The sequence below is a fragment of the Drosophila sulfurigaster genome, chromosome 2L, assembly GCF_023558435.1.
Source record: "Drosophila sulfurigaster albostrigata strain 15112-1811.04 chromosome 2L, ASM2355843v2, whole genome shotgun sequence".
Taxonomy (NCBI): Eukaryota; Metazoa; Arthropoda; class Insecta; order Diptera; family Drosophilidae; genus Drosophila; species Drosophila sulfurigaster.
Window position 1 is genome coordinate 22112263 of NC_084881.1, and position 222782 is coordinate 22335044.

The 222782-nt window shown below is 37.4% G+C and overlaps 29 protein-coding genes, 5 long non-coding RNA genes and 1 other non-coding gene across 51 annotated transcripts; 20 read left to right on the top strand and 15 right to left on the bottom strand.

The window, feature by feature from the left end:
• The first annotated feature begins 15949 nt into the window (after window positions 1-15949).
• On the top strand, window positions 15950-16680 carry LOC133850511 (uncharacterized). Its single transcript, XR_009895640.1, has 2 exons — window positions 15950-16125; window positions 16243-16680. It is a non-coding gene; the product is annotated as an uncharacterized LOC133850511 (long non-coding RNA).
• Window positions 16681-25400: 8720 nt separating this feature from the next.
• LOC133850569 (uncharacterized) lies at window positions 25401-25869 on the top strand. Its single transcript, XR_009895662.1, has 2 exons — window positions 25401-25621; window positions 25691-25869. It is a non-coding gene; the product is annotated as an uncharacterized LOC133850569 (long non-coding RNA).
• LOC133850570 (uncharacterized) lies at window positions 25781-26330 on the bottom strand. Its single transcript, XR_009895663.1, has 2 exons — window positions 26042-26330; window positions 25781-25980 (listed from the first exon to the last, which is right to left on the bottom strand). It is a non-coding gene; the product is annotated as an uncharacterized LOC133850570 (long non-coding RNA).
• A 12322-nt stretch (window positions 26331-38652) lies between these two features.
• On the top strand, window positions 38653-38724 carry Trnam-cau (transfer RNA methionine (anticodon CAU)). Its single transcript has one exon. It is a non-coding gene; the product is annotated as a tRNA-Met (tRNA).
• A 3696-nt stretch (window positions 38725-42420) lies between these two features.
• Window positions 42421-44186, bottom strand: LOC133850535 (microfibril-associated glycoprotein 4-like). Its single transcript, XM_062286658.1, has 2 exons — window positions 43081-44186; window positions 42421-43019 (listed from the first exon to the last, which is right to left on the bottom strand). The coding sequence occupies exons 1-2, from the start codon at window positions 44124-44126 to the stop codon at window positions 42875-42877; spliced, it is 1191 nt and encodes a 396-aa protein (XP_062142642.1). The 5' UTR covers window positions 44127-44186; the 3' UTR covers window positions 42421-42874.
• Window positions 44187-48789: 4603 nt separating this feature from the next.
• LOC133836650 (THO complex subunit 2) lies at window positions 48790-56972 on the top strand. The gene is made up of 13 exons (XM_062267245.1): window positions 48790-49145; window positions 49272-49440; window positions 49506-49753; window positions 50055-50188; window positions 50248-51398; window positions 51461-52198; window positions 52281-52565; window positions 52621-52929; window positions 53153-54539; window positions 54601-54644; window positions 56438-56612; window positions 56670-56713; window positions 56772-56972. Exons 1-13 carry the CDS (start codon window positions 48928-48930, stop codon window positions 56895-56897), a joined length of 5028 nt encoding a protein of 1675 aa, XP_062123229.1. The 5' UTR covers window positions 48790-48927; the 3' UTR covers window positions 56898-56972.
• A 484-nt stretch (window positions 56973-57456) lies between these two features.
• LOC133850584 (uncharacterized) lies at window positions 57457-57960 on the top strand. The gene has a single exon (XM_062286708.1). The coding sequence runs from the start codon at window positions 57580-57582 to the stop codon at window positions 57715-57717; it is 138 nt and encodes a 45-aa protein (XP_062142692.1). The 5' UTR covers window positions 57457-57579; the 3' UTR covers window positions 57718-57960.
• A 4232-nt stretch (window positions 57961-62192) lies between these two features.
• On the top strand, window positions 62193-91577 carry LOC133850580 (uncharacterized). Its single transcript, XM_062286705.1, is given in 22 exon segments — window positions 62193-62566; window positions 69117-69822; window positions 71293-71536; window positions 73474-73737; window positions 75417-75613; window positions 75851-75971; window positions 76404-76542; window positions 76604-76821; window positions 76876-77168; window positions 77365-77490; window positions 77547-77704; window positions 78129-78267; window positions 80342-80398; window positions 80552-80638; window positions 80708-80789; window positions 81584-81676; window positions 82504-82716; window positions 84546-84694; window positions 84696-84759; window positions 85379-85697; window positions 86778-87143; window positions 89083-91577. Coding segments are annotated over 21 exon segments (4365 nt in total). The 5' UTR covers window positions 62193-62566; window positions 69117-69300; the 3' UTR covers window positions 89597-91577.
• On the bottom strand, window positions 91271-100453 carry LOC133850581 (intersectin-1). Its single transcript, XM_062286706.1, is given in 13 exon segments — window positions 91271-91914; window positions 95380-95553; window positions 95624-95897; window positions 96005-96247; window positions 96424-96567; window positions 96569-97390; window positions 97461-97727; window positions 97780-97927; window positions 97989-98262; window positions 98321-98751; window positions 98807-99208; window positions 99386-100024; window positions 100323-100453. Coding segments are annotated over 12 exon segments (3657 nt in total). The 5' UTR covers window positions 99550-100024; window positions 100323-100453; the 3' UTR covers window positions 91271-91600.
• Window positions 100454-101031: 578 nt separating this feature from the next.
• Window positions 101032-103041, top strand: LOC133840597 (ATP-dependent RNA helicase DDX47). Its single transcript, XM_062272529.1, has 3 exons — window positions 101032-101341; window positions 101407-101665; window positions 101877-103041. Exons 1-3 carry the CDS (start codon window positions 101126-101128, stop codon window positions 102983-102985), a joined length of 1584 nt encoding a protein of 527 aa, XP_062128513.1. The 5' UTR covers window positions 101032-101125; the 3' UTR covers window positions 102986-103041.
• On the bottom strand, window positions 103028-107404 carry LOC133840588 (uncharacterized). 2 transcript variants are annotated; one of them, XM_062272516.1, is made up of 4 exons: window positions 107156-107404; window positions 106827-107096; window positions 106108-106401; window positions 103028-106050 (listed from the first exon to the last, which is right to left on the bottom strand). In XM_062272516.1, exons 1-4 carry the CDS (start codon window positions 107303-107305, stop codon window positions 103714-103716), a joined length of 3051 nt encoding a protein of 1016 aa, XP_062128500.1. In that variant the 5' UTR covers window positions 107306-107404; the 3' UTR covers window positions 103028-103713. The 2 variants fall into 2 exon arrangements, with proteins under 2 accessions (XP_062128500.1, XP_062128491.1); XM_062272507.1 differs by having other exon boundaries at window positions 103028-106401.
• A 259-nt stretch (window positions 107405-107663) lies between these two features.
• On the bottom strand, window positions 107664-110316 carry LOC133841044 (transcription factor E2F2). Of its 2 annotated transcripts, none has more exons than XM_062273297.1 (6): window positions 110145-110316; window positions 108988-109397; window positions 108822-108931; window positions 108430-108688; window positions 108007-108358; window positions 107664-107942 (listed from the first exon to the last, which is right to left on the bottom strand). In XM_062273297.1, exons 2-6 carry the CDS (start codon window positions 109327-109329, stop codon window positions 107842-107844), a joined length of 1164 nt encoding a protein of 387 aa, XP_062129281.1. In that variant the 5' UTR covers window positions 109330-109397; window positions 110145-110316; the 3' UTR covers window positions 107664-107841. The 2 variants fall into 2 exon arrangements, with proteins under 2 accessions (XP_062129281.1, XP_062129289.1); XM_062273305.1 differs by lacking the exon at window positions 110145-110316 and adding an exon at window positions 109455-109640.
• Window positions 110317-110456: 140 nt separating this feature from the next.
• LOC133841064 (M-phase phosphoprotein 6) lies at window positions 110457-111434 on the top strand. Its single transcript, XM_062273330.1, has one exon. It carries the CDS (start codon window positions 110593-110595, stop codon window positions 111070-111072), a length of 480 nt encoding a protein of 159 aa, XP_062129314.1. The 5' UTR covers window positions 110457-110592; the 3' UTR covers window positions 111073-111434.
• On the bottom strand, window positions 111038-112301 carry LOC133841055 (ubiquinone biosynthesis O-methyltransferase). The gene is made up of 4 exons (XM_062273318.1): window positions 112146-112301; window positions 111887-112087; window positions 111300-111832; window positions 111038-111241 (listed from the first exon to the last, which is right to left on the bottom strand). Exons 1-4 carry the CDS (start codon window positions 112178-112180, stop codon window positions 111126-111128), a joined length of 885 nt encoding a protein of 294 aa, XP_062129302.1. The 5' UTR covers window positions 112181-112301; the 3' UTR covers window positions 111038-111125.
• A 1328-nt stretch (window positions 112302-113629) lies between these two features.
• Window positions 113630-114356, top strand: LOC133850582 (mitochondrial pyruvate carrier 2). Its single transcript, XM_062286707.1, has 3 exons — window positions 113630-113843; window positions 113905-113945; window positions 114020-114356. The coding sequence occupies exons 1-3, from the start codon at window positions 113738-113740 to the stop codon at window positions 114299-114301; spliced, it is 429 nt and encodes a 142-aa protein (XP_062142691.1). The 5' UTR covers window positions 113630-113737; the 3' UTR covers window positions 114302-114356.
• A 103-nt stretch (window positions 114357-114459) lies between these two features.
• LOC133850585 (uncharacterized) lies at window positions 114460-119672 on the bottom strand. The gene is made up of 2 exons (XR_009895664.1): window positions 118764-119672; window positions 114460-115336 (listed from the first exon to the last, which is right to left on the bottom strand). It is a non-coding gene; the product is annotated as an uncharacterized LOC133850585 (long non-coding RNA).
• Window positions 119673-138496: 18824 nt separating this feature from the next.
• Window positions 138497-139679, top strand: LOC133846342 (hydroxysteroid dehydrogenase-like protein 1). Its single transcript, XM_062281282.1, is given in 4 exon segments — window positions 138497-138630; window positions 138632-138860; window positions 138919-139029; window positions 139094-139679. Coding segments are annotated over 4 exon segments (930 nt in total). The 5' UTR covers window positions 138497-138573; the 3' UTR covers window positions 139627-139679.
• A 20-nt stretch (window positions 139680-139699) lies between these two features.
• On the top strand, window positions 139700-141099 carry LOC133846332 (hydroxysteroid dehydrogenase-like protein 1). Its single transcript, XM_062281256.1, has 3 exons — window positions 139700-140112; window positions 140170-140280; window positions 140345-141099. The coding sequence occupies exons 1-3, from the start codon at window positions 139809-139811 to the stop codon at window positions 140875-140877; spliced, it is 948 nt and encodes a 315-aa protein (XP_062137240.1). The 5' UTR covers window positions 139700-139808; the 3' UTR covers window positions 140878-141099.
• Window positions 141100-141734: 635 nt separating this feature from the next.
• Window positions 141735-142906, top strand: LOC133846338 (hydroxysteroid dehydrogenase-like protein 1). The gene is made up of 3 exons (XM_062281268.1): window positions 141735-142085; window positions 142143-142253; window positions 142318-142906. The coding sequence occupies exons 1-3, from the start codon at window positions 141800-141802 to the stop codon at window positions 142851-142853; spliced, it is 933 nt and encodes a 310-aa protein (XP_062137252.1). The 5' UTR covers window positions 141735-141799; the 3' UTR covers window positions 142854-142906.
• Window position 142907: 1 nt separating this feature from the next.
• LOC133846351 (hydroxysteroid dehydrogenase-like protein 1) lies at window positions 142908-144132 on the top strand. The gene is made up of 3 exons (XM_062281294.1): window positions 142908-143325; window positions 143383-143493; window positions 143558-144132. Exons 1-3 carry the CDS (start codon window positions 143046-143048, stop codon window positions 144094-144096), a joined length of 930 nt encoding a protein of 309 aa, XP_062137278.1. The 5' UTR covers window positions 142908-143045; the 3' UTR covers window positions 144097-144132.
• A 390-nt stretch (window positions 144133-144522) lies between these two features.
• Window positions 144523-145682, top strand: LOC133848147 (hydroxysteroid dehydrogenase-like protein 1). Its single transcript, XM_062283576.1, has 3 exons — window positions 144523-144874; window positions 144906-145037; window positions 145103-145682. The coding sequence occupies exons 1-3, from the start codon at window positions 144589-144591 to the stop codon at window positions 145639-145641; spliced, it is 957 nt and encodes a 318-aa protein (XP_062139560.1). The 5' UTR covers window positions 144523-144588; the 3' UTR covers window positions 145642-145682.
• Window positions 145683-145801: 119 nt separating this feature from the next.
• On the top strand, window positions 145802-152550 carry LOC133846372 (inactive hydroxysteroid dehydrogenase-like protein 1). Of its 2 annotated transcripts, XM_062281341.1 has the most exons (6): window positions 145802-145886; window positions 148238-148451; window positions 150369-150491; window positions 150558-150668; window positions 151812-152260; window positions 152337-152550. In XM_062281341.1, the coding sequence occupies exons 2-6, from the start codon at window positions 148274-148276 to the stop codon at window positions 152442-152444; spliced, it is 969 nt and encodes a 322-aa protein (XP_062137325.1). In that variant the 5' UTR covers window positions 145802-145886; window positions 148238-148273; the 3' UTR covers window positions 152445-152550. The 2 variants fall into 2 exon arrangements, with proteins under 2 accessions (XP_062137325.1, XP_062137317.1); XM_062281333.1 differs by lacking the exon at window positions 145802-145886 and having other exon boundaries at window positions 147971-148451.
• A 1466-nt stretch (window positions 152551-154016) lies between these two features.
• On the bottom strand, window positions 154017-159159 carry LOC133847211 (uncharacterized). Of its 9 annotated transcripts, none has more exons than XR_009895136.1 (5): window positions 159083-159099; window positions 157315-157450; window positions 155726-156024; window positions 154517-154606; window positions 154017-154429 (listed from the first exon to the last, which is right to left on the bottom strand). XR_009895136.1 is itself a non-coding variant. In XM_062282094.1 (3 exons), the coding sequence occupies exons 1-3, from the start codon at window positions 159142-159144 to the stop codon at window positions 157355-157357; spliced, it is 204 nt and encodes a 67-aa protein (XP_062138078.1). In that variant the 5' UTR covers window positions 159145-159159; the 3' UTR covers window positions 157315-157354. The 9 variants fall into 9 exon arrangements, 1 of the variants encoding a protein (XP_062138078.1); XR_009895133.1 differs by lacking the exon at window positions 159083-159099 and adding an exon at window positions 158932-158949; XR_009895137.1 differs by lacking the exon at window positions 159083-159099 and adding an exon at window positions 158370-158386.
• A 1819-nt stretch (window positions 159160-160978) lies between these two features.
• Window positions 160979-162121, bottom strand: LOC133845961 (uncharacterized). Of its 2 annotated transcripts, XR_009894832.1 has the most exons (4): window positions 161927-162114; window positions 161423-161861; window positions 161179-161247; window positions 160979-161114 (listed from the first exon to the last, which is right to left on the bottom strand). It is a non-coding gene; the product is annotated as an uncharacterized LOC133845961 (long non-coding RNA). The 2 variants fall into 2 exon arrangements; XR_009894833.1 differs by lacking the exon at window positions 161179-161247 and having other exon boundaries at window positions 161927-162121.
• Window positions 162122-163738: 1617 nt separating this feature from the next.
• Window positions 163739-165839, bottom strand: LOC133850272 (neprilysin-4). Its single transcript, XM_062286319.1, has one exon. It carries the CDS (start codon window positions 165776-165778, stop codon window positions 163853-163855), a length of 1926 nt encoding a protein of 641 aa, XP_062142303.1. The 5' UTR covers window positions 165779-165839; the 3' UTR covers window positions 163739-163852.
• Window positions 165840-168488: 2649 nt separating this feature from the next.
• LOC133848923 (phospholipase A1 member A) lies at window positions 168489-171902 on the top strand. 2 transcript variants are annotated; one of them, XM_062284671.1, is made up of 4 exons: window positions 168489-168922; window positions 168989-169339; window positions 170188-170616; window positions 170673-171902. In XM_062284671.1, the coding sequence occupies exons 1-4, from the start codon at window positions 168865-168867 to the stop codon at window positions 171266-171268; spliced, it is 1434 nt and encodes a 477-aa protein (XP_062140655.1). In that variant the 5' UTR covers window positions 168489-168864; the 3' UTR covers window positions 171269-171902. The 2 variants fall into 2 exon arrangements, with proteins under 2 accessions (XP_062140655.1, XP_062140664.1); XM_062284680.1 differs by having other exon boundaries at window positions 168489-168593.
• On the bottom strand, window positions 171732-176812 carry LOC133848863 (aspartate--tRNA ligase, mitochondrial). 3 transcript variants are annotated; one of them, XM_062284589.1, is made up of 8 exons: window positions 176653-176812; window positions 176217-176403; window positions 175990-176158; window positions 175349-175846; window positions 175104-175282; window positions 174656-174745; window positions 173124-174596; window positions 171733-173058 (listed from the first exon to the last, which is right to left on the bottom strand). In XM_062284589.1, exons 3-8 carry the CDS (start codon window positions 176153-176155, stop codon window positions 172132-172134), a joined length of 3333 nt encoding a protein of 1110 aa, XP_062140573.1. In that variant the 5' UTR covers window positions 176156-176158; window positions 176217-176403; window positions 176653-176812; the 3' UTR covers window positions 171733-172131. The 3 variants fall into 3 exon arrangements, with proteins under 3 accessions (XP_062140565.1, XP_062140573.1, XP_062140581.1); XM_062284597.1 differs by having other exon boundaries at window positions 176217-176400; window positions 176653-176803; XM_062284581.1 differs by lacking the exon at window positions 176653-176812 and having other exon boundaries at window positions 171732-173058; window positions 176217-176435.
• Window positions 176813-177990: 1178 nt separating this feature from the next.
• On the bottom strand, window positions 177991-185351 carry LOC133848905 (diacylglycerol O-acyltransferase 1). Its single transcript, XM_062284647.1, is given in 10 exon segments — window positions 177991-178458; window positions 178520-178792; window positions 178866-179176; window positions 179237-179380; window positions 179442-179550; window positions 184093-184145; window positions 184204-184295; window positions 184355-184407; window positions 184409-184484; window positions 185002-185351. Coding segments are annotated over 10 exon segments (1695 nt in total). The 3' UTR covers window positions 177991-178224.
• LOC133848888 (exportin-2) lies at window positions 179766-183808 on the top strand. Its single transcript, XM_062284623.1, has 7 exons — window positions 179766-180073; window positions 180510-181369; window positions 181430-181913; window positions 181970-182272; window positions 182331-182487; window positions 182551-182851; window positions 182910-183808. The coding sequence occupies exons 1-7, from the start codon at window positions 179989-179991 to the stop codon at window positions 183660-183662; spliced, it is 2943 nt and encodes a 980-aa protein (XP_062140607.1). The 5' UTR covers window positions 179766-179988; the 3' UTR covers window positions 183663-183808.
• On the top strand, window positions 183834-206936 carry LOC133848936 (trans-1,2-dihydrobenzene-1,2-diol dehydrogenase). 2 transcript variants are annotated; one of them, XM_062284702.1, is made up of 6 exons: window positions 183834-184032; window positions 203445-203723; window positions 204392-204924; window positions 204996-206614; window positions 206656-206780; window positions 206843-206936. In XM_062284702.1, the coding sequence occupies exons 1-4, from the start codon at window positions 183966-183968 to the stop codon at window positions 205395-205397; spliced, it is 1281 nt and encodes a 426-aa protein (XP_062140686.1). In that variant the 5' UTR covers window positions 183834-183965; the 3' UTR covers window positions 205398-206614; window positions 206656-206780; window positions 206843-206936. The 2 variants fall into 2 exon arrangements, with proteins under 2 accessions (XP_062140686.1, XP_062140677.1); XM_062284693.1 differs by having other exon boundaries at window positions 206676-206780.
• Window positions 188937-198455, bottom strand: LOC133848877 (mucin-2). The gene is made up of 3 exons (XM_062284611.1): window positions 198000-198455; window positions 194038-194286; window positions 188937-191922 (listed from the first exon to the last, which is right to left on the bottom strand). Exons 2-3 carry the CDS (start codon window positions 194261-194263, stop codon window positions 189179-189181), a joined length of 2970 nt encoding a protein of 989 aa, XP_062140595.1. The 5' UTR covers window positions 194264-194286; window positions 198000-198455; the 3' UTR covers window positions 188937-189178.
• Window positions 206937-206957: 21 nt separating the features above from the next.
• LOC133848958 (nuclear protein 1-like) lies at window positions 206958-207412 on the top strand. Its single transcript, XM_062284724.1, has one exon. The coding sequence runs from the start codon at window positions 206958-206960 to the stop codon at window positions 207156-207158; it is 201 nt and encodes a 66-aa protein (XP_062140708.1). The 3' UTR covers window positions 207159-207412.
• Window positions 207413-208423: 1011 nt separating this feature from the next.
• On the top strand, window positions 208424-210947 carry LOC133848898 (mitochondrial import receptor subunit TOM70). Its single transcript, XM_062284634.1, has 3 exons — window positions 208424-208582; window positions 208813-209882; window positions 209977-210947. Exons 2-3 carry the CDS (start codon window positions 208877-208879, stop codon window positions 210768-210770), a joined length of 1800 nt encoding a protein of 599 aa, XP_062140618.1. The 5' UTR covers window positions 208424-208582; window positions 208813-208876; the 3' UTR covers window positions 210771-210947.
• Window positions 210702-213396, bottom strand: LOC133848913 (sialin). The gene is made up of 3 exons (XM_062284661.1): window positions 213265-213396; window positions 212444-213192; window positions 210702-211900 (listed from the first exon to the last, which is right to left on the bottom strand). The coding sequence occupies exons 1-3, from the start codon at window positions 213302-213304 to the stop codon at window positions 211151-211153; spliced, it is 1539 nt and encodes a 512-aa protein (XP_062140645.1). The 5' UTR covers window positions 213305-213396; the 3' UTR covers window positions 210702-211150.
• Window positions 213397-214038: 642 nt separating this feature from the next.
• LOC133838182 (putative inorganic phosphate cotransporter) lies at window positions 214039-222239 on the bottom strand. The gene is made up of 3 exons (XM_062269185.1): window positions 221475-222239; window positions 216142-216779; window positions 214039-215707 (listed from the first exon to the last, which is right to left on the bottom strand). The coding sequence occupies exons 1-3, from the start codon at window positions 221512-221514 to the stop codon at window positions 214886-214888; spliced, it is 1500 nt and encodes a 499-aa protein (XP_062125169.1). The 5' UTR covers window positions 221515-222239; the 3' UTR covers window positions 214039-214885.
• Window positions 222240-222782: the final 543 nt, after the last annotated feature.

Genomic DNA, 222782 nt, shown 5'->3' on the forward strand with positions numbered 1-222782 from the left:
ACAAACACAAGATTTTAAGCAATCTTTTGATAAACATTTAAACAATTATAGTATACTTTGTATCAGAAGTGAATGCACATAAGATAAACAAACTTGTCGAGCTAGCTGATCATCCAGCGAACCGCTAATGAAACCACAGATATAAAAACAAAAGCGACCAAAATCATTGACAATGCTGGAGTAAAATTAAAACAGAAAACTAAAGCAATTGTTGCAAGCTGCAACACGAATCGAATGCATAAAACATGCGGATAGCAAGGACTTTTTTTATCCTGTTGTGGGTGGTTGTAACTGTTGTAAAATTCATTAGTTTTTGTTTGTAAAATGATTTAAGTTTAATTAATATTGCAGCACACTCGATTCGAGTGGAATATGTTATGTGGTCAATGCGATGGTGTAAAACATTATGTTATTTTTGTAAAATGTGTTAAAGTGATGTTCAGTGCAAATTTATTGATTTCTCAGCACTTTAATTGAAAGTTGGTATATAACGTATACGCTAAGTAGTACAAGAAATAAAGTGCTCAACAGCCAGCATGAGTCGCTGTTAAATAAATAGTCTATGCTTGAGGCTATGCCAAATATATCAAATGATATTGAGGGAGGCAAACAAAAACAAAAAGAGAATAAAATAAAAACCGCCTGTAAGCGATACGAGATAATTTCAATTTAACTGTTAACGCTTGTCTGCTGCCATGACAATAGACGAAGCGAAAACATTATGAATTTCAATGGTCAGGCGTGCAATGATTGCAATGATTGCGAGATTGAGCCAGCTGGTTAATTGGGTAGATCTGTGTGGGTGTGTGTATGTGTGTCTGTATTTATTGTGTGGTCTCTTTGTTTGGCCAATTGATATGCTGACAACACAACATAACAACAACAACAACAACAACAACAAGGGTGAATATCATAAATAATGCATAACTATGGGCATGAAAATACTCGGTACAAAAGACTTAACGCCGTTTTAATCTGCCAAGTGCCGCTGTGCAAATCAATTGTTTAAACTCAAAATGTTCGCTGTATTCATCACAAACAGTGCGTTCCTCCACAAAATAAGAATGTCCTGACTCTTTTGTGGGCATTTTAATTATAAAAAAATATAAAAGCAAATAACAAAATGCGATCTGCATGCAGCCTCATTAATTAAAATATTTTCCCCACAATGAGAAAAACAATAAATCATGCGGAATTCCATTAAGTGAATCTTAAATACATTAATTTATATTCATGTGTACTTCACATAAATTGATTGGTTGGTTAATAAGCATTCATATTTATTTTGTAAACTCAGAGGTATTAATGCATACAAATTTAACACATCTTCACATCAAATATCACTTCAGACAAGAACTTTTTATACTCGCTTCTAAAAGGATATTATAAATTAGAGATTACAGGAAATGTATTCAAGAGGTAAAAGAAGACATCTCCGACCCCATTAAGTAAATATGTAAGTTCTTGTTAAATTTTAAAGAATTGTATATCCATTCTATATATTTATTAATAAGGTATAGTTTTAAAATATTAAAACACTTCTTTTTTGCTTTAACACAACCGAACACACTCGACAATAGCTCTCCTATATTTTCTTCTCAACAAAATTGTACGCATTAAGCCAGCTAATAGGCTTTACAATCCACCTCTGTTTATTGCGTTCCAATCAAACTAGGTCAAGATATTGACTTTAATTTTCGTAATGAAATCGAAAGCAGCATTTAACCAAATTCCTTTTGGTGGTTTTCTAATTAAAACGAATCAAGGCGCACACAAATGAATGAATGTTTAATCAATCATTCCATTTCACTCCGTCTGTTTGCAATTAGATTATTCGCAAATTAAGCTCAGCTTTTCTTTCCATTTCGTTTTTGTTCTGATTGCCTTGTGCTATTTCTAAGATTTTTTTTTGCGTTGCGTTCATTTTGGCGCAACTCACAAAGGATTGAATTAAATTCTGTGCTAATCAAGCGTTAGAATGCTTATGCCATCGACAATAAAACGCTCAAGGAGAATAATTAAATTGAATTGCAGATGTACAAAAATTTGAATACAACAATCGAAGGCACTTTAACCCCACGGTGTCTAAGTAATCCGATTCCGGACGGAGAAATATACATATATATTATTTCATTGGGTCAATTGTTTGCCGCATTTTCAAGTGGCGAGCACATTAACTTTTCTAATTTATTTTTCCTTGTCAACGTAAAAGTTTTTAAGTACCAAGCAATTTAATGGCCATTTTGTGAGAGGTCGCAGACAACTTTTATGCAGATGCTAATTTGCTGTCAGGCAAATTGTGCTATAGAGTTGGTTGCCTTCGCAAACTTTTGTGTTTGTTTTTGTTTTTAATCGAGCTGACTGAACTTTGTATTCTAAATGTAATTTGCAAGTGCATAGTCGAACATTTTATTAACAAAATGTTGTGTTTAATACTGCAAATATATTTGATGCGCATTGGGGACTTGCATAATTGATGTTTGCCATGTAATTTTGTGTCGCAATTCAAATCAAAATAGCTAATTAAACATATCTAATTACGACAATTTTGCACAATATTAATTGGAATTAAAAGCAAACGGTGATAATTGACTTTTTAAATTCGATTTTAAGCTTCACTACAACATCATAAACATTACAGTTTATATGGATTGATCCTATAGTCAGTATTGATATAAAATAGCGATGAGAGTGAATAAAGTAAGCATTTTAATTACATTTGAACGTAGTAAATTCACGTGGGCATTCATGTGGTGAACGCAACGCAGTTATTGCACAGCCAGTGCTCTATTAATTTACCAAGGGCGATGTGGATGCAAACTTATTGGCAAGAAAGGGAGAGAGAGATAAGAGTGCAACGTGAAATTGCGTATACGCCTTGTGCACGTTTGTTGTGCTGAGAAACTGATATTATTGGTAAATTGTTATGCATTAGAGTACACAAGAGTGCTTTGAGAGCTGTTGAATGAATTATGGCGATTGTTATCCGACTTCCGGCTTAGAATTGATCACTTATGAGGCATTTGAATGCTGCATGAGAATGTTTGCAAATTCCGTAATTAGCCATTGACCAAATTTGATGCATTTATTAATTAATAAACAAGAGGCTAATAACTAAAATGCCAACAGGCAAAAGTGGTTGGTTATTAGCCAATATTAAGTGGGAGATTAACCAAGGAATTTTGCAGAGACTTTCATTACACTAAGGGCCAAGCATTTGTGAAAATATCTACTTATTATTTCTATTTACTACAATTGGGTTCAAATATGTCGAGCGTCCGCACACAAACACAAACATTGTCGTGCCCTGCAGACATTTACTATTTAATACAGCTTTACTTCGTTCCAACAATATGAGCATAATCCACATGCAAGGACTTTGAACCGGGGGCCACAATAAAAGTAAATGCAAGGGAGCTTCTAAACGATGTCCAACGCCACGGATAACTGTGTGATTTTCGTCAGCTTGTGTCCTCATAAACGGAACGTAAACATTTTTATGACTTTTGCCCCTTTTTACATAGTGGAAGCAAAACGTTACATTTTTATTATGCGAATTAGAGTGCTGGCGAATGTGCTGAAATTATTGTGCTGCAAAATAATTTTGATAAGGCAAGAAATACGTTTATTTAACATTTCTTTAAAGTAGTCATCCTTAATAGTAAAATTGAAGATTGTACTAAAAAGAGCAATAAAATGCAACAGTAAACTGTATAAATATATTAACCAAAACTTGTTTTGATAAGGGAAACAATATTGTTACTAAAATATTACTACTAAAAAATTCTAGTAAAATATTTGTATAAATATATTTGCCAAAAATACTTTTGCTATTGCAAGAATATATTTAAATTTAATTTTTCTTTAAAGTACTGAGCCTCAACACTGCAATTAAAGTTTCATTTAAACTCTGCAGTAAACTGTAGAAACTATATTTGAAGTACGTAAGTTTACTAGTTATGCTATAGTTCCATACATATGCATGAATAGTGACAGAAAAATGTTGTCATATTGAAGTTGTTTACGTTATTTTATGCTCGGTTAAACTAAAAAGCGGCCATTGAAGTGATATCTAAGTTGTTTGTCCACTTGATTGAAAAGGACACTCGTGCGTACAGTACACTCATCGTCATACACTCACACTCACACACTCACACACACGCACTCACTCACCCTCACACTCACACATACACATGATGATGGCAGGAAAACAACCCATACAAAAATGGACACAAAATCTTTCGTGATGCGTGCCACACAATATTTGTCATTTTTGTTTTTCAAGGATGCTGCTGCTAGATGTTATGGAGAATGCTCGAATGCTGGTCGCCCGGCACGTGTTTGATATTACTCAACATTGTGTAGGCTCTGCTTTTGCTCTGCCTTCGATTATTTATTTTTAGCACGTACAATGGCGCCCAATAACCTCAAATGGGTTCCCATTGAGAAACATTGAGCGACAAGACTTGCTTGGTGTAAACAAAAGTTCGAATCTACTTAAAATTTATGAACCTGCAAAGTGGCAAATTTAAATTTTGTACATTTTTGTCTAATGTACTCAGAAAGTGTCGCTTTCCGCATTTTCCATTATGCCATTTATTTGTTGTTCTACATATTTCAATTAGCATATTCAATGAAAGAAATGATTGACTAACGAAAAACGGTGAGCATTAACTATTTGTATTATTGATTTGTAGTTAATATCTCTCAGCTTTTTGCCAACTCCCATTCATGCCATCATTAGGCCAGAAGTCGGCCTAATGAGCACAATTGAAATGTCATAAGCACACAAACACTTATACACACACACACACAGATGTTGTATTTATGTATAAATTAGTTATATGTAAATTCCCCAATCCATTCGAATGCCATTTGCGAATGTCTGGAGAGTGAAATCAGTTTTGCATATTTGTTTAACCAACAAATGATAAATTGATGTATTTTAATGGCAAGTCTTAGGATCTCTTTAGGTGATTAGTACCACACAATTTGTGCACACAAATAATTGGCATTAAATATTCCTACGATGTAACATAAGGAAATTCTAGACAATATTATCATATAAATCCAAAATTTGCACCGTCGGTTTTTTGGCATCGCAGCATCTCTCACTCTTTTTAGTTATTCATCTTGCTTGGCATTTGTAAAATGCTTTTAGCTCATAGAATTATCTCTCTCTGACACTCTCTTGGGGTAGACGAGTACTTGCAGTAGGCACTGTACGTTGACATCGTGTGTGTTTGTATATGTAAAATATGTGGCAACTCATCCTCTTTTATTTTTTTTTTGGGACAACAGTTCAACGCTTTGTAGCTGCTGCAGAGTGCAGAGTGCTTTGTGCATTGTTAACTCCTTCTGGCCATTTATCGACGTGCAGCTTTTGTGTAATGCTTATTTATATATGTCTACAATTTTCAGTTTTAAATTATTAAATTTAATAATGCACTTCTGCTTGCTGCACTTTAAGAGCTCTCAATGATTTAATTAAAAAGTTCTGCGTCCCCAAAAACCGCTGGATATGATGTGGAACTCTGCAGATGACATCGCTCGGCTAATATTTATTTACTCTAGTAGCCAACCATACCGAATAGTGGCAAATTCTCCATCTAACTTGGCTAACAACTTTGCATGTCTTAGTTTACATTTCACTTGGATGCTACAAAACTTTTGAGTTCGAGGGCAGTTTTCGGTCTTATGGCTTGCAGCGCAACCAATTTAGAACTTCTCTGTGAAAACAAAGAAGGCTTCTTCTGCCTCCACCTTGGAACCATCGACAGCCATTGACATCAAGTAAATTTTGGCTGAATTTCCTCAACTACTTCAGACCTCGATGATATTTATGTTCATGACTTTGCCTTACAACCATCAGGCTGTGCAAAAAGTCACAAGAGTCTCTCTGGTCATTCATGACACAAGTATTAATGGAAATTTTAATTCAATCCTCGATTTGGAAGTGCGCATGACTGAGCCAAACATGCTACAATAGACATAAAACGTGCTTAGTAACTCACCTGTAGCAGGATAAAAAAATATAACAGACAAACATAAAGACAGAGCCAAAGCTGCCTTCAGCTCAAATATGCTTCGTTGGACCTAATGCCTCTGATCATTCCATTGTACGATTAGTTTGCTATAGAATTTATATGTGGAATTTGAGCTGATAATTATGCTCACGCAAATACACAAAATATATGTGAAATCATTCAAGATTTATGACAACACTTCACTCAATTAGCTGGCATCCTTTTGGGTCCTTGTGGCTGTGCATCCTTTCAGCAAAGGCGTCGCACATTAGCTCAATTAAATTAGCGTTAATCTTGCAATTTGTTTACAACGCATAAATTATTTTTGCACTTGCTTTTCCGGTTCCTTTTGCTTTTCGCCACAACACAATTGTCCTTATGCCTGCTTATGTCCTGCTGCCTGCAGCCTGCTGTCTGCTTTCTACTTCTCGACTACTTTCTCCACAAATACATTTATATGTATGCGCTTTTGGGGCGGCTTTATGGGCTTGGTGGTTGTCTGCTTTTGTGGCTTTTGCTGCAGCTGGCAACTGTCCAGCAGCTCTAAATGTTGCCAACTGATTTCCGCTTAAATGTTGTACATGAATTTAACAGAGAGAAAGCAACATATACATATATTTCGCTATTGTTTTTGTACAAAAGTGTGGCAAAAAGCATCTAAATATTTCAGCATATATAATTTGCATACATTTTATGAATATTCAACAAAAAGTAACAAAATAATTTGTGGTTTCTAAATGTATTTTATTGCCAATAAAATTGATCAATGTTTTGCCTAATGCATTTGAGGATATTTTTTTTTTGTGCATGTGCCTAATATACATTTAAATGAAAAAATTAATTATTTATCAATCGATTTCATATTTGTTCTTTTCAATTTATTTTCCAACTATTTTCACTGTAGACTTTAAATAATAATTCGACTAGAGCAATTTCCGTTGAGTTTTGTGGATAAGTAAACAGTTTTTGCCATTCAATATTCAATATTTGCAAGTGTCACAATAAATTCGCAATTAATTTTCCGCATTATTTTGTTTATCTCATCACCGTAATTAAGTTCAGGGTTAAACAGAGCTATGCGGATGAGCAAATACATTGATTTGTATTTGCATTAATCATAGCAACAATGCACACAACAATTATGCAAACATCAATTTGCAATAACAATTCACTTTTCCATTCTAATAAAAATGCAAATAAATATAATTAAAAATGTCATTTAAATTTCTTAAAGTTTTCTGGCAAATATTATGCAACTTTCTTGCTGAGCTTTTATTAGTTTTGTCGATTAAATTTCAAGTTGATACAAATTTAATTTTTACTTCAATTAAATACTTTTCTTTGGACTTTTGCAAGTGGCATGAAATTTAAATTAAAGTGAACTGCAAAGTAGTTACTGCTTTAGTTAGAAATCATGCCAAACTTAGAAATGATGCCCATGTAAACTTTTTTATGATAATTTTAGAACAACTCTTGTACTCTTTACTCTTTACTTGTAGATTATTGGAATAAAAAATGTAAAACATGCTGCATGTCTGTTGTGATGTACAAATTTGCATATTATTATAAATGTCCTGTAAATTTGTGCTCAAAAAACAACTGGCAGCTGTGACAACAAACTTTTGCCGTTCGACAGTTGAAAGCCTTTCATTCAGCAACTACCACATCAACAGGCTGTAGCTATGCTTAAAGTTTTCCACACCAAGTTGTCAAGCTAGTTGCTGAGTATGTTTTGTGGAAAACTCAGATACAGAGCTTATTGCATGTCTTTGATTCTATTAATAAAGTTTGCTTATAACAAAAAGTAGCTTAGTGTGTGAACTGTGTGTAAATAAAATATTTATTAAATTTTCGTATGGTCTTTTTGGTATATGAAAACTCTTAAATTTCAATGGCAACAGTCAGAAGTTTTTTAAAGTTAAATTGTGCACTTTTTTCAATTTGGCATATTTTTTCAACCACTTTTTTATTTTTATGCGTTGGTTGGTTGTTCGAACTATTGTCGTCCGTTGGCTGACATTCATAAGCCACACATGTCGCAAATACAGGACGTTCATAAAGGACACAACAATTGCAGAGCGTTTTTTTTTGGCCGACATGAAATTATTAAAAAAATTGCTATTGAAATAAATTTAATGCACTTGTTGTTGTTAAATATTAAAAATGTATTTTTCCCTACCTAATTGCAATATTTTGCCATAATATTCGATGCGTTTTTCTCTTTTACTCTTTACTTTTGCTTCATATTTAAGCCGCACAGATCTGTTAATTTGTTCACTACTTTTATACCCGCTAGCCATAGAGTAGAAGGGTATTATAACTTTGTGCATGCAGGTAATATATGTAAGAGGCAGAAGAGTTATTTCCAAACCTATAAAGTATATATATTATTGATCAGCGTCAACAGTCGAGACGATATAGCCATGTCCGTCTGTCCACTCTGTTTAGTTTATAGCGGGTATCTCACATTCTAACACACTCGACAGTAGCTTTCTTACTTATTTAAGTCTATTTTGCTCATAAGCTAAACAATATTTCGCATTAAATTTAACAGTGAATATAATTAATTTTGAAATTGATTTTTATACAAAACACAACTATGAAGTAACAACGATTGAATTACAAGAATGTTTAGGTAAATGAACTCAACTTAAATTTTGATGGGCATTTTTGGTGAAATATCATTTCCTGTTGGATAGAGCGCTATAGTATAATGCTGTAGGAAACTCAATGTGCAATGTGTAGTGGTTGTTGTCAGTCAGCCATCATCATGTTGAGCACTAATGAAACGCCGTGGCGTGTAAACAAATATCAACAGCCAGTTCATCGTAACAATGACTTCCCGTCGTCAAACTGCAGTTCATGGTGTTGGCCACAAAATTGCATTTGCTTTTTGGCCCAAGAATTTACGCGACCCAAAAGCCAAAAGCCAAACACATACACACACATTCATAGAAGTGATAAATGAACTTTCAGTATACTGCTGTTGTTGAGTTTACAGTTTTAATTAAATTCTAGTCGGATTAAAAGTATTACACATTTTTTCTCCTCCACGTCTGGTAATTATTTATTACTCTTTTGCTGGCTTGACATTCAACTCGCATTTTTCATGCAGTCAATTAATATAATTTGTTTTGCTATCGAATATCCTGCAAACTCCATTGCAATTTAATACACACATCTCCGAGGAATCGAAAAGGTTACAAAAACCAAGAGTAAATTGTGCACTTAATCTGTGAACCCGATTTTGCTTTGATTTCAACTTCAGACTGTCATTTGTATTGCCTAATTCAGCGTGTAACCAAAGTCATTAGGCATCGACTTGGCTTTTCGCATAGAATGCCGACTAAGGGATCAATTCGTTTTTGGGGAATGAATTAAATGGCATTAAATGGAATTGTGTTGAACGGTCCCAACACAATCTCATACATATTTGAATCAAATCCTCTTTGAGTCCAGGCGCCCCTTAGTTATTATGCTGATTATGTTCACACATTGTGTGTCCCTTATGCCGGCCATCAAGTTTAGCCAAACACATAAAAAAAAGATAGAAATGCAATTCATTTATTCGGAGGTTTGTAGTAATTAACAATTAATTTCGTGTAATTTATTGCATTATTCTGCAGAGTTGTTAAACTCATTAATATGTATCTGTGGCCATCGAAAGCCTCTCTTCTCAGCTCCAGCTTCAGTTTCAGCTTAAGCATTCAATTTACCTGCTCGTGTATCTGTAACTGATTGCTGATGTGATTAACGTTGCTTGTCGTGCTTGTCAATTCCGTGGCAATGTTGAGCTATGCGTTAATTAACTTTCAATTACGCTGCGAATTCCAAAATGCATGTCAGTCATCTCGCAGCCAAGTATCTGACTGTTATTAAGAGACCAAAGATAGAGAGAGAGAGAACTCTGAGAGCTCTGGCTTACTGAAAGACCCAGCAAGCAAAGCATTTGCGGAAATGTGCCCGCTAAATCTTTTTTGCTCTTTTGGTTTTTCCATTTTCATGGCATTTTCCTTAGCACGACATGCACTGCATTTACAGACAGTGGCGCCTTGGCCATCGTTCTGGTCTTTTGCTGCAGTTTTGCCTGCCTTTATCCTTTATGCAATTTGTCTTACACGCTCCTTTTGTAGCCTTTTTACGAGTCGCTTCGAGTCTGCCACTTTGAGTGGCTGGCTGGCTGGCGGTTATAAGATATGCCTGGCCTCACGTCGACTGCATTTTAAGTTGCGCACTTTGTATGTTCGCCTTTTGCCTTTGATGTGTCTTAAAGTTTGCCAAAGTCAGGCGGTGGTATGCATATTAAATTTACAGGCCTACAAACTATTCTCACCACATATGAGTATTTGACCTTTGCATTATTATTTTTGGTTTTGTCAGCCAATCAATGCTATGTATTATGATCACCTAGCTAACACCATTTTAAGCTGCTGTCTTTTCAAGTCAAGTAAGTAAGCTTAATCACAGTAAATTGCTTTTATTATTTAATAGTGAAAAAATGTTGTGGAAACCTTTTTCACATACGACTTCTAGAAATGTAGTTGTTATACATAAAATACCAAAAAATGTTCTATTTTTGAACTCGGCTATTTTTCTTCTTGGGCTTCGACTTTGGCACTTCCTTTGAATCAATGGACTTCACAGAATCCTTGCTCTCTCCAGTATGAGATTCAGTTTGTAGCGAGGCATCTAACTCCCCAGACTCGCAGCTGCTGATAGAAATTTGACTGCCATCCGAGGGCATGCCATCATCTTGCTGCAGGGAATTCATCAATCCCTTGTTCATCGAAGCTCCATAGAAGTGATCTTTGTAATGCATTATTTTGCCGTCATTCACCTCCGCAAGAAGAATGCTGTGAAGCAATTGCTTGGACTCATCACTGCATTTAGAACCGCAAAACTTGGATCGGAGCACACTGTAGCTGACCGGCTCTAAAGTGTTAACAATATACTTAACGACTTCATCAGCCTTAATATTATTCGACATTTTTGTTATTTAAAAAATGCACAAATAACTAAAATTTAGTTCAAAATGTTTACAAAAATTAAAACACTGTAAAATGATATGTGCTCGAGTCGAAATGTAAAATGTGAATGAGAAAATTGTGTAAAAAAATTGTAAAGTATCAGATACTAAAGACAGATTGCTATAGCAAAGCAGACTATATTAAAAACTTATTTTTAGAAGTTTGAAATAATTCTTTTCTTTCTTTCAAATTACATCTCCTAGAATCTTCCAAGACGTTAATATATTTATATTTATTTACATTAAGGTCCATATGACATCAAGCTTTGGTTAAACATGACGCACTCGCAGTTCAGTCGAAGAGTGTCCTTAAAGTGCACAAGATCCATTCACAGCGTTCCCTGACTGCGGTATTACAGTTTGAATGCTACACAAAAAGTTAAGTTAAGGAATTTTCTCGAAATCAGCTGACTGAATTCGAAAGAAAAACACACGTTGTGCATCACGTAAATTGAGTGCATCGTGTCGTCTTGAAGGCAACAACATGATACGTGCTCATTTCTGGCTGTTCCCCCTGGCAATCGTGTTGCGTTTTACACTGCCCAACACACACACACACACTTACATACATACATACATACATATGTAACTTTCAAAGCATAATCATTAAGGCGACAGGGAAAAATGCTGCAGAAAGTTAACTCGATACTTGATGCCGCGGAAAATCTGTGTGTGAGGCTGCCACAACAGCCATCATCATCTTGATCATCATCATTCATGATTGGCATACCGCACACGTACTGAACAACGAAAGAAATAAAGCTAGCATACTTTTATGCGCTCGTCCACTCCCACATGGCTTCGAGTAATTGAATTCAAGTACAAGTTGCCAAGAAATTCTATTGCATTTTAATGAAAATTTTTTGGCATCTGCAGCTAAGCAAAGTTTCTTATGCTCAACTTGTGACTACAACTGCGCAGACATGTGTATAAATAAATATACATAAACTTGGCAACTGATGCATCGACGACAATTCGAACAGCACAAGCTTATGCTCTGGTTCCTGTTCTACTTTCACCAGGGTAAGCAAAGGGACACAGCAAAGTTGTCAGTGGCAACAACAGCTATTGAAGTGTGCTTTAGAATGGCTAAAAGTGCCTGACTTTACCTGCGAATATGTATAAATATTTCGCTCACACTTATGCGTTAAGCAGTTGCCATTCCTCAGAATTAAATATTTTAAATGAAGCCTAAGTTGCACCAAGTGTATTGCATATTTTGGTTTTGAACTTCACATGGCTTCAAGCCATAATAAAATATAATTGACTGTTGCAGCTTAAAAAGCATATACTTAAAAGTCATAATACTACAAAACGTAAACAATCAATTTGAAGCCTTCGTAATTGCATTAAAATAAATTACTCAATTAAAACTTTTGTGCACACACATTTGGAAGCAAGTTTCTTCTAGTATAGCATACATAATAATTTAAGCCGCATTTTTAACTCAATTTAAAGTGACACAAAAATACATAACTTGTGAAACAGATATCTGAATTTATGCCATATGAGTTGAAATTTCTGGCATATGCAGACTGAATTTATAATTATTCTTCTACGCAGAATGTGTGTCACTGTGGCAAATATAAAACCAGAATAAAAACCACAATTTTGCTATAAAAAAAAAGAAAAACAAAACAGGAAGAAGTAGCAAAACGCTGTTCTCAAATGAGACTATAAAATGTTTGTTGTTATTATTGTTGTTGTGTATTGTCAAGTTTTTGTGACGTGCCTCAATTAAGCGAGTAATTCATGAATTTTAATCGAGCGTATGAAAAGCTTTTCTAGTCTCGACACACTCACAAATACCCTGCACTCCAATTGTAGTCGGCATTTTGTCTAGTTTAACTGATATGGCCATTTTTATCATCTGTTGTCTAGGGGTATGATAATAAGCGGAATTGATATGAACAAATATGAGTTCACTGAAGTGTGTGAGGAGTGACAATTTGAATCTGAATGTGACTGTTTGCATATGTATTTGTCTGTCGCCTCATGCTTTCAATATTTCCATCGCATATAAAAATATCATGAACTTTTTTGTCTCACTCTCTTGCTCTTGGCAGCTCGATTCGTATTTTTGTCTTTTGTTTGTGCGAAATAAAATCACACACAAATTCATGCTTGTCGCACATAATTTTCATGTGCTGCTGTCGAAAATATATTTGTTGCTCTGATGACTGTCATTAGACATGAATGAGCAGCCCAATTTTCTGGCACCTTTCACGTGGTTATAATTCAGCTCTGCTATATAAATATAATCTCTATATATGTATGAAAAGATAAATGTAATTTATACACAAGTATGTGAATCACAATAATTTGTTCCTTATGATTTTTGCGAGTAGTCGTAAATTACTTTTAAATGTCTCTGCTAACACATTAAACTCTCACAAAAGTGCATTCGAGAATCATTTGGGGTACGCTTAAAATGTGCTCAGGCAATCAGCGCTGAAAAGTATGCAACAAATCGTTGGAAAATGTATTGAGGCAGCAAAAGACCACAGAAATATATATGGTAAACGAGTTTGTTAATGGGAGTTGCCTTGAAAATAAGTACTCAATACTCGATACCTTTATGGGTTTCACATGCAATTACTAATTAGATTCATGCTTGATTACATACTATATTTACGATACCATCACATGGGCATAATAAGTATAAATACTCGGAATGCACTCAAGTATATGATATGTTTCACTTCTGCCACAAAATATTTGCATTTTCATCAGCAATGCAATGTTTGATAAATAATCACTCAGAACTGAAGCAAAGGGAATGAGGTCACAAATTTGTCTGATTGCAAGTATCCTCTTGGCTGTCATCTGCCTTGTTGAATCTTTCCAGTTAATTAGCAAATTTAAAAACCAAAATGAAATGCTTGAAAGTTTCATTGAGTGCAAAAAGAAACGAGAAAATGGAAAAATTAATAAACATTCTACTAGTAAATATAGTAGATCGGTAAATATAGTAGATAGTCAAGCTCAGAGCTGACGGCAGTCGGCATTAATTAATTTCATCTAATAAAGTTGTAAAATAAGTCTTGTTGGTTTCTGCCCAACCGCATATCGAAATACTAGTTACTATTGGCAGCAATATTTACTTGCTTTCACACATATTTGTGGAAGACCTGCCAACACACACAGGCACACACCCATTCGGTGAAATTACTTTGGTAACCTCAGGAAGTTGCCAGCAGCGGCAAGCAATGACCAGGTCGGACAGCTGAATGATTGCTTCTAGCATTTTGCTGTCCAACTCCATCTTGCCGTGCTTGTATCTTTTATATTTACCCACTGGGCGCATCGCATCCCTCGGCAGGAAAAAAGGAAATAATTTTACCCAGAAACCAGAACTCAATAGGGGAATAAGCAGAGAGGCTGTTGTGTCCTCTTCTACTATATTCTTTCACAGGTAACTGACCACTGTCGCTTCATCCATTTTTGCTGAAGCTGTCGTGACTGTCAGTTGGCTGTCAGGAGATTCTCGTTGTCCTTGCACCTTTGCACAGACCAGTCCTAAACCTATTTCCTCGTATAAATCATTTAACAAACGCCCACAACTCCTGGATTGCAGCTGGTTGTAATATAAAGCAACTGAGGTGCGGTAAATTTGAGGAGACTATTCTACTCTCTATGCGGCTGTTGTTTTTGCTGCTTTTTGTTGGAAAAGCAATTGTTCCTTTATGCTGCCATTGAGCATTGAGTATTAATACTTAAGTTGAGAAAAAGAACTTGAAACACTTGCAATTGAATTGCAATTCAGAGTAAAATATTTTTAGCACATTATTTTCTTTTACCAGTTTTTACATTTTTAATTTAAAATAAATTAATCAATAACTTATAAATCAGCTTAATAAATTGTTAGCATTCTATAGAGTGCTCCTCAGGCAACACTTGTGTTCACTCTGCAGCTCAAAAAGGATAACGTATTCAGTCGAGTGACAGCTGTGTGGTAAAACTAATCTAAATATCATAATCAGCTAGCCACTGAGCCTCTAAAGCCATGTTGTCCCTGGGAAATGAAAGCAAATCTGTGACAAATAAAATACTCATATGTGACAGATGACCAAAAAAATGAATAAGTTTGCCACATCTGTTACGTAATTTACATAAAGGGCTGTTCTTTTCTTTTTTTTTTTCTTTTTTTGTTTATTGCTAGCTATCGGTATCATAAAATATTTATTAAAGTCTTTTGGGCTAACAATAAATTACTAGAAATTTGCATAACGAGAAATACAATAATGTTTTTGCCTAAACTTGTCATACAATCATTTCACTGATTATTTAACATCAACTCGCATGATTCCAGCAAAATTAAACATTATTTCATTGTCAGATTTGAGCGTGACAAGTTGTGGAGTTTGTGGAACCCCAAAACGAAAAGGCAGCACCTTTTATGGGGCGTCTCATTTGGGGAAGTTAACGACAAGGACTCTTTAGCCTGTCAAAGATTATCAGCTCCACTTCAAATTATTGTGATGGCCATGTTTTTGTCGACGTCTTCGTCGTTGCTGTCACCCTCGAGCCAACCCGCCAAATTATGAGCTGTACTTGAGCGACAAACAAGACAATGGAAGCATAGCTTGATGCTAAAATTGGGTAGATGGAGATGGAGATGGAGATGGAGATGGAGATGGAGATGGAGAAGAGAAGAAGAGAGAATGAGTTTTGCCAGATTCTCTGAAACAAAGGCAACGTTTATCAATTTGGTGTTTGCCTTTTCACTTGTGGGTTTTATCTTCGCTTGCCACGCTGAGCATTTTTGCTTAGCTTTATGGTCAATTTTATTCTTGCTGCTTTCGCTTTTCACTTATTTTTTGTTCTTCCTTCTTCTTCTTGTGCTACTTTTGCCTTGTCTTGCACTGCACATTGAGCTTTGCTTATTTTCAAAATATTTTCCATTCCCTGTTTGATGCTATCGTTTCGTTTCATTTTGCATCAATTGTACAATGCTCTGAGTGTCAGATCTAAAATCAATTTCCTTCTCATTGCGATTCCATTTTAACTTAACCAATGCAAATTTAAGTTGAAATTTAAAAGATACGTTTTGCGTAAAGTGCAAAATTAAAGGTATTTATTAAACTCTAGTTAATCCATGGTGTGTTCATATTTAATGATAATTTATGAGCTTTGCAAAAATGTTTTCTCAACTATTCTTTGCTGGGTTTTAACACACACTTTTTCCAGGCAAATGTCTGCAACCTTCAGCCAATGACAGTCAACCTTCAGACTGAAAAATACTCGTACTTAACACAGACTAACACAAATTACACATACATTATGCAAATGCAGAGCGGCAAAACTTTTTAGCTGTCTCCGAGTGCAATTTAATGACGATAAGGCAAAAAAAAGGCAGAGTGCAATTTGAATTTAATGTGTGCGGCGAGATAGAAAATTAAATTATGCTCGTTCTAGAGAGCAAAAAGGTCATCGCTGCAAGCAAAACACAAAAGTTAATTCTACACAAATTTAATGAGCAATTTTTTGATTTAATTTAATTTAAAAATGTTTGGTATGTTGAATACCGGATTTACTTTGCCACATTTGCAGTCTGATTACAGCCATTCATATTCTCTTTGTGTTAAGCTTTATCTGCATTAATAAAATTAAATTGATACAAGCCAATATTTTATATCCCCGAATGATTTTATAAATTATGCAAATCAAAAGGGAGAACACCATTTAGAATTATAGCACGTTCACTGAGCGTATACGTGATGCGGTTATTCAAACATCAAGCAATCAATCCTTTTTTTCCAGCGACATAAAACTGAAACTACACAAGCTTTCAGCAAATTTTTCTCACAAATATTGTGCAGAGGTTTAATATCCACATTTATCTCTTGTGCGGCTAAAACTATAACAAATCGCCAATGCTGCAGAGCAACAATAAATTATTTCCATTTCGACAGGCTGAAGCCTTTGATTATAATATGATTTGCTTTGCCACGGGAGTTGTTTGTGCAAACGAAATAAAAATATCAGTCAACACAATTAATAGACAAATAAAAAAGAAATACGACGTTCGCATAATTTTATAAGATTTATTTGAAAAACTAATAGAAATTATTTGCCATAATTTATGCAGACACACACTTAAAACTGTAGACTGCATTTCATTATATGATTTATATTATTTATGGGATTAAAGAGTCAATAACTCTCAGCGTTTATTTTGTTTCTCGCTCAATTAATGTTTTTGTTGGATTACCTGGACTATTGCATTTGATTGGATTTAGCAAAGAAGTAACTACCGTTGAGAATGAGAAAATAGCAAAACTTAGTTTGCTACAACCACCGCAGAGGCAGAGACATTCCCTTCCCCTCTCTTGGCTGGCTACTTAAGGAATCTCTTTGAATCCAAGTCTTGTGAATCAGTTGAAAATTGCAGTGCGTTCGTTGTACATGAAGAATGTGCTTAGCTTATTTCATAGTTTTGCCAAAGCCAAGAGAAACTTTCTGCAGCTCGACCGTACGGCAAATGCAAAAGAAGATAGATAAACTTGTCTGACCTGATGCTTACTCAATTTGCCGACTCACAGAACAGGTCATGCACTGTATGTGCAGTACAGAAGTAAGTTAATCTTAGATACATTCAAAGGTATCTTCAACTAATGCAAGCACTCTGGAAAAATATATATTATACAGGACATTCTAAATTATTTTCTAATATTTAATAAGCGATATACTACAAATATATTTTATAACATTGTGCCTGCGGGAAATGTACGTAACCGACTGAAGGATGCATTTCCTATATATAGTACAATATTGTATATTTTGCATTCTACGGTATATTTGAATATAGTACTATATTAATATACGAAACATAACATTTGCTATATTTTAAATATATTACTATATCAATATACCAAATATAGTATTTGGTATATTTCTAGTATTTTTGCGGTATACATTTGGTATATTTTAAAAACTGTTTTTTATTTTATTCAAAATGGGTAGCGGGTATCTCACAGTCGTGCTCAGTCGACTTGTTTATATTGATATGATACTATAGAAAGTGTATCACAACGTCAGCCAACTTTAAATGTCCTTAGATAACCAATTGTCCTGTTTAACAATAAACTATATCTATGCATCAAGCGTGGGGCAAACAAGAAAGTTAACATTAACTGACAGATAAACAAGCAAATTGACAGCATAATACAAATACCGGAGAATGGACGCAAAATAAAGTGAAGCCACCTGCTGGCAATGAACTGAGAATTGCAACTGTTATGTCAGACACACGACATTGTAAGCAGGGATCCAATGGGAAAATTGCCGTCCGTCTATCACGAAATTGACATTTATTATGCATATTTATTATATTTTGTTTACGACTATTTGTTAGAAGTCTTGAAATTTATGATGAGCTTTCAAGCAGTTAATATCTCAGTTCAAACTACGTGAAATACTCATAACCAATGCACTTTGGATGCCCATAAATTGTAATTAAAGCAAACAAAGGTATAACTGCAACCAGGCAACCATTGTGACACATGTGGCACATTTTCCTTGCTCCCGAAAAGCAGGTAACGAAGTTTTGCAAAAGAGACATATTTTTAAATTTTGTGTGTGTGGTGTGGAAAACGCTTCTGAGTTCAGTGCCCAAATAACAACAATAAATTGTCAACGTTTTGCGAAACAGGATAATGTCACACGAATTGTGAGTAGGAAAATGAGTGCTAATTAAGTCGTCACGTTAATTACTTGCTGACATTTAAGTGTCTTTCAACGTTTAACAAAATTAGCAACCAAGTAGTCGTTTGGCTACCCTGGAGCAAAGAAATAGTATACTATATACATACATACAGTCAGGCCAGTGGCAACAAGTTTGCTCTACATGAAAACTTTTGCTGACAGTTGACCACAGCCACATCAAGTAGCCGACTGGTTCGCCAGTATTAAGGGGAGAAGGACATACAAATACGCCAATAATCAATGCTGTAAGCTCAGTCGAGGACAACTTTAATAGTCTACTTTGCTCTTTAGTCAACTATTTCAACAATCTGTTTGACGCTTCGGGCGTAGGCTTTTTTCGCATTCCGTATTCAGTTGAGATGCATTGAAGCGTGTTATGAGGCCAGTTTTAATTGCAGCCAAGGTAAACTGTGCGTAACCAAGGCTACTTGACAGCTCCACCTTAATTGACCCAAGGAAGTGCTCTCTAATTGGTCTCCTCGAATTCAACTTCAATGTGAGCCACTCGAATAGAGTGTAGTGAAACTTTTCTAATTTCCTCAGTTGCCTTAACACATCAACATGGATATTAGTAGCAAATTTAGTACAAATGAATAACTTTGCTGGGGTGATGAATGACAGGGCTAAAGCTTTGTATTCTTCTAGCACTTTAATATACTGTGACAACACAGCTCGAAACTGTTTGCATTAGCAATTGTTTTATGAAAATTGATGATATGTTCGTATTGTTTTGCCATAAATTCACGCTGTCTGCACTAGAAAACTTTTTGTAATAATATAAGTGGAGTGGTGTCTAACAGCACTTTCCGAAATAATCACTATATAATGACACTTACTATGAGCGATAATTGCAATCACATATTACCACAGACAGAATCCGCCATTATTTTATAAAAGCTTTCAGGCTAAAATATCACTATTTAATTAAATATATTTCAAAATTTGCGTGTGTCGTTTAAAATAATGATTAGATGCACATAAATTGATACAAATTTTATAACCAAAGGGTTGTTAGTATTCAAACAAAATCGAATGAACGCCAATTTGCATAGCGGTTATGTAATCATGTCAATCAAAAACTAATTTATGAATTTAGTTAAATTGTTTATTCTATGCAAGTAAGAAAGCTACAGTCGAGTGTGATGGAATGTGAAATATCCGCTACCCACCATGAACAAAAGCAAAACAGTGCGGTATTAATTATAAAATAAACTAAATTAATATACATACCTTGATAATATTCAAAATATGCCAAAGGCTACATCTGGTATATTGATATATCACTACAAGTAATTTTTTAAATTATTTCAACAGTTTTTCGTTATTGTAAGTATTTTATTGATTTACGGGGCAGAAGTGGGCACCTCAAAAACTTGAAACAAACTTGATTTTTGTGCGATCATAACAAGACAACAAAATTATATCTATCTCTTATAGTCTCTGAGATCTAGGTGTTCATATGGACAGATGAACGGACAGACGGACAGACAGACATGGAAAAATCGTTTTGGATCAAGAATATATATAGTTTATAGAATCGAAGATGCACAAAGTTATAAAAAATCTAAATAGGAGTAACAATCGTATACGTGATATTTCAATCGTATACGTGATCAAAGCTTTTTTACTGCTACGACTTAACCTCACTTAAAGTAAATTCTGTAGGCCACGTTTAGCACTCCAATTTAAATGAAATGCATTCAACCAGCTGCAATTCGCATGCCTGTTTTACTCTACTCATGTGTGTGTGTGTGTTCACTTAAACAGCCAAGTACTTACTCCCATTTACATACTTCTTGTACTACTTTCGTGTTTACAAAGTGCCTCATTCGGTTTATTTTACAACAGGACTTTCGTGCTTCTTCAGCTTCACCGAAATATCCACTTAACATTTTCCTTGGCTGCAATTACGAGTTGCCCATTTTGAGCCCCAAAGGAAAACGAACACTCGGCAACAGCAACAAGAGCAGTAGCAGCAGCAGAAGTTAGTATCCTGTCCTGTATCCCATCCTGTGCCATCGTGCGCTGCCCTAAAGGCACACACATATTCTTAGCCCTACAACACACTCGTAGGTATAACAACATAATCCGCATATAAGGGCCTTGAACTAGGACACAATAAAAGACCATGCATCGGAGCAAAACTAAACAATTTCCATGCTACTTCGAGATAAGTGTGAGATATTCCACAGCTTGTGTACTCATTAGAGTCGCGTTAACATTCCGGGAGTTTTACTCCCGGTTTCCTTACATTACTTTAGTTGAATATCAAATAAAAAGCGCATTAAAATACAGGAAAGGAAAGAGTTTTCTTTTTGACGAATTTCACATAGTTTTCAAGCTTTTCAACTTTACTTACTGTCATTTTTCATAGTTTTACCTCAGTTGGACAGTTTAATCCAGTTAAAAATAGTTGTTGCCGCTTGTTTTCAGCTTGAGTACTGAAAAGTTGCTAACTTTATATTAGAGATATCCTGACCATCACGTTTTGCGAAGAACTTAGCACGTCTCTTTTTATATTCACAATCTCTAAAAGGTCGATATTAAGACAAACATAAGACCTCAGCAAAACTTCCATTTCCAATTTTCACCTCTGCCATTTAGTCTCCAACTATACTTCCCATTGTCGTGTCACATAATTGCCTTGCTCATTTCGTTTTATCCCATACTCGAAAGGCAACAAAGGCCCCAAGCTAATGAGTGACCCATGTATTTACTTGGACTGCAATCATTACGCACAGATGCCAAGAAGCCTGTCATTTGCTTAATGAGTACAATTTATAGAACAATATGTATAGATTAGTTAAATTTAAATCCCATATCCCTTCTGGGCCAGCTTGTGCTTGTCTGCTGATGCTTTTGTGGCTGTTGTGGCCTTTAAGATTTTCACATGAATCAACTTTAAGCGTAGACAACTGATAACCAACAATTAAATAAGGGAAAATATACAGGCACTTTGCTGTCTCGACCTCAAGGGAGAGGAGACACTTGCCAAATGATTCTCCTGACCACAAAGAAATGTGAATTAAATTTAAATGCTAGTTTGATTATATCACACAAGTACATACATGTGTGTTCCCATAACAATTTAAATTCCCGACAATGCTATAGCAAATATTATATTTTTTTTTTTTTGTTGTTTGTTATTTATATTGCATATTTTTTCCATCAAGCCTTTGTTTATTCATTTTGTTTTTTCTCTGGCATTCTTCTTGCAACTCTCAATGTGCATAGCGTGTTACGAATGTGTACGTGCGTGTCTGTGTGTGTGTGTGTATGTGTGTGTGCATGCGTCAGTTTGTTGTGCATGTATGCGTTGAATGTGTGCCAGGACGTCTGACTTTGGCATCCTCCATCTAGCAGACACAGGTCGCTGGCAAGAGGCGAAATGATTCTACCGGAAGAAGCTTCAACAGCTACTTTAAACTGGTAGTTGAGAATACAGTGCAACCTTTGACCTTTCCAGCCATTTAAACAATTTACAGCATCAGCTTAAAGCCTACAATGTTGTGTGAGTAAAACAACATTTTTCAGATTTTTTACTGCGTTTTTAATGAATTAAAATAATTAATAAAACACTTTGCTTCTCACTTTTGTTTATGAAATTGTTATAAACCTTGTATAATATAAAGACTTAATTGAATTAAAATAACACTATTTTTGTTAAGGTAATTAATTATTATAAAAAAGTAAATATAATTATAAATGCTTAAAACTGAAAGTGAGCTCCCTTTCTCCACATGTTTTCTGAATTCCAGACGCAAGGACAAAAACTAAAAGTTTACTATACAAAAAAAAACTTTTTTTTGCTCAGATGTGAAGCAGATTTACGATAACCCAGAGATGTGAAAATGACTTTGTTAAAAAAAAAAATAATAATAAAAAGAAGAAGAAAATGAGCTGACTGGAAAAATATTTATTTATTCGAGCAGCAGTCGTGCGAAAAAAGTGACAAATGCCGCTTTTTTACTTGGCTATAAAGTTTTCGTGGTTTTGTTTGCGCTTCATTTTGCTGACGATGAGTTCAAGTTTCTCTAAACTTTTCGGGCTCGAGGACAGTTTTGACTTTTGCGGTTCGAAGCGCAGTGATTTATAAGTTGTTGTGCAGCCAGTCGAAAAACTTTTCACTTAAAACTCAACTATAAACGTCGACAAATAAAGCTGACCGTAAAACAAGTTTAGAAAATATTTATTTTGCACATGAAAACCGCTAAAATAAACAAATCCATTGTTTCGCTTTTATTTTATTTTTTATATCGTAAATACAGCATTGTATAGGACAATGAAATCATTATATCTTACTATGTAGCATATAAGCATATTAAATTTTATACTCCCAGTCGGTTTATAAAAATAATTTCTCATGATTTCTGTGCGCCTGTAATGAGTTCTGTTTATTTGGTTCTTTGCTCATTTTCAAACGTTGTTGCTCCCTTTTCCATCTGCTGCAGTTCTTTTGCAGTATTTTTGTCCTGTGCGGATTCAGCGAAAAGAAAAAAAGAAAGAAAAAAAAAACACTACAACATGCAGGGCGTGATGACAGCTCCAAGAAGGATTTAAAAAGTTTTTGTGCGCTGGCAAAACAACACGTGGGCTACATTTTTGTTGTTTTCCTTTTAGTTGTTCGTCTCCATGTTGTTTTGTCAGAACTGAATTATATTTGCGTCATACAAAAGGGATTGGGGCGGGCTGAGAGAACATTTTCCAGCTTGCATTTAAGTTGAAATAAGTTGAAACTAATGATACCAAGAGCAGCACAACTCAAAAATTCCAGGTGGGCAAAATATTTATTTGTATTTTTCTAAGCTTCCTCGCAGATACACTTTCTGTACATCTGTGTAAGTAATTAAGTAGCGTGGCGTTTTTATTAGAGAAAACTGCAGAAATTAATTGTAAGTTTATCGCTGCATTAGAAAATTAAAGCTGCAGCTGTTAACAAACAATTAATGAAAGAATGTTTAAAATATTACTCGATTGAGATGATTTAGTCTAGAATTTATTTGTTTATTGTCTACTATCATAATCAAATTAGTTTTCTCTTTTATTTAAACAACTATGCAAACAAATCGATGCGAATACCAATCAATTTACTAATTAAGTTCAGCATGGAAAATCATTTTGTTTAATTACCTTAAAATCAAATAACACTGAATTTAAGCATTTGCATTAATTAGCTATGGAATTTAGCTTGGATCGAAATAAAAATTTAATTATTGATATGCAAACTGTTGGATTGGATTAGATAAAATCAATCTATTTGGCAATCAGTTGATGCAAACTTGCATAAAGGCTTTTTTTTGTGTTAAATTTTTATATATAGCATGCGTATGATAAAAGTCAACTTTGTTTTACGCTGATGACTTGACTTATGGAAGACATTTATTTTCTTATTATCACATTTGTACTCTCCCATAAATTCGAGCAGCTATGTATCAAAAGTCTTGGTTGTAAAAAATACTGACACACTTTATGATTGATGGCCTCATCTTGAGGTCAATCAAAGCGCATTACTCATACGCCACATACCATGAATAAATCACTCACACAAACACACAATCATACTCACACACGCTCTGCGAGAGATAATCAGGCGAATATGAAAACTGTTTGGCTGAGATTATTATCCCTTTGAGGCCACTTGACGCGCTCATCAGGCGCACATCAATAAGGGCAAGACTCCTACAACGTTTCAATTCGATGGCTCGCCATAAACTTTGTTTGATAGCAATCATTAAATCTCTGCAGATAAGCTTAATCCGGTAGCAGAACATTTCCTGCCACATACATAACTAAATACGTCATCAACGGATTTTGTGTGTGTTGCTCAATTCTAAAGGTAACAACCTAAAATAACTAAAATGAATATGCGATGAGTTAAGTAATAAGCAATATTCGGCTTTAATATAACAAAATGAATCAATCCTTACTCTAAATGACTTAATTTTAGGCACAATGTGTGTGACACGCGTCGTATGCGTATTTTAAAGACTTACAAACACTGTCAGCTGGCAGCATATGCGATATTATTTATTTATGCAATTTTTATGCAATTGACTGTTTGTCGACTGTTGCTGACAGCTTTGTAGGACACCCGCTTTTAAAGCTTATTTGTCGACATTGAGACGGAAGTGAATAAAAATCGTACATTTTAAAATTTGAAATTCTCTTTATTTATGCTTTACTCAACATGTTGTTTAAATTGAAATCATTGCAATCATTCCTTTTACAAAAGAGGTTTCTCAATCAATTTAAATTATTGTAAGAAATAATTATTTCGTAAATTAAAGTACGTAACATTGAAATTTAGAATTTATCTGCCTTATCGCACATTATTTTCTTCAACCGAACACATTCAGAGTCTGCAGTGAACTAAAATTGTTGTTGCAGACGCGCTGTACAGCTGCACAGGCTGTAAACCAAAAGGGACATTTTATTATGTCAGCAGTTCGCTGTTAACCGAAGGGAAATTTGGTTAGGTTAACAGTTTCCTGTTACTATTTCGCTGGCAGCAGCATTTCCAACGAACATGCGTTATGTGCAACATGTTTAGACACAACAGGTGACGATCAGGGAAAAACATATGCTTAACGATGATAAAATTATTTTACTTTAAAGATAATGAACATATGTTTCTCAAATTGAAACGTACTTGTTCAAGTATAAATTCAGCTGGAATCGCGATTTAAAATCAGTTGCAGGCCTGGAAATCATCATGAAATTTACAATGAATTTTGTGTGTGTGTTACTAGCATTGTGCTTGCAGATTCTTACAATTTCTAATTCCGAAGCAAAGACATGGAATCCGCAGTATGCCTATAAAAGGCAAACGCAACTTGTACCCCTTAACACAAGCTTAACAGAGGTAGTATAATAAGTATAATGCTTAAGATTTCTCCATATATTATTGTGAATCTCTTTCAATGTATTTCAGGCTCAACTTGGGTTAATGATGGAGCTATGCAATGGCAATGGCATCAAATGTCTGCATGCTGAGCAATGTTGTTCACTAAAATGCTTAAAGTACACAAAAATCTGTATATTTTAGGCACAAGATAGTTGTGTTCCAAAAGACAAACAATAAATCTATGACAGCATAATAAATTCACAAAAGTGTCCGAAAAATTACTTCCCTCCCCAGGCTGTGCATATAAAGTGAGAACCACTTAAACATTCCCCCAGGCCACTCGCGACTTGACAACTTTGACATGTTCCTCTCGCCCTCTTGGAACAAGTGTTAAGTCCAACAGCTCTTTGTAAATTTTTGAATTATTCTTTTTCTTACCAAGTATGAATAAGTAAAGCACATCAAAAAGTTTCTTTCGGCACTGATAAAGCCAACTAGAAGCAGCAAAAACGCTAAATAGCTTCTGGGACTCAACGCACTTCATAAAATATAGAGCGAAATTTTAAGCATTACGAAAATTAAATTTTTTAATCAACTTTATTGTGACTAGAGTCATATTAATTAATAAGTTGTGTGTTTTCAGAATTTTTGAAATTCATAGACTTACTGTTTGAAAAGCAGTGCCAACTTTTCATTATTTTTTATTGCTTTCTCCTTTCATTGGAATTCTTGCCTTTGTCCCTTTTAAAAACAAACATTCATACGCTCTTTTGTTCACAAAGCTTTTACGGTTTGTTTGGCATAGTTTCTTTTGTTTGTCTAACAAAGGAGCGAGTTAATTAAATGAAATTAAACCAACTTTTAATATATTATTTGCCAGTATTAAATAATTAAATAGATGTATTTTCTAGGTGCAAGTAGCTCTTCGTTGATCAAATGTCAATTCCCGCATGGTTTCTTAAAACGATATCAATGATGGCAATGAAATTGCATTTCAGACTTCAATTCACTGATAGCTTTCGCGTTAAGGCGTCTTTCAGTTTGCATGTTCCGCGTTTGCAGCGCTTTTCGTTGCTCGTTCCACGTTGCTCAACACATCACACTGACTGCTACAGACAGACGTCCTTCGTGTCCTTTTCGCTGCGGTTTTGGGCGTCTTTGACTTATCTTTTCTGCAATTCGTCTTTATGCATTCCTTGCGAGTGCCCTGCCAAGGCTTCGCCTTGCCACTTTGAGTAACTGACGACCTCAAGATACGGCCATCCTCCGGTTGTCGGCATTTTAAGTTGCGCAGCTTGTTTCTTAAATCTACATTTGATGCGCCACGCAATCAGGCCACTGCATGCATTTTAAATTCCACCAAGCTTCTGCCATAATCTAAGAAAGTAGTGCAGTAAATTCGTAACATAATTTATTTGAGGCACATATGAGTTGCTCCAAGTTAAATTCAATGAATGATTCACATGATTGTAGTCTAAGAATAATTTATAGAAATCATAAAAATAACTGATTTAATATCATTGACATAAAATAGAATAAAAATTATTGCTGTAATAGTTCTCAGCTATTTCCATTCACATGATTGTAGTCTAAGAATAATTTATATACATATATCACAAAATAGAACTGATTAAATATCATTGGTATGATTGTTGTTTAAAAATAATGAATATAAATCCTAAACTATAACTGGTTTAATTTTATTTAGAATAACAATTCTAGCTTTTATAGTTCCCAGCTGCTTCCATTTAAATTGATTGTTTACTTTTTTTTTATTCACAAATCAATAGACTAAATCAATGGAATAGCAAATAAAAAATCAACCACATACAAACTATGAGATAAATGATGGATTATTTTTCCAATAAATATTTGCATAAATAAAGCTAAAAACAAACCAAAAGCGATATCAAATACATAGTTTTAAATATAGTAATTGTAAGCATATTTCATCTGCATATCGTAAATGAATATCGAGTTTTTCGGAGCTAATGCTTTAATAAACGAAATAGTAGCTCATATTAAAATATTATGTTTTAAAAATGTATATCATTTATAAAATTAAACTTCAAGCAGTAGCGCTTCACATCGGACCTGCAGGAAATATAATACATGCTGTTTCAACCCGTCAAGTTGCACTTCAAGTACATAACTTACTCGCTTTTTTATGATTCCGGATAGTATGTTTCCCTTGTTTCCATTGATGGTAATTCGAGCATTGCAACCGCGTTAACAACTCTTTGTTTCTGAGCAAACAGAAGTCGGTAATTGGCACAGCTCTGGTTGCATTCTGTTTTATGTGTTGTTTGACTTGTCCAAAGGTCTCAGTTTGTTTGGCAATCAATGGTAATGTTAACAAGTGCAGTATAAATTACAAGAACATCAATAAATATGAAACTGCCACCATAATGCACGTCTGATTAAATTGAATAGAAGCGTCGACTGTCCTCCAATTTTGTACTTTGCAAAACAAACAAAGCCATTTGAGCTATGCAAAAACAGCTGCTTTAATTGACAATAATGCAAGCATATAAAGTAGTCCGTAACTTAGTCCCACAATGAAACCAAAATGAGTCGCAAAATGTGTAGCAAACAGCAATATCGCCCAAAATTCCCAACAAATTGCAAAATGTTGCTCTAAATGCAGATGAGTTTCAGTCCAGACGAGTTCAGAGTTCACTGTACTAAATTGTAGTGCGTAAAATAATCAAGTTTTAATTAAAACTGGTAAAATATACCAAGAGATTTGTTGTGGTTAAATGTTTTAAGTTAGTGCAACCAAATAGCTCTTCTCGAAAATCTAATTCGAATTGCAGTGTGAACTACATTCATTACAATTTAATATTATCACAAAAAATTAATAGATAAAATTGATGCAATTAAAGTGTTTAATTAATAAACCATACTTTAAAAAAGCCTTACGGTTAAGTCACAGTAAAATAAACTTTTCGGCATAAATATTTCAGTTTCTCGTGGTCTCTTAAATGACATCAGCATGAATAATTTATCACTCGTAGCCGAATGCAACTCATAAATTTTCTTTCGGTCAACGATACATTGCAAACTGTTGTAACTTAAAACAGGTCAACAATTTACTTTATTGCAGTCATTTCACCTCTTTGAAGCAACTCAACTGCAAAACAAAATACTCAGCAGACATTCTCATTGATTTCCCAATTAAATTTGTTTGCTATTGCATTACAAAATGTTAAATAAATAAATTCCAGTAAGTGGCATTAATATTTGTTTATTATTTTAAAAAAGTATATACATGTTTTCTGCCATCTTTCTTTAGGGTATTCCAGCCAGCAAATAGAAATTAAAGAAATATATGTATTTACTTGCTCTTTCAAGCCTTTTACCGCAAAATGAAATTGAATAATGGACATCAGCTGTTGTTGTTTATTGTTGATTGTGTTGTTGCAAATAAATAAAAGTAAATCATTGCCTGACTGTTAAGCTGTGCAAATGTCTTGACTCATTTATCAGTGATTATGTTTACTAAGTGACTTAAATAAAAGAACATGTAGTTGAAGGTATCATATGGTACTAAGAGATTTTAACTAAAGATTAAGCCCATTTGATATACATATAATTAAATAAGTCGACCAAACTCGACTGTTATATACCGGCTACCCATTTTAAATGAAACCATATTTTTTTTAAAGTACATATACCCAATTAATATACAGCCAAAATACAAAAATGTACCGAATACTATATTTGGTATATTAAAAGTAATATATATTGAAAATATACCAAAGACTAAACTACCTCTACAATTTTTAAATAAAACTATATATTCGAATTATGCTAGATTAATATACTGTGACAATACTGAAATATACCAAGAGCTATATTTAGTATATTGACATCCCCATTTTGAATAAAACCATAAATAAAAAATTATACCAAATAAATATACTGCAAAAAAAACTGGTATATTCCGAATGCTATATTTGGTATATTGATGTAATACTATATTAAAAATATGTATAAATTTTGAGAACACACACTCTACCCATTTTAAATAAGCCATAAATTAAAATTATACCACATTACTATACCGTCAAAATACTGAAATATACCGAATGCTATATTTGGTATATTTATATAGTTCTATATTATTATTTCAGTAGGCGTTTTTGCCTCAAAGTTACCTTCTTCCCTATGGGTAGCGGGTATGAAAAGAGTAAATACTTTGTTTCGAATCTCAAATGGGTATGCAAAATATTTTTCTGCCTAGACATATTCGCTGCAGATAGTTGTCAGCCTACCTGAATAATTGCACTGAGTGCAAGCAATTCATCTCCTTGATCGACTGACTGAATAGGAAGCATAGAATACAAAGAATGGACTGTGACCACAATCACTTCGTGTGATTACCTGAGCCTATCTAACTGACTCCTGGATGTCGGGAAACGAACTGAGACAGTGCTTTAAAATTATTTTGTGACAAGAGCCATTTAACAGACGTTGCCAAGTATTGTCCATTGTTTCGGTCTGGCGGCAATGAATTGCTGTAAGCACTCTCTGCACTTTCAGTTGCCTTGTCTTGCACTCTGTCGTTTAGCTCAGAGTGCTTAGAGACAATGGTTAAACGTTGGCACTTGTAAACTGAACTAGCTGCTGCACGGTTTAATTTATCTTCCGGGGAATAGGGCACAATGCACAGAAATGAAGGTAAACAGCGAGCGCACATTGTCAACATGTGACATTAGTAGCCAGCCAGCCAGCATGAGTACACATAACTATGCCAGAACCTTGTCTTACCTTGCCTTGCCTTGAACTATGTTATGTCAAGTGTTTGCACTAATTCGGCAGCCAGACTTTGGGATCGTAATGCAAGCAGACAGAGTCCAATTATAGCGCATAAGCTGCAACTGCAATTTAATTCAATTTTAATCTTAAGTCTGTTCCTTTATGTCTCGGTTCGTTACTCAACGAAAGCTATTTACCATCCCACTATCTCTTTGGGAGCAGCTTAACCGTTCTCCTCAGCTCACATTCCATTGATAGACTATAAATAACTGTGGTATCCCTTAAAGGGTTTGCAGAGCGGTCGATAAAATTCATTAATTCAAGCCAAGTGTCATAAAAATGTGCATATAAATCAGCAAATTGTAAACTCATGCTGACACTGACACTGATTCAAATTTTTGGGTATACTCTTTGACCTTAAAGTAACAACAATTTATTAGCGTAGAAAATCGATTGGAGCATACTTTGTCTGTTTTTTGTTTGAAGTCATTTGCTATGCATTCATCAACCTGAAAGGTGTTCGAATCAATATAAACATCGTACCTTTTGTATATAGGAGAGTGAAATACTGTCATCATTACGTAAACGTTGTTTTGTTAGTGGCACAATTTGTCACACCAAAACGGAAGGGAATGAAAGTGTCTATTTTGCCAGAGACGCCAGCTGAAGCTCAAAAGGATAACAAGCTGAACCGTGTGGCAGCTGTGTGTTAGCCTTTTTCTAATCAAAATATCATAATCAGTTGAGACATGTATGCCAAGTGGATATCAAAACACACAATGACAGTGATAAAAGCAGACACAAGACCGAAAAACTGACAGGCTTAAGCATTCCGAATAAAATTAGCATATTTTGTTTAATACCAAAAAAAAAAGAAATGAAAAACAGCTTTTTTTGGGCAAATCAAGCTGTGCACAGCTGTGCTTTGAATTAAAGCGACTATCTTTAATAGAATAGAAAACTTAGCAAGCTGGAAAGTATAATGTTTTTCTTTTCCTTGCCGCTTTCTCTTAATTCAGCTAAAGTGCAGCCTCGTCTGTTTTTCACACCATTCGAACAGCGGGTGTAACAAAGTGATCAATAAATTATTCTCAGCTCTCTTCCGTATTGTTGTTGTGCTGTGCAGTGGAAAGAGCAAGTGCTGCAACAGCAATCGATTTGTCTCAGACAGTGCGGACGTTCTACATGGCGTATGTGTAACAAGTGCAACACATAAATTCTGTAGTAAACTCCCAAAAAACCACAAAACAAATAAAACAAAGTCGCAATCGTAGAAAGTTTTTAGCACATCGAACAGATCTTGGACACAACAAGCCTGTGATACCATTTATAAACTTCACCAACAATGTCCAATGTAATTTATTTGTCGAGCAAAAACATCTTGAACGACAAACAAGCTTGTGATCAGGTCTTTAAAATTTAATTAAGATCGTTATACTTTATAAATGAATAAAAGCGAGTTTCTTCTCCCACATGCAATATAAAGTTATTCTTTTCTTGCAATGTTTTTGCACTGTTTTCCTTATGTGCACATCCCATGAAAGATTTATAAGCTCTTGCAGGACATGCTGGCAGCTCTAAGAAGGAATTAAAAACAATTTTGTGAGCTTATAACACAACACGTGGTATACCAGAATTAATTGTTGTTGTGGCTGCCTTTTTGTGGTGCAAATATAAAAGGCGAACAGCAAACGCTTCTCATCCTCTTAAGATTTCATATACATAATTGTTATACAGTGTGCTTTAAGAATTGGCTTCCTCTAAATAAAATGCGAAAATTTGTAAAGAACTTTTGAACTTGTAACTTATTTTTTATGAAGTACCAAAAACATGAATCACAATCAAAAGGAAAAGAAAAACTGAAAAGAACAACAGCGCAAAAATCACAAACAATGCGGTTATTTTTATGGGCAGTTGAGCCCTCAAAAAAAAAAAAAAGCGTAGCAACAATGGCAGAATATACAGCAGCCGAAATATGCAAATTGAATGTTTAAATTAAATGAAGTCAAGTTTAGCAAGGCCAAATAAGAAGGCATATTTAAAGTTCATATACTTTATAAAGCCTTAGCTTTCTCTTCGAAATGTTTGTGTCTGAAATGCGAACAGCATGTAACCATGATGAGCATGTCCTTGGCAAACATTTCACCTCGAGCTACGGTTTCAATTTATCTCACTTTCGGTCTATCTTTGTCTCTTTGCCTCTGCGGCTGCTGATGTGATTAACGTTGCTCTCTGCTGTCTGCTCTCTGTTCTCTTTCTCTGTCGGTTCTGTCAACTATTGGGATGAGCTGAGCTATGCGTTAATCAAATGTCAATTACGATGCGGATTCCAAAAATGAATGTCAGCAGCCGCGACTAGAGAGCCTGGCTTGCTGACAGCGCACCAATTGCACTGAGAGCTCACCCGTTAAAATGTTGCACTCGTTCTCTTTCTTCCCCCATTTTCCGCGCTTTTCCTTTCGCTACTATTGACTGCACGAAGATAAAGACAACGCAACGTTGCTGCTGCTCTGCAATTTGTCTTTATTCCCCTATTTTGCTGTCGCCTTTTTTTTAGCGCCTAACCAAGTCTGGCGTCGAAATATGTATGTGACTGCGTCCTTGAGATATGTGTTCATTTCCACGTTGGCAGCATTTTAAGTCGCTCACTTTACTGCCTGACTCTTTGCCATTTAGTGTCTCAAATAACCGGGAGGAGAAAGGAGGACAAACGATACCAGAATTATATTGATGTCTTTGCCATATAATTAAGTGTCAAAGGCTTACGGATCAAACGAAATCTAAACTCGTCGATGAAATGTCATTTGATGCCAACGATAGAGAAAAACAGAGAAATGAATTGCAGTCTCGCTTTGTGAAGAAATAGGCGCAATAATGCATCATTGCAGCTGACTGACAAGCCTAAGGATTTAAACATCCAGGTGAACTGTGCAAGATAATGGAATCTTATGCAAAACAGGTAAAATGTGAGGGGCAAGCAAAGCTCAAAAGAATAACTACGTATTGTTAATCTCTAGTTATTCATATCAAAGTTATTAATTTGAATTCATTTATGGTAGTTTCAGTTACTTAACAACAAGAATTACTTAATTTACAATTAAGAATAGAATCCAACTTAGAACAATAAATATTATTCGAAATGCAAAATTTAATTCTTTTGTAAGTTTGTTTCAATTTTGAAATTTATAAACAACATTACAAACCTTTGCTACAACCTTCACCTGTCACTTTTTCTTCTTTTGTAGTACATATTTTATTATCTATATATTTCAACACAACAACAAAATTTATAGTGAACAAGATTTACGTAATTTTTTTACTTTTAAGCAAAATTCGTTAATTTGTACATTTATTCGCAAAACGAAATGACACATGAAATTGAACCCAACAAGGTTTTAGATTATATTCGAAAATCTATGCAACCAGTGCGTTGTGATTTGCTGACTTCCAAGTTTTGTGGTTCTAAGAGCACAAAAGAAACACAAAAGGCGTTGAAAAATCGGCTCCGTGATGTTCTTCTCTCCGAACTGATATTAGGCAACTTAATGCACTACAATGATTATTTCTATACGACTAACATGGCGGAGGAAATACAAGAATCCATGGATCAGATGGAGGAATTGCCCTGTGACTGGAGTCAAATATCATTCAGTAGCTGTGAATCCATTGCAACATTGGAGGACAATGATGCCGATAGTGAAGGGTCTTAAAAGTCTGACAACTATGATTTGACGAAAATGAAAAAGCCCCAACGGAAAGTGAAGTCAAAATTGTTTGGCTGTCAATGTTTTCTTTTTACTTATGTATGTAAAAATTTGTATAAAGTAACTGCAATTCATTTAGAGAATCTCTTCCACGATTATATGGCAACCAAAATGAATAAAAAAACAGTAATATGTTTGGCTTTTAACAAAGAATATAAAATTGAATGGAATGGAAACGAAATTTTAAAGCACATACTCTATTAAATCCTTGACGGTAATACAAAGAGATAATTAACTAGGAATGTATCACAGCGAAGCAATAATAAAAACAAAGGAAATACAGCAAAGTGGCAAGAGGAAAACATCTTATTTTAGTGTCATTCGCACAGTGTCACTTGCTCCATGTGCTGCATAAACAATGCCAAACACACGCACACACACACACACACACTCACGCACACACACACAGAGACTTACAGTGGTTGAAATGCGCATTGCTTGGCTTGAAGTGTCGCGTAATTTATTTCCCACCTCTTGGCATCGACTGACAAATGAGGTGATAATTTGGCCTCAAAACATTTAACGCCTTCCATTGTCAAGGACAACAATCCTTACTGAAGACGACAATGTGCGGCTTCTGTCAGCGGAAATTAATTAGAATTCTGTAACGTGTCTGTTGTGGTAATGTTTATGTAAATTGTTTGCGAAAAGATTAATCATGTTCCATTCTGTTCTAGATTGGGAATACATATTTTAAGAAAATACCAAGATGATTAACTAGTTAACTACGAAACAGAATACTACTATTATGAAATAAAGGAAATCAAATATACCAAACAAAATTTTAAAAAAAGTAAAACTGAATAATCTGTTATAGTAACATATTTTATATTTGCAGTACAGAACTTTTATATAATTATTTTGAAATTAAACTTGGTATTTTGATTTTATCTATGCCAAACATTAAGGAAAATTGTATATTGCATTTAAGCTACACTTCTCTGGCTCATCTTATTTCTATAACGAATTGTATTCGTTATAATAATAATAATTTTAGTTGCACTTTCGAAACTTCAATAAATTCAAATCTACAATATTAATTTTGCCATTACTTAGAATCGCTGACCAGCTGTCGATAAAGCAAGTTTGGCAAAACTTTTGCAACCGAAACTTTTAACCGGTTACTTAGCATATTGTAGAACATATTTTCTTAGCTGTTGTTCCAAAATGCATACTACATCACACAATATCCAAAAAAAAACTGGAACACAATCAGCAAATATTTCCCTCCAGCTATTGGCATTAATATTTCAATATTTTGTGTGCAAGTTTTTTTGAGCAATACAAGGGTCTTGTTGAAATTCTCTACTTGTCAGTTGTTGCCAGATTTACGTATTGTTATTGTTGAGGCAGCAACGGGAACAGCAGCATCAGCATTGGGGAGGAAAAAATTAATAACTTGGCTCCTTTATACGCTCCTACTCTGCCCCCAAGGTATTACATAAACAAGTTTTTCACACATACAACTCGCAAAAGAAGGAAGCGTGGATGAGTTAAGGGGAGGGGAGGGAGGGAGGGAGTTGAATATAAATTTACATGCAAACTCATAGTTGGGCGCCATGGAAATGGCACAGCTGATGAAAATGGTTGATTTAGGTCTCGAATGCAAGTTATTGTTATTGTACATGTACATGTTCATGTACAACTTTTACTGAATTCATTATGAATAGTTGCGGCTGCCTTCTGTATAAATCATTGTTGTTAATTTATAAAAACTACTTCACTCTGCCAGCTACTGTGCAACTCAAATTGAAATATGAGTGAGTTACTCTTCACCCAAATGCTGTTGAGTTGAGAGCATGATAAATTTTGCACTATTTTTTATTTGTTACATACTCTTATTTATTAACATTTGCATTTTTGAACTTCTTTTAGTGGCAAAATCCTCATGTGCTGTTAAGCATGGCAAATATGTTTGCTTATGGCAAATTTATTACCTTACAGTCACCTACAAAGTTCTGAGAAACTTTTGAACCCTTTTGACAGCTGGCAAACTCTTAACTTGCCATCAACATTTAATCTGGAATGCTCAAACAAATAATCAATATGTCCTTTGGGTTTAAGCTTTTTGATCTTAGTAAAATAGCAGCATGAACTTTTTAATATAGTTTTACTCCTTGACATTCATCATATATGAATATGAACTCCGTTTGGCTTTTGATAGCTTCTTTTTGATATTAATTTACTACTTTAAAAAGGAATTTTTCATTTGCTTTGCGTAAATGTAGAGAAGCAAGAGACAGCTTACGAACTCTCGTATACTTAATAAATATTGTGTATGCAATATGTGGCAATCAGTTGAAGTCAGTTAATGAAACGTCGAGAATCACATGCTATTTTTTTTTGCTTTCCATCTGAACTTCAATTTGCACTGCAGGAGATGTGCATGTCTCACATTTTTTACTGCTTTCAAGTGATTCCTCTTTGTTCTTTATGTAATTGCCAGCATGTAAACTTTATGTGGACTCTTTGTTGAATTTGTAACATTGAGAGTCTGTGGTCATTTAAACTCTTCCAATCGATACAACCCCTTCTCATATTGAAGTGCTTCTCAAACTGTAACGCTACCCATTTCTATGTCATGTTCTTATCATGTGTTTATCATTTCGACAAGTTTACTTTCCAAATATTATTCAGCAAATTGTTGTTTGCTGTTTTCTAATAGCAAACAAATGGAAAGTGACAAAAAAAACTTGATTTATTAACCAATTTTGATTTTGCGCTATAAAGTAAACGATTTTTATATAGGAGACATGAAACGATTTGAGCACGCCTAAAAAGTTCACTAAGAAAATGGCTTGACAAGAAAAAGAATATCAAGTATACGTCACATGTATAACTAAAAGAAAAAGTGTTTGACGGTCAATTTTATCAGCTTGTTTTCAAGTCACAAACACACGGCCGACAGCTGTCAACACTCGACAAGAGTGAATGGAACGAACGAACATTTCAGTCTGTCCAAGTCTCTGCAAACAAGCAGCGGAAGTCCTGTCGTGTCTGTGAGCAGTGTCGAGGACAAAGACAACGACAACGACAAAGACACAAGACAGGGACGTGGCCTAAGGCCATCCGCCCTTGTTAAATGAATCTGAAATTCCAGAAGGAACAACAAGCAAATTGTTTATGTTAAGGAAGTCACGTTAAGTGCCGGCTGCCTACTTAATAAAAACAAAAACTTCAACAACAACAACAATAGATAGGCAGACAAAAAGACGAGCCGCTGAATTATGCGCATGGTTTTGTTGTGATTGCCAAATTCGCTTTGTATTTCAAAATTAAAGCTGCGCTTTCAACGATTTCTGTTAACAAAAAAGTCGGCAATTAAACGAAATGTTTGTTAAATCCAAAAATATGACCGCAAGTGCCAGAAGTGCATCTATTAAAGCGGAGCTATTAATCAAATGCCAGAAAAGCAATTTTTCAGTCCTGGCATTAAATTGATTGATTTTCAGCGGCCGGCGCGCAATGAACTGTTAAATAAATTAAGCAAAGTTCAATCAAACCGCAAATTCCCAAATAAATTATTGTCAGTCAGTTATGTCGATTATACACAAAATATTATATGACTGATTAGTGTAATCTGTGAAGATTTCAACCCACTTCTTTTATAGCAAAAATACTCAAGTTGAATTTCTATCATTGACACTCTAATGCGAGTCAATTTTATAGATACTTTATGGGACTGAACTCTCCCCCATTGACAATGGTTTCAATTCGAAAATTCACTCTCTGTTAGTGCTCTAGAAATTGAATCCAAATGTGAATCATGTCGCACATTTCATATGCTGGAAGTTTTTTTGCGGATTTCAATGTAAGCAATGGTGTAATCTTAGTGCTTATCCCCAGAATTGTGTGAAGGCGAAATAAATGCAGCGTCTTTTTCAGCATGATATCTTTTCTTAAATTTTGTCACTACTTTAGCTACTTATAAATGAGTACAATAGAGCATCATTTGACTGCTTCTTATGTGTCTGCCAGTGAGTTGCGAAACAAAATGATAGACAGCAGTCGCAATGCGTGATATAATTCATTTAGCAGCCATTTTAACGATTGTCAAAGTGTATTAATAAGTAAGGATTAACGCTACACTTCGTACCTAATTGATTTACAAGCTGCTAAATATCAATTTAGCCACTCGTTGTTGTTGTTGCCGTTGCTGCTGTGCTAGAAGTGAAAATAAATATTTTCCGCCCGCCCCGTTCGCTTTCATCATGGCGAGCAAACAGCGCGCAAAACTTTTCTCATAAATACTCGATACACTTCATAAAAGGATTTATGTATTAAATTGACAATGGTAAATTGGATTATTGGATTTAGACGGCAAAAGGCGATATAATTCATTTAGCTTTGATGTCACAGCGTAAAAAGATTGATATTAATATCACACAAAGTGAGCAGGAAATTCAAATGGAATTAATAAACCTTTTCAAATGGCCAACTTATCTTTGTGAGCATGACAAATAAAAGGAAAATTAACAAACCTGCTTGATAACAAATTGGGAATTAGACAATATCTTTTCAGGCAGCAGAGTGGCGCAGTGGAAGCGTGCTGGGCCCATAACCCAGAGGTCCGAGGATCGAAACCTTGCTCTGCTATGATGCAAATGCTCCTTTTTTTATTTAATTATTTTTCAAATATGTATTTATTACCATTTTCTTAAACTCAATTTAATTTCGAGTTGATAAAATACGCGCAAGCATCTCTTCAAGTGTTTTAAAAGGCCCACTGGCAATAGCAAATACAAGTTGAGTTAAAGCATAATGCGACTAAATGAAAACTTTTGCAACTCTTAATGAGCATTTATTTGCCCAGTAGCAAGTGCAATTTAGGAGGTGCCACAAAGTTTGGCAAGCAAGCCGAAGGCATCTGTTGAATTAGCAGCGGATGAATTATTCTTGACGTAGTAGAAGCACATTGAAGAATTTCAAATTTACGAATTTTATTGCAGTAGTTTTATTTCCGTTCGACGTAGGCTTAAAATTGAATACTTAATGAGATTGAACTGCAGCATAAATATTTAATTGAGGTTGATGGTATGAAATCGACCAAACTCAATAAATATTTCACTTCTATTTTGCCCTAATATTTATTTATCGAAATGTTAAAATGAACAAAAAACAAGTAAGAAAGTTACAGTCGAGTGTGCTCGACTGTGAGATACCCGCTACCCATTTTTAATGAAGCCAACATATTGCGGTATCATTTTCAAAATATACCAAAAATATTAAAAATACTAAAAATATACCAAATCATATGTTTGGTATATCGATATAGTACACTATTCAAAATATACCATAGACGGCACAATATACCAGATTGTCAGCCAAAGCAACTCAGACCCCTAGTAAGGAGGCGTTTTTTGCCCATACAAAAGTATTTCTTTAATAACTTCCACAATTTTTATATGATCGCAACCAAATTTTTAGGAATCATAACTACTACAGTAATTATTGTATATACCAAAATTCGCAACTCTAGCTTTAAAATTAGGCTTGTTATTCGATTTTTTTTTGCGGGGGCGGAAGTGGGCGTGGCGAAAATTTGAAACAAAGGGGATCTGCGTGCAAACATAACAAATGCTGTCGAAAAAAAAAATTATAGCACTATCTCTTATAGTCTCTGAGATCCAGTGTTTCATACGGACGGACGGACAGACGGACATGGCTATATCGTCTCGGCTGTTGACGCTGATCAAGAATATATATACTTTATAGGGTCGGAGATGCCTCCTTCTACCTGTTACATACATTTCCTGTCGGCACAAAGTTATAATACCCTTCTACCCTATGGGTAGCGGGTATAATTATAATATACGTAATAGAGCTTCAATATATACACGTAAATGGACATGCATATGTTACATGCAATCCGCAGCTTGACAGCAATGTATGCTTACATTCAATTAATCAAGCAGCGACTGCAAAAAAATCCAATTATTAATACGTCATGTCAGACCAAAATTCTCGCATAACCACAAAACAGACGAGAGTCAAGCTCTGTACTTGCAAATAGTTTGCAGAAATTTAACATTTTTTTTAAATTATACAAATCGAGTTTTGAATATTTAACTTAACTTACTTAAAGGTCCTTGTTGTTATAAAATTCAAAATAAAAAAAGGAAATTTATATTTGTTTGATAAATCGTAGAAAATTTATAAGGCCTCAGTATGAAGTAGTTAAGATTAGCTTCACCTCTCCTTCACAGGCTCACCTTGACTATGCAGTCCTTGAAAAATGCCTCAATTCATTTTGAGTTCAATTCAAATAAAAGCCCTAGGTGTTTAAATAGTACTTTCAACTAGGCCCCTAAATGGACTGTGTCAACAACTGACTCAATAAACAATTGTCAAAAACTGTCAATTATTTTGCCTGAAGCAAAAGGATGTTAAAAGTGTCCTTGGCCTATGCAAATTCACTGTTGCTTTCTATTTTCGTCTGTGTTCTTTTGTTGATGTCCAAAAGAGTTTGCTTCCATTGATGATAGTATTCTTAAACAAGCTACAAAAGATGCTGTATAAATTGTCTGATTTAATGGTAATTGCAAATAACAATCTCAAGTGCAAATTTAATTCAGCACTAATAAGAAAAAAATATGTATGTGTGGTTAGACCATACATGAACATGAACACAAACTTCTTGCTAATTAGTCGCTCAAAAGCACAAGCAAAGAAAGCTAACTTGATGTGGCTGTGGTCAACTGCTGGTAAAAGCTTTCAATTTTCGAATTAACCATGAATTTTGCTCGCCACTTTTACGTCTAACTCATCATCCCAAGGGTATTTCACCCTGAGAATTACAGGTGGACATGTCATCTACGCAATCATCATCATTGTCTTAGGCCTCTAGAGTGTTGCCAGCGACCTCTACCGGATATCATAGAAAAGTGACTCTCTCAAGTAGAATGTTCAGCTATGTTTTCATCACATTAAATACAATTGGGATGTCCACCCCACTCTCTTTCGTCTGCTTGGTCAGTTGACTGTTGGCAAACTCTCAGCGCTTAGTTGTTTTTGGCATCTGTTTGACGATGTGTCGTCTGCCACTGAAAGTTCGACACGCAATTAATTTTACTAATCTCTGATGCAACTAGGTTGCATTTTCTCGCCCCGAAAAAGTCGAAAATTCATCGTTGCTGCCCTGTCACACACACAAACACATACACACATGGTCTAAGCTGAGACCAGTTTGCCGCCATTCATTAGCATGGAAATTAGAAAATATTCTGGCTCACAAAAATTCAACTCTATCTCAACTATACATGGTTGACTTTTCATACCAGGCAAGCGAGCAACCGCTGCTCCAACTGCATTCATTTCCCTAACAAACTTTCTCACACACATGCTCACAGAGTGGCTTTGCGAATCCATGTACACATACATATATGTATACGAACGTATGGAGATAGCAGACGTCGTGATAATTTAATATTGCTATAAACTCAAAATACTCATAAATGCACATAACAATACTTACAACATTACATTACAACACTAACGTAGAGCTTTAAACATAGTAAAAAAAAACTTTAGCATGCGTGCAAAAAAGTGAAACAAATGGCAAGCAGATTAGCATATTATGCATTGCAAGCAAAAAAAACAAAAAAAAACACAAATAGAAAGTAAGAGTGAGAGAGCAACCTTCATAAATATTCACATGTGAGCGACGGTGCAGACTATACATAAGTAGTATGTCCTGCTACATACAGGCCCCATTGCATTGGAATCTTCTTTGACTGCACTTTGCTAGTAGTATTCTTATACTTATAACTCACCCTCTTTTTTAGTCAATGTTATTCCAATGTACTTCCAATGTGAAACTGGAACTAAAAGCGGCGTCAATTTGTGTATGCTTAATGTTTGCTTGTTTCATCTATTGCTTTACACTTATGTGTCTTAGTAATTAATGATATTCACTACAATCTGTACTACGAAGATTATTAAACAAGCTTCATTGTGTGATTAAAAGTGAATTCTCATATCTGTATGCGCAAAATTTTCGGCAGCGCTGTCTATTCAACCATTTTCTGTGCTCGCGAACTAAAACTGAGCTCTCTATTTTATTGCTCTCTCTCTCTCTTCCGTTTATCAATATGCTGATCAACTCAACTTGAGCTAAGCTTGCTTTTTGTTCTAAGAGAGGTCCAAAAGAGAGCACATATTGTTGTCAGTTCTAGAACAGCAGATGCTCTGATTAAAATTCTTACTAGTTAACAGAACTTTCTCGGCTACTTAAGAAGATGAAGATGAACTGTTGCAATTAATATGCATGACTTTTAAACCATTATTTATTTAATAAATTTTATTTTATGTAAATGAAAATTTGTCCTTAAAAAAATACATAATTTTCGACAGCGCTAATATGATTTTTTTAGAAGAAATTGCTGATTATATAAACGAAAATTAAACCCAAGTGTGTGGCTTCATCAGGAATGTCAGCAACATTGTTCATTTTTTTTTTTTTTCAAGAAACCAACGAGCAATTTTAATATAACACCAAAGTGCACTTATTTTGTTCAAGTGCCTTGAGGCAATTTCAATTTGTTACATGGCAAATAATATGAGAGACTGGGGAAATATTTTTGCGAAAATTGTAATGCACAAAATATAGAGCAAGTTTTTATTTTTGTGCGCTGACAAATATAATATTTGAGATAACGACGTCACATGAATTTCGGGTTTTGTTTTGATGAGATAATTTTGCAAATGACACTTTATTAATTCCAGGAAAATACCAAAATTACTTTGTTTATTTTTCTGTATTAATTTTGGGTCTAATCAACATTTGCACAGCTTTCATGGTGTAACCTGGGCCCAACCATTCATCCCAATAAATGCCGTAGTCCGTATTATCGTAATAATCATCTTGTTGGGTATATTGACCATTTAAATTACTAACGAAATGAAAGAAAAGTGATTAGAATTTAGTAAATGTCATAGAATTTGATAACCAACCTGGAGCCACATTTGTTGTACCACCAACCGCCCAGAGAGTTAACGGCACAGTTCGCTCCGCTTAGATCGTTATCCCTGTCGTAGGTGCTGAACTTTTGCTGCTCATTATCGCGCATCGAGTCGCCGGCGGTGCCCTGAAATGTGCCCAGCCCTCGCAGCGTATAAAGCTCGCTCTCGCCATCGATAACAATGTTATCATAATGTGCGTAGCTACTCTCGTTATGGAAATTGATCAAGTGAATGTAAAGCTCATGAGGTCGCGCCACTGTCATGCGATGCAGCTTCTCCAATCCAATGAAAAACTCTCCACTCAAATTCCCAAATCCCTCCTTGTATTCCAACCAGTTGCGATTGAACTTAACGCTGCCATCGACGCGTCGCTGTATCACCGTCCAACCATTTCCAGCGACGCGAGATTCGCAAGGCACTTCGAAAGCTTCGCCATCATCGATCTTGATTAAATGCACATCATTGGAATCACCAAAGGCCAAGCAACTTGTATCGTCGGTCTCTGTGGTTGAAGTTGTGCTCAAATCCTCTAGGTTCTTGAATTTGTCGGTAATATATTGTGTTTTAGTCTCCAGATGGAATATAATTTGGTCCTTCACTTTCAGATCTTCTTTTAATAGCTCAATTTGCTTGGCCTGCTCATTGATAATCGTTGTATAGCTGGAAATTGTCTCCAATCCTTCATCAATCAGCCGCTGTTTTTCCTTTAATATAGCATCTGAATCAATAGTTGTTTTTCTCTGCAGATCTTCAATCTGTTCCGCATAAATCTTGTTGAGCACTTCGAATGCTGAATTTTCTTCGCGACATTTAATTAACTCATCATTAATTTGACTCTTTAAGTCTTGATTTGCGTTTTCATTTTCTCGAGTAATCGCTTCTTTTAATTTAGTTTTATATGTTGCTTGCAGCTTTTCTATATCATTATACGATTTTTTTAACTTATTTTGTATTTGCAATATTTCCAATAAATTTGCTTGTACATTCAACACTTGAAATATTGAAATTAATAATAGAACGTTTAATGTTTTTGTCATTTTTATTTCCGTTTTGTTTCAGTCTGTTTTTTTTTTTTTCGTGACAACCGCAGTGAAGATTGCGCGACAGAGAACTAAATGCTGAATAATTTTACTCCATCTTAATAACACAATTTTTATGCATACCCTCTACACATAGGGTAGAAGGGTATTATAACTTTGTGCCGGCAGGAAATGTATGTAAAAGGCAACCGAGGCATCTCCAACCCCATAAAGTATATTTATTCTTGATCAGCGTCAACAACCGAGACAATATAGCCGTGGCCGTCTGTCTGTCTGTCCGTCTGTCCGTATAAACACCTAGATCTCAGAGACTTTAAGAGATAGAGCTATAATTAACAGCATTTGTTACGTTTGCTCGCAGATCAAAATTTTTTGACAATTTTTGCCATGCCCACTTCTGTTTCTGCAAATCGACATAAATCTAAGGGCAAATACGTCTATTTACTACTGGTCTTAGTTGTATTGGCTGAAAGTCTGGTATATTTTGCACGCTATTGCATATGAATTTAAATGTAACACTAAATTAATATCCTAAATGTAACACTGAATTAATATACTAAATATAGTGTATGGTACTTTAGTATTTTCCGGTATTGTATATTATATGGGTAGCGGGTATCTCACAGTCGATCACACTCAACTGTAGCTTTCTAACTTGTTTTGAAATGACTCAATATATATATTTTGTGTGCTCTGTCCATTGATAAGAGTCTTCGGAGCGAGAGAGCCAAGACTGTGTAGCACACTTTCACAGCGTCGCGGATCAAAAGTCAAGTGTTATCAGGAAGCACTTAAAATATTTGTAATAAATTAATTAAGGTGTAATTTGCTACTTCTCAAAGCATTACCCACTAGAATTTACAAATGTGTCAATCATAAAACCAAATGTACTTTAATACACAATATTTAAGTACATACATATATTTTGATTATTCATATTGTATTTGGAAAATTAAAAGAGATTAATGATTATTAAGGTCATTTTTTATTGTGGGGATTTCTTATTATGTGTCATTCTTGTCTAAAGCATCGTTAAAATCCATTTATAAAAATTGCGACTCAATTTTAATGCGAAATATTATGATAACATTTTTTAAGACACACACTTATAGTATATTCAACTGCTTTTAAAAAGTTGTGTTAAGTTCTTTCAGTTCCTAATTTAATTTTCTTGTAAGCTTAATCACCTGTTTGAAATATCAAACACAGTTCATGGGAAAGTAGAACACTCTCTACAAGGGCATGTAAATTGGGTCAACAAAGAATTATCTTATCACTGCTGTATTTTAATACTGGAATGCATTTAAGAGTACTACTATTTATAAGTAAATAAATTTATTTAACATATAATAAGATAAGAACAAATAATTAACGAAATTACAAAATAATGGTACTTAATGAACTAATAAAAAATTATAGAATAAAAAAAATAAATAATAAGTTAATATATAAATTAGAATGCAACAATGAATTACCATTCATTCATTTATTAATTAATATACAACAAAAATTATTATTTTTTATATGAAAAAATATGTAATTGATTCAGTTAAATAAGAATATGGTTACAAAGCTTTTAATATTTTGTTTATTTTTTCTCTTATTAAATTGATAATATAACAAAACCGACAGCCACACAATTAATCCAAAATGAATTTAAGCCCACAGGGTAATGCACATAATTGCAATTATTATTGCCAACATTGTGTGCACGTTAACTAAGCAAACAAACAGTTAACTAGTTTGGAGACCAAACTTTTTATTGGCGAATAGTTACACGTGAATGCAATTACAACATTTTCGCGTGCAAACTCGTTCCTGCAACTCGTTAACACTTCAATGCTGACCAGGAAAAGTTACGCTAGTCAAGTGTTAAATATTTAAATTGTTGTTAAGCAAAACAGTGCATAAGCCCAGCAAAAAAGTGTTTAAAAATGATCTGATATTACGACTGCGCCAGACACATCTTGCTAAAGAAGTTTCTATATCAAATCCCAGCCAGAATTGCAGTTTCAATGGCAAGGCAATATATACGAGAAAAGTGTACTGAAGATTTCATAGTTATTCCCCTCAATGACAATGTGTGGATATTGAGTTTCCCTGCTGAGTCAGTGCGCATAAACTTGAATCTTAATGCGAATCCTTTGAGTTGCGAACTCAAAGCGAAATGGCATTCAGACTTGAGACTTGAGATTTGAGTGCTAAGCTGTGAGTACGAGTGAAAGGAATACTCGCTTCATATTCCGACTTATTCGCAAGGCAAATGTGCTTTATGCTTCACTTGGCTAGATAACATGAGGCCCGCATATTATGCTCAAGTGCCTCTGGCACACGCTGCGAATGAGTTATTTATTGTTTATTTCTGAAATCATTGCTCCCTTTAGTGTCTCTTTTTGCAAGTCAAGAGTGAAAAATATTTGCCAGAATTGTGCCTGGGAATTTCCGTATTATTTTTACAGCTTTTGTAAATTGTATTATCAAAACAATATTATACATACATATATTACAACAACAAAAAATATATCAAAAGTTGAAAATTGAAAAATTTAAGACTTAGAAAAATATGCTCTGTTTTTAAATCTTTTTTTTTGTAAGGATTAAATTTAAATTTTTGTATTTTTGTTAGAAAAATATTCTGTGCTTAAAATGTCAGTGATTTCAAATAAAATAAGTTTTTTTCAGCTTAAAATCTATTCCCTAAAATGAAGCATTTAAAATTTTCTGTAAAATTTTGTCAAAATCTTCAATGAATATTTTAAATTTAAAAAAATCTATAAATAACCTTCATATTTAAATATTGCTCAAAACTCGAATCTCTTATTTCAACCTATTTATTAACTACATAATCTCAAATAATTATTTTCTAATTTTTTATAAACCTAACAAAAAGAATGCAGATTTTTGACCTTTAACCTTTATAGATGTAACATTTTTCTAAGGTTTGATTTTTCAATATTGATCCAAACTTTTAAACCGATTTTCTACCAACTCCGAACAGCCAAAAATGGTGAAAAAACCCTTCGTTATCAAATTGTTTTTGCATTGTTTGCCAACGCCTTTTGCAGTGGTCAATACAAAAATTCAGCTAGTGGGGCGAATACTTGTATTTCGTATATTGTATTTTCGATTTGAATCGGTGGATTTTCAGCGTGTTTTTGCATTTTTAACACAGCCAACAGATACGAGTTCTAGATGTAAAGGGCAAACTCTGGACTCACTTTGCCGGCCAATCACGCATCGCATATATGTATGCATGAAACAACAAGGACAAAAGCCAACTCGGAATTCAGCCAGTTATTCAGGACGAAATGCACTTGCGGTTCACTTTGAGGTATGAACTACATACTCGTACATGTTTTTTTTTTTTGTGTGTTGCACCCCTCATAACTAGCTTGCCACCAGCAGCGTCAGTGTGCCCCAAAGAGAAGTTGCTACCAATTAGCAATTTTTATGAGCTCGACGTACGCGGCATGTTAACGTGACCAATTCCATCCGTGTCCGAGACGCCTTTGACACAACCAACACATGCACAAACATGGGCAATTGATTTAATAAGAGGCCAGATAAAGTCAAACGCATGGCAACTAGCATAAATCATTTTAATTAATCTTTGATTTTTTATTCGTGACCAACAACAGTTTACAAGCACTACATGAAGTAATGTTTGCCAAGATTTGAATCAACGCAATTGAAATTTGATAATTCACTTTTATTAATTCCATTTTTAATATTTTTTTATTTATGGTATATATATTATTGTATGTATATTTAAAAAGATTGTACGTTCTTTATACGTGGTCTTCCCCTCAAATATATCAATAATCTTTAATATTCTTTAATATATTTAACTTTCCAAAAATTATAAATAAATTGCTGGCAAATTAACAAAGTTTGTGAACTATAGAAATGTATTAAAATAAACTTTTCTATATTTATTAAAACACATAAAATTGTAATAGTTGAAAAAAAATTAAATATCCCTAAATAAAGATCATAAATTGTTGGGCTGTAAAATTTGTTTATAATAAATAAATCATTTAAATTAAGGAAACATTTCTAGCTAATACATGCCGTCAAGAGGCATAACGCAAACAAATACTAAAATATGGGATCTTAAAGAATTTTATTTCCAATTAAATGTTTTTTGAGTGAATTAAAATATGCCTACTTAAATATACTTGTATACATAAAAAAACAAATATTTATACAAAAATTGTTCTAACAATAAAAATTATTTAAAATATTCAATATTCACAAAATATATTTTTAAATTCGTCAATTAATTTAATTCGATTTATTTTATAATTATAATTAATTTTTTTACAAATATTTGTACATTTGAAAAAGTATACAATAGAACAACAGTGTGCCCTTATATAACAATATGACGCAAAATACCACATTAGTATATTTTGTAAAGAAGCGAAATATAGGAACCGTCTCACGCTGGTATATTTCGTTATTTAACTCTACTAATGTGGCACATTAAATATGATCGTTATTTATAATATTTATTTATTATTATTTATATTCCAAGTGAACATTTACATTTAATTTTTTTTGTATTTAAAAATACAGCTGTTTCACTCCCGCAACGTTTCAAGTGTACGCAGCCCTGGTTCGATAGATTTTTTTGTATCGATATACACATATGTGTTTTCATACACACATCTCTTCCACTCAAAAAAGCGGAGAAAAAGTGTGAAAATTGTGTAAATTTTAAGAAAATAAACAATAAAGCATTGAACTAAAAGTGCAACTCAAGCGTTTTACCGTCGTGTTTACATAAGTGGTTTGCATGCGTCGCTTGAAGAAATTATCAAAAAGTCACAGTGTGACGGGAGGAACTGCGGAAAATGATGCGGCGGCGACTGCAGTGACCGCGACTTCAGCAACAATAACAACAACAACAGCAGCGGCTGATGCGACCATGCTAGAAACGAATGGCGGTGGCGGCGAATCTCTGCTAAATGCAGAGATCTTTAAGCATTTCGATAAAACGGGTCGCAGTGAATTGTACGTGTTAAATAAATGAAAAAATTAATGTGCGCGCTGCAGCAACAACCACAATCATACCAACAACAACAACAATACAACTACTTCATAAATATACAAACAACAATATTTTCACGTTCGTTTTAGTTTGAAATACCTAAAACAACAGCTGCAGGATGACGCCGAGAGTCCTGTTTTCGATCGTGATGGCGCCTTTAAGCATGGCATTTCGAATGCCATCTACGAGCTATTGTGGCAAGCATTGCGTTACAAGATCAAGAAAGATGTGCTGCTTCATGTACTCGGCGATGTGGTGGTATGTCAATAAAATGCTTTGCAACACTACTCCAATTAACTCAAATTCCAAACACTTGTTTTTAGGCGCTACACAAAGAGTTTCCCAGTCTAATACTGGATGTGGTCAATATACTGGATAGCGAAACGTCGCTGATGACCGATGGCTTGCAGGAAGAGCGCCATGGTTTTGTCCAAATCGTGAAGGATCTGGATAAAGTGCTGCCCGAAAGTCTGCTGAAGGAGCGTCTCGAAATCGATACCCTGCAGGAAGTAGGCATTGTGAAGAACAAAAGCTTCTACACCAAGTTCATCAAAGTGAAGACCAAGCTCTAGTAAGTACTCTCACACAACACGCAAAGTATTTAGTAGTTAAGTTAGGCCTTAAAGTACCAGTTAATGACTGGTCAAAAGAGATTCTGTTGGTTTGCTTAAATTATAATTTAATGTGAATTTAATATAATGTTAAAATATGTTAATATGTGTCTTCGATAAGCACTGTCTTAAGAACATGCTTTGGCTTGTCTCTTAATTTGGCTTAACGAAGAAAAATATGTAGCAAATAGTAAATTGATAGAATTTGAATTAAGGGTGAACAAAATTGTGTATAAATATTCATAACCCATTTGTTTGCAGCTACAAGCAGCGTCGGTTCAATTTGTTTCGCGAGGAGAGCGAAGGCTTTGCCAAGCTCATCACGGAGCTTAATCAGGACTTTGAGGAGCACACGACTCCCGAAACGATTATGGACATAATCAAATCATTGATCGGTTAGTAACTTGTCCTTATTTTGATATATAAATTCAATTGAATCTTTCACCTCTTTTAGGTTGCTTCAATCTGGATCCCAATCGCGTGCTGGACATCATTATTGAGTCGTTTGAGACGCGCCCCGATCGCTGGAAGCTGTTTATACCGCTGCTGCGCAGCTATATGCCCACAGGTGCCATTATTTGTGAAGTCCTAGGTTACAAGTTTTGCCACTTTAAAGCCGCTCGCACGCCACGCTCGCTGTATCACATGTGCGCCTTGCTGCTAAAGCATGGCGTCATTGAGCTGAACGATGTTTATGTGTGGCTATCGCCAAATGATGGCAGCATTCGTGCCGATTGGGAGCAAGAGCTCGCGGACGCCAGAGAAATGGTGCGCAAACTGCATGTAATTGCCACAAACAAGAAAGAGGATGATAAGGAACCAGTGGCTCCGCCCAGTATAAAAAAGTTCGATGAGGACAAATACAATATGAATCAAAAGTTTGGACTATGCGAAGCATTGCTCAAGGTTGGCGACTGGGAGAATGCGCATAAAATCATACAAAAGCTGCCAGATCAAGCGGTTGTGGTGCAGGAGCCCATAGCGCGTGCCATTGTCGAGTTGGTGCACCTCTCTGTGGAGCAGATTTACTACAAAAAGTGTTTCAAGGCGCCTGCCGGACGCAAACCAAGTCGCAGCCGCCTCTACGAGGATGCCAGCCTGGTGGCCAAGTTGCAGGCGCGTGAATTCAACGATCTGCGCAAATACACATGGCCCATGGCCAATGTGCTGGGACCAGCGATGCACTGTGACACCGTGTTGATGTACAAACTGGTGCGCATTATGGCAAAAATACTGCTCGATATGGGCGTGGATAGCTTGAATGGTCCGGCGCCAAATACGGATGCCGAGCAGAGTTATTATGATATAATTAGTTGTCTGGATTCGAGCATTTTGCCATCGCTTTTGTATTTGGACAGCAATTGTTCTATGTCGGAGGAGATTTGGGCTGTGCTCAAATTCTTTCCGTATCACTTACGATACAGTATGTATGCGCGCTGGAAGAACGACAGCTATCAATTACATCCGAATCTGATACGACGCTGCGGACTTGGGCAGCGTGACATCAAGGCGCTAATGAAGCGCCTTAGCAAGGAGAATGTGAAGCCCTTTGGACGTCTGGTGGGCAAGTACAGTCATTGTGCGCCTGGACTGCTCTTTGATTATGTAAGTGTTGGCTTAACTGTGTCTAAATTCTTAGCTAATTCGAGTTCTTTTCAATCTTTTAGATCCTTGTGCAGATACAAATTTATGACAATTTAATTGGTCCCGTTTGCGACATGCTCAAATACCTAACAGCCTTGTCGTTTGACTGCTTGGGTTACTGCATCATTGAATCGCTGGCCATGACGTCGCGTGGACGCTTCAAGGATGACGGAACCTCGCTCTCTCTGTGGCTGCAGAGTCTCGCCTCGTTTTGCGGCACCATCTATAAAAAGTACAGCATCGAGATGAGCGGACTGCTGCAATATGTGGCCAATCAATTAAAGTCACAGAAGAGTCTCGATCTGTTGGTGCTACGTGAAATTGTGCACAAAATGGCCGGCGTCGAGTCGTGCGAGGAGATGACCAACGATCAGCTGCAGGCGCTTTGTGGTGGCGAACAGTTGCGCGGCGAGGCGGGCTACTTTAGTCAGGTGCGCAACACTAAAAAGTCATCGAATCGCTTGAAGGAGGCTTTGGCCAACAATGATCTCGCTGTGACGCTGTGTCTGCTGATGGCACAGCAGAAGCATTGTGTTATTTATCGCGAGACCGCTGCGCATAGCCATCTGAAGCTGGTGGGTAGTCTGTATGATCAGTGCCAGGATGCCTTGGTGCAGTTTGGCACATTCCTTGGCTCCTCGTACTCTGTGGACGAGTATGTCGAGCGTTTGCCCTCCATTATTACCATGTTGCGAGAATATCACATCAACACGGATGTTGCCTTCTTTCTGGCGCGTCCCATGTTCACGCATCAAATCAATGTAAGTCGAATATGATTTTTTAAGTAGAAGATGTGGAAGATTTGTTTCTATCTCTCTATTCTAACTCGTTTTCGCTTTGCAGCAAAAGTACGATCAACTGCGTAAAGCAGATCCCAATGCCAAGAAACTGACGACCACACAGAAGCTGCAAAAGTATCTGGATGCCACGCAGCTGATTATGAACCCAATTGTGGAGTCGGTGCGCCCGTTGCACAGTTCAAAAGTGTGGGAGGACATTAGTCCGCAATTTCTGGTCACATTCTGGAGTCTGAGCATGTACGATCTGCATGTGCCCAATGAGATCTATCAGCGCGAAATAGGCAAGCTCAAGCAGTTGGCACAGCAAGCAGCTGATGTCAAGGATTCGGTAAGAAAGGGTGTCCCTTAAAATCTTCTTTAATAATTATTCTTATCGCTTGCAGAATCAGTCGAAGAATAAGAAGGAACAAGAGCGCTACATAGCGCTGATGGAGAAGCTCAACGATGAGCGGAAAAAGCAGCACGAACATGTGGACAAGATATTGCAACGATTGCAGGAACAAAAGGACGGCTGGTTCCTGTTGCGTTCGGCTAAATCCGCCAAGAACGATACAATTACACAGTTCCTGCAGTTGTGCCTCTTTCCGCGCTGCACCTTTACTGCCCTGGACGCGCTGTATTGCGCTAAGTTTGTACAGACCATTCACAACCTCAAGACCTCCAATTTCTCCACGCTCCTGTGTTATGATCGGGTGAGTTATCAGTTGCTTGACAGCACGTGACATGCTGCTGTCTCAATCAAGCAACAAAGAATCATTATCTTTTTTTTTTAAACTAAACATTTCAAATCTTTTTGTATATTAACTAATTATTATTAATAATTTGCTTCACGTGAAATTTAATTTAAATTCTTATTACTATTACTCAAACTTATAATAATTACGCCCTTTATTCTTAATACTTTCTTCTGCGCAGCTCTTTTGCGACATTACGTACTCGGTGACGTCGTGCACGGAGGGCGAAGCGACGCGTTACGGTCGCTTTCTTTGCGCCATGCTGGAGACCGTGATGCGTTGGCATGCGGATCAAGCTGTTTTCAACAAGGAATGCGCCAATTATCCGGGCTTTGTGACCAAGTTCCGGGTTAGCAATCAATTCTCCGAGGCCAACGATCATGTGGGATATGAGAACTATCGTCATGTGTGCCACAAGTGGCACTACAAGATTACCAAGGCAATTGTCTTCTGTTTGGATTCGAAGGATTTCATGCAAATACGCAATGCTTTAATTATCCTAATGCGTATACTTCCACACTATCCGGTGCTGTCGAAACTGGCCCAGATTATTGAACGCAAGGTGGACAAAGTGCGTGAGGAGGAGAAGACAAAGCGACCGGATTTGTTTGCCATTGCCTCCAGTTACATTGGTCAGCTGAAGCAGAAGACACCGCACATGTTCAAAGAGAGTGATTTCCATCAGGTGGCTGAGCGAACAGCGAAAGAGACGCCGCCCACGCCCCCAACGTTGCCTGGTCCCGCTCAAGTCAAGGTGTTGGCCAATGATGCCAAGGCGACGACAACAACGACGACGGCAGCAGCAACGTCAGCGACAACAGCGCCATCAACGGCAGCAGGCAACAGCAAAGAGCCGGAAGCCAAGTCAACAGCGGCAACACCACGCGGAGAATCGAAGTCTGGCAAAGTTGAAAGCAGCAGCTCAACCATTAGCTTATCCAAATCGGTGTCTGCGCCAGCTGCGAGCGAACGCGAGAGCAAACGTGAGGCCGTGACGCTGCAGTCGAGCAGCAGTCGCAGCCTAGACGCCAAGGAGGAGCTGCACACGAACAGCAGCAACAGCCAGAGCAACGGCAATGGCAATGGCAACATTGCCAGCGAGCGACACAGTCGTGAACTCGAGCGCGATCGCGAACGAGAACGCAGCGAACGTGAGCGAAACCGAGAGCGCGAAGAACGTCACAGCATTAGCAGCACACGAAGCTCACAGCGTGAGAGCAATCGTAACAATAGCAACAACAGTAAGGAGCGCACCGAGGCGGAGCTACAGCAACGGGCACGAGAGCGAGCTCAGCGTGAACGCGACCGTCTCGATGAGCTGAAGCAACGTGAGAAGTCAACACGTCGCGAGGAGCGCAGTCAGCATCGCCATGACCTGGAAACAGTTGATCTGGTATCGATTAGCAATTCGAATCAGCAGCTGGAGCAGCAGCAGCATCGCCACTACGATGAGTACGAGGGACGTCAGCGGGAACGTGAGCGGGATCGGGATCTCAGCTCGGTGTCTAATGACAGCAATGGTTCACTTCAACATCGACGCAGTCACGAGACAATTGAATACGAAAAAGGTAAGCCCGCTTTTGGTATATTAAACGTCATTGTAACGAATCTCTCTACTTATTTGGATAGATTCAAAACGTCGCAAATTGGAATCATCATCAAGCAGTTCAAAGGTTAGTAACATATGGTCGCATACATTTCTACGCTAAGACAACGACAACCCGTGGAGGGCAAAATCAACACACAAAAAACAAACCTTAAATTAAACTGTATAAGTGAGAGGCGATCTAGAGGCGATAGATGTCAAATCCCCAATCAGCCCGTGCATTATCCATAACTGGACATTATTGGATCTCGTCCCCCGTCTTAGTTAACAGTCGTGTTTTTAATATTTAATTGGGGAATGTATATGCCTAGTTATTAATTAGTCTAGTTAATTTTTAAGTACAGTTGAACTGTAAATACGAGTTTAAATTACATTGAATTTAATTCGAATTGTTATGTAGTTAGCTGTTAGTTAGTTAAGTAAGCTGGACCACAAAGATGCCCTAGTCAAGATGATGTCGATGACAAACGGAGTTCTGAAGGCCATCGATAAACTACAAGGCTGATGAAAAATGGATTTATTAATTATCAAATCTCACGTGGAACAATATTGCAACAACAAACACAACACTTAATTTAATCTACGAAGAAGCTATGACGACAATTATCAAAATGAAAATCTAAAATGAACTTCAGTATGATCTAAATTGAAGTTCTATAGTGGAACATGTATATCCCATGCTGAGCAGTACAACTCAAGAAGCCGTCCTACTTCTAAAATTCAACAACAATAAGCAAAAGGCAATCATCACGTTAAACATGGATGGAGCTGATGCTATTGAGAATAATCTACAAGTTTATGAAATGCACCTGAATAGACCCCAACAATCATCATGTTAAATATGGATCTAGCTGACGCTACAGAGAATCAATGAAATGCACCTTCAACTACTGAATAGAATCCGTTAAAACCTGAGAACACCAACTGACTGAAGATGTTAATCGTTAATTCCATAACGTTAACATATCAAATAACAATAGATAGTTGATCTAAAAAATTATCACAATGAAATTAGACGACAAACTTTTAATCAACCCCAAGCCTACAAGCATTGAATCAATTCCAAGACGACAAATTTTCAACTGTGAAATAACATAACTAAAAAGATGCAAACTTACTTCAGTATTTAACTTATACTCGATGAAGGAGGGAACTCAACGTTTTCCTAAGGAGAGATGACCACCGACATTGAGTGAAGGAAACTATGTTCAATGTAAACTTCTACTCAATGGTGCCACTATAATATCAAACTAGAACCTGCCATTATTTGGACAATCAACAAACATTCCTCAAATCATTCCGATGACTGTTTTAAAGAACTTCCTTTATCACAAATCATCAGTTAAGCGATATTCCATTATATGATGACTATTTAAACTTTGGATGAGAATACAAACGACTTCAATCCCGGATTCCAAATAATATGGAGCTGCATACCAACACTGTTCAATCAACAATTTTCCTGACGCGGAGCTACTTATAATGCCTGCAGTAAAATGGCAAAAACTCAAACCACAACAACCTTCCATAAATATGAGGCTCACACCAATTTGCTGAACCCTGTCTTTGCTGATTCCTGACTCTTCAACCAGCCAGTCCAACCATCGAATTACTGTGGCTACAGTTTAGTTGTAATCCGTTGATCTTGAATGTGTGCGGACGGGTAAGTGATTGGCTTGGGCAATCAACAAGGGTAGGGAATGAGAAGTTAGAAAAAGTCTTTAGGATGCCACTTGATTACGTTTTATGATTTATTTTAAAAATTTTAAGTTGGTTACATATTTATACTACAAAAGAAAACAATTTGTAAACTGTATTTGCCTTGTTTGGCCCTTTCACTATTAATCTTATGCCTTGCAGAAGGTTGAGGAGCTCGTAGATAGTGTGAAGAAAGCACGAGGCCTCAAAACCAAAGAGCGCAACAAAGATAAGCTGTCCGACGAGGAGCGCGATGCACGCAAGGATCGTAAGCTGGGCCGTAAGAGGGATCGCAATGATGAGGCGAACAGCGGTGAACACAAGCGAAGGCGTGAAGGTGAGACAAGCTCAATCGAATTTTTAGTCAAGACATTCAAGAATGATCGATTTTCAGCACAAAACGGCGAGGATGATATGCGCGAACGCGATCGACATAGAGTAAGTTGCAATAAATTCTGCAGTTTTCTTTGGTTAATCTCTATTTTTTATTCTATAGGAGAAATCATCACGGGAGCGTTCACATGAGAAATTTGATCGGGATCGTGGCGGCAGTTCGCGAGGCGATGATCGACAGTACAGCAGCATCTCGAAGACGTCGCGCTCATCGAGAATTAATTACTGAACGAATGTTGGAAAGTTCGATATTTCCACATTGTGAAGTGCATTTGATTTAAAAAAATAAAAATGATTAAAATTTGATTTACTAAATTTTAATGGATCCGCAATATTTCGTAACAATTTTTAAAAATAATGAGATAATCCTAAGATTATAAAATGAATTACACAAATTCGTAGCAACTGGTTTTAAATTAATGCTCAGACAGCATGCCTTCAACTAAACAAATAATATCATACCTAGTTGCAAAAAAGTTAATGAGATCTTCAAATACAATTAAAATTTTTATAAAATTTACAATACTTCGTTCTGTATTCCGAGAAATCGTGAAACTCACTGTAAGAATTTTTCAATGTATTGCTGAATTAATCAAAGCAAGTACTAGCAAATCATTTAAGAGAACATTTTAAAGATTTCGATAAACATGTAAATGAAATGAATTCATCATTACGCTGTATTCAATTATGCGCTCAGCCGATGACAATGCATCGATTTACCGATAAATTTGCCTGTTGCTTGCCAGCCCTAGATAACGTGTGCTGGCAAATTTAGCACATTTCTTTTCCATTGTGTATGCGTGCAGGATATATCGCATATCGGCTGCTAGCCAAACGTCCTGTCGCCTCACGTGAAGGTGAAGCTCAGAGAAAATTCTTTAGTCTTCAGTGCGTGTCCCATCAAATTGGCAATGGCAATGGCCCGGCGGCAATTCTACACCAGTCGATGCATAATACATTTTCACAAAACCTCCAATAAATTGTTTGCTGTTTATATGAAAACGGCAAATCTAATGCAAAACTTTAACGTGCTCAAGCGTTCGCTATAAAGCAGCAGCAGCAGAAGGTGCGTTGGTGGAGAAGGGGCGAGCAACGCCGCCATCGCAGTCTCAGTCTCTGCTGCCGTTGCGGCCGCCTAGAGTCACCAATAATTTGACAGCATTCGCGTATATGTTAGTGTGTGAATTACATCAATTATTAAGCGATTTAAGCGGCCTAAACACAAAACTCCAAAAAAGTGCACAACAAAAAAAAGATAAAAACAAAAATCTATAGAAGTTCTTGCAAAATAATTGTTCGTGAAAAAGTGATAACATGGCAAAGTTAAGTAAACGAAGTTCTGCAAAAAAAACATTAGGTGTGTCTGCTGATTAAAATTTACAGCAAGAAGAAGAGCATCAAATTTCTAAAGTAAGTCTTGTTTAATATTAAACTTATGGCAAATCTTAATCTTACATAATAAAATATGTAGTATAATCTGTGGTGTATAGCAAATAATGTATGTGCAAATAATTGCATAATAAAATGCGTTTGCCGATACGTTATAAGTTATAGCACTTAACTTATGCCTGACTGGCTTGGCGTTCATTGTCGTTATGTCGGGGGATTTGCAAAGTTATAAATTCAATGAGCCAATTTCGAAAGCATCTGAAAAGCGTCCAGCAATCGACAGTGTAGTAAAAATGAAGCTGATACTCCTTACTGTTTTTCCTTGCTGCTCTGTCTCTCGCTCTCTCTCTCGCACCTTTGACTTGCGCTCTCTCTTAGGTTCTGCTTCTTCCTTTTTGGCGCTCTCTCCCACACACCATAAACTAACTACAAAACAGATGTTTTTACAGGCGGCGGCGGCCATTGCGCATGTCGAAGTTTTGTCGAAGCGCGCCCACGCCAAACAAAAACAAGTTGTCACAACGGCGACGCCGACAAAGTCTTTGTTATTTTTTTACGTCACATTGGCTGCTGTCGCTGCCAACGCTTCCAGCAGGAATGCAATAATAATAACAAAAGGCGACTTACACACACATGCAGCGCATGAAAGCATGCTACACTTTTTTTTCCGTGTTTGTGTATTGCAGGCACCATGTGTTGTTGTTGGTGCTGCCTTCGCCTTGGCGACAGAATAATGTTTTTTCATGCGGACAATGGCATGCAATCCTCTCACAGCGACAACTGCAGTGTCGATAAGTCAGAAGTGCAACTTCAGCTAAGATCCTTATGCGCAATAATTATCGCAGTTGATATGTGTATCGAAATCGCTGCTAGCTATCGACTGCTTGCAACGCTCTTCTTCAACACTGATTTAAGCATATGTGTGCCTGTGTGTGTGCACATACAATGTACATACTTATTTATTTATTTGCTTCTCTGTGTTGATTTCCTTGTGGCGATGCCAAAGCAATAACTATTGTCTATTTGTCACGCCCCAGTCGGTTGAGTTTTTATTTGCCACTGATTTACTATACGAGCATTGCGTGTTTTTCGTCCTTCAAGCCTTGGTCTTGGTCATTGCAAAATCGTAATAAATTGGTCTATTCCATCTCTGTGCCTCTACCATGTTGATTATCCTGTTATTTTCCTACTGTTTCCACTATCTCTGTTCATTTGCTGAACTGGCGCTCGCTGTCTTGCTATTTTCGGCTTTAGACAGACTTGTTGTCAACGTCCTTGAAGCAGTGCCAACCACTTACATAACGCCTCGATTCGCTCACACCTCTCCTCTCCTCTTCTCGCCTTGCCTCGTCTCTCCTTGCCACAGCGTCGCGTCGCTGCGTCGCTTGACTATTTGTTGTCTAGTTGTTGCTCTGTCGTGGGCGGAGGATTATTATATTTTATTCGAAGCGCAAAACTTTGAGTTACACACTCACAAGTTAAGTCTATCGAACCTAAAGCTGTTCTCTTTCTCCTTGAAGAGTCTCTTACCAAAAACATCGTAAGCAAAACTTTGGTGTGTTTTCTCAGCTGTAAAAGCGGTTTTCTTGCAAAACTTTACAAAAATATTTACGACTTGACATTATTTTTCATTCGCTAAAACGTAAAACGTTTTATTCTCAAATGTTGTTTTCATTTTAAGTCATTTAAGTTATTTCATCTGGCTTTCGTTAACATTTTATAATTAGAGCACAAACAATTTGAAATAGTTTAGTCATTAGGAGAATTTTGGGCTCAAACGTATATTTCTTCCAATGTTATTTATTGAATGGTTTAACAATAAGCAGTCAAGGGTTTTTCTCAAAAGTTGAATCCTTTTTTACGATTCGAATAATATTTTATATGACTTCAGGTTTAAATCAAAAAGCTTTTCTACATCTAAGTTTTTATCTAATTTAATTAGTGGCTCAAAACTTCTACACAGCTAATTATTCTTTTTCGCTTTATCTTGAACTAAAAAACTTTTATGACTTCTTCATAAACTTAGACTTTATGAAGTTAAATAAACTTAGACCTTGGAGTATTATGTCAGTTATAAACACGAGTTGTTCTTAAGTCGCTGATTTAAATGAACCTTGCTTTATTTTAAATAAATTTACTTTGCTTCAGCTAAGATAAAATAATAGAATTTCTTATTTGATTTGCTTTATTCTACGAACTCTACTTAAGTTTTAATAATCGAAATTTTATATTATTCACTTTCTTGCATTTCTATAATCTATCTGCGGCTTTTATTTTCGCATTATCTTAAAATCAAAACATTTTCGAGAGCTCTTTTGAAGAGCTGAGTTTATAGATTGAGCTTAGCTGCATATGACGAGCGCCACTCAAATATCGATGAGCATCAGCACTGTGCTGACAAACCGTAAAGCTGACACACTCGTAAAAGAATCTCGTTAAGATGTGCAATCAAGGCAGGATTGCGTCTTTGGAGCTTGCTGCTTGTCTCTGTGTGTCCTTTGCATTCAATTATGTGCACTTAGTGTGCAATGCTCTTTTCAAGTACAAGGATAATGTGTACACAAAACTGTTTTGTGTGCATATTACTTACTACACACAGCTATCTCTATCGCTTATGCAGTGCAGTGTTGTCTGTAGTGTAGTCTAGTGTAGTGTAGGGCTCATATCTGTGCAGTCACGAGGCGCCAGTCATCGGCCCCTTGTCGTCCTTGCTCCTGACTGCGGCTTTAGCTGTTTTGTAGCCGTATTTTTTTTCATTTTTTGTTTCTTTTTGTTTGTGCCCCTCTTGCCACCAGAGGCAATCGATCGATATGGAAATGCCACGAACCTGATATTGAAATGTCCAACCAATACACTGGCATACAACTTACATTAGATACACACTCACACACACACACACACACTTGCATGTTTTTCAATGCAGGCACATACATTTGCCAGTCACTGTGTGTACATTGTAATTACAGGCGCATTACGTAGCAGTTGTTATCCTTGCAGTCGAGTCTCTCGACTATATGGTATATGTATGATATACATAGACTGTAGTTGGACTGAATGAAAATCAATTTAAACTGCATGTCCTGGCAGTTCCTTGCTGCCAATTGTATGCTGCCTGCACGTGCCTGTGCTCAATTATTAATTTCAATTAACTATGAAAATGGCTGAAAGCACAAAAAAAAAAAGAGAAACGATGGGGGGAAAACAAAGAATGCGGATGTAGTGAAGCTTTTAACCTTTTTTATACCTGGAAGGGTCAGATTAATTAGTGGCGTTGCATAAATGTAACTTTACTTCCATTTAACTGCATAAGAACTGAAATGTTTATTTAAGAAATTAGCTTTATATTTGTTTGCAATTATTTCAATAGAGATTACGGGTAAAAAAGTATAAGAAACTTTCATATTTTATACCTTAAGTAAGCATACAGCGCATTTCCCATTTATTCTTTGATAATTTAGGTAGTTATATTCTCTGTTTATATTTGGCTTTTAAAATGTAAACAAAATAACATAGCATAGTTTACATTGTTGTGGGTGCTTGCTGTTAAAGCACTGTTAACAACTAGAAATTGATGCGCTATACAGTGGGCATCTTAGCTAAAAATAGTTATAATCCTAAACCTATTAAAATGTAATGTAATGAAAAAAGAATTCAAATTAGAAAACTATTTCTTTCAAAAATTAGTTTACTCTTTTATATAGTAATACATATTAATAAAATTATATTCATTTAATGATCATAAGATTTAATCTGTAACATATATACCACAAATCGTTTGAATATGATCATTTTTTAAACTTATCGTATTCCTAAAATATTTAACTAAGAAATAAATCAATGAATGGAACTAATTTTCAATTATATTCCCAACATAAATATTATTCGAAAAATAAATAATAAAAATTTCAAAATGAATTGTCATGTTTTAAAACCATTTCAATTGCATGGTGCAGAATCACATTGCCCCACTGTGCGGCAGCCGGCTTTTTGGCTCATTCTCTTTCCTCGATGTGCCTCTCTTTCTCTGTCTCTCACTCTCTCTCTATCTCTATCGCTCACTGGACTACCCGCTCTCTGTGCAATGATTTTTCCTGCTGCCGTTTTGTTTTTAGTTTCGATTCAGTTCTTCGCTTCAGAACGCGGAATACAGTTTGTTTTTTCTCCGATCTTCCGCAAATAAATTTGAAAAATTGAAAACGCAAAAATGGAAAATAATTTACAAAATATATAAACAAGAAAATACAAAACTGTGTATACTAAATGAAAATTAAATTGTGCAATTAATACTAAATATTTTAGCTATGAAATCACAACACGTGTGTTTAAAGCGTCGCCAGCAGCGAAATCAAAAGATAACGACAGTGCTTTGAATTCATTCAAACATGATTTTTTTGTTATTTATAAACAAATTGAATTGTCGTAATCGTGTTCAAGTTAAAAATTTCGTTTTTGGAAAAGCAAAAGAAACAGCTGCTGCCTTGTGATTTGACGCGGGAAAACCTTGCCAATGTGCGTTCAATTTGTATATAATATAAAAATTCATAAATCTTTATAATATGCATATTTCTTTTTATGTTGATGTTGACTGTAAATTTCGTGCTCTCTTGCCGCTCTCTGTGTATTTTTAGATGTTTTTAACAAATGTCTTTTTCCAACTGCAACCATTTTTCCACTCAAACAGTGTACTTTGTGTTTATTTTGGTCTTCAGTCTCCCTCTCAATGTGCTGCTGACTTTTCACCCCCCGTCGCCTGTCACTTCCTACTCGCTCTCTCTCACTCTCTACCTCTCTGATTTTTTTTCCAACACACATTCTCTAGGCCTCTTTAGACACACTGCTCTACTTTCCGCTTCGCATTCCAAAATCGCTTGCTCTCGGGTCATTTGTGTCTGCCTCAATGTTGTTTTCGTTGTTGTTGTTGTGGTGGTAGTGTTGTTCTACTGATAACACCGCCTAGCATCTACCTACACTTCTGGTTGACGACCCTACGTCAACAAAAGGTGCACAATGTTTGTGATCATATCGCAGCTTAACGCTGCAGCTGTCCCTCAGTCCCTGTTGATGACACTCAATCAATCAACAGTCTTACTTTGTGTTGTTACCGCCAAATTCCCATAAATATTATATATGACTTCATATACATGTGTATATTTTATCTGCATATGTTATACAACTAGAAAAATGTAGTTTTGATCATGTTTACTATTGTAAAAAGGCTGACCACAGTGCTATCAATAAATCAATAAATAATAACAATCGCAGTGGCCAAGCTTTGGCATATCAGTGAAGATATAATAATAATTATATTCTGTAATTTTAGACATTTTTTTCGCATGACCATGATAAACAACAAAAATTATCGAAATTGTTTAGCTGATGGAACACATTACAATTGTTTTTAAAGCTCTCAATCGAGGTTTTTTGTTCCTTGTTTATGGCTTTATCAAGTTGTAAAATAGCTGTGAAACTAGTTTGAGTTTGATGGGTTTTATGTGGGTGTCAAATAATGTTAATTGATTAAATTAATGTTTTATAATGTGCTGCAAAACCAACAAAATACGCTTGATGATTTCCGAAACAAAATAAAAGATTTGCCATGGCGTATTTCTCCGATAAGAATTAAATATTGTCGTGACCATATAATCAATATTTCACAATGCGAAGATTATGTTTGTTGGCCCATATTTCAAGCAAGCCAAAAAACAAAACCCTTGCGCCCATAAATATATGGAATCCCAACATTATAGCTTATCGATGGATAACAGCAAACCAATTACGCTTTCAAAAAAATACAACAAAAAAAAAGGGACAACTTCAATCGTATTGTGGCAACAATTTTTGGGTTCTCAGCTCCTTCTTGGCCTTCTTCTCAATCTCCTTCTCTTGTCACTCAGCCATTCCTTGAGTTCGCCCTTAAAGTCACTTAGCATTTGTCGCAAAACCCCGTAAAATGATTTTGTGGTGATTTGTTATACACACTTTGTTGCTGTTTTGTGGTCTCCTTCAAGTAAACATGGTTTATATAAGCTCTACTCACTTTTTGCCAAGGCCATAAATCCAGCAAATGACTAAAGTTGCACTCACATTTCCATAACAAATTAATGAATGAAATTGGCAATGAGTTGAACATTAAACGAAATTTTATTGGATTATAGCAAACGAAGAACTGTTTCACTTGAAACGGTTTTCCACATTAAGAATACATCCTAAATTATGTTTGCATATCTGAAAGCCAACTTTATTACTAAATAATGTAATTCAATAGCGATAAATAAATCAAATAATAATTGTCTACGGTTTGCAAATGGACGACATGATGCAAATTGATTGCAAAGTAATATAATAGTTAATCAACTTAATGCACACAACGGTTGTTTATCTTAATTCGTTGCCATTCAGGGATGGAAATCACTTTGCTTAGTCAATTAGCCCGCTACACTTGACACACATTTATGGCCCGCAATCATGGTTTAAACACACACACATTGAAGTTGGCAATGCATTTATGAATTGTCGTGCATTATTGCTATAGAAATGCGAATTGGTTACATTCATATATGTGAAAGAGAGCACAATACTAAACACACACATACACGGACAATCAGAGATTGTTTTCAAAATGCTTTTGGCCATAAATATGGCACGAGATATTTAGTTGGCAGCTGCTGCAGTGGCTGGACAGACCGCATTGAACTGGTTAATATCTGGCCCATTACCGGTTGCAGTCTGATTTCCATCTTTTGCGCATCTTTCGCAACTACTGCATTTTTCCCTACTGCAATTGATTTTGATTTGTTTAGAAATAATTACGCAAAAAAGCTCAATTAAGGTAGTTTTCCTGTGGCATATCGATTGTAAAGAAAAGAAGGGGAAGAAACAACTTTTAGCTATGTATGTGGAGTGGGGAGCAGAAAGCGCTGAAGACGATCAATATAATATAAAGTTAGCTAAAGTCGAGTGTGCTCGACTGTGAGATACCCGCTACCCATTTCCAATAAATGCAAAACAACGCAGTATTGTTTTTTAATATACCAAACGAATGTACCAAATGATATATTTGGTATATCGATATACTATTACATTCAAAATATACCATAGGCGGCAACATATGATAGTTTCCCAATCAAAGGAGCTAATGTTGTTTTTTTTTAAATATACCAAACTAGTATACAAAAATATACCAAATTTGGTATGTCGATATACTATTACATTCCAAATATACCACAGGCTGCAAAATACGCCAGATTGCCAGCCAAAGCAATTAATGTTGTTTTTTTTAATATACCTAATTAATGTACAACAATATACCAAATGCTATATTTAGTATATCGATATACTAATACAGTTACAATATACCTAAGGCCGCAAAATATGACAGATTTCCAACCAAAGCAACTAATATCCGACTGCATCAGTGTTTCTTGTCATATACAATCGTTTTTCAAATAACTTCTACCAACCAAATTCAGGAATCATAAAGACCGTAGTTGTAATTGTATATACATATGTACCAAAAACCGAGACAATAGCATCAACACCTGCTATTCGATTTTTTTCGGGACGGAAGTGTGTTTCGCAAAACAAAATTATAACTCTATCTCTCATAGTCTCTGAGATCCATTGTTTCATATGGACGCAGTTTCCTTCCACTAAAATTTCTTTTACCTTTTTCACAAGCATAAAACACAATTTCTTACAATGTGAACGTAGCCAAAACTCGAACATAAATTAAACATAAAGAAGGCGTGTTCCAAAGTTACGAAGAATTATGAAATACATTCAGCGACGATCTTGCTGTATATGGAAAATTACTGGGACAAACATAACAAGACCGATTTAACTGCTCACAAGCATATTTATATACATATGTACATACGTTTGCCCATACAAATATCGCCCTGTGGTGAAATCAAGTTTTGCGGCCTGACGCTATCGAAGAAAAGAATCAAGACGAAAGACCAAGAAGAGATTGTAAACGTTCTTAATATAGAAAGAAGCAGAGTCATCAGACCGAGTGAAACAGGAATGAACGAAAGTACAATTAAGAAAAACATTTATGTGGAGTCCCAATTAAGTGAACCGCTTATCAACAAGTCAAAGAATCGACCCGCTGAAGGCAACTGGTGTAAACTGGAAAAGGAAGCAATCAGTTGGTCATTGAGAATTTTGCTTTTTTTTTGGTAATACAAAGTATAAATCTTTTGGAAATCCAAAGCTACAGTTCTGTACAGTGAACGATCTACTTATTAAATACATTTTAATTTTTCTCAAATAAATTCGATATACCAATTTCTATCTATTCTGGTTCAGTTATTGTAAATTGCAAAATGCAACATTATATTTTTGTTGAATATACATATTCTATATTGAATTTTTCTATCTATAAAGACAAAAACAATTTGTTGGTCGCCGTCCAAAAAAATACGTCAATTACTCGCGGTCCATAAACAAATGGCGCTTTTATTAATATTGAAAATCATCTTTTGACCTTTAAAATACATTTAGCCAGGCACAACTTGAACTTGAACTGCGTCTACGTAGAGTGTTCATAGACTCGCCTGTGGCAACGGACCAAAAATTTACATAAACACAGACCGACGCGCTCTCTCTCACTCTTTTGCACTCTTTCTCTCTCTCGTTCTCGCTTAATGGCTGTTGGCAATGCAAATAGTTAACGCCTGGACAGATGTGCCAAACCAATTTGTGTTTAACTCTTGGACCTTGGGCGGTCACCTCTCAAGGGAAACTGGCTGACTTTAATGTAGAGTCAATATTTAACAAATTATTCCCGACAGCTGTCAATGTTAGAATATATTTAAACTGGTTACGTTAATTAAAATGTAATTAAAATGGTAATTAAAATGCTTCTAATTATTGAGAACTTAATCTAAGAAAATTATCAGTAATTTTATTCAGTATATTCTTTAATTAAGTATGTACTATATAGTATGTTATGCAACTTTGAGAAATTTTACTAACTACCCGAGGCTCTATAATTGGTGTAAATACCGCACAAACGTGATGAAATTTTCGGGATATAAAGAAGACATTATTATTATTTATTACGCAACTAATTTTTGATGGAGCGGACAAATTGTATTTATTATTCAGTAGAATGCTTGGCTGAAAATAAAGAGTCGTTTGCCAGAAATGTGCAGAAAGCTTTAACGGGCACATAAACTTAAAATAAAAGAATATAAACAAGTAGAATATAAAGTCTGATGAATAGTTGTCTGGGTTCTGATAGACATATGCGCCATTATTTGAGCTAAGTTATTGCCAATTTAATTAACCTTCAGCTAATTTCCCGCCATTTCTAGTTCTATAAATAACATTTTCTTGTCCAGCATTCATTTTCATTCAAATAATCTAAATTGAATTGCATTCATTGAGCGGTAAATGAATCAAAGCAGCCGCCTCAAACGGTTCCCACACAGAAAATTAACTCTAATCTGTTTAACGCTTTCGATTACCGGTTAATGCCGGTTAAGTGGTTAACCGTTTTTGCAACAAAGTCACTGAACTTGAAACTGTTTGGTGCCAAGTACTTACAAGTAATCAGCAAAGGAAGGGGATCCAAAGTGCTGATGGTGACAATCCAATTGGCTGAGCACAGCAGCTGCTTGTAATTGAGATGTTTAGAAACGACATTCGCAAAACAAAAAAATGAAAAAAAAGAATATAAAATATAGCAATTGCTGTGGCAAACTTAAAATAAGCAATAGTGTCAATTGAAGAAGATGCATAGCATACTCGTATATGCAAGAATAATTGCCCTCAAATTGATTGCGAGTCTCGACATTGCACTTGACTGCAGCGTGTCCACATCAATTACAATAAACAATCATTCTATAACTCGAGTGTTGCATTATCTGCCAGCACTTTACGATCATACTTACTTAGATAAGTTTGTCTCTAGTCACTCGTAATTAGCTTCCTCTCAACTACTTACCGTCAATTCAAATCTGTTGTTATCTTTTGCTTTGATAGCCAGCGAAACCTTTCAGTTCTTTTTTCTTTCGTTTTTATTATTGTGTTTACCTCTGCAATTAACATGTTAAAGTGCACTGGATCTATCCAGTTAAAAGTACAAATATTGACAAAGTATCTGCAAATAAACCGCCAATGGTCTAATCAGTATAAATAACTACTCGTATAAATGATTGCCCATAAATTTGATTACCTATTAGCATTGGAAATTAACTGCAAGACGCTATAAAAAAGTCCCTTTGTCCACTCATACGCAGAGACGACGAGTACTCTGCATGAATACAGATTTTGGTATTCAAAATCTGTTTTAACGATAGCAAATTTATTGTAAGACATGCAGTTTCCCCATACTTAATTCATAAGCAATGTGGAGAAAGTGTTTGTGCATTTTAAGCAGTCAGTAAATGTATTAAAATGTGTTTTATATAATTTAGCCCATAAATAATTTTATAGCGTATTTTTCAGCGCACAAACTTTTCTTAAATTTGTTTAATATTTCAAGTTTGAAAGTGCTTATATTACATTTTATTTATTTCAACACTATTAACGACGAACAAACATTGAATATCTGAATAATAAATTATCATAAAAATAGATTCATTTTCCAATATATTTTTGTTTGAGCTTAAATTTAAATTTCAAATATTATTTACATAAGTTTTATATTCTTTCAAAGTTATTAAAGTTGACTGTAAAATAGTATAGAAGTTTTTTCCAATGAATATAAAATTATTAAGAATAATCTTTCAAGTCATTCTTTAGCCAGAAATATCATTTCTTTGCTTCTCAACTTTGAACATGTTAAATGATGTAGTCGAAATTCTATGCTTGGCATTTGGCAAACGTGCGATTTTAGCACATCTGCCAAATTGTCTGAGCCATATCGATTGATATTGGGCGACTCTCTCTGGGTAAACAAAGCATTGAAGGCATAGAAGGTGTCGTGCTGACTGAAATTGCTGGGTTTTAACCAGTTTCAGTTGGTTATTGCGGCAGGTCGGTCGATAAAGCGATGTTAAACGGAAATGGCTAAACATTTTGTTTAACCTTCTTTTTCTACTACTTGCAGACGCCGACACTTGACTGGCAACAACAGCAACAACAACAAGAATATTAAAGGAGACAGCAAAAGGAAAACACTCCCAACACACACACAAACTGTGTATTATGCCAGCAGGAATCGATAACTCAGTTCGAGTGCGAATCAACAATATAAATCAAGCAGAAGGCGAAGAAGAAGTCGTTGCTGTAGAATGAAAAGCCGCACGGAAAAGGATTACGACAGTGCGACGCCAGCGTTGCAGCAACAAATGAACCTCGCACGCCGCGCCTGTTGGCCAGGTCCAACAACAGCAACAGCATCTGCAACTGCAACATCACATCCGAGTCAAAGTCCAAGTCCAAGTCCAGTTTCCACTCTCAATTGCTGTGCATACCCATCAAATGGTGCTAAACAAATTCAACTAAACGAATTAACAACTTGCCAGTTGGCCAATCCAATGAGTCGAAATCAAAGTGACAGCAACAGCAGCCGTTCACAACAACAACAACAACCACCACCACCGAGTGAGCAACCACCAACAAGAGTTTACCACAAGCCAAGGCAGCAACAGTCAAGGAGTATGTCGCTTTTGCTGCTGCTGCTCTGCAGCTTTTGCCTGCTTCTCGCCGGGAGCGAAGCACGTCCAAATGTCAGTGCCAGCTCCAGTTCGAGTTCGAGTTCGAGTTCCAGCTCCAGCACCGCCCAACCACCGGCTGCAGTCACGCAGTTAAACGTAAGTATCTCAAGCTAATTGATTTTTAGCGTTAGGCGACACTAAACACCTTCCATTACTCGGATTCTCTTTAACCTGGCATTTAATTATAGTATTTGCCGCTGTCTTGTTCCACCTTTGTTTAGTTAATAATTGTCTATAATTAGGTTAATTTGGTATGTGCAGAAGCGTCATAGTCTCATGAATTGTCAGGCATTATATTGTCCAAATTTTCCCACTGACGTCATGACAGCTTGTTTGATTGTCGTATCCATCAGATACTGTCCCGCTGACAGTGAGCTACTTGATAAGCTGATTAGCGAAAAAACGCCTCATTTCGTTAGCATAATTAAACAGATTAGCAGATGTTTGAAGTGCTTTATTGGCATGTAATAAGGAAAATAATTGCATAAATAGAGCTCTAAACAAATAACGCAAATTGTGAAAAATACTTGTAGATTTTTACAGTCTTAACTTTAATATAAAATCAGTTTAAATTCCTTAACGAAACATTCTTCAGGTGATTCTTTTCTATAACAAATTATAAATATTCCAACGCCCACATACATGTAGCTTTCTCTCTACTATTTCCACCCACCTGTTTCCATTTTTCTTACCTAAGCACTGACCTAGATCAACCCACGAGAAGCGAGGACTCGAGCTATGCGGGCCCACTTAATTTATGCCAACCAATTTCATTCAGAAAATAGCTGACATAGTAGACTGTCATCGTAAAAGCAACTGACTGCCTGTTGTTGTTGAAGAGCCCACTCCAATTACCTCAGCACACATTCCGCTGTTATTAAATACCCTGTAATTAGAGAGGTTTGAAATTGGATCTCTTATTGTTGATACAAGAGCTCAAAGGATACAATACTATAAATACTTGTTGAGCAATTTGACAGCTCATATATTTCAGAGAAGTCTTATATCAGCAGACAGCTAAGAGATAACCATTAAGATAGGAATTAAGGCATTTCACATGTTTTATATTTTAAGTATCTATCTTACATAAATATTAAATTCATTTCAAAGACGTATTTAACAAAACATTACTAAAAATTCTTTTGAAGCTTTAGTAAATTTTATTTCTGTCGTATTTATTGTTTATTATATAGTAAAGAAGCTTTGAATATCTTAGCGAGCTGTTAAAGTGGATTCCACTATAAAAATACAGAGATTACTAATTCTTATTGCAATAATTATTTTGAAATTAAAGCGATATAGATTTATATTGCATTTGCCCTGAATAAGTATTAGTTATATTAATATGCAGAGAATTCGGTTCAATAACTAAATCTTTTGTGAAGATAAATCATTTAAAATAGTTTTTATAAAAAATCATTTAAAATAGTATTTTATACCCATAATTTGATAACTGCGAAATACTTCGCCGAGAATTAAATTTAATAAAAAAGCATGTAATAAATTCTTATTCCTTCATTTGCATTTTAATTATTTCTAATATTTCTCCTGCTCTTCCCCTCACAGCTGCCGCAGACAGCGACGCCGTCAGTTTTGGCCACCACAAACGCCGCATCGTCCACCATGCCACCACAGCAGCCAGTTGCCGAGGAGCTTAAGGACCCAGATCCTTTTGATGTGGAGATGGACGACGAAGAGGGGGGACACCACAAGATGGAGCGCTATCCGCTGTCGCAAGTGGACTTTGCGCGCGTGAAGACGCCGTTTATAATTGGCATTTGGATCTTATCGGCGAGCATAGCCAAAATCGGTGAGTGAATAAAATGGGAATACACACACAAAGGAGAAGCATGTTTAGGACTCGTGAAGGATGTAAATCTAGGACTCGAAATGGCAAACAGTCTTGGCCCCAAATGTGGGAGTGCGCGTGCTGCCAGCGGTTGCTAAGCAAAATCAATATGTTTTATATAACGTTTACTTCGGCGCTGTCACTGACATGCAGATGTAAGTCAACTCTCTGTGTGTGTGTGTAGGTGTGCAGCCTGTATACCAGGCTGAAGGACATTGCATAAGCGTCAGGCAAGTGCGCAACAAGCAACAAGCGAGCAAAAGCAGAAATCCTTGACACTGCCCCCTAAAATTCCGACAAAACCCCCTTGAGCAACAATTGCCAGATTGCATAAACTATTTGGCAAGCTGCTGCTGCTGCTGCAATAAATTCGACTGCTTCTCAGTCGCTCCTCCCCCTCTCAACAGCTCTCAGAGTGCCGGTGTTGACTTTGTTATCTGGCCGGCAGCTCGCAGCTCGCAGCTTGCGGCTCTTCTTGCTTCTCTTTTGCGTTACCTTGGCTTTCATACAAAAATCCATTTGTTCAAGGCTGCCAGCACGGCCCAAAAAGCCACACGCATACGCCGCGCCTCCTCCCACACTTTGTTGGCCAAGAGTGACTGCCCAATGTTGGCCAGCTGGCATTTAGCCTCTTTCGCACTACACGTTCCACTCGCATCTGCAATTGAATAAGTCAAGTGTCTCGAGTGACTCTGACGGCCACTTATGTAATTATTATCACGGCCACTTTTTCAACAAGCCCGAATATGCTGTTGGCCCAAATCGAATTAAATCGCAACTTAACTGTAATAAATTTAATGCGATTTGCAAAGTAAATTACGTCTAGTTTACAAAGCAAGTACTCTTAACCATGTCGTGAAGCCTTCAACATTTATTCATAAATTACATAATTAAATTTGTTTCTTTCTTTAATATTTACTATAAAGTATTCTATGAAGTATGTACTATACTATAAAGTATATATGTACTTTAAGTGCAAATTAGTTTTAATATTCATTGTTATCGTTTAATTTTTTTGTAGTTATGAATTCAACAAGCTTTAAAAGATTCGGACTTCCTAGTTACAATATCCTCTTCATCGACCCTAAACATTTCATGGTAATCGATTTATGAAGGCGGAAGTTATTCAGGAAACTATTTTTAGGGCTTGCTGCACCAGCAACACACTGGCGCCATCTAGCTTTCGTTGCTGTCTACGTGTAATTGGATTAAAAATCTTTATACAGCAGATTTTTGGAATATTTCGCGAATACTTTGATTTAAATAATTTAAAAGCAGAAAAGTTTGAGCAAAATTTTAAGAACAAGCTTCACACAAAATTATTATATAAATCAAAAATTGAGTATGAATTGTTTTGTGTGAAGCTTGCTCTTAATATACTATAAAGAAAAGTTAAATTAACTTTATTTCTTTGCTTTTAAAACTTCACTGATTGCATAATATGAAATAATTTGTGCATACTACTTTGCTGACGATTAAGATATGTAGAGTTATCCCCATCCGTGATTCTTGAAGCGTTTCATTCTAGAGACCTACATTTCCATATTACCCATCGTGGCAATTGACCCAAATGCAAACATCAGCAATATTCGCAAAGCAGCTTCAAAGTGACGAGAGCTGAGGAACTTGGTGAACTTGGTTAAGTCACATTTTCATGTAAATGGGCCATAGTTGAAATGGAATTTGTTGTCGCCGTAGTTTCGTTAGTTTTTATAGGCGCACACAAAAAACACATTCAAAGTGAAAGTATTTCAGAACCAGTACAGTTTGAAGTGTGAGGCAGACGCCACGCCTCTCACACCGCCCTCATATGTATAATTCATCAAGGAATGTGGCAGGAGGAAAAACGTTTTTCGGCTTTCTTTTGTACTTTAATACGGAATTTTTGTGCTTTACAGGTTTCCATATGACACCCAAATTGCATCTGATATTTCCGGAATCATGTTTGCTGATTGTGGTGGGCGTGGTCATTGGCGTTGTGCTTTATTTCTGCACCGATGTCGCCGTCTCGCCTCTGACGCCCAACACATTCTTCTTCTACATGCTGCCACCGATAATCCTGGATGCCGGCTACTTTATGCCCAATCGCATGTTCTTCGATAACCTGGGCACCATCCTCCTCATGGCTGTTGTGGGCACCATCTTCAATGTGGCCACAATTGGTAAGCATTCAATTGATTAAATTAATGGCGTCATCGGATACGCGACGTTGTCAAGCAACCCCAAGTGTTTTTAAAATAATAAAAGGAAGAAATAACTTTGACTGGGAAAAAAAGTAAAGTGATTGTTCATACGTGACTGCCTCACAGGATCACAGTCTATTGGTCCCCATCACTCACTTGCTCACTCATCCATCAGGCGGTCAATGAGGTCACAAGAAGTTATTTTTTAACCGCTGCAAATATTTATCAACTGTCGAGGTCAATAAACCTTGCGTGGTATTAAAATTCAACTTGCTATAAATATATAAAAAAATTGCGTTAATCGAATCAAGTAAATATTTGACATAAACATATTTCAGTTTCTAGAATTACTAAACAATTTTAATCTCTTAAACAATTTTAGATTTTCCAACTTCTATTAGAATTTAAATTCATAACAAGGCCAATATGTCAAATTTTCTGTTTTGTTCTTTTGAACAATATCATCTTCTACTCATAGGAAATCCCAACTCACATATTGTAGTTCAGTTATAAGTTTTCTATACACACTATTCTCATATCTCAAACACCCATTTTCAAGTAACAACTTTGCGGCAACATTTCAATTGCGAGTTTCGCATGCTGACAAAGTAAACAAAATTACTGGCAATATGTGGAGCATTACTTAGGACTGATTACAATGATGGTCGACGTAGTTGCTACACACAAATTTGTGGCACGCGAACACACACAACATTGTTGTGCAAGGCGATAGAAAAGCAGCAGAGAAGGGCAGAAGCAGTTGTATGTTAGATGACCGCTTAGAAGTGATTTACGCGAATATAAAACAACAAGACCGTACGATAGATGTGAATGTGTGAATTACAAGCACTACAAAGTACACAGAGCGGAGACGCCTCTCAAAGTTACAGCATGTGGATGACACGAACCACAACACTTGCTTTTCTGCACCCACAAGAAATATTACAAATTGTTACAATTTGTTTACGAGTCTGTAAGGAATTTGAGAGAAGCTTGAGGAGAGAAGACAGTTTGACAGAATACTTTCTTGAAGAAAGCTTTAAGAAAATAATTCGTATAACATTTAAAAATGATATATTATATTATATATAAAATGAGTCTTTATAAGTTAGAAAGTTACAATTATTATAGACACTTCGCGTTTAAATATTTTATTCCTCTTTATGTGTTATGAATATATTAGAATATTTAATTGGTATATTCGATGAGAATTGGTATATTTAAACATAGTATTGCATTTATTGTGTATAGAATGATATTTTTCTTTCTTTTTATTTTATGGTAAGTTACATAATTGTAGCTTTCAAATTAAGAAATTAAATTCTTATAGCAACTAAAAATAATTTATGGTTTCACAAAGTCTCTTTGAATTATAAAACTGTCACTATAGATGAAAATATAATTCTGTGTCCCCAGTGCCCAATTTAAGATACTCGCTGTGCTAATTAAGTCAACCAATTTTGCCTTCGAATCAGCGAAAAACAATTGAAATTGATGATGGCAACTTAAAATGCAGTTAGTCAAAAGAAAGCGCACTCAAGAAAGCAGGCAATTAGTCTTTTGATTAAGTTTAATTACCGTGGAAAGAGCCTCGTCTCGAGCAAACAACCAACAAGGATGGGTAATTGAAGCAAGGAATTCCACTTGTCCAATTGCAGGTGGCTCGCTTTATGCCTGCGGCGTGTGCGGCATCTTTGGGGATGAGACACCGAAGCTGCTGGATGTATTTCTGTTTGCCTCGCTAATATCCGCCGTAGATCCGGTCGCTGTTCTGGCCGTCTTTGAGGAAATCCATGTCAACGAAATCCTGTACATTGTCGTCTTTGGCGAATCCCTGCTAAACGATGCCGTTACCGTAAGTTGAGCACTCTGAGATTCTCTTTTTTTTCTTTCTTTTTTATGGCAATTGCAATAGATAAACAAGTTTTATGTATCAATTAAAGGCTGGCCACACACACACACACTTTGCGGCTGTCAGCTCAAAGTACTTCAACTATGCAACGTTGCACTTAATGACTATTGCGACTACTGATTGTTGAGCGGCGTTGATTAAGTAAATTAATGACTGTGCTGTGCTATCTATGCTTTCCAGGTTGTCATGTATCACATGATGGAGTCCTATAATGAGATTGGTCTGCCGAAAATAAATGGCCAGGACATTGCCTACGGTATGGGTTCCTTTTTCGTTGTCGCTCTCGGTGGCACAGCAATTGGTAAGTTGCTATTTACATATTGAAGTAGATGTTAATTGAAAAATGAAAAAATAATAATAACGAGGTCTGCTAAGTTTCTTTTTTTAGTTTAAGTTTCAATAAAATTAAATTGATTTTTTCCATTTTGTGTCCGCTTTCCAAGCAACATTTTTATTTAAATTGTTTTAAACTCAATATACTCTTAAATATCAAAAATTTCTTTATTTATTCCTCTTTCTAATCTATCTTTTATATTAGCTACAAGATTTTTTCCTTAAAGAGTTTATCAGATCTTAATTGTTTATCTAATTGTTTTCTTTCAAGAACCTTTTTTAGACATATTCATATTTCAATAATGAATTAATCTTAAATATTTCTTATCTATTTTTCCTGCCTTAACAGTTTTTTTGTAAATAATTTAAAATTAAATCCTTTTTAATCTCTCTTTCGTAGGCATCATTTGGGGTTTCTTAACTGGTTTAGTTACTCGTTTCACGGATCATGTGCGCGTTATAGAGCCGATATTTATATTCGTCATGGCCTATCTGGCTTATCTGAATGCGGAAATCTTTCACATGAGCGGCATACTCGCGTGAGTATGATTAATATAACTTTAATAAAAATAAAATTAATTTGAAATAACTCATCGATAGCATAACATTCTGTGGCATTACAATGAAGAACTATGTGGAATCGAATATATCGCAAAAGTCGCACACAACTGTTAAATACGCATTGAAAATGTTATCGAGTTCGGCTGAGACGATCATATTTATGTTCCTAGGCGTTGCCACCGTCAACAACATGCACGTTTGGAATACTTGGTTTGTGGTGCTCACCATTGCCTTCTGCTCCGTCTTTCGCGTAATTGGTGAGTGATCGCAATTGTATTTATAAATTCAACTCAAATGAATTCTTCTCTTAGGTGTTATACTGCTGTCGGCGATTGCCAATCGCTTTCGATTGCACAAATTGTCGCGCGTGGATCAGTTTGTGATGTCTTATGGTGGTCTGCGTGGTGCCGTCGCCTTTGCCCTCGTGCTGCTCGTCGATGAGAAGGTGGTCAAGCATAAGAACATGTTTGTGACCACCACAATAGCTGTGATCTACTTTACTGTCTTTCTGCAAGGCATCACCATAAAGCCGCTTGTCAAGATACTCAACGTGAAGCGAGCCAACAAACGCAAGCCCACAATGAATGAGCGTATTCATGAGAGGGTAAGTGAAGATGAAGTAATCCTGATATCCGTCTGTCCGTCTGTATTAAATGCTGTATCTTAAAAACCAATTGATAGAGAGTCATAAACGCAATCAATATTTATTTTTGGATATTTTTAAACCATCTTTTAATCCAACATTACAGTATTCTTAATATTGATATTTAATACTATAAATAAAATGACTTTAATTGCAGTTTATGGATCATTTGATGGCTGGCATTGAGGATATTGTGGGCAAGACAGGCAACTACAATGTTCGTGATAAGTTTAAGCGCTTCGACAATCGCTTTATACGCCCCCTGTTGATCCGAGATTTGAAGGTAAGCCCCGAACTCACTCTCTAAGTGGTTGTGCATTATTTGCTTCTTGCTTGCAGGGCGCTGAACCGAAGATCATTGAGACATACTCCAAGCTAACAATGCGCGATGCCATGGAGGTGATGCGACGCAATCCCTCGACAATTGGACAGATGACGGGCACCGAGTCGATGAGTGCATTGTTTAGGAATTACACCAATAATTATATTGGCGGCAGGTGGGCACCGCCAACCATATACACCACCTGGTAAACGAATTTTGGATATTTTGAGTCGATAGCACTGATCGATCATCGATCGATAACAGTGCGAATAATCGAGTAATCGTAAACAATGCATGTATGCAAGCAATTTGAATCGTATCGTAGACATTTTTGATTAGCATGACAAACACACAGCACAAATGAAAATTTGACAAATTGGCTAACAAATTAAAACACTCACACAGTACTCTACTGCTCTTTTCTAACTACTTTCTCTCTCTCTTGCTCTCTGTGTATTGCTCGCTCTTTCACACTATAGTATATTGTATCTGAAATTCGTTTAACTGTATCTTTTAAGCTTCATTTCGACTTTAGTAGCAAAACTTTTAGACCTTAAACGAGTTTAATTTCTAATCACTTTACTTGAATTTTAAATTAGTCCCAGCTTAACGAATTTGGATAATACCTGCTCGCATAATCTGGATATGGCGGAACTTGACTATAATCCATCCAAAAAGGATTTGACTGATGCCAGGATACATCATTTGTTAGCCGAAGAACTGAAGCCTTATCGCAGGGTATGTATCAATCGAATGGCAACAACGTTTCTCTTCAAATTTCGCATAATAATCAACTTTTGGTTTGGTTTTCTTATAAATATAGCAGTACCAGTTTTAAATACAACTATTACTACAACTACTACTACTATATCTTTAAAAGCATTTTCACCAAAACACAGCCCAAAAATGTTTTTGAGTACTCTCCTCTTTCTCGATATTTCGATAATTCACCTCAACTCGATATCACCGAAGATATTTTACGCCTCGTAGTCGTATACGTAATTTATGCTTTCACATTTCGTTCGTTCGTTTCTTGGGCATTTCGTTTTGAGACACAGTTCTTTCTTTCTCTTTCTCTATCTCTTTCTAAATCTATATTTCTCTATATGAATTTCTCTATATATGTATACACTAACTATATCTATATAGATATATTTGTAATTAATCGTTTGTTTGATTTCTTCCCGTTGTATCGAACTTCAACTTCAACCTCTCGTCAACGACACGTATTGCAAATCGCGTTCCAATAAAAACAAAAACTACTTCAAATTTTCGTGTGCATTGCCAAAAATGTTAACTAAACAAAATGTGCAACACAAATGTTGTAAAATATTTCGTTATGAAAGGCTTCCATACAAATGGTACGAATAAATTGGTTCATTTGCTGTTAATCTGATTTAACCATTGTTTTTTCATTTGTTGTTGTTGATTTTCCCAAGTTTATTAAATCAAATCAATTAACTAAAAATACATTTTTTATTAAATGTTTACACGTTTCTTGTGTGTCTATACTCATGACTGCAATACGTTCTTATGTAATGCCTAACTATAATAATAATAATATCGCTAACAAAATATAAAATTATCAAATATACATATATTAATAAATCAATATAAATAATTTCAAGTTTCTAGTAAATATCTTAATGTATTTCCAATTGGTGTCTAAAACAGTTTTTTAACTACTCGTATATGATAATAAACTAATTCTCAAATTTACTTGCTTAAATAATAAAATCTATTACGCATATTTTTTCAACATTTCAACATTCATTGTACATCAATCAAAAATACACAAAAATCCAATAAGATTAAATTACAATAGATGAATTTAATTATTTAAAAGAATCTAGAAAATTATTATAGATATTAACGTAAAAAACATTTAGATATTAGTTGAATTTAGATAAATATTTAAATATTTTTTATATTAAAAAAATATGTTTAAATTACTCAATTAGGCTGTAAACTTGTTAAATTTGCATTAACATTCGAAGCGATAAAATAATATTTGAGTATTAGAAAAAATATTAAGATTAAACTTTAAAGCATAATATCCCAGTTAAACGATAAAATAGGATTATTTAAAAACAAAATCATTAACTAAATTATTATTCCCTGAGTATAGTCGTTGACATAGTTTGAAAATTTGCTGATTTAATTATTATTATTAGTTAATAGGTTTTATCTAGAAATTGGATGACACACAATCAATCTCATTTGCAACTCTTCAACAACAAAACAATTTGTATTCTTAAATCAAATTACAACTAATTTTCTTGGTCTGCTTTTTTCACTCTTTTCTACACTTACTTTTTTACACATTTAAACTGTTCATACTTAAATTGTTTTATTATCTATATACTTTGCAAGAACCTAAGACACACACACACTGATTAGCAACACCAAAACAAAATAACGTTAATGTTGTACTACAAATTATACACTATCAAAGTGATACTCTTTCCAAAATGAGTCTACAACTATTTGGCTTGGCAAGAGTATTTGTGCTTCGGCTGATTCGAAGCCGGCATCCTTCTCAAACTGTGCCCCAAAATTGCACTACACTACTATTCTTCTACTACTCTAAACATTACTCGTATACTATATTCAGATAGCAACAAACTAATTATAAGCTGTATAAATGTTATGAGACCGTCTTTACACCTAATCAATTGATGTTAATGCTAGTTCTCGACATAAATTACTACTTATCATTACTACTTTGTACTTTGTACTTTGTCGAAACTTGAGTCTTATGCAAAAGGTGTTATACAATATCACTTAAGAACGCTTCGTAATATTTTTACAGCACCGTCGTCTTAGTTATAGCCGACACGCAGTAGATGACAGAGATTTGTCCACACAGGTGAGTGAGAAACAACCAAGAGAACAGACAAATCTCTGAAAGCACCCAATACGTAAACTAAATGTCAACGTGCTTTTGTGGATTTTGAAAGAATAATCTTTATTAAACCAAATATCATTATAATAATACATAATTTTTGGTGTTTTTTTTCAGGTCAATTATAAAATGCAAATGAATTTCCGGCGCATGTTCAACGATCGTAAGCATCACAAGCGAAGCAAACGTGGTGCCAGCAATAAAGTAAGGACTTCAAAATTGTATATACAATTATATCATAATATATTAATCATTCTTTCTTTTCCGGTTTAGGAACCCAAAGAGAATGTCAAGCAGAATCATGTGTCTTTCACCGATTTCCAGCAGAACGGCACCGCAAAACAGCTGTCCAATGGTACGAATTCGAGTTCAAACCATTCACGCAAAAAATCTTACAGAAAAAGACATACTCACAATTCACTTAACAAATATCGTAGATTAGACATAGGTAAATGCCGCTAAAACAGCAAATTAAATTTCTACAATGAACTAAAACTTAACTGAAACTAGCATCAGTAGAAAGCAAAGCCAATTCCAAAAATTTCGTAGAAATTTTAGCTATTTATTGAATTACATACGTTAGTTTTTCTTTTATTGTTTCTAGCCAGCATCCAATTCGAGTATCGATCTATTTTAAGTTCTTTCCACATTTCCCTTGCAAGTCATTTAACAAAAAATATTTTTAAGCTGCACCTCATCATTAACAAATTTCGTTTTAATTATTTTAACAGCATGCTAGGGCTCGGCAATTTTACATTTAAATTCAATTTTATTCGCTATTCAATTATAATATTTTGCGAGCTCTATTTTAATCTTTTGTTACTAACTTATTTGTACAATATTCATTGAAATTTATTACTAATTCTGATACCCAAATTATTCTTTATCTTTCCTACATTCTCATGTGCTTTCCCCCGACGTCCATTGAATTGGTTGATTAAATTCGCTTACAACAAAAATTTGCACACTTAACAAAACAAATTGAAACTAAAAAAAAAACAAAAATAATGAAAATAACAATACTTAAATCTGCATTTGCCTCTGCCTCCTGCCTTAACCTCATACAAAACAAATATAATATAATTGTGTTTTAAATCAACGTTATTAACCAATATCAAGACTATATTAACGATGTGCTTAATGAAACAGCCGACGAGCATCAACAGAATCCAAATGAGATCAATGTCATTGGACCCAATGACGATTGGGATGATGGTCTGACATTCACGGCTAAATCATCACGTAAGTTGAAAAACCATCTGAATATCATTACTAATTTTACTATATTAACAAATACATACAAATATATTTAAGTGGTTTTTTCATAGTTATTTATTGAATTTATTGGTTATGGGTTATCCATACATTAAACTTACAAAAATGGTTTTATTATAAATATACATACATACATATTTTTTTGTGTTACCATTAAATGCTGCGCCATAAAATCCTCTAGAGATACTACTTAAACTCTATGCATAATCGGCAGTTATATAGCAATAACCGATTTGTATTTAACAATTGACTACACAAAAATGCCATAAAGTGTTTTATTTGATTTTGAACTCTAAATGGGTCGTAAACTCTTTAAGTGAATGAAATATATTAGAAATATACACAGCAAAAAGAAATCTCAAAAGGGTTCAAGACGTTTTGTACATTTTGTAAACAAGTAATTAGCAAATGTGTCGAAGTAGCAAAGTTAATTTGTTTAAATGAAATGCTAAATATCTAGTTAAGCTCAATTACCACATCTTTAATTTCCTTCAATTCTGCGTACAATATTTTTTGTGTCCCCAATGATGAAATCTTTGCTAGACATTTTGATGATTTCTTTATAATTTTCAATTCACATTTGAAGTCTTTTGTTTTGTCGATAAAGTGAGGAGTATCTTATTAAAGTGCTATAAATTTTCTATATATAAATATATGTATTGTTTTTTCCCCTGTTTTATGCCTATCCAATTTTGCATTTGAATACCATATAAATCGTGTGTGTGTGCGCGTGTTAACCGCGATTACAAAATACTGATCCTGATCTGATCCCCCGACACTGTTGCCACAATTAGCTGACTCGGATCGGGCCAATAATAACTCGTTGATAGCGCATATACAAAACCTGCCCGGTTTTGATGCATCCAAGGCGCGCATCGTTCAGCATTATGCGCCCAAACTTGAGGACGGTCCTCAGCAAGAGCTTGACTCGCCGGATCCACCAGTTGGACCCACAGCGGCTGAATTGATTCTGCCCTGGCGACGGGATCGTTCATACCAGAGCATTGGTAAACAATATCAACACAAACAAAACCAAATACAAATACAAATACTATCATCATAATATCGATAATAATAATAATGATAATTCAAATTCAATTATACTTAATACTAAAGCAAACAATGGCTATACGAAATTTGTACATGCACTCACATCAAATATAGAAATACTCGTATCACACTCATTAGCTCCTCTGTAGATCATTCGTCCAACTGCTTTGGAAATTTCTACCATTCGATTTCAAGCCAAAATTCTGATGTATATATTAAAGAATATATGCAATTTGAAATATAATTCATTTATAGAAAGCAAATATATCAAAACTTGAACTGCTTCTCTTCTTGCTTCTCAATTTTACATTTAAACTTTACATACTTCAACAAAAACAAAATCAAAGTAGAAGACTTTATTCATCCTGAGTGACTTATCTAAATGCTTCTAGCTTCTATTCTCTCATATATTTAACTTTATTCTCTTTACAAAAAAGGACAAGTTCGCGTAAAAATCATTCATCTGCCATTAATCACACACTGAAGAAAAGAAAACAGCAATATCATGAACTGTGTATTTTGATCAGAATGCATAAAGCCTTAATATTAGAGACGTTATTGTACAATATATGTACATATGTATACGCCAAGCATTTTAAAGCCGTTACCTAAGTTCCTTACTATTTTTGTTTATTGCTTTTTATTTAACTTGTACTTCCCAAAACACGAAAAAAACATACATACAAATCCATACATGCGTAGACACAATATAGTACTTACCTAAAGTTGTAATAATTCTCAATGTAACTTAGATATATCTCATATAAATAGTTGTCATCGATATAACTGTCAAGCTTGATTGATTGATTGATTGACCGATTGTAAAAACACACACAATCACTGAAAATTGCTTGTTAGAGGCAAAAATCATTTGCAGAGCTCATAGTTCCATATAAATACCAAAGGCAATTGTGCCTTGATTAAGTACATGTAGCTTCCATAATCAATTGAAAAAGTCACAACAAGAAATGATTGAAAAGTGAACGAAACAAAAACCAAACAAACAGCAAAAGCAGCATGGCATTTTTGTGCATGACAAAGTTATTTGTTATCGCCCCCCTTCCCCTTTAAGTTAAAAGTCGCATCTAATTTAATACCTCCTAAGTTGAAAATCGGGCATTCCATTGGCATTCCAATACAGCAAAATCAATCAAAATTTGTTATTAGTGTAACCAGGGATGAAAAAACCAATCGAATCGAATCAAATGTCGCATGTGTTTTTTTGAGCTCCAAATTGAAAATTATTCTCGTTTGCATTTTAATGAAAACTAAGCATTTAAAAATTATGTATTAAATAGAATAAGCTTCTATTGTAATAATTATTTATTCATTTTGAGTTAAATAAAAATTAAAGTTTGTTGAATTACATTATTTAAATAATTAATTTGTAGCTCAGTGTTCGGGAACACTTGCGATTAATAGAATGGTGGGCATACCAGGGCTGCGAAGCGATGAGGGCTGGCAGCTTGTGAAGCCCTTGTCCTCATTAAGTTGGCTGCACGACGCGTTAGACATTGCAGCCCTGGTTTTGCGCTCATTTGATTCGATTCGGTTTGCATTACAAACAATTTCCTTATGTCAGCCTTTTTGTTGACTTTTAGTTGAACGCATTTTGTTCTTGTTCTCTCGTTTGTGTGTATTTTTCTTTTCTCTCCCTCTGTCTCTCTATCGATTTACTGTAGTTACCTCAAAAATTGAGCTTAAGACGAACCTCACGCTGCATGCCAAAATGGTCATTTAAATTACCTTTTTTATTACAATCCCCTTCACTTAATCTCTCGTGCAGTGGCGGAGCATCCCATACCCGAAGAGGATCGCAATCTGTCGCGTGACTCGGATGGCGAGAGGCGTGTGGCCACGCCCACAGCCACCGAATCACAGCTACCATGGAAGCGACAGGGTGACGAATGCACCGATGCCGTGCAGCAGAATGAATTTCCCCGCCTGGGCCTCGAACAAGGAGTATTTGGCCTACAATTCGCCAAGCGCCACATTTCTAGGTAAAGTTCAAGTTAATTGTAATTGATAGATCTTTGGGTGGGCGACTGGTTTCCTTAAAAACGGCAGTTTACAACACTGGAATGTACAGTTACCGTTCCGTTTCCATTTCCGTTTCGGTTTCCAAAAACTATCTGCTATTTGATTTTTGTAAATTGGCCGATAACTGAAGTTACCTAAACTTGTGTAAATATCTGGAAATATTTGAGATAATCTAAAGCAAACAAATTATTATATATCACTTGATTTACTCTTGTGTTATTTAAGTGCACCCAAAAAAAATTTAAACAAAACCATTAATAAAAATGGCGCAAAATTGTTACTGAAATTTAATGAAAATATTCAAAAAATAATTGTACGACACCTGTGTAGTAATTTTCTATGTTCTTTCTTATGTTTCTGTTCTTTCCGTAATTTTCCTCTACTTTGTTTTTTTTCTTCTCTTTGCCGCATTGTTTATACTTTGGTAACTGTTGCCCCACAACCACAACCACAAAAACGAAATTCAACCACAACCAAATTAAATATACACAAACACACACCATGTACATTGCGCTGTCCTGTGCTTGCAACCAACAAAAACATCAACAACAACAACAACAACAACCAAATTCAACTCAGGTGGTATAAACAAGCCTAAACAGCCCAAGTCCGTCATAGGTCTGTTTCGACGTGAAAGTTCCAGCTCCAAAGCTGGCAGTCTGGGCAGCGTGGATCCCAATTTGGAGCCCTCGTCAACGACGGCGACGATGATCAACAATTCAACGGCGCCATCAACGTCCATGATGCACAATCCGCGACTCGACAATCGATCGCAGTCCATCTCATCGGGCACCTTGGGCAGCCACCTCGTTGGCCCCGATGGCCACACTGGACCGTTTCCGGTCACCGCCAGCCATCGACGCAATGTGCGACGCGGCTCCATGCTGGAGCTGAGCGGGTAAGTTGAACACCACTGCGGCACATGCCACTCTTGCCACACACTGCTCTCTGTTTGTTGTTGCCACACTCATACACAACTGTGTGTAAGTGAACTAAAGTGTGTATTGCTATATGTTGCATGTCTGTATTCTTCAGTTACTCGTAGATTTAGTATGCCTCCTTTTTTTAGAGCTAGTTTTATTTGTTTAAATAGGTTCGCTTCTTACAATTTCCATTTTCATTTATACATAAATAATGTTTTATAGAAACTATCAACAAATTTCAGCTGAATAGATGGGAATATATTAATAACTTCTAATTTAAAACTTAGTTTAAATAAGTCTAATACAGCTTGTGGGTCTATAATACTCAAATAATTACCCTTATCGGCTTGGATTATTCCATTTACAAGCATTGTGACATAATTTCATTATTCTTCTTCTTTGAGGAAATTCATTAAACAAGACCGTATTTTGAAATGTTTTCCGAATCAGACTATATATATTTTGAAATTTATTAATTTTTTTACAAATTTCGATTATTGTCTATTAATTATGTATCCACATTAAAATTCTATTATTTTAAAAAATCATCGATAAATTTGAGTGAACTATTTAATTACAAAAGGTTCTACACTTTTATACAAATTTCCAATATAAAGTGTTTGTATAAAACAATCTGCATGGGTAAATAATCATCGAAAATTTTATTCATTTCTAAATAAAAAATTTGCTTTCAAAATAACATATGGCATGAAAAAAAGTGAAAATGATTCGCTAAAGATCTATACAGACAACTTAAATAATAATAATTTTTTTTTATTAAAATTGGTTCATTATATCTAATTATTTTTGCCAATTACCGTTTGCTGATCTATTGCTTTAAAAATCCTCACACCGTCTCACGCCTGAGCTGATAAATGATAGATCCTTTTCGCATTTATATTGTGTATTTGTTGGATACGATATTTTTAGGAACCTTTTCTTAAGCGTATTTTAACCGTTTATTATCTGTTGTGTGTTTCTCAATCCAAATTCGATCCCAAAAATGCCCCGATCTCTTGACTTCGTCTTACTGCTGTGCTGGTTAAACTTTGCAGACTTATTGTAACTGGACGCAGGCCCAGTAGAATTTTGCTCTGTAGTCCAGGAGCTAATAATTTGCTAGAGAACACACCAACAACAACAGCAACCACAACAGCCAGAATAACAACAACAACAACAACATCAGCAACAACAAGAACAAGCCCTACCAACAATACCAATTCAACTGCAAATAAATTATGCATAACTCCAACAACAACAACAACAACTCCAACAACAATAACTTCGACAAGCAATTCAACAACAACTCCAACAACAATAGCAGAAATTACGACATCGAGTAACAATTCCCCGAGCAACTCATCAACAACGAACTACAGCTCCCCAACATCGGAGAGTAGCGGAGCTACATACTATTCAAAGTAATCCGAGTGTCCATGTAATACTCGCTATACAAGGGCTCAAAACGCAACTTAAGCCGGCCAATGTCGAATTTCAACTAAAAACCAAAATGAAAAACAAAATCCAAGATGAAAAACCCAAAAGATTATTACAAATTTCAAATATCGTTACAATGCAAACTGTACAATTTGTATATAAATCTTGAAATCCAAAAGACCAGTCAAAGCATATCATTCGTAGTCTCAGTCTCAGTTTCCGTATCAGACTCAGTGTAGATTTAAAATTAGCATACTAAAATATATACTATTAGCTAGTCATCATCTCAGTTGAATTGGTTAATACATTTGATTCTCTTCAACGTGCAAAATACGAGTATCTACTATTAGAGAAGTTCTCTGGCAATTGGCAATTTCTTCATATCAACTCACATTCATATCAATACTATATTATGTATTATTAACTCTGTACTTAGGCTAGGAACTAAACACACCTTAATGAATCTCTGAATCCAACTAAACTAACTTTTTTTAATATGTGTTTTATTCCCGTATTTGCCTTGTCTTTTTTATACTAAACTATTTACGCAAATTACTCCTATATTATTATTTGCTTCAAGGCTTTGATGGGTAATATTTTATTTTGAATTATTATATTTTTAGCAACGTTTCACTTGATTCCGTAGCGTCCACAGCCTCTCACTAATAATACACAAAATTATTATACCACATAAGCCATATGCAATAATAGATCTGTACAAATTGCCTAGACAATTTCCATATTTGTTTATTGTTGGCTTTTAGAATATTACTTTATATATATATAGTAAATGTACAAGTATGTGTAAGTATTTTCATTTGCTTTCTCTTAATACTAGGCAGTTTTCAAACTGTGCTAACCTCTTAATACTTACCTATATTATACCAAGGCTTTACCTATTTATGTGAGCAGAATTGTAAATCATCATAAAGTTGTGCATAATTAGACTTGTCACACTCAAAACAATTCTTGGCAATTTATCAATTAGTGGCTTTCTACTTGACAATACTATCTATAACAACTTTAACTTTCCTGATTAACAAGCGAATTTATTGAATGGATAACTGATATGGAATTTTCCATTTAAATTATTTTATTCAACTTAATAACCAAAAAGAAAGAAATCAATTCTTAAACAAAAAATAGCAACAGCATTTTAGTTGACTTTAGGATATTACAGGGATATCGAACCATATGAACTCTATAAATAGTTGTCATATAAAACCACTTTTGTCGTACTTTTTCTATTCTATTATAAGTGTTATATGTGCTACGCTTCTATTACAAAACGATTATGACTTTTACCTTTCATTCAATATATGAAAACCTTATGATATTACAGGAATACCGAACAAAATGATATTTTCAATTAGCTGTCATATAAAACCGCTTTTGTCGTAGTTTTTCTTTTCTGTTATAAGTGTTATACGTGCTACGCTTCTGTTATACAACGCTTATGTTCTATATGCAGACTTTTACTTTTTCTGCTTAAGCTAATAATTAATACAGCACTAACTTTTAAATTTATTGTGTTCTTTAATTGTCTAGGTACTAGACTAGTAAATTTTTATCTTAAGCTAATTTCCATTTTATTCCGCTCTTCTAAAGTACTCTCTATATATTTGTTGTTTTTACCATTCTGTAGTGGGTAATACTTAAAAGAATATCAAAATATAATCAATATTTCGTTTTTGTTTTTTTTTTTTTGTAACATGTAATTTGGTATTAAGTAAGGATCTGTTAGTTCCTTCGATAGAGACCTCAGTAAACTTAGCTGTAGTCCAACTCATAATCTCATAGTTCGCTGCATTTATCAAAATTGATCGCACAATTTGACATTAACTTTCTACGCCTTCTCTTCAACTCCATTGCCCCACCAATCCAACCAACCAACCAACCAACCACACAACAAAACACTCACAGTGACACAATACCCGAGGAATCGAGCTACCAGCACGGACACTCTAAGTCGCTATGCGAGCCAGCCGATGGCGATGATTGGGAAGGAGTTCCGTTGGCCACCACCGCCGGCGTCGGAGTCGGGGCCGTTGCCGCGTCAAAGAGCGAGAGGCAAATGCACAGCGGACGAGAGCCCTTGTTGCCACGTCTAACGTCGACGCCGCGTGCCCAGATCCGGCATATGAACGCTGGCGCCGTGGGCGGTGCGGCGGTGGGCGTGCCCGGGTGCAAGAATCAGGTGACAACGGCGCTGCTGGACTACGAGGATACGGAGAGTGAGTCGGAAGACGAGGATGATGATGACGATGAAGGCGAAGACTTTGATTTGTACGATGATGAGAATATTGTAGTCACCACGTTTACGACGCCTCAAGATCTGACCCGACGTGGGGGAGCAGCTGGCGGAGGAGGAGGAGGAGGAACCACGACGACGACAAGTATTCGCCTGACCCGCAACAATGACGAGAGCATCATTTGAGTGTCGAGCATCGAGGAAGGTGCCAGGGATGGCGACGGCTTTCAATATGAAATGTTTTACTGAGATCGGCAACGATTAGGTGGATATGCATACTTATACATATAACTAGTTTGATCTAGTGCGAAAAAAAGCTGCAGAAAACAAAAACGAAAATGTTTTCAAAATGGTTTAAAACAAAAAGCTTTACAAGTAATACCAATAACAAATTGTATATATTAAGAACAAGAAGAACTAGTACGATTAATAATCTTTAACAACATTTCCGTTTCCCCTTCTGCTTTCCTACATTCAGAATTCTCTTTTAACTTCATTTTCGCTTTCAACTTTCGATGAAAAGTAACTTCCAGCTTTTGTTTCCCACTTGCTGCTGGCAATTGTTAACTAATATATTTATTGTACATTTTAATAGTTAATGCTAATGTGTTCCAGAAAAAACAAAACTAGGAAAACACATGAAACTGTGTAATAATTAACAAAAGGTAGCCAAAGTTCAGATTAAGTTGATTGTCTGTGTGGTTCGTTTTTTTAGTTTAGACAATTTTATTAATGTAATCGATTAAAAGTATATATATAAAATTATATTTATTACTGTGTTGCTAACGGTACTTAGGCGCGTTTAGTTCAATTTTAGTTGTAAATTAAATTAAATTTAACATAAATACAACACAACTAATAAATTACATTCGGACAGTGTAAAAAGTAAACTGAAACTAGTTAAAAGGCCGCAGAGTCGCGCAGAGAGAAATATAACTAACTAATACCTTAAAATAAGCCAACTAATAGTACTTACAGTGCATAGCTAAAACGTATTTAGCAAGAGTTATGTAATTTATAAATTATTTTTGTAAACATTTACGATAGTACAGCGATAGTAAAGTGCGATGAGACCACAAGAGTTGAGAATGACAAACGAAGTATAGAAGAGTCCTTGACAAATCTCAAGCGTAAATATTGTATAGGTACAGAGTAAGCGTGAATTTTGACTATCCCAATGATATAAGTAAGCATGTTCAATATGTAGTCAAATATAGAAAATAGACCACACATACACAACACTCACACAAACAAATAAAACGAGGGCTGCAAAACTTGCCACCCAATCAATTATTGCTAGCAAAAGAAGAAAGAAAGAAGAAAATCGCCCTCCTAACTTGATTTTACCTTTGAATGTGCTTAGTACCAATAAATACAAAATGTCAAATATTTATTTAATTATTTGTAACAATTAGGTATCTCGATTCGTGTGTAGGTTATCCAAGAAATTGCCTTCTATATAATTACAAGTATAGTATGCACCTTAACTTTGTCCAAATGCGATCATTCAGTTGTGAAGCAGCTAAAAAGCGCTACCTATCCAAGAATACTGTTTTATTTTCGAGTTTACTAATTAACAAGTCGTATTCAATTTATTTAACAGAAAGACAATAAGCAGCCTCAGGAAATTTCATCGTGGAATTTCTTGTTAATTGTCATTTCACACTAAACAAAAACAATAACAAAAACATAAATTGCGAAAAACTTGCAAAAAAAATAAAAATAAAAATAGTAAATGAAAATAATCAGAGCTGTGTTATTAATTGAGCGCGTTTTCTATATAAAATTTAGCACTATCTGTGAAATTGGATAAACTAAAAAGAAAATTGTTGACATAAAAACTTTATATGAAAAACGACAGCTCATTAAAATTGCTTGAGAGCATAACTAAATAAAAGAAAACTTAAAATTGAAAAAATACAGCAGAACGTTTGCTAATTTCATACTGTAGGCCTTAAGTTGTGCATATTTAAATAAATACGATTAACTAAAAACCTTAACAATTGATACCGACAAAAACTAATTGCGAAAATTCACCAAAATTAATTAGCAACAAGAAAAACACACCCGAAAAAATAAAAATTGTAAACTGTTAAACTGATTTTAAATATTGTATAAGTGAATTTTACTAAAAATAAATGCAAACGAAAATCAAATAATTAACAAATTCAATATTTTTTCACTGGGCCATCAACACCACCATCGAAGCCAAGGGCTGCATTTCTTTCTTTTGGCCAACTGCCAATTCACAGTGACATCACAACCGACGACGGGATTATCGCTATCCTGCAACATGGCTCTGGCCATGTTCTCTGTGCACTCGAACCGGAAATAGGCACAGCCTAAGAGCTGACCATTGTTGCGCTTGGAGATATGCACCGCTTGAATGGTGCCATGTAATCTCTGGTCCTCTTCTCTGAACAGTCGCAGTAAGGAACTTCTGCCGCTTGGATTCAACGATGTTGCAGCTGAACAAAAGGTGGGTAACGATTTGGATGTGGTCTCTGCGTAAGTACAGAATTAATAGAACTCGCTGGAGAAAAGCAAAAATCATAATAAATGTAAAAAAATCGGCATTCTTCCGCCACTGCATAATCATAGACATAATTCTCAAGCATTTTTGTTTTGTTTGAAATTCCGTTTATACATTTATTTCACCAAATATTTGTTTTTTGTTGTTTTTTTTTTTTGTAATTTCTTATTCTTTTTGAAACTGATATAATATAATTGTTTTAATCGTTTATTTTTTTTTTTTTGGGGATTTTTTTGTTTAGCATTTCTTGAAGAACTCTGTCTATATATATGTATATATATAAGTAGGCATTTATATGCGTATGTGTGAATATGAAACATAGACACATTTCACATTCTAAATACTGTATATATATGTATATGTACGTTGTATGTATATCTGGTATGTATTGATGTAGGTAGTTATGTATATCGATGGTCACCATTTCGTATTTAAAGTGTATCTGTATATTGTATGCGTGTGTGTGGATGTGTGTTTGTGTGTGTATCTGTGGAAGTGTGAGTGTTAGTGCTAGCTAATGCTTACGTAAATTTTAGCTATTTTATTTATGCTTTATTCAAATTTGTAGATTAATAATATACGCTTTACTGCTTAGTTAAATTCATGAACTCTTTAACGATTAAAAACAAATACGCTTATTATGAGCATTATGATGGATGTTCCCAATTTCATTAACGCTACAATTTCACTGCATATTGTAGTGATCGTTTCAGCATTAAATTTTAAGTAGAAAAAAAAGATTTCCAATTCGATGCAGTGTTTGTAAAATTGTTACGCAAATGAAATTCGAAACAGTCGTCGATATATTTATTTGTGTGTGTGTGGTGTATGTATATGGGTGTAGTAGTAGGCTCTATAAGAAGTGTGCATCTCATCCATACATATAATAAACAGAAATTGCGTTTTTTTTTGCCTCTATTTAACATTTTGCTAAAGAAATTTTGCTGTATTTACTTAATATATCATTGTATATAGAGCTTTTTTATTTTATTAATTTGTTGTTGTATTTATTTAAATTCATAATCAACCCAACATTAGCTACATAAATATATATATGGTTTCAAGTGCATACCGAGCGAGTCAGATAATTCGATTTTCGCTTTACTTTTCTAAGGGTACACGAAACTGTTCTCACTTTCACTTTCGCAACGAATGTTGCATACTTTTAGTGTGAAAATGGAAGGAAGAACAGTTCCGATTCGCGCTATAGATGCAGATATATATATGTATATGTATAGTTGTTGTATGCAATAACAAGTTACAAGTAAGTCCCATCGTGTTATGTACTGGTTATCATTTCGAAAGGCAATTGAGAGTGGGTTTTATATATATAGTATATATAGTAAGAGATATATGTATGTATCATTAGGAGTACAATTTAAGATAGACTATAACTGTAACTAGCATTGAACTGACGCACAGCATAACAGAACATAACATGAGTACATATGTAAGTATGATAATATGTCTTTGTGTTTGTAGCTAGATTGCATTTTGGAATAGCATAAGTGATAATCGATCTACGCAGATTTTATACAATATCTCCCTATTTTATATAGTACATCTTTTGCAACCAATTTCCAACATTCAGATTATAATAATAATACAAACTAATACAATTATGGCAGTTGATATAAGCGCTTAAAGTAGACCATAATTAAAAAAAAAAAAATACATAAATATTAACTAAAAAAAGTAACAGTAGTTAAACAATATAAAGTGCTAACATACAAGTATATATTACAGACCTGGATCGGATTCAGTGATCAAATCAATTAGAGCAGAAACTCTGCACACCTTTAGGACCGTCGAGAACCTAAGTACCAAAGTCAAGAGGACTAAAAGCTAATCCTTCGCTTGAGTAGATGAAATTGATGCGAAAGCGGAATCCGGAACAGATCTGTGCTATTTCTCTTTATTATTACCAATACTGTTGTTCTATGTGTAATGTCGAACTTCTGTCCGATATTCAATATGCGATACAGATTAAAGATAAGTGAATGGTCATCATGCTTAGTATTTAGTTAACAATTAATATCGCGATATATATATATATATATTTATAGTATATATACAAATACGTACGCATATTGTTGTGGAAAACACGGAAAACCATCATTATATATATATTTCTTTAGTATATGTATTATTCGTTTAGGTATTTTGGGGGGAAAAACACTTTAAATATATATATATATATTATGTATGTAAGTTTTATGAGTATGCATGTAATTAGGTTTTTGGTATTGGCTTGAAACACACATCTAATAGTAGAACAGAAATGTAATTGTCCTTTGATATAATTAGTATATGTATTATGCATATTATCTAATTGTATATACTTTCCTTTATTTTTTTGAAATATGTAACTTGATTTTCGATTTCGATTTGCATTTTGTATTTTAAATGGTAATTTGATTGATTACATTTATGAGATTTTAAAGTCGCACATTTGATTCTATATGAGTGAAATATCTGAGCTCTCATTATTTACGGCAATATCAAATCAAGTCAAATCAATGAATGCGAATGTTTTCAAATAAATGCTGAATGGGCATTATAATAAATATCAAGCGCTTGGTGTCAGTTCAGAATTAATCTTCTCGTTCTGCTCAAGCTAGCTCAATTCAAAACTAAGACAAATCTCTCGATAAATTTCGACTACAATTAGATAATTTCATGTAATGCGGTTGAACTTAATAATTTATTCGACTCTTATCGAGTCGCATGTATTTGTTGCTTTTCTTTTGTTGCGGATGTGGTTTTTGTTGTAGTTATTATTGTTGATGTTGTTATCGTTTAGAGACCAAAACCACTGGCTCGTTATACGTTTCCTGTGAGCAGCAAATGTTGGGGATTAAAATATCAATGAATTAGTCATTATTGTTTGTTTTGTTTATGTACAGAATAAACATGTATAATATATTGTATAAATAATAGCAGAAGTAGTACAAAAAATACACAAAATAAATACAAAATCAATGGACTACAAAATATGCATTCAAATGCAAAATCAATATCAATTGATCAATTATAAATTAAAACTAGAGATTGGCTAACAAAGGATACACAGTGCTTGGAAGGGCCTTTTAACTTACACATTAATTAAATTGCTAAACAACTAAATAATAACAAATTAACAATAGATGCACAAGAATTTGAGGGTAGATATTGCAACAAATTTACAACTAAACATTTGTATGACGGCGAGAATAAATTGGCATTACTTATTCGAAAGGCGAAACAAAATAAACAAAAGGAAATACAAATAATCTTAATTGGAATGTATGTAGTTCTTTGTGGGGCGAGAGAGAGAGAGCGAGTTGTAAAAAAAACTACTTTTAAAGCATCGTCATGGTTGTGTTTGTAAAGGGAGTTGGAAGTGGGCAGAGAGAGATTCACTGTGCTTTTGTGCCGTTCTGTTTCGCTGTCTTACCGGACGTGACAAACGGACCCACATAGTTGCTGGGAAACAGCCCTGAGAGGCCATTCAGTTCGCCGCGCCACCATTCCGGCTCATCGCGGCCCAGGACACTAATAATATCGTCCTTATCGAACGAGAGCTCATCATCATTTTGTGCTTTGTACGGATATAGAGCAATTACTTTATCTGCAATTAAAAAAAAAAACATAACTTAATACAAATTACAAATACTGTGTACAGCTTGTTGATAACGTACCCAAAATCTGCTCGGTCATTTCAATGCGACTGCCGGAGACGGGAGTATTGCGTCCGCTGTTGCGTCCACCCTGCAACACCTTCACATAGGTGGCCGGGAACCAACCAATTTGACGACGCCTGCCCTTGGCCTGGAGTTCACCTTCCCACCAGCCGGAATCGGTCTTTTTGCGTATCATAATCAATTGGCCGCGTGTCAGCGACAATTGCTCGCTGCTGGTGGCCTCATATGGAGCAATAACTTGTGCAATCTCCGAACGTTTGGCGCGCATGCCCTGAAAAATGGCGTAAGAGAGTGAAATAAGTAAATATAATGTTGATTAGTTAACATCGATTAAACAGCAAAGTGTTTGTTATATAAGGGTATAAAACAACTATTTACGGGTGTCATGGAAGAAGTGCGTGACATGGGTCGGCTGTAGCTCTCGGCCGGTTCGTTCTGTGACTTGGACTGCGTGTTTATCTGCGAGACCTCAGTGTCAAGATCTTCGTTAGTGTGCGACTCCTCCAACGCCTCCGCGGCCTGTGGCTGTTGCGTTGGCGTCTGTGCCTGATGCGTTTGTGGCGTCTGCGGTTGTGTCTCAGGTTCAGCGGCAAACGCCGAGCTGCCATTGTGTGTAGCCTCCTGGTCAGCAGCATGATGTGTGTGTGTAGTTATGGATGTAGGATTGTATTGATTTGGTTTTTTTTAGTTTTTTAGCACATGAAAAGCATTTTGGATTAGTAGATGATGCATATGATCGTTAACCACATCACATGGCTAATCTAACAGCTACATTTGATGAAATGCTAAATGCTTACCTGTTCGGTTACCTCCTCATCGTTTGCAAGAGCAGCAGTTGCTGTTGTTGTTGCCGTGCCCACATCTGCCTTTTGCACATAGTTCGAGGGAAACATGCCGGTGCGATTGCCAATGGTGCCCGTCCACCACTCGCCCTCTTTTTTTGATGACCATCACCATTTCGCCAGCACTAAAGCTTAAGTCACCGTCTTCAGCTGATTCATAAGGATATGCGGCTATATAATATTCGACATCGCCTGTCGCTGCCGCCGTTGTTAACGCTGCTCCAGATGCTGCCGCTGCAGTTGCATCCAAGTCCAACGCTGTCGCCGACAAGGCGCCAGTGTCATTGTAGTTAACTGCAGCTGTCGCGGCAACGGCAGCTGGCTCAACAGCAGCCGGTGTCGAAGTTGTTGGATCATCCTCAATCTTCTCGACGTAAGACTCGGGGAACCAACCAGTGTGGCCGTTAATCTCGCCCGCCAACCAACCAGGTTCAGCGTTCTGCTCCAATGGCACCAGAATTATATCGCCCGGCACAAATGTAATCTCCTCTGTGTTGCGTGCATTGAACTCGTAGACGGCACGGTATTTGACAAAGCCTTCAGGTGCCGGTCCACTGAGATCAACAGCAGGTGCCGTCACAGCAGCCGCAGCAGTTGCAGCAGCTGTGTCATTACTAAGTCCATAGCTGCCATAGGCATCCACAGCAGCTGGTTCGCTGGATGTGCCCCAAGCGCTGCCAGTATCCCAGGCGGATGTTGAGCTAATTGTAGACGTTTCATTCTTGCGATTATATTTCAATTCCAGCACTGAAGTCCGCTCCACATCGTACTCCTTGTAAAGCTGTTCGCATTTGGTGATTAGCGCCGAGAGTTCGGCCTTTAACTCCTGCATTGTGACATCGTTCGAGTTGAGATCCTCCTTCTTGGACTCAATTTCCTGCTTGATGTTCTCCACCTTATCCTTGATTTGCTTAATAAGCAGCTAACAGAGTGATATGACAATTTCAGTAATAAGTTTATCAACTAATTAAAGTGTTTTCTTAGAGCCTCACTTGTTTGTGTGCAAACGCTGCATTGAGCTGCTCCTGCTGTGCTGCATCTCCGGCCACGGCGCCACCGCTGGCTTTGCTCTTGGCATCCCATTTTGCGCGCTCCTGAGTCAGCTGCAACAACTTGGCGTTCTGCTCCTTGATGCGCGCTTTTAGCTGTCCCATTTCGCTCATAGAAGTGTCGCGCTGTGTGCGCATGCCATCAATCACGGACTTGACATTGGTGACGCCAGCGCGTGTATCGCAAATCTTCTGCGACAGATCCTTAATCTGCAAACAGAATTAATCACCAATCTTGACTTTAACTGCATTGTCTGCTCACCTTTTCGTTGAGCGTGCTAAGCTCCACATTGAGCTGCGTATTGTGTGCCTTCTGCTTGAGAACACGCTCCTGTTCCCGCTGCTTCTGTGCGTTCATTTCGGCAATGCGTGCCTGCTCCCATTCCTGCTGGCGCTGCTTCTCCAGCTCCCTATTGAGATAATCAAATAATCAATTCTGTAGCCCTTTTTAAACAAATTTTCGTTGCTCACTTTCTAGCTGCCTCCTTGGCTTCCAACTCGCGCTTACGTTGCTCCTCCTTCTCCTGTTCGATTTCACGTTGTCGCTGCAACTGGCGCTCCAATTCCTCCTGCTGCTTGCGCTCTGCTTCAAGACGTGCCTTCTCACGTTTGTCGGCTTCTTCGCGTTCCTTGCGCTCACGTTCTTCACGCTCCTTGCGTTGCTGATCCTCCATCAATTTACGCCTGCGATCCAGCTCCACCTTGCCCTTTTCATAATTCTCCTTGCGCTTGTCCTCAAAGGATGCTAATAAAAGCAATACATTAAAGAGACAGTCAACTTAAATAATTGAAGTTTAACTTACTTTGCGGCAATCCTGCTGCTGGATCAGCATCCGTCATGGCGCCGCCCTGCGAAGACACCGAAGTATGACGCGAGGCTGGCTGTGAACCGGGCCGAGAGCTCACACCGGACACGGAACCAGGACGCGACTTAATCTTACGCAAACTGGGCGGCACCCAATCCAAGGGCAGCGTAACCGGTATCTTCTCACCAGTCATGGCTTTCTCGCACAAAAACATAGCCAAAATGAACTCGTCACAGCTGAGCCGCCCATCGCCATCGACATCGGCCAGCGTCCAGATCTGCGCAAGCGTCACTTGCGGCAGCTTGCTCTGCACCAACACGCTGCGTGCCTGAGCGCCTGTCAAGTAGCCGGAACGTGTACGATCATTGGCATTGAATACCTGCGTGTATTTGCGTTTCTGTGCCGCCTGCACAGCCCACTCCGCTTGCCTATCAGTGAAAATGGATTAAGTTTAGAGTAATGTGTTCATATTCAATAACTTACGGTGACTCAATCGAGGGCGCACGTTCAGAAATGGACATGTGGCGACTGGGTGGGTTGCTGGGCGGTGGCGAGATGATCGCAGCGGGCACCGCTGCCACAGCTACAGGCGCAACAACTGGCGGAGCCGCAACAACTGGAGGCGCCACAACAGCAGCTACAGCCGGCACAGCAGAAATGCTCTTGAGCGGATCAATGGGACTCATGGAGCTGGTCGAGCCTCGTGGAGTCATTGTGGGCGTTTGGCCAACAGCCGCAGGTGCAGCATCCGCCAGCGAAGCCAGCAGCGAGGGCGGCAGCAACTTGGGCACGTCCATGCCGCGCAGTTTTAAATTAATGAGTTTGCAGGCGATGCTGAACTCATTAATGTTCATTTTGCCATCGGAATCCGTATCAGCCAAAGCCCTATGAAAGATAGGAGATGGTGGTTGAGTGAAATCACAAAAGCAGCCAAACAAAACAATGTCAACAACACATACATATGTATATACTACACATATTTGTCTTATCGGTTGACGCCTCAAATATCAGCAACAACAAATATGTATGCATGGGAAATAAGTGACTCATTTATAGACTTACCAGATTTGACCCAAGATCAATGGCGGCAGCTGAGACTGCAGGAAGAATCCTTTCGCTTGGGCACCGGTCACAAAGCCGCCCTGTGGTTGCAGCGCCTTAAACTGCTCCTGATACTTTAACTTCTCTCGCGGGGTGACCGCCCACGCATCAACCGCTGGATTCATGTTGCTTTCTGCTTCGCCTGCCTTATTTCGAGTGAAGTGATTCGGTTTCTTTCTTTTTTTCCTTTTTCGCTCGCTCGTGTCTGTCGGTATGTCTGTGTCTCTGTATGTGTGTGTGTCTATTCTATACGCATTTGCCTACACTAGCGAAAGAGTGTGTGTATTTCTCGTAACCGAAACAACGTCGACTCTCTCTCTCTCTCTAACTCCCCCACAACAAACTTTGCTTCTGTGCCTGCGTGTGTGTGTGTGGTTTTGTTCTTGCTTTAATGCGCTCTCTTCGGCCGCTGCTGAGTACACATCAAATACATGTCACGCTCCTCCACTCACTCACTCAGTCACTGCACACACACACACTCGCTCGCGCTACACACTGGCTTACGAGGCGCTCGCTCGCTCTCTCTCTCTCTTTTACTATTGAGTATCCGTTTTACTCCCACCACCCCACAATTTTTCACAATGGATTTTTATGGTTTACCTATAAAATGCAATTGCAAATTTATATTTTTTTTGGTTAGCAAATATATCATCTCCACTATATAAGTCAGTTTAACATTTATTATTATCGAGTACAGCAGTTTTATTGTAAATATATTATTTTAATTATTTCAGTTTTATCGCCGTTTTGCGTATTTTGTGGGCGTTTAGTTATTCCACAAAAATTGCACTTTCTTTGGTGTATGTGTGTGCTTATTGATTTCTTAAGTATTTTACCAACTGCTGTAGTTGTGCAACGTGTATGCAATAAATGTGCAAAACTATTGATGAGTGCTTACTTTTCATTTGAACACTAAATTTTCTAAGTTTTGTTATTTTTTTTTCGTTTTGTCGTGCTGCAAATTGAGGTCAGTGTGACCGCGCCGATAACGATATATAATACCATTCGGCTCCAGATTAAATTTGATTATATACAATTTCAGTCTCTTGAAATACTATTTATTATTAATTAATAAATTAATTTTAAGATTCCATTTATTGAAATATCCATTCGCTTACAATAATTAATATTATTTATTAATTCACCAATAAATATGTAAGTATATTTATCTGCCAGTTTACTTAGAACTAAAACATTTCCACTTGTTCTATACCTCTCAAGCCACATTCCACGTTTCTTTGTATTTTTCTAAAATGTTCGCGTATTTCTCATTAAAAAGAAATCACACTTCTCAGTAATACTATATGACTGGGTATTTTCTATATATACCATATATAAAAAAAACTTTCTACCAAATGTTCTATATTATACCATAAAATATTGAATTCAAATATTTACATGAAAAGAAACACAATACATATGGATATTATTTAAACCAAATTAAAAAATGAATTTTTACTTAATAAATAATTTATATTTAACAGTGCTACTTTGATGAATAATTGGCGAACTTATAAATTTATTTAGCCAGAGTTGCCAAAACGTGAAATACGTAATGAAATCAATTTTTAGCGTGAAAAGTATTTTCAGCAACTTGGAGTACGGTCACACACCACCAAGCACGTTCTTTTCTCTCCGAACACGTGTGGCAACTGGTGGTAATATTCGCTTGACATAAATGTGTTAAGAATATGTAACAAAATGTCGGAAACTTCAGAAGACGAGCAAGCGCAATTGCAAGCAAGCGATGAAGAACTCAGTGGTGATGAAGAGCAGGAAAACACAGACGCCGAGGAAGAGGATGAGGAGGACGACGGCGACGATAAAGAAACTGAAAATGAGTGTGAGGACGATGCGTCCGCTGTCGATGAGGATAAAATTGAAAATGGCGACAAAGCGCTAACGTGGAAAGATCTTGTAAGTTACTTAAGTTAATACCAAGCAAACTGCAAATGCTAACCACAAAGTATTAATGTGCTTAGGGTCTCAATGAAACACTGTGCAAGGCTTGTGATGAGCTAAAGTGGAAGGCGCCTTCAAAGATTCAAAAGGAAGCGATACCTGTTGCCATACAGGGCAAGGATGTGATTGGCTTGGCGGAAACAGGATCGGGTAAAACCGGCGCCTTTGCGCTGCCTATTTTGCATGCGTTACTAGAGAATCCGCAACGTTATTTCGCACTGGTATTAACGCCAACACGTGAACTTGCATTCCAAATTGGTGAACAATTTGAGGCGTTGGGTGAGTTTCAATTAAATTATCTTTAGTACTAGGAATAATCCAACACAATGATGTTAAAACCTTTTTGATTTTATGTTTGTAAAACGTAAATATGAAATGTATTATTTCTTTATTCGTCACTACCTCTGAGTTCACTACCTTTTTTCGAATGTAAGGCGTAAATATTTGTGACATGTTGTTAAAGTGCACGTTTTTGTTCTTTGACTTTAAGGCAGCGGCATTGGCATTAAGTGTTGCGTCATTGTTGGCGGCATGGACATGGTAGCCCAAGGACTGCAGCTGGCCAAGAAACCACATATAATCATTGCCACACCCGGTCGTCTTGTGGATCATCTGGAGAACCTTAAGGGCTTCAATCTGAAGGCCATTAAATATCTGGTTATGGACGAAGCTGATCGCATCCTCAACATGGACTTTGAGGTGGAGTTGGATAAGATTCTCAAAGTATTGCCACGTGAACGACGAACGTTTCTGTTCAGTGCCACGATGACGAAAAAGGTGAAGAAACTACAACGTGCCTCACTGAAAGATCCAGTCAAAGTGGAAGTCTCCAACAAATATCAAACTGTCGATCAGCTACAGCAATATTATCTATTTATACCTGTAAAATACAAAGATGTCTATCTGGTGCACATCCTCAACGAGCTGGCTGGCAACAGTTTCATGATCTTCTGCAGTACTTGCAACAACACTGTGAAGACGGCTTTGATGTTGCGAGCTCTGGGCTTAGCTGCGATTCCGTTGCACGGACAGATGTCGCAGAACAAACGCTTGGCAGCGCTCAACAAATTTAAGGCGAAAAATCGTTCGATTTTGATATCCACCGATGTTGCCTCACGCGGTCTTGACATTCCCCATGTGGATGTGGTGGTTAACTTTGATATACCCACGCACAGTAAGGATTACATACATCGTGTGGGACGCACAGCGCGTGCCGGACGTTCCGGGCAAGCCATCACTATGGTCAGTCAGTATGACATTGAATTGTATCAGCGTATCGAACATTTGCTGGGCAAACAGTTGCCTCTGTACAAATGCGAGGAGGATGAGGTGATGGCTCTGCAGGAGCGTGTGGCGGAAGCACAACGTACAGCGAAACTGGAGCTCAAGGATCTGGAGGATAGCAAGGGCTACAAAGGTGGCAAAGGCGGTGGCACTAAGCGTTCGGCTGCTGGAGGGGACCACGATGATTCGGAACAGTTTACGGGTGCGCGCAAGCGCATGAAACCCATGGGCAAGGGTGGGAATAACAACTATAAGAACAAGGGGGGCGCTGGCGGTGCCAAAAAGAATTGGAATCGTGGCAAAAAGCGCAATTAATTAGTAATCATATAAATAATTTAAATAAATGTACTACACCAATTTTCTGGAAAGAAATACATCTTTTTATTTGTGTAAAACTCCAGAAGTGGACTAAGATTACGAAGGTTAAAAATAAACTTTAGTACTGTCCAACAGCACACTTAAACTAATTCAAATCTTACGGCCGTAAGATAGCTGTAATGAAACAAAAAGATTATGCTGATTAAATTGATGAAAACAGGCAGCTTTAGAACGAAACATCGTTGCTGCTGCTTGACCTTATTATAGAGGCTTATTTTAGGGTTTGTCCACCCAGCTCTTGGTGCGTGGCCGAAGCTCTTGGTGACGGCTAAAGTATTGCTGCTGCTGATAACGATAATGTTGCGGTCGCTGTTGCTGCTGATTATGACAAAAACTTTGATGCTCAATGGAGTTCGGCGAATAAAGTTGCTGTTGTTGTTGTTGGGGATATTGATGCTGTTGCGAATGAATTTGTTGCTGATGTTGATGAGATAACTGAAACCGCTGGATTGCAAGCAGCAGCGTTTGCAGTTGCGCATTTGGCTGACCTGCGCTATCGTTGAATAAGATTTCAGCAACCGTTGTCACAGTCGAGTACGAGCCCTCTATAGGAGTAAAAAAGAACCAGCTGACATACATTATTCTTGAGCATTTCATTTTTCTGGGTCACAGCAAATTCAGCAATTCGCCTGCCGAACTCCAGAGGAATAGGAAATGCACGGGCATCAAAGAGTTCCTCCCAATTGCGGCATATAATTGTGCCAATATTCAATGGCCAATATTTTGAGCAACTCGTTGATTAACAGCGGATATTGCAGCAATGCATTTGGTTGCCACAGATATTTCATTAGGTGAGCGACAATCACCTGTGGTGACATATGAAAGCGTAATAGCGTTTCGTAGATATCGACTATAAATGGTGCACACAACTCCATGTACAGACAACAATCGTTAATCATCCTGAGCATATAGTTTCGCATCTGACGAGTGCCAAAGATTGTGGCAAACAAAGCGAAATACTTTTGAAATAGAAGCCAATGGCGCAACATGAAGTTATAGCAGTCAATCAGTTGTTTATTGGTCATGGAGTCGAGACGACGCCTGACATCACCAATCTCGCTGAGTTGATGATTGCAGTTGGGATTGGCGCAGCAACCATCCAAATACCTCCAGCATTTGATGTCAAACACGGCGCTGTTGCGTCCCATGCCTCTATAGATGTTGAAAGTGCTGGACACGTTGCTTGACGCTGCTGGCTGCTCTGACCTTTGATAAGGTGGTGCAAGGATGGGAACTGCATCCGGAACTGCTGCTCGTATCGGCCTGCATAGCTGTGTTTCTGGCTTCAGAGGCTTTTGTCGCTGCAAATTGGCTATTGTGGGCTGCTGTGGATTGCCATTGAAGAACGGTTCTTTCTGAGCATTGCATCTGGGCAGCTGGCGATTGTCATTTACTGAAGACTCTTTTTGTTGCTGTCTGCCATTAACGACTCGATGTTGCTGCTTGTGGTCGATGTTGTTTGCAGGCTGTTGCCTCGCTTTCTCGGACTCTCGTTGTTGCTGCTCTCCATTCACCAACGCCTGTTTATGTGGTTCCTGCAGCGTCTCAAGCTGCAATTTTGGATTATTCGTTTTCTTGGGAATACGAAAGCTGCGCAAGTCATTAAGTGATATGTTGGTTTTTACAGCATTAGTTGCCGGATGAGCTGTAGCTCCTGGACTGACAGCAGCTGGAGTAAGTGCTGTCAATGGACTCATAGAGCCAACAATTGAATCAGCAATAACTAATTCATTCCTATCCATTTCATTCACAATTGAATTTCGCTCATCAATGTCATCCATGCCGCCGTCCCAGGAAGTGATCAATGAAAGGACATCGTCCGAGTCGATTTCGAAATTAAGCTCATCTTGCAATAACGCGTCCAGCTCTAAGGGAGTTTTGTCATTATTCTTATTCTGTTGTATTGTCGTTTTAAGATTATCTTGCTCGACCAAAGCAATATTATCTGGTCCTTGGCTTATTAAGTTAAGGTCTATATACTGTGTTACAACTGCATTTTCAATAGGCTCTGTATCCATTTGGCAGCAAGAACTTTCTTGAAATAAGTTTTGCTTCTTCAACACTAATGAATTTTGGTTTGTCAAGTTTTGATCATCTTCATGGGTCACGGCGATACTTTCTGATGCGGTATCCGTAGCAGAGCCCGTGGAAGAGCTTCGATCACTTTGAAGTATTGCTCGTGGAACCAATGAGTTAAGATTACCCTGTGATATTGACGCATACTGGTACAAGAATGTACTGTTCTGGGCATCTGTTGCTAAGTTTGTCAATTTGAGATCGTGTTCTATCGACGCATTTTCTGATCCTGTCTCCGTGGACAAATATAGATCATTTTGTAGCATCGTTCGACTTATTTCCATTGAGTGAATATTATTCTGAAATATTTCTATAGATTCCTGTGTTAAGTTAAGCTCATCGTCTAACATTGTATCCTGTTCTAATAAATTAAAGTTCGTTGCAAAACTGTTTGTAGGTGCCTCCGAAGACATAAATAAATCATTTGAAAGCGAAAGATCGGCAATTTCTTCAAGTAAATCTATGGATTCCTTTGTTAATTTGGGATCATTTTGCAGCATCGCATTCTGATCGCATGAGCTGCGATCATTGTTTAATATTGAATCCAATTCGGAGTGAATTTCATCCGCCAATTCGATGGCCAAATTGTCAACATATTGTGTTGAATTGGCTAAATCGCGATATATTTCGATTTTTGTCTTTTCGTCAAATCCTTTAAAAGGTTCATCGACTTCAGTAACATTAATTATATCCACATCAACAGATTCATCATTGGCCAACAATAGATTGAAATCAGCATTTTTGTCAACATTAACAGGTTCTTTTTCTTCGCTGTCTCTCTCTGTCACTATCATAAGATTACTGAGATCTTCCACTTCAACATCTTCTAGAGTTACAGCTTCTTCTACGCTTGAAGTAATGTTCATAGTTGGCCCTCGCGTCAAATTTATGGCTGAGGGTGGCATGTGAGCAGTCGATGCCATTATCTGTGGTGACAAAAGAAACTGATTAGCTATGAACTCAACTGAAGCACTAACAAATACTGCCTTTGATTTCGCTCGCCTAATTCGAGGCGGCTTAGACTTTAAGTTGTCTAAATTAGATTTGCCAGCCAACTTTTTCTGCGCTACTTGTTGTTTCTCATTTTTATCAATCTTATGGTCCCCATTTTCAATTATGAGCACATTTTGTCTGCGCATTCGTTTTGCAGTTGCTTCGTTTTGTTCTGTCAAGTTTTGAGAGTTTCTTCGCTTCTTTTTAGGTGCGTTATTGTTTGTTGATGTTTTTGTTTGAGCCTTTTTCTGTTCGGGGCTTGTGCCTAACATTAAAAGATCGTCCTGAAACGGGAAAAATCTTTAGTTAAGAACAAACAAATGGCAATAAATTTGAAGAGCTTTGAAGTCATCAGTAGTTTGTATTTTAGAGACAGTTACAGGTATACAGCCGATACGCTTTGATTAGTAAAGGACCGAAGATCACAAAGCCTATTAACAGATTTAAAGATCGCTCAGATATTCAGTTGATTATTTTTTAGAACTGTATTGAGGGGATTTTTAGTATGAAAAGGCTAAAAGATCATAACTACTTAAAGTATTTGGAATAGAATTTACATTACAGTACAACTTCTTTAGCACATAATAATCATGAGCACAGTCGATTTGAATATCTCTGCGATTTTCAATGCTTTATGTTTTAGGGATACCCTAAGAAACTCGTAGGTCTTCTATATTTTCTTTAATTAATAATTCATTTATTTACGTACATTATCCTGGTGCTTTGCCAGCTCTGTTTTCGAATGCATCTGCAGCTGCTCCGATTTAAATTTAATATCCGCCAACTGCTGATTAAAATTATTATTGTCAACCACACATCGTCGCGTGGATCTTCTTCGCGTACTTATTGGCTCCACTTTGATTTTATCTTTCAGACGATTTTTTAATGCCGACAGCGGCTCATCATCTATATCGGAGCTTGTATTCAAACTTTTTGAAATTTCCATATTCTCCTCAAGCTCATCCACTAACTTTTCCACCTGCAGAAATATTTAAATTTTTATCGTTTATTTACACTTTTCGCAATTTAGAGACTCACACTTTTAACACTTATGTAGGGTTCATTGCGATCGTACATGGAATTCAGGAAATCTTCGTAAATTTCCTGCCACTGGCTGTCCGTGTATTTGTCGATGCCCGTTTGGTCCACAACCTGATTCCAAAGGCGAATAATGTCACGTTTACGCATCGTTATTGATAAATATTATTTAATTTTTAATAATGGAGCGTAGGCTACAACAACAAGTTTTACGCATCGCACGAAGTTGCACTTTTTAACATGTGCCGTTATGTTGAATTTCTTACGCGTTATCGAGTTGGTTCCAAAAATAATCGATTAATCATCTGCTCGAGTGTGCCCAATATGCATTTGATGATGTCTGTCCTTAAATAGTAATTAGTACTTTGCGGCTTGTGGTCACGCTATCTCTATACTGCTATAAATAAATATATGTATGTGGCCCGATGTACATGTAGATATTGGCGCGCACTTTTAATTATTAAAGAGTTCATAGTTATTAAAGCATTTCAACCCCACAGCAAATGCATTTGTTCGTTTTTCATGCATACGTATAGACGTATTTTTATTGGCCCAAAAAGTACATTTACAATTAATCTAATTTAAAATGTCTACAGTATAAAACAATATTTAAAGGTCAAAATTTTACTAAACTTAATTATTTGCACAACGCACTCGGCCACATACAATTGCGAGCTCTAAACGCCTTAGCAGTGTACGTCAAAAAGCTCGCAGATTCCTTCGTCATTTTTCAGTACAAAATTGAAGTCTTCTTGAGGTGGATTCAGCTGCACAAGTGGCGGGTTTTCTGTAAATACACAAAAATTCCTTATGTGACAACTGCGCTTGGACTATGGTCGTGCTAAAGTTACCTAGATTCGGATCGTCTGGATAAAATCGCCTGAGTGAATGGCCGGCCATATAATTTTGAAATATGATTTTCGCTGTCAGTTCATTTTCTAAAGCCTTCATTTCATCCTTTAATTCAGGATTGCAAGAATAAGTATGCTCATCTTTGATGACGTTACCAGTGCCGCCCATTACGACACCGGCATCATCGCTCGAGTGTGACGGTGACGATGGTGCTGATGGCGACGACGCATCCAAGTGTCTCTCATCAAACGGTCCGTCGGCATCTTGGGGATTCGCTGTCGCTTTGCCTTGGTTGGTTACCAGACGTATATCGATTGTACTGCCATTATCCAACGAAACACGCAGCTCACTCTGTGGGTACAAATGAAATATATTACACTTTTTTCCCCATAATTATTATTATACGGGTTGCTTTTGCTTACTTCATTGCGCTGAATCTCCACTTCTTCGTCATAGTTGGGTATGGTAAATACGGAATCATCCCCATACAACTGCAGCAAGTCATCGCGCGTTACATATGCGTAGGACTGATTGCTAGGATCCTGCATGATGAAGTGTAAATTGCGTTGCGCGTACTCCAGCTGTCTGTCCAAGTCATCTTCAATGGTTTTCAGATGATCTGTGCGCTCACAAGCCACATCGTAATCTTTGCGATCCTTGGCATTCGTAAAACCGCCGCCACTAAAAGGTATAAGACAATTAATATACAACTATGTATAAGAGAAGCAACACCTAAGCTATCGAAGTACAGTACGACAGTTTCTAAAGTATAATATTTATTTTATACATATGTATGTATATAAGTTTAGCTTACCGCCAGCGCACTAGTGAACAGTGTCTGCCTTTATCTATCAAGCCAATGCCCTCGAGGACATTGGTGATATCATAAATACGTCGCTTCTGCACATCCAAGATTTTTGTGGCCTAAATAAGAGAGAATATTAGTCACCGTAATTAACTATAATACAGCTTCGAATTACCTCTTTCAAATCTATTGAGCCGCCATTCTGTTTCATCAGGTCGACGAATTTCTGGGTCAATAACACTAACGAACCCACTGAGCGCTGTTGACTGGGCTGCGATTGGGAGGATTGCGATGATTGTGATTGCTGTTGTGGCTGTTGCTGCGTTTGTTTTTGTTGTTTTTCCGGTGACGACAGTTCTATGTGGAAACTGTCATATGGTTTTGCATCCATCTCCATCTCGAGATCAGCTGCACCAGCAGAGTCATCAACTTCAGGGCTACTGCTGCTGCTGTTGCTGGCAATGATCCGCTGCTGCTGCTGCTTGGCGACCATAGCTGCAGATTTACGCTTGTACATGGCGCGCGCTTAAATAAAACCGTTTGTGTGATGATTGCTGACGAATTGGTTGCCACACTTTGTATACTCTAAGTTTGGACAATGAAAATATTTGCTTATTTTGTTGATAAATCTCAATTAAATACAAATGTTGGCGCTTGAGCACAATTCCGCCATTTATGTCACTTTTTTCATTCTCCCAGCACTGCGCATCAGGGTTGTTTAGTGCAAATTTATCGACCCACCACCCCTTGTTATCGAAGAATTTAGGTTGGCGCAAATAATTTATTACATGTTTACGCAATGAATACGTTTTCATTACTTGTGTCACGTGCCACGAATGAATAAAATTATTGGTAATTAAACTAATTTGAACAAATTTCCAAGTTTATCTTTGGAATATGGTTCAGTGACCTGAATCACACACCTTCACTTATGTTATCGACAAGCCACCACAATTTATTGAACAATAAAACATTGTTTTCAATTGTTCATGTTGGCTTTGGCAAAAAAAATAACATGTGGTTTATTATTGCAACCAAAAGGTAGCTTGAGTTATTATGTGGAATGGTCTGTATTGTATTATATTTTGTCTTAACCACACTGTCATTGCCAGCCATGTGTATGTGAAACGCGCGCTCACCAGGTGCTTTAATTGCGTGTCACGCTGTACATTAACATTTGTATCCAAATCACAAAGTGTGTATGAACTGCTTTTAATCAAGATAATTATCAAGCAATACAGAATTTTTTTTAATTTGTGGCACCTAATTGTAGCAAAGTTTTTACGCTTATCCAATTAATTATTACAGGTAAAAAATTTTGAGCATACTTACGAAAGCACTAATACACAAGGTAACACTTAATATTTGCTTCTATATTTCAAAGGATGCCCGCGTTGGCTATTTTAGCATTTATCCAACACTATAGTTTTGCAGTATTGTGTACCATACACAGGTATTTTTTCGTTACTTTACAACATGTGAATGAGCACATAAGGAAATATTTAAGCAAACGTTTCAGCGAATGAAAAATTCTGAAAGAGTTTATATGTTCTACTTATTTCACATATTGTTAAGAGAATATTAATAATACATACATACATACCAATAGCTTACCATCTCTAGTTTCTTTTGTTTCGCATCTATCAAAAACAGAAACAAAACACCGATATATTTACAAGACCAATACATCGATAGGTCGGTAATTCATACAGTTTGTTTGCTACCATACCAATTGAAAACAACGTGCATTGAAAAATATAAGTAATAAAAATCCACAAAAATGCCGTCTAAAATGAAGCCTCGTCTGTCCCGCGGCGTCTTGGACATGAAGTTTATGCAGCGCACCAAACTGAAAGTTGCCAAGGAGGATGACGACGAACAAAGTCGCGCATTATATTCCAATGAGCTCAATACTAAAATGTTAAACAGCAACTCGAATTTCATAATTGAGCCAAGTTATGCGATTTGTGAAGGCTTGATTGATGGACGTCTCAGCTTCCGCGGGATGAACCCAGAGATAGAGCGTTTAATGGAACTGGAGCAGGTGGAAAAGGATGGCAAATCGCGACCCGAACAGCCCAAAGACGTGACCGATCAGGAGATGGTGGAAACTTATTATGCGAATCAAGCGCCGGCTGCAAGCAAAACAATGGGCAAGAAATTCAGTACGAAAAATGAGTTTCACAAGCGTAAGTCAAATGAACAACAACGATTGCACAAAAAAGGACAATTTAAAAAGCCGCGCCAAGATGACGAATAAGTGTAATTAATAAGGTTAATTTAGAAAACATAATAAACACTAAACTTGTAAAGCTACTCCTGTTTCACAGCCTGCAGAGCATAACAAAATTGTGTCGAATTGATCCAACGCCAAGTGTTGCGCCAGAAATCGTAGGTGCTCCCATTGATCAATACAGTTTGACAATGCACTGCAAAAGAGAATTGTAAATAGAAGAAGCAATTTGAATAGTAAGTTTTCCTGCTCACTTGTATCCAATATGCGCTGCACATCAAGAGGCGCAATCATTTTGTCCCAATGATGTGTTCCTTTGGGCGCCAAGTTCAGCACATATTCCCCTAAGACAATGCCACCCAGCCACATGGGTAACGTTTTATTCAATGTGGTGATGAAGATGGATCCACCTGGCTTAAGAGTGCGCACGGAAGCCTCGAGCAGCGCCACCTTGTCCTCCACATGCTCCAATACCTCTGACACAATGACGGCATCGTAGTGATTGTCATTTGTCTTGGCATGTTGATCAATTGGCTGCACTTTATAATCCACCTTCGAGCAAAGTTCTGGGCTACTTTCAGTCAAATGGGAACGTGCCTTGTTTATCAGTTCTTCGCCCAGATCAATGCCAGTTACTTGTGCGCCCAGCCGAGCTAGTTGCTCTGTTAATAAGCCAGCACCGCAACCAACTTCCAATATACGTTGACCGTTAAGCACACTTGTTGTGTTTATGTAAGCGGAATTAACAATGCCTCGCGCAATAATTCCATCACGTATTAAAGGCACTCTGTAAATTAATATATTTTGTAGATATTGTTGCAAAGGTATTAATTGTGGTTACCTGATTTCGTTTAAGGCGTGCAGCGCCGCCATCGGACCCTTTTTGTTCCACCAATCAGAGGCAAAGTTCTCATGATGTTTCACCTCACGCGCAGTGTCGGCATTTTGTTGTTGTTCTTGTTGATGCGAGCTGCCGGTTGCCGTAGACGTTTGATCCAAGCTGAAGCACCTTGGCAGCCTTCTGAGCAGCGACTTATTCGCCCTATTTCGTACATTACACAATTGATTAATAATAATCTGCAGTAATATAACTTATTTACCTGTTCGGATAAAACAAAGTACAATTTCGTAACATTTCGTAGACGAGACAAATTTAGTGAAATTGCTGTTTGTTTTGTTTTTAGCCAAGAGCAGTGTGACCACGTCATAACGATAAATAATGCCATCGTCTTTAAAAAGAAATACTAGAAATATTGACCACACAATACCGCATAAATTATCGGTCACGAGTTAACTTTTCTCCACCTCTACAGCCGTTAATCTTGCGATGTATTTGAAATTCAAACTACAATCTCATTTCATTAATGTAAAATTTAAATTTACGATCTTGAAAGAAGATGTGTAGACCAAAAGTCTATAAGGAATAAAACAGTAGGCCAAGAAAACTGCCCTGAGGGGCCCCAGCTTTCATTCGACATGATGCCAAAAAGGAGACTCTAACTCTAACTTTGAATTCAATCCAGATACCATGTCTTGCTCGAAAATTCAAACTGATTCCCCGGTAAGATGTGCCGATCTCTTATGACATCATGGAGTCTAATGGCATTAAGTCGCTCCCTTAAATTTGATAACTATAGAAGGCTTATATTCCTGGTTTGTGGTTCATCATAATCGTTGTTATCTTCCACTGGTTTGGAAACATTTCTATTCTTAATATAGCATTATAAATTTTCGCTATAGACAAGATAGCCCTCTTTGGCAAAGCCTTCAGTGTGCGATGCCAAATCCTATCTATATAAATAGCTAATATATCTTTGCATACTTTTACATCCGATGAATTACTTGCAAAGTATATCAGTTAAAACTATTTGAAAGCATACTTTTAGGATGTCAATTAATGACGGCACCCCATCACTCGAAATTAAATTTATCTTGGCATACTTTTAGGATGTACTATTAAGTCCGGATAAATTACTAAAATATTGCAGCATACTTTTACTGCGCCACTCTTTAATATTTGTATTTCTCCTTGCTGCTGATTTATGTTCGCCTGGTATTTCATTTGACCAACTGGCATTTTACAAGGGATCTTCGATCTTGTCATGGATTTTCAGCCTTTAATTGTTGGGCACAACTTATAGCATACTTATACAAATTAATGCAAGTAATATTATATATAAAAAAAAATAAAAATTGGAAAATCTCAGACATATTCTGTCCATTTTCACAGGACATATATTGCAAGGATCGTAAGGGTCCACCCTATCATCTTGTATTTAATATTTGTAATTTTTCAGTTCCGTTAGCCAAATGAAAAATATACCCAATTTTCTGTACACATGTCTAATACAATTTAAATTTATTACATTATAATTTTAGGATGTTATATTATATTTCTACATAAATATATGTTGATGGGAACATAATTTTCACATTCAACATCGTTATTACAAAAATGGTCCGGAGTAAGCTGACTTATGTGGAAAACTTATCAATTAATATTATATTTATAATTTTTGTCAATTTCGTCAAACTAAAGAAAGCCTTGCATTCTTTATCTCACTCAACCCTGTTTTGACATCTAAATTAAATACATTTCGGTGTAGTTTTCGGTATACAATTTCGGCAAAATATTGTTTTTGAAATTATTGTTTTTATTTTATTTTAATTTATTTTTTAATCCATCTTAACAATGTCGAAGGGGCGAGGACCGTTGTCTGCATTGTATAACACGGTCATCAATTCGGTTGACAAGGTGGTGCCTCAAGTAGCGCGACCCTTTTGGGAGGCTCCGGCAGGTGATGATGGATATTGTTTAAACATTGAATCAATTGTTGAGTTGTAATATTCATATTTTAGGTCCGAAAACTGTGTTCTTTTGGGCGCCACTCGGCAAGTGGGTAAGTAGCATAATGCTAAATGCCAGCCTAAGTTCAATCAAATAAATCACATAAATTTCTTCTTTTTGTTTAAGACACTTGTTTTGGCCGGGTTGAGTGATCTGTTGAATCGACCACCGCAGGTGGTATCTGTGAATCAATCGGGTATTTTGGCAACAACGGGCTTAATTTGGTCGCGTTATTCCTTTGTCATAATACCCAAGAACTACAGTTTGCTTGCAGTCAATTTGGTTGTATTTGCAACCCAAGGCTGGCTGGTTGTCAAGGCACTGCGTTGGCGCCGTGAAAACGAAAAGAAGAACGCCGAGTTCAGACATCCTTATTATCCTCGTACCCGGTCAGACGATGACTGGTAAATGCTAAATCGAATGTTAAAATAAAATTTTAAAATAAAAGACGAATGCCCCTAAATGCTTCATTATATTTATTATTATGTTTATATTATTGCTTTGTCTTTGCTTTTTTTTTTTGCTCTCCACTCTTGCTGACTCCTGAGATAAATAAAACAATTTAGTTTTGGGTGTGCGGCTCGTGAGCTTTACGGTTTTTGTTTCCTTTATTTATGTTTTCGCATTTTGCAATCTTCGTTTCATGTTCTTAAGAATATTAAGTATTCGTATTCATTCATATTACTGCCCACATAAGTTGTTATTCTGTGGGCTAACGCTTCCGGCATGTGACTTACAATTAGTTGAGACTCTTACAAACTGAACTAAATTTAATAATTTTGCTTGCATATACTATGTACAAAATGTCACCAGTTTGGGTTAGTTGGCATCGTTGGCCACGTTAACTTCGGCTCACGGGTTTCAGCTTCGGCTGTGTCTGGTTGGCCGCCGCTTCTGATTGGTCGTCGTGCTGTTATCCAATGTCGCGTTGCCTTGTGTGGTAGCCAAAGGAGGCATCGTTCGTGCCAATTGCCTGCCGGCCGACTCGTCCGAGTTGTGGCTATAAGCGAGCAGACTGCACTGCAGTTGGCAAAACAAGCCGAGGAACACTGCAAGTCGTGTCACTCACACCGACACAGATGCACACACATACACGTGGCACACGAGCACGAACTTGTAGTGTTGTCTGCCGGGCCAACAGGCGTATGCGTGATTTATCATCAACGTTTTACTTCTCATGCGCGTGTGAGCACAGCAATCTGCCCAAGTCCGTGTGTTTGTGTGCGAGTGTGTGTATGCGACTGTGAGGTTGTGCATGTGTGTATGTGTGTGTGCGACTTTGTTGTGCAACTCTTGTAAGTTTGCCAAGTGCACTGCACTGCTCTCAGCCAACTCGAGACTTTCATCCGCTGCGCCGTGTTGTCTTTGGTTGGTCAGGCCTTAGACTTCGTTGCAGCGGCCGTCGCCGCCAATTGGCCAAAACGAGGCTCCTTTAGCGCATCGCTGAAAAGAAACAGAAAGACCAACAAGAGGGTGAGTGCTGAGTAAAGGACATACAGAGTGAGTGAGAGGGAGAACGAGAGATTGGAGCAAGGGATGTTTGTAATTTTTACTTGGGAAAATCCATTTCAAAATAGTACATACAAAAGTTATTTCAGTTTTCTCGTAAATAGTATTAAATTATTGCTTGGAAAAATCCATTTTCAAAGAGTGATGCATAAATGTTGTGTTAATTTTCTCATAAATGTTATATGAGTTTTCCACTATAGTAATATAGTGTAGTATTTGACGTTATTCTTGCAACTTTGTAGTTGACTACGAGTTAAGCTACTAGGAATATGTAAAGAATCTAGCCCAAAAAAAATGGCCAAATATTTTCTCGTTTTTCATAAGACAAATCCAATTTCAATTTGGGTTAATTTTTATTGTTCGTTTTAAATTTACATAGAGCAATTAAAAGATTTATTATAAGAGTGGAAAAGTTATGCACTTAAGTTCATTAAAAGTATTTGAAAAAACTTTAAGTGTGATTTATTGCACTATATAATTTGTTTATTCTTAATTGTAAATAAAGAAAAGCTAACTAGTAATATAGAATTTCAATCAATTCATTTTTATTTTCTATTATATTTAGAAGTGGATTTTAGAATTGCTTTTGCAAATGAGGAGCAGAATCATTGTCAAACCCCGTATATCCGTCAAACTCTAGACAACGATGAGCAATTAGTTCAAATGAACAGATCTAGAACGCAATATCGTAGCCTTTTGGTTCATTTAAACTGATCGAGTGAGGATCTGCAAGCTGTAGAGAGTAGGCAGCGTAAGACGTGTAACTACCAATCAACATTTCATTTCGTTTTAATTTAAGCATTGTAAACCATATTTAAATTGAGATCTATACAATTTTTTCGAATTTGTACAAGGATGGATGACGAAAGAAATATGTGTAATTTTGGCGACGTTTTTAGCATGTCAAGACTCATTGCTAGGAAATACTGCTTCAGCAAATACTCATACGTCATGTTGCTTGGACTCCCCACAAGCAAATAGGCACAGGATAGACGCAGCCGGGGCGAAAGATTCATCTCTGGCCACCACGCAATGATGGGGGAAGCGAACGCTTGCCAAGATGGTAGCTTGCCAAAATCATTGCAAGATTTTCTCACGTTCGCTTCCAAAAGCGCCAAAAACGATGCTCAATGGCAATGAACTTTTACTGTGTGTGTGTGTGTGCGTGTGTGTGTGTTGGCGTCTTATTTTGTTGCTGCTCTCAAGTTCTGTGCTTCTGTTTTGTTGCGTAATTTAACAGCGCACGCTGAGGAATCTTGGCACCCGTCCTGGGAATTCCCTCTTCGACACACGCACACTAACACATACCCACATGCACACACACACACACACATACAGTGTAATTAAAGCGCCACCTGCCGCGTTGGCACGTAAACAAAAAAAAAACAAAATTGTTTGACTGCATAACATAATTTATGATCATGGAGTTTTGCCAATAAGTTTCTCTGGACGAGCAGACAAACCGTCTGCTGCTTGGGTCTGGTCTGATTTCATTTGGCTTGGTTTCTGATGATCTGATGATTGTGTGCCTTAATGACTTCATCTTGCCACTGGCCACTGACTTGGTTAACTGAGGTCAGGGCTATTGACGTCACACGGAAACTGGGCTATTGAACAGCTGCCAATTGTGGCCACAATCACAGCCAAGATATGCACTCACATTGAAGTACAATAATTGTGATTTATTACCGCTCAACAATTGCCATCCACAACAGCAGCAGCAGTAGCTGATTGTGTCTTTTTTACGACCTCAGTCAGGATGTCTTTGTCTATATGCTATATGTGCAGAGCGGGAAAAGGCAGCTCGCATCTAAAAATAATAACAACATGTCAAAAGTGACAGGCGAACTTCTCAGCGGGCTCTGTGACAGACCTTATGCAACCAGAGGCAACGCGACACGGTCTAAAATGGGTCCCAAAATAAATGTGTGAACATTAACTTGCCGCGCAGTTGTCAATAAAACGTGGCTATTACGATTTAATTGCTGCGCTTTTATTTGACTTTTATTTAACTAATAATGTTCTTTGCAGTCGAAAGAATACTGTAGAAAAAGGTAAGGCTTTTAATTATTTTTCGCATCTAATTGAATTTATATTTAGAAAGTGAGAGCTCAGAGTAAAACTTATATAATTTAATGCAAAATTTATCTTGTTTTCTGTTACATAAACTGTAATATATTATATAGTATTTTTGCTTGTTGTTTTTATAGCCGCTATGCATAGGGTAGAAGGGTATTATAACTTTGTGCTGGCTGGAAATGTTTTCAATAGGTGAACCCATAAATTATACATATATGTATTCTTGATCAACGTCAGCCGCTGATGTGTGTGCAAACATTACAAGTGCTGTCAACGAAAAATTAAAGCTCTATCTCTTATAGACTCTGATATATACGTGATCATATGGACAGACGGACAGACAGACAGGCGGATAAAAATAGCAAATTACGCCTACTACAATAGGGTTATACCTTCTTTGAGTGATAATCTGGTATATTATGATCTCTATGGTATATTCGTATATATTTGCAGTATTTTTATGGTATATACCATATTAATATCGCACTGCCTGCTTGTATTCAAAAGGTTGAGGTAGAGGGTATATTACTGTCGAGAACACTCGACTGCACCTTTTTTTTACTTGTTTTTAATAGCTTTATTATTTATATTTATTTTATTTTATTTTATTTTTTTTTTTAATATTTTTCATATTGCTTAGAATTGTTCAACTTTTATATTTATTTTATTAATTGTCTAACATTTTACAAATATTTAGTATTTTCTTAAAAATCGTAAAACCTTTTCTTCGCGTTTGACATTTTGTAGATAAATTTGTTTGTGAGCGCAATAAAATTAGTCGCAAAAAAATGCCATCATAAATGATTCAGGCATTTAGAAAACAAAATATATGACTTGGTTCAACATTTATTATAATGAAAAGCCAAAAAAGCGGCAATTTTAATTAATGAATAATGTTGCACATTTAGCGAATATATCTTCTATATGTACATACGAATATATACCAAATATCTTTATAGCAGAACGTCTTTGATACTATGTAGAACATTTCACGGACAACGCAAAAAGTACTAAACTCTTTGACGTTTCAAACAATTTTCGGTTTTTGTATATATTTTTTTTCTTTTTTGTCTTGATTTTTTTTTTTATAGCTTTCCCTCTTGGGGAAGTCAAGGGAGGGTTGAGGTGGGTAAAATGGCTTTTATTTATTCAGTTCGGACAGCTAAAAGCGACGCCTTGTTGCTGGTGGACTGTGGACGGCTTTTGTGTTTTCCCAATTTTCAGTTTCAGTCGGTTGATTTTTCTCGATTTCTCGATTTTTCGTAGACTTTTTCTCATTTACCTTGCTATTTTCGGACACACTTGACGCGACCGAAGATCGACAAGCGAAAGGCATAGACCGAAAATTGCGCAGAACTGTCGCCAGAAGGCCCTTATATACTTTGATATATGGTATATACTGTATATACTGTGTATTCATTATATCTAATAGTATATATAAATAGTATTTGTTCTGCTCATGATCTTATATACTCGTCGAGGCGATGACGCGCAATTGACGCGACCAAAGACGCGTTGAAAACGCGCGACGTCGCGACAACGAAATCTATTTTTGAATACAGCTACACAGAGGCGGCAAAAGATGCAGATACATCTTGAGATCCAACAAGCAAATAGTATCTAGAATGGATTGCATAGTTAGGCTACAGACAGAGTCGCTCTCTCTCTCTGTCTCTCTCTCTCTCTCTGCCTGTCTTTGTATATTTCGCCTAATCTATTTCAGTGCTTCATCATTTTGTTCGCTTTCTTGTTTTTGTGTTATTTCGCCTTCGTTTCATCGAAATTGTATTTGGTTTTTAGGAACTCTTTGCGACTACTGTCTGTCTGCATTTGCATTTGTATAGGGCGACGGCACAAATTGTAATTAGTGCTAGTTTCTTTAGCTTTAATTAGAATTTATCTCATTTTGCAGCACGTACATACAACAAGCGAATACACCTTGAAGATGCGACACAGCGAACGAGAGTTTTTTGCTCATTAAATTCGATTGACGTGTTGCGACAATTGATGCCATCTTAATCATGGCAAAGACAATGTGTGAATTTCGCTTAAAATGCATGTAAATTAGTCAAGGAATTCATTAAGATAAATTTAATTAATGCTTGTTTACTTAGATTCATCTCTTGGTTCATTTTTTTTTTATCTTTTTGATGTCTTTAGTATAAAACCGAAAATGAAAACATTTTAACTAATCTTTTTGAGAATGCTATATAATTTGTTACATTAATTTTACTACTTTATATTATATTTGAAAAGTGCTTCCTTTATATTTCGCGATTTATATTTATAACATTTATTGTTTTGTTTAATTTCGATTCATTTATTTTGTCGCGATTTATCACTGCAACGCGATCAATCGAAAGCCTTTGGGGGCGACTCCAGTTCATGCTTCGAGTGGCAACTTTCACCGACGACGACGTGTCGAAAACTGAGCAAACGAATGTCAATCAAAAACCAAAACAAATAAACAAATGCGAATAACACAAACAGATTTGCGGAAATTGGCAAACAAAACTTGAATATTAACTGCTGCCAAAATGGCTGGCAACATTGGCAAAAGCCACAACACACACACACAGCCACATACACGAAATACTCGTATAAAAAAAAAATAGAATCTACATAGAATATTGGCCAATAAATTTTACAATTCGTTGGCGATGGCCAACAAAAATTTGTTGGTCAAGGTCGCTTGCCAATCGGAAACGTCATTACATTAATATATAAATATGGTATATATATTTATACATATATCTGTGTAATCATAGACGTAATAATTGCGATAATTGGAGACCTGTTTGGCAAACTAATAATAATAAACAGCAACTGATGACGTACTCACACCACACACACACACACACACACACACATATGAACTGGGCAAATGCCAAAGTGTGTGTGTGCGTCAGCAATTAAAATCATAATGAGAGTGCCAAGTGGCGCCTAATGCCGAAGCGAGTGTGTGGCCAGCAGCCAACTTGCCACGAGCCTCGGGCATTCCACACACACACACACACACACGCACACACACGCACAACACTCTCAATACAGGATGCGTTGCCAAGTTGGCAGCGAGTCGCAGTCATCGCAGACGCAGCAGCGTCTATGTTTATGTTTAGTTCAGCTTCTTCTTCTTCTTCTTCATCATCTTCCTCTTGCTGTTGTTGTTGTTGCTGCTGCTGCTGTCTTCCAGCTTTGTGCGCTGGCAATGTGTGCCAAATGTTGTGAGCAGGAAATTGTCTTGGAGCTGTACCAAGAATATGTATTTTTGCTGCAGTAGACTTGTAGGCGCTACAAATTGCAGACATGCGGCAGACAAATGCGACACCAGGGCGTATACGCAACGCCAGCACAGTGTAGTCCAGCTACACAAATTAAGTATACGCCACATAGCTCATGCATAACAAATAAATAACCAGGCCCATCATTACAGAGCGCTTTGGTCAGCATCATCAAAGGATCGCCGCCGCGTCGCACTAATAAGTTTTTCAAGAAAATGAAAAATCGTTTGTGCATTTTTATAAGTGCAAAAATATGCAAATCGAGTAAATCATTATGAGTCGTCGTCGCTGGACAACAAACAAACGCCAGCCAAAGGCCTCGGCACAGACAAAGTTTTCATTTCATTTTTTTTGTTTTTGTGTTTATCGCTTTGAAGGGTCGCATAAAAATTGGCGGCAGCAGCTTTGGTTGCACCAAAAGGCGAGGCACAAATAATAATTTGGGCGATTTATTTGTTTGTTTGTTTTATTCGCCATGTCTACGCCATGAAAATTATGGCGACTGACTTTTGCACCCAAAATATAATTTAAGTTGACAAAGCGAATAGCTTTTGAACGTGGCAGGAAAGATGAAGGCGAAGGCTGCATTAAAAGAACTTGAATAGGATTATCAAACATAATGCAAATTGTAATTGAACACGAAAGAAAACGAATTGATATATGTATAGAATATATTGAAAGTTTCAATTGTAATATAATTTAATTTAATTATAAATATGATAGCAATCAAATTGTTTAATACAGTGCCAAATGTTGTGAAGCAAATGTTTAATAAAAGGAAGCAAAAGGAAAATAACCTTTCTTTAAGTTTTTAGTTATTAATAAGGTAATCCATTTAAATATCTTTTCTGTCTATCTCAGACTTAGACCTAGATCTCAGACATTATAAAAGATAATGTAATGACGTTATTTATGATTTCTGAAAATTCGGATGCGATAGGATAAAAGTGGTCAAAGTTATTTAAGAAATACTTTCATATGACTAATAACGCCTCTTGCAACAATGACTATATAGTATACATACATATATACATAGCATTCGGTATATTTCAATATTTTTATGTGTATTTATTTGGTATATTTTATGAATAATATCGCACTATTTTCCTTTTTTTTTCAAAATGAGTAGATGAGCAGACTAGACTTTCTTACTTTTTTCTTCTGCATCTAAACACTTGAAATTATCTCATTTTGTTTAGTGACAATCAATTATTTTTGTTCTCATCTTTGAATAATTAATTAAAAGTCTACACATTTAAAGTTATCTCATTTTAGAATTGTCTTCAATCAATTATTTAGTCATAATCAATTATTTTTGTTCTCATTTTTGAATACTTAGTTGAAAGTAAATTGATATGAATGTTATATGATTAACACTCTTAAAAGTCAGTTCGTAGAAATATAACGATCCTCTCTTCGTCAATTTAAGGTATTTTAATGATAACGTTGATTATCCATTAACAGCTCACATTAGATGAGAACGACATTGCAGATGAACTAAAAATAGCTGTTGAATTTGTTTTAAATAGTTGAATATATGCAATGCGAATCGACATCCTTGACAACTTAATGCGATGCAAGTATTTGTTTTGTTTCTGTTTTTTTGTTCTTCTTAGATTGTCATTCTACCGAGCGATCTATCGTTTATTTGCAACTATTTGTCACACTGCATTCTTTGGGCGATTCAATTAGTTTTAATTGCTCTTCTCGCGTTGCCTTCGACTCGATTCGATTCGATTTATTTAAAAAAAAAAATAAAAAATGGGAAAAAAGAAGAATGTTCTACACCAGGCAGGGTTGGCCTTCAATAAAATCAATGCGGGCCATAAATCTTTGGGCCGTTCATTGAAACGTGCCCAAATGCAAACGGGGCAATCGTTTTGCGCTCTCTTGCGAATCTCTTGATAACGATTGCCAAAGGAAAAGGAAGTGCGAACTTTTGCCCAAAAGCTGACCAAAGCGAACCTTTGTTTGTTTGTCGAATGGATGCGAAAAGGAGTGCAATGAACATATGCAGGCAGTCAAGAGGAAAGGACACAATGCGCTCGCTGCCAATTTCCGAGAAGGGAACGAGGCGAAGGCGAAGGCGAGGCGAAGGCGACAATGCCAAGAATTATTTGCCAGGATGTCCGAAACATTGTTGGTGTCAACAAATTCCTTTTCAGCAAATGCCAACTGCAAAAAATGTTCAACTATCGCCGGCAAAACAGGAAAAAAAACTTAAAATTAATGCTCAAACATTACGGACGACGCGAAGAAGGACGAGCTTCGTCCCTTCAATGTTTTCCTTGTGCATTTTGCATACAGCGCACACACAATTAAATTTCGTGTTAGTTTTAAGGAACTTTTGCGCCTGCTTTTGTCCTGGCAGCTCCTTTGAGCCAATTAACTGAGTGCGCATTCCGTAGTCCGTTCGTTGTTAATTGCTTTAATGGCTCGGAAATTTTATAGTACTCATTAAAAGATTTTAACTAGTCGATTAGGAGATACCCTGTAAAACATGTGCCACAAAATTTGAGCTTTAAATGTGTATAAAGTTTGCGATTGATGGGATTGATTTATTAAAGCTTAAGTTGGGCTTAAAAACTCTATCTTAAAATAAATGAATAATATATTACATTACATCTGTTTATCAGTAAATTAATTTAAAGAGAGAAATAATAACAAAGATTTGTTGTGTTTAAAAACACTTTTTTAAAGTAAATAGATATATGTATATTATATAACATCGGTTCATCAGAATTTTATCAGCAAATTAATTTAAAGAGAGACATAATAATTATTTATAAAATGTAAGCTTAAAATTATAGGCATATTTTATATGATTGAAATGACTTTTCAACTATTCAGCTTTGATTAGTTCAACTCTTTAGTGATAGTCAACAAAATGCACAGCTATTAACTGATATACCCTTTCTTATATCCCCTCTTCGAACAGGGTATTTCTAACACACATTGAACTTGTTCGGTATGATTGTAATTGAACTTGATTCGCAGTTGCGCTCATAAATTAAAGCATTAAAAGCTAAAAACAAGCGCATGTTGAAATAATATTTCCAAATTAATTGGTCAGCGCTTGATTTACTCGTTTAGATGTTTCCTTTGTTGAGCATTAACCATAAAACGATTCCATTCCCATTTCACATTTAGTGTCTATTATTTTTAATAGTATTTCGCCTGCAGGTTAGATTTTCACTTATTTCACTTATGTCTACCATATTCATATACGATATGATGTCTGGCAAACTGCGACGTCTGTGCATTGAACCACAAACCGGATCGGATAAGTGAAACACAGAGTGAGCTCTGCAGCCCTCATAAAATCCTCAGAGACTGTGGCCTTGAGGCTGCTTTTGGTGGAATGGGATGAATCTGTTGGCTTTAGCATTTTTGGTGTGCCTATAAATTCAGTTTGGAACGTACTTCGACTATAAGTCCAAGTGTAACTGTAACTGAGCCCCGCCTACGCATGACGACGCACTTAACCATGTTGTCATTTTGGGCTGCATTCTGATTATTTATGTGGCGCCAGGCTGTTGACTGTCGGCTTGTGCCTTTTGGCCTAAAGCAAGTGCCTTTCTGGTATGAGATGTGCCCATTTAGTGGTCGATTATCTTGTGGTGACAGTTGCCAGACAAAGGTAAAGCAGAAGCTACTTTTAGGGCTATTGCAATGATGATAAAGAGGCTTAAAACAAGAGGCCATTTTATTGACTTCAATTAGTTAGCTTGAAAAGCTATTAATATGCATAGAGATTTATTGTAATAATAAAGTATAGAGTGCAATAAACTTTCAAATACTTGAGAAAATGTAGATGGACGTTCTTAGATAAAAAATATTGAAACAATAAGATAGAAACACAAAATTGAAGTTATTGCTTTGATACACACAGAGATCTAATAAAGTAGTTGGCAATTTATTGCATTACATTTTGTTATTTACGAAAATATAATTAGATATAATAAAATTTAATTGAGCAATGACTTTGTTTGTATACTGGAATAAAGAAAATTTTACCATACAAAATTTAATAAATAAAAGTATGCGAATGTGCTTGAAAATGTAGTAGAATATCGATATACCAAATATATCTTTTGGTATATTTTATTTTTTCAGTACATTAATATGGTATATTGTATGAATAGTTTTATTGGAAATGCTTTAACTGACATCTCGCATCTCACAGTAATGATTGAAGGTTTTTTAACTTGTTATTAACCAATGTTGATATTCCACTTTTTTGAAAGTATCAATATAGTATTATATCAATGCATGATATGGGGACATATTCAGGCAAACCATAAAATTCATATCATCAGGATATAATGAATACTAAACTGAATTGTAATTTATTTTAATTCAAATGGAAAATAAATTAAAACAAATAATTTTTTTTTCTTTTGGAAATAATTTGTGTTAACAAAGCTGTCATTGAATTAAGTAATATTCTCTAATATTTAATTTCAAATTTCCTACGATTCATATAACATTTTATTGAATTTTTAGTTCCTTCACTTTCTTAAACCACTTCCCATTTTTGCCTACTTACCCATTGTCCACTCTATTAACCGTTCAGTTGTCTTCCTGTCCACGTTTGCTTTTCCCCGCACGATTTCCATTTCCACGAGCTGTCGTCACCATTCATTGAAAGGTCCGCAACGTTTTTGCCAGCGACGCGTAAAACTCAAACTGACGATCATTTTTGGTTTGGTTTTTTTTGTTTTGTTTTTGTTTAGTTATTAAGAATTGTCTACGAGTGCTTTCATTTACCAAGTAGTTGAACTAAACGTTAATCACGATCAAGTACAATTACCAATATATTTATATATTGCACTAATGTTTATAAGTTGGGGGGATATTATATCATAGTTCTGTGGTTATATAAGTTGCTTTGAAGTAAACGCTACGTTTGCTACATATTTTTTTGTTGTATTTTTCTCATTGTTTTTGTTTTTTGTTGTAAGCACTAAACACTAGTTGTATTAAGTTTGAAGTATTGTAATCAAGTTGTATTATTATTATACACTACGTTGTATTAAGTAGAAGTTGGTTATTTTTGAATGGATGTTGCACGCGGCGTATGCGCAATGTTCGCTTGATGCGCATCCTTTGAGGTTTCGCACGCGTTTGCCTTTGCCTTTGGCTTGCGGGGCCAATTTGCGCCATGGCTCTGACATGGCGGACAAATCATTAGTTGGCCAGTTTGAAACAATGGTTATGGACTTGGCTATTGTTGTTGTTGTTGCTTTTGGGCGCTTCGCCAGTTGCTCCATTGGCGCAGCTTTTCATGTTTTTTTTTTTGTTGTTTTTTATTGGCTGCCCGAGTTGGCGGCGCACGTTGGTCAGTTCAAAAGGTTGTCGCACACTCACACACTTTACACACACAAACACAAACACACACACACTTGCACTTGTGGCGCACACAGCGCGATGTTGGTTGTTGTTGTTGCGGCGCGACACGTATTTTGTTTTTGTTTGTTTAATTGTTTTTTATGCTGTATAATCGAGACGAACGCATCCTGCGGCGCAGCTCCGACTGCGGTTCTTGTTTGCTGCTGCTGCTCCGCTGCGCCACTGCATGTCCACAACTGCCCGTGTGTGTGTGTGAGCGAGTGTGTGTGTGAGTGTTGTAGCTGTCAATTGGCATCCATTCTGGGCTGATCTTGGGTCAGCGCATTTGTTGTGTTTGACTTGGCTAATCAAACTGCGTTTGGCGGCCAAAAAGAAAATGTGCCTTCTTCTTCTCGTCGTCTGTCATCACATCCTGAGCTGCTGCTTGGCAGCAGTTGCTGTCGCTGCGTCGTCATCATCATCACCATCATCATCTTGGACCTTCACCATCACCACCTTGTTGGCCAGCAGTAATTGCTGTTGCTGCTTCTTCGTTGTTGGCTGGCTGGCTCGCTGGCAATGGCTTTTGGCTGGCTTCCTGACGGACTCGGCTGCTGCTACTTCTGCTGCTGGCCACTTTTCTTGGCTGGCTACGCGTCGCTCAAAACAGTCAAACAGAGCCAAAGCCATAGCCATAGCCATAGCCAAAGCCAATGCCGTGCCCTGTGGCCAACACACACATTTTGATTTTGTGTATTCGCACGGTGCTTTCTTTTGGTTGCCGGTGCCAAGCAAGCAAGCAGCCAGCAGCAGCCAACTGCCCAGCTGCCAGTTGCCAATTGCCAGTTGCCAGCCTTTTGTTGGCTCACAACACCGACGCTACCAGTTTCTTGGCCAACTGACTGACGACTGCTCAGCAGTCAGCCAGCCAGCAAACAGCAGCAGCCCTCAGCCGGCACAACGAGACAGCAGAGACAACAGCAGCAGCAGCCGCAGCAGCAGCAGCAGAATCGACGCTGCTGCTTTTTGTGTCGTCATCGTTGCCGCCTTCTCTCTTTCTCTTTTTCGTTTTCGCGTTTTGGTCATGCATCGCCTTTGTCGCGTGCAATTCCAACTGGCTGCGCTCCAAGCTGATCCCCCTTCCCCCTCGCACTGCACCAACACTCGTTTCATCGTCATCGTCGTCGTTGTCGTCGTCGTCGTCTGGCTTCGTTCGCTTCGCCATCGTCGTGCGCTGCTTTGCATGCTCGGTTAGCTTTGCTCATGCTGCGTTCGGCTCTCTCCGCTCTCTGTTTTTCATATTTTACTCTTTTTTTATTCTCGATATTCTTTCTTTTTTTCACCCATGTGCCGTTTACTTTTTACCCGCGCAAAATGTTTAGCCTGCCATATGAAATTAATGGGCACATATGCTGTGGAACGAAGGGGAAGGGGAGAGGAAAACATTCGGATTTTTCGGTTATTTGAAAAACATTGCAATAGATCAACACCAGTCGCGTTGCGATACGATCTTATCTAGTATTAACATAAATATTATTCTGAATCGTTTGGAAATATTTCTGGGGAGCTCAAAGCTTTGATATTTAAAAATATATATTCATATGTAATGCTGTTCATTCTGTTTTATACAAAAATATCTGTAAGACTCAGAAACGTGCACAAGATATAAAACTATCAGCAAACATTCGTTGGGTTGAAATGCATAAATACTTTCGGTCTTCAATTAAAACATTTCAATAATAAAGATACAAAAGTGCATGCTTTTGAATGATACAAATGCGTATAACTATTAAAGTATAGGATGCTTTACATTCATTAAGAAATAAAATGTAGCTCTTAATATTTCTGATTGAAGTATTAGAAAACATTAGATAACTTAAAATTCATAAATACTTTTTGTTTTGTATTCAAAATTTTTCAATAACAAAGATATAGATGGAAATGTCTCTGACATATGTATCACGAAAGATACTAATATGATGACTCCTTTTCGTTTTAAATATTAATACATTTTTAATCTTGGCGATATTTATAGCAGCTACTCATAGGTTAGAAGGGTATTATAACTTTGGACTAAAGCAAGCATCTCTTGGAGACTATAAGAAATAGAACTACATATCATTTCTGGTGGAACTCTTTTTGTATGAATATATCAATATACATTGTGGTATATTTTAACATTGGTATACAAATTCAGTATATTTAAGTGACTATTCCGTACTGCTTTGAGTGACTTTCGTGTCTACAGTCTATTTAAAGAATTTAAGCCTGAATTCACCTCTCTTAACTTTAATGCAATCTGATTAAAGAAAGTACAACACTAATTTAGTTACCTTTCACAGATGAGGTACTTAAGATATGAAAATGTATTTGGCAAGCAGCAATCGAATCTCGAATCGCTTGAGTCAGTCAACGACAACTCAAAGTTGTCGTCGCCGTTGACAATTATGAATGCACTCGAATATGCATGGCGGAAAATCCGCATAGATATATAAATAGATAGCTTAAGTTTATATAGCATATGGATGTGAGTGTGTGTGTGTGTGTTTTTGTGTGTTTGGTGTATGGTTATTTGCCTTTCGACAAAAGCATAAACGCAGTCATAAAATTAGAATTTAAATGAGGCAGTAAAAAAAATGTGGCAAGACAAAAAGACACAGCAAAGGAGCTGAGCTCAGTTCAGCTTAATGAAATGCAAATGGTCAACAGGTTCGCCTGCTGCAATGTCGATGCCAATCAGTGTAAGTGTAGAGCAGAGCCTGCAACTTGACTTTCCTCTCCCCGCTCCCCGTTCACCGCTCTCCACTTTGTCTATTGTGGATACTTTGTGTGAGTTATGAAAATGCGTGGCGCCAGTGTAAAAATTTTATGCAATTGCTGTAAAAATATGCAATGCCCTAATAAATTTCTAATAAAAGCATGTTAAATAAAAGCCACAATGTTGTAGGGCGACACCAAAGAGAGAGGGAGAGGGAGAGTGGGAGGAAAAGGTCAACTGACTGTGTTAATTGAGCCTCGATTATGTGGCCATTAATGGGTGGCATTTAGGGCCAGTTAGTTAACAGCACCAAAAACTGTGACAACACAAACACGGACACACACATACACACACAGATTCACACACACGTTGACCGCAGCCCGCAGCAGCACGTGCTGTCAGCAGACAAACAAGCAAGGTTGCCATTGCCCCTCACACTCCCCTTAACTTAAATCCCCCCTTTAACAACGACGCCTCTTTTTTTTGTTTGTATTACAGACTGCTGTTGCTGTCGCCGTGCTTCCGCAGCAGCTAAACGTTTATTTATAGCTCAAACAGCGCCAAAGGACCAAATATTCACAATGCTTTCTCTTCTCTGCCCCTTTTCCAACCATCGGGCACTTGAGCTAGACAAAGGCCAGGCAAAAGATAAACATACGATTCGAAATTGGGGCTTGAGTGAGAGCTTCAACGACTGTTGCCAAACTCTGCACTCCTCTGCTTCTCTCTTCTTTCTCCTCTGTCTTAACTGGGCAGCAACTGGCGTCCATCAGATAGAGAGTGAGAGAGAGAGAGATAGCAGGGGAATGAGGAATGGGGTAGGATTGGTTTTTCCTGCTAACATTGTTGCTAAGGCTGCACACATCTTGATTTCTGCCAAACAAAACATTACTCGAGCACTTTTTTTCGCCTTGCCTTGACTACAACTGTATTTACTTATGTTAGTCACGTGGCTTTCACTTGGTTTACCAAATTGCTGGACAACAGAGCAGAGGAAGGAGAGGTGAATGAGCAAAGCCACTAAGCAGTTGTGGGTGCTGCATTTGTATCGAGTAAACACACTGCTGACAAATCTATATTTGCCATAAGTTTGTAAGTGAATTTCTAATTTTGTATAATTCATTCAGACCAATTTAATTGACCAACACTTAAATATATATATTCCAATAAGAATAAAGTATGATTTAATAACTTCGTATACTTATTTATACATTTTTGTCAACATTTTCTATTTAGGTTTTGATGCAAGATAGCACTAAAAAGACTCAATAATGTTTAACATTGTGTTGACAAGTTTTTAGCTTTACAAAATATAATCTAAGATTAAAAATGAAATTTAATTATAACAAATTTCCAAAATTTATTATTCTTTTGCAGCATTTATAATTAAAATTTGCATGAAAGAATATGCTAAAATAACTCAATAATAAAAAATGAAACATTAAAAATAAAATTTAAAAAGTGTCAAAATTTATTTCTTTTCTTTTTACATTACAATTGTTTTCAAATTTAAATGTAAGAATGTGCTAAAGTTACACAATTTTATAGAAATGTAAGTCGATTTTTTGTAAATGTTGTTCAAAATATGTTAAAAAGTTATCTAACTAAAAAAAAAGAAAAAGTTAGATTAAAAATGAAGTTTGAATTACAATTTATATAACAAAACTTTTTATAAAATCTGATTTTACTAATAAATGATTTTAGTTTATTGAAGACTTCAAAATTTTATCAAGAATTTCCAATATATTTACATGTGTATAAAAGTTGAAAAAAAAGTTTCCCAACTATTTGAAAATTAGCATTTTAAACACCTTTAACTTTTGTGCTTTAACTTAACTTATTTCACAGTCTTTGGTCTAATACATTGTTCTATTCTTATCGCTAGTCAGCTTTTTGGCTGGCCGTGTTGAGCAACTTAAACCTTTTGTTTTTTGTTGGCCTTGCTAAATTGGTCGCTTTCTAATCGTCTTCCTGGAAATTAGCTTGCCATTCATTTTGGGTTTTTTGTCAAGTGCAAGAGCGAGAGTTGATAATTTCCACAGGCGTGCACACACACACACATTCACACATAATATATATTATCGAAAAGTTTTCAGGTCATTAAGTTTGTCGACAGTTTTTGGCAGAAAACAGGCAAGCACAAAAGAAGCATCGAAACTGTTAGAAAAGAAAAAGGTGTAAATTGATGTTAAACGCAGGAAAATGCCAATAGAAAAACAATTGAAAATTCAAGTGTCATTTGCACTTTGTGGCAATTAAAGTATTTCGTTCATAGATACTCAACTCATATTATAGAAAAGATGTTCAAGTGCTCAAGTTCGGATTGGGGATATTTTGGGGTATAGCAATTTAATGCACATATGCTAAGATTTATGTGTTTTGCTGGATTCGCTTGGCCAGAGTGCAAAACAAAGAGACATTTTATTTTGTGCAACATTTTTGTGCCTTCAACTTGCTGAGGAGTGAACGGGAGGAGGGAGGGCAGCTGACAAGCGGGCAGTGAGGATGTGTGTCTGCCAGCCAGCCATAAAGAAATACTCTTACTCCACTTACGATGCCCTGTTTAGAAAGGAGTTTTATAAAGGGTTGTCTAGACTGCCGATAAACGTTGACAATGTTCTTAATTAACTTCAAAGTTTTCCTGAACTGTAAATTGTATAATATTATGCATTTTTATTTATTTAGCATATGACTAAATATATTATGTAATTTTGCATCACAACAAAGCTGTATTAAGAAGCTATATTGGTACTAGAAAAACGGTTCAATTGCACATAATTGTATTTAAACTATTTAATTTTATATCGATCTGCTAAGAGATAAATAAGTGCTGACGTTGTCTTATTTGGACATATAATTTTGTACTTTCCTAATGTTAAATAATATTTTAACTTTTTGTTTGTATTTCGCGTGTAATATTCATTTATACATTTATATAATTCTTGATTATATTTAATGATAATTGGTCTATCTAAAAAGATAAATCATTTTTGAATCCTATCATCATCTTTTGCAGGGTATTTTCTAGTCTTTCCCTTCGTCGCATTCAGCTTGTTACTTGTATAAATGCTGTCATGCTGTGTGCCCTGGCATTTGAATGCATGAAATTGTTTTTGTCGCGTTTTGGCATCCTGCGAAGAAGGATACTATTTGGAAATACTGTTTGAATACGCGCATTTCCCTTCATCGTCTTGCCGCGGGCAAAGAGCGTCCTGTCAAAAGGGCAAACGTTTAATTTTTTCTATCTGTTGTTTTTCTTTTCCGATGGAATTTGTTTTTTCTTCTCTTTACTTTTTTGCTTGGCCGCACTGTTGGCATCGCGATAGCGCCACAGTATGAAAAACCTTAGGAGGTAACGTCTGCAACTCAAATATCGGCCAATGCGTCAAGGAATGCCGCCTTCGGATAGCAACAACAACAATACATACATAAATGCACGCCATTCGCATATTAATTAAATTTGGACTCTCGACTGGCGACTGTCGATAGACTTGGGCACAGTTTGGTTCGGTCACAGACAAAAGTCTTTGCATGCAGAATGCGTTTGCTTACAGCGAAAAACTAAACAACCAACTGTGTTTTTCTTTCGCTTCATTTTTATTTTTCCACTGCATTCGGTATGCATTGCAAATGCCCTCTCACATGTGTTGCGTCTACTAAATCGTTGTGGATTTGATCAGCTAACTGCGAAATCAGGGCAAACTATTTGTACTTTTGTGGCATATGCAAATTGTGAAAGTTTAACTGTTGATTGATTCGACAGAGTGTATCCAATCAGTGGCTTTGATTTGTAGTCCAAGCAACTAAAGAGAAACTAAATAGTTTCACATAGTCAAAGTGATTTATGTAAATCCTGTTTGCATGAAGGAATATTAAATGGAATGTAGTTATTTACATGAATGGGAATCTTTGTTTTCACTGATTTATTGATTGTCCAAATTATCTATGCAATGTCAAAATTAAATGAGCTGGGAGGTCATAATTACTACTCAGCTTAGTTATCATAATGTTATTGCGTTATTTTGCGTCAAACTTAAAATTTTTAGCTAAATGCGTACACGAACTTCCTTAGCAATCGAGGATCAAACTGGCTTGCATATTTAGGTTACTCTACAATTTGCATTAAAATTCTCCAAAGCAATTAATTTCTCATCAAAGCTTTTTCACAGATATTTTTGTTATTCATCATAAAAATATACGAAGGGAACTGTATCTACATTTCAAGTCAAACAACTAGTTAGGTATTAATTTTAAAATATACCAAAATAATATACCACAAAAGTAATAAAAATATACTAAAGGCTATTTAGGGTATATTAATACAGTATGTACTACATTCAAAATATACCATAGAGTGCAAAATATACCAGATTGTCAGCCAATGCAACTAACGCCGGTATGTAGGCTTTTTTTTTGCCCATACAAAAGGCTTGTCATAAGGAATCATAAAGAAATCCATAAAATCGCAAAGACTTTTTTTAATAAATTAAAAAAATGTATGTGTTTACTCACGATATTCTAATTTCTACATGAGATCAGTGTAGTTTATTTCTACACAATAATAAAATTTCACAAAATATTATATTGATTGCAATCATAAAGTATCATAATAAGTGTACATTATTTTGATGTGTAGTTGCCATATAAAGTTATATATAGAGTTGCTACTCTGCAAATTATTTTATAAGTGACACCAAATCTGCAGGCAGCGCCACATTTGCTGACGACATATTTGCAACAGGTGTAGACGCCACATGCGAGTCTAACAAATGCATTAGCTTGGGGCAGCAGAGCACGCTTGGCTATAAATACAACTAGCTGAGAGAAGAGATTGGAGCAAGTGCTGCTAGCAGCAGTTAAATAGATGACAAACTTACAGTCACAACAAACGCACACACACACAGACACACACATATTATATAGACACAAGCGAAAGAGTCAATGTTCTTCAATGGCTCCATTAGCCAATGTTGCCCAAGCCGCAACATTGCGACACAAAACACTTGAACGAACAGCAAGCAGAACAACACAACACAGCAAAAAGTCAGAAAAGAGCCAAAAGCAACGTCAACCACTTTTTTGTTTGAGTTATTTTACGAGTTTTATTGGCTTTTATTGGCAACGAGATTTGAATTTTTCAAAACGACACTCGCATTGCCGCTGCAGATGTCACATTCAGTTGCTCCTGCTCCAGAGTTTTCCCACTCTGCAGATGTTCTAATCGTTCTGCTCGTTGTATCCTGCCGCGTAGTTAGTCATTTTTTATGACTTTTGCTGGTGCCCAGTATCGCATTATTTGCTGCTTGCCTGCCTGCAGGTCTAACAGGTGTTGTCCTTCTGTTCATACATGGTTTCATTTTTTTTTTTAACTTTGGCCACATAACTTATGCGCTGATTGCACTTTTATGGTCAAACTTTAGCGCATTTATAGACAACACGATAACAGACAAAACTGCTAATTAACTTTGCCATTTAACGTTTAAGCTTCTGCGCTAACTAGCGAACAATCAAAGAGTTTACAAAAAAAAGAAATACTTTGGGGATCAACCCACACAGCCAGCTGCCATTCAAAGTGTGTCGCATAATGGCAGCCGCAGACAGACAACTTGCTAATTTTCATGCGCCATTTAAGGGGCGACATCTCGCCAGGATAATCCGCCGCCCACTTGACAGTTTTTACAAGTTCGTGCTATCCTGTAGTTAAGTGACAAAAGGGTATTCTTTACTTTACAATAAATTTACATGCTAAAATAAATATATTATTCATATTATTAAACAAGTTTACTTCTACTTAAACAAAGAAAATAGAAGAAAGAAGAGCAAAGCTGATTTTATTTTGTAGTCTACTTCTAGGCTTATTTCAAATAAACCTTCAAGTCAACTTCTTTTAGATGTATCTGTATTTATCAATTACTAAAGAGGAATAATTTAAGAGATGAAGATATTCTTCGTTTTCCCTTAAGATATCTACAAGTCGAGACCACCCAAGCCTGCAACCGTTGTTTTCCCTCTGTTTTTTTGTCTGTCGCATCACGAATTCACTTGACAACTCTTTTATTTTATTTGATTTTTTTCAGTATTCGTCTTGGTTTTTTTGTTACTCCGTTTTACAATGCGGCACGTTGGACTACTTAAAATTCAGTGACTGACATAAACATCCTTAAGCAAGCCAGTCAACAATGCCAAATGCGCTTTAACGATATGTCAGAGATTAGAGCGCTTACAAAGAAAGCTAAAAAGCAATTAATTTACAACATTTTGGAGTTGGCAAAGGCTGAAGCAAGATTCTTGGCTGCAATTTGGTTTTAAAATACATATTAAATATATTAAATTAAATGGTTCTTAAATCTCATTTCGATTTCATTCCTCAATCTAACATTTTAGTTGCACACCAAATAGCGAAATGTTGGCGAATGTGTTTTGCAATCCCACGAAATGAACTCATTTTGCGCTTTTTGTCAGCAAATGCAATAATAACCACAATAAAATATTATAAAAATGAGCACTGCATGGAAATGCTCTTGCATATATCGTATAATAAAGGCAGCCAGCGGCGTCCGCAACAAAGCAAACAATAATTTCCTCCATATATAAAAATAAGAGCGCGTCGTCTAAGCCAACTGAAGAGGGGCGCCAACGCTGGTAGAGTCAAGTGTGTGTGTGGGAGATTTCAAGGCAGTAACGGATGTACAAATTGCAAAACATAATTCAAATTGTTTCGACTTTTTTGACAATGACTGCGCCAGTGCCACTTTCAGTGCTTTTATCTTGCCATCCGAGCTGTGTGGTTGGAGTGTATGGAAGGCTGAAGGCTGGCGCCTTTCTACTTTGCAGTATTTTTGTGGCTACTCGCATGGAGTATAAGCTGCAGAGTGGCAGTTGCAATTGAAATGTTGGTTTGACTTTAAAGCTAGTTTATTAACGCGGCTTGCGAATGAGTCACATTAATTAGCTGAAACTGCCAGAAAGTGCGCTTAAAAAGCAATTAAATGTGATTAGCATAAGTTGCCAAACATGCTGCATGCTTTTAGGCGCTGCTTAGCAAAACCCATTGCATACTTTTAGGCAGCGCCATCGAATAGCATTTTTGGCTGCAGCTTCAACTTAAACCATTTGACTTAATTAGTTGGCCAGCGTTCGCGACGGCCCCCTTTCCCAAAAGAACCCTTGCCCGCCTTTCCCTGTCAGCCGCCCACAATGCGGAGGCGGGGTGCCAAAAACTATGAATTTATTTGACACTTGAATAAATGCGGTTTTTGCGGCGACAACGAAAAATGTCAGCCCATATTTTTCGTATTTTTCGCATGGCGGCAGCAGCCTGATTCCAATTCCAAAACCATCGACAGGGTGTCGACACACACACACACACATACACACACTGAGGTTAGCCGTTTGCTCTTATTGATATATAACCCATGTCTTGTCGTCGACGTTGCATGTTTTCAGCATGTTCGAAGCTCACAGCGCCGCGTCGCCCATTTCCGTTTCCTGATTTTCTTAGGCGGGGGAGTGTGTGTGCTTAGCCTTTTTATAAAATACCATTTTGGCTGTCTAATTTATGAATGCGAGCGCTAAGTATGCACTCATGCCAGTAATTGTGATATGTGTAAGTGCATTTGGCTGGCAAAGACAACTAACAACTAACAACGATCCATGGAACAAGGACAGAGCCATGATGTCATTTGGGCAAAAATTAAGTTTACAATTTAGCTGGAACTTAAGACCATGATTTTGAGATGGCAGATTTATTCAACTTATGATGGGAATATTTATTTTTATACCCCTACCCATAGGGTAGAATGGTATTATAATATTAAGCCGGCAGGAAATGTATGTAACAGGCAGAAGGAGAAATCTCCGACCACATAAAGTATATATATGTATTCTTGATCAGCGTCAACAACCGAGTCGATACAACCAAGTCAATCTGTCAAAAATCGAATAACAAGCGTAATTAGGATTTTTGGTATTTTGGTGTGGTGACAGGGCCCTGAAAAATGGACGTACCTATCCATTATGGAAAGGACACAGCGTCACGCGCTTCTGTGCATTACAGGCGCTATCAGGTCGGTGCTTTCTAAAGCCCTTGAGGTTATAGCTGGTTACGAACCCTTAAACTTATACGCGCAGTCCATAGCATCCAGATCGGCCCTCAGGACCAGGTCAGGAAATACAACGAGTCCGGAATCAAGGAAACACTTGAGCATCTTCTTTGTAGATGTCCAGCGTTATCTCGGCTCCGGATGAAATACCTTGATTGGCCGTGTCATAACGAACTTCGTGATGTTGGATGCTGCTGGTCTTTGCCAAAAATGCATCCACACTATGCAACTTCTGTATGGCAAATTACGCCTACTGCATTTGGTGGATAATCTTGTATATTTTGACTTATTTGATGCATATCGAATATATGACGTTCGTTATATTTTTATTAGTATTTTTGTGGTATATTATTTGGTATATTTTTAGAGTAATATCGCACTGATTTGGTTTTATTCAAAATGGATAGTATCTCATAGTCGAGCACAGAGGCTTTCTTTTTTGTTTTTGTTGCAATAGCCTGACGGGTAATAGTCGAGTAATAATCTAGTAAATAACATGAGTATTTTAGAGTTTATTGTATTACATTTAACGAATTGATAATATCATGATCAATGCGTCGTTGCAAGTATTTGCAAAGCGTCAAAGGTTGTTTACATGCTTTTTATTTTCATTTAACGACACGCCAGCTTAACGTGAAAGCCGCAATATTCATGTGAGACAAGATTTATTACAGGCAAGCACTTGTAGTTCAATTTACTTAAATAAGACATATTTTAGCAACGTCCTTTTGTTCGCAAAAATCATAAAAAGAACCCTGTGCGATTTTTTTTAATATAACACTAAAAAGTTTTTTTTTAAATGAACTCTAAAAAAATTGTGTATTACGGTATATATTATATTATTTGAAACGTATGTAAAAAATAACAAAAATCGGCCTAATTTAAGGCAGTTGCCCTAGATTTGCCGTTCGGTTACCGAAAACTATACTGGCAAAAAAAAAAATATCATATTAAAACACTTTCGACGTTGTGTGCCAAATTATAATATATGTGTATATACTTGGACCGCTATTAAATGAGAACTTTACTTGACCGGCAGTTGAGTGCGCTTTCAGTTAGATGTTAAGCAATGATGAAATATGTGTCACCTCGCAATATACAGATTTGCACAATTTGCAAATTAGTTTAAGCTAAATATCAGAGTTGAACGTACCTATCAAAAAATATTATTTTGGAACTGAAATGTAATCCAAAGAAAAACAAAATACAAACGGCCTTGTCAAAGACCTTAACCAAACACCAAAGACCTATAATATATATAATTCAATAATTTACATGCAGACGCATCTGCTCGGCCAAACAATAAACGAAACAAATGACATACAAACAAAAAAAGACAAAAAAAAAACACACTGCCATTTCATGCCGGTATGTAGAAAATGGGAAACATTGCAAAGGTTATCCACATTTTCCATTATCGAATTGAACAGTTCGAACACCTCCGATTTGGCTGACGAGTGCTTAATGAAATCGTTAATATTCCAAGCAAAGAACACAAAGTAATTTATTGAGTGCAGCTCGAAATATCGCACTTCAATTTCACCAAGTTCCCAGAGGCCAACGCAGTCCAATGTCGACCGTCGCTTGAGACAGAACGTTTTCTTATCACTTGTCTACGCAATGTCGTGCGTTTTATCAACATTCGTTAGCATTATCGGTTTATATGCGATCGTTAGTTTTTTTGTACGAGCAATTGCGTACACCTTTCAAACTACTGAAAGTGAGAGTCATCGATAATCAAAAGAAAAGATTAAGTTTAAAAGAACGTTTCGGTTCATGGGCTGCAATTACCGGCAGCAGCGATGGAATTGGCAAGGAATACGCCAAGGAATTGGCGCGAAATGGACTCAATGTAGTTCTGATTGCCAGGAACGAGGAGAAGCTCAAGGCTGTTGCTAAGGAGATTTGTAAGTTACATAAGTGAATTTATCAGTTGTTTCACTAACAACTAAATACTTTTTTCAGCCTTAGAATCAAAGGTGGAGACAAAAATTATTGTGGCGGACTTCACAAAGGGTGCATCGGTATACGAACATATCGAACGCGAGCTGACTGATGTTCCCGTATCCATACTTGGTAAGTACTTTGCCATAAGGTCTACCTTGAAGCTGCACCTCATTTGTTTTTCCTATACCAACAGTTAACAACGTAGGCATGGGTTTGCCCGGTGGATTGCTTAAGTGCACCAAGGAGCAGACGCAACAAATCATTGATACAAATGTGGTGGCTGTGTCTGAACTCTCTCGGTACTTTTTCTATCGCATGCGTGCCGACAAGATCAAAGGTGCCATTGTCAATGTTAGCTCTGGAACGGAGCATCAACCCTTGCCGTACGGTGCTCTCTATGCCGCCTCTAAAGCATACAATCGCAGTTTTACCATCGCGTTGAGATGCGAGGCAGCTCCATTTGGTATTCATGTCCAGCTGTTGTCTCCCAACTTTGTGGTGACCAAGATCAACAACTATTCGAAGCGCATTATGCAAGGCGGCCTTTTCATACCCTCGGCAGAGACTTATGCCCGGAGTGCAGTTGCCCAGCTTAGAGATGGCGTGGATGAAACTCCTGGCTACATTTGGCATCACGTGCAAAATGCGCTTACACTGATGTTCCCTTGGAGGGTGCGTCTGTTTGTTACACAACTATTCTTCAGGAAAATATCCAATAAGCATTGAACAAAAGTGTAGCATACTTAGCGGCTGTCGCTTAAATAAACGTATTAATTTCACATGCCATCATCATTCGCTGATGAGTTTGGCACTTTGAAACCGTCTTAACTTGCGAATAACTGGCGCAGTACATTTTTGGGAGTCGCTGTAGCCGGAGCATCGCTTAGATTTAATATAACGCATACAAAATGCTGAGTGTACTTTGCATATTCGCTATTCTCTCTCTTTTCATATTCTCTATTGGTTTATGCTTGATCGTTGGCTTTTTATTTAGACAATTGAGAACACCTTTGAGAATACTGAAAATACAACTGTGTTATAATAGGAATCCAAAATACAGTCTAAAGGAGCGTTTTGGTTCATGGGCGGCAGTTACTGGCAGCAGCGATGGCATTGGCAAGGAATATGCCAAGGAATTGGCGCGCCATGGAATCAATGTGGTTCTAATTGCGAGGAACGAAGAGAAACTCAAGGCCGTTGCCAATGAGATCAGTATGTATCTTGACCTTTTATTTGACTTCAGTGCAATCATATTTTATCATCGTGCAGTTCAGGAGTCCAAAGTCGAGACGAAGATTGTCGTGGCCGACTTTACACAGGGTCCAGAAGTGTACGAACACATTGAACATGAATTGGCCGACACACCAATAGCCATTTTTGGTAAGAGATTGACTAATTCCTTTTCAATTGCAGCTTATTCACTTTCTGTGCTTCTCTCTCCCAGTTAACAACGTGGGCATGAGTTTGCAAGGTGCGATTTATGCACACACCAAAGAAGATGTCCAGAAATTGATTGACACTAATATTGTGGCTGTCTCACAACTTTCGCGCTACTTTTTCAAGCGGTTGCAAGATTCTCACATTAAGGGAGCCATTGTTAATCTGTGCCCTGTGATGGAACATCAACCATTTGGAGCTATGTATGCTGCCTCCAAGGCTTACATTCGCAGCTTTACCCTGGCATTAGGTCACGAAGCAGCTCGATACGGGATTCATGTGCAGCTTCTCTCGCCCGGCTTTGTGGTGACCAAAATGGAAAACTTTTCCACTCGCCTTATGAGAGGAAGTCTGTTCGTCCCAACTGCGGATATGTATGCTCGCAGTGCTGTTGCTCAGTTAAGGGCTTGTGTTGTTGAAACTTCGGGATACGTCTGGCATCAGGTTCTGTGTGCAGGCTTAATGCTCTTGCCATGGAGATTACGTCTGCTTAACATCCGAATAGTATGTAAAAATGTTTCTGACAAACAATGGGAATAGAAGCACAGCATACTTTTGGGGGTAGTAAAATATAGATTGTTTAAATGGTTGTTGTCTTGGCTAACCGCAGTCTCAACTGCTAATGCCTAAGGTGTTGTGCAACATGTTGAAGACGTTTTTAATAGTTTTCTTTAAGAAACTTAATTTATTCTATTAAGTCACTGCGTTAATGCTGCAAGATTATATAACTTTTATTTTAAACGAACTCAAAACATATTGTATGACTGCATATATTTTATTTCATATATTTTAAATGTAGATTGCATTGCATGAAATAATAAAAATCGGGCGAGTTAAGGACTGTATATCTGAGGTCAAAAACTATTATGAAAGGAGTTATAATTATATAGACTTTGAAATCAAGTTTCATAGACCTTACAACAAGCTCAGAAAGTGGCGTGGCCACATTAGCCCTGCAACAAGTTGACCCTTAGCACAAAGGTTACGAATTGAAAACTAATTCAAGTAGTATAATATTTATTGGGGATAGTCATTTTCCTGCAGTACGTTCTTAATGTACAGCGATAGAGTTAACGACAGAAAAATTAAGCGGGAACTTCACAACATGAATAAGAAAGCAAAGAGGGAATACACTTAACCCTCATATCCTTGGATAATAGAATATTTTAAAAAAGGTTGTTTTTTACGAAATAATTATAGTTTGTCTATAGTAGCAAAAACCGATTTGAATACAATGTTAGCAATCTCAACGCCTGTCGCTTAAATATGCAAATACATTGTGTAGAATCGCCTAGTATGTATTTTTTGCAAGCTCAGCTAATTTTGAATATGAGAGATAATGAGTTTGATTCTTGTCTCGATTATTGTCTTGTCTTGATTATTGTAACCCTAGTACTTCGTTGAGCGTCGAGCTACCTAGAACATTGATATCAACTAAAATTCGCATATGTAGTAAAAAAACATGTTGAGTGCTTTCTCAACATTTCTTACACTTATCGGTCTCTATGCGCTCATTTGCTTTCTATATGAACAATTGCGAACACCTTTACGACTGCTAAAAGTACGACTGCTTGACGATCGATGTAAGTGTTTGAGTCTAAAAGAACGTTTTGGGGATTGGGCTGCAGTTACTGGCAGCAGCGATGGCATTGGCAAGGAATATGCCAGGGAATTGGCGCGACATGGAATCAATCTAGTTCTGATCGCCAGGAACGAAGATAAACTCAAGGCTGTTGCTAAGGAGATTTGTAAGTTACAAAAGTGAATTTATCATTTGCTTCATTAATTACTAAATACTTTTGCAGCCTTAGAATCAAAGGTGGAGACAAAAATTATTGTGGCGGACTTCACAAAGAGTGCATCGGTATACGAACACATCGAACGCGAGCTGACTGATGTTCCCGTATCCATACTTGGTAAGTACTTTGTCATAAAGTCCTCTTTTTAGCTGGAACTCATTTGTTTTTCCTCTACTATCAGTTAACAACGTAGGCATGGGTTTTCTCGGTGGATTGCTTAAGTGCACCAAGGAGCAGACGCAACAAATCATTGATACAAATGTGGTGGCTGTGTCTGAACTCTCTCGGTACTTTTTCTATCGCATGCGTGCCGACAAGATCAAAGGTGCCATTGTCAATGTTAGCTCTGGAACAGAGCTTCAACCCTTACCGTACGGTGCTCTCTATGCCGCCTCCAAAGCCTACAATCGCAGTTTTACCATCGCCTTGCGATGCGAGGCAGCTCCATTTGGTATTCATGTCCAGCTGTTGTCTCCCAACTTTGTGGTGACCAAGATCAACAACTATTCGAAGCGCATTATGCAAGGCGGCCTTTTCATACCCTCGGCAGAGACTTATGCCCGCAGTGCAGTTGCCCAGCTGAGAGATGGCGTGGATGAAACTCCTGGCTACATTTGGCATCACGTGCAAAATGCGCTTACACTGATGTTCCCTTGGAGGGTGCGTCGGATTGTTGCACAACTATTCTTCAGGAAAATATCCAATGATCCAATTTGAACAAAAGTGTAGCATACTTAGCGGCTGTCGCTTAAATAAACGTATTAATTTCACATGCCATCATCATTCGTTTACTGTCGCTGATGAGTTTGGCACTTTGAAACCGTCTTAACTTGCGATTACCTGGCGCAGTACATTTTTGGGTGTCGCGCTAGCTGGAGCATCGCTTAGATTTAGTATAACGCAAACAAAATGCTGAGTGCACTTTGCATATTCTCTATTGGTTTATGTTTGATCGTTGGCTTTTTATTTAGACAACTGCGAGCACCTTTGAAAATATTGAAAGTACAACTGTGTTATAATAGGAATCCAAAATACAGTCTAAAGGAGCGTTTTGGTTCATGGGCGGCAGTTACTGGCAGCAGCGATGGCATTGGCAAGGAATATGCCAAGGAATTGGCGCGCCATGGAATCAATGTGGTTCTAATTGCGAGGAACGAAGAGAAACTCAAGGCCGTTGCCAATGAGATCAGTATGTATCTTGACCTTTTATTTGACTTCAGGGCAATCATCTTCTATCATCGTGCAGCTCAGGAGTCCAAAGTCGAGACGAAGATTGTCGTGGCAGACTTTACACAGGGTCCAGAAGTGTACGAACACATTGAACGTGAATTGGCCGACACACCAATAGCCATTTTTGGTAAGAGATTGAGAAATTCCTTTTCAATTGCAGCTTATTCACTTTCTGTGCTTCTCTCTCCCAGTTAACAACGTGGGCATGAGTTTGCAAGGTGCGATTTATGCACACACCAAAGAAGATGTCCAGAAATTGATTGACACTAACATTGTGGCTGTCTCACAACTTTCACGCTACTTTTTCAAGCGGTTACAAGATTCTCACATTAAGGGAGCCATTGTTAATGTGGGTTCTGTGATGGAACATCAACCAGCACCATTTGGAGCTATGTATGCTGCCTCCAAAGCTTACATTCGCAGCTTTACCCTGGCATTAGGTCACGAGGCAGCTCGATACGGGATTCATGTGCAGCTTCTCTCGCCCGGCTTTGTGGTGACCAACATGAACAACTTTTCCACTCGCCTTATCAGAGGAAGTCTGTTCGTCCCAACTGCGGATTTGTATGCTCGCAGTGCTGTTGCTCAGTTAAGGGCTTGTGTTGTTGAAACTTCGGGATACGTCTGGCATCAGGTTCTGTGTGCAGGCTTAATGTTCTTGCCATGGAGATTACGTTTGCTTAGCGTTCGACTAGTATGGAAATATGTTTCTGACAAACAATTGGCATAAAAGCACAGCATACTTTTGGGGTAGTAAAATATAGATTGTTTAAATGGTTGTTGTCTTGGCTAAATGCTGTCTCAACTGCTAATGCCTAAGGTGTTGTGCAACATGTTGAAGACGTTTTTAACACTTTTCTTTAACCCTTAACTTAATTTAGTCCATCAAGTCACAGCGTGAATGTTGCTAAGGTTATATAAGTTATATTTTTAACGAATTATGTTCACATATCGTATTTTAAATGTAGATTAACAATTTTCATTGCATGAAATAATAAAATCGAACGAGTTTAGTGCAATCTCAATGCCTGTCGCTTAAATATGCAAATACATTGTGTAGTATCGCATAGTATGTATTTTTTGTATTTGGAATCTGAGAGATAATGAGTTTGATTCTTTGCAATCGTCTTGTCTTGATTATTGTAGACCTAGTACTTCGTTGAGCGTCGAGCTACGTAGAACATTGATATCAACTAAAATTCGCATATGTAGTAAAAAAAACATGTTGAGTGCTTTCTTAACATTTCTTACGCTTATCGGTCTCTATGCGCTCATTTGCTTTCTATATGAACAATTGCGAACACCTTTACGACTGCTGAAAGTACGACTGTTTGACGATCGATGTAAGTGCTTGAGTCTAAAAGATCGTTTTGGGGATTGGGCTGCAGTTACTGGCAGCAGCGATGGCATTGGCAAGGAATATGCCAAGGAATTGGCGCGAAATGGAATCAATGTGGTTCTGATTGCGAGGAACGAGGCGAAACTCAAGGCCGTTGCCAATGAGATCAGTATGTATCTTGACCTTTTATTTGACTTCAGTGCAATCATATTTTATCATCGTTCAGGAGTCTAAAGTCGAAACGAAGATTATCGTGGCTGATTTCACACAGGGAGCCGAAGTTTATGAACATATAGAACGTGAATTGGCCGACATACCAATAGTCATATTTGGTAAGAGATTATAGAACTTTTCACCGTTGATCCCTATTTACCTTCCCTATTTATCTGACTTCTAGTTAACAATGTGGGCATAGGCTTTCCTGGTGCCCTTTGCTCACTCACCAAAGAACATGTCGAGCAATTGATTGACACTAACATTGTGACTGTCTCACAACTTTCGCGCTACTTTATCAAGCGGCTGCGAGATTCTCAAATGAAGGGCGCAATCGTTAATCTCGGTTCAGTCACGGAAAATCAACCTGCGCCATTTGGAGCTGTGTATGCTGCCTCCAAAGCTTACATTCGCAGCTTTACCCTGGCATTAGGTCACGAGGTAGCTCGATACGGCATTCATGTGCAGCTTCTCTCGCCCGGCTTTGTGGTGACCAACATGAACAATTATTCAACGCGCATTATGAAAGGAAATCTGTTCGCACCCTCAGCGGAAGCTTATGCTCGCAGTGCTGTTGCTCAGCTGCGGGCTGGTGTTGATGAGACGCCGGGATATCTCTGGCATCATGTTCAGTATGCAGCTTTTATGCTCTTGCCTTGTAGATTGCGCGTAGTTGTGAGTCAACTAATATTGAAACTGATTACTGATAAGCAATTAGAATAAAAGCACAGCATACTTTTCGGTCCTTATTAAAATGTAGATTCTTTGATTGGTTGTTGTCTTGGCTATAGTGACTACGAAAGGAAATGACTTGACGAAAGAGCTTTAAGCTTGCAACAATTGAAAGTCTCTTTCAAAAGTGTTCCTGACAAAATCAATACTATTTTATGAATGTGCCAACGAGCATGCTTGGCTATCTATGCTAGTTCTTGTAAGTCTGTAAGCGTTGACAGACACGATTGGCAAAGGTATGTCTCCTTTTTTATTATTATCATATTATTGCTATATATTTCTATAGGGAATAATTGCTTCTTGAACATTCATTCAACTTGGTGGTTTGTCTATTCCACCACCTCATTAAAAGTTTGGTTATATTTAGAGTTCCTTGTCCAAAACATTCTACAGACTGAGAACGATTTCCTTACTTAATTCTGCTAGACAAACGATTTCAATGACTAGCACAAATGTTGATTATACAAAGCATATTTACATTGCATTCTAATAGACCGAGTGCAATCAAAATGCTTTGAAATCATTTGTTTATTTAGCTTGTGGCTGTCATAAATAAATCAATAATGATCAACAATTTGAATTTCCTAGCTTTTTCAGAACTTTTGTGCTGTAACTTTTATTTTTACCACTCCCAACTGAACCTTGAAATTGTAAAGTTTTTCTTTTGTATATTACTGCCATTATTATTTAATGTTGTAATATCCTATAGAGTTTATTTATTGTAATTTACACATCCAGTAGTCGAACATTTCAGAGTACTTTGAATAAATTGTCAAATTGTAATTAAGTTCTCAACTTTGTTACGGGTCAAAATACTATTTATACATTCAATTAGCTAAAAGTGTCTCTCTATCTCTTTCTCTATATCATCCACTTTTTCGTAGTAAGTGTAGGTTAATTATATCCGACTGTAATTATCGCACAAATGGAAAATTGTCAACACTCTTGACAGTCGCACGCATTTCACTCTCACATTGGTCCACCCATGATTAAATGTCTAATAATTTGGCGGCTGCGGATTTTGTAATCTTCGCACCAAAAAAAAACATTTATAACAATTCAAGCGGAGCAACAAAAAGTTGATGTGTGTAAAAGTAATAAACAACAATAAGTACAACAAAAAATTAAACCTCAAAAAGATGTACGCATATTTGTAGTCTCACAAGTGTAGTACTTTAAGCTGTAGATGTATTTGTAGCTGTAGCTATAGCTTCAAATGTATCTGTATCTGTGCACTGTATCTATGCACTGCACTATGGGGCATTTGACCCCTTTTTCTGGCATTTATGCGTTTTTTAAAAGTGTACCAATTAGAACATTTTGATGGTCAATGCATTAACAAAACATCAAACTGTTATGGCTCATACTCAAAATATTAAAACTTAAAACAGTTATTTTGAATATAACAGCTGTAGGGTCAACTGTTGCATCCGAAGGCACATGCGCTAAGTTTGCATAATATTTTTTTACTGAATTTTGTGGTTCATTTATTAACGTTAAAAACGATTAATAAATAAAAGAAGTCTTGAATAATAATTTCGCAGGTTTGCACTGTATATTAAATATAATTATTTGTTCAAATTGGGGGTATTTATTTTCGCATTTTCTCATTTCATAAATGATTCTTAAGGTCCGTTTTGAGGAAAAATTTTCAACTTTGGAAAGAATTTTGAAAATCTTGTTAGCATAATTTAGCAGTTAGTCAAAGTGTATGATGTAGCGTTGTTAATTCTGAATCTATCAATAGTTGTCTTATTTTGCATTTTTTCGCACAATTGGCGCAATTTGCATTTTTCTCAGAAAATCTCACGTTTTCTAACGCCGATTTGTGCTCTATAGAAAATAGAAAGAAGGGCCGTATGGAACATTGTTTTGTGAATAACTTCCATGTTTTTGATCCAATCGACCCAAATTTGCCCAAAATATTAAATTTTTTCAAAATTTTGGGGATGGGAAGGGCGTAGCGAATTCTAAAACATAAGTACATATCGGTGTCAAAATTTGATAATACTAGCTCTATAGGTGTCCGTAAGGGTCGAAGTGTTGCCACGCTCACTTTTCTATGATACATTCCTTGGGTATATAGTAACATTATTTCAAAAACCGCAGTAAAAAATCTCTTATGGTTTAAACGTAATATTAAATGCGAGTTAAAATGGAAAATGTCCCATAGTACACTGGCAGACTGAGGAGACACAGTTTCAGCTTGTAAAAGCTGTTTGTTGTTGTCGGAAGCCATCAGCCTGTTGTTGCTGCTTTTGGGCACTGTGTAACTCAACTTCAATTTGAGTTTCAGTTTCAGTTTCAGCTTCGGTTTCGGTTTCGGCTTTTAGTCCGTGATTGAAGCTCAGCGCCGACGCTTGTGCCTACTTCGTGCCGCAAACGCAGACGCAATCGCGACAAAGAAGTGAAGCGTAAACTTTGCTCCAACTGAAAGTGAATTCATTGATATACAGTCAAGTGTACTATAAACTGATAATAATTTGACTCAATTACATAAACATACTAAAAGCAGGCGACGAGTTTATCAATAACAATTCTCTTATTCACGACAACTATATAAAGAGAGTTTCTCTTCATAATGCAGCCAGTACTGGAAGTTAGCATTTATACATTGTTACGGATGACGTTCATTTGGCAACTAATTTCCTTCTTCATCTACTTGGTCGGCACCTTGGCCATTGCCGCCTTTCTCTACGACAATTTCAAGTCCTTGATAAACATTATCAAAGCCTTGCTAGAGCCGTATTTCCAGCCACAACTGCCACAAACGTTGGTCGAGAAATTTGGCAAATGGGCAGGTAAGTTAAATCATTAAAAATTAATCATACATCAACATGCAACATTAGAACAGAATGGCCAAATTTCGATTGCCAAATCGAATCAGATTGTGTTAAAAATGCTTTATCAATCATTAAATACAGCAGTGTAATTTAGAGAAATGAGTTCATAGCAAATATAAATGTAATTTCGTTCTAATTTTTGATTACAGAATTAGATAGATAACTAAACACGATATTATTGTTTAAAAAGCTATTTTAAATTGTGACAACTAAAAATCGAAATTTTATTGATAAATAATTACATAAAAACGTACATTGAAATTAAAGATTGATGGTAATATTTATAAATATAAACCTCAGTGCATTTCCGCCAAAACTTTCCCTGAATATGTTCCTATATAGTCTTTATATATCAATATAATACAAACATATAAACAATTCATAATGAGGAAAGCAAACAAAAGTTGCAACAATAAGTACATATTTATATTGCAAATAAGTTTAATTAACTAATAATTGCATTAAATAATTTTTATTTTTGCATGCTGGCCACGTTCTATTCTCATATAATACGTACATTATAATCTCTTTCATCAGCGCAATAATAAGAATGTTAATATTATGTAAATTGCAAGCTTGTTGCTAAACCCAAATTTTAATATATATTATTAAGAAGCATCGTGATCAGACAAGTTATTATTATATTAATTGCTTTTCATATTTTTCTACAACGGGAATAATTTGAAAATTAGATAATTTTGAAAATAATACAAATATAATATAGATTTATGCTCAGATTTATTAGTTGGATTAGGATAATGAATCATTAGGATAATGAATCAGTTGCTGATTGAAATATCTGTGCTATGCGTCAATTATCCACCCATAAAACATGTTGAAAGCGAACTCAGCATGAGGCAACAAGAACTTATCTACATATATTCAATATTTATAGTGCCATAAATCATGTGGGAAATTACTTGAGTTAAAGTCAGCATGAAGCAACTTAAATACTTGATATTATTAGATTAACTGAGCTATCGAACTGTTAATCTACTTTTATTCCATAAAAACGCACTTTCATTGTGATGGCACACTTTCTTATCAAAACTATGCTGTTATCTCATGTTACTAGGTTGATAATAATTCTAGTCAGCTTTATCGGTCAGCTGTTCCAGTGCTTTGAGTTCTCGCATTTGTTTACAATTTATTTTTAGAGCAGATAAAGTCATTCAACTTCACTGAATGAAAGCGAAACTAAACCGGCTTTTTACCTACAAACATTTTGACGCGCTTTATGAATGGCCATAAATAAATGCTAAAATAATAATAATAGCAAATGTTACATAACGTAACAGCTTGTTGAAATGTTCTGACCTTGTCGACAATGACAATTCAATTTCGTTGAAGATTGAATTCAATTTAATTCGGCTCGAATATTACCAAAAGAAAACATTGCAGATTTGATGTAATTAGCAAACAACAGTACCAAGACATGGGCCAGCTGCCGTGCTTGCTGCCAATGTTTCCGCTGCGCAAATATTTGGCAACAAATGTGGCCAACAAGCGCTGCAACCACTTGTGTATTAACGGTGCCAACTATTGGCGCCGCAAGTTGCGCAGTCGCCGTTGCATTGAGTCGTTGCAACAGCAGCAACATAAACATAAACAAAAAGAGTAAGAAAATAAATCGTGTTGCTTTCATGTGCAACTTTTATAGGCATTTTCATATTTGTTTAAGGTTCGGCAGTGGCCAAAAGAGAAGAAAACCAAGTATCTAACTAACATCAACATATAATTAGCAAGGGAGTGTGAAGTTAAGTTACTACTCAACTTGCCAGCTCTCTTCAAACTTAAACAGTTTATATTTTTTACTTAATAATTCACTTTAGAGTCGTTTAAGATAATTATTATCATCTCCATTCTCTTTTGCAGTTGTTACTGGCGCCACTGATGGCATTGGCAAGGAATATGCCAGGGAATTGGCACGTCAAGGCCTCAATCTGGTGCTCATCTCACGCACCAAGGAGAAGCTGATTGCCGTCACCAATGAGATTGGTAAGTAAATAGTTGCATAACAAACAAAAAACAAAATAAAGTAAACTTTTCATATCATTTTTGTAGAGAGTGAACACAAAATCAAGACTAAATGGATTGCTGTAGACTTTGCCAAAGGACGTGAAGTTTATGAGCAGATCGAAAAGGAATTGGCAGGCATTGAGGTCAGCATATTGGGTGAGTACACAGTGACTAAAGAAGTAACATATCTCTTTAAAAATATGAGATGAATTAGCTAAAAAAGTTTGTGTTGTTACTCAGCAAAATATTGTTGAAGACAATTGACAATTTATTATTATTAACAACTAATAGTAGCACATTAAATACAAGCAGTTGTGAATTTGGAAAGAGTTTTAGCCATTGCGTGTGAATTTTGCTTGCTTAACTACTGATTAACTGATAATCTACTCAGCAAACAACAAGAAAAAATAATCAAAACGAAACAATTTTAAACAAAATATAGTGACAAGATACCCGCTACGCATTTTCAATACAAAAGCAAAACAGTGCGAGGTTATTCTTAAAATATACCTTATAATATACCACAAAAATTCCTAAAATATACAAAATGGTATATATGAGGTAATCCACTCGAAATATACCATATGGAACAAAGTATACCAAAATATACCGTGTATAAAGAATGTGATACTCTTTATAATTGAATTTTTTGTAGTGAATATTAACTGCTTCAATTGCAATTTGAAGTACTTTAATAAAGTACTTAACATGAAACTCCCTTTATACTCGTCTAACCACTTTTCATCTCGTTTATAACATCAAATTTCGCTCTCTAAGCCAGCAAAATTGGCGTGGTCCGTGTTGTCTCCCACATTAACTGTTTTCGCTCGCACTCTTTGATAATAGCCAACTCATTGTCAACAAACAAAACGAAACAAACAGTAGCCGCAACAGTATCACTAACAACAACAACAACAACAACAGCAATAGCAACAATTAAGCCACCATAAGTTACCTTATGTGTGTTGTTAAATCTTGTCAATGACATTGAGACAGCTAAGCAGAGTCGGAGGCACTCGTAATAGCGTGCAATTATAATGACTATATACAGTAGGGCTTTTTGACGGACTCTGGGGCATTTTTGACTTGTTTCAAGTACATATAAATAATTTATTTTTGGGATTTTTATTTGCCAAACTCATAAACGCTTTGACGCGCTTCAGCAATTTACATTTTGTTTTTATTGTGCTGTACTGAAGTTAACCTTGTCTTATTCAAGGCATATTTTAAAAGCTACTCTACTGATAAGCATCTTTGAATAATCTTCATCTCTCTCTCTCTTTCTCTCTCGCTTTGCAGTGAACAATGTGGGCAGAATGTACGATTATCCGGAAACATTGGAAGCGGTGTCAGAAGATCTCATCTGGGATATCATAAACATCAACATTGGCGCCGTCACCATGTTGACACGCAAGATCGTGCCACACATGAAGGCGGCACGCAAGGGTGCAATTGTCAACATTGGCTCCGGCTCCGAGTTGCAGCCACTGCCAAATATGGCCGTCTATGCTGCGACCAAGAAATATGTAACATATTTCACACAGGCCTTGGAGCAAGAGTTGGCCGAATTCAATGTGACCGTGCAGCTGGTGATGCCCTTGTTTGTGACAACCAAAATGAACGCGTATTCCGACACGGTGATGAAAGGTGGCTTCTTTATACCCAATGCATACAGTTTTGCCCGATTTGCTGTCTTTACACTCGGCAAATCGAACACAACAACGGGTTTCTGGACCCATGGATTGCAGGTGAGATTGAAAGCTCATTTCCTATAACAACTTTCTCAACGGTCTGGTAACGCTGTGCCACTTTTTTTTCTTGCAGTACTTTTTCATGAAGATGTCGCCGCAGCATTTGCGCGTGCTTATTGGACACCAGCTGACAAAGCGACTGCGCATCGAGGCTCTTAGCCAAAATAAGTTAGCAACATAGTATTGTAGTGCATTTTTACATCCTAAGAGTATTGTAAATATTGGCGCTTAATTTAAAGAATAACAAAGAAAAAACAGTTTTTCGTACAACCAAAAAGCCAAACCGGCTGACTAAATCAATTTGCAAAAATGATTGCATAACATTTTTTTTCGCCTGTTGCATTTGGTAAGAGAGAGAAGGAAGCGGATTGTTATGGCATAAATGTAGCCGTGAAACCGGTTGCCTGACGCGCCAAACTGTTGAACGACAGACGGAAGAGCCGACAGCCCCTACCAAAAAACTAAAAAAAAAAATTCAAACAAAGCTTCGCTTCATTGCATCGAGTTGGCATTCTTCAAGCTTACAGTTTTCAAGTATTTACGGTTTTCTTAGACCCGTTCACATACGAAAAAGTAAGTCTATTGGTTTTGTCGAAATCAAAAAAGGAGGCTTAACAGACAGAAGATGACATCGTCAACTCCTTAAAGTACATATATGGTAAAAGATAAAGATAGATATGCTCCAGTGGATTGCTATCTTGCTCGAACTTATACAAAAACTTTCTTATCATCTAGCTCGAACGTATACCAAAACTTTAATATATTCTCCCACGAGCTTACATCTAAATTTTAATATGTTTGTCTTTCCAATTCCAAATGTCTTACATTTAAGAAGTCATATTCCAAATGAGTTAACAAAAGTGAACAGGTCTTTTACAGTCAACTCAAGAGGCTAACTTTGTTACTTGTTTTCTTTTATCGACTTGCATGCAAGCCTGTGCGCATGTAAATGAACTTCAAGTGCGGGTCTCCGTCTCCACATTGTGGTCACTGCACGTACTGCCCACAAATTATGCAAGCAAAGAGATTACAATGCAAATTTTCAACGCACTCCGCGCGTATAACACAAGCCGTTTTTCTAGTACATGGTTATTGATGAACTTCACTTGAAAATTACATTAACTACGCTAATGATAACCTTAGCACTTACCTTTTGTTTTTTGTAGATCTTTATAGCCCTTGAAGGTTGTGACTAAAATTCAATTTAACCTTTAAAGTTCAACTGCATAAGCACCACATCCAAATGACAGGAGAAAAGAGCACTTAAAAGCAACAACACTTTATGGAGGGCAAACGGAAGTACCGTTTTAAGCACATTGAGCGCACACACACACAATAAAAAAATGCATTACACGAGCAAAAAAAAACATCAAAAGAGAGCAACAGAGAAGAGAGCACATTTAAGACTCCGACGGACGGCGACGAGTTAACGAAGCGAAAAACGTTGGCGTCTCTTTTGCCAATTTTGACACTTGCACAAATTAATTTGGATTTAATTAAGAGCATATTAACATTTTATCACATTTAAGAAACGCAATGCATCGCGCAGATCAATGATCACTATATTTGCGAATATTATTTATCGCTTTATCGCAGCCGGCCACTTTAACTGAGCATCATTTATGCTGGCGCCCCCTAGCGAAAGAGTAATGTAACATTCCGATAAAATAGCTCTATCTATCGATATCGTTATTTGAACTTGTCAACTTTCTAATTGGCTGCCCTCAAAATAAATCCAATTCGCTGTAGCGTGTTGTTTTTGTTGTTGTTTTTATTCCTGCATTTGGTTGTTATTGTTATGCATTTGTTGCTGGTATTGTTGTTGTTATTTACGAAAAATGCAATTATTAAATAAAGATCTTAGATATTATGTGTGCAAAGTGTTAAACAATGAAATATACAATTTCTCTATGTGCGCATTGTGCTGTTGTTGTTGTCTTGCTATTGCACATTTATCATACTGTACATTATGGTCTATAAATTGTAAATTCAAAATTCGATTAATTCCATTGCGAAACGAAAATTGCAAAATTAATATTTATGATTAGAACAGATGACGCCAAAGCTCCCAGGCCAACGATGAAACGGCGCAGCGAGCCATTTCGATCACATCATTTATCGATAACCCAAATGGACCGAAACATTCGCTTAATCAAGCGCAGCACACTGCAAAATAGATATACGCTTATATATAGTACAAGTTACATACATATACATATATGGGATTGAGAATGAATAATTTATGGTATTTACCGTCACATACACTCGCTCCGTTGCAGGCCGTTGGTTGATGTCAAGCCTCCGAACCGAGCAGCTGCTTTCCGCCTGCGGCTGTGACGTCATCTGCAGGAAACACAAATCGATAAATAAATTTCATTTGAAATTTAAATACAAATCGCGGTGCATGAGCACTTTGCTCTGACCAACGCATATAGGCCAGCTGCTGGCCTAGTTAAGTATTTGAAAAATAAAATTATTGCCCACCTAAAAGTCTAACATATACATATTATATGTTTATTCGTAGATAATCCATTTGTTCAAACTAATGGAATTGCTACTTGAAATATTGGCAAATGATATTGCTGCACACAATTGTTTGTTTGTTTCCATTTGTTTCTTATTCATTATTTCATTATCATTTCAAGTGGTGAAACGCATAAACAATAGCCAAAAATATATGGGATCAGCACGATGGATTATTTTTAGCGAACAAAAAAAAAAAAACATTTTCATTCAGGGATTAGAATGTGGTTTTTCTTAACAAAATAAACAAGTGAAAACCAGAATGTTCAATTTCTAGCCATGTTTCTATTTTCATAACATAACACAAAAAAAAGGAACAAGAAAAAGGCGTATATGTATATTATAAATGATAATTAATTGTATTCATAAACAAATGGACCTAAAATATAATTTTTGAAAAAGACAAAACCATAAAACAAAATGGTATGCTGTGACAGAAAAAAAAAAATAGAAATCGCGGAAAATTCATTTGACAAATTTAACACGGTGCGAAAGAAATGTTTCGAAAACGATTTCAAATTGTTCACACACTCGTCCACAGAGGAATATATATCTAAAAATCGTATGGGGGTGCGTCTTTAGTGGGCCATGTCGAAATGTCGTCGTTAAAAAGTTGAAACTTTTTGGAAAATGATTTCTCTAATGTCGCAACTTATGGCAGCGCTGCCAAGAAAACCAAACAGCAGAGGGATTAGAAGTGCAGAGGGAAGTTGTCCACATACGTATATCTACTATAGCTTTGCATATTTCATAGATTTCACGTTAGCTAATTTAATTAATTAACGTCATCAAAGACGCTCGTTATGCTTGGAAATGCAATTAAAATATTTCACAAAAAACCGACTTTTCGATGGCAATAATTTCATAGTTCTATAATTATCATATTGGGTGTACTATATAGATAGATTGCGATAGGGTTTTGTTGGTTGATTCACTCACCTGACTTAGGGTACTAAGAGAAATCCATTAAATGCTAGCGGCTTAAACGCGTAACGCTCTACAAATCCTAGGCATAAGTGTTGATTTATGAATTGTTGTGTTGGAATTGAAATTGAAATTCAACATGTAAGTATATCGTTTGAACTAAGAGTATTCCCAAAAACATGAACATATTTAGAAAGCGGCTTCGTAGAAGGCATAGAGCAGGAAGAGCAAGAATGCCAGGATGAGGAAGGTGGTGAACAAACTCCTAGCTTCATTCATGTTGTTGCTGTTGTTGTTGATGATGTTGTTGTTTTCTATTTGGGAATAGAAAATGGACAATTATTAATCAATATACAGCTCGTTTAATCACACACTAATTAGTACTATCAATGGTGGAACACACACTCTGGGTGCAGCTGTGGAGCTTTAGGTGCTGATCGGCAAACCGTTCGTAGCAAATGGCACGGAATAACTGAGAAACGCATCCAAAGAATCTTCTCCACAAATATGATTTTTATCACGCATCAAAATCAGCCAGCAGCGAACTCATTTGGAATTATGGCTCTACGAAATTTATATATATATCTATATCTACACATACACACTACACTACCCGATATATATTTTGCAATACGTTGAGTGTAGTTTGGTGTATTGGTGTCCAGTTGTTGCGCATATTTCGACGCGGCACACACATCGTCGCTACTATATATACTACCATATCCATATATTTAAATACACATATATTTATTACTTATAGGTATGTTTAGATTCCATGTGGGCGGGGCAGCGTGAAGCGCGTCATGGCGCACGAACCACATTAAAAACTCTTGACAGCAAGAACTTCTCCATCCAAAAAACAAAAACGTACTCTTTATCTCTCTCCTCGTACCTGTTACGAATTCTTTTTATCCATTGGCCATTATTCATTCTTGGCACTGGCAAATTGCAGTTGGACCTCGTGCGGTTATTGAAAAATGTTTTAAGAATTCGTTTATTTATTTGTTTTTTTCTTTTTGTGGTCGACTGGGGTTAAGGTGGCGGGACCATTCTGTAATGTTCTCCAGACATCTGCGGTCTTAATAGCATTTTTAATTTGTTTTTGTTGGCTGCTTGCTAAATACACGTTTATTTCGAATCGTATCGCCTATGCCATTTGTTTGTTTCGCATTTTGAAACATGTTCAAATTATTTCAAACATTGCAACGTTGCACATAGCACGAAATGTGCTCTACTTTAATGGCGCCTCATGAAATTAACAGTTTCCAGTTTCTTTCAAGTTTTTCTATTGTAAAAATGCCAACTAAAATAGTTCTTCTCAATATCAACTTTTGTAATTTCACTGTTACTATCTATCTTTTAAGATTCCTGAATTTCCTAGAAATATCGCTTTCTAACTAGGATTATAGTAAAAAATGCTATATTGTCAAAAAAGGAAAGCCATATAAAAAGTTTCATAATTCTATACTTAATAATCTGTGAGTTCCTTGAGGTTATAAAATTATTTTTAGTCCATTTATCCAATTATCACAACAGGTGTGCTTTGTTTACATTATGCACTTAATTAAGCATTATTTATTGTTAAATTATTGTTAATATCTCACCTCTTCCATAACTCTATGCCCCCATTTCTGAGGTACTCATTTACAAAACGGCGTAGATGATCCAAAGGAAGAACAAAAGCACGGCCAGAATGCCGAAGGTGGTCATCAAGTTCTTGGCTTCACTCATTTTGGATTGCTAAAAATAAAGTGATAGGAATGCATAAAAAAGGCAATTAATAAATTATAAAGGTTTTTATTATTCGATATGGTCTTTTTTATAGATCAGAATCTACGCAAAGGTCAGACAATAAAAACAAAAACCAAAAATAAAAAACCAAAAAATCCAAAAACAAAGTGAAAAAATCAAATAAAATTTTTTCAGCTGGCGCGTGAGAAATTTCATTTGATATAAACAATAAAAAAGCGATCATAAATTTTCAAAGCACATATCATTTTGTTTTCAAATTATACAACATGTTTTTTCTAAATTCAAGCACGGCAAACGAAAATTATGAAAAACCACACGAATATGTTATTGTATATGAAGAACCTCGAACTGGCTAAAATTGTTTGATGTTTAGTCTGATTTGTTGCTGTTGTTTTTGTCGTTGTTGGTGATTCTGTTATTGCATATCAGAGTGATCAGAGCAATCAAAATGTCTGTCTATAAGTTGGCACCGAACGAAGAACTTGGGGGAACATATAGAAATAGTAGATGAATAATTCCAGCTTTATAGATTGGACCAGTTCCAAATATTTTGCGATGAAATTTATTGGGCACGGCACTTTAAAAATTCGATTGAGATTATGCACACGAAAAATCACATTCGCTAGTTGAAGATTAATCCCACATTTTCAGTCTTCTTGGTCAAATGTCTTTTTGCCTTTAACCTGATTTTCCATTTATGCTTACTTTTTTTTTTGATTTCTTTTAGATTTTGCGGACGAAAATTTGTGCTATTAACTGCTGCAAGCCTTTGGCCCAACTAAAACCAATTCACGCACTTGGCCAATGGGTTGCGCAAAATATAGCAAAAAATTAGAAATACTTTGAGACGACGTGAAAGTATCTATAAGATACACAGACACACACATTCATAGATGACGACACTCACCGACAAGACGGCACTCAAGAGAACAACTTGACAAGTGGAGGAAAATCTAGAGGTGTATGTGTGCTTGTATATACATTTATTAAAGACTAAAGACTATACAGTATGGTCTCCAAAAAGCATATGAGTTAAAATGGGATGCCACTAGGCTGAAGAATCGCTTGGAACATGTTTAAATCTTGAAGAAATATCATCGAAAATAAATAAAATAAATTTACGCTGCTGGTTTGACAGTTTGCGAGCAGCCGTTTTTTCCACCAAGACAACAAGAACAATGCTTTCATTAAAAATAATTCATATACTAGATGATATAATAAGTATACCACATCGAGACATATTCATATTCTCCATATGTGTTCCATTTTCGCTAAGAAATATCCGAAATACACAACGTTGTCAAAATTATGTTTGGATATTTTGCTTGCTGCAATATATTATTCATATTTATTCCTTGAGATGACATCGCATTTAGGATTCTTTTGGAATTATTGGAATTATTTTGAGGATCACAAAGATGACGTTTCAAAGTGTCATAAAAATTCATGTGGTTAAGCTTATAATTTACCGCATAAATTGTGAACTTTTGTTCTGTCGCCGAAATTCTAGTGAAACTATAATGACAAATACCCAAATCAGAGTATATCTATACTATATATCGGAGAGAGTGCGAACTGATATATGTATATATAGCGCCCACACTTTCGTAAACAACAAACTTGGGGTGTTTTTGCTTAGGTTCAGAGCTCTTCCAAAAAATCGCCTGGCTGACAGTTGTCATTAACTCAATTTGAAAATGCACTGCGCAAATGGTCGACGTGAACTCTCGAGCTGAAAAATACGAAAACAATCGAAAACAGACGTGACTTTTCAAGCATACTATATACTCTCCGATATCTACATATATATACGTGCGAGTATCTCGAGAAATTCCAAACATAATGACTTAAACAATTATTGCAAATTGCTCAAATTCATTTGCACTTGCTGACGAAATTGTGTCGAAAACATATTGAACATTTTCACCTTGGCGTCCACAAATGCGTTGCATGAAAAGCAGATTCAAATTTCACAAATTGGTTGCCGAGAAAATCCAGAGTTGTTGGTGTTTCAGTGATTGAGGAAATACCCTTGAAACAAAATTCTATTTAGTGCTTAGAAATATTCAACAGAAATGTGACGATTTCAATTAAATGTGATTGTCAAAGGAAGAACGAACATTTTAAAATACATTTAACATAATACAGAAATGTTAAATATTTTATATGATTTTTATATTTACTTAACGTATTATGTTTGCGTAATTTATAATCCAAAATTAATAAATTATTGTAAATTTGTCTAAAAAATCTGCAGTTAACTAATAATTAATTCATTAATTATTTATTAATACATAATTTTGTAAAAAAAAAAAAAACAAAATAAATATAAAACTCTCTACCTCTCTTTATTAAATTTATTAATTAAATTCTATGATAATAAAATATTCTGAATAATATTTCAAGTTCTGAAAAATATATTTTCAAAAAATTATAAAAATAATTTTCCTTTTATTCGCATAGGCTGCTCATTTTTATTAGAGATACATATATTTGTTTTTTTTTTTTAAATCAATTAGAATAAATAAAAGTATTCTATATTCACAAAATATTCCAACAAATTAAGAGCAATAAATTGTTTTAAAATTTTGCTTAAAATTGATAATAAAATTATACAAAATATATAATAAATAAAACAAGTAAGAAAGCTACAGTCGAGTGTACTCGACTGTGAGATACCCGCTACCCAATTTGAATAAAAGCAATATATTTTGCGGTATTATTCTCAAAATATACCAAATATACTGCGAAAAATACTAAAAATATACCAAGTGGTATATGTGGTATATCGATATAGTACCGCATTCAAAATATACCATAGACGGCTCAATATACCAGATTGTCAGCCAAAGCAACTAAGACCCTTAGTAAATAGGCGTTTTTGCCCATACAAAAGTATTTCTTTAATAACTTCCACAATTTTTATCTGATCGCAACCAAATTTTCAGGAATCATAACTACTATAATTATTATTGTATATACCAAAATTGGTAACTAGCTTTAAAATTACGCATATTCGATTTTTTTGATTTGCGGGGGCGGAAGTAGGCGTGGCAAAAATTTGAAACAAACTTGATCTGCGTGCAAACATCTCTTATAGTCTAGGTGTTCATACGGACATCTTAGTAAGGTTATATAGACGATTGTTTATTCTAGAATCACATTCATAGACATTCTTAGACATTCATAGAAATTATTATATTTATAAAATTTGTTGTTCAAATTATTATTCAAAAATATAAAACTCTAATACTATGGAAATAATAGAGGCTTCGAAAGAATTGCAAAAGTTATAATTTCTCTTCAAAAGGTGGAATGGAAAAGTGTATTTTTGGCAATTCTGTATGCATGCCAATACATAAAAAGGACAATGACAAGTCTATCACCTGGAGTTCTTAAAATTGTACGGAAGCTTATACGCGACATAAAAACTCTAGTAAGACCCCACGAAACGTCACCACGATAGCTGACCATTCTCACAGAGCTCTGAAGAGGCTTGCAAATAACTGTTGACCGTTTCTCGTTGTCTGCAAATAAGTTTCTTTTCCCGACTCTTTACGAAAAGACTCCATGAGAAACCAATTTATGGGTTCTATTGATGCTGATTCGGATTAGGGTTCGATTCAACTGGATGATGCTTGTCCGAGAAGAACTATAAATAAACAAAATAAAATATTTCAAAAAAATATTTACAAAAATGTTCACAACCGACATACTTGAGAAATTGAGGAGCATTTTAGTTAAATATTTTATTTGAACCGACTCTGAGCTCTGGACTCTCTAGACTTTACAATCGTCTAGATAACCCTACTAAGATTATGTTTGCAAAGGTATCTGAGTTATTTTACAATATTATTTAAACTTCATATCGAGTTGTAATTTAGATCTAGATTCAATGACAACTCGAAATGAAGCTTAAATAATAATGTACAATAACTCAGATACCTTTGGAATAATTACCTCAATAATTTAGAAGAAACGAAATCATACTCCAGATGCAGGGCACCATGGGCATTCAGCGGTACATCATCGTGTCATCAGGGCGGCTTTCGCAGCCGCTGGCCTGAATTCCGACACTAACACCGATCCACGAGAGCTGAAAGCGTTTGCAATCGCCATCAATGCTGATTTATAGTGTAACCCCAGTTCGACGGAAGTAAGAAACGAATAGTCATCTTCAGTACATTCTTCTAATCGACGATTAATTTCGACCGTTTCTCGTTATCTGCAAATAAGTGTCTTTTCCCGACTCTTTACGAGCAACTCAATGAGCAACTGATTAGTCATTTATGACAGCAGCAACATCTTCAGTTCATTCTTCTTATGGGCCACTATTATCTTTAGTCATTCGATTCGGATTAGGGTTCGATTCAACTGGATGATGTTTGTCCGGGAAGAACTATAAATAAAAAAATAAAATATTTAAAAAAAAAATATTTACAAAAATGTTTACAATCGACATACTTGAGAAATTGAGGAGCATTTTACTTAAGTAGTTCTATTTGAACTGACTCTGAGCTCTGGACTCTCTAGACTATACATCTAGACTACACAATCGGCTAGATAACCTTACTAAGATTATGTTTGCAAAGGTATCTGAGTTATTTTTCAATATTATTTAAACGTCATATCGAGTTGTCATTTAGATCTAGATTCAATGACAACTCGAAATGAAGTTTAAATAATATTAAAAAATAACTCAGATACCTTTGCAAATCGACGACGAGTTTCGCAGGCTCAGCAACACATAGCACCAAATCGTAGCAACGAGTCTCGGCATCAGAAACGCGCAGCCTCAGCAGCCCATGGCGCAACATTCACAACTATAACGAGAAGTGGCAACGATCAGCTGTTCGACAGCTCAACTCTACTGCGCTGATCCATAATATGACGGATTTCGTCAGATTTAATTGAATCTTTCCGCTTATATTCGTGATCCAGTATTTTTTGGTATATTCATTTGGTATATTTTAATAATTGATTACGAGTACAGTTGGGGGTATATTATAGTAGTCTGAGCTTTTCTTCTTGTTTATATTGAAGTCAATGGTTCCTGGTGCATACCAGCTTAGTAAATAATTCTACTTCATCTATGCAACATTTGTCTTTGTATCGAAAGTTCCCGCTAATATTCGTGACCAGTGCTAAGCGATTTCCCTGGAGAATTTCTTTAGTGTTGGCACGCAGTTGTCCGACGGAAGTTTCAAAGATTTAATTAAATTCAATAAAATGTACGTTCAATTGGCATTGTTATTGTCTTCATTGCGGATTTATCATCACAGAGCACATCATTTAAGCACACTAATGCCGATTTACGAACGCCATAAACACTCAGCGCTCATCCGGTTTATTTCCTTGCCCACGACCAATAAATTAAAATAAAATAAAATTATTTGATGAAGAAAAAGAGGATCTTGTCGAAATAATCCAACAAGAGCAATCTCAATTTTTTCACTCATTCAAAAAGAAAAACAAAACTTACTGATAACTGAAATCTATCACTTGGTTTAGATCAAGTGGCAAGCATTAAAACAAGCACTTCTAAGTGAATTCAAAATGGCAACGAATAGTGCAGAACTTCACAAACAAATGTGTGAAAGAAAAATGAAACGAAGTGAAAGTGTCCTAGAGTACTTACTGGTAATGAAGGAACTAGCAACGCGCGGAAATATAGATAATGAAGCTATTATCCAATACGTGATAATGGTATGTTTGGTATATCAATATAGTACACCATTCAAAATATACCATATACGGCACAATGTGCCAGATTGTCGGCCAAAACAACTAAGACCCCTAGTAAGTAGTCGTTTTTGTCCTTACAAAAGTATTTCTTTAATAACTTCGACAATTTTTATCTGATCGCAACCAAATATTCAGGAATCATAACTTCTACAGTAATTATTGTATATACTAAAATTCTAGCTTTTAAATTAGGCTTGTTATTCGTTTTTTTTTTGATTTGCGGGGGCGGAAGTAGGCGTGGCAAAAATTTGAAACAAACTGCGTGATCTGCGTGCAAACACAACAAATGCTGTCGAAAAAAAAATTATAGCTCTATCTCTTATAATTTCTGAGATCTAGGTGTTCATACGGACGGAAGGACAGACGGACATGGCTAGATCGTCTCGGTTGTTGACGCTGATCAAGAATATATATACTTTATAGGGTCGGAGATGCCTCCTTCTACCTGTTACATACATTTCCTGCCTGCACAAAGTTATAATACCCTTCTACCCTATGGGTAGCGGGTATAAATATTGTTTTTCATTCCACTTTATTAAATAACTTAATTCAATAAATTATTTATTCTCTGAGAAATAAACTGCATTAAAATGTACCTACATAAATGTATAAATATATTTACAAAATAAATATGAATATGTCATCTCATTTCTCACATTGGTTAATCATGCACTTGGCAGCTGGATTCATAGCCGCATCCGCTGAGCAGTTGAAGGCAGCCTGGAACTCAGGCAGATTCATATAGCCGCGATTCAGCTGGGCGGCAAAGATCTCATCCTGGCGATTGCACATCTGCTGGGCCACCGCATAGAAGAGGACACGATGCTCGTCGAGGCCAAAGAACTGCAGGACAAACTGCTCGGCAAAGTGGAAACGCTCGCCCTCCAGCCAAAAGTGATAATCCCGCAACGCTGCCTGAAACGAGCGATAGAACTTGAAGACATCATCCACTTCATGCGAGGCCAGAGGACGATAAATGTCCTGCAGCTCGAGATCATAGTGCTGCTCCGTTTGGCGCTGCAAACAGTCCAGGGCAGTGTAATAGCCATCGGTGTCCTCCAGCAGACGCGATTGACGCCACAGCTGCAAGCCCTGTGTGGCATAATAGTGATACATGGGACGCTGCAACACAAGCTGCACAAAGTGCAGAAAGTGCCGCAAGAAATAGGCCGGCTGCTGCACATCCTCCGGGTCCACAAAGGGCGACACAAAGCTGTGACGCAGTTGCGCTCGTCGCAGCAGCAACAGATTGCTGTAGAAGGAGCGTGGCTGCAACTCCAACGCACCATAGTGCAACTCGTGTTCGATGAGATTGAGATAATGCTGCGCATGCGTCTGCAGCAATCTTGCCACCTGCAACTCCTTCCGTTCCACCTCCTCGGGCAGCATGTATCCATACCAATCGCGACGACTCAGCTTGGAGCGACGCAGCTGCTGGAAGCGTGTGGTGTGAAGTTGATACATGGCGAATGCCACATTACGATTGAGTTGCGAGCGAAACACGTGCCACTGCCAGTACTCAACGTGCAACAGACGCTCGAACTCTTGTGCCAACACGTAGCAATCCTCATAGCGCAGTTCTTGCTGCACCTGCCACAGCACATAGTTGACAATAATGCGCGGATCTGTGTAGCGCAGAACTTGCCACGCCTGCCGAATGCGTGCCACATCGAGCGGCAACTTGCGCGCCTCGCTTAGCATCTCATCTGTGAAGTTGAGCTGCGCAAAAAAGTGCTGAAAATAATCCATGGTATTGCCATCCAACGTCAACTGCTCTTGTCCTCCTCCCTGAGATTCGGTGGCGCTCTCCGTCGTCGTTGTTGTGGGCAACTCGCCACGCATGCCGCGGCACAGGACGCGCATCTCGTGCGCCACAATGCGCGACACTTGCGGATGACTTCCATGCAACACGCTGGCCAGACTCCGACGAAAGCCCTGCAGACTAGGGCACGGCAGATTGCTAATGGATGCCACATAGATAGTCTCCTGGGCAAAGTAAATATGCAGCAACGTGGGCACACCATGTGCCGCCAGCTGGGCGGAAAGTTCCACCCAGTTGAGCTGCTCGTCCAGCCGCAGCTGCTGCCATTGATAGGGCAAAAAAGGCCAAAAAGAGAGAGCTTCCTCATACGGTGCCATCATCGGCAGCTGGTGCACAAGACGCTGCCAATGAGAGATGCGTGGCGCAGGACGAAAGACGTGCTGCTCTCTTCGCTGCTTGCACTGCGTGTAGAGCTGAGAGAGCGCCTTCCCAGGCAGCGTTTTGAAGTTCACATGCTGCGCCATAAAGAACTCCATGCGATCCTGTTTGTTGTACAGCATCGGAGGCAGCGCATCCTCGGGCTCCTCAGCCGCTGCCAAGTGGCCAAAGTTGCCGCAGGCATGAGCATAGAAATCGTCACAGGGCTCGATTGTTGCATTGCGCAGCTCCACAATTTGCTTGAGATTGCGTTTGTAGATCTCGGTGAAGAAGCGACCCGACTCCGCGGTTTCCTCACTGCACAAACTACGCGGTTTGATGATTAATAAGCAGAGCATTGGCAGCTGCCATTGCCAGCGCATTTTGCTCATCCGCTCGTTTGTTTTGTTCCGCGTCAACTGCGCTCAATTCCCACACACACATCATTTTCTAGGTCTAACTTGGAGGCAGCTTCGCCTTTGGTTTGCTGATAAGCCCAGCTTTGCTGGTGGAGATTATGGCGCTTCTATTGATAACTGATGCACGACTCTGGCCGCCTTGACCTTAAATATGTTTGCAAATTGATTTGAGCTTGTAGCGAATTAGACGGAAATGCGGTAAACAAAATATTGCGTATACGCACGGTGGTGCAAATACTTTAGCAGCTTATTAGTACTAATACAAAAGCAAATAGATTTATTTTAATTAAACAAATGTATTTAACTTTTTAGGGGAAAACTCTAGAAATTGAATTAGTTGAAATCAAAAAAATACTATATATAAACTTTCAAATATTTTAGTGCAAATGTTATTCATGCAATCGTCGCGAATATATTGCCGAATTATTTTATTTTGTTTACATTCTTGTAAATCAGAAATGCAGCAAAGCGGCAAACATTAAATAATTAAATATTTTCAAAATTAATTACTCTTATCGAGCAAGAGGAAAAATGTCTGTTAAGCAAAATGTCTGTCATGCAAACTTGACTGAAACTTAGCTATATACTGTTAAATCAATAAAATTACTAAAAGCTGTATATATAAGAATATTTCACAAAAATTAAAAAATTTAATTTATTGCGCAAGAATTTCGGAACTTGTCCTTGTCGTTAATAAGACATAATTTTCACAAATAAAATGAAACATAACACAGAACAAATATTTAGTTCAAGTGATTAAATTAAGATTTGGGTAATCTTTAACATGTTGAGTCAGCACACTAATCTAGCTACTTATTTCATCATCTGGCTTACTGACAGTAGAAATTGTTAATTGTGCCATGAAACTAGAAAAATTGGCAATTGAAAACTATAGAGTAAAATTCCAACTGCTGTTTAACAAATATATTCAACAATTGGTTGTACAAAATATAATGAAAACAAGAAAATCCAAACTTAACTTTGTGAATTGAAAATCTTTGATGAAGATGTTTATTTTACTTTTTAAAATTAAAACACATAAATTGAACTCATTTCCTTTATTGCATTTCAATGCACTATAAACAGAAATTGCACAAAGATGAAATATGGAAACATTGTAAATATGAACAAAAATCCATTTGTTTATGCAGTTAACATTTTAAGTACTTTTAATATTTTTTTAATAAACTTTCAGCGCGTGTCAATTTGAAAGCAGTTCATGAATTTGACAACGTTGTTCAGCTGTGTTATAAATAAATTAATGGATTTTGTGGAATTGTCAGCGCCGCCCCTTACTGCATAACTAAGAGAAAAAGGGGAGAGAGTGAAAGAGTGAAAGAGAGACAGAGAGAACTATAGAGATATCTCTCGATTTTGTTTTGGGGCCAATGTCTGTCCATTAATTCACATTTTGTTTGACATTCCATGCCAGTGCTGTTTGAGATTATTAGTGCCCCTGAAAATATAGACAGTATCTATATACGTACATTCAATATATAACTATGTCTATATCTAGATACATCTATATAACTATATATAAACAAATATCGTGGGCGTTGAAGCCACACGCAGCATGTTGATAATAAATTGTAAGACTATAGAAATTAGCTGAACCAAAGCATCCATTGGAATTAAATTAGGTATTGGATATTTACCCAAAGCTAATCAATAAATCACATTTAGCTATAGCGTACTTGTTGAGTTCGTTTCTGACACTCGATGATTGTAGCCTGTCCAGAAAAGAATGTTGCAATTAGCTGAGCACCTGTTGGCAGTATGTTGACCATACCCTGTAATTTTATTTAATTGGGTATGATCAAGTAAGATGAGCAGTAAAAGAATTTGACTTCAAGGCAGCAGATTGATGCCTTCGGTAGTATACTTAATATTTTAAACAGAGCAGAACACTAGTCAACGTATACTTAATATTTTTATATAAAAAATAATGTGGTCTAGCTTATATAATTAAATATAGATATTAATTATAAATATTCTTTGTAATTCATTTAAAATTGACATAGAAAAGGATTTTAAAACTAATTAAGTCATACAATTGATCCCGGCATAATTGGCAATGATTAGCGCATAATATCTAATAATATATTTGTTTTTTTGGTATTCATTAGTGGTGATGATTAGTGAATACTAACGAATCGAAGCCCTTAGAAGTTAAAATTGTAAATTACCTGTAAATTATATGCATTATATATTATTATTATTCAACATATTCAATTTAGTTCAATAAACCGTTAAATTATAAATTAGTAAATTAAAATTATTTAATAATATTGAAAACACTTTCTATTAATTAAAACAGCGTCACGCAGTAGTTCCTTCATTGATTATACCCTCTATTATACCATAAAATCAAAAGCAATATATATGCAAAATATGAATGAAATAAGTGTATGAAATAAGCTGATATGAATATCAACTTTTAGAGCACTCAATTATGAGTGCTCCAATTAGCAAACGTGCAAACGAATGCTCAAGATGATGATAATGACGTTGGCATGAGCGAGGGTAAATAAAAACAAACCCAAATCCGGAGAATTAAACTCTGTTATTGGCATGGGTCGGGAATGCAAAGTAATTAGTGTTATCAGGTAAACCGCAGATCCATAATTGAAGGGTTTTCGCGCTATAAAAAGACGCAAGAGCAGCGCACTCGAAGAGCATTCGTAGTTTTGAAAGACGTGCCTGGTCGTCGAAAGGCCAAAATTGAAACAACAAACACGTACGAATATATGAGTGAGTGTGCAAATGAGTGCGTGAATCGAACTCGAAGGTAAACTCTTTGACTCTGGACGGCAGTTAGCTAATCCTCGGTCGATACTGTTGACATTCTCAGCGTTTTCACTTTTCGGTCTCAACTCTCACTTTATAAACACACTCACACTCGCACTCACACTCACACTCACTGTGACTCGCTGCACAAGTACTCATTATATTTTTGGCCAAATTGGTTAAGTGGCTCGAGTGCCGGCGTTCAGTTTCTCCAACATTTGCTGACAATGCGCACACAGCTATAGCTCGAGCTTAAGAAATTCCAAAAACACATGTTGCACTTCACCATGAACAACAGATTGCTGAGATTATTAAGCTGCCTGCTTTTGGGTGTGTAACTAAATTTAAATTAAATATCCATTTGATACTCAACTACTTCCTGATCTTTCCTTGCAGTTAGCAGCTGTTGCTGCCAGTACGAAGACGATGAATATCAGCGCACTTTCAATTCGGAAGCCACAACTCTTTCACCAGCTCCGATTGCTGAACCCCAACCTGCTGCCAATCGAGATATCACAATTGGACCCTGCAAGTGGGCAATTGGTCGCAGTTGTCCCGATCCGGATATCAAATACTATATCTATACGCGACACAATCTGATGGATCGTCAGAGTCTGCAGATCGATGAAACTATGGAAAAATCGAATCTTACCAGCTCGTTTTTCAATCCACGACATCCCACAAAGATATTGATTCATGGCTACAACTCGGATATGTTTCTCAATCCACTGCAACGCATGCGAGATGGTGAGTTTCATTTTTAAAGGTTAAAGATTTTCGAATAGAAATAGAAAATTCATTGTACTCAAAATTGATCTCTTATGTCATGATAATATGAAGACTACAATTGTATATAAGCAGTTGTCAAAGTAAAGATCAAAAGTTCAATCAATAAGTTCACTATTACTTTACAATTTTCTTTTGCTGCATCATTATTTTAAAAACCCTATAACCCGGAATTATTTTCTTTAAATAATTTTGTACGTTACAAGGTAAGATAAAGTAAGAAAAAAATTTCTTTGCTAAAGGTCTTAATTTCAAATTTAAAATTATTTAAAGTCTTTAACAAATCTAATTGATATTAAATTCTTTAACAATTTCTTATATGATATGCTATTCGAATATCTCTCTTCAACGAAACAAATATTTTGTATATAATGCATTTATGACTATAAACCTACAACAATTTTAATTATTGAACAGTTCCTAGAAAAAAGTTCAGAAGATAATAAAATCAAAACAAAATGATATTTTTTTAGAAGTTTGCTGCTCAAATCAAAGTATTTATTTGTTAATCAAAATACTTCGTTTTAAATCTGGAATTACTTTAAAAAACATATCTTTGGCAATTTATATAAATATACACATAAAAATAATATACATAATTGAAACCTATTATATTTTGTGAAGTGAGATGAACAAATTAATAATTATCATATTTACAATGATTACAGATTGAAGATTTCTTATAAAAAAGTGTAAATACATAATTGTAGTATTTAATTATCTTATACTGTATATATTTCTGAAAACATTTCAATTCGAATAATTATTAATTAAAAATATTCAAACTTACCTTCAAATTTCTTTGACAGAATATTTGGCCAAAGGTGACTACAACATCTTCTACGTGGACTGGAGCGTGCTCTCGCCAGGACCTTGCTACATTAGTGCCGTGCACAACACACGCCAGGCGGGAACCTGTGCAGCCCAGCTTGTGGAGCGACTGGTGGAGACGGGGAACACGGATATACACATCATTGGCTTCTCGCTGGGTGCACAAGTGCCCAACTTTCTTGCACGCACGCTGAAATCATTTAAGCTACCACGTATTACGGGTTTGGACCCGGCGATGCCGCTCTTCATTACAGCCGGAGCCAATGACAAACTGGATCCGAGTGATGCGGACTTTGTTGACGTGATTCACACAAATGCGATGGTGCAGGGCAAACTGGAGCGATGTGGCCATGCGGATTTCTATATGAATGGAGGCATCTCGCAGCCAGGCTGTACCGGCTGGATGAGTGAGCAATTGACTTATTTTTCTATATTCGAAGTATAATTATAATTCCTCTTGCAGATTCATTTGCTTGCAGCCATCAGCGCGCCACGGCTTATTATCTGGAGTCGATACGCTCACCCAAGGGCTTCTGGGGCTGGTCTTGCAGTGGCTACATCTCATATCTGCTCGGCATGTGTCCGGCCACAAATTATCTGTTGGAGGCGGGCGACAACACGCGTCCCAGCACACGAGGCATGTTCCTCATAGACACCAACGACACCTCGCCCTATGCCTTGGGCAAGTGGACAGATTTGCCCACGTTGGGCGTGAAGCGCCCTCACATGCCACCGCATTCGTTGCGGCTGCCACAACAGAACGTTGATCCACTGCTGCAGCACATCGATCAGTTTGGCAAACTCTCTGGCAACTTTAACAATCTGCCCGACGATCCCAGCCATCCGCAGAATCTCTACGAACACTGGACCAGCTACAGTCCGCCAGTTCAGAAGGAGAAGGAGAACTTCAACTCGGTGGAGGAGCAGGATTCATCGTCAGAGTTCGAGGACCTCGATAATCGTAATTTGCAGTCGCCAGTCAATTGGTGGAATTATCGCCGCAATCTTACACACGGCTATATAGATAATCATATTTTTGGCATGCCGAAGGTGCATTAATCCCATTCAAATACAGATGCTAATCCTCCTTGCCCTTCCCCCATGTACATACATATGCATAATTCCAGTTTGCTTAGTAAGCAATGCTTACTAACGTCAATTAGAAATATTTAGCAATAGGAATAAGCACTGAACATCTTAGTAAACCCAGTGAACACAATTTTAACAGCTATAAATGGAAAGTTCTTTATAAACAATACTTGTTGCTCCACAAGCCATACAAATTTGTAAAAAAACGAGATGTCATAAATAAAATAACATTACATAAAACGATTTAGCGCTTTGCTGACATCACTAGAGAGAGAGCTGTAAATCAAGTTTTTCCAGCAACATAAATATCGTCGAGCTTTCTTCTTCAAAATTCTGCTACACAATTAATGAGTTGAATTCTTTTGAATATGCATAAACTTATTGTATTTTTCATTAAAACAAAATTCGCAAATACAATAGCAGTTCGTATATATAGATAAATACATATGCTTGTATACTTATATTTTGTATTATGTTTAATTGTAAATTGTAATAAATTGCCATATGATTAAAAGTGGACTTATGAAAGTTTTCGAGAACGCATCTTCTTCTTATCGGAGAAGTGCGTCTCTGTTGCATGTGAGGGACGTGTGACAAAAATGGGTATTGGGAAAATAACTAATTTGGAGTGCACAAAACACGACACAATATTCGCAAATACAATTCGATGGGAAACCGAAATTCTCCATTTGCTGGAGACTTCGCTACGTGATCTGATTGCATTGCTTGGGTTTGAGCTTCACTTATGTTTAAAATGCTAAGTCGTATCTATTATTTGCCGCTGACGATGGGGTTTTAAACTCATTTGCTGCAACGCTTCAGACTGGACCGCTCTACACCTTCTTTTTGATGACACGTTTGGCTCGTGTCGCTGGTGCAGCGGGCGCTGCATCAGGTGCTGCTTCTGTTGCAGGCGGTGGTGTTGCTTCCTTAACGACAACTTCTGTTTCTGTGGCCTCTACCGCCGTCATTGTGGCGTCCTCCTCCTTTTGTTCCTCCTTAATGGTCGGCGCTACGTCCAAAACCACAGTTGACACTGGCTCAGTCTCCGCTTTGACTTCCACATCCATTTCGCGGTTCTCTGTCTCACTGGTAGCCGACATGGGCGATGGTGGCGCACGCACTGCGTCCGGATCATCGTCCTCCTGCTCGTCGGCTGTGTTATTTGTGCTTCTGCTATCCTCATTCTCCTCCGTATCCTGTATGGCAAGATGATAAAGCTTCATTTCCTCGTCTGAAATGGGCACAGGGGCATTTGAGAGCGGATCGCGACCATTCAACGACTTGGGGAATGCAATCACATCGCGTATGGAGCGTGCACGGCACAAGATGGCAATTAGGCGATCCAAACCCAATGCGATGCCGCCATGGGGCGGACAACCGGACTCCAGAGCGCTCAGCAAGTGCGACAGATGATCATGCGGTATCTTGAGCACTTGCTCTAATATAAACTGTTGCATGTCGCGATCGTGTATACGCATCGAACCGCCTCCCACTTCCTGGCCATTGAGTACCAAATCGTAGGCCTCCGAACGTATTGTCTCGAGATTATCGCAACTGGTGGCAAATTTGTCCAAGTCATCGACCAGCGGCGCCGTAAATGGATGATGCACGCTCTCCAGCTGCTTGGTAACATTGTTGCGCTCAAACAGCGGGAAATCAATGACCCACAAAAAGCGGAAATCATATGACTTTTTGGCCTTTGCATTCTCCACCAGAAACTCTTGATAGTCCAAGCGTATACGACCCAACAGATTGCGCTACAGATAAATAAATAAAATTAACCTTCAAATTACACTAAATTCATTTAAAATTCTTCACTTACCGTCTCGACTTTGGGTCCAATGCAGAGGAAAAGTAAATCGTTCTCTTCTAGATCGAATTTTTCAATAACTTCAGTGGCCACGTCGTTGCCCAGCAGCTTGGTGAGTCGCTCCTGCACATCCTTGGCGAAGTTGAACTTACGCACAAACAACGTGCCCGAGAACACCTTGCTCAGACTCTCGTAGTGCTTGCGAGCGGCGCCATTCCAGAAAGCCTCGCTGGCACGCACCACAATGGCATAGGCACCAAAATCCTCGTATTTGCCCTTGAAATTCTCGCTCTTCTCAATGATGTCCGAGACGTTGTTCAGCAGAAAACCAAAACGCGTATCGGGCTTATCGCAACCATATTTTTCCATAGCTTCCTCGTATGTGATGCGACGGAATGGCGTTTGCAGCTTGGGCAAATGCTTTGGCCACGAGTAGCGCAACGTTTCTTCAATCAATTGCATAATATCATCGCGACTGGTAAACGACAACTCCACATCCAACTGGGTAAACTCGGGCTGGCGATCCGGTCGCGTGGCCTCGTCGCGATAGCAACGCGCCACCTGAAAGTAACGATCAATGCTACCCGCCATCAGCATCTGTTTGAATTGCTGCGGACTCTGAACCAGCGAATAAAAGTGTCCCGCCTTACGTGTGGGCACAACAAACTCCTGTGCGCCGCCAGGTGTACGACGAAACAGCGTAGGCGTCTCGACCTCCACGAAACCCAAATAGTTAATCAAATATTCGCGCATGCGCATTATGACACTGGAACGCAAACGCAAATTGTGCTGCATATCATTGAAACGCAAGTCCAAATAACGATGTGTCAAACGCAAGCGTTCCCCAGCCTTATTGAATTTACGTATCTCAAATGGCAGATTCTTTTTGGCTGCATTCAGTATGTCCACTTTGTCGGCTTCAATTTCCACATGTCCCGTGGTCATCTTTGGATTAATTGTGGCCGCTGGACGCGGTATTACTGTGCCCTCCACACGCACAATCGACTCAATGGGTACCGCTGTCTCAGCATATTCCTCTAGACCCTTTGTCTTGGGCATTATTAGTACTTGTGTCTGGCCGTAAGCATCACGCAATATGAAGAACTTGTTCATGCGCTGAAATTCCAGCCAGCCGCAGATGACAACCTTCTCATTAATCTCATTGGACGTCAGTTCACCGCAGTTGTGTGTGCGATCTGCAAACTTATTGGTATCTGCGATTTTGACACGTTGCTCTGACGTTAACGGCACAGCACTTGTGCTGGCCACTTCACTGGTTTCCATGGCGCTGCCGTCGCCATTATTACTACTGGTTGAAGCGGAAGCAACAGCTGCTGCGGCCTCAGCTGCCTCCTCACTCTCGAGATCATCGATCGACATCTTTTGCAGTTTCGCCTTGGCTTTGATGGGTCCTTCATAAGCGTCATCTGGATTCAAGATCTTGACACTTGTTACGCTCACTTCCACCTCGCCGGTATCGTATTTCTGTACAGCATAATAATGGGAAATTAGATCATGAACATGAACTGCTTTCAAATACTTACTAAATTAATGTTTGCCTTGGGCCTGCCCAGCACTTTGCCTACAATTTGTAGCACAGTTTGTTCTGGCGTGGAGAGGAATGTGTCCGTTAGCTATAGAGAAAATAAGTTTATTTCAATTGTAAGTAAAGTTGTAATTTGTGGCAAAACGTTTAAACAAAATTTACAATTCATACAAATTCAAAATAATGTTTTTTATAGTTTCCGAAATGTTAAGAAATTGGTCACGAATCCGTTTAAACAAAATTGTTGTTTGTTTCTATTAAATTTTTATATAATTATTTGCAAGTGAGCAGACATTGTTTTAATGCGATTCACGTTACAAACAATCGCATTCAAATAATAAACAATAAATAAATAAATCCGAAACGATTTTTTAAACAACTAACTCTCGTCTAATTTCAATGGTTCAACATGGTTATACGCTATAAATTTGGTAAAGTTCTCTTACGGATTGATCCTCGATCATGAGCTGTGTCTGACCATAGCCATCCTTTAGCTGCAAGAACTTGTTATTCTTGGTGGTGGGTATCCAACCCACCAAGGTGACTGTTTTGCCTACATCCTCACGCCGCAGATCGTTGCATGTAATGTCGCGATTCTCAAAGTACTTCAAGATGTTCTCGTTCTCTGCAAAAAATCAAGAACAATTTATTAAATCAGTTACTACAAAACTGAAAATGCAGCTGAACTTACTGGCAATCTTGTATTCGGTGCTGGTGATACCGAGGCTGCTCTGTTGCTGCACCATGGTGCTGTAGGTGCGCTTATCGCCGGCTCGCTTTGTACCACTTGCCGGGAAATGTATGCTGAGTATGTCCTGGACTTCCACTTCAATTTCACCAGTGGGCATGGTTTGATTGCAAGAATTCTGTGGCCGTTGCATCACCTGACCCACTATGGTCAATGTTGTGTTTTCTGGCATATTGTTCATGCGCCGCGCCACTCTTGGATGCTTGTCCTCCAGCACTACCAGTTGACAAGCGCCCCCATTGCGATCGCGCAGCTCGGCAAAACGATTGACTCGCTTCTTAATCAAACGTCCCGACAGCTCAACAAACATACCACAGTGATGATTCCGCAGTTCGCCGCAACTGCGACGCATCGGCTGTGGCGGCTGCGAGTTCATGCTGAAATTACTGGCCATGGCGTTCATCAGATGCATTAGATCGTTGCCAGAGATGTTGGGACCCACTAAAAATACAAACAAAAATTTCAAAATCCATTCCAAACAGTTTACATAATTAGCCAACTGGGGCGCTAATTGTCGTTTCAATTGATTTCGATAACGATAACGCACGCACCAATAGCTGATGTAATTGATTGTATGAACTTACTGTTGAAAGGATTTGGACCAGGGCCGAAGTTATCATTGTAACCTCCACCACCGCCGCCACCCCTATAGTTATCAAAATCGTTGTAGCCGCCGCCATAGCCTCCACCTCCTCCTCCGCCACCGTAACGACCGCCACCTCCGCCGCCACCACGATACCGACCACTCATGATCTGTTCTAGGTGAAAATTTAAAATTGCAGTATGACAAAACCAAAGAGCACGCACTTACGTGACTACAAACGGCTGCTACTGCTGCTGTTGGGGTGCTGGTGATTACCGGGTCGCTTCTATTGCTATTGCTGCCGGGACTGCTGGTACTAAGAACAGGCTGCGGTTGCGTTGATTTTGTGCCACTAAAAACCACCGCTTGTTTGCCGATTTGCTGTAGTCGCTGCTGCTGGCTACGCCAAATGCTTCTGGAAATTAATAACATTTTTTTTTTGTTTTTATTTTCTATCACACACAGTTTCTGCGCCTCTTACAGAGACCGAATAAACTTTTTCACATAGCACGAGCTTCTACACATACACACATATGCACGCACACGATAACGTAACCGTGTACGTGTGATTGTGTGTACCGTGTGAATGTGTTTGTGGTGCCGGGCGTCGCGAAAACGCCGACGACTTATTGACCAATAATTTACAATTGATAAACACTCTCACCGCAATAATGTGACGGTTTTCGTTGATCCAATTTTACTATAACTTTAAAGCAATGTACACATACGAAAAGCACAGTATCTATTTTCAATAACTTTTAAAACCCTGGAAGTTTGTGAAAAAACTCGAAAATGTTTTGGCTACAACAATCTAGGGGTGAAGAAACATCGATGGGACTACTGGTGTATCGATATTTTTAAACCTTTATATATATATTATATCGATTCTTAAACGAAATCATCGATGTCTTTGCGCTATAGTAACAAATGCGAATTTATTATAATTATTGTCTTTTAAATAAATTAAAAATCTGCAAAAAAAAATTTTGTTTTAAATAAAACAAACCATTTACAATCTTATAGCCTCTTTCCACCTCACTCAGTTTTTCTACGTTTTTTAAAGTCCCGTTTCGGGGTTTCCATCTGCACGAACCGAAAAATATGGGCAACGGTAAATTTCTCAATATGGCCGATCTGAAATATCAGCTGTTCAAATGTAAACACGAGTTGGCGAACATTTCAAAAAACAGCACGCGCATTTGAAAATGGAAAATTTTATTAAATTGCAGAATTTTTATGAGGATTTTAACGAAGTGGAGGGAAAATTAGCGAAGTATAGAGTATAGGCCATTGCTGGCAGCAATGTAATATTTACATAAATACATTTACTTTTTAGCAACGGCATGGGTGTTTTTAGGAGCGCGATGTTCCTGGAAACAACGAATCATTTTTTGAAGATAATTTTCGAATTAATAGGGAGGAGTTTGGCATCCTTGTGGAGCGCCTTTGTGGATTGGCCAAAAAAGGCACTACATTTCTCCTCCCATAACTCGAACAACATAGCCTCGTGGATGCCACTCCACGATATTGACGGCTTTCGAGTTTTTTGGCTCATCTAAAATATTAAAAATTTGCTTTAAAAAGCAAAATAAAATTTTTATTTTTCTATTTTCATACCTTGGCGCACTTTAATGTCAGCTGTTTTGTTAGTGGTGAGCTCTTTTTCGTTGTCATATCGATCAAAATATCGCATAATTACCCAAAAAGTGCGTTCGCTATTTCTACGTAGCTCGCGAACGTAGAAAAACCGACGTTTTTTTCTTATGGGTTTTTACATGGGGCGAACGTAACATTCGGCCTGAACGTGAAAAAACCAAAGAAAACCAAAGAAAACCGTGCGGTGGAAAGAGGCTATTACATTAATAAAATTGCTTACAATGTTTGCTCACATTCTCACATTTAATTCTGCTAACAGTCAACTATCGTTTTATTTTAAAATATATCAAGACGGTAGTGTGACCATCAATTTTCAAATCATAGACATTAAAGCGCGCGCCATATGTAATAGAAACAACTCAATATCCATTTTCTTTATTTACATGAGCTTAAAATCATTAACAAAATGACAATCAAATTGCTGTTACTCAGTACTATATGCATGTTCAAGACTACAAAAATTGATTTGTATATGTGGCATTCAAGTTTTCTCAACTTGCAAATTTGGCTTATAAATTAAAAAAAGTACAGACCAGATTGTGTGTGTGTGTTGAATATCCCCCAAAAGTCTATATATAAACTATTGCTGATAATCAGTGCCATTGAGCGCAGTCTGGAAGTGTGTAATCACATAATCATGATAGTATGCCATAATGCACAACGGTTGGCCCAAAATAATCGATGCCCAAACAATAATATTTCCCATACGAGGACCCAATCGACGTTCCACATATTTGGATATGGCCGATAGTGGTATCTGGCCCATCATGCCCAGGAATGCCCAAATTTTGTACGTTTGCAGTGGAACTGATACCTAAAAAATATACCAATAAATCATGAATAAAAATTCTAGATCAGTTGATAAGCCAACCTACCAAATATTCATGGAAAAATGCGCTGAACAGAAAGACGATTGTGGATGCCTGGCGAGAGGAGTAACCCATTTGGACAACGGGAATGTAAAGATGACGCACACACCAACGATGCACAGGCATATTCCAAGTACGCCAGAAAGTGTCAATATTGTTGGCATTCCACCAATCACAGTAGAAGTTGCGATCGGCAAAGTTCAGCACTTCGCCCAGAGCATTTAAAAACGAATGGAAGAGCAGATAGAAAAAGCACAGCCAGGCCAAGTGATTGGGCAGCTAAAAAGACGAAATAATAAAATGTGAAAATTAATAAATTAATTAATTACAAATAAATTACAATTCAGCTTACAGCAAGTTTAAGTAGACGTTCGGTGGCCAAGCCAATGTCCATGTTGGAGAACGGAACCAAGGAGTTGCGCACCGAAGGAATAATCCATTGTTGGAACAATGCCATCACCACATTGACGCCAATGAGCACCTCCAGCAGACGTTTCAAGAGGAAATGCTTTCGAACACGAGATGTTCGTGGGAAATTGAGTTCATAGCATAGAGTGGGAGCACAAAGGAAGTACATAATATCTTTATAGGTCAAGTTTTCTGGGTATTGCACCAATTTGGTAACGTCTTCATCCTCCTCGCCTTCATTCATTTTTCTTTTTTCTACAATTTTTTTTTATTGTTAACTTAAATTGGATTTTATTGATTAAGTCATGAACTTACTGAGTTCAGCTAATGTGATGCTTGGTCGGCGTTCACGTGGCTGCCTTTGATAATAGGTCTGACGACACCACATATTGGTCTGCACATAACTCCACAACTTCAGGAACAATACGGAATAGAAAAAACACACTGTGGTTGCTCCCACTGCAAAGTATTAAATAATTAATAAACAATTATATATCTATCATTTATTTATCATACTCACTTATGCTAAATGCTGATCCCTTCAAATGTATAATCACCACAGGCAAGCAAACCGACACAACAACGTTTGAGATTTGTATAACCATGCCAAGACCTTCAGAAATTATTTCCTGTAACAAAATAATAATTGAAATAGTTAACTTTCAATAAAGTCCATTTATCAATAACATTATAAAGGAAAACCCCGCTTTAAAATTTAACGGAATCGTCTGGGTTTATTTTAAAAACACTGAAACCATGCTCTTTGAAAATATACTAATATACCATATGATATGTGACCAGACGATATTTAGCTGTGTGGTGTATTTTGGTATTAACTCGGTGTTAACAGTGGTCACATTCGTCATTTTACTGTTTCGCACGACGGATGACGCCGCTGCTTGCTTGTTGGTGATAATAATTTCATTGTGTGCAGAATTTATTTCGTTATATGTTGTAAAAAGTATAGTAGTTAAAAAAGAAACACATTAGAGGCGCAAATAAAACAAAAGTGATATAATTATTTAATAGAACACACAGAAATCACAACAGCAACAACAATAATAAAGATGGAAGTCACCGACGCCAATTTGCAATTGCTTGCCGGTTATTTGCAACAGACGCTCAGCGCGGATCCCAATGTCCGCAGGCCCTGTGAGTATGAGAGAGAGCATGCGTGCGTGTGTGCGCATACGTGTTTGTGTGTGAGTGTGTATTGGAATGCGATATAGAGAGCGAAAGGGATCGAGTGAGGTTTCGTTTTGTGTGCACGCGCGCGGGAAAACGGCAAAGAAGCTGCATTACCGCTGTACGAAATCCCAATTGTAATTGATATGTGACAACACAGCTGCTTTGCAGCAAAATCGCAGCACGATTATGCATTTTCTTTTTAAGCTTATATTTTTTGCAACAAGGATAATTAATGGCATTTTTAGCATGGTAATAAGTAGGGAATTCTTTCGCATCTCTGGCTCGCATTTGTTTTTTGCATTACCCTTGGGATTAACGAACAAACTTTTTAAGCTGTTCCCCACAATTTGCTTCCATCTAACCATGTGCAAAAGTAAACAAAATTGTATTTCACTTGCAGCGGAAAAGTTGCTGGAGTCAACGGAACGCCAGCAGAACTATCCAGTGCTCTTGCTCAATCTCATTGATAAGGGCGACATGGACATGACTATTCGCGTGGCGGGCGCCATTGCATTCAAGAACTATGTGAAACGCAATTGGGCCGCACACGAAGACAGCGATGAACCCGATCGCATACATGAAAGCGATCGCAACACGATTAAAACCCTAATTGTCACATTGATGTTGCATTCGCCTACCGCATTGCAGAAGCAGCTAAGCGATGCAGTGAGCATAATTGGTCGCCATGATTTCCCTAAGAAATGGCCACAATTGATCGATGAAATGGTGGAAAAATTCGCATCGGGTGATTTCAATGTGATCAATGGAATTTTGCAAACAGCGCATTCGCTTTTCAAACGCTACCGCTATGAATTTAAATCGCAAGCGCTCTGGGAGGAAATCAAATTTGTACTCGATCGCATGGCAAAGCCATTGACGGATCTGTTGCAGGCTACCATGCAGCTACGTACAATGCACGAGGGCAATCCAGAGGCCCTAAAAGTCATTTATAGCTCATTGGTGTTGGTGAACAAGGTGTTTTTCTCGCTCAACTCGCAAGATTTGCCTGAATTCTTTGAGGACAATATGAGCATCTGGATGGGAGCCTTCCTGCAGCAATTGGCTGTCGATGTGGCCAGTTTGCGCACCGATGACGACGAGGATGCCGGTGTGTTGGAGCATTTGCGCTCCCAGGTCTGCGAGAACATTTGTCTCTATGCCCGTAAATATGACGAGGAGTTTAAACCGTACATGGAGCAGTTTGTGACTGCAGTGTGGGAGCTACTGGTGAAGACCAGTCTGCACACAAAATATGATGCGGTATGTGCAATATTAAATAAGTTCATAAAGCTCCTTACTCAATTTTTATATGTCCCTTAGCTCGTCTCGAATGCTTTACAATTCCTTACGGTTATTGCTGAGCGTCAGCATTATCATGGGATCTTTGAGAATCCCGAGATCTTGGCTCGAATTTGTGAAAAGGTTGTCATACCAAATCTGGACATTAGACCCTCCGACGAAGAGCTCTTCGAGGATAGTCCTGATGAGTACATTCGCCGTGATATCGAGGGCTCTGACATTGATACACGTCGTCGTGCTGCCTGTGATTTGGTCAAAACATTGTCCGTGAACTTTGAGCAAAAAATCTTTGGCATTTTCGGGCAATATATGGAAATTTTGCTGGGCAAATACAAAGAAAATCCCGTGGCCAATTGGCGGTCCAAGGATACAGCTATTTATTTGGTCACATCGTGGGCTTCACGTGGCGGCACACAAAAGCATGGTATCACCCAAAGCTCAGAGCTGGTGCCGCTGCCGCAATTCTGTGCCGAGCACATTGTGCCCGAGTTGGAGAGACCCAACAGTAAGTACATATGGTCATTCGTTTGTTTTCCCTTACTAATTTCACTTTATGGACAGTTAACGAGCTTCCCGTGCTGAAGGCAGCAGCAATCAAATACGTGATGGTCTTCCGCAGTCTGCTTGGGCCACAAACTTTGGCTGGCTGCTTGCCACAGTTGATACGCCATCTGCCCGCCGAAAGCATTGTGGTGCACAGCTATGCGGCCTGCTCGCTGGAGAAGATTCTAACCATGCGAGATGCGAGCAACGCGCTCTTGTTTGGACCACAAGTTCTAGCACCTCACTCGAATCAATTGGTCAGCGGATTGTTTGCCACGCTCTCTTTGAGTGGATCTGCTGAGAACGAATATGTGATGAAGGGTAAGTACAAGCTAGGACTTCTAAGAAACTTGCACTAACTTAATATTGTAACTTGCAGCCATCATGCGTAGCTTCCATGTGCTGCAGGCGGCTGCCATGCCTTTCATGGGAGTGGCGTTGCCACGGCTCACCGAGATTTTAACGTTTGTGTCCAAGAATCCGTCGCGACCGCTTTTTAATCACTACCTCTTCGAGACGCTGGCGTTGTCTATTAAGTAAGTAGTCCCAAATTATACACACTTTCAAATGTACTTAATCTTCTCGTCTTGATTTTCCAGAATTGTCTGCCAAGCAGATGCTTCAGCGGTCAGCTCGTTTGAGGAGGCACTTTTCCCCGTTTTCCAGGGCATTTTGCAACAGGACATTACCGAATTTATGCCCTATGTATTCCAAATGTTGTCAGTGCTCCTCGAAGTGCGCGAAGCCAGCGGTGCCATACCAGAGCCTTATTGGGCGCTATTTCCCTGTCTACTGGCGCCGCCACTTTGGGATCGCAGGGGCAATGTGACGCCCTTGATTCGTCTGCTGTCGATATTCATCAAACAGGGCTCCGCACAAATACAAGCGCTGGGCAAACTAGTGAGTCATGAGATGCTAACGATAGGATTTCATTTACTAAACTTTTCTTCGTTTTTAGAATGGCATTTTGGGAATCTTCCAGAAGATGATTGCATCGAAAGCCAACGATCATGAGGGCTTCTATTTGCTGCAGAATCTGCTGTTCTATTACAATGCCGCCGAGCTACAGTCGAGCATGCGTCAAATCTTTGGACTACTCTTCCAGCGATTGTCGCTTTCAAAGACTGCAAAATATTTGAACGGTATCATTGTGTTCTTCTGCTTCTATGTGGTCAGGATTGGCGGAAGCCCGTTGCTGCAGCTAATCGATGAGATACAGCCGGGCATGTTTGGCATGCTGTTGGAGCGTGTATTCATCACGGACATGGCTAAAGTTAGCAAAGACTTGGAACGCAAAATGGTCGCTGTGGGTGTCAGCAAATTGCTCACCGAATGTCCCGAATTATTGACGGGTCAATATGCCGCCTATTGGCCACGTTTGCTGCAGGCCTTAATCGAGATGTTTGAACGCCCTCCCGAGAAGCTACCCTATTTGGATGGCGATGCTGCAGGCCCAGGAGGCGACGCAGTTGCGGGCGCTGGTGTGGATGCTGAACCCGGTTATCAGGCAGCTTTCTCACAGCTCAATTTTGCACAACCCAAACAGGTGGATCATCTGGCCGAAGTGAATGATGCACGGCAATATTTGGCCAGCTCTTTGGGCAATCTATCGCAGCGGTCGCCTTTGGCCAATTTGCTGGCGCCGCTCACCGCGGAAAGCAAGCAAGTTTTACAAAAATATTGCGATCAAGCTGGCGTTCGCATTGCTTAAGTGATTTAATACGCGTTCGGATGTCATACACCTCGCACACTCATAAACACACACATCAATTAATTTGTTTAAAACTATGTCACGATTGTAATCAATATAATATATATACATGTTATGTTACGGAGATCCACTCCATATCCATAAAACCAACTGCTGTAAATTGAATTCGGATTTAAGGATTGCCACGAGTCTGCTGTCTACAAAACGGATTTTCTTTTTTAAAAAAAACTCTAAATTCTAAATTTGGAAAACTACATTTTGTTGGCAGCAGAGTCTCTGAATCAAAAACTATTACTGTATAATATGATGCGCAAATTAATCCAGGCAGTTGGACGGCGAGTACATCAACTAGGCGGTCGCAATTCGCAGAGTAAGTTTAAGGTCTCTTTTGATTTTAGCGATATTTCCGTTAAAAAGAGTATTTACTTACCAAGGCAAGTCCTTTTTCGACAGCCAGGCACAGCGATATGTGCACCATAGAGTCTAAAATGGATAAATATTTTGAATTTTAAAATTAAATTAAGTCTTAAGCTTAACTTACAAATGATGAGCAGCAAAGCATTGTGTCCTTCACCCTCGTTACGTCCGCTCAAAAAGAAATACCAGTCAATGGGATTGACGCGTATGCCATATCTTAAAATTGGTTACACTATAAGAAAAGTTCTATAAATTTAGTCAGATTATACTCTTACTTGAGGAAGTTTTCTAGACCCAAGCGCAGGCCACCAATGCAAAGAAGCAAAAAAGCCCCAGTTGACGAGACCCGTAAAGTTCGTAAAACCCGAGCTCCAGGAGAATAATGAATCGCGGGGACGATGTATGCTAGAAATTAAAATAATATTTAAATTTAAATAAGTAACTAAAGACGGAAGTAATCAACTTTCGAGTGAACATTCGAATTTTGAAAACATACTTAAAAATCGAATTTTGTTTTTCAGTTTTTTTTAAATAGTTTCTACCTTAAAAAAACACTTAGGTTTATGATTCTATCGTAAATATCATCATTGGAGTAAATATAATATATATATTTATATTATTATATTGTTCAGGCATTAAGATTGTGGTATTCAGAATTAATACAACAAAATTATATATATTCATGACTAATCTTTGGGTATAAAACCGATAGTAAGCAAATGAAAAGAAATAATTTCTTCGATATCCCACGCCAATTATATTTTTGACCAAACTTTAGTATAAAACCTCTTTAAAATAGCATCATGAATAAACAATGCAAAGTTCTGGAATCTTCAAGATTATGGTATTTATATTATATTAAAAGATTTATTTATATTACTCACTAAAAATAGATTTATTAGGTTAGAAATTCTTTGCTTACGATCTGTCGGGCTGTGCCTTGCGCTGTTTGGCCTCCTTGTTGGAGATCTCCTCGGCACGTGTGACACTCTGAGTGCGTCGATAGCGCAGCTTCTTCTCGCTGGTGCCATTTCCATTCTCATCCTTATCGAGCACCTTGCGATACTGCTGCAGGTCAATGGGATTGCCGTGTTGATCGAAAAGGTTCTGCGTCGATTTTCGATTTCTTAGATTGGTCAAATTGTGTTCGGTTGCCGAGGCAGAGCGACGAAGTCGTTTCATTAATCCTCCGGCGACGCCATTCTTAGATTGCGACTGTTTGTTGTTGTTGTTGGCTGGTGGCTGTTCCTTGGGGTCTTTGGTTGTTGTCATGGTTCAGTTCAAGTTGAGTTGCTGGCCCGGCTGCTTGTTAAGGCAAAAACATTGATTAGATTGCAATTCCAACTGAAGTGTTGCCTACATTTTTAAATACCAACAGGCCGGAAATCTTATCGCAATTTTATTTTTTTTAAATTGCTTCTTTCGACAGTAAAAATGCAGTACATTTTATTTGATAAGCGAAACATTTGCGAACATTCTTCAATAAAAATTATCAATGAGGTGCCGCTTAACTAATCCGCCAGATCGATGCGATCGTCGTATCAATGCAAAACGATCGCAAAACTTGTCTAAAGTTAACTTGAACTTCATTATAATAACCACAGCTGTTACACAATAACTTTGCAAAGTCAAAGTTCATTTGTCTACGTGAGAGTCGCTTGAGGTAAACCGATATTGTATTTACATAGCACACACAGCACACAGAGAAACGATCATCTGATCGCGTTGCGATCACAAAATTACAGTAGTACACAGGTAGCTTGAACTGTGATAAGCTGTTTGCTAAAGTTGATCGCAGGCGATCAGGCAACGATTAGATGTTACTCTGTGCTAGCAGTTTGACACTCAAACTCAAGGTGATCACAATTTGAATTACAAATGAGCCATATTTATTAGCTAATAGAGCAATCAGTTTGCTGTTCTTACACAGGCAGCGATCCCGATCTAATGACATTAGCTTACAAACAGAAAGTGCTCAAACATTAGATTATTGTTAAATACATTTCAACTTGTAAGCTTCATTTAATTACATTTCCAGTGTTCTAATCATAAGAATCTAATGGAAACCATTCGTACTCATATATTTTTTTTAAAATCTAATCGAGGAATAATTTGTTTAGAAATAATTCAAGCCCAATGAGCCGGAACAATGAAACATTTTTTTAGTCGAGCTTTAATACGATTTTAAACGAATTTCAAGCTCATTAAATTTGTTACTGATTATTTTTAACTTCTTTAGTTGGTTTTAAATATTCTCTCAATTTGTGAACATAACTTTGTTGTGAATGACTCTATGCCAGGTGGTTTCTAAAGATTAATCAAATGCAATGTGTGCCACTTAACGAAATGCTCACTTAATTGACTCGACTTGACACTCGCCACCAACTACTACACATACATCTGTATATTATATGCTTTATGTACTTTGTTGAAAGATTTTAGTTTGTGCGCTACGTAACTTGTTTATTGTTTATAGCAAATACTAACTCAACAAGCTTTGATTAGACTTGTGTTTTATTTAAAACAATTACTGAAATTATTTCTGGATTAAAAATAGTGTGAGATCAACATTGAATCACAGTGCGGCTTTTAGGGGTTATCACAATTAATAAAATGCTTAAGCAACAGCGTTCTACGTCATTTATAGGAACGATTAAACAAAAAAAATTGATGTATAAATGTTATTTCACTTTTACGATGCGTATTTACGCTGATAAGGATCTGTGATAAATATCACAGCTTATCGAGTTTTGTATTTCGTACTTGACTTATTTTGTTGTGCTCTAATAAAGTCCAGAAATGTGCCGAAAAACTCACAGTGTACTTTAAAAAAAGTCGTGCATTGAACTGACTTGCATAGAGCACAAATAAATATGTATGCACATGGTGACTTTGGAATGACGACTTCATGGCTTCTTTCATGCGTATAAAGTGTATGCGTAATGAGTCAAGTCATCGTGACGCGTCATTATGATGAGTTCTGAGCAGCAGATTAACAATTTGATGTGTAATTATTAAACCCTGAACCGCAGACTGCAACTGTATCTATATACATGCACATGCATGTCGACGAAGCAGGAAGAAGAAAGCAAGCATGCGGTTTTGTTGTATTGAACTTTTCAATTACTTGCAAGGGCATTGACATTCTGCTATCGATATCTTGATATCGGTGATCTTTTAATAAAAAGGGGCACTGGAAGTGCGCGCATTGCGCTTACGTAATTTGTTGAATACACTTTTTAGTTTTATGCAATTAATGTCTACATGCACATGGTCAACTAATTACACCGGCAAACCGGTCGAATATTTTATATAGGCAGCCAGAACTGCGTTGTAGGTAAAGTAGGTCAGTAATGCAATGTCAGAGATGATGCGTCGACGATTGGCCGGCAATTTTATCAGTACAAATTTCCAAGTAGACGTAGCCATGTATTTAGTACATTTCCAACTAGAAGCACGTAGTACATTTCCAATCAGCCTGCCAGACATGTCTGTGTCGGACAGAGAGATTACAATGTAAGCGGATGTTATATACAAATGGTCACACTAAACAACGAAAAATTCATTTTTGCCGGCTTATCAGCATTTTAGTACTGTGCGTTGCTGTCTAGCATCGAAATGTGTGTTATCAGCTTACGGTCTGACATTTGCCCGATAAACTCTATGCATCATTACGTCTGCTTTCTAATTGGAATTTCGATTTTACCAATTGGCAAAGCCTATGAAAAAGACACATTTGTCCCGCGTTCGCTCTCTCTCTCCCACTATTTTAGCTGGCTCTCTGTTTGTGTTTTTGCGGATCGCTGAACCTGTTTTGTGCTTTAGAAGTTTGTTTGGTTTCTTGTTGTTGTTGCTGTTGTTTGACGAGACGCCACTACCGAAAAAAAATCTGCTGTGTATTTCAAATATGTACATATTTTATTTAGCAGACAAATCAAGGTTACGCATATACACACGCATCAGTCACTGACTGATCAGTCAGTATTTCCACCACATTTTAGTCACACTATCAAAGTCCAAAATGTGCGGGTGAGTTGCATGCTACTCACTTGTTTTTATCATTATTATCTATTAGACAGTGTTTGAGTCATAAAAAACAGGGGCAAAAGCTACACGTGCTTTAGAGTTGTTTTTGTTGCAGCCGCAAATATGTTTTAATGGCAAGCAACCGTGAGAAAGAAGCAGATAGAAAACTGCAACATTTTACACTTGAATGCGCTTTGAATGACCACTCTCTTTCTCTCGTTCTCACATTTGTCTCTCTTATGTGCAAACAAAAGCGAAACCGAATGAAGTAGAGAACAAAATACGAACAAACAGTAACAACACCAATATTTTTTTAGCGGTTGGTAAACAACAACAAATCGAACATTTCACATTATTTGCTTAAATTGCTTCATCTATTGAATTAAGTTGTAGTACAATTTTATTGGAATTTGGACTTTTAGTTAATTTACACACTTGATTTAATTTAATGTTTTATTTTTTTGTCACCCACGACGACGCGCATAAAGCTTCTTCTGCTCGCTTTGTTTTTTCTGTTTTACCGTTCGCTTCGACGACAAATTCTCAACTGTTGCTGCTGCTGGGAAAATCGAAACAGAAATAAACAAAAACGCGAGAAATTGCAGAGTGCTGCTCAGTAGCAGCACGTTAATAATCCAATCAGTGGGGGAGCGAAAGAGAGCGCGCGCTCACACACAAATATCCAGTTTGATAGTGGCAGCAAAGAGAGCAAGAAGCTCGCTTGCGATCTGTTGTGTGGTTTGTGTCTCGGCTAGAGTTTTTAGTACTTTTAGCGTATGACGAAACCAGTGAATATAAGTTTGAAATTGTAACGGCTGAAAAATGTTTGTATAAATGTTTTTGTTTATTGGTCAATTATTGCACACTTAAATAACTAAAAAACAAAGAAATCGTTAATAAGTTAAATTAAAAATACAATACGAACGAAGACTAAACAACTAAAACTGATGCTAGATCCATGCTGATCTTAAAGCTTATGTATTTACAATTGAATGTGTTTGTGTGTGTTTGAAGAAGTTGCTGATAGATTTGGTATAGAGCGCAGTTTTTAAGAAAATAATGTAAAACTAATGTTAACGCTTATGTTGCTGTTGCTGCTGTTGTCTTTCCGCTGCCAGTTGATCTTCTTCGTTGTCGTCGTCGTCGTCTTCGTTGTCGTCATCATCGTCGGGCGATAGGCCCTCAATCAAATCTTCCAAGTCATCGTCTCCATCATCGACATCATCGACAAATTTATCGATGCGTTTGAGTAAATTATGTTCGCCATCTGACGTTTCATCTTCACTCACATCCAGTTCGCCATCCGCTAGCAGCTCTCCCTCTGCGTCAGCCTCTGCGCCAGCCTCCTCAACCTCATCTTCTTCATCATCATTGTCTTCGTCGTATTCCAGTTCGTCTTCCCCTGCTGCCTGTAGTTTAATGCGAGACTCGGGCAATTGATCATAGTCAAAGACCTGGCGAGTGGCACGCGGCGGTTGTTCAGGTTCCGTGCTCGTCGCGATCTCTGAACCATTCTTGACCTCAGGCTCCTCTTTCACCTCCTCTTGCAGCTCACTCTCTATGCTGCCTGCATGGCTGCCAATGCGCGGTTCCGGCTGCTGTGGTATCGGTTTTGTCACCACCGGTTTAAGTCGCGTCGTTGCTGGCGCCTCGCTGCTAGCTGCAATCTCGTGGGCATCGGCAAACATGTTATCTAGCAGACTGAGCAGATCATGCACGCCACTGGGCGGCGTATTTGTGGTCGGTGAATCCAGCTGAAGCAGATTTGGCCGAGGAGTTGGCTTGGCAGAAGGAGTTAGGGTGGGACGGGGACTGAAAGAAGGATTTAACGGGGGAATTACACTAGGTAGAGGACTTGGGCTGGTCAGAAGATTTGTCAGGGGACTAGGATTTGGCGTAGGTTGCGAACGAAGACTTATGCTGGGACGGGAACTGGTAGCTTGAGTTGGCTTTGCCGTCGTTGTTGTCGTTGTCGTTGCTACTGACTTTGGGGTCGGCTTGATTGCCGCGGTCTTAGGTGTCAGCAGCGGTAGCGTTGCGGTCTTCTCTAGAGTCGTCGCAACCTTGGGCGTCTTCTCATTTGTTTCAGTCGCTTTTGCATTTGTCTTAGGCTTCGTCGTCGACGTAGTTGTAGTGAACGGCAGGGTTTTGGTATGCAAATGCTTGACCTGATAGGTCTCCACAGTGCCGCGCTGTTCATTGGGATCCGCAATGCGCACCACCGGCTCTCGCTTTGAGATAATCGGCACTATCTTGGGACTGTGGGGATCCAGTTCGTTTTGGCCATAGGTCTTCACCTTAGAGTGACCCTCAATGATGAGATACATGGGACCCAGCAGTGGTTTTGGCGGCTGTTTGTAATGCGAAAAGATCGCGTCTGTGGTTAATTCCGGTGCCGGGGCCACTGTAGGTCGTTTTGCCAGATTGCTTGTTTGCGGTATCATCAAACGGGAGCTCGATTGTGTTGTCGACGTCGTCACCGGTCGCATTGTAGTGCTTGATGTTGTGCTCAACGTTATGGGTCTAAAGCCAGCGGTGACAGCTGGTAGCATTGTGGTGTGTGGTGTGATATATAGCTCTGCTGGAGGGCTGCTCGTTGTAGGTGTTTCTATGGTCGGCGGACCCGGCACAAAGGTGATTGGTGCATAAGTCAATGGAGCGTAGGTTGAACTAGGCAGCTGCATATGCTGTGGTTTTGTAGTGCCCATCAAGTACTTGGTGGCGGGCATAGTTGGCTTCATGCGCTGCTTTATCGTGGGCTTCACCAGCTCCTTTTGCAGCAGCTCGTGCAGCCAGGGCTTGCGTGGTGCTGAATGTATGGCATTGGGCGAGCTGCTGCCGCTTTGTGGTCGGGAGAAACTGTAGTGTTGCATGGTCTCCTGCAGATGAGCATCGTTGTAGTTCGGGTGTTGGGGAGAGGAAGAGTACCAGCTGGAGGTCGCCATGGAAGAGGAGGAGGAGGGACTGCTGTAGTGGGGTTTGCCTGACGTGGATGGGGAGGAAGCCAAGAACGGAGCGCTGTAGCTGCTGCCCATGTTGACGCTCATGTAAGAGTTGCTGCTAGGCGAGTTCATCACGCTATGACGATACTCCACGTGGTTTGGCCCATGAGCCTGGTTCATGACCATGCCGTGACCCTGCGTCTGACTTTGGACCATGCCAAGTCCTTGAGCCTGACTCTGAACCATTCCTAATCCCTGAGCGGGGCCCTGGATCATGCCTAGTCCCTGGGCCTTCATCATCATGGGCGGCGGCATGAGATGCGTGTGTGGCATGTGCTGTGGCTGCTGCAGTGGTTGTGGAGCGTAGTAGCTGCGTCGGATACCCGTGTACTTAGACTGCTGAGCAGCATAGGGATGGGACGAAGGATGAGGCGAGGGATGGGACGAAGGATGAGGCGAGGGATGGGATGAAGGATGAGACGAGGGATGGGAAGAGGAATAAGGCTGATGCGAGGGATAAGATGAGTAGTATGAAGACTGTGACGAGGGATAAGAAGTGTAATGCAAAGATTGCGAGGGATGTAAAGCCTTTGAGGAATACATAGCTGCTCCCGATTGCTTCACTTGTCCGGTTCGCAATCGATCTCGCTCATTGGCCACGCCCAGCAGCAGTATTTCGCTTTTGGTCTTGTTTCTCAACATATCTCCCGGCAGCTGCTGTCTCGTCTCCTGACTACTCGCATTGTTCTCGGCCCAGTAACGAACGCGTTCCAGCGCCGGCGGACTGTAGTCATAGGTGGGATCCTTTTGCAGTGGATCGCCATGTCCGAGTGGACGCCACTCGTTGTTGTTGTTGGGGTCCAAGCGAGTGGCAGCTGAAATGAATGAGAAGAGTGAAGACAAGCTGACTCAATAAAACATGAACAGTTTTAATTGCCACTCTGCAGCACTCTGGTGCTGCCCCCCGGCCATAGACAGAGGTGCATGTGCAGCTGAGAGCTAAGAGTGTGAAGAGCGTTACAAATCATAACTCGTTAAGGTGTTAACAAATGTTTTTACACCGTCACCTCGATCATCAGTTGGCGAGGCAGCTATAAAATTGAGCAAATTCGATTAGAGTACAATTTTCTGCTTTTTAGTTTCTAGAGAATTTACTAATGTTAACTTTCATTAACCGTCTTTTATGATAAAAGTTTAATCGAAATAGATTTGTTTTTGAAAAGGTGTAATTTTGTTTATAAATTATCTTTGCTTCTCATTTATAGAAACCATAATAACTTCCCTAGGTCTAATATGAATCTAATGATTAATTACATTAATATTTGTGAAAATTCATTGTGATAAGTTGGATTTCGATCTGCTAAAAAAACAGTAATTATTAATTAAAATGATAGTGTCATTAATAAATTTATGGATCTGCATTAAGTTGCACAGTTTTTCAGCTTAAATATGAGCTATATCCATGATCGCTTCAAGTTAACCTCGCTGCAATTTGTAGTCCACGAATATAATTGATTTGGCTGCCAGTGGCAAGTGCAATCTACAATATACCTCGGTACCGACCAAGTGTGGGCCAAGACTAATGTCGGATCAGATCAGAGTGGGAGTCGCTCTTGGCGATTTAATAAAGCCAAAGTCATAGTTCAAACAGAAAGACCGTAGGCGCCCACCTGCATGCCACAATGATGGAGTTGGGGAGTAGAAAATCTCACTTGGCATAGAGTAGGAAATCACAGTTGGTTGATCAGCTGCCAATGGCCAATGGCCAATAACAAACAGCGTGAGTTGATTGACTGATCAGCAGAGACTGATTTTTTGGGAATTGGCAATGCGGTATGGGGAAGGTGACTGAGGCGTAGCACTGGCAGCTGGCCAAAAGTTATTAGCTGAAAGCAGTCAAGACGCTTTCCATTCGAAAAACAGCTGAACGTGAGCATATGCAACAGGAACTTATTGCTAATACTTCACAAGTCTTATCAGCCAGGGAGTTGCCGCAAAAAATCATTGTTTTTGGATGGAGGGCGTCTCCAGGAACAAAATAGAGTTTTACTTTCAATTTTTGTTTTTTTCCTTATTGCAAACTCTTATTATGCTTTGATCTAAATTAAAATATGAACACATTTTCAATTAATTAGTGAAACCCAACATTTTTGTTATGTAAACATCGTGGTCATACAAATTTTGTACGATTTAATCTTTATAAATTAAAAACTTTCAATAAATTAAAAACTTTTGCTTATAGCAAATAAAAATGAGTGCTATGATACGATTTTTACACCCAAAATGTGAATTTTTATCATCATTTCACAATTTGACTGCAAAATCTTGCAGTATACAAATCTTTACAATATACAAAATCTTGCAAAATTTTGAAAAGTTTTCTTTTACAAATTAAAAAAATTTATTTTGCTTAAAATAAGTGCAAAAAGATATGATAAAAACAGTGAAGTTAAAATTGTGAATTTCTTAATAGTTTCTTTTTCGTCATACGAGAATAATTATCATATTTAATTTGTTTTACTATCCAGTCTTCCGCCTTCACTCTCCACTCTCCATTCTCCACTGTCCGCAGTGCAATCTCCTCAATTCAGTGGTTTCTCCAATTGTCCTTGCATAATTGCCCAGTAATAGTTTTCACTTTCATTTGCCGCACCACATTAAAATAGCGCGCATGATTGCGTTAAAATTGTTTGCATCTCCTAATGTTGGCCATTAAAATAGCGCCTCTCTTCTCTTCTCTCCCCACCCCACTCTCCTTAAACCACCGCTTATACATAAATGAAGCAACTGATCAACTGGATCTCTTGTTGTGGTCTCTTTGTGTCAATTATGTCGGCATTTGGTGCTGGCCACAAAATCAAAGTGCAAATCTTTCATATTTGCGGCATTGCAAGCAGTTCATTGCCACGCTGCCCCTTTCCTCACTCCCCCCCCCTCACTCTCTCTCTCTCTCCCTCCACTCAGCTCTTTCGCTTATTGTCTTTGCTCACCTGCTGCTGTTGCTGTTGCTGTTACATTGGGCGTCACAATGGCCAAGACATTCACTTCATCCTGACGATTGGCAGTCTTCACGCTCGCTGTCGCCGTCGCCGTCATAGTTTGTGGCAAGACCTCGAACACATCATCAGGCAAGGCGCAACAATGGTGCACATGCCACAGCAGCATGCAACACAATATTGTGGCCAAATTGTTGGTTTTGTGCCGTTCGCTAATCATCGTGCAGCAACAATGCGGCTTATCTGTAAATGAAAATTTCGGAAATTTGTAATGTAAATTACGCCTTTAGCTGATTCCTGATTTCCCGATTCCATTCGATTCGATTCGCTGGCGATTGCCAAACAAAAGACTCAGGCAACGTAAGCTTGATTTGCACTCTCTTAAACAAGTCTTTAAACGCAATGTCTAAGTGAATAATTTCATGTTATTAACGTGACTTTAGCACACATCCTTGTGTTAGCTGTATTTTGGGTGAATTTGCAAAGTTGTTTCCTCGATTGTTTGTCAAGGCTATTGAAAGATCTAACAGTAGGTTGTGGTAATGATTAAAATTTCTTGAAATTAATTGTATATATAATTTTTAAATGTAACTATAGTTATAAGAGCAAGACGTAGCTTTTAGTTTTTATATTAGAAAACTCAATAAACAAGCATTTTGAATTAATTTCATTTTAATTAAAGTAAGAAAGTCAATTTTCAGTCTCTCTAATATTAAATTACTTATTAAAGATATTTTTGTTGGCCTTATACATACTAAATTACTTTTCTATAGGAATTTACATATTTATTCAATTTATTATTAATAAAAATGTATGGCCAACCAAACAGGACTCTAAAATAAATAATTGAGAAGGTATTAGCATAATTTCAAATAAACGATTATTGTGATAGTTTCAACTAAATGTACATCTTGGAATTTATATTGCTGTGTATAAAGCTTTACGTTGCAGCAAAGTGAGAGACGAAAGATAAATAAAGAACTGGCAGAAAAAACGTAATGAAAGAGGCCAGGACAGGCACAAAGAAGACCGGCCTTTAACTGACAACTTAATTAAAAGCCATCTCAAGATGACTTCGAGTCTTGGTCTTGGATCTTGATCTTGGTCCGCCTTCAGTTTGCTTTTGGGTGGTCGTATTTCAAAGGGGCTTTTCTGGGACACATGTCCTTAGGGTTACGTCTGGGCCATCAACGGAATGAAATGGAAAGATCTCGGATCTCGGTTGCGTTGTCAACGTCGATCGCCGAATGAAAGTGAAACTTGTGCACAATGTTTCTGCTTCACTTTTTTTTTTGGGAACATAAAAAGCAACAGCGACAAAAGCCAGAGTAACAAAATTTGCATTTATTTTGCAGCGACTCCGCAGGTTGTCGTTGTTACTGTTGTTGCTGTTGCTGCTGTTGGGGCTGCTGCACGGCGGCCAAGTTGGCGGCAATCGTAAAAATTAACTTGATTACTACACGCATAAATAAAGCCATTAAATGGCAAACATCTCTCTGCACGGCCGGGCAATTAAAATCAAATAAAATTTACCGACAACCAACGAATCGAAGCCACCGTAGAAGCTTCGTTATATCGGCAGAAGCGTGTCGATAACAAAAAGCGATAGGCACAAATGAGAATTATCGAACGTAAAGGAAAGAAGTGGCCTCTCTCTCTTATTTACAATTACTTCTATAAAGTAGGCCTTTTTATTAACTTGTTATTCAATTTGTATGATCTCGTTACCATTTGTTTTACATAATGCATTTAATTATGCCTAAATTGCGTTATTTAATTATGAATTTTATTATGTTTTTTCATGAATGAGCTTTCAGCTAGCCGCGTTAAACGAGTTTCTGCCGACAGTGGAGGAAGTGTTGTGCGCTAATGTTTTATGATTAGTAATTGCTCTTATTGTTTACTTTTTAGATGATCTAACTAATAAGTATGTTAATAGGTAAACTATGCATGTAACTTTGCGCTCTATAAGCGATCGATAACAGAGCAGTAGAATTATGTAAGGGAATGTTGCGCTGTAACTTAAATACGTCACATAACATTAACATAACCAGCAGAAATTGTGCATTAACATGCATGAGGCGTTAACATTCCCTTTGTTCTGCGGCTCTGTTAACTTGAACAGCTGAGTTCTATAGCAGCCAGCTTATAATGAGAAAATTCATGAATTATGCGCGTTGAATATTAATAGTTGAATTATATGAATATGTAGCAAAGAAAGTAAGTTGGAATGCAAAGTATCAAGATGTGCTTTTAATAATTCATATTTAATTGACACATTTACGACTCCGACATAAGCATAAATGTAAACATGATTAGTGTCTGTTTTGCTGTTTTATATGGGCAATATTTTCATGAGCATTCAATGTACTCGTTACTCACATAATCTCGATACTTAAAGCCTATCGGAAAGTTAATCTTGAGATGCTTAAAAGCATCGCATTACATTGGCATTGGCATCGTCATCGTCGTCTAGCCAAATAAATGGCCCAACCCAATGCAGCGGCTGTTAAGTGAACGCTTAAGCCAATGAGGCGGCTGTGAATGCATTCGAGATCGAGATCGAAATAGAAAAACCAAAAACAAACAGACCAATAAACATACAAACAAGCGCAACGGCAGCAATACCATCAACAACAAAAACAACAACAACAAGAGTAAGTGACAAGCTAAAACCGAAAGATTCATTCAAGTGTGCGACACTTTTTATGCGTGAAATAAAAAGCGACGACAACAACAAGCTGGGATGCCAACATGGCAGCGTATTAGCAAAGACAAATACTAATTGCAGCCAAAGCAGCAGCAACATTTGCTGCAACTTGCAGCAGTTTTAGTTGTTTTTTTTTTTTGCTGCCCGGCAGTTAATTTCATTTAAAGAATGTCATCTTCACTTTAAGTGAAAGATAAATACACACACACACACACTACTACAACAACAGCAACAAGCAAACGCAAACACACACACTCAAAGTAAATCAACAGTTGCAAGTGTTTGGCATTGTCTCCTTTTCCTTCAACTTCAACTTCATCTCGAACAGTTGGCGGTTTTCCGCTGCCAGCGCTGCGTATGAGTGATGTTTGTATTTTGTTGTTGTTGTTGTTGTTGCTGCCGCTTCTGCTGCAGCTGTGTTGTTAGCTTACGAGGAGCGTCTTAATTCTTTGCGCAAATAGCGTTTTGCACATTCGATTTCGCTGAGATTGCAACAACATTCGCAGCAGCGAAAACAGTAAACAACAAAACACGCACAACAATCGCCAGCTGCATTTGTTTTTGTATATGTGTGTGTGTGACTACAATCGACAGCATCAATTATCGATAAGCTTCTTTGATTACCAGCTCTGCGAGCTACGAAACCTTCCTGAACAGCCAGCTTTTGAGAGTGTGCAAATAATAAAAATGACAGTAGAATATTTTATGAAAAATGATCCATGTGAAATTAAAATTTCAATCTAAATATAAATTCACTTCCAAATCTGAAATCGTGCAGACTAATTAATGTGTATTTTATGATATTATATGATTATACTATTTTGTCAAGGATTTGTTCAACTTATTTAACAAATTTAAATTGAAAGTCTTAAATTTATAGAATGTTCAAATTTCATTTCAATCTTTTATTTGAAATAATATTTGGAAACAAATTAAATATGGAAATTATACATTAATTCTGATTTGGTCTAAACACAAAACAAATTTATAGCTTTATAGAATTTTCAGCGCGTCTAATAATTTTGCATTTTCAAAGTAGAAGAACTACTTAGAATTTATTTTTAAGTAATTTTACGTATGGAATTTAAAATGTTATATTTAAGTTGAACACCACAATATCCTTACTACATACTTTTTCTTCTTTACAGCACCTTCACCCAATACAAATTTGCTTTTCTTTTCCATTGTTTACATGAAATTATTCCAAGATTTTGCATCATCTTTATAGCATACATTCAATACCTACCATTCAACGCAGGCACTTTGGAATTCAGTATAAACTCAAATTTGCAGTTGTTTGTTGTTAAACGTTGGAATTATCCTTGAATTTATTTTGTTTGCTAAACACGTTGTTGAACTTTGGAATTATCCTACTATTTGTTTTGTTTGCTGAACACTTTGTATTGTTTAACATTAATATTTGGCAGTCATTGCTTGATTAACTTGGCTGCTATTGTAAATGCACTCTGTTTTTGGGGCTTTGACAGCGACTTTTAATTTGGCCCATTCGCATTCGCATACGCAAATTCAATTTCGATTCGAATTGCAATGCCAAACATTTCATTTCATTCAGTATAGTAAATTTCACTTTTAAAGCGGTGACGACTAGTCACACTTTGGGCCCGGGACCGAGAAGACTCGAATCAGTCATTCGCACCGTTTTGTGTGTGTTCGAGAGGAGCAGGAAACTCGATTGTTGTCGATGTCGATAGCGTTGCTGTCGTTGCGGTTTTGCTGCGTTGCATCCGTTTCAAAACGCGTCCGTTTGTTAACTGATTTCGCGTTGTGTTGGCCAAAACTCAAATTCGAAAACAGTTGTAAGAAGCAGCGTCGAAGACGACGACGACGACGCTGCAAACGTCGCTGCCAGTACAACGAACCAGACAAGTGGCCAGACTGCCACCAGACCACCAAATACTCGGCCCTCTCTCGGCTCCCCGCTTCACGAAAAACAACAACAACAACAAAAATCTCCAGGCGAGACTGCGCAATTGGCAGCTGCACTTGTCGCTGCCTAAGTCGTCGTCAACGGCGCTGCCAACGCTGCCGCTTGGCGCTGCCACTTGCTGTTGACCACAGCGAATCAATAAACATGCGTCAGCGTCTCTGTCGCCGTCGACGTTGACGTTGACGTCGACGTCGCTGTTAGCCGGCAAAGTTGTCGTCTTTTCGCTTTTGTTGCTACCTTTGGCTTTAGCTTTAGCTTCAGCTTCGTCTTCAGCTTCAACTTCGGCTGTGGCTTTGATTTTGGCTCTGTTGCTGGCTTTGGCATTGCTTTTTTTTTTTTTTTTTGCCGAGTTGTTTCTCAACTCCTGCTCTCTTCTCTTCTGCTTTGTGCCGCCCGCAAACAGACTCACTTTTCACTGCAACTGCAACTGCAACACATTACTGACTAACTGACTGACTGCCTGAATGACTGAATGACTGACTAACTGATTGACTGGCCAACTTGACCATGAAGTTGTCTCTAACTCGGATTATCAAATACAACAAACCGGAGATGGTATATCGCATCGTACAAACCTGGTTAATAAAGTTAGCTATATGCACCTATTTATTTTAGTAACTTATTACTTTATCTATTATTACAAAATTATGATATATTATAAAATATTTTGTCGGAATTCCTATATATGTTATTTTTATCAAGTCTGGTTTTTCATTTTTCATAATCGTGAATTTAAGATAATTATTCCGATTTAGTTTTAATTCATTTATTGAAATGTTAAGATTATTTATCGATATTGCAAAATAGAACAAAATCATAAAAAACTAAAACTAATAATTAATTTAAATTGGTATTTGAATTTATATTTATTACAAGTTTTATATAATTTAAGATTTTTTATTTTATAGTTGTTTTATTTGTATTATTATATGTAAGCAGAAGTAAACTAAATTTGACATGACATTTGAATTCATTCTTAATAGAACTTAGATGTTTTGCTTTCTGTTTTTTTTTTGTTTAAAGAATTTATTATTTCATTGTTGCTTGTTTTAAAAAATTGATAATAGTAAAAGTCCTTTAAAAACTAAACTAATGCGTATCAATATATTTTATTAAAACATATTAAATAAATAATGATTTTATGATCTGAACAAAAAATCATTGTCAACATTTAGTGTTCTATATTGATTGAGTGATGCGAGTTTCAGTTGCTATTGCGTGTGTCATTAATGATTTGCTATCTGGGCGGTCAACGCTTGATCAACTTTCGCTTTTGTTGCACAGCCAACAACAATGACAACAACAGCAACAATTGGCATGTTTTGTGTGTTGCATAAAGCGAGAAAAAATGGGGATCTCTTGGCGTTTGCGTTTGACTGAGAAAACATTTCTTTGGCGCTGAAATTGAAAAATATGTTAAAAGCTTAAGGCAGTCAGCAGCAGCAGCAGCAGCAACAACAAGAAAAGTAGCAGCAGTCAAGTGACAACAACAACAACAACAACACTTGAGAGTCAGTGTGACAGTCGAGTCATGATGCCAATGCCAGGGTTGTGACTATTGTTGATTTGTTGTTGTCGACGTTGTTGTTATTGTAGTTGCTGTTGGGCGTGTGCGTATTTGCAAAAGAGTTTTGTGGCCGCCGAGACATGCATAAAACTTGTAAAGCCATTAAAAGCGCTTACAGTGCCAACAGCAACAACTACAACAACAGCGGACAAAACAATCAAACAATATTGTTGTTAGTTCCCCATTTGATATTGCTGCTGTTGTTATTGTTTATTGTTGCTGTTGTTGTTGTTATTGCTGTTGTTGTTGCGAGTGCGCGGCTCATTAGCTTGATGTGTTAATTAAAGCGAATGCTGCAAAAAATTTCGAATAACTACAACAACAACAACAAAATGACTGCAAAAGTCGCTTCCAAAAACAAAAGACTTAGGCAACGAACTTGCCACAATGACTTTCACAAAAGAATGCAAAGCTGTCGCGTTAAATATGACATTGACTGACTAACTGACTGAGTGATTGAATGGCTGAGTGAGTGACACGCCCACAGCAACGCCCTCCTCCGTCGCTCTCTATGAATCTTTAATGTTCCCTTTTTCCCTTTCTCTGTCTATAACTCTTTTTTTCTCTATATATCTTTATTCTATATCAACATCTTTATTTTTCTCTCTCTCTCTCTCTATCGCGCGATCTTTAACGATTACTAGCTCGAATATTTTTCATCTACATCTTTCTCCTTTTTTTATTGCAACTCTTTTCCACTCGCTCTCGATCATCGCGTTTGTTGCGTTTGTCGGCTTTTGTCTTTGTTGTAGTATGACAAATAAATTTATGCTGCTGGCAACTTGCAACTTGGTCACTTGGCTTAAGTTTTGCTTGCAACTCTGCTTGCACTGTGGCGCCCCTCTCTAATTAGCGCTTGCGTGTTGCATGTTGCCTGTTGCACGGTCCATGCTCCATGCTCCATCCTGCCGCGCGTATATATGTAAATCGTATCAATAAATTTATTGATTTCAACTGTTGCCGCTGCGCTGACTTGTTGAATATTTTGCCAAAGCGATTTATGCGTCGAGCATGCAAATTTGTTGTTGCTTTAATGAACATGTCGCCATCATATGGAAAGAGTCATCACCACACGCACCGCACTCCCCTCCTCCCCCTCTATACTCCTCGCTTTGCACTCAATTTCTTATTAGGCAGCCAAAGACCTTTCACTTGTCTCTAGCAACAATTTCACCCTACAAAATATATTTGTTGTAGTTAGTAGCATATTTCCGGGCAGCCAAAGAACACTTTCAAACCGACCAATTGACTTGCATTTGGGTTAGGGACAGTTTCGGCCGCCTGTGTTGCATCTTTAAGCAGGCGAAAATGGCGAACAACAGAGTGAAATGTTGTCGTTGTCATTGTTGTTGTCGTTGTTGTCGCTGTTGTCGTCGCCCCTGGTGCATGGCTAATTAGATAAACAAATTTGCTGGCGACGCAACGAAACGAACGCTACATTGTTGCACGCATTCGAAATTCGAATTATTGAAAAGTGAAAAAGCAACAACAGCAACAACAGCAATATTGCTTACAGTTTCTAAAAGAAAGTGAAAAGGCAAACGCACGCTCACAGAACGCACAGTGCGAACGTCAAGCGTAAAGCGTAAAGTGCGCCGCCTAATGGCCGTCAACGTGCAACGCTTGCCGCAAGCTGCTTGCAACGTGCAGCCTACAACGTACAGCGCCTTAGTTGGCCAGGACCAGACGCAGATCAATCCCAGAAAGAGCTGAGCTGGACGCGTGTCACGACTCTCGACACTTCAAAGCCATTAATCATAAAGCAAATACATTTATGAAAGCAAAGTCAAAAGTCTTTTAGAGATTGACAATGCGAATAGATTAATCAAATAATAAATAATCAAGAAATATTAATGACAGTCCTAGAAAGAGTTCCTTTATTTATTTCTTAACTCTTAATTAGGTATTAATTATGATTTGTTGCGTATTCCTTACTCTCTATTAAACACTTTATTTTCGTTTTTCGTATTTTTCAAAAATACACATTTTAAACACATTGCTTATTAAACTAACACAAAAAAATGTTTTGTCATGTTTTAAGTGTAACTAATGTTCAATTTTAATTCAAAATACTCTATTGCAATTAATAGTATTAGTTTATTTCTAAAGGATTTGAAACTTTAATGTTTAATTTAATTAACAAATTCTATTATTGTATAAATTATGTTCTAGTTGATATTTATTGTATAGTATTCACTACTATGAATATAGAAATTTATGTGAGATTTAGAGTTCAGTTTATGTACTTATCTTTAAAACTGATAAATAATACTTTTTATATATTTTTACTTATATCAAAATAATAAAATTAAATATTAAACAAATTCTTCAGTTAGTAAAAATAAATTTACAATGGAAGCTATTTAGCTAATAAGTTTCCTTAGTGTCACATTCATACGTAGATCAAAGAAATTCTCGGAAATGTTTATTTTGAGTTTTAAAATGTTGAAAAGTTCAATTTCGAAACTTTAAATGCAGTAGTCACTAGCTTATGTCTGTGGCATTTTGCGATATGGTTGGAGATGGACACGAGCTCATCTCTGGCAATCACTGCTAAATGCCACTGATCTGCAGCTAAAGACAGAGACTGAGACAGAGATAGAAACAGCAATTGAAGCAATGTGAGAGACAGAGACTGAAACATGGACAGAGCCACAGTCATTCACAAGTTGTGATGCTAAACAAATATGACTAATTATGGAGGAACTGAGACTGCGACTGCGACTGGAACTGGAACTGAGACAGAGACAGAGACTGTGACTGCGAGTGCGAGTGCAACTACGACTGGATACTCATGAGGATGGAGACTGGGAGTCGACACTAAACAGTGCCACATAATGCGATCGTCGTCTTCGTTTCGACGTAAATGGGCAGAGACCGAAGAGGCCGAGACCGAGACAGAGGCAACAACTTGGTAGTTGTAACCAGTTGGGCATAAAAGCAGCCAACAAACACCCGCAATTTCGCCAATTCGTGGAAAAAAAGCAAAACAAATAAAATACAAATACAGATGTGGAAATACAAATGAAAATAAAAATACAAAATACAAAATACAATTGCAGTTGGCAATTTCAATGAATGAAATGCGTTTTACGCGCAGTTTTCACTGCCCCGCCAATTTGGCTGTCTTCCTCCTCCTCGTCTTCAACTCTCTCCTCTCTCTTCCACTGCTGCAGGTTTAGGGGCTTCAAAGGGGCGTGGCAACCTGCTGCTCCAGCAGCGCGTCGGCAAACTCTTTGAACCGCTCCAGCCAAAGACTCTGCGCTGGGGCATTGCGCCAGTCACTTTGATGGCCGAGGATTTTGTGAACGCCTTGAGTGTCCTGCCAGCACGTGAGCACAGGATCACGGCCTGCGTGGACGCATATCGATCGCAGAGCCTGGAATTTGGCGATCGCCATCGGGTGCCGAATGTCTTCACCAGCTTCGAGCAACTTGCCAGCTGTCCAGATGTGGGTGAGTATTAACTAAGAGATCTTAACATTACTAATGATCACAGCAATAAAGTTAAAGATAGAAACTATAAACTAAAATGAGATATAATTTTATAATTATAAATAAACAAGTAAGAAAGCTACAGTCGAGAGTGTATACTGCAAAAATACTGAAAATATACTTGATGTTTGGTGTATTAATATAGTAATTCACTCTAAATATACCATAGAGTGCAAAATATACGAGATTGTTAATCAAAGCAACGTTTAGGTGTTTAAGAAGTTATAAATAAGCAAGTTTAGAAAGCTACTGTCGAGTGTGCTCAAAATAATATACCACAAAAATACTTTTAAAAATATGTGAAGTGGTTTATTTGGTATATTGATATAGGACTACATTCAAGATATACTATATAGAGTGCAAAATATACCAGATTATCCGTTAAAGCAACCCGTAGCAAGATTGTAGCTTTTACATGGATATATTGTAATATACAATTATTATATGTTTTTGTCGTGTACATAATAAGCAAAAAATTCCAATTGTTTAATTAACTTGAATAGACAATATTCAAATAATAATAATATTACCAAATCTATGTATCTTTTCTGTTTCTCTGGTCACATTTAATTAAAATGTAATCTCGGCTTTCTGGATTCCATTATAAAATGTTCCCTGTTCCTTTGCAGATGCTGTCTACATATCGCCATCGAATGGCATGCACTGCGAGCTCTGCCACCTGATGCTCAACCATGACAAGCACGTGCTCTGCGAGCAACCCTTGGCCATGACTGAGCAGCAGGTGATGGGGTTGATGGAGAAGGCGCAGGCACGTGGTCTCTTCCTTATGGAGGGCATCTGGTCGCGTTGCACGCCCGCCTATCGCATGTTGCGCGATCACCTGAAGCGTGATCAGCTGGGTAGAGTCTATCATGTGGATTGCAGCTTGGGCTGGCCTATATCCAAGGAACTGGTGGACAATACGGGCTATGCGGGCGTCACCAGAGACTTGGCTCCATATGCTTTGCAGTTGGCGCTTTGGGTTTATCGCGCGGTGCCGCAGTCGATTCGGGTGAGGGGAAAACTCAATCGACAGGGCGTCGATGTGGCCAACACCATTGATGTGTACTTTAACGACAATCGAACGGCGCGTTTGACACTCAGCACACAGGACACATTGAGCAACGAGGTTCAAATATTTGGCGAGAAGGGCAATGCCAGAGTAAGTCTTGAAGCAACAAAGGTAGTTTTGCTCTTGACAAAACTTTACTACTCCTTCTTCTCTTTTGTCAGTTGAATAATCTTTGGTGTCCTGATCTCTTGGTGTTGCAAAATGTGGACTATTCGTTTACTCTACCGCAGTCAAAAGAGCCAACCACTTACCACAATCGCATTGGACTCTGCTACGAGGCGCAGGAAGTGCGCAATTGCATCCTGGCGGGACGTACTCAAAGCTGCCTCTTTAGCCACAATGAGAGTCGCTTGCTGTCCAACCTAACAAATCAAGTACATGATATGCTGGGAGAGCAATGGGAAAAAGTGTTGGCGCTGAGAGATCAACAAAAACAACAACAGAATGTGCAACAACAGAAACTGAAAGAACAAAATGAACAGCAGCAAATAGAGCAACAACAAGAAAAGCAAAAGCAATTGCTTCACCAAGAAATGCAGCAACAACAAGTTCAGAACAATTGAAAGCTCTGCGGAGTAGATAACGAGGCGTGTGTTCCAGCTTAGCACAGACTGCAACCAGCTGTTAATGGCTGCCAAAGCGTTCACAACAACCCCAGCGTAGACTTCAACCAGTCTGCAGCTTTTTTTAAGTAGCCGTTAAGTACGAGAGGCTGGTACGCAGCTCACAGCAACTCCCAACACAACTCTACCTGCTTATCTTGCAAAGCTTCTTGAACAATCTATTGCGTTGTGGCTGCGAAATCATGCGGAGCACATCGAACCTTTGAGAAAGACCAAAAACCTGCTCAGTGACTAATACGTGAGGCGGTTTCCAAAGCAAATTACAATAGCAATTTTGTTGAGACGTATACATAAACAATGATAAGAGCGAACAAAAAAAGCTTATCACCGGCATGGCGAGTAAACAAAGATGCATTTATATAAACAAATGGGCAAACAATTAAATTAAGAGCTTTTCCGTTAGAGCGCGAAGGGAAAACTAGGTCGACGGGCAGGGACGGAAAATCGAACGAATAGGCGAATATATAATACATACAATGTATATATAGATAAACATAAATGTATGTATGTGTGATATTTACATACATACATAGTTATGTGCGCCTAATCACGTCGCCTGCTTTGTTTTGGTTTAGTAGTTTGCCATTTGAGCGTTAACGGAAAATTTGTGGCAATGAGCCGGGCAGTGACATGGAAATGCAACATGTGTGTTTTGCCTGCCTACTCGTCTAGCTGGTGATGCAATTCGAAATGCAGTCCCAGGGACAACTGCAGTGCGACCCAAGTCAAGGGTTGCTAACGTGGCCTTTTACGTAAGAAGAACAAGAGCATGCTTGCAGTGTGTTTTAAAAACGTGTGTATTATGAAAGCAAAATTTAAATTGTCGAGGCAAAAATATGTTTGACGTTGTCATTGCGTTTTTTTTTGTATTTTTGTTTTTTTTTTTTTTTGTTTTTGTTTACCGCGCATTTTGTAAACACAACACAAATAAATTGCGCAGCAAAAATTTGCTGAAAGTTTCGCTCTCTCTATAGAACTTCAAGCGAGAGAGAGTTTTGGGGCAATGAGAATTTACAACCCAGTAGTGAATGACAATTGGAAAATTCTAGAGCTCTCAGCAAGCATTGCAAAAGTGTCATTGGATACGACGGGAAGCAAAAATAATTTGTGGGAGAAGCTTATAATCTGAAAGCAGCAAGCACAAAATTCTAATTAAGGTAAAAATTTTTGTAATATAATTGTAAAACATTATGTATAGCTACAGCAAATTGTCCACAGTGTCTCCAGTTTTGGGAGAGCAACGAGTCTGAGAGAGAGTGCCGGTCTGCCGCCGCTCTTGCTGTTACAAACAACAACAAAGCGTCAGAAAAAAGCTCGTGGTGTGTATAAAAGCAGGTGTCAGTTGCGCACATAAAGTTCAATTTCCATTCGTGTTTTGCTGCGAGAGGATATCGAAGAAAACACAGCACATACCAAGAACAACAACTACAACGCAAAAAAAAGAAAAAAGAAAAATACTCATTTAATTGCAATAAGAAAGATCTCAAAAGAAAGCAAAACATGTCTGAGGCACACTTTGACGAGTACGAGCACTACAACTTTGACCATGGCAAGCACATCTTTTCAAGCCACAGCGGCAAGCAGCGCTCGAAGAAGGAGGCCACCGAGCACACCAATCACTTCGACCCCTCTGGCCACTCTAGAAAACTATTGACCAAGCTCATGAACACCAACAACAACAAGAAGACTGTGAAAAACTGATGTACAAGTCACGCCAAAGCGCAGTCGACACAACAACACACACACAAAAAAACTTGAGCAGAAGAGTGCAAAACAAAAAAAAAAAATACATAAAAAGGCGAATATTGAAGATTGAAAAATCAAAGCAAATCAAAGAAAGGTAGCCCAAAAGGAAGAAGAAAGAAGAGGTGAACAGAGGAGAGACTGCTGCGCCAGCGGCGGCAGCTGGCACTGTCGGCTCTCGCTGGAAAACTAGAAAGAAAAGGAAAAGAAAAGAACACGCTGGAATTACTTATTGCATAGTTCTAGTTTATAAACAAATTTTTTCCTAAACTTAATACACTTACCATACAGACTTATAATTATAATTTAAGCTTAGTGCGATTCAAATTATGAAGTTTGCTTTAGGTCTAACTTATAAAATAAAAAGAAAAACACAAACTAATCTCAATATTTTAATACGATGGGAACATTATTTTGCAGCGCCTTTTGCATTGGAATTGGAACCCGAACCAAACCCACACACACCGTCACCAACACACGTTTTCACATGCATACATTGATGCAAAAGCTTTGTGCGACGTTTACACTCTTACGACTGCCTCCCCCCACAGAGATTTCGTACGTGTGTGCGTGTGCGAGTGAGTGCATATTTATAGCCTTTTAGTTGAACTCATTTGCACTCAGCTCACAGTGCCTTGCGGTGATCATTAAGCACGTCTCCCTTTGTTTAGCGTTATCTACAAAACTGCAATGTAAATACAGTGTGTGAGTGTGTTTGTGTAAATACACACATACATATGTATGAACATACGATCCGTGCGATCGACGCGGAAATCTCCTGACCTTCCATAAACAGTTCATTCAAACTACTCGCTCAATTATTTACAAATATTTATCTTCCGTTCGCAGTGTAAAAATTATTCGCTAAACAAATACAGGGTGATTTTTTTTTTTAAATACATTTTAACAAAGTTTATTAAATTTCAAAAGGCGATTGAGTTTTTGTTGTCAACATTTATGTTGTTTATTTAACTTGTATTAAAAAATATCTTAGTTCTTATATTCAGGCTGTTTTTGAAAGCGATTATAATAAGCGTATTTAACGCACGTATAAGAGTGTGACCATAAGTTAGTTTAAAATATACAAAAATACTGTAATAGTTATTTGCGCTTAGGAGTTCGGTATATTTTACCCTAAGGCGTGGGCGCTATAGCAGTGAGCTTTAGCACGACCACTGCATGTCAGCTGTCACATGTGCGGCACAGCGGCTCAACAGTTGTGCAACTGTTTCGGATATTTCGATGTGTTCTATTTGCTAAGCAGGCTAGGTTGTAATCCATATAAAAATCATAAATTTTTATTTACTTTTCACTAAAAAGCACATTTAAGTCACAGTTCATATTTGCAAAATTCATTGCAGTGTTAAATTACTAGACAAAACGTGAGTAAAACGACACACAAACCACACACCAAATGCACTATAAAAATCGATCAATATGTGGAATGGGGCAACAATAAGTGAGAGTGATAGAAGAGGAGGAGGAGGTGGTGACAAATCGCAACGCAACCGGCACACGGTCAATGATCGTTTTTTTAGTGTGAAATATATTATACTTGTTGATAACACCATAAAGCTATTACACAATTTTAAACTGTTTCTCTGTTTTGAAGATTTTACATACACGCTGCACACCACAAACACTCCAATTGGAATTCTCCCTACCACTAAGTAAAAATGGCAACGTTCCTTAATTTGAGTTCGGTAAAGCTTAACAAATGGCAAGTGGCGCTGCTCCTGGGCACTCCGCTGGCCATTGGCCTGGGGATGTATGTGCTACGTAAGAGCGGCAACAAAGACGATACAAACGCGACCACAAAAGGCGGCAAACAACCGGCAACGTCGACGACAAAGTCGAAGAAGGGTAAAATTGAGAATAAAACTTTATCCATTGATGGCACTGCTCCGGATACGGAACTGGAGCGCAAGAAGAAGTCTGCTGAACTGGGCGAACAGTTGTCGCCGCTGAAGGAGGCCAACAACTATAAGACGGAGGGCAACAATTGCTATCGCAATGGCAAATACGATGAGGCCATCAGTTTCTACGACAAGGCCATCGATAAGTGCCCCACAGAGCATCGCACGGACATGGCCATCTTCTATCAGAATCGTGCTGCCTCTTATGAGATGCTCAAGAAGTGGAATAAAGTAAAGGAGGATTGTTCGCTTTCGCTGGAGTATAATCCACGCTATGCCAAGGCGTATTATAGAAGAGCACGTGCCCATGAGGCAACCAAGGATATGAGCGAGTGTCTGGATGATGTGACGGCCACCTGCATTCTGGAAATGTTTCAGAACAACAATACGATTGTGTTTGCGGATCGTGTGCTAAAGGAGACAGGTCGCCTCGATGCGGAGAAGGGCATGCGTGAGCATGTTCCTGTGGTGCCATCGGCTGCCTTTGTCAACACTTATATGCGCTCGTTCATTGCCGATCCGCTGCAGCTGATGGAGTTGCCAGCTTCGACAACTGATGTCCCATTGCGTGGCTTTGTGCGCGCTCGCAAGGCGTTCGAGGCGCAGCAGTATGATGACATTATTGCCGCTTGCACTGAGGAAATTGAATCATCCGAGTCGGATGCACAGTACAAAGTGGAGGCGCTCCTCATGCGTGGCACATTCCATCTGCTGGGTGGCAGCTTTGCGGACAGCAAACATGACTTTGATGCCATACTAGCCAATGGTAAGTTTATCATTATTTTTATCAGATTTCTCGTCTGCGCTTCCTAGATATTTATGCCAAGCCAATGAATAATCGTTTTCCCAATCCTTTTTAGCTGATGCCGATCCTACGCTGCGTGTTTATGCGTACATTAAGCGTGCCGCACTCTTCATACAGACGGATGAACGAGACAAGGGTTTGGCCGACTTCCTCGAGGCTCAGAAGCTGCGCCCCGACAATGCAGATGTCTATCACCAGCGTGCCCAAATCTTGCTGCTGCTGGAACAGATCGATGAGGCGTTGGTGGAGTTCGATACTGCTGTTCGATTGGCACCCAATCATGCTATTGCCTATGTACAGAAATGCTACGCGGAGTATCGTCTGGCGTTGTTGACCAACGATCAGAATCGTTTGGGACGCGTGATACGCGACTTTGAGCTGGCCATCGAGAAGTTCCCTGATTGCGTTGAATGCTACAGCCTGATGGCCCAAGTGCTGGCGGATCAGCAGCAATTCCCACAGGCGCAACAGTTCTACGAGAAGGCCATGAAACTGGCGCCCACAAATCCATCGTTGCTGGTGCATCAGGCCATCATGATGCTGCAATGGCGTGGCGATATCGACACGGCTGTCGCGTTGCTGAATCGTGCCATTGAGGTGGATCCCAAGTGTGAGCTGGCCTACGAGACACTGGGCACCGTGGAGGTGCAGCGAGCGCAACTGCAGCGTGCTGTCGATCTGTTTGAGAAGGCGCTGCTTTATGCCAAGAGTCAGGCGGAGCTGGTGCATGTCTATTCCTTGCGTAATGCGGCGCTGGCTCAAATCAATGTGACGCGCAAGATGGGCATCGATATGAATACCATTTCCGCCATGGCGCAGTCCGGTTTCCTTGCCCAGCCGGGCATGTAAACAAAAAAGATGTTGTGTGAAGGTAGATGCGGGCATTTAACGTGTGCTAATTAAGTTGCAACAAACCAATAACTTCTCCCAACAACACAAAACTCTTATAATCATAAAAAACAAAACACAACACAAAAAACCAATCCCACGTCGAAACAGTGTTATATAAAAGATACGGCAAATCTTTGTTTTAGTTATTCCCTGTGCTCCTAGTTTTAGACGATGAGAAATGAAAAGTCGATCGAACGCATTCAATCGATCTGTTAAGCGTATACATAACTACTAACTATTCATTAATATTATTAATTCAACTAGTTAAAATATGTTAGCCTAGCTTTAAAAACAAACGAAAAACAAACCAAACAATATACGAAAACACACATTTGTAATTAATGAACAATTGGCTGGTTGCTACGTCGCTGTCGCTGATTATACGACTGCACATCGCCGGAAATGTATCCAGCGCAGATCAACCAAAATGCAGCACGAATGCTGCCCACAATCTCGTACTCCGACTCCAGTTGTTGCAGCAGTGGCAACAACAGACCCGGCAGTGAACCAAGGCCGTTGGAGATGCCCATCAGTGTGCCGGCGAAATTGGGACTCATGTCCAGGGGCAGCAGCTTGATGCCCGCATAGTAGGCGCCAAAAGCCAGAACACTCCACATTCGCGCACTTTGCTGCTTGTCGTAGACTAGATACATGGAGCTGCTCACAAAGACCAGCCAGGACATGAGGCAACGTGTCTGTGTGCGATTCAAAATGCCATTCGCAATCAGATAATCGCTGAGCTGGCCCGAGGTGAGCGAGGCCAGCCAGCTCCATAGATGCGGTGCAGTTACCCGTAAACTGGACTCCAGCTCGGTCCACAGCGTGCTGCTCTTGGACTGCAATTGGTGCAGCAGCTGTTGCAGCTCTTGTGCCATCTCCTGCTGATTCCAGTCGTGCTGCATATTAGCTGCAATCAGCGCCCATATGGGCGCATTCAGCAGCATGTTGCTCCAAGGCGCTTCATTAGTGTCAGTGGCTTCTGTCTCTGCTTCTGTGATCAAAGTGTCGCTCACCTGGCTCTTGATGTACTCACGCTCCGAGCTCTGTATAAATGGCGAGGCATCCGGTTTGCTGTAGCAGACGAGAACCTGAAAGCCAAAAAGTAGATTAAAGCTCTAGAACATATTTATAGGAATTCTTTGGAACATCCAGAAGATGTTAAGGTATGTAAAGTCTTCATTCACATCTTTACTTTTATTGTCGAGTTTGCTAACTCAAAAATATATTTTTTCCCCTAAAATTAATAACTTTTGAAACTAAGGTAAGAAAAGCGAAAATTTAAATTTCTGTTAAAATTCTTCTATAAAGAAAGATCAATCAATTATTAAATTAATTTGTACAAGTTGTTACGCTGTCCAAATTGAATAGCATTGAATGAAAAAGATCCATAAACTTGACTTTTCTTGATGTGTTTACCAAATGAGAAAGTTTCCTGTGCTTAGAACGATTCTAAGGAGCTTTAGATCAGTTTTTTATATATGTAAAATTTGTTTCGTGTAGTAATAATAATGTTAAAAAGCTTTAAGATTAAAGCGCAACTTCAAAAAATTGATCATGCATTTATGGCAGTTAGTGTACAAGTATAAACTAATTTGAAGTAGTGTTTCATGAAAAATGACTGGTTTACTTACGAAGCCCACAAACCACAGCATTGCACCGCCACCGACCACATAGAATGCCATCGCCCAATCCTCCTCACCCAGAGACAATCCGTTAACCAAGTGAACAAATATGACGCCAATTTCGCCGCCACTCAACACGCAGCTGCAGAGCAATCCTCGTTCGCTTTCGGGAACCCATTGGGCCAGCAAAGCGCTGACCGCTGGAAATGTGGGACCCTCGCAGAATCCTATTAACAATCGCAGAGCCATTAAGGCGCCAGGACCTCCATGACGCACTATGGTTGGGGTGAGCAGCGTTAGAATTGCCGAAAGTAATATCGAAGCACCCAGTATCCACTTGCCACCGTAACGCTCTGCCAGACGTCCGCCTGGAATGTGTGTGAGCATGTAGCCCGCATAGAAGGAGGCGGAGACCAGAATCTGCACTTCTTTCGTCCACACATCGGAGCAGTTGGAGGTGGTAATGACGGGTGCATGGAATTGTGTTTGCTGCAAATGCTGTGGATTTAATTTAAGCTGATCTCTGCCAGCTCTTTGTCGAGGTTTAGGTCGCGGTCTTGCAGTAGTTCGCGCTGTATTTCGGTTCTCTCTTCTCGTTGTGGGTTTCGCAATTAAAGGAGTTTTGATAGACTTCGTCTTCGCCAACTCCCTTACTATGCGATTCAGTGAAAAGTCCAAGCAATAGCGTATTGTATACGCATTTATGATGGCCAACAAACTAAAATAGCAGAGCACCAATCGCTGTTTTACCTGCAGATCTACTCTTATTAGCTATCATCTACATATATAATTAGGTATATTTGATATTTTTTCTACATTTGGATACTTACAGTCAAAGAATTTTCTCAGTTTCTGCTGAAAATCAAACATTTTATTAATCAAAAGAATTAAATTTACAGTATTGAATACTTGAAATAATCTCAACTGTCACAATTTGATTTAAAAAGCAAACTGTTTGTGATAGGGAATCCCCCATAAAAAAAAATAGTTGTCAAACACTCAAAAGATACGAACTGATGACTATAATAAGAGCTAGATTGTTTTCCCAGAAGCAGCTTATCCAATTAGCCGAGTTTATTGTTCTGGGAGTTTTGTCTACGACAATCTACACAGATCTATAATAACTCTACTGTACAGTAATAACTACATATAATTATTATGGAAAAATGCAAAATTACGGGTTATTTGCTGATTTTCTAAAAATCATAAGTAACCACAAGTAAATAAATTCTGAAGTAATTATTAAACTTAAGCTCTAGTTTACAAAATGAAAAATAGTTTTCTAAATAATAATAAAACCTATTTTTCAACATAAATTGTAAAAATATTACATTTTAATTATTCTACCCCTTTTTTTTTGAGAGTATTTACTTTCGAAGCAAAATAGCATTTATATTTCATATTCAAAATTGAGAATTAAACGCTTTTGAAAAATACTTTTTCCAACTTTTTTTCTATTATTGCTCATAATAGGGTTGTATCTAAATTTTCAAAGATTTTCATTTCCCTTAACTTGAAATTAGTTATTTACTAATTAGAAATGTGTTTTAAGATTGTTTTCCCCTTTTGTCGTGTATTGAAAACCGAAATGAACACAGCTGCAGTTAATTAGTTTATGCACTTTATTTGGACTAAACATTATAAAAACAGTAATGCTTTAACAGATTAGGTGTTAAAAAAACACATGCATTTATACATTGATCAACAATTAAAAAATGCGCGTACAATAATTAATAATTGACAATTTCAACTGTTTTAAGTTTTCTTCTTTGTTTTCTCTTACATTGCGCAAATACAAATTAAGGTACATAACATTTCATCGTGTTGCATTTAATTATTTTCACTAGCCTAAAACTGAATTTCGTTTCTTTTTTATATCTTCGATTAAATACTAAATAATAATTAAGAGAGTACATTGCTGCAGACAGTGGAGTGTTTGGTGGGTGGGGAGGGAGGTAAAGTTGTAATGGGGGAAAGACAAAGGCAATGTACATAAGTAAATTCGCTTAGCTGCTGTGGAGTGAGTAAAACGATTTAAAGGGTAGAGAATCTGCAGCTGGAAGCTTATAGATTACTATAAATGTATAGGGGGAAAGGGGTTGGGGGCGTGGCATACTATAAAACTAGCAATTTGAAGTGGTTGATCAGCAGCATCCATGATGTACGCTTGACATACATACAATGTTTTTGTTTACATTACATTAACAATTACATAGAGTGTACATTAAGAAATGTCTTCTTGAGCTTCTCACATATAGTAGCAACAAATTCCACAGGTGCACAGAATATCGACGTTATATAAAGTACTACGTAGACGTGTACGATAGGTTACAATAGTTTACGATAGTATACGATGCGGTATAAATTGTGTATGTCTATAAACTAGATCTTGAACAGTTATGGCAATCTGAACACTTTGGATCGTTTTGCTGCTCCTTCGCGCTCTCTCATTTACGAGCTGTGCTCCATTGTCTTGAGCTTGAGCTCCGGTTTACGTTCGTGAGCCTCAAAGTCCAAAGTAGTCGGTTCGATGACCGATCCATTGAAGGGTTGCACCTCTCCCGAAGCCCAGATGCTGTAAACGATGGCGGTGACGAAGAGCACACCGAATGCCACCCAGAACACAGTACGCCATTCGAGTAGCGAGGCATTTGGCGTCATTACGCCCACGAGATACGGCGTCACGACTCCGGTGATGGCACCAATGCCATTCGTGATGGCCATCAAGGTGCCCGCATAGTTGGGACTCATGTCCAGGGGACTGAGCTTCATGCCCGCATAGTAAGCACCCATCAAACCCATGCAGATGGTGAAGAGCACCACGACAAGGACACGATCACAGCCAGCATACGAGGCACCCACCATGAAGATGGCTGGTCCAAAGGCAGCCAATCCAGTCATCACTTTACGTGTGTTTGTTGTGTTCATAATACCACGACGAATCATCCAATCGGCCACAAAACCGCTGCCCACCGAGACGATCCACATCATGACGTAAGGCAGGGAGGAGTACAGACCGTTGGCCTTAATCGAGAATTGCAGCACATCGGACATGTATTTGGGCAGATCGGTGACCATGATGTAGAAGCCCCAATCGTGACCGATTTGTGCGGAGACCAAAGCGAACATCGGCAGATTGGTGAGGATGGCCTTCCAGGGTGTTGGGGGCAGGCTCTCGTTGCGGCCAATTGTACCGATTTCCTTGACCAGATACTCGCGCTCCGAGGGCTTGATGAAGGGATGGCTGCTGGGGTCGCTGAAGCATAGGAAGACCTGCAAGAAAATAGTGAAAAGGAAATTATTGAAAAGAACTTTGTTGGTGTTTATCTACACAGCCAGACAAAGGGGTTAAGTTAAAACCTTTTCCCGCTGAATCTTTATCGGGGTATATATATATACAAGAATAATAATCGATTTTTTTAACACTCTTACTTTTTAAATTGAAGAATGTGCTTTATTGAAGAATGTGCTTTATCAGCGCTGATTTTTAAAATGGATTGATTTTTGGCTAAGCAAAAAACCCAGTTTATTCTACTCTTAAGCCTCAATACTTTTATGGCAATCAATAAGCAATTTTTGAACAATTTGCTTAGGGTAAATTTCCGATTGTTAAGTGGCAAAAAATCTATTTGATTGCCATTAACGTATTTAGTGTGAAATTGCTTTTATATAAAGAGCTTTTAATCATGTGCTATGGCAATACTTACAAAGATGACAAACCAAACAACGCCAAGACCGCCAAAGAAATAGAAGACAAACGACCAGTGGTAAGACTCCAAAAAGACGCCAGACAACAGATTACCCATGATGGTGCCCACTTGACCGCCGCCCAGAACCAAAGCTCCAAGTTTTCCACGTTCATTGGCCGGCACCCAAGCTGCGAGCAGCACACTCAAGGCAGGGAAAGTTGTTCCTTCGCCCAGACCCATAAGGACACGCGTGACAATCAGCCAATCGGAACCGCCATAATCGATAGCCAAAGGAGTGAGCATGGTGAAGACAGCGGTGGAGAGAATGCCAAGACCCAGAGTCCATTTGCCGCCAAACTTCTCAGCGAGCAGACCGCCAGGCACATGAGTGACAATGTATCCAATGTAGAAGGCGGACAGGATCAAACCCTGCAGCTCCTCGGACCACTCAAAGTCGCCGCTGCTGGCTGATCCACTATCGCCATCGAGATCGTCGGGTTCACAGATCGCTTGATCGTTGCCATCCTCATCGGTGCTGTTCTTCTTCTTCACCAGGACGGTGATCGCCTGCGAGAGGCAAACTCGCATCGTGTAGGCATTTAGGATGGCCAGAAAGCCCATGATGGCCAATATCACACGTTGCGGTAATATAAAATCTATAAACGAAGCGAAAGTTAAAGTCGATCAATTAATTAACACACGACTCCAATAAATTAGTAAAAACACTACGTAAATAATCATAAAATACTTAAAATTCTGACGTCAATTGTGGCACCATTTAGACAAATATTTGACAATTTCGCAGAGTGTCTTTCAAATAATTTCATTGACTTTATTTAACATGCGAATAAACAATTTTTGCCCCTTAACAAAAAAAAACCAGCTCAAAAGTTATTCAATTAGTGCTTCAAATCAAGCGCTGATAAAGTACAAATTGAATTTGATTGAGACGTTTAAATACCATATAAATTCTACAATATATACAAAATTTGTATTTTTATTATTTATCTCAAAATTGTCATGTCAATTTGTTTGAATCGAATCCGTAATAAGTTCGGAGCACGCCAGCGTTATTTACAGTCGCCCTATATCGGCTATAATGACTGGTAGATCCCCTTTATGAGGAAAGCACACATTCCACATTTGTAACACAAATTACACAAATTACTCGGCTGGCTGATGAAAACTTTCCAGATCTGATTGATATGCCAATGCCATTGTAATCTACATATGAAATGAGTACAAAGGTGTGCCTTTACTTTACACTGGGAATCAGGTGCCAAAACTCTCTGATCGCGAAGTTTATTCAAGTTAGTCTCATCATATTTGGAATGCAAACTCAGCTATACTAAATGATTGGGTTGAAATGTATTAAATACTTAATTGTAATCGAACTTGTTCATAATTCAGCAGAAATTCATTAACTTTTTTATATCGGAAATGTCATTCCATTAAAACCGGAAAATATTGATTAGCAGACACTTCAAGTACCTTGAAGATGAATGTAATTATTGAACCGTTGAATTTACATGTGAGAAATATATTATATAATGAACAAAGAGACTGCTCCGATAATAATTCTAGTATTCTCAACTTCTAAGAAATAATGTGTTTTAATTTGTGTATATGTTACTTAACTTCCGACATGAATAACATTTGTAGTAATAAAAAATGTAATTCAACTATGAGAATTACAAACATTTCATTCGATGAACTATAAGTTATCTGGGATTAGTCAACTTCCAAGCAATAATTTCTATGTATATACTTTATCAGAGATAATTATAGTGATTACAGCGTTGAATTTGTAATTTCAATTCATCTGGAACTTCAACATATTTTGTTTATAATCCACCTTATCTGTTGAAATTTATTAATATTACTATATATTCTTTAAATATACAGAATTTTAAATCCCTTGGCACTACCCAACTTCCAGGTATTACTTAATTCTTTCGATATATGTTTATGATACACTTCGATAGCATTCAATAGAAGTACGATTCGGTGATTATGGCCCAATTTTTATGAGGGCATTCAAAATGTTTTTTGTTCAACTTTAGGTGGAGGGTGCCGTTTATGGCAAAGTACATATAATAATAATAAGTAAAATGGCATTATGTGTTGATAACTTCGAGTGCTATAGATCTGCGATAAGTTCCGACCCGACATTGCGTTCAAGTATGATGACGGATCATAAAGCGCCAGTTCCCTGGTATTTATAATTCGGCGCCATTGTATTGTTCCTCTAATTTTTCCCTACCTCTTTCCTATATTTTTGTTTTTGGCACCTAGAAAATTAGGGCCCTAAAAAATAACAACAAATTGATAATATTTTAGAAATTGGAGCAATAAAGTTCTCATTTGTGGAATGCCAATGGCTGAAGGTTGAATTAATGTAAACAATAAATGCTTAATATCAACACTGACCCAACTTCTTCAAATTAATTAAAGAGTCGTCGACAACAACACTTTTGTTAACACATCGCCAATAGAGTGTATTATGTACCATACTTATAAAGTGATCAACTCAATGCATGACAATTTTATTAGAGCACAAAAAAAAGAGATAATGTACTATTTTTATAAATAACAACAAGATTGATGTTGATGATCCGATTCTCACAGCTATAATTATATATGCTTCACTCCCTTTACTAGTTTTCAGTTCCAGTTCTCTGATCATTTGAATGATCTGTTCGTTTTTTTGTGTATGTTGGAATTTCAATTATAATTGACGATATTATTTACAAGTCGAGGGGGAGTCCAACTACGTCATTGTGGGGGAGAGCTTTATTTGAACTAGAAATTAACATTCATAAATATATTTACGTAGTTGCAGTGGAGCTGACAATTTAATGATCTCTCAATATTTGTCATATTATTTAACAAATACTTCGAGCCGCCACCCGGCTACAATTTATAAGCGACACGATTCTCAAATACACCAAATAAAAAACCGATATCGATAAGGAAAGATTATATATGCTATAGTATAGGTTTAACTCCGCTCTCCTCATCGTGTTTATATGTAAAATCGCTTGAGTGTGGTCGTAATTCACTCGAGTCTGACGGCTCGTTCATGATTAGAGGACATAATGGAACTATATACCACGGATAGATATACGAACATAAATCATGTGCCATAGTACCTGTACAATACTTTGGGATTTATGATAAGATACGACAATTATAGCCTTATTAACCGATTAATGAACGTTTACCTTAACTCAGTATGTATTATATATGCATTAGATTTCCGGGAATAAAACAAACCACGTGACTCCAGCAAAATGCAAAAAAAAGGCAGGTGTATATACATATGTATATATATCTTGGCCTTTTTTTTTAAGTGGATAAACTCTGTTTATTGTGATATTTATGCGATAACTTTAATGATTATTGTTTCGGCAAGATAAATGCTGACTCGTTGCGTTATATTTTCGTCTCATTTTCATTTTATTGCAACGCTACCGACTTCTTAGTATATAAGTACATACTTATATAGACAACTTATAGTATATGCCTTGTAATCATCACAGTTGCAAACAACTTCAATACTTAGATATGGGCATAAAGACTTTTGCAAAAACAAGAATTGAGAGCGGGGCTAAAGATATGCGTGCATCGGCTTGTTATTCGGATAAGGCAAGTGCTCCGAAGAGAGAGTTCAAACATTCGTATCAACAAATTATATATGCATATTTATAAATATATATATAGTCATCGGTTCTACAGAATCCAGAGGAAGAACAAGAGCAGACAAGACCTCCACTGGCCCCAGCTAATGATAAGCTGTTGACAAATGATGGATTGTCAGCGACAAAGTGTCAAGAGTCTGAAACTCATTGAGTTCATACACATAGTTAAGTACCTAACTCACGTTTACAGCGACTGACAAAACTTAAAACTGAAAAGAATAATATTTTTGTCAATAATAACATTTGCATATGACAAATAAAAACGCGTAGAAAACAAATAAACAATCTCGTAAAATGAATTCCAGTTCGCGACGTTACAACATTTTTCCCTTTTCTCTTTTTCATTTATTTTTTGTTTTTGTTGATATTTATTTATATATGCATGTTCCGAAATACATCTGCCAGCGAGTGAGAGAGAAAGAAATGGGGAGAATTATTATGAAATCATTGGAAACCAAAAAAGAATTCTTTTATTACATTGACCTTGCCCAAAAAACAATGCAAAGGAAACAGTCTCTCTATAAGGAGGTCAAGCTACCGCTAGCCTCAACAAAAAAAAACACATTACTTTATTGCCGGCTTTATAATGACAATCAAAATTTCCATGATAACAAGCAAGAAATGAAACTTTCTTCCTAACCTAAAAAGCTTTTGCTACAGACTATTTCAAAAACTTTTATCTGTAACACATGAACTCTATATAAATATGTATGTACATATATCTGTCTGTTTTAGTATTTCAATACGATTCCAAAAAGATTTTTAAAAATGAGGTCTCAAAACTATATATAGTTTTTTTTAGTTGTTGATAGGCATTTGTGATATCACTTTCGTCGGGGGACATCTTGGCATTGTTTTATATTTTGCACGTTTCCGAAATGCTGTTTTCTAGTTCAATATAATTAGTTGTCTAGAGAGACTAAGTTTAACCCTTTGTAAACGAAAATGTTGTAAGTCCATAGAATTGTGGAAGAACAATTTTCTGAGAGTTAAACTTTTTACGATATTCATGTTTTATTTGGACCTATTGCAAATCTGTCGTCATCATGTCGTGCGCCTTTCTTTATTCTCATGCAAATCAATTCTCAGAGACGGTGTCATTTGTCCATAGAAATTGACAAATTAAAGAGCAATCGACCGCAAGATTATTGATGATTATGTTGACGCGTGCCTAGCATAAAACTTGCTAAACAAAAGGTATCAACGGAATATAAAAAAAAAACCGTAGAAAAGATCAAACAATATATTATATCCGTAAGCAAAACATGTACGCAAATGGAATCGGAAGTGCAAAATGCAAAAGAAATATATATAAAAAAAAAAATAAAAACGTTTTGTCATTGTTATTATAACACACACACATGTGTACTGCTATATGACACTTTATACTTAAGTTTTGCATTCAAGTGCTGCTCGTGATGGTGTTGTTGTTGTTGCTGTTGTCGGTCAATGTCGGTTAAACAATAATTAAAGCATTTCAAGAATGTTAAGCCAGAGTTCAACGAATTCGAAATACGATTTGAATTTGAATTCGAATTTGAAATCACAATTCAACGCATAACACAAAACTTACTCACACAGTCAAACTTACACATTCGCTTACAAACACATATACATACACTTAAACACACACACTTAATTTGCACTTACACTTTGATAAGCTTATGCCCCATTGTGGTTGTTGTGTCATTTCGGCTCTCGTTTGTTGCAATGTTAACAAATTAGCCAATTCCTTCGCCACGGTTATAATTTACGCGAACGCTGCGTAAATAAAAAATTTACGGCACAATTTGCCCTCACACACACGCGCAAAAGCACACGCTGCAATCAATCCTTCGCTTTTTGCTTTTCAACACTTTTCACTTTGGCGCATGCGCAACACACAACAGAAAGCGATGTGCAATATGAATAGAGCGTAGGCGTGAAAGAGAAAGAAACGTAGGTGAAGGTGGAAAGGATAGCGAGAGAAAGAACCGCACGCAACGGCAGCTTAAATCGTACTGCGGACGAGACTGGAATATGCAATGGAATTGATTCGAAATCGAACTGTCGAACACGCACTTCTGGGCTTTTTAGGCTTTGCTTTTTATTTTGTTCTTATTTGTTTTTGGTTTTGGGTTTGCGGATTTTTTGTTCGTTTAATCGTTCGTTGTTAGCAATTTTCACACTACACGATCTTTACGCGTTTTGTTGTGTTCTGTGTTTTGTGCCTTCCGCGCACGTCGACTGTTAAATTTCAAATGAGAAATTATTTCCACAGACTTTAGTTTATATGCGAACAGATAAGCACTGCTGCTCTGCCAGCTGCTCTGTCGGCTGCTGGTGCCGACTGCGACTGCTTGGCGCTGCTGTCGCTGGAGTTAAACGCTGTTGACGCCGCTGTCAGCGTCGTGTATTGATCGTTGAAACAACACTGCCGACGCTGCGCCAAGGAGTCGCAAGCTTTATATACACTTGCTGCAAACATACACACGCGCACTTCAACACACATATATTTGTATATGTAGTATGGGCAATATATTAGTGTGTTTGTAGTTTAACCACTCATAAATCGCGCTATCTGACCAAACTGCCAGCTACACGGCTCCCCGCGACCCCTGCTCCCCTTTCGCTGCCTACTTGGTGGAAACGTTCCCGTTCCGACTTCGAGTTCAATTTCGTTTCCAATACTTTCGATATTTAACGGTTTTCATTAGATAATCGTGCACGCGCACCAGATACTTGAGAGAGAAATACTTAAGTATTTTTTGTAACGCTCTAACTATACTATTGTATTTAGTATACACAGACTTTTCTAGCTTTAGGTAAAATCAAAGGGGCTTAGCCGACTAAATTAGAAGTATTGTCATATATTGAAGTACTACTAATAGATAATCATAAATTGCAATAAAGAAATAAATTGAAATGACTATCGATGTTGAATGAGTGATTTAATAAATTAATATGATTGTAAAATAT

What these genes read in the sequence shown, in the direction of transcription:
- LOC133836650 (XM_062267245.1), top strand. Translation starts at nt 48,928, where the DNA reads ATGCGTCGCTTGAAGAAATTATCAAAAAGTCACAGTGTGACGGGAGGA. An exon ending in CAGCTGATGTCAAGGATTCG is followed by an intron (nt 52,566 to 52,620) that starts GTAAGAAAGGGT and finishes TATCGCTTGCAG; the next exon opens with AATCAGTCGAAGAATAAGAA. An exon ending in ACACAAGCGAAGGCGTGAAG is followed by an intron (nt 56,613 to 56,669) that starts GTGAGACAAGCT and finishes ATCGATTTTCAG; the next exon opens with CACAAAACGGCGAGGATGAT.
- LOC133850272 (XM_062286319.1), bottom strand. Translation starts at nt 165,778, where the DNA reads ATGAGCAAAATGCGCTGGCAATGGCAGCTGCCAATGCTCTGCTTATTA.
- LOC133848863 (XM_062284581.1), bottom strand. Translation starts at nt 176,420, where the DNA reads ATGTTATTAATTTCCAGAAGCATTTGGCGTAGCCAGCAGCAGCGACTA. An exon ending in TCATGATCGAGGATCAATCC is followed by an intron (nt 174,746 to 175,103) that starts GTAAGAGAACTT and finishes TTTTCTCTATAG; the next exon opens with CTAACGGACACATTCCTCTC. An exon ending in TTGGACCCAAAGTCGAGACG is followed by an intron (nt 173,059 to 173,123) that starts GTAAGTGAAGAA and finishes ATTTATCTGTAG; the next exon opens with CGCAATCTGTTGGGTCGTAT.
- LOC133838182 (XM_062269185.1), bottom strand. Translation starts at nt 221,514, where the DNA reads ATGACACAACAACCACAATGGGGCATAAGCTTATCAAAGT. An exon ending in GGGCATAAGCTTATCAAAGT is followed by an intron (nt 216,780 to 221,474) that starts GTAAGTGCAAAT and finishes CTTCGTTTATAG; the next exon opens with ATTTTATATTACCGCAACGT. An exon ending in TTGTTTGGTTTGTCATCTTT is followed by an intron (nt 215,708 to 216,141) that starts GTAAGTATTGCC and finishes ATTTTCTTGCAG; the next exon opens with GTCTTCCTATGCTTCAGCGA.
- LOC133850535 (XM_062286658.1), bottom strand. Translation starts at nt 44,126, where the DNA reads ATGACAAAAACATTAAACGTTCTATTATTAATTTCAATATTTCAAGTG. An exon ending in TACAACAAATGTGGCTCCAG is followed by an intron (nt 43,020 to 43,080) that starts GTTGGTTATCAA and finishes TCATTTCGTTAG; the next exon opens with TAATTTAAATGGTCAATATA.
- LOC133846351 (XM_062281294.1), top strand. Translation starts at nt 143,046, where the DNA reads ATGCTGAGTGCACTTTGCATATTCTCTATTGGTTTATGTTTGATCGTT. An exon ending in GGCCGTTGCCAATGAGATCA is followed by an intron (nt 143,326 to 143,382) that starts GTATGTATCTTG and finishes ATCATCGTGCAG; the next exon opens with CTCAGGAGTCCAAAGTCGAG. An exon ending in CACACCAATAGCCATTTTTG is followed by an intron (nt 143,494 to 143,557) that starts GTAAGAGATTGA and finishes TCTCTCTCCCAG; the next exon opens with TTAACAACGTGGGCATGAGT.
- LOC133848958 (XM_062284724.1), top strand. Translation starts at nt 206,958, where the DNA reads ATGTCTGAGGCACACTTTGACGAGTACGAGCACTACAACTTTGACCAT.
- LOC133848877 (XM_062284611.1), bottom strand. Translation starts at nt 194,263, where the DNA reads ATGATTAGCGAACGGCACAAAACCAACAATTTGGCCACAATATTGTGT. An exon ending in AGCAACAGCAACAGCAGCAG is followed by an intron (nt 191,923 to 194,037) that starts GTGAGCAAAGAC and finishes CATTCATTTCAG; the next exon opens with CTGCCACTCGCTTGGACCCC.
- LOC133846338 (XM_062281268.1), top strand. Translation starts at nt 141,800, where the DNA reads ATGTTGAGTGCTTTCTCAACATTTCTTACACTTATCGGTCTCTATGCG. An exon ending in GGCTGTTGCTAAGGAGATTT is followed by an intron (nt 142,086 to 142,142) that starts GTAAGTTACAAA and finishes ATACTTTTGCAG; the next exon opens with CCTTAGAATCAAAGGTGGAG. An exon ending in TGTTCCCGTATCCATACTTG is followed by an intron (nt 142,254 to 142,317) that starts GTAAGTACTTTG and finishes CTCTACTATCAG; the next exon opens with TTAACAACGTAGGCATGGGT.
- LOC133841055 (XM_062273318.1), bottom strand. Translation starts at nt 112,180, where the DNA reads ATGTTACGAAATTGTACTTTGTTTTATCCGAACAG. An exon ending in CACGCCTTAAACGAAATCAG is followed by an intron (nt 111,833 to 111,886) that starts GTAACCACAATT and finishes ATTAATTTACAG; the next exon opens with AGTGCCTTTAATACGTGATG. An exon ending in GCAGCGCATATTGGATACAA is followed by an intron (nt 111,242 to 111,299) that starts GTGAGCAGGAAA and finishes TCTCTTTTGCAG; the next exon opens with TGCATTGTCAAACTGTATTG.
- LOC133848913 (XM_062284661.1), bottom strand. Translation starts at nt 213,304, where the DNA reads ATGTTTGATTTTCAGCAGAAACTGAGAAAATTCTTTGACT. An exon ending in ACTGAGAAAATTCTTTGACT is followed by an intron (nt 213,193 to 213,264) that starts GTAAGTATCCAA and finishes TAATAAGAGTAG; the next exon opens with ATCTGCAGGTAAAACAGCGA. An exon ending in TGCTGTGGTTTGTGGGCTTC is followed by an intron (nt 211,901 to 212,443) that starts GTAAGTAAACCA and finishes TTTGGCTTTCAG; the next exon opens with GTTCTCGTCTGCTACAGCAA.
- LOC133841044 (XM_062273297.1), bottom strand. Translation starts at nt 109,329, where the DNA reads ATGTACAAGCGTAAATCTGCAGCTATGGTCGCCAAGCAGCAGCAGCAG. An exon ending in TGTTCACTAGTGCGCTGGCG is followed by an intron (nt 108,689 to 108,821) that starts GTAAGCTAAACT and finishes TATACCTTTTAG; the next exon opens with TGGCGGCGGTTTTACGAATG. An exon ending in TGGAGATTCAGCGCAATGAA is followed by an intron (nt 108,359 to 108,429) that starts GTAAGCAAAAGC and finishes TTGTACCCACAG; the next exon opens with AGTGAGCTGCGTGTTTCGTT.
- LOC133848923 (XM_062284671.1), top strand. Translation starts at nt 168,865, where the DNA reads ATGTTGCACTTCACCATGAACAACAGATTGCTGAGATTATTAAGCTGC. An exon ending in ACTGCAACGCATGCGAGATG is followed by an intron (nt 169,340 to 170,187) that starts GTGAGTTTCATT and finishes TTTCTTTGACAG; the next exon opens with AATATTTGGCCAAAGGTGAC. An exon ending in AGGCTGTACCGGCTGGATGA is followed by an intron (nt 170,617 to 170,672) that starts GTGAGCAATTGA and finishes TTCCTCTTGCAG; the next exon opens with ATTCATTTGCTTGCAGCCAT.
- LOC133848898 (XM_062284634.1), top strand. Translation starts at nt 208,877, where the DNA reads ATGGCAACGTTCCTTAATTTGAGTTCGGTAAAGCTTAACAAATGGCAA. An exon ending in TGATGCCATACTAGCCAATG is followed by an intron (nt 209,883 to 209,976) that starts GTAAGTTTATCA and finishes AATCCTTTTTAG; the next exon opens with CTGATGCCGATCCTACGCTG.
- LOC133846332 (XM_062281256.1), top strand. Translation starts at nt 139,809, where the DNA reads ATGCTGAGTGTACTTTGCATATTCGCTATTCTCTCTCTTTTCATATTC. An exon ending in GGCCGTTGCCAATGAGATCA is followed by an intron (nt 140,113 to 140,169) that starts GTATGTATCTTG and finishes ATCATCGTGCAG; the next exon opens with TTCAGGAGTCCAAAGTCGAG. An exon ending in CACACCAATAGCCATTTTTG is followed by an intron (nt 140,281 to 140,344) that starts GTAAGAGATTGA and finishes TCTCTCTCCCAG; the next exon opens with TTAACAACGTGGGCATGAGT.
- LOC133846372 (XM_062281333.1), top strand. Translation starts at nt 148,232, where the DNA reads ATGCAGCCAGTACTGGAAGTTAGCATTTATACATTGTTACGGATGACG. An exon ending in CATTGAGGTCAGCATATTGG is followed by an intron (nt 150,669 to 151,811) that starts GTGAGTACACAG and finishes CTCGCTTTGCAG; the next exon opens with TGAACAATGTGGGCAGAATG. An exon ending in TCTGGACCCATGGATTGCAG is followed by an intron (nt 152,261 to 152,336) that starts GTGAGATTGAAA and finishes TTTTTCTTGCAG; the next exon opens with TACTTTTTCATGAAGATGTC.
- LOC133847211 (XM_062282094.1), bottom strand. Translation starts at nt 159,144, where the DNA reads ATGACAACTGTCAGCCAGGCGATTTTTTGGAAGAGCTCTGAACCTAAG. An exon ending in CCTAAGCAAAAACACCCCAA is followed by an intron (nt 158,978 to 159,082) that starts GTTTGTTGTTTA and finishes TTGTCATTATAG; the next exon opens with TTTCACTAGAATTTCGGCGA. An exon ending in AAAAGTTCACAATTTATGCG is followed by an intron (nt 157,451 to 158,931) that starts GTAAATTATAAG and finishes CTTTATTTTTAG; the next exon opens with CAATCCAAAATGAGTGAAGC.
- LOC133841064 (XM_062273330.1), top strand. Translation starts at nt 110,593, where the DNA reads ATGCCGTCTAAAATGAAGCCTCGTCTGTCCCGCGGCGTCTTGGACATG.
- LOC133840597 (XM_062272529.1), top strand. Translation starts at nt 101,126, where the DNA reads ATGTCGGAAACTTCAGAAGACGAGCAAGCGCAATTGCAAGCAAGCGAT. An exon ending in CGCTAACGTGGAAAGATCTT is followed by an intron (nt 101,342 to 101,406) that starts GTAAGTTACTTA and finishes TAATGTGCTTAG; the next exon opens with GGTCTCAATGAAACACTGTG. An exon ending in TGAACAATTTGAGGCGTTGG is followed by an intron (nt 101,666 to 101,876) that starts GTGAGTTTCAAT and finishes TTTGACTTTAAG; the next exon opens with GCAGCGGCATTGGCATTAAG.
- LOC133850584 (XM_062286708.1), top strand. Translation starts at nt 57,580, where the DNA reads ATGGCAATGGCCCGGCGGCAATTCTACACCAGTCGATGCATAATACAT.
- LOC133840588 (XM_062272507.1), bottom strand. Translation starts at nt 107,305, where the DNA reads ATGCGTAAACGTGACATTATTCGCCTTTGGAATCAGGTTGTGGACCAA. An exon ending in CCTACATAAGTGTTAAAAGT is followed by an intron (nt 107,097 to 107,155) that starts GTGAGTCTCTAA and finishes ATATTTCTGCAG; the next exon opens with GTGGAAAAGTTAGTGGATGA. An exon ending in TGGCAAAGCACCAGGATAAT is followed by an intron (nt 106,402 to 106,826) that starts GTACGTAAATAA and finishes TTCCCGTTTCAG; the next exon opens with GACGATCTTTTAATGTTAGG.
- LOC133848147 (XM_062283576.1), top strand. Translation starts at nt 144,589, where the DNA reads ATGTTGAGTGCTTTCTTAACATTTCTTACGCTTATCGGTCTCTATGCG. An exon ending in GGCCGTTGCCAATGAGATCA is followed by an intron (nt 144,875 to 144,905) that starts GTATGTATCTTG and finishes ATTTGACTTCAG; the next exon opens with TGCAATCATATTTTATCATC. An exon ending in CATACCAATAGTCATATTTG is followed by an intron (nt 145,038 to 145,102) that starts GTAAGAGATTAT and finishes TCTGACTTCTAG; the next exon opens with TTAACAATGTGGGCATAGGC.
- LOC133848888 (XM_062284623.1), top strand. Translation starts at nt 179,989, where the DNA reads ATGGAAGTCACCGACGCCAATTTGCAATTGCTTGCCGGTTATTTGCAA. An exon ending in TCCCAATGTCCGCAGGCCCT is followed by an intron (nt 180,074 to 180,509) that starts GTGAGTATGAGA and finishes TTTCACTTGCAG; the next exon opens with CGGAAAAGTTGCTGGAGTCA. An exon ending in ACGCTGGCGTTGTCTATTAA is followed by an intron (nt 182,488 to 182,550) that starts GTAAGTAGTCCC and finishes TTGATTTTCCAG; the next exon opens with AATTGTCTGCCAAGCAGATG.
- LOC133850582 (XM_062286707.1), top strand. Translation starts at nt 113,738, where the DNA reads ATGTCGAAGGGGCGAGGACCGTTGTCTGCATTGTATAACACGGTCATC. An exon ending in CTTTTGGGAGGCTCCGGCAG is followed by an intron (nt 113,844 to 113,904) that starts GTGATGATGGAT and finishes TTCATATTTTAG; the next exon opens with GTCCGAAAACTGTGTTCTTT. An exon ending in GGGCGCCACTCGGCAAGTGG is followed by an intron (nt 113,946 to 114,019) that starts GTAAGTAGCATA and finishes TTTTTGTTTAAG; the next exon opens with ACACTTGTTTTGGCCGGGTT.
- LOC133848936 (XM_062284702.1), top strand. Translation starts at nt 183,966, where the DNA reads ATGATGCGCAAATTAATCCAGGCAGTTGGACGGCGAGTACATCAACTA. An exon ending in AGGCGGTCGCAATTCGCAGA is followed by an intron (nt 184,033 to 203,444) that starts GTAAGTTTAAGG and finishes CCACTGCTGCAG; the next exon opens with GTTTAGGGGCTTCAAAGGGG. An exon ending in GCGAGAAGGGCAATGCCAGA is followed by an intron (nt 204,925 to 204,995) that starts GTAAGTCTTGAA and finishes CTCTTTTGTCAG; the next exon opens with TTGAATAATCTTTGGTGTCC.